The sequence below is a fragment of the Oryctolagus cuniculus genome, chromosome 21 (assembly GCF_964237555.1).
Source record: "Oryctolagus cuniculus chromosome 21, mOryCun1.1, whole genome shotgun sequence".
NCBI classification, from domain to species: domain Eukaryota; kingdom Metazoa; phylum Chordata; class Mammalia; order Lagomorpha; family Leporidae; genus Oryctolagus; species Oryctolagus cuniculus.
In genome coordinates, this window is record NC_091452.1 from 7,733,295 (window position 1) to 7,972,305 (window position 239,011).

Below are 239,011 nucleotides of genomic sequence, written 5' to 3' on the forward strand. Positions count from 1 at the left end.
TCAGAAGCCAATGCCTAGATACCGGATGGAGGAGTCGGGAGCAGTGGTTTAACCTGCTGTGCCACATCACTGGTCCCCCCCCCCCCCCCCCCCCCCGTCTCAGTGGGGCCTGTGGGATGCGAGCCGTGCTGCGTAAACGTGTGTATGCATCTCTTTGAGTGCAGGCCACAGGAGGGGTGGTTGAGGGAGAGCACCACCTTCTTCCCTGGTTTCTCTGTCCTGCGAGTGCCAAGTGGGAGCTCAAACTGCAGTTGTTTTCTTAGTGCTGGTTGGGGGTGAAAGTTGCCTGTGTCCTGCCCTGGGGAATGGCCCACAAGGCTCATCTCCTGAGGGCCCCCTCCCTGCCTTGAGCCTCTTTGCCTCAGCCTTGGGTTTGGCCAAAACCTGCTCTTGGGCTTTAGTTTTGGCTTCAGCCTTCTGAAAGCCATGAAGTCGTATGCCGCGTCAGCCGTAGCTTCTCTAGCTCGTGGGGTTGTTTCACTGGAATCGCTTCACCCATCACCACCAACCCAGTTTTCAGATTCAGCAGTTGAAGAGGAGATAGGTCTCGACCACGGTCAGATAGTACCTGGGAGGAAGCGAAATCAACGGTCTGGGGCACCATCACTCTGTGCTGTGTCCTGCACTGCCCAGAACATACCAGCTCCGCCTTGAACCGGTTGAGAATGAGTGATGAGAGTCCTCAGGGCAGTCACCCAGCTGGCAGTGGTGCTAGGGACTTAGTGCTCCTGCATGACAAACATCCAGCTCTAGAATTTGGTTACTAAAACGTACTGATATGTAAAGTTGAAGTAATAATTGAAGGCCTGGAAAATTTTCAGATTTTTAAAAAAGATTTATTTATTTGAAACAGAGAGAGATACAAATTTTCCTTCTGCTGACTTACTCTCCAAATGGCCCCAATAGCCGGGGTTGGGCCAGGCGGAAGCCAGGAGTCAGGAGCCCCATCTGACTCTCCCACGGGGGATTCAGGGGCCCTAGTACTTGGGCCATCTGCTGCTGCTTTGATTTCTGCCGTAATAGTTATTATATCTTTCTTGTTTCTTTCACTTAGTTCTGTCACTCTTTTTCCATTTAATGCTTAGCTTATTTCTTTTTTAAAAAAATAATTCAAGAGACAGAGATTTTCCATCTGGTAGTTCACTTCCCAAAATACCCACAACAACTGGGGCTGGATTAGGCGAAAGCCAGGAGCCAGGAACTCAGTCCACATCTCCTGTGTAGGTGGCTGGGACCAAAGGACTTACGCTCTTACCTGCTGCCTCCGGGGCTGCACATTGTCGGGAAGCTGGATCAGAAGTGGAGCTGAGGGGCCGGCGCTGTGGCATACCGGGTGGAGCTGCCACCTGCAGTGCCGGCATCCCATACGGGTGCCATCCACTTCTAATCCAGCTCTCTGCTATGGCCTGGGAAAGCATTGGAAGATGGCCCAAGTCCTTGGGCCCCTGCACTCATGTGGGAGACCCAGAAATTTCTAGCTCCTGGCTTTGTATTGGTGCAGCTCTGGCCATTGCAGCCATCTGGGCAGTGAACCAGTAGATGGAAGACCCCTCTCTCTGCCTCTCTGTAACTCTGTCTTTCAAATGAATCAATAGTTTTTTAAAAGCTATATTGATTTATTTGAAAGGCAGACTATAGAGAAAAAGGAAAAAGAAAAATCTTCCGTACACTGATTCACTCCCCAAACAGCTATAGTGGCCAAATCTAGGCCAGAGTGGAGCCAGGAGCGTCTTCTAGATCTCCCAAATAGGTGGCAGGGGCCCAAGGACTTGGGCCATCTTCCGACACTTTGCCAGGCACATTAGCAGGGAGCTGGATTGGAAGTGGAGCAGCCTGGACTCGAAGTGGCACTCAGATAGGGATGCTGGTGATGCAAGTGGCAGTTTAACCTGCTGTACCACAATCCTGGCTCATTCAGATGCAATTGAAAGGAATCTTGTCACGAACCCCTTAGTAAAGCAGAAGTCACTGTCCCCCTCCCATTTTGCTTATTTTGTTAATGTTGAGTTGTGTAGATGGGGGCTGTTGGAAGTGGGTTTCCCACCAGGATCTCCCCCTCTCCTGCAATGTTCTGCATTCTCTGACTTTACCCCTTCCTGCTTCACTCCTGCCTGGGGATCTACTTGTAGGAGGCAGCAGCTGCTGCCCACCCTACCTTCCCGAGTGCCCCCTCACTTCCAGATTGACCCGTCCCAGTCCTTAGTTTGATGGCGCCTCTCTGGCACATTCAAAGGTGAAACACTCGTGCTAATTCCCATCGACAGTGCCCCGCCAACGTCCCACCCTGTCCTCCGTGGGGGCCGAGACACCTTGCTCTCCTGTGTGCTCTCACACACAGGGGCTGTCGTGTGCGAGCCTGCGCCACAGGAGCTGACACCAGGTGCTGCGCCAGGCAGTCCTCAAGCTGCGAGTGGGCACAGGGCACCCTCAAGGCCTTCGTGTGTGCAAGCCTGACTCAGGCCCAGGGATCCACTCCTCCCTGAGCGCTTCGTCTGAAGTTGAAAGCAGATTTAATCTCACAGAACAGTAGAAAGTAGGGCCGGCGCCACGGCTCAATAGGCTAATCCTCCGCCTAGCGGCGCCGGCACACCGGGTTCTAGTCCCGGTTGGGGCGCTGGATTCTGTCCCGGTTGCCCCTCTTCCAGGCCAGCTCTCTGCTGTGGCCAGGGAGTGCAGTGGAGGATGGCCCAAGTGCTTGGGCCCTGCACCCCATGGGAGACCAGGAAAAGCACCTGGCTCCTGCCCTCAGATCAGCGCGGTGTGCCGGCCGCAGCGCACCAGCCGCGGCGGCCATTGGAGGGTGAACCAACGGCAAAGGAAGACCTTTCTCTCTGTCTCTCTCTCTCACTGTCCACTCTGCCTGTCAAAAAAAAAAAAAAAAAAAAAAAAAAAAAAAAAAAAGAACAGTAGAAAGTATAAGATGATGGCAAAGTCAATGCCTCAGGCAAGGTCAAGGCCTCAAATTCCACCCTAAGAGAGACAGGCGAGCTTCATGTCCACAAGCTACTGGCTTATCTCTTCTTCACTGCAAATCCCTGCTCATTCTCTCCTAAAATGTTCTGCTCACTCATTCTTCTGGTTATCTGGCCATTCTGGGGGTCTCCCATGCAATATTTTCTCAGCAAAATATGTTTATATGCATTTGATGGGCTAGCTGATCCAAGTCTCTACTTGAGACTCAGAATGAAAGAATAATAAGACTACGCAAAAAAGTATTTTTAAAAAAAGATTTATTTGGCCGGCACTGCGGCTCAGTAGGCTAATTCTCCGCTTTGCAGCGCCGGCACACCGGGTTCTAGTCCCGGTCGGGGCACCGGATTCTGTCCCGGTTGCCCCTCTTCCAGGCCAGCTCTCTGCTGTGGCCAGGGAGTGCAGTGGAGGATGGCCCAAGTGCTTGGGCCCTGCACCCCATGGGAGACCAGGAGAAGCACCTGGCTCCTGCCTTAGGATCAGCGCGGTGCACCGGCCGCAGCGCGCCAGCCATGGCAGCCATTGGAGGGTGAACCAATGGCAAAGGAAGACCTTTCTCTCTGTCTCTGTCTCTCTCACTGTCCACTCTGCCTGTCAAAAAAAAAAAAAAAAAAAAAATAGAATTAAAGAGTAGAGTTAGAGAGAGAGAGAGAGATCTTCCATCTGCTGGTTCATTCCCCAGATGGCCACAATGACTTGAACTGGGCCAGGCTTAAGCCAGGAAACTAGAATGCTCACGTGGGTGGCAGGGGCCCAAGCACTTGATCCATCTTCTGCTGCTTTCCTAGGTACATCAGCAGGAATCTGGACTGGAAGTGGAGCAGCCAGGACTCAATTCAGGGCCCATATGGGATGCCAGTTCCTCAAGCAGTGGCTTAACCCAGTTTGCCACAATGGCAGCTCCACATTTTTTTTTAAGTTTATTTTATTTGGAAAAGGAGAGAGAGAGAGAGAGAGAGAGAGAGAGAGACCTTCTATCTGCTAATTTGTTGATTTATTTCACAAATACCCTCAACAGCTGGTGCTGGGCCAGGCTGAAGCCAGGAGCCTGGAATTCAGTCCAGATCTTATGTGTGGATCCAACAACTTGAGCCATCACCTGCTGTCTCCTGGTGTGTGCATCAGCAGGAATCTGGGACAGAGAATGGAGCCAGAACTTAAGCCCAGGCACTTACATATGGGAAACGGGCATCTCAAGCCATTGGTTTAACCACTGAGCCAAACATCCACCCCCCAAAAAAATCTTTTTATTTATTATTTATTTGAAATGCAGAAAGAGCGAGAGTGAGCATGCGTGCTTCTACCTGCTGGTTCACTCTCCAAATGGCAGCAACAGCCAGGTCTGGGTCAGGCCAAAGTCAGGAGCTCCATCCTGGTCTCCCACCTGAGTGGCAGAAGCCCAAGCACTTGGGTTATCCTCTACTGCTTTCTTTCTTTCTTTCTTTCTTTCTTTCTTTCTTCTTCTTTTTTTTTTTTTTTTTTTTTTTTTTTTTTTTGACAGGCAGAGTGGACAGTGAGAGAGAGACAGAGAGAAAGGTCTTCCTTTGCCGTTGGTTCACCCTTCAATGGCCGCCGAGGCCGGCGCGCTGCGGCCGGCGCACAGCGCTGATCCGATGGCAGGAGCCAGGTACTTATCCTGGTCTCCCATGGGGTGCAGGGCCCAAGCACTTGGGCCATCCTCCACTGCACTCCCTGGCCACAGCAGAGAGCTGGCCTGGAAGAGGGGCAACCGGGACAGAATCCGGTGCCCCAACCGGGACTAGAACCCGGTGTGCTGGCACCGCAAGGCAGAGGATTAGCCTAGTGAGCCGTGGCACTGGCTATCCTCTACTGCTTTCACAGGCACATTAGCAGGAAGCGGGATCAGAAGTGAAACAGCTGAGGTTGGACCTGGCATTCTGATAGGAGATTCTGGTGTCGTAAGCAGTCTTAATGCACTGAACCACAGCAGTGGCCACAGAATCTCAAAATCCCACAATTGCCAAAGTATCATTGAGCTGCTTCTTTTGTAGAATTTCCATTTTTAAGCATATAGTTTAGTGGCATTTAATATACTGACGCTTGGTTGTTTCTGTATTTCGGCTGTTGCCCGTGGTGCTGCCGTGCGCATTCACATACGCCTAGCTGAGCCCCTGCTGTCTGTCCATTTGAGTGTGTCCTGGAGGTGAGCTGAAACACCCTGTGGCACTTCTGTGCTGAACTTTTGAGGAAGCACCAAACACAAGCGTTAGTGTTTGCATTCAAAATACATTTGTCACAATTAAGAGAAGGAAAAGAGGTATCACGCTCACCACACTCCAAATCCTAATCGAATTCCTGAAAACAAATTGTGGTTGAGGAAAATCCAAGTGGGAACTTTGGTGCTCGATTTCTGGATTTCAGGAAAGGCTGCTCACTCACCTTTTCTGTGTTTCTGAGAGCTGCTGGCCTTACCTGTGACGCCTTCAGGGAGGAATGAGGCGGCGGCTTCTTGGTCCCCCTAAATGTGTGTTCAGTGGTAAAGTTTCTTCATAAACATTATATTTTCAGGGAAAAAAATAGATCTAATTAAAGGCCCATATTCTTCTTACGTGAGAACTGTCATGTTTATCATGTCTGCTCTGAACATCCCTTCTTGTCATTACTGCCCTGTGGCATTTTCTTATTTTTTAAAAATTATTTACTTGAAAAGAGGCATGAGAGAAAGATCTTCTGTCCCCTGGTTCAGTCCTGAAATGTCTGCCACAACCAGGACTGGGCCAAGCCAAAGCCAGGAGCCAGGAACTCCATCCAGGTCTCCAATTTGGGTGACAGGAACTCAAGCACTTGAGCTGCCATCTGCTGCTTCCCAGGCTGCCTTATCAGGATGCTGGATAGGACATGGAGAAGCTGGAACTGGAACCTGTGCTCCTTATGGGTTACCAGTGTCCCAAGCAGTGGCTTAACCTGCTCAGTCACACCCACCCCCATGGCATCATTTTCAGTAGCCACAAACCTCTGTTATGTGTTTGTGTCTGTCTGTCTTTCTCTCTCTGTCTCTCTCTCTCTGTATCTGTCTCTATCTCTCTCTCTTTCTTTTAAAGAGTTACACACAGAGAGAAGGAGAGGCAGAGAGAGAGAGAGAGAGAGAGAGAGAGGTCTTCCATCTGCTGGTTCACACCCCAGTTGGCCACTAGAGCTGCGCCGATCCAAAGCCAGGAGTCAGGAGCTTCTTCTGGGTCTCCTGCATGAGTGCAGGGGCCCAAGGACTTGGGCCATCTTCTACTTAACAGAGAGCTGGATCGGAAGTGTAGCAGCCGGGTCTTGAACCAGTGCCCATATGGGATGCTGGCACTGCAGGCGGTGGCTTTACCTGCTATGCCACAGTGCCAGCCCCTGTGTCATAATTTATTTAAGCAGTCTCTTACGGTTGGACTTAAGGGGATTTTTATAAATTCTTCCTTTTCTTTCTGTCACCTCCATCACTTGAGTAGTCCAGGTGGCCTGTAGGGTCACTGCTATCTGAGTGATCTTTCCCCGGGGCTCTCCCTTCTATCCAGGATCCCTGTGCCTGTCTGAAGAATGTTCTTCAGTCTTTGCTTTACTCTTGTCCCTGGTCAGCTCAAGAGCAACTGCGTCTTGACTTTGCAACTGGTCCAAAATCACACCTTCCCTTTAAGGTTCCCCCAAGTCAGCCGGGAAGCATCTTCTGCTTTCTTCCCAAGTTCAGGAGCCAGTCAGGCCTGTGTGTTACTCAGCACGTGTAGCACTCATTTCTTCCGGGGCCTGGCAGTGCCACTGGACATGCCCGTGGCCTTGTCTCTTGAGGCTCCACTTACCTCTCTGGCACCTCGTAAAGCCCTGGAGGTTGTGCCTGCCTTTGCGTGAGCATCTGTGTCAGCAACACGGGCCCACACACTGTGTGAAGCAATAAAACCAAGCCCTTGTTCCCCACTGGATGGACTTAGAAGGTCCCAGTCCTGCTGGCCCCCTGACCCCCCAGCATCTAGAACATACTCCTCCTTTTGCTTCGTCCTTGCTGCCCCTCTGTCTGGAAGGCCCTCCCAGCCTGCTCCCTGGGCTCAGATCCAGGGTAAATGTCCTTTCCTTGGAAGGACCATCCCTGCCCCCTGCTGGAAGTAATTCTGTTGCTGCTTCTTTTTTATTTCTAAAATATTTATTTACTTATGGGAGGGGAAACTCCCCAAGTGCTTGCAATGTCTGGGACTGGCCAAGCCAAAGCCAGGAACTCGGTCTGATCTCCCACATGGGTAGCAGGGACCTGTTGCCTGCCAGAGTGCACCTTAGCAGGAAGGTAGAACCAGGAGTGGAGCTGGGACTCACACACAGACATCCCAATGGATGTGGCCATCCCAGTTGCTGATTTAACCGCCAGGCCCACAGCCTGCCTCACTCATTGCTTCTGTCCCAGCGTTTTGCTTGTTTGCTTTCAAACCCTTCGTCCCAAGCCGTCCTCACCCCATTTCTTTACAGACTGATTGCCCATCTCTACCATATCTAACCTTGGGAGAGCCTGTCCCATTCTCTCCCATTTACCTCTCGCATCTGCACAGTGCCAGGGTGCTCAACTAATGAGACTGGAGGGAGTGGGGCGTCAAGGGTGTGCTTCGGGTTTCTCGCTGGGCTGGTGGCAGGTGGTGGTGCTGAGCTCGGAAGCTCTGGAAGAGTACTCACGGATAGCAAGAAGGAACAGAGGTAGTGATGTCTCTTTGGTACCGTTTGAGTCGCCTCCTAACAGCTTATGTGGAACATATATGGGCCTGGAGCTCAGGAGTAATGCTTGGGCACTGTGGTTCCCACGCCTTTGGTCATTTATTAAAAGCTGCCATGGAGATGGGAAATACAGACTCCTTTCTGTAGGTCATCACTGTTCTGGGGAAACCTGATCCATAACCCTCTCAGACTAGAAAGCAGGAAACTGAAAGAACACAGTGAGAGTGAAGGAAGATCTATTGAGTCACAGGACCCTCGGGGATTCCCGGGAGGATGACTGGCTGGGGCAGACCAGCGATGGAGAACACACAGCACAGGGTGAAACCCCGTCCACCCAGGTCAAGGGGGTCACTTGAGTAAATGGAAGTGGTCCCAGTTCCTCGTTGGCTTCAGCACCGAGGACTCTGGGCAGAAGCCAAGCCAAGCCTCTAAACTGTGAGGTCTGCTCTAATTTTTGGCCTGGATTTAGGGATGTTTTAGTCACCTCTTCTTCAGCCTGTTGGTGAGGCAGGGGTTCCCAGCTTAGGGTCATAGCCACACAACCAACGCTGCACAGATGACATCGGCTGCAACTGTTAGTGACATAGACCTCCAGAATGGGGGAGGAGACACAGCATACCCTGGAGGGCCACCCAGGAATTACCCCCAGGAGGGAACAAGCAGGGCCACAGTGGGAGGCAGACTTCTTAGTCTTTTTTTTTTTTTTTTTTAAGATTTAATTATTTATTTGAAAGTCCAAGTTACACAGAGAAGGAGAAGCAGAGAGAGAGAGAGAGAGAGAGAGAGGTCTTCCATTCCCTGGTTCACTCCCCAATTGGCTGCAATGGCCGAAGCGGCACTGATCAGGAGCCAGGAGCTTCCTCCGGGTCTCCTATTCGGGTGCAGGGGCCCAAGGATTTGGCCCATCTTCTACTGCTTTCCCAGGCCATAGCAGAGAGCTGGATTAGAAGTGGAGCAGCTGGGACTAGAACCAGCACCCATATGGGATGCCAGCACTGTAGGCGGCAGCTTTAACTGCTACGCCACAGTGCCAGCCCCAACTTTGTAGTCTTAAGGGGGTGAGTGGTCCCTGTTCCCTCAGGGATAAGCAGGGCTAGGATCAGGCCCTCTTGATGCCTCTCGGTGAGGAATGTTGTTTGATAGAGGACCTGTTCCAGGGAAGGGTTGGGGGGAGGAACTTGGGGTCAGGCCCCTCTAGGTCCTCCTGATTTCATCAAGAGTCAAGGCAGCCAGTTCCTGGGATCAAGTCCTGCCTCCACTTCCCATCCAGCTTTTTGCATGGGAGGAGCAGACAATGGCCCCAAGCACTTGGGTCCTGGCCCTCCATATGAGAGACCTAGATGGGGGATTCTGGCTTCTGATTTTGGCATGGCTCAGCTCGGGCTGTTGTAGGCATTCAGGGAGTAAATCAGTGGATGGAGGAACTCTCTCTCTCTCTCTCTCTCTCTCTCTGCCAAATCAGTGTCAACTTTTTTTTTTTTTAAGATTTATTTATTTATTTGAAAGGCAGTTAGAGGGAGAGTCAAGAGAGAATGAGAGAGATCTTTCATCTTCTGGTTCACTCCCCCAACAACAGCCAGGGCTGGACCAGGCCAAAGCCGGGAGCTTCATCTGTGTGTCTCACATGGTTTTGGAGACAAAAGCACCTGGACCATCATCCGCTGCTTTCCCAGGGGCATTAGCAGGGATGTGGAGCAGCCAGGACATGAACAGGTGCTTAACCTGCCACACCACAATAAATCCATCTTTTTAAAAAGCTGTGAAATTGTAGACCTCAATTTTAGGCCTTCCTGCACTGTGTGGGCTACCACAGTGGATCTCCTGACCGCCCTTGTCGTTTGGTTTGGTCCTCAAACCAAACCCACAGCCTGAAACTTGCAAAGTGGCCGCATCCCCACCACCTTGAGACAGGGGTTTTTCTCAAAAGTACACCGAGAATGTCTTCCTTTACTCTAGCAGCTCATCTTTTTGTGACTTGCTAAGAGGAAGTGAGAAAAGAGAGTCAGCCCATTTGGCTGCATATTTTGGGCAAGTTTCATGGAGTGGGGAAGCCTGAAATGAGAAGAAAACTATGTATCTATGGCCATTCCCAGATCACTTCTCATACAGCAAGCAGAGGGATCTTTATTTTATTATTTTCTTTAAAGATTTATTTAAGAGGCAATGTTAGGGAGAGACAGAGAGAGAGAGAGAGGTCTTCCATTCATTGGTTCACTTCCCAAATGGCTGCCATGCTGGAGCTGGGCGGATCTGAAGCCAGGAGCCAGAAGCTTCTTCCCGGTCTCCCACATGAGTGCAGAGCCCCAAGCATTTGGGCCATCTTCTACTGCCTTCCAAGGCATATTAGCAGGGAGCTGGATCCAAAGTGGAGCAGCCAGGACTTGACCTGGTGCCCGTATGGGATGCTGGTACAGTAGATGGAGGCTTAACCTGCTATGTTACAGTGCTGGCCCTGGATATTTATTTTATAAAAGTACTTCTCTAGCCATTTGTTTTCCATTTTTGTTTATTTTCATTTTATTTGAAAGGCAGACAGAGAAAGAGAGAGAGATCTTCCATCTGCTGGTTCATGCCCCAGATACCCATAACAGCTAGGGCAGGGCCAGGCCAAAGCCAGGAGCCTGGAACATCATTTTTTATTCAAACAGTCAAGCTAAACAAGAATACTTCTGCTGACACATGAGAATTAGGAAGGTTTAAACAGTGGTTTCCTTTAGAGAGAGAAATGCAAGTGCGTTGCCAATTCCACACAGAATCAGTCAGGCTGTGGCAAGAGAACAGATCTCTCGGGAGACAGAGACACAGCAGTGGATCCTGGGCGGTTACCACGGTCAGAGAATGTATTCAAGTTCAATAAGACAGATCCTGCAACAAGTGACTCTGCCTTTGGTAGTGATGCTACTTTAGGCAGTAGTTGAAAAGCAAGAACACAGACACAGCCGTGGAGGTGTCTGAGGTGACATCAGCCCCTCACCCAGAGCATCTGTGGGCAGGCGGAGGAGGATAGGAGAGTTTGCCAAATCCTGACTCCAAACGGGGCCTTTGTGAGTGACGGAAACGCACCAGGAGTAAGGCAACAAAGATGAAGGTATACAGGTGTAGACACATCCGAATAAAAACCTGCAGCAGTAACATAGAATTTTTTTTTAAGATTTTATTTATTTATTTGAGGGGCAGAGTTACAGAGAGAGGAAGAGACAGAGAAAAAGGTCTTGATCTGAAGCCAGGAGCCAGGAGCTTCTTCTGAGTCTCCCATGTGGATGTGAGGGCCCGAGCATCCTCTGTTGCAGTCCTGGGCTATTAGCAGGGAGCTGGATTGGCAGAGTAGCAGCTGGAACACAAACTGGCACCCATATGGGATGCCGGCACCGCAGCAGAGGCTTAGCCTACTACGCCACAGCGCCGGCCCCGGCATAGAATTCTTAGAGTAAAAACATCACAGTTCTGAAGAAGTCAGATAGAACCTACTTTTCAAAAATATCTGTGAAAAGGTAATAAAAATGAAAGTTCAATCTGGCATAATTAACTTGATTCCTGAGTTTAAGGCCAGAGAAAACCTTGGGTCAATAAAAGAAGGTTTTTATTCATGCTATTCTACATTTTATTCATTACTGGCATTCATACAGTGGTAGAAAGCTGCTGGTTTTTAAAATGTGTCAAAATGGTGAATCTTGGAGTATGTGTAAAACAAACTCGCAGATTCATCACTGGCCACGGTACTGAACAGTGGGCTGTAAACTGTGTCTTACTCTGAATGGCCGTTGCGAGCCACACGAACAGCAGGCCGCAGTGAGAAAGCCATGAGCAGACGATCCTGGAGCAGGACCCTCAGCCCCGCGGCTCTTCAGGCTCACATTCTCAGCAGTTGATGCACAGGGATGGAGGAGGGTTGGGTGGGGGCTGCTCTCTGCGTCCCATCCAGACCACACTGGTTCTGACCGGCGGCAGAGCACAGGACGGGAAAGGCACATGCTGGTTTCGAATGGCAGCAGTCACTTCCAGGCACAGACTCGCCCTGAGGCCTGGAATGCACTGGGTAGCTCAGCGGTTAGAGCGGACAGGTTCCAGGGCTGGTCTGGTGAGTTACCCAGTTGGGTCTGTAGCCCTCCTGGAACGTTCCATAGAAACCTAGGCTCCTGAGGGGCTCCCTGAGAACCTTAGAACCAGAGAAGGAATGGTTTCAGCTTCAGGCTCGCTGTCAGTGATGCTGCCGTACAAACTGAGTGACTTAGATGGCCACTCGGCTCTCTGGGCAGACAGGAGGTGTTTGTCTCACTTGGAGGTGTCTCACGCAGTCTCAGTGACATGTCAGTAGACTTCCTGTCTCCCATGTTTGCTGTCTGGGACGAGGTGGCTGGAAGGCGGGGTGGCTGGTTGGGCACTGTGCTCTCTGCCTGGCTGCTGGGGTTCCTCTCCCCCAGCAGGGAGGAGAGTTAGATCGCCCCAAGGCAGGAAGTGAAAGCTGCCAATAATCCTGAAAGGACTCAGTATCAAGTTATGCAAGGCAGCCAGCCTGCCCATGCTGCAGGGGAGGAGACGGAACCCCTGGGCCTCTGCCCCCACGGTGAGATGCTTTGTGTGCAGGTGGGTCTTCATACATGAGCAGACAGTGCGTGGATAACATCTCAAGTCTCTGCCACATCTCTGTGAGGTGGTCGGTTGGATAATGGGGAGACCGGGAGACCACGATGCAGACACTGAAGGCCTGGGGTCCTTCCACTCCCTGGTGAGAGAATTGACACTGGAATCTGAATCTCCTAGCTCAGTCCTTGCAGAACAGTTCTGGTTGGCTTAGCCAGGTCGCTGCGCTGACACGTACAGTTGTCTCTGGGTGTCTGCAGGAGGCTGGTTCCAGGAGCCCCCTCAAACTTCAAAATCCACGTCTTTTCTATAAAACAGTGTAGTATTTGTGTGTCATCCCCACACATCCTCCCCTATCCTTTCAATCAGCTCCAGGTTCTTTATAAACCCCCCAAAACAGTGCCTGAACTTCACTCTGTGTGCATTCAGCATAGAACTCGACGTGCAGCAAATTCAAGTTTTGTCGTTTGGAACTTTCTGGATTTTTTTCCCCCCAAATATTTTCAATATGTGGGTGATTGAGACTGTGGATGCAGAGCCCATAGACATGGGGTGGGGCTAGCTGCTTAGAGCTGCAGGAGGAGAGAACACTTCCCCTTTGGCTGAAAGTTGGGCGGCAGATGCTGTAGGGGAAGCTCGGGGCACTGGCGGAGGAAACGTGAACGCGACTTCCGCATCCCCATGCTGTCAGTAAGGGCTCTTGAAGCCACTGTACGGCCCTTCACTCTTGGGAAACTCCTTTCGGATCCTCCAGCGGCAGCAGCTGGGCAGGATGGCAAAGTCAGCCAGGTCCTGGGAGCCGAAGCGCCAGGCGATGTAGCACCTGTAGGCGCAGTGTCGCAGCTGGCTGGTGGTGGCCTCTGCATCCAGTGCCAGCAGGGGCTCCTGGTAGAGCAGGAGGAACTGCAAGGTGGGCTTGGATAGCACAAGCTTCCCAAACAGCTGGGAGGTAGTGACGCAGGCCCCTGGCTTTCTCCGGCAGCACAGCTCCTCCAGGCAGCGGTGGCTCGCGGGGAGTTGGGACGGCAGGCAGTTTCCACACTGGCACCAGTCCGGACAGCCCCTGGATCTAGCAGTCTCCCCTTCACTAAGTGGCTGCATTTCTTCTGCTTGTCCAGGAGTTGGGTGTGGGTCAAGGAAAGACAGGGGCAGCTTGGACAAGTCTGTGAAGTCCCTCGGGGGTCTCTGAAAAAGTCAAAATTCCCAACCCATCAGCAGTGACAACCCTAGGACTCCATCATCGCATTCCTATGCTAACTTACAGCATTGCATTCACTACCGGGCTAACTACGGTGACCTCCATTTCATTTAAGCCTTTGAAGAACCTCATGCAATAGGTATCCTTGTCTTCGTTCTGTGGATTTTGAAAGTGAAATTTAGGAAAATCCAGGCTTCAGATCAGGATGTCACCTCTTGCCCTGGCCACCCTGGCTAGCCGCTCAGCTCCCGGGCAATCACTCACCGCACTGTGACGTGTTGCATTCTTCAGCAAACTTGTTACCACCCGAAATGATCTTACTAATCTGTGTGTTTGTTTGGTGATGAGAACGATGATGATGATTCTTTTTCTATAAGAAAGCAGAGATCCTGTGTGCTTTGCTGACTGCCGTGTCACCAGGCCCAGCATATAGGCGACAGGCTGTGTGCCCCCTGGCTCCTTCTGCTGGCGTTCTGCATGTCAGCCTCCAGGAGGAGCTGCCGGAACAGCCATGTCTGTGTGTGACAGAACCTTTGTTCACTGGATGAGGACAGTCTGAGTCAGGCACACTCGGGACCTGAGTAGTTCTCGCAGCAGGAGTTTGGCCTGAGGGTTAAGAAACCTGTTAAGATGCATACGTTCCCCCATTTGTTCTAGCTCCTCCTTGAGCCTCTTGCTAATGTGTACCCTGGGGGGAGTGACCCGTGGTCCAGATACCTGGGTCTCTGGCACCCACGGGGAGACCTGGATTAAATTCCTGGCTCCTGACTTCAGTACTTCCCAGCCCCCACCACTGTGGGCATTTGAGGAGTGAACCAGAGGGTGAGAGCTTTCTGGTCATCCCCTCCTCTTTCTCTTTGAACCTCAAATAGATTTTTATTTTTAAAACAAGATTTTATGTATTAATTTTAAAGGCAAAGTTACAGAGAACGGGAAAGATAGATGGATCAATTGATCGGTCAGTTGATTAATCTTCCATCTACTGTTTAGTCCTGAAATTTGCTGTAATAGCAGGGGCTGGGCCAGACCAAAGCCAGGAGCCTGGAACTCCATCTGGGTCTCTGTGTGGGTGCAGGGGCTCAAGCACTGGGGCCATTTTCTGCTGCTTTCCCAGGCACATTAGCAGGGAGCTGCATCAGAAGTGGAGCTGCCGGGACTCGAGCCAGTGCTCATATCGAATGCCAGTGTCGCAGGTGGCAGCTTAGTCTGCTGTGCCACGATGCCAGTTCCTCAGATAAACTTTTTAAAGAACTGACTATTTATTGTATATAAGTGTTCACAGAAGCACTCTTCACAATAACTAAAAGGTAGAAACATCAATTGTGTGTCCGTTAATTGAAGAATAAAGCAGACATGATGTGTCCATATAATGGAATATTACTTAATCATAAAAAATACTGATACTGACACAACATGGATAAACCCTGAAAAAATGCTTAATGAGAGAAGCCAGACGTAAGAAAACCACATAGTATATGATTCCCTTTATACAAAATGCCTGAAACTGGCAAATCAACAGAGACAGAAAGTAGAGCAGCAGTTGGCCAGGGGTGAAGGGAAGTAGCTACTTAATGCACACAGGGTTTCCCTTAGGGGTGATTGGAAAGTTCTAGAATTAGACAGTGGTCATGGTTTCATAGCATTGTGAATGTACTAAATGTCACTGAATTGTACACTTTAAAATGGTTAAAGTAGTAATTTTTATATTCACATACACACACACGCAAATGTTTCATGTAAGACCTAAACTCTACAAGGACATTACAGGAATGGGGATATTTTGATCATTCAAAATGAGATATACAAATCTTTGATATTAGCAAATCAAATCCAGCTTTGACTATAAAGTATTGCATCTCATTCAAATTAAGTTTATTTCAGAAAACAAAAATCAACCTGTATAATAACCACATAACAAGAAAACAAAAGGATACTAGGAACACAAAGGAGTATTTTTAATCTGATAGTGCATTCCAAAAAGAGTACTGTAAACACAGAATATTTTTAAAAAATCCATGGAAAATAGGTAAGTTTCTTGGTACATTTTTAAAAAATCTATGCACAGTTTTTTTCATAGTATACATTTCCCATGAATTTTTTAAGACCCTCTGGTACTATAGCAAACAGTGAAATGGAAAAGCTTTCTCTGAGGGGATGAGACCATGATGCCTGTGTTACCACTGGGTCCCTGCCAGTGTTAAACAGGAGATACTAGGAGGGAGCAGAGAAGGATTCTTCCTGAGAACCAGCAGAGGGGGTGAGGGCCCTGCCAACACCTTGGGTCAGACCTCTGCCTTCCAGAACCGTGACACAGTACATTTCTGTTTGAAGCCATCCAGCTAGTGGGAATTCGCAGCCCAAGGAAACTATGAGTTAGCAACGGTGAGCCCGAACTCTGGGCAGTGCAGCACTGTCTGTGAGCAGCTTCCACAACCAGCTCGGCCATTCTCTCAGGAATTACCCAGCAGGGTGCCATGTGGGGAGCCGCAGCCCTGCTGGCATTAGCACCCAAGTAGACACCAAGTAGGAACACCCCCCACCTGGAGAATGGATAAATAAACTGGATGTTTACAAAATGGAAGTTACACAGCACAGAGAATGAACTGTTGCTGTATGCAGTGTCATGGACAGCACACGAGAAGTAGCATTGAGTGAAAGGAACCAGACACTCTACAGACTATATACGGAATGTACACCTAGGGTTCTGTTTTCACAGGATTCTGGAAGGTGTAAAATTGATCTTTGGATACAGGATGATGACTGCTTGTTTACACGTTACACAGTGACTTAGGTCTAAGCCAAGGAACACGGTAAGGGCAAGATCAGAGCCAACAAGGCAAACAAATCTCAGTCCCTCGTGTTGGCCTCTGAGTGCCCTCGGCAAAGCCCACCCAGCTCACTTCCTCTGAAGCCCTTCCATGTAGAGCAGGTTAGGACACTTAAGGGTGGTTAGTGATGGGATACAGTCCTACAAGAATATTCAGTTTTGTAATGTGGTTGCTAGCTACGTCATTCATCAATTATGATTAGTTCAAACTTCTAGATGTGTTTATATTTAATAGTAAATCATATAGATGTATGTATGTATGTATACAAAAAGGACCAAATATTGCAACTTACTGGGATTTTTTGGCCTGGGACATCCTGCAGACTTTTCCCAAGGAGCTGCTGGTCCACCATCCGAATGTGGGGTTCATCCACAAAGGACACATACTTTAGTGTCTAGGAAAGGAAAGTATAAACGTTTACCCATTTTGTACAGAAAGATCGAGAATTGCCTTTCTACTTTCTGTCTATCTAAAGACAACCTCATTCCCACTGACCAGCTGTCAAACTGGTGAACAAATTAACCAGAAACTTTTGCTAGCCAAGAATGAATGATTTCTGAGTCTAAGAGTAAACCAGAAAAGGAAGCCTTTTGCCTTAGCTTGTAGGCTCAGCCTGTCCACAGCAGACTGCCTAACAGTCTTAGGTCTACCAAATGCTATGCCAGATTCCTTTGTTCTATTCTCTCAATATCAGTTACTCTGGATTTTCCAGAAAGTTATACTACCGCAGCTTCAATTATTGTGTTTGTAGAATTTCATCTCGCCTTGGGCCATGAAATGGTGATTATTTCTAGTTGCAAAAATGAACTCTGACTTCACTGTGCATACACGAACAATGGACAATGAATGTGCATTGAGCTGCTGACAGGAAGGGCAGTGATGTCCTTGGATGTGGGGAAGACAAGGGAGCCTTCTCTGTTCTTTAGGTGCCAGAGGTTTCTCTGGTGGGGAGTATCGTGGAACAGAGTGCAGAGGACCTGCTTAGTCAAGTTCAAATCATCGAATCGAAGCAAGTCACACGAGGCTCGTGTTCCCCTGACACTGCCCCACCCCCACCTAAGCTCGTTTCCAGAAGCAACCACAGTTACCATGTTTGTGGGTGCTTAATACTTTCTTGTACACACATGTATTGTATAATAAAATAGATGTGTAGGGGCCGGCACTGTGGCGTAGCAGGTAAAGCTGCCGCCTGCCATACAGGCATCTTATATGGATGCTGAGTCACATCCCGCTGCTCCACTTCTGATCCAGCTCCCTGCGGATACAGCTGGGAAAGCAGTGGAAGGTGACCCAAGTGCTTGGAACCCTGTACCCACATGGGAGATCTAGATGAAGCTCCTGGCTCCTGACTTGGGCCTGGCCCAGCTGCAGAGGTATAGGCCATCTGTGGAATGGAGTGGCAGATGGGAGATCTCTCTCAGTCTCTGTAACTGTGCTTTTCAAATAAATAAATCTTTTTTAAAAGAAAGAAATGTAGAAAATATACAGAACTTATGTTTGTAGTTGCTTTAACCTCACAACATACTTATTGTGCTGCTTGCTTTATTAATCTCAACAAAATGCCTGAATGCATGCTCATGCCAGGATCTGTAAGCTGTGGCTATGGACGTGAATGCTGAAGCTCCGATTAGCTCTGACACATTCCTGCCGTAGAACTTTGGACAAATTATTGAACCTTCCTGTACCTCAGCTTACTCCTGTTTAGAAAGACATAATAGGGGCTGGCGCTATGGCGTAGCCGGTAAAGCCTCCGCCTACAGTGCCGGCATCCCATATGGGTGCTGGTTCGAGTCACAGCTGCTCCACTTCCGATCCAGCTCTCTGCTAATGGCCTGGGAAAGCAGTGGAAGATGGCCCAAGTCCTTAGGACCCTGCATTCATGTGGGAGACCTGGAAGAAGCTCCTGGCTCCTGACCTAGGGTGGCCCAGCTCCGGCCATTGTGGCCATCTGTGGAGTGAATCTGCAGATGGAAGACCTCTCTCTCTCATCCTCTCTCTCTCTCTCTCTCTCTCTCTCTGCCTCTCTGTAACTCTGCCTTTCAAATAAACAAATAAATATTTTTAAGGAAAACTTAAGTGCCACTATTATGTCTTCTTTTTTTTTTATCAGTAGGGCTGTTGTGAGGATTCCTTGAATAGATACATGACATTTAGAAGTACTGTACAGATGTTTTGATATTATGATTGTCTCCCATTTAAAATTTACTCAGGACCAGACAGGAGGATCTTGTGGGCCATAGACGGAGGCTGGGGGGAGTGGAGGTGGGGGAGTGGGGGTGGGTATTGGCTGCAGACAGGATATCCTGCAGCCCTGATCCAAGGGAAGCTGGGAGTGTTTGGCATCCCGCATCCACGGCACAGCTCACCCGCCTTGGCTCCACGAGAGACTCGTACTTCTTCCTGTGGTAGTACTCGTTGGCCGCACAGGGCTCGCAGCACGTGCAACGGGGATAGATGTGGGAGCGGCAGCAGTTGCTGGAGTAAGTGTTGATGAGAAAGTCGATGCACACGGTGGCCTGGGGGAAACCCAGACAAGCACCAGGGGCATGAGACTTCCTCCTGCAAAATCACTTTCTAAGAGCGTAGGAAAGGGAATCTCTTACCAAACCAAAGTAGGAGAGCGTTGAGCCGATGTACACAATCAGCTGGATGATGTCAAATTTTCCTCCCTGAAAACAGAGTGGGAGAGGTGACTCAGCTGAAATTCAGAGACGTTGTTTTGCGGTAAGTTGCAGTTGTTGGTTCTAGTGTGAAGTAGGCCTAGTTCTTTTTTTTTTTTTTTTTATTTGACAGGCAGAGTTAGTGAGAGAGAGAGAGAGAGAGAGAGAGAAAGGTCTTCTCTCCGTTGGTTCACCCCCAAAATGGCCACTGCAGCTGGCACTGCGCCGATCCAAAGCCAGGAGCCAGGTGCTTCCTCCTAGGATCCCATGCGGGTGCAGGGCCCAAGCACTTGGGCCATGCTCCACTGTACTCCCGGGCCACAGCAGAGAGCTGGACTAGAAGAGGAGCAACTGGGACTAGAACCTGGCGCCCATATGGGATGCCGGCACCGCAGGCAGAGGATTAACCAAGTGAGCCACAGCGCCGGCCCCCGAAGTAGGCCTAGTTCTGCACCGAGTGCTCCCGGGAGCAGAGACTGAAGCTGGGGCTGGTTGATCCTGTTTCTGCCATCCAAGGTGTCTTCGGACCCATGGATATTTTCAACAAAAGCCCGGAACCCTCACTTTAAGCGGAGAGCCATGGACGGCTTCTTGTTTTTGCACACAGGGTGAGGGTTTCCGGACGGCTTTGCTTGGACGTGGTCTGAAATCACTTTGGCAGCAGAACGAAGGAATTTCTGCACAAAGTCTCCCCTTGGATGACCATGTCGCTCTTGCTCCTAGTGGGCTCTGCACCTTCTCGGCTGCATCCCATCCAACCGTGTGCTGCTCATTGCTGTGTTACATGAATCACGTGCTGTTGACCAGGGCGGGGTGGGCTCTGTGGGGCTCTGCGCACCTGGCATTCTCTTTCCTCCTTTGGTGGCAGCACCCTCATCTGCTTTTGGAGGACTGACTCTCCCTCAGTCCATATCGTTTGATGGAGGGTCCAGGGGAGGCTGGCCCTCTCCTCTGGCCCCTCGGCTGGGACAGGGCTGGTCCAGGACAAGCCACTGAGAGTGTAGCATGGCGTGACTGCAGTGTGTGTGTGACCCACACTGGGCCAATGGGAGCCTCAGGTGGCTGCTGAGACTCAGCAGAGGTGTTCTCTCTCCACTGGGGTTGCCATACTGGCAAGAGATAAGCAGCTGCCTGACACAGCATGTGGAGGTGGCCCTTCAGAGGCTGACACCAGGACAGAGGGGAACAGGTGTAGGGATGGACGGACACAGATTCCTGATGATATTGGTTGAACAACTGGGTCTAACCATGCCTGAAGCCTGTATTGACCTCTGGATTTTTCAGTTATGTGAACCAAGTGAACTCTCTGCCCCAATGACATATTTCCCCTAAGCCAACTCAACTTATATTCTATTACTTCCAAGTATTTTGCAAAAGGATTTTGTCCTCTCTTGTTTTTTAAGTATTAGAGTATTTTTCTAAACTGAATATTAGAATTTTTTCCCCCAATCCCACTCTTGTGATTGTTGGATGGTTTCTTTATGGACAGGCTCCCTCCTGTCTTATGCTACATGCAGAATGCACAGTGCCAGCTAATGACTGTGACCAAACCCGCCCACCCTTCAAGGCACTGCAGCAGTAGTGAGGACACGGTTCCGGAACGGAGGCACCCGGGGCTGGGAGGAGAGACTTACGGTGCCAAAAACCAGAATGTCAAAACGGATCCCGAAGACTTTTATCAGAGTCCGTTTCTCAACGTTGTTTTCTTTATAGTACTTGGCGTATCTGTAGGAGGGAAAACGATCCATATTTATCAAGATCTCTTTGAAAGTGCTGGTATTTTAGCCAGCATCGTGGCTCAGTAGGCTAATCCTCCGCCTTGCGGCGCCGGCACCCCGGGTTCTAATCCCGGTTGGGGCACCGGATTCTGTCCCGGTTGCCCCTCTTCCAGGCCAGCTCTCTGCTGTGGCCAGGGAATGCAGTGGAGGATGGCCCAAGTGCTTGGGCCCTGCACCCCATGGGAGACCAGGAGAAGCACTTGGCTCCTGCCATCGGATCAGCGCGGTGCGCCAGCCGCAGCGCGCCAGCCGCAGCGGCCATTGGAGGGTGAACCAATGGCAAAGGAAGACCTGTCTCTCTCTCTCACTGTCTCACTCTGTCAAAAAAAAAAAAAAAAAAAAAAAAACAAAACAAAAAAAAAAAAAAAAACTGGTATTTTACGAAAGGAAGAGAGCAAAACAGTAGCCCATCTAGTCTTCCTCGTCTGTTTTGCAGCTCTGCCGCTGTTGGCATCAAGAACAGGGTCTGAATCCATCCGTGACTCTCTGTGGCCACCTGCAACCAAACGTGACCCCCTAGATATTCCTCCATCACAGAGTGAGTGACATCAGCTTTAAGATTAAAAGGAGAGTGGCCAGTGCTGTGGCTCACTAGGCTAATCCTCCGCCTGCGGCACTGGCATCCCATATGGGTGCCGGGTTCTAGTCCTGGTTGCTCCTCTTCCAGTCCAGCTCTCTGCTGTGGCCCAGGAAGGCAGTGGAGGATCGCCCAAGTGCTTGGGCCCTGCACCCGCATGGGAGACCAGGAGAAGCACCTGGCTCCTGGCTTCAGATCAGCGCAGTGCGCTGGCTGTAGCGGCCATTTGGGGGGTGAACCAACAGAAGAAAGACCTTTCTCTCTGTCTCTCTCTCACACTGGCTAACTCTATCTGTCAAATTAAAAAAAAAAAAAAAAGATTAAAAGGAACAATTTTTAAGCAATGCAGGATTAATAACTAGCAGAAATTTAAAAAAGTATTTAAAAATTTAAAAACTTCAAGTCATCTGATTATCCCTTAAGGGAGAAAAATATGTTTGGCTTCTCAAACAAAGTTGGGGTGTGAATCATAGCTACCAAGGACTGGATGGGGAGCAGGTGCACTTCTGCCGTCTGTTCCAACTGTTCCGTCCCAGATTCTGGGTTTGCTGTGTGGCAACCTTAATCACAGCCCAGCGTGAAGGCAGAGGTGGTCCTGTCTCCCCATGGTCCCATGATCTGGTTTCTCTGAGCTCGTGGCAGTCATGCTGTAAACACTCCAACCACCTGCCACACACCACTCTAACATTTCCCCTTAGGGGCAGGTGGGGTCAGGGCCAGACAGCTAGAGACCACCACTGTGTCCTGCAGCCCAGGGACCTTGCTCAAATCAGCCACACACCAAGATGGTCTCCAGCACTGCCTAGCTGCCTTCATGGAAAACAGTGAAGGGTCCGGTTCATGCTTTCCCCCTTGCTTCTGCCTCCCGACCCAACCTGGTGCTTCCCCTGTGGCCCTGTGGTGGGGCACGGCAGGGTGGGGCATGCCCCTGTCTCCTGGGACATGTGTGCAGCGAATCCTTCTTTTCGTGACATTGACCTCTCCATGTCATCACTGGGCGCCTTTGTAAATTAAGGTTCGGGCACAAGTCCCCCCAAATAAGCAGCTGCCAGCCGTGCTGCCGTCAGGGAACATGGCCTGTTTGGTTGCTCACGAAGAATTAGGAAGGCTTAACCCACATGCCTCGTTGGGCCTTCGGAATCTGTTCCTCCCTCTCACCACCCCCCCAGGTGGCTGGTTTTAGAGAAGGGTCTGTATTATTTTCCCTGAGTTCCTAATTCACCATCTACTTATGGGAGTGAGGAGAGAGAAATGGAAGACAGATGTTCTGCCAGGAGAGAGCACGGGACGCCCGAAACTCTTAGACCACGACTCCCCAGATGTTGTATTCACCCAGTGCTATTCTCAGGCACTTGGGTGCCACTTGCTGGCTGGAGGGCTTTCGGTTTCTTTGCCTCTGGCGATCCTCACTCCAGAACAGCCTGTCCTTTGAGTGATTTGTTTTTCTGTATGCAGGCGAGGCCGCATCAGTCCTCCAAGGCCAGGGCTGGCGTGACCTTCCCAGGCAGATTGGTTCACTCGCGAAGGCTGGTATTGTGCAGTGAGCACTTGAGTTCCTGCGTTCAGGATCTTGTTGAAGTGGTTCTTTAACCGAGGACAGCAATCACTCGGTGGTTCTTCTGAAGTGTGTTCAAAAGGCAGACTCCTGGGGTTCCTCCCAGAAGAGTGGTTTCAGGAAGTCTAACAAATGGTTTCAGAATCTGTACAAGGACACTTCAGAAAGCTCAAAAAAAAAATGCAATCTAAAGATTAAATTTGTTCTGGTGCGAAATAGTTTTGGAATCTGTGAATACAAGGAATCTTCAAAAAGTTCGTGGAAAATATATATTATGGAAAAACTGCAAATGGAGTTCCAATTTTTCTGCACCAAAATAAACTTATCTTTTCATTCCATTTTTCCATGAACTTTTAGAAGTACCCTTGTGTTTCTAGTAGAGGTACAAGGTGTTTCTGATGCCGGGTGCTCAGTGGCCCACACTCTGAGAAACACCAGGCCCTGAATGAGGATGTTTTTAGTGCACCGTAGTGGATTGAGAGGTGGCTCCCAAAGAAGATATGTCCAAGAATCTAACCTCCAGCACCTGTTGAACATGATCTTGTTTGGAAGTGGGATTTTTTAAAGATTTATTTGCTTATTTGAATGGCAGAGTTGCAGAGAGAGAGAGAGAGAGAGATCGTCCATGCACTGGTTCACTCCCCAAATGGCTGCAATGGCCAGTGCTGGGCCAATCCAAAGCCAGGAGCCGGGAGCTTCTTCCAGGTCTCCCATGTGGGTGCAGGGGCCCAAGGACTTGGAACCATATGGGATGCCAGTACTGCGGGTGGTGGCTTTACCCACTATGCCACAGCACCAGCCCCGGAAATAGGATCTTTACAGATATGGTTAAGGTAAAGATCTCAAGGTGATATCATTCTGGATTGTGAGTAGGTCCTGGATCCAGTGACTGGTATCCTTGTAAGACAAAGGAGAGGGAGATTCAAGACCCAGAGACACAGAGTAGAAGGCCAGGAGGAGACAGAGGCAGAGAGGGGACGGATGCAGCCACAAGCCAAGGCATAAACACCTGGAGCCCCAAGAAGCTGGAAGAGGCAGGAAAGGGCCCTTCCCTGGAGCCTTCAGGGGGAGCCCAGTCCTGGGGCCACCATGATTTCATACTTCTGGCCTCTAGAACCGCGAGAGATGAATTTCCATTGTTTGAAGCCACCAAATCTGCAGTAATTTGTTACAGCAGTCACAGGAAACTAACACATACACACTCACCCCCTGGGAGCTGAGAAATACATCAAGCATTCCGTGTGGCTCTGCCCTACGTGACACGTGTTGATACAAGCTGGATCACACATTTGCCCAGGAAGGATTTGCCATAGATCTTCTCTGTAAAGGGCAAAATTCTGTGATGTGATCATCTCCTTCAACTTCCTGTGTTTTGGAACGTTACATGTTTCTCCGAATACCTGTAATCTCCTTCTCTCTTTGAGGCTATTTGAAAATAACTTGTTCACTTAACCATCTGATCTCCACAATGTATTTTTGACCAAAGATTCCTTCTGGTGCTCACTGCAGACAACAAATGCTCAAACACCTTGTTCTAAAAGAACATCGACATCAGAACCATCTCCGGTCTCCAGAAAGCTCAGATCTCCCCGGGAGCTGATGTTCTTAGGCTCCGCTCAGAGGCCCCCAGGGCATTTGCCAGCGTCTGATTGGTGCACAGCTCTGCATGCGTCTGCAGACTGCTAAAGAAGCAGGCGGAAGGGCAGTCAGGGGACCACTGACCCTCTCTTCTCTCTGGCCACATGCCTTTTCAGCAGAGCCCCAGGGGACGGCCAGCACTGGCTTCAGGGCCCTGGATAGAAAGCCAGCGACCCAGTAGAGGCAAAAACCATCAGCCAGCCTTTAAGTCAGGGGTCTCAAATGCAAATGCTTACAGGGACCAAGAATAAGCAACAAGGAGTGGTGGGGACAGTGACCAAGACACACATGCCCTTTCTGGATGGGACCACCGGTACGCGGCTGCATCCAGTGACTGCGGGTAGGATGTGGACCTGGGGCCGTCAAGTTGTCCAGTTATTTGTTGAATAGTTTAATTTTTCAAAAAAGGCAGGAAGCTATGTAGCATGCCTCAGGTTTAAAAACATTGTGCAGATCAAGATAAACAAAAATAATAAAACATAGCTAAGGACCGACTGCCAGTTTATGATACTGTTCTGAGTAAAATATAAACAGATCTGATTGCTTGAGCAGACCCTCCAGAAGTAAGAATGCTAGTGGGAGGGTTAGGGAGCTCTGTGTGTGTGTGTGTGTTCCTGCACGCACTCACATGCACAGATTAAGTAGACATTCTGTTTTACTCAGTCTCCCAGGAAGCTGGCAACCCAGTTGTAGAGAAGTATTCAAGTAAAACATCTAGAAGGAAAGTACACTTTGGGTGCTGGCCGCTAGCGGGCAAGATCGGCACCTCTCAAACGTCCCTGTGCACACCAGTCTCCCAGAGATCCCGTTCAAGTGCAGGTTTTGACTTAGTGCATCTAGGGGGAGTCTCAGATTCTGTATCAAAACCAGCTCCCGGGAGAGGCCGCTGCTGCTGGTTCTAGGACGGCACTGAGTGTGGAGGCACTCGAACCTGAGTGAGATCCCCAGGCCCCGCCCCCAGAGTGTCTGTAATTCAGAAGATCCAGGGTGGGGCCCGAGAACGCGCATTTGTAGCCCGTTCAAGATGCCTCAGCCTCAGATACTAAAAGGAATCAGAGGAGTGAGCGGTTTTTCCTGGTTGCTTCCTGCAACGTGGGCTCCCGTCTGCAGCTTCTCCTCTGAACCAGGAAAGTGAGGCAGGGCTGCAAGGCTCCCAGCCCTGTGCTTGGAGGGGCTTCCCTGCTGGCATCTCGCCCTGTCACACTGTCTTCGTTGATCTTCTTTGAAACTCTTATCATCTTAAATGCTTTAGCTGGACTTGTGCTTTTCCTTTGTGGTATAATCTACATGTAACACAACGTGTGTGCCCGAAGGAGCCCTTCTGTTCCGTGAGTTGTGACAAGCGAGTACTCTTGAGTAATGTGCATGCCCCATCCAAATCTAGAATGCTCCATCACCCCAGAGAACTCCCTGCGTTCGTTTCCAATCCAGCTCTACTCTCTTCCCCAGTCTCGAGCCCAGCAACTACAGTTTCATCTTATGTCAGAGTTTCGCCTGCTCTTGAACTTCCTGTAGATGGATGTATACAGAAGGTTTGTCTTCTTTCACTCAGCATCATGGCTGTGGGACTGATTCAGTTGTGCTGGTGCAAGTACCAGTAGTCTGTTCTTCTTTATTTATATCAAGTAATATTTTATTATGTAAGGGTGCTTCAGAAAGTTCACGGGGGCAGGCATTTGGGACAGTAGCCTGTTATCATTGTGCCCGATCACAGCCCTCGCTCTGCATCTGACCCAGCTCCACCCAGGGAGGCAGCAGGTGACTGTTCAAGTACTTAGGTCCTTGCTATCCACATGGGAGACCTGAATGGAGTTCTGGGTTCCCGGCTTTGACTTGACCTGGCTCTTGTGGGCATTTGGGGGTGGAGGGTGGTGAGTTAGTGGATGAAAGATATCTCCCTCTAGGCTGGCACCACGGCTCACTAGGCTAATCTCTGCCTGGGACGCTGGCACCCCAGTTCTAATCCAGGTCGGGGTGCTGGTTCTGTCCCGGTTGCCCCTCTTCCAGTCCAGCTCTCTGCTGTGGCCTGGGAAGGCAGTGGAGGATGGCCCAGGTGCTTGGGCCCTGCACCCGCATGGGAGACCTGGAGGAAGCACCTGGCTCCTGGCTTCGGATCAGCGCAGCGCACCAGCCGCAATGCACTGGCCATGGCAGCCACTTGGGGGGTGAACCAACGGAAAAAGGAAGACCTTTCTCTCTGTCTCTCTTTCTCTCACTGTCTAACTCTGCCTGTCAAAAGAAAAAAAAAAGAAAGATATCTCCCTCTCTCTGCCTTTCAAATAATGTGAAAATAAATTTAAAAAATTTTTTTAAGTTCATGGGAGGTAGATTTAAAAGAAATGTGTATTTTAGAGCAAATTTTTTTTGAAATCCAAGCTTATGAGTATAAATATACCATAATTATCTATTCACTTGTTGATAGACACTTGGGTTGCTTCTGCTTTTCGGCCCTCGTGAAGAAGGCTGCTACGAACATTTGTGAACATCTGTGTGCGCGGACATAACGCTTCCATCCCCTTGGACGCAGTATCTAAGAACAGGTTCCGGCCGGCGCCACGGCTCACTAGGCTAATCCTCCACCTTGCAGCGCTGGCACCCCGGGTTCTAGTCCCGGTCGGGGCGCCGGATTCTGTCCCGGTAGCACCTCTTCCAGGCCAGCTCTCTGCTGTGGCCAGGGAGTGCAGTGGAGGATGGTCCAAGTGCTTGGGCCCTGCACCCCATGGGAGACCAGGAGAAGCACCTGGCTCCTGCCACCGGATCAGCGCGGTGCGCCAGCCGCAGCGCGCCGGCAGCGGTGGCCATTGAAGGGTGAACCAATGGCAAAGGAAGACCTTTCTCTCTGTCTCTCTCTCTCACTGTCCACTCTGCCTGTCAAAAAAACAAACAAACAAACAAACAAACGGGTTCCCGGGATTTCTAGATTGCAGGGTAGAGATGGGCATCGCTTCATGGGAGACTTCCCTGCAGTTCTTGAATGTGGTTGAGCGTTTTGCACTCTCACCAGGGAAGGAAAGTTCCAGTTGCCCATCTCCTTGCCTGCATTTGGAGTTACCAACCTTTGAAAATTTTAGCCACTCTAGTGGGCATGTGGTTATATCTTATTGTGGCTTTGATTTGCATTTCTTTGATGGCTAATGATGTTGAGTTGATGGAATCTGTCATTTACTTATATTTTTGCCCACTTACTAGAATATAAGTTCAAGAAAGTAGTGACCTTGTGTATTTTGTTTACTAATCCATGCTGATTGGCACATATTTTTCTGCTATATATCTATATATCCATGGTTTATTTGTTTTAAAGGTTGAGAGAAACAGAAAGAGACAAAGACAGAGATCTTCCATCTCCTGATTCATTCCCCAAATGGCTGGAACAGCCAGGATTAAGCCAGGAACAAGGAACTCTGTCCCTGCCTCCTATGTGGGTGGTAGGGGTCCAAGTACATGAGATATTTTCTGCTGCTTTCCCAGGCACATTAGCAGAAACCTGGGTAAGAAAGGAGTAGCTGGGTCTTGAACCAGCACTCAGATAAGGGATGCTTGCATTGCAAGTGGTGGCTTAACCTGCTGTGCCACCATGCTGGCCCCTCTGCAGTATATATTTGATGACTGAGTGTATGGCAAATGCCAATATAAGTTCCTTACTGACTTTTCAGGTAAACTGTAGAGGCATTATGCTAGAAGTATACTTGGCAACTCTCTGGGCCGGTGCTGTGGCGTAGTGAGCTAAGCCTCTGCCTGCAGTGCCAGCATCTCATATGGGCTCTGGTTCATGTCCTGGCTGTTCCTCTTCTGATCCAGCTCTCTGCTCATGGCCTGGGAAAACAGTGGAAGATGGCCCAGGTGCTTGGGCCCCTGCCCCAACATGGGAGACCCAGAAGGAGCTCCTGGTTTCTGGCTTCAGATCAGCCCAGCTCCGGCTGTTGAGGCCATTTGGGGAGTGAACCAGCAGATGGAAGACCTCTCTCTCTGTCTCTCCCTCTCTGCCTCTCAAATAGATAAATAAACAAATAATCTAAAAAAAAAACCTTATTAAAAAACTTGGCAGCTCTCTCTGAAAAGGCAACATCATAAGCCTATTTTGAGTCTGGACCCAAGGCCCCAAATGACCAACTAGAACCATGGTTACAGAAACCTGCCTGGCACCTGCAGACAATGATAGGTCATGGAGACTGTTAGGGCTAAGTTACTACTGGGTTAGAATTATTGGTACAGGCTGAAAAACATGAGGCAGACATAGCAGTTAAGGTGGAAACTAAGTTAGGACTTCACAGGAACACCACTGGGCAAAAGTCAGGAGCAGAGGAGAGAGCTGTGTGGAGGTCAAAACAAGAATGAGTCCACACCAGGCCAGCAGGGAGGAGCCTAGGAGGGCAAAGGAGCCAAACACTCCAGCGACTTCAGAGGGTTGAAGTCCAGGAGCCAGAAGCTTCCATTTTGCACTAGAAAAAAATTTTATTTTTTTTTATTAAAAAAAAATTTATTTATTTACTTGAAGTCAGAGTTACACACAGAGAGAAGGAGTGGCAGAGAGAGAGAAAGAAAGAGAGAGAGGTCTTCCATTTGCTGGTTTACTCCCCAGATGGCCGCAATGGCCAGAGCTGCACTGTTTCGAAGTCAGGAGCCAGGAGCTTCTTCCAGGTCTCCCACATGGGTGCAGGGGCCCAAGGACTTGGGCCATCTTCTGCTTCCCCAGGCCATAGCAGAGAGCTGGATCGGAAGAAGAGCAGCCGGGACTAGAACCGGTGCCCATATGGGATGCCAGCACTGCAGGCAGTGGCTTTACCCACTACGCCACAGCACTGACCCTGAAAGAAACTTTAAAAATAAGACAGCAGTGGTGCCGCGGCTCACTAGGCTAGTCCTCTGCCTTGTGGCGCTGGTACATGGGGTTCTAGTCCCGGTCGGGGCGCCGGATTCTGTCCCGGTTGCCTCTCTTCCAGGCCAGCTCTCTGCTGTGGCCCGGGAGTGCAGTGGAGGATGGCCCAAGTGCTTGGGCCCTGCACCCCATGGGAGACCAGGAAAAGCACCTGGCTCCTGGCTTCGGATCAGCGCGGTGCGCCGGCCACAGCGGCCATTTGGGGGGTGAACCAACGGCAAAAGGAAGACCTTTCTCTCTCTCTGTCTCTCTCTCTCACTATCCACTCTGCCTGTCAAAATAAATAAATAAATAAATAAGACAGCAACACAAGTGAAGAAGCAATGTGTCCCAAGTATCAAGAATCTGCCAGGGGCCAGTGCTGTGGCGCAGCAGATTAAGCCATTGCCTGCAGCAACAGCATCCCATATGGGCACTGTTTCAAGTCCTGGCTGCTCCACTTCTGATCCAGCTCCCTGCTAACGCACCTGGGAAACATCAGAGGATGGCCCAAGTCCCTGGGCCCCTGCATCCATGTGGGAGACCTGGAAGAAGCTCCTGGCTCCTAGTTTCAGCCTGGGCCAGCCCTTGCTGTTGCAGCCATTTGGGGAGTGAGCCAGCGGATGGAATATCCCCATCTCTCTCTGTCTCTCCTTTTCTCTGTAACCCTGCCTTTAAAAAAAAAACAAAACTACAAGACTCTTCAAATTTTCTTAACAAAGGGACTTTCAGTCAATACGGCAGCCTGAGCTTACAATGGCTTGACTTAGGATTTTCCAACTTTACAGTGCGGCAAAAGCAACACGCATTCAGTAGATACTGTATCTGGGGTCTTGAATGTGGATCTTTTTGGGGGCTTGCACTTTGCTTTGTATGACGCTGGATGGTGGCAGCAGCCATAGCTCCCAGGCAGCCCCGTAGTCACAAGGAGAGAACAACCAACGCTCTAGTGTGTTGCCGTGCTGTGATGTCCAGGACGTTAGGTGGCATCAATGCATTTACTACTCAGTATATTTTCAATGTGTGATGAGTTTGAGGTGTGACCTCATTGTAAGTCAAGATGCACCTGCACAGGAAACCTTGTCGTCTCCCCCACTAGGTCCTCTCTCATGCACATAGAAGTGCAAGACAAAGTCCTATCATTATATTGATGATCATGAAACAAGAAAGGAGATTTTCCTATGTGCTAGACATGAGCGGTGAGTAGGAATTGAAGCCATGTGACACCCCCTCCCCTCAGAGTCCATGAGTTTGCGTGTGATTGTAGGACAGCAGATAGGGTTCACTTAGCTGAGTGAAGAAATCGGAAGGGCAGAAATTAGGCCGGTGCCGCGGCTCACTAGGCTAATCCTCCGCCTAGCGGCGCCGGCACACCGGGTTCTAGTCCCGGTCGGGGCGCCGGATTCTGTCCCGGTTGCCCCTCTTCCAGGCCAGCTCTCTGCTGTGGCCCGGGAGTGCAGTGGAGGATGGCCCAGGTGCTTGGGCCCTGCACCCCATGGGAGACCAGGAAAAGCACCTGGCTCCTGGCTCCTGCCATCGGATCAGCGCGGTGCGCCGGCCGCATCGTGCTGGCCGCGGCGGCCATTGGAGGGTGAACCAACGGCAAAGGAAGACCTTTCTCTCTGTCTCTCTCTCTCACTGTCCACTCTGCCTGTCAAAAAAAAAAAAAAAAAAAAAAGAAGAAATCGGAAGGGCAGAAATTAAGCTAAAAACTGGTTCACAGTTGATAGATGCCACACATCCTTGGTAGGAACAATCACAAAATTCCATGACCCCAACTCCCCAGAGGGATGCCTCCGTATGCCTCTGCACACAGAGAACTTGCATCAGATGGTGCCTGCTGAAGGCAGACCCTCCACAAATATTCCAAAGCCCATGAGGGGAAATTCCACCTAAGTTACTTTGGATACGAAATCAGCATGCAAGGAACCATACAGTAGAATGGACAAAAGTAGTTGGATCCGTAGGGAAGACTGGAATTCCCTGAACATGATAGGTGGCTTGGAAAGAGAACCAAATAAAAATCCTGCCTGTGAAACTTATGGCCATAATTGTTTTTAAGTCTGAAAGCATATGATTATGTGTTTATCACCTTTGATCCATTCATTCTACTCCTAGAAACTCATCCTAAAGGAAACAACCTGGATTTCAAACAAAGGCTTTTGTGCAAAGAGGTTTACTGCAGAGTTACCTAGAATCAAACACTGGCAGCAGGCCAGTGGTGGAGGAGCAGGTGAGGGAACCATGAGACGGGAGGGAGAGAGTGTGCGTCCTGGAGTCAGAATGACCAGAGTTAGAATGACTGGAACATCCACTTGAGTCTTGGGCCAAGCACTTCACCTGTTCTGGCTTTAAGCAGTAGCATGTTTTCCCCAGGGAATTAAGGGATCTAGAGAGAACGATGGTGAGTGCCCTGTGGGGAAGGCCCTCCCTACATTGACACTTTGGTCACCAGTACCCACACAGTGCAGTGCTATGGTCGTGAATGTGAGTGACTGGGCCGTGAGAACAGCACAGTACCAAATGGGCCGTGTGCATGTGTGATCTGACCTCAGGTGAGCCTTGTGAAAGAATGGGGTAGGTGAGGGGAAATCCATCCGAGGGTCAGCACTGATTATCAGAAGGTAGAGGGACTGTTACTTGTACCCTCCCTGCACTGTTCCCTGTTTGATCATTAAAAAGATGGGGCCAGCAATGTGGTGTCCTGGGTTAAGACACCGCCTGTGATGCCACCATCTCAGAGGGGCACTGGTTTGAGTCCCGGCTGCTCCACTTCTGATCCAGCTCCCTGCTAATGTGCCTGGGAAAGCAGTGGAAGATGGTGCAAGTCCCCAGACCCTTGCACCCACATGGGAGACCCAGATGGAGCTCCTGGCTTCAGCCTGGCCCTGGCCCAGCCCCAGCTGTTGTGGCCACTGGGGAGTGAATCAGCGGATGGAAAGATCTCTCACTATATCTCTCCTTTTCTCTCTATATCTCTGCCTTTCAAATAAATAAACACACCTTTATAAAACATTTTTAAATCCTATCACTGCCTAGCTGTTGAAGGAAGGCCTTTTCCCTCATCTTGTTGCCTTGGGAACCCAAACTAGTCTGGCTCACTGCAGAGGATCAGTTCCAGGGCCGAGGGTGGCCTGAGCCTACCTGGGGCGCTGTTACCTGAAGTTGTAGCCAGGGTACAAGGACTCATTGGCGGTCTTGTCATCCAGGCGGCGGAAGCTGTATTTAGGACGGCAGCGATGGAACCACCTGTCCAAGTTGCAATCCCAGTAGATCTCAATGCCCATGATCCCTCCCTGCAGGGGACAGGAGACAGACTCTGGGGCCAGCTGGATGCGGTCACGCAACCTCCAGGCATCTCCCCGCACAGCAACAATCCCTGAAGGGAGGGTTTTCTGCTTCGAAGAAAAATGCTGATTACAGGTTTCAGAGCCTTAAGCACAGCCCTAATCTGCGGGGTTAGACTCCTGCAGCACCTGCAGACGCAGCTCCCGGCTCTTCCTCCCGTCTTCTGAAACCCAGCTGCTTAGACCTGTTTTCCTTTTATCAAACCACTCTTGCACCCAAACACCCTGTTAAAGCGGAGTTGAAAGTCGCTAATGGGATGCAGAGCACTCCTTCCCATGCCTCTCCCACCTTATCTTCAGTCCTCCCTGGAGAAGTTCTCGGTAGATGGCAGATGTGCTTAAACCGAGGCTCCTGAGATGGGGAGATTATCCAGGTGGGCCTTTTACACCCCCTCTCATCAAAGCTCCCTCTCAGAAAGGTAAGCGCCTTCATAAGAGAGAGGCAGGGGGAGCCATGACCGCTGATGCAAATGCTAAGCTGTGCGCACGCTTTGAAGGTGGAGAAAGGGACTCTGAGCTGAGAAGTACAGCTCTGCAAGGTGGAAAGGCCCAGAAAGTGGACTCTCCCCAGAGCTCCGGAGGGCGTGCGGCCCTGCAGACACCTTGATTTTGGCTCCGGGAAGCTACTTGCAGACTGCCGCCCTCCAGAGGCATATGGAAGTCGGTGCTGATGGAAGCCACGGGGGTTTGTAGTGATTGGATCCAGCAGCCACAGGAAGCTCCTTCCCTGGAGTCCACGCTCAGAGTTGGGTGGGGTGAAGTGAGCCAAGCCCTCAGCTCTGTGTATGGATTCGCTAGACGCTCAGAGAACACGAGCTTTCTTATCAAGATGTAGCAGCCCTGCCTCTTGGCCGGTTCACGTCCTCCATCCCCTGACACCCGCCCTCCGCCCTCCCGTACCCCACCGTACAAAGACGCCACCAACCTGAACCGCTACATCTGAGAAACGGTCTCCTGTTTCCCGGAAGATATCTCCCAGCCGGAAAATGGGACACTGTGGATTCTGAGTCTTGTGGAAGGTGCACGAGATGTTTAAGCCTGGAGGGATGTTCCTCCTGTGCACAGATAACACACACACACACACACACCTCAGTCGAAAACAGAGCCACCTCTTGCCCAGAGAGCAGGTGCGGTGGTGAGCACCACCTCCGGGGACCCTTGTGCCCGAGTTGGTCTGCGTGTCCAGTGTGGTGGAAGTGATGGCGTGTCCCTTCCAAGGACTGTGGCTCCCATCTTGGGCACTCTATCTCCCTCCAATCCCTTGTGTGCTTGTCTCCCTTGATCCTTGCCATGTCCTAAGGACACTTGAGCAGGGGTAGGGAGCGGCCCACGTGCCTGGAAGTAGATCCTCCTGCCATGAGATTGTACTCGGAAGAGGATCCTTCAGCCCCCGGTCAAGCCTGGAGATGCCGGCAGCTCTGATTAACGATAGCTCAGCCATAACCCCAGAGACCCTCAGCCAGAACCAGCCAGCAAAGTCCTTCCCAGGGTGCTGAGCCACTGAGACAAGACATGTTGTTCCATTGGGTATCTAAGGTCTGCAGCTGTCTGTCACCCAGCCGCAGATAACCGACGCAGCTGGGCATCCTGGAACTCACGTGGTGTAGTTGTGGCCGGGGAAGTCGATGTTGTTCTTGATGAGCACGGTGAAGTTCTCGGCACTTCCCAAGAGCGCAGGCCTGGGATGGAGAAATGCAAAAGGGGTCAGTGGCTGCGGGGACCCAGGAAGCCCCTGGGCCAACGGGACCAGAGGCTGGCTGGCTCTGTGCTTTGGGACTGAACGGAGAGAAGTGGATACAGCAACTTTGTAGGGAAAGCATTCTGGAATTCTCCATCAAGCTTCTCCTAGAGTCTCTCCCTTCTTGAGACCTGTGGGGTTTACTGTGACAAGTCTCACGCTCTGACAGAATGATAACTTTGGTATGTGCTGTGGTGTGCCGGTAAATGTTTAACAACCAGCTCTCTGCGGGGGTAGGGGTTGGGACAGGGGGTGCTGAGTGTAGCGTTTGCTGATTATTATGGCACAGATACTCCCACTGTGGCTGATTTCAAGTTACCAGTGGGACATCACTGACCTTGAAGTTGGGGAGGGATGAGCACAGTTGTCTCCAAGTTGGTACCAACCAACTCCAACACTTGTTTGTAGATTTCCTAATAGAGATTTCCTAATGGGGTTCCTGCAGTCGGGACATCCTAGTCTGTAGCACGGGGCCACACACATGTAGTTTACATGTCAGCCATTCTCTAGAGGCTCCGAGTGGCATCAAGTTCTCCCTGAGTTAGAGGCGGCTGAATTCTAGACCACAGGAAGATCTACCCAGCCAGCCGGCCGGCCAGCCAGCAAGTGCATGGGCTGGGCTCTGGGGCTATAGCGACCAACTGGAAAGTCAGCACTGTTGGCCTTTTATGGCTGACAGTCTACCAAGGGTGGAGAAAGCTGTGGGTACGGAGGCACAATGGGTACCCAGTTGCTTGGCATACTTGAGTAGGTGGCAGTAAGGATTAGGAACAGCCCCGGAAAGGGTGGAGGGTGTTTGGAAGGGGGCACCACGAATGTCTGCCTCTTACTCCAGGCCCGGTTTTGACTCTGCTGGGACATTGCTGTGGTGAACAATGATGTCTGCCTGTCCAACATCCGTCCCGCGCTGGCAGTGCTGCCGCCTGTTCTCTCTGGGAGGAAGCTGGCTGTCGCATTCTCTGTCCAGAGGGTTGGGTGGGGGCAACTCCACCTCTTATCCATCCCTCCAGCTTCCTAGGTGGGCAGGTTCCCCAGGACTGGTTAAATAGTCTGGTCCACTGCCCCTAGCCTCACTGATTGTTTCATAGGTGGTCCCATGACTTAGGCAGGACAATAAGAACATTCCAGGGCTTTTGTGGGAACAGCTGTGAAAGAGAAACTCATTTTCACCGGGATTGTTAGCAGTAAGACTATAAACCTGGAGTTCCCCAGACCACAGTATAAGGAAGTCAAAATGGAAGACTGGGGTGTGTGTGTGTGGGTGTGTGTGGGTGTGTGTGTGTAATCTCGTAGGTATCATCTGAAGTCTGGATCAGGCCTAGCCTCTTCTGGATGGATCATTTACTGGAATCAAAGACACAAACCAAAAATAACACTTCCTGTTTTTCTGAAGTCAGTTTAAGTTGGATTTGTGTCATTTGCATCAAAAAGAATTTTCTTTCTTCTTCTTCTTCTTCTTTTTTTTTTGGACAGGCAGAGTTAGTGAGATAGAAAGACAGAGAGAAAGGTCTTCCTTTCCGTTGGTTCACCCCCCAAATGGCCGCTATGGCCAGTGCACTGCACCGATCTGAAGCCAGGAGCCAGGTGCTTCCTCCTGGTCTCCCATGCTGGTGCAGGGCCCAAGCACTTGGGCCATCCTCCACTGCATTCCCTGGCCACAGCAGAGAGCTGGCCTGGAAGAGGAGCAACCGGGACAGAATCCAGTACCCCAACCGGGACTAGAACCCGGTGTGCCGGCGCCACAGGCGGAGGATTAGCCTAGTGAGCCGCGGCGCCAGCCAAAGGATTTTATTTTCAACAAATGCCTGCTGCGTGTTGTACCCTTTGCCCTTACGTCATTCTAAACCCCACACTTCCTGGACAATGCTGAGACTCAGAGTTCAGGATCCTGAAGCTTCAAGGATCAAAGCTCTTCACTCGTCTCCCGTGACACGAATTGCTTTCCCTCGGGTCACAGTTCTCTGTGTATGTGTCTCTTCTCTTCAATTAGACTGTCAGAGTCTTGGGACCTGCTCCGTCTCTGGGCCTGCCTATGGTTTTCACCAGAGTTGGCAGTTTCTTGTGTGTAGTTACGTGTCGGAGGAGTATCGCGTGCCCACTACATGTCGAAGGATGCGCTGCATGAATGGTTAATGAAGGAAACTGAAGTTTAGGGGGTAGCTTGCCCAAGGTCACGTTAAAACGCAGCCCAGAGGCAGTGCACTGACGAGACGCAGTGTTTGTGTGATGAATGAGCTGGTGGCAGAGCTGGAGCTGAAAACCACAGCCACCAAGGGGCCCCTTGTCCTGAACCCATGGCCGCATGAGTGGAGGCTGATGTCCCTCCCACAGCTGTGCGGTGCCTTCCGTGCCAGACCAACTCCCCTGACCTGGAAATGAACCCAGGTGGAGCTGTTAACGGTTGGGGGCCAGACAGGGCGGCGCTGCCTGGTGCCTCTGCCTGACCTCCGGAGGGCTGCTTGGGGCAGTTTTCTCTTCGCCCACAGAGTCTCAGGGAGCGAGCAGTCACTGTCCTGCATGGCCCCGTCAGGGGCACTGAATGACCTTAAGCAGCCGCCTCCTCTGGTCGTCCGCAGCAGCTGTGTTTCAGGTGCTCGGTTAACCACGTGTAGCGAGCCGCTGGCCCGCACAGCACAGGGCATTCCCGTTGTTGCAGAAAATGTCACTGGTAGTGCTGTTTCCAGAACTTCTGGGGCGGGTGTGTGTGTGTATAAGCCAGGCCCGGGGCTCACTTTGTAAAAACTGCCCATGTGCCATCTCATCTAATCCTTACAGCAGCCTGTGAGCTAGCTGGCATTATCCTCATTTTACCGGTGATGAGACTGCAGCAGCTCAGAGAGGTTCAGCCATTTGCCCAAGGGCACACAGCAAAGATGTGTCAGAGACGGAATCTGAGTCCCAGCCTTTGTAACTGTTTTCTGCTGGGATTTGACATCCTGGTCTTGGGTCTTGAAGAGAGGAATGGATACCGGCGACTGGCGGCTCTGTGCACCCCTGAGTGCTACTTTGAGAAAACCCCTCCCCTATCCACCTTCCCTTCCCCCTCCTTCCCTCCCAATTTCCTACCCTTAGTGACTCCGGAAGGCCACGACCAGCCCGGAAGGGTCCTCCTTTGCCCTGGAAAGTGCTGGGACCAGCGGGAGGGGGGCGGGGCACCTGGTCTGGTGAGTGGCTAGGCTAGGGATCAGCAGGTACCGAGTTGCCTCTATGTGTCAACAGCCAGCTCTGGGAGGAGCCGGAGGAGCCGAGCACTGGCAGCCCCAAGAGCCAGGAGGGCTGCATAGAGGAGGGACAGCCCCCAGCCCCACCCATGCAACTCACCGGGGGGCATCTTCCGCTGCCTCGATGGGGCACCAGGCAGAGACTTCACAGGTCTTCTGGTTCCCTTTGTACACAACGCACCTTCCCGTCTGGATTCCTGCCGGGGGGCGGGGGGAGGGGGCCGCCGGGGTCGTGGAATCACAGATGTCCAAGAGTCCGACGTCAGGGAGAGGAAATTCTCCCGGAGGGGCAGCCTTCCCTCAAGCCAAGCAGGATCCGGCTGATGCTCCCCACCCTGCCCCCACCCAGGCAGCTTTGGCCTCCAAACCCCCAACACCTGCTGTCCCACCCACAGGGGGCTGCAGGGCAAAGCGAAGGAGCAGAGGTTAGAACAGCAAGTGTTTTAAGGCTTAGAGGCAGACTCTGGGTTACGTTGGCCTCTTTGGTTTCTTTACAAGAAGAGATGCCCGATGGGGCGTCTTCCCTGGCCTGGAATAGAGGGACGGGAACTCGGCCTCTCAAACGGGAACTGGAACCCTCAAGAGGTACCCGGCCTGTCCAGGGATGTGCAAAGCCACCGAGTAACATGGCTCATCTTCCTGGAGTGTGAGGAAGATCAGCAGACCTCCAAGAGGGAGTTAATTCAGTAGTGAGCAGTGTTACAGGGATCTCTTGTCGTATGTAAATGACCTTTCACACCTGAGCTTTGTGTGTGTGTGTGTGTGTGCACACATCGGCAGCACCAATGGCTTTTTCCCTTTTACTGTCATGTGGAGTTTAAGTTAAACATGAGAGAAGGACATGGTGCAAGGTTACCCCGAGGGAACAAGTTCACGCTTCTCAACCTTTGGGGACATTCAGGGGACGGTTTAGGATGCTATGAATTTTCTATCCACCGAGCCCTGAGCCTGCCAGGTTTGGGGGAGCTTCTCTCGCCGGGAAATTGTAGCCACATTCCCAGTCAGCAGCAGGTGTGCTGGGACCCAGTCGAGGCACAGGCTTGTCAGGGGCTGGTGGCGGTGGGAGAAGGCAGAGGAGAGCCCGAGGCTGAGGACCTGAACCACGCAGCACAGATGTCCCCAGAAGCTGGCAGGAAACAGAGGGTACCTTTGCTCTGTGGGTCCATCCATCCCTTTCTGCAGCCCCGGTCGGAGGAACAGAGCGTCCTGCGGGTGGGGTACTGCGGGGCAAAGGACAGGGTGGTGGGGGTGAGCAATGTGCTGCCGTCGTGGAGGAGCGAGTGTGTATGAGTGTGGGGACCCCCCCCCCCAGACACAGCCGAGGGACTGACATACGCTACCACAGGCATGAGCTGTGTGAATGGGAGTCCACGGACGGGAACCACCCAGAACAGGCAAGTCCACATGGACAGAAAGCGGGTTGGTGGTTGCCAGGGAGACGGAGAGGAGTGGAGAGTGACTGCTAGTATGCATGACGTCTCCTTTTGGGACAATGAGAACATTCAGGAATTAGTGCTGGTGTTTGTACAGCTCAGTGCACAGACTACAACCTACTGAACTGTCTACTTGACAGGGGTGGATCTTATGGTATGTGAATTATATCACAGCAAAAAATAAAACTGAGATAGCAGCTGTTGGGGCAACCAGGTGTGGCCCTCGGGGTGGCGAGCGGGTGGCCTGGTCCAGGAGGCCCTGTGAGTGATGTGGACAGGTGCAGAAGCCCAGCAAGCAGTGTGGAATATGGGACAACAGGCAGCCCTCTCTCCTCTCTCATTGGCCTGAAGAAATGAGGTCAGTTGGGTCTCAGGGCTGAAGGACAGAAGGAAGAAAAGAGAGCTGAGATGACCTGGTTTATGCATATTTGATTTTCCGTCTCCCAGGGAGCAGGATTAATGGCCTGCCTTAGGGGAGACCGAACACGGCCCAGCGTGGCGATGGGCTCTGCTGCCTGTCCCCCGTGCAGTCTGCGGCTTTCAGGGACACAGGGGACAAGGACCCCGACCGGCTACCCGTGGGTTTGGCAATAGCCATGCCATTTTCTAGCTGAGTGGTCACAGCCAAGTCACTTGCGCTCTCTGCACCTGTTTCCCTGTCTGTAAAAGCAGAGTGAGTGGACTCATCTTTTTTTTTTTTTTTTTTTTGGACAGGCTGAGTGGACAGTGAGAGAGACAGAGAGAAAGGTCTTCCTTTTCCATTGGTTTACCCCACAATAGCCGCCGCGGCCGGCGCACTGCGCTGATCTGAAGGAAGGAGTTTGGTGCTTCTCCTGGTCTCCCATGGGGTGCAGGGGCCAAGCACTTGGACCATCTTCCACTGCACTCCCTGGCCACAGCAGAGAGCTGGCCTGGAAGAGGGACAACCGGGACAGAATCCGGCGCCCCAACCAGGACTAGAACCCGGTGTGCTGGCGCCACAGGCGGAGGATTAGCCTAGTGAGCTACGGCGGCGCTGGCCATGGCCTTGTCTTATTTGGTGGTTGTGAAGATGACGTGAGTTATGGCAGGAAGGATGCGGCACACAGCACTCGCTCAGTGAATATCTCTGGTTGTTCCGAAAGTCTCCCACGTTCTCTTTTCTTCCCAGTTTGCCTTCTTCCTGGCACGCAGCATGCCCCTGTTGCCTCCCCATGACCTCACTGCCCCCTAAATTAGACTATGAGCTCTGAGCACAAAGCCTGGGTCATCTCTTTGCAGCCCAAGTGCCCGCCACATAGCAGATCCTGGTAAACATGGAATGAAGGCGTGAGCACAGCAAGGCACAGAGAGGTAAATTCACCTGCCCAGGGTCACGCAGCTAACAAGTCAAGTTTTGAACCATTGGTATTCTAGCTTCTGAGACCAGACTTTTAATCTTGGGGCTGCCCTAACTCTCTCCAGATCTCACCCCTTGGAACGTGTCTTTGCGTGTCCACAGGGGTGGGGGGCGGGCTCTGGCGATGACCGAGTGTGAGATAGAAGAGGAGCAGCGGCCCCAGGCTCAGTGAGAGGCCGGACCCTGCTGGGGAGTCGACCATTTTGCTGGCATGGCTGCCCGTCGCCTCTTCACAGTGGTAGGGACATGCGGGGGACAGGAGAGCCCAATAAAAATGCAGAGTTCTCTTTTAGGGGCGGTGCTACTTAGGCAAGCCAGTGTTCACTTGGCTTCCAGTTTGGCTAGAAACGATGGCAAAGAATGTCCTAGAAGCCAGCGCTTTTATGCAGAGCTCCCAGACTCAGAAAACTAGGCCCCGTCGCCAGGACGGGCTGGTGAGCAAGACCCCATGGCAGGGCTGGTCCTCCACATGGGCGTGGTCCCCACCGCAGACTTGGTGTGGCCAGCGGTCCCCAGTGGGGCACAGGTCACCTGGGAGGGGAGCGCAGCAGCTGACCTCTGGTTTCCATCCTGAAGGGCAGAGCGCGGGGCCGTGCAGGTTTGATAGGGAAGCAGTTCTCCTGCGAGACGCAGGGGAGCAGCCCGGGTATGAGCGGTCAAGGCCAAGTCAGGAAAGACAGCAGGGGCAGCCGTGTGCGCTGAGGGGGGGGGGACACGAGGAGGGAGGCACCCCGTCTGATTTAAACACTGACCCTCTAAGAAGCAGGGGGAACAGGCAGACGTGAGCTGTTTGACAACGCTCCCCGGCACTGGACGCAGGCTGGGGAGGCTGTGGATGAGGACTCTGGGGTTCTAACCCCGGCCCCGCCGCCAGCAACCTGTGTCTCCTCTGGCAAACCCCTCAGCATCCCTGAGTCTGTGTGCCGCCCTGGAGAACAGGCCTGGGAAGAAGGCCTTTCTCCTCCTACGGCTCTGATGCGGCTCCCGGAGAACGTGAAATGGCAGGCAGTTGGCCGTGAGTCACGTGGCCTTCAGCTGCACAGGGGGCACACAAGCCCCAGAAAGAGCTGGCCTCCGTCTTCACGGGCCCCTGTTGCTGGGGACCCAGGAGACACAGCCAAATCTTGTGGCCTTGGAGAGAGACCTCTGCCTCCCTCCACTCGGCCCAGGCCCGCCCCACAAGAGGCAGGTGCTCGTTGAATATTTGTGAGCCCCAACCCCCCTGGGTCCCCACTTCCTTTTTGCCTGACCTGCACCACCTCCAGGAGCCCCCTCCCACCCAGGGCACCCCTCCAGGGCCCCTGCCCGCTCCGTACCTCGGGACACAGCCGCCGCTCCTGGCCTTCTGTCTTGAGAAAGTTTGTCATCACGAAGAAGGAGTTCCGCTGCGGAGGGTGAGGAAAGTGCCTTTGAGAACAGAACTATTTAACCACAGTCATCCATCCGGCAGGCCAAGTGCCTGGGGGCGAGCCCTGCCTCCCTCCCAGCTTCTAGACACAGGGGCCCGTGGGCAGCACGGGTCTGCCCAGGGCTTAATAGCAACGCCGGAGTAGCTGCCCGCTGAGCTGAGGGAGAGCCACAGAGCCCGAGCCCGTGAGCTGTCATTTGCTGTTCCAGCCTCACGAGCCGCCTTCTCACTTTTTTGACACAGCAAAGTCCCATTAAATTGAACGAGGGAGGCGGGCGCGGGGGAGTAGGCGTTCATCAGAATTCCTGCACAGATTTCCTAGGACCGTAATGCAGGGGCAACAGGGCATCCCACCCGCCGGGCACCGGCTGGGTCTCAGCGACCCGCTGCTCCGCACAAACCCCCCCGCCCCTCATCTGTTCTTCCGCCTACTGGCCCCACATTGGTTTCTCCTTTGTGGCAATTCTGCTTGCCCACGCCTTGCTCTGAGACCCACACCTTTCCTCTCTTTGTCACCTACATCCTTCCTTCTGGCAAGCCCGCACCCACGAGTGGGCTCCTGGAGAGCCTGTTGTTGACCAAGTGTCCTGCAGGTGGCAAGTTCTACGCCCTTTCGAATCCAGACTTTGCTAACTCTGTGGCCCTGCTTCAGACGTGAATGAAGCAAACCATGGTTTGTTTTTCTAAAATTTTTTATTCTATTTGGGAGACAGAGAAAGAGCGAGAGCGCACACACCCACCTGCTGGTTCATTTCCCCCTATGCCTTCAATGGCCAGCGCTGGGCCAGCAATCAGGGTCTCCCATGAGACCTTGCACTGCTTGACAATGCTTCCCAGGACTGGCCCTGCTGACTGTTTGCAGCAGACCCTGGCTGGAGAGGCTGTGGATGAAGACTCCAGAGTTCTAACCGTGGTTCTAACTGTGGCTCTGCATCCGGGAAGCTGTGTACCCTGGGGGAAGTCACTCAGCGTCTCTGAGTCTATGTGCTGACCTGTAGGAACCCAATCACTCTTGCCTCCCATGGTCTGCATTAACAGGGAGCTGGAGTCAGGAGCCAGAGCTGAGAGCCAAACACAGGTACCCCAATGTGGGACGCAGACATCTTAATGGCAAAGCGAAACAGCTGCCCCTCCAATCACATTTTAAATGCTCCAGGACACGCTGCTATTTTGAGAATCCCTGTGGGACTCGGTAAAGCAAAGAATCATCTCTTTTGAGCTGCTGGATATGACCCAGATCTGCAATTTTTAGGTTGTCTCAGTTGGGATTTGCACAGAGCTTTTAAAATAGGGCCGTGTCATTCTGGAGTGAGGCCCTAAGTCCTAGGGGAGGAGCATGAGGCCCTGCGACGGCAGCCAGCGGCAGGTGCCGGAGGCGGCAGGTGCCGGAGGCGGCAGGTGCCTGAGGCGGCAGACAGGGGCTCACCTGCAGAGGGAAGGTGTAGTCCGCGGTGTCGAAGATGCTCCCCACCTCCTTCTTCACCCCGTTTTCCACGAGCACCTCCTTCACCTCGGCTATGCCTTTCACCTTGGTGTGCACAGAGCTGATGACAGGCTCCTTCCTCTGGTACAGCTTGTCACTCACCAAAGCAAAGCTGAAGGGCACACACGGAAAAGCATCAGCGGGTTTCCCGAGGGAGGCACAGCGCAGTGGCTTTGGTTGCGCAAATCTCAGCAGAGCTGCTCCCAAAACAGTAGGAACGGGTGCACCTACCTCATGGGGTTAAATGAGATACGCAGGGATAGGCTTCTGGTGCAGTGGTTAAATTGCCACTTGGAATGCCCGCATCCCATACTGGAGTGCCTGGTTTCCGATACAGCTTACCACTGACGCGCCTGGGAGGTAGCACAGGGTCTAAGTATCTGGGCTCTGGCTACTGACATGGAAGACCTGGATGGAGTTCCAGGCTTCACCCGCGTCCAACCCTACTTGTTATAGGCATTTAGGTAACGAACCAATGGGTAGAAGGTCTCTTCATGTCTCTCTGTCTCTCCCTTGCTCTCTGCCTTTCAAATAAAGTGAAAACGAATTTTCAAAAAATGAAATCTGCAGGCAAACTCCTCAGCGGAGTGTGTGGCACTCAGTAAGCACTCGTCACAGGAGAACTTGTCCTAACCCCATCCTTTCTTGTCGCCTAACGCTGACTCCAAGTTGTAGGAAGCTTCTCAAACGGTAGTCCAGCTGCAGCTCCGTGCACCAGCGCGGTCCATCAGCACCATCCTAGCCAAGGCTGTGTCTGGCGGCCCGCGCCCTGCTTTCCAGAGCCCCCATCTGCTGTATGGATGACACTGATCATGGCATCCTGACTTACGCTCCACAAGCAGCATCGTCTAGTCCTCACACTGGTGTGTTACTGGGATGGGCTCCGAAAGGTGAAGCGCCTCACCCAGGGTCGCACAGAAGGCCGTCAGAACTGAGGCCCACGCCATGCCTGCTCGTAGCCCAGGGCCAGCCCTCGTAACTGCGTGCTCAACTCGTTCATGTGGGACATGGTCCTGCCTCTGGTTTCTTGCTCTTTCTTTTTTTTTTTTTTTTTTTTGACAGGCAGAGTGGACAGTGAGAGAGACAGAGAGAAAGGTCTTCCTTTGCCGTTGGTTCACCCTCCAATGGCCGCCGCGGCCAGCGCGATGCGACCGGCGCACCGCGCTGATCTGATGGCAGGAGCCAGGAGCCAGGTGCTTTTCCTGGTCTCCCATGGGGTGCAGGGCCTAAGCACCTGGGCCATCCTCCACTGCACTCCCGGGCCACAGCAGAGGGCTGGCCTGGAAGAGGGGCAACCGGGACAGAATCCGGCGCCCCGACCGGGACTAGAACCCGGTGTGCCGGCGCCGCTAGGCGGAGGATTAGCCTAGTGAGCCACGGCGCCGGCTTTCTTGCTCTTTCTTGAGAGTGTGAATCTAAGTTGTTGTGGTGTGAAGGTGGGGAGGGAGGGAAGTGGAATTAATATGCAATTAAAAATGGTAGATTCTGGGGTGGGGGGATTCAGTCTAGTGTTTCAGACACCCACGGCCCACATCAGATTATCTGGATTTGAGTCCCAGTCTGGATCCTGACTGTAGCTTCCTGTTAATGCTCCCCTGGGAGGCAATGGTGTTAGCTCGAGTAATTGGGTCCCTGGATTGAATGCCCAGCTCCTGGCTGTTGCGGGCATTTGGAGAGTGAGATGAGAGCTCTCTCTTTGTCTCAAGTACATAATAAATATTTTATAAATGGTAGGTTGCAGCTCCATTTAAGTTTTCCTGTCTTCCATTTCCCTCAGAAATCAAGAGTTTATTTTAAATGCCTCATTTACTTATTCAGCGTGCATTTGTTTGGTCGCTTCTCTCCACCCTGCTCCTGAGTGAGTCAGGACATCAGAGTCAAGGGCTGCTCTCTCTCTCTGACCTTGGGAAGCCGGAACAGAGCAGATCAAGACTTGGTCCCAGCTGTTCTCAGCCTTGGCCGTGCAGCGTAATGCCCTAGGAAGCTTTCAAAACTGTAGGTCGGCCGGCACCACGGCTCACTAGGCTAATCCTCCGCCTTGCGGCGCCGGCACACTGGGTTCTAGTCCCGGTCGGGGCGCCGGATTCTGTCCCGGTTGCCCCTCTTCCAGGCCAGCTCTCTGCTGTGGCCAGGAGTGCAGTGGAGGATGGCCCAAGTGCTTGGGCCCTGCACCCCATGGGAGACCAGGATAAGTACCTGGCTCCTGCCATCGGATCAGCGCAGTGTGCCGGCCGCAGCGCGCCAGCCGCAGCGGCCATTGGAGGGTGAACCAATGGCAAAAGGAAGACCTTTCTCTCTGTCTCTCTCTCTCACTGTCCGCTCTGCCTGTCAAAAAAAAACAAACAAACAAAAAAAAAAAAACCTGCAGTTCCTGGGGTAGGTGTTTGGCCCTAGTGGTTAAGACACCACTTGGGACGCCTATACCCCACATCAAGTGTGAGGATCAGATGTCAAGTCCCAGCTCTGCTCCCAATTCCAGCTGCCTGTTAATGCAGACCCTGAGAGGCAGCAGTGTTGGCTCAAGTAACTTGGTCCCCGTCACCCATGTGAGAGATCTGGATTGAGTTCCTGGCTCCTGTTGCAGACATTTGGGAAGTGAACCAGTGGATGGCTGTGTGTCTATATGGTTTCTCTCTCTCTTTTTCTCTCTCTCTTTCAAGTATATAAATAAATTTAAAAAGAGAATCTGCTGGTTTGCTTTCATCTGCTGGTTCTGTCTTCAAATGGCTGCAGTGGCCTTGGTTGGGCCAAGCTGAAGCCAGTAGCCAGGAAATCCATCCAGGTCTCCCACGTGGGAGGCAGGGACCACATCTTCCACTGCACATTAGCAGGGAGCTGGATCGGAAGTGGAGCAGTCAGGTCTCGAACTGGAGCTCATTTGGGATGCCAGTGGTGCAGGTGGTGGCTTCACTTGCTATACCACAATGCCAGTCCCCTCTCTCTCTGTTAAAAGCCAAAGAAATCCACTCCCCAGTCCCACCCTGGAGATGATGATTCAGGCAAGTCTAGGAATTTATCCAGATACCTACATATTGTTTAAGTTTCCCAGGTGATTCTAATGCACAGCCATGTCTGAGAACCACTGGGAGATGCGTGGAAAGACTGCAATGGCGAGTACATTGGATGAAGGGCACTTCCTGCATTAAAAACGCGTGGGTATCTGCACTAGGTAAACTCTCATGCATGTGCCCAAGGAGTTTCGTATGAGAACATGCATGCAGTGCAGAGGGAAAACTGGAAATAATCTAAACGTTCCCAATCACTGAGTGGATAAATTATTGGAGTTATACCGTGGGATGCCATGCAGCAGCGAAAATGAATTGAGTAGAGCTGCTTGTTATAGAAATAACACAATGTCAAGGAAACAGAGCAAGCCACAGTACGCTGTACAGTTTAATGAAATCCAAGGCTGCAGTATATACTCAAATACTTGTACACAAATGTTCATGGCAGCACCATTCACAATAGCCAAAAGAGAAATAATTGAAATGTTTATCAGTAGGTGAGTGGACAGACAAAATGTGATCTGTCCATACAATGGACTGTTATCCAGCCCTAAAAAGGAACGAAGTTCTAACACGTGTGACAATGTTGATGAACCTTGGAAAGAAAGAAGCCAGCCACAACAGGCCCCACATTATAGGATTCCACTTATGTGAAAGGTCTAGAGCAGGTAAACCCACAGGGACAAGGAGGAGGTTGGCGGTTGCCAGGTGACGGAGGGAGGGAGAAATGGGAAGTGACTGCTGATGTGTATAAGGTGTCCCTCTGGGATGAGGAAAGTGGTGTGGAACTAGACAGATGCCAGTTGAACGGTGCTGAGAATGTCCTCAGTGCCACTGAATTGCTCACTTTTGTTTTTAAAGGATTTACTTATTTTGAAAGACAGAGTTATAGTGAGTGAGAGGGAGAGAGAGAGAGGGAGGGAGGGAGAGAGATCTTCCATCCACTGGTTTACTCCCTACATGGCTGCAATGGCAAGAGCTGGGCCAGGCTGAAACCAGGGACCAGGAGCTTCATCCAGGTCTCCCACATGGGTGCAGAGGCCCAAACACTTGTGCCATCTTCTGCTGCTTTCCCAGGCCATTAACAGGGAGCTGGATGAGAAATGGAACAGCTAGCACATGAGCCAGTACCCATATGGTTGCTGGCATTGCAGGCAGTGGCTTAATCTGCTACACCACACACTGGGCCCTGAATTGTTTATGTTACAGTGGCTAATGTTATGTGAATTTTACCTCAATAACAAGATACAAACTATTATATTTTTATAGACATAGACATATGTTATGGAAGTATGAAAAGAAATAAGGGAATGACATTGAATTCAGGTTGGTGCTTCTGGATCACAAGCAGAGGAAGACTTGAACCCAGGTCCCAAGCGGCAGCTAGACCACTGTGCCATAATGTGTGCCCCCTCCCCAGAGAGTCTCTGTGTCCACACTTAGACTCGCAAATAGATGTCCTCAAGGCCAAGAACACAGCCACAGTTACGCTGTTTCATAACTTGCTATTTTCACTCAATGATATATTATTAGTTCCTTCTAATGATAACACACTTATGATCTGTGATGTAGAGTCTATTTAATGGCTACGGGATATTCCAGGATTGAGAGTAAGCCTATGAAACTGCTCATTTTATAAATGATAATCATAGAATGCAGGCAACTGCATGCGATTCAACTTCAGTGGTGTGTTTGCCAGGATTCTTTTTATGGATAGATATTCCACTGGAAACTTTGTTCAGTGTTCCCAATTATCAGTATTTTTGATATAGCTCTTACTGTGTGCCAACCACTCTTCTAAGTATGTTTTGTACTAACACATGTGAGCACTTCAGAAAGTTCAGGGAAAAGTGGAACTAAAAGGTGTCGATTTGGGTGCAAAAAATAATTTTCTTCACAGTATGCATCTTTTGAAGACCCTTCATATGCACGGATTTCAATATTTTCTTGCACCAAAGTAAACTTATCAACCTCATCTTCTATGAACTTTGCGAAGCACCCTCATACATTAACTCTTTCAATCCTCATGCTCCCTACCAAAACCAAAACAAAACCCTCTAAGGAAGGTATAGAGTGAGTATCCCAATTCAAAAATCTGAAGTTCAGAATGCTTCAAAATCTGAACCTTTGAGGCCAGCACTGTGGCTCACTTGGTTAATCCTCCACCTGCGATGCCGGCATCCCATATGGGCGCCGGGTTCTAGTCCCAGAGGCTCCTCTTCCAGTCCAGCTCTCTGCTGTGGCCCGAGAGGGCAGTGGGGGATGGCCCAAGTGCTTGGGCCCCTGCACCTGCATGGGAGACCAGGAGGAAGCACTTGGCTCGTGGCTTTGGATCGGCGCAGCGCTGGCTATAGCGGCCATTTGGGGAGTGAACCAACGGTAGGAAGACCTTTCTCTCTGTCTCTCTCACTGTCTATAACTCTACCTGTCAAATAAAAAAAAAATCTGAACCTTTATGGGTGGTGACCTGATTAGGGATGTTCAGCCAAGGTAACACTACATAAATATTTCCAAATCTGAAAAACTCCCAAGTCTGAAGCAGTTCTGGTCCCAAGCATATTGGACAAGGGATGCTCAGCCTGTGCTGGTATTACCCCATCTAACAGCTGAACAGACTCAGCAGGAACAAAATGAGTGACTTGTCAAAGGTCACGTGATAAACAGCGGCATTGTCTGGAAGCCAGCCTTGTGCCCCGACTGCCCAGCCTGTTTGCATGCTATGGCAAATGGGATTTTTTCTTAACTTCCTTTTTGAACCGGTCATTACCCGTGTACAGGAACACAACTGTTTTTTGTGCATTGCTACAGTAGCTTGCAGCTTCATTGAACTGGTGTATTAGCCCTACTAGTTTTTTTTTTTTTTTTTAATAAATCCTTGGAGATTCTTTATAGGTGGCAGTCACGTCATCTGTGAATAAAGGTAGTTTTACGTCATCCTTTACGTGTTGGACAATTGCTCTGGAACTTCCAGTACAATACTGACCCTCAGCAGTGACACTAGGTGTCCCTGACCTCAGGGAGAATGCATGCTTTCACCCTGGAGCGTGCTCCTGACCACACAACAGTGTGCGGCCATTTGAAGAGTACCAAGTAGAAGAGGGAAGACAGGGTAGGATTCCACCTGCAGGTGACAGCTACAGGAGATGGACTGTGGCTCAGTAGAAGAGAAATATCGAGCAGTGAGAGCAGTCCTGGAACAGAAGCAGCTTTCCTTGCGGCTGCTACCTGGTGACAGCGACAGCGTGGACGACCGTGATCATGACGCCAACCATAATTTCCGTTTAGCCCATCAGCTTCCCCGTCCTGTCTTCTCTTCATCTGCGTCTAAACATCGTTTCACATTTTAAAAATAAACTCTCCCTCAATCTCACATTCTCCCACCACCTCTCTCTTTCTCTCTCTCTCTCTCTCTCTCTCTCTCTCTCTCTCTCTCCCTCTCTCTCTCTCTCTCTGTCTCTCTCCCCTCGTAGCCAGCCTCCTGAAAGCATGAGTTACCACATCCATTTCCCCATCCTCATTCAGTCCTCCGCCCCCTCCAGTCTGCCTCCCACCCCCACCTCTGCTCTCAGGCCTCTCCTGCCAAGCAAACAACCTCACTGGCTCCAAGCCCAGCAGACACGCTGTGTACCTGAGCTTCCTGACCTCTCAGCACCAGCTGGTACCACTGACCGCACCCCAGCCCCCTCGCCTCCCCCTCTTAGCTTCCAGGAATCCACCGTCTCCTGAGCTTCCTCCTGTCCATGGCTACTCCTTCTCGGAATCCTTTGGGGACGTCTGTGCTCCTCACCCCTTAAAGCTTAGCACAGCTCAGGAGCCCATTCTAGTCCCTCTGGCTGTCTCGGCCACAGCTTTCCTTGGTGGCTGGCTGCAATAACTTCCATGGATCTGGTCACCATGGACACACTAGTGCCACAGAAGTCTGTCTCCAGCTCTGGGTTCGTACGAGCAGACCCCCATCCAACATTTAGCTCTGTCCTTCCCTCAACACCTCACACGCCGTGCCTTCATTTGATCGTCTACCCCAGCTCGACTTGCTCTGCTTTTCCCACCCCAGTAAGTGGTTCCACCGCTGTGGGCCGCCCACGTCCTGCTTGGCTCACGCTCTCCCTCGTCTCCCTCAGCCACTCAGTTGCCAGGTCCCGTTGTTTCATCTCCCTAATGTTACTCGTGTCTGTCTGCCTCTCTCAGCTCCTCAGTCTAGGCCACCGTCCACTCCCACCAGATAAGCCGGTAGTCTCCTGGAAGGTCCTCTGCCCTCTGGTTTGACCCTTGTTTTCCCCACTCTTCACATACTTTGGTAAGAACATGCGCCCTGGAGGGAGATGGTTGGGTTTAGTTGTGGCTGCATGACCTTGGGCAAGTTACTTAACCTTTCTGAGTTATTGTTTCGTCTCCCATAATAAGGAGATATTAGTACTATATTGGGCATGGTTTTAGAACGACAGAATCTAAGTTTAAGAAGACATACTGGGGGCAGATGTTTGATGCGCTGTCGCTCCCCACTCGCGGAGGAGCGACACCGGACTCTGCGCTGTTCTCTTTGCCCCGCCCTTCCTGGGTTAGCTGCCGGCCCCCCACTTGCGGAGGAATGACGCCGTCCCGGGTTAGCTGCCCCCCCACCCTGCAGAGGGGCGGCACACCGCCGGCCGGCTCTCAGGGGTTCCTCAGGGGTTCCTGGTGCATGTTGTTTCTCTCTTCCTTTATAGTCCTCTTCCACCAATCCCAACTCTGCTGCCCACACGCCGAGCACGCTGCTCTCCTCCAATCAGGAGCAGGATCAGCTCCTGCAGCTTGTCAGTCAAACTGGTGAGGCAGCTGTGTAGAAGTTGTTTGCTCTCTCTCAGCGCCATATGGTGGGAGATCAGATGCATAGGATTAGTCTTAGCAGTTCCAGTAATTTAGTCTAGTCTCGGTTGCTCCCCACAGTGCGCCACTTAAGAAGACGTGTGGAGTACCCGTGTTCCGTACGGGAGTGCCTGGGTCGCAGGCTCTACTTCCAGTGTAGCTTCCTGTCAATGCAGGTGCTGGGAAGCAGCAGGTGAGGGCTCGGGCACCTGGTCTCTCCACCACATGAGAAACCCCGATTCAGTTCCTGGCTCCTGACTTCATCCCCCAGCCTTTGCTGTTGTGGGCATTTGGGGGGTGACCCAGTGGATGGAAGATCTCTCTCTCTCTCTTTTTTCCTTCCTTCCTTCTTCCTTCCTCTCCACCTCCCCTCCCTTAAAATAAAATGAAAAATAAAACACAATAATTTAAAAGAAGTAGCCTCTAGAAATCCCTGCAATTTCTGATTTTGGGAAAATTTTGTATTGGATATTAGGGTTTTATCTGGCTGATGCAGAGTTCTTCCCCTAACCCCTGTGTAACGAGAGTCTATCCACTTCACAGATAGTCAAATCAAGGTTACATCAACTCAGAGCCTTATAGTGCAACATAAGGGAGTGTTTCCCAAGTTGTGTTCTATGAGATTCCATTCAGTGAGATGTTAATAAATATTCCATTAACAAAGAGGAAAAAATAAAATGTGGCCATATTTTTTCTTCTTTTTCCTCAATTTTATAATGTAAAATATTAACAGCAGAGAGGCATTCCCTATGAAAACTATGTTAGTAAAATGGTGCAGTGTTATCTGTGGCACCATCTATGCCCCAGACGCCATCTTGGACTCTGGCCCCTACTGCCGTTTCTGGAAGCCAGGTGACCAGATGGCCCAACCACAGGTGTCAGCTCCACCCCACCATCATGGGACTCACTGCTCCTACTTCTCTGCCCCCCGCCCCCACAACGCACAAAGGTTTAACAGGACCTGTTCCTGAACACGTGCTCTCTCTTGATCTCTCTCTTACGATGTCTTCCTCTCTATTACCCTCTCACCCTCTCCGTCCGGCCCATCAGGCTTTCCCCACCTGACAACAAACCTTTCCTCTAACTCCAGTCTTCTTATGTTAACACTTAATACAAAAACCATGTCTTGTCAAAGTTACCTTTGGTAAACCCTTAAATTGTCCACAAAGCAAAGCAAACAAAACTTCTGCCTCTTAATGGGTCCAACTGAAGCCAATTTTCCCTCCAGATCTGGAACAAGGTGCTGTTTTTCCAGTTTTGCTCCAGGTAAGGGTAAAAAAGTTGGCTTATTTTGCAAGCCACATCAGTGGAAAATTTGTATCTAGATTAATGGACTGAGTGGCAAGATCTCCCTCTAGCACATGGGAACGACTTGGGGAGCCTCTGGCTCAGGTGTCCTCTCTTGCTTACCCTGGGGCACTCCATTGCTAAATTGTTGCGCTGCAAATACTCTCTCTGGCCGGTGTTGTGGTGCAGTGGGTTAAGCTGCTGCTTTTAACACCAGCATCTTATATCTGAGTGCTGGTTCAAGTCCCAGCTGCTCCACTTCTGATTTAGCTTTCTGGTAATGCACCCAGGAAGATAGCAGATGGTATATCGCCCAAGTACTTGAGTCTCTGCCACCCATGTGGCCACTTGTGGAGTAAATCAGTGTATAGAAGATCTCTCTCTTTCTGCCTTTCAAATAACTAAATACATAGGGCCGGCGCCGTGGCTCAATAGGCTAATCCTCCGCCTGTGGCGCCGGCCCACCGGGTTCTAGTCCTGGTCGGGGCGCCAGATTCTGTCCCGGTTGCCCCTCTTCCAGGCCAGCTCTCTGCTGTGGCCAGGGAGTGCAGTGGAGGATGGCCCAGGTGCTTGGGCCCTGCACCCGCATGGGAGACCAGGAGAAGCACCTGGCTCCTGGCTTCGGATCAGCGCAGTGCGCCGGCCGCAGCACACCGGCCACAGCGGCCATTGGAGGGTGAACCAACGGTAAAGGAAGACCTTTCTCTCTGTCTCTCTCTCTCACTGTCCACTCTGCCTGTCAAAAAAAATACATAAATCTTTAAATACATAATAAATTGCTTTCTTTCTCCATTCCAACACTGAACCTGTATTACTGAATCTGAAGGAACTAAACCCATGCAGAATATGGTACCACTGGGGCCAGCGCTGTGGCACAGTAGGCTACACCTCTGCCTGCAGCGCCAGCATCCCATATGGACACCGGTTCTAGTCCCAGCTGCTCCTCTCCTGATCCGACTCTCTGCTATGGCCTGGGAAAGCAGAAGATGGCCCAAGTGCTTGGGCCCCTGCACTCCCAGATGTGGGAGACCTGGAACAAGCTCCTGGCTCCTGGCTTTGGCTTGGCCCAGCTCCAGCCATTGTTGCCATTTGGGGAGTGAACCAGCTGATAGAAGACCTTTCTGTCTGTCTGTAACTCTGCCTCTCAAATAAATAAAATCTTTTTAAAAAAAGAATGTGGTACCACCATCTAAAAGAAAAATATTTAACATTGTAAGGTGTTCTTACATTTTAAGAGATTTATTTATTTATTTGAGAGGAAGAGTTACAGACAGAGAGGGAGAAATAGAGATCTTCCATCTGCTAGTTCACTCCCTAAATGGCTGCAACAGCCAGAGCTGGGCAAGGCTGAAACCAGGCACCAGGAACTCCACCTGGTCTCCCATGTGGATGGCAGGAATTCAAGAGCTTGAGCCATTATCTGCTGCTTTCCAGGCATATCAGCAAGGAGCAGGATTGGAAGTAGAGTAGCAGAGGCTCGACCCAGCACCCTAGTGTATAATAACTACCATTCAGTAATTTAACCTGCTGCACCACCATACCTGCCACTACTGATGGCACTATTAGCAATAAGAACTAACAGTTAATAAGGGCTTACTATGTGCCATATATCTGATAGCTTGGTATTTATTAACTCATTCAATAATCCCCATTTTACAGATGAAGAAACTAAGGTTCAAGGAGGTGCAGGGTTTTTGAATCCACATTTCAAGATCTCAAGTCCCAAGCAGAGATGTGGTTAACCTGAGGGTTGAAGGAGAGAACAAATATAAAACTACCTAATATATTTTCAAAGATGGTTCTTGCAAACAGCAAGAAGCTAACAGGTTCTTAGTGTGTGCCAGTCACCACAATAAACATTTCCCTTCCTTGTCTTGATTGTCATAACAACTGTGTGAGCAGACACAGAATCGAAGGCTCAGAGAAGTTAACCTGGCCAAGGGAACACAGCAGGGTTATAAAATAATGCAGAAGTTGACAGTTAGTAAGATTGCTCCAACTCTTAGTAAACTGCTTCCTGCTATTGTCACTGCAGAGAATAAGGGCATTTGCCACCAGGGAAATGCAAATCAAAACCACAGTGAGATACCACTTCAATACCACTTCATACCCACAGGAATGGCTGTAACTGGAGTGGGTGTTGTGCTGCAGCAGGTTAAGCCTCCTCTTGGGATGCCAACATCTCATATTGGGAGTGCCTGGTTCCAGTCCTGGCTACTCTGTTTCAGATCCAGCTTCTCACTCTGGGAGTGTTAATTCTCACCCTGGGAGGCAGCAGGGGATGGCTCTGTTGGTTGGGTCCCTGCCACACACACTGGAGACCCAGATGGAGTCCCAGACTCTGGCTTTGGCCTGACCCAACCCCAGCTGTTGAGAGCATTTTGGGAGAGTGAACAGTAGATGAAAGATCTCTCTGCTGGTACCGCGGCTCACTAGGCTAATCCTCCGCCTTGCGGCACCGGCACACTGGGTTCTAGTCCCGGTCGGGGCGCCAGATTCTGTCCCGGTTGCCCCTCTTCCAGGCCAGCTCTCTGCTGTGGCCAGGGAGTGCAGTGGAGGATGGCCCAAGTGCTTGGGCCCTGCACCTGCATGGGAGACCAGGAGAAGCACCTGGCTCCTGGCTTCAGATCAGCGCAGTGCGCTGGCCGCAGCTCGCCGGCCGCAGCGGCCATTGGAGGGTGAACCAATGGCAAAGGAAGACCTTTCTCTCTGTCTCTCTCTCTCACTGTCCACTCTGCCTGTAAAAAAAAAAAAAAAAAAAAAAAAAAAACTCTCTATCTGTTTCTCTGCCTTTCAAATAAGTAAAAAGAAATAAATGAAAAAGAAATATTAAGAAAGACTGAGTGTAATAAAAATGACAGATAACAAGAAGCACTGGTGAGGATGTGGAGGAGCGGAGCCTCACCCCATGCTGGTGGGAGAGTGAAAAGGTGCAGCTGCCCTGGGGAACAGTCCAAGCAGTCCCATGCCTGGGCATGCCACGAGAACGTGAACCTCGTCGTCAGCAAGCTCTGCGCACAGACACGTATGGCAGCCTTGTTTGTGAGCGCCCCAAACAGAAACCCCCCCAGTGTCCATCAGTGCTGAGGGGGTGTGCACACGTCCCACGAGGATGAGCATCAGAACACACTGAGCAAACAAAGCGGTCACAAGGGACCACACCGTTCACCACTGTGTGCATGTGCAGTGTCCACACTAGGCGAATCCAGAGACACAAGGCAGACCAGCAGCTTCCTGGAGCAGAGTGGGAGTGGGAGGTCTGAAGTGATGAGTAAGGGGCTCTTTATGGGGTGATGAAGTGCACTGAAATTGACTATGGTGATGGTTGCCTAACTGTGCACCTACTATAAACTGTTCTTAAAAACAAAGTTATTAATATTTTTGAAAGACATACACAGAAAGAGAGAGAGATATCTTCCACCTGCTGGTTCACTCCCCAAATGCCTACAACAGCCAGGTCTAGGCCAGGCCAAAGTCGGGTACTCAAAACTCCACCCAGCTCAAGGACTTGTGCCATCATCTGCTTCCTTCCCAGGAGCATTATGGAGATGATAGATTGGAAGTGGAACAGCTAGGACTCAAACCAGCATTCCCATAAGAGATGAAGGAGTCCCGAGTAGCAGCTTCATCTACTGTGCCATAATGGGTGCCTCCAAGATAGTAAATGGGTGAACTGTGTGGTATGTGAATTCTATCTCAACAAGCTGTTAAAACAAGCAAACACTCAAGAAAAACAAGTCCTCCCAGCAGTGGGCAGGACCTAAAGGGACATTTACAAGCCTGGTTCTCTTCCCCCTGACTGTGATGGCTCTGATGCCAGCATGTTCACTGTGTGCTCTGAGAGCCTCCTCCCTGGGAGTCAGGGTGTCGCCCCGCCTTGTCTCACCTGCGCCAGGCATGCCCTGCCCTGCTCACCCTGGCAGGCCTGCGCGGAAGGTGGGTGGAGAAGCCTCCCGCGGCTTCTTTCTGCTGCAGCCCAGAGCTGCTTCCTCCTGCTGCTTCCTCCCACCCCCAGCCTGCGTGTCTCAGATTAGAAAATCCCGGTGGATTTCAGCTGCACCTCGGGGCTCTTCTGTGCTGTCAACCACTGCAGATTTGAGGTCTTCCCCACACCCCACTTACCTAACATAGGAAAAGACGATCACGTGCAAGACCCACTTAATGGTGCCATAATTCACGCTCTGGATCCGGGCGACTTTGTTTGTCTCGTACTGGAAAACGTCATTCCAGCTGCAGCAGGCCGGCATGGTGAGCCACTCCCCCCTTCCCTCCCTCCTGGGGTGGCCAGGCTCAGCCTTCCCAGGCAGGGCCAGAGCAAGCCCCTCCAGGAGCAGCAGAGTGAAACTGTGCTGATTCTTAGCAGGAGCCTTTAGCTTTGAGCTCCTCCAATGAGTGCAGGGTGGGGGCGGGTCCTGGCAGCTGCCCCAGATGTGACTGGGAGGAACAAGAAGAACCAAGTCTTATCCGCCCGCCTGCCTGGCTGGCAGAGGACCCTGCCCCAGCTGGCCTCCCCCAGATGCCTGCACAAAGATGGTGTTCAGAGGACGGGCATTTTTAGGATTCCTGCTTTCCCCATTTCCCCTCCACTTTTTTGGACATTTTTCCCCTGGGAGAGAGGGGCAGTGTTTCAAATGTCATGATCCCCAGCATTCCCATTGTGCGTCAAGAAAGGGTCTGGATCTTTCCCTCGCCTCAAGCCCCACTCAGAGACTGACTGAGAACGCTTTATTCAGCCCCAGATGTGGGGGAGCACGGGATGAATGAAGGGCTCCCCCCTGCCTCTCTTGTGACGCTCCAGTCTGCAGATGGTGGGGGCAGGGCCTTTCTCCTTTGGTCCTCTCGATTTTTCTCTCCCCCATGCACTGTGACCAGGGAGGTCAACCCACAAGGTAGCCCGGTCATCCTCAGACCGCCAGGAGCACAGTTCTAGTCCAGCAGTGCCAGGCCTGCTGACCCATTCAGTGAGGGAGACCAGCCCGAGGGGAGCCAACACTCACCCAGGGAAGAGGCGAGGGCCCTGCGCCAGGTGGGAGCAAAGATGAACTCATGTTGCAGTGGGCCTGGAGCAAAGCAGGTTTGTACAAAATGCTCCGCCTTTTTAAAATTTAATTTAATTTTTTTTGACAGGCAGAGTGGACAGTGAGAGAGAGAGACAGAGAGAAAGGTCTTCCTTTATCGTTGGTTCAGCTTCCAATGGCCGCTGCGGCTGCTGGCTGAAGCCAGGAGCCAGGTACTTCTCCTGGTCTCCCATGCGGGTGCAGGCCTAAGCACCTGGGCCATCCTCCACTGCACTCCCTGGCCACAGCAGAGAGCTGGCCTGGAAGAGGGGCAACTGGGACAGAATCCGGTGCCCCAACCGGGACTAGAACCCAGGGTGCCGTCGCTGCAGGCGGAGGATTAGCCTAGTGAGCCGCGGTGCCGGCCTCAAAATGCTCCGCCTTGAATCTAGATTGCCAAGGGGACCCAGGACTGTGTTTCCTTGGAAGCATAAAGCTGAAATAGATGTCGGATGTTGCATCTGGAAAGCCTGTATGTGCAGCTCTGCACCTGTGTTGAGTCTGCTTCTCTGTCAAGCTGCCTTTGCCGCTCCAGGGGGAAGTGGGATCTTTCATTCTTGTTCATGTTCTTTCAAAGAGTGGAGTGTTGTCAGTGATTTTAGAGGACGGTGGCTCACAGGAAGTGAGAAGGCAGCAGTCGCTCGGGGCTGGGGCAGGCGAGGCTGCTGGGGCTCTGCAGCTACAGGGAAACACTGTTCCCTTCAGAAGCTGCCTCCATCCGTGTCTGTTACTCCAGCCCTCTATGTAGCTGGGCAAATTGTTACTTTCCCAGGCTGAGCGGATTTGTACTTTTTCACTCACATGAGCTGCATCAGGGCTCCCTTCCGTCCTGGCTTCCAGTGCAGGAGATGAGAGCAGTGAGGTTGGGTGTGAAACCCCAGTCCCCTCCTCCCAACTTGCCTCCTGGTGAGGTTCCCAGTTGGTAAGGCCCCCTCCCCACTGCCATGGTTGGCAGCTGCAGGCAGCTCACTACCCCTTGTGGCTTGCCTTTGCAAATGGTCCCATTGTTAGTTACCCACCACTTTCCACTCAGGACTCCGAGTGGCAGTCACCTTCATCTGTGAGAAGAGGGGAAACCATAGGACCACCAGGAAGGCAGGAAAGCCTGATGGTTAGCATGCAGGTCCTGGCTGCCTGGCTTCCCACCCTGGCTTTACATTGTTTTGTTGTCTTTCTGATGACCTCTTAACACTGATCCCCCTTCAGCCCTCTGTCTACCAGTTCACCACTCCATGGTTACTCTTCTCAATAAGGTTGTTCGTGACTTCTTGGTTGCCAAATCTAGCGGACATATTTTATTGATCTGTTGGGTGTGGTCAGCACCACCGACCACACTCTCCTCCTTGGAGTGGTTTCTGTGGGGAGCAAACCGGACTAGACTGAGTTACTGGAATTAAGACTTATTCTATGCATCTGCTCTCCCACAATATGGCGCTGGGAGAGAAGTAAACAGCTTCCGCACAGCTGCCTCCAGTTCAACTAATAAACTGTAGGACTTGCTCCTGATTGGAGGAGAGCAGTGTACTCGGCGTGTGGGCAGCCGAGTTAGGATTGGCGGAGGAGGACTATAAAGGAGGAGAGAGACGGCATGCACCGGGAACATCTATGGGGAACATCTAAGGGAACATCTGCGCAGCCCCCGAGAAGAGCCGGCCAGCGGTGTGCCGCTCCCCTGCGGAAGTGGGGAATGCGGCCAGGGGGAACTGCCCTTCCACGGAGGTGGAAGGGATAGTAGCCAACCCGGGAAGAACCAGCAGCAAACCCGGGGAGGGCCGAGCAGACGAAAGAACAGCACAGGGTTTAGTGTCGCTCCTCCACGAAGAGGGGGAGCGACATAATGGTGCCGTGACTCGGATATGAAGCCTAGGCAGGGTTTTGTGTCGTTCCTCCACGAAGAGGGGGAGCGACATAATGGTGCCGTGACTCGGATAGGAAACCTAGCTCGGATAGGAAACCTAGGACGGATATGAAACTTAGGAGGGAAGAAACGGGAAGAACTGGGAAAATACCGGAGAGAGAGACTAGCAAACAGCCTAGGGAAAAGCCGGACGAAAAGGGTGCCGGAAGAAGCTATTGAAAGCCTAGGCATAGACTCAGATACGGACTACGGGGGGAAGCTGGGAGAAATCTCTAAGGTCAAAAGCGAAAGTGAAAGCTAGAACAAACAGACTCGGACGCGGACTGTGGGGAGAGGCCAGGAGAAATGAGGGAGGAATATTGTTGGAAGAAAACTTAGGGAAACATACCGGGTAGAGAAAAGTCTTAGGGAAATTGAAGCCGCGGGGGGCAGGCCGAGGCGGATACGAAAGCCACTTTGGGATTCTCAAGTTAGCCCGGGAATGGGGGGCGAAAAGTTGAAACCAGAAGCTGAAACGTAAGCCAGATTGGGATCCGTCTGATTAGCCCGGGGAGCAAAGGACGGGAAGCCAAACCGTGGGGCAGAGACGTAAGCTGGGTTGAATTCGCCAGGCTAGCCCGGGGAACTTAGATTGAATGCTAGTGGCGGACACGTAAGCTACGCTGTGTTACTCGCGGAAGCCGCCGCGTGCAGAGAGAGCACGGGGCGTGAATAGATAGGGAACGGGGCTGGCGCGAGGCCGTGGTGCAGACGCGAAGGGCGTGGAGACCGCGGAGCGCGCGAAGCCAAGCCGCGCAAAGCCGAGGCGCGGGCTGAAGCGGCTCAGAGCCGGCAGGGCGAGGTGCCGGGAAGCCGCAGGGATAAGAGAAACAAAAGTTTAGAAGTAAGATGAGAGAAATGGGAATGTTGGCAGACAGAAGTAAAATGGGAGAAATAGGAATGCCCGGAGATAGAGAAATAGAGAAATAGAAAGGCCTCCCCTCAACATGGCAATGAGAAAGCTTGGATTCGGTCTGCCCAATTAGTGAGGCGATGAGCACCTGCGGCGGCTAGCAGCTTATGCGCCGCAGGTCACCGAAGACAGGCACGAATTAACATCAATAAGGCCTCCCCACAACACTGCTATGTGAGAGCTTGGATTCGGTCTGCCTGATTAAGGCGGTAAGCACCAGCAAGCAGCTCGACCAGAGTATGAGCTGCAGGTCACCGAAGATAGGCACGAACCAACACTAATAAGTCTCCCCCACAATACGGCAATGAGAAAGCTTGGATTCGGTCTGCCTGATTAAGGCGGTAAGCGCCAGCAGGCGGCTCGACCAGAGTGTGAGCCGCAGGTCACCGAACACAGGCACGCATCAGCGCCTAAAAACCTCCTCACAACATGGCGAAGAGAGGACCTGGATTCGGTTTGCCTGATTGATAGGACTTGTAAGAGCCTGTGGCAACTCTAGCAAGTAGAGCAGAGTGTGTGCCGCGGGACACCGAAGACAGGCGCGTATCAACGCCAAAAAATAAAAAGAAAGGGGGATCTGTGGGGAGCAAACCGGACTAGACTGAGTTACTGGAATTAAGACTTATTCTATGCATCTGCTCTCCCACAATATGGCGCTGGGAGAGAAGTAAACAGCTTCCGCACAGCTGCCTCCAGTTCAACTAATAAACTGTAGGACTTGCTCCTGATTGGAGGAGAGCAGCGTACTCGGCGTGTGGGCAGCCGAGTTAGGATTGGCGGAGGAGGACTATAAAGGAGGAGAGAGACGGCATGCACCGGGAACATCTATGGGGAACATCTAAGGGAACATCTGCGCAGCCCCCGAGAAGAGCCGGCCAGCGGTGTGCCGCTCCCCTGCGGAAGTGGGGAATGTGGCCAGGGGGAACTGCCCTTCCACGGAGGTGGAAGGGATAGTAGCCAACCCGGGAAGAACCAGCAGCAAACCCGGGGAGGGCCGAGCAGACGAAAGAACAGCGCAGGGTCCTGTGTTGCTCCTCCACGAAGAGGGGGAGCGACAGTTTCTGTCCTTGATTTCTCTGATCCCTCTGGGTCCCACGTTCTTTTGGCTTCTCATTTGCACTTCTATGACTCTTTGTATTAGCCTTCTTTTAAGAAATGAATTTATTTTCATTTTACTTGAAAGAGAGACAGAGACTTAGATGGAGACGACAGAGATCTTCCATTCACCATTTCACTTCCCAAACACCTAGAACAGCCAGGGCTGGGCCAGGCTGGAGCGGGGAACTCAGTCCGAGTCTCCCATGTGGATGGCAGGGATCCGGGTACTTAAGCTGTCATCTGCTGCCTCCCAGGGTGTGCATTCATGGGAAGCTTGAGTTGGAAGTGGAGCCAGGTCTTGAACTCAGAAACAGATATGGGAGGCATTCCAAATGGCATTTTAACCACTGCACCAAACACTTGTCCATCTTCTCTTTCTATGGCTCTCTTCTCCCCATAAATGTTGGTTCCAGCAAACTCTCTCAGCACTTTTTATGTTTGTCAGCCAAGACCAGACAGGTTATGCTACAGTCACAAAGTGCCCTCAAAATCTGTGACTTAAAATAATGATGATTTATTTTTCCCCACACTGCATGTCCACCCTGGGTTACCCAGAAGGCTCCGCTCTCTGTAGTCACTCAGAGACCATGGCTAACAGAGCACCTGTTGTCTTGAGCATGTCAGTGAGAACTCTGGAGGGTTCAAAATAGCAATTAAATGCTGTGACCTAGAAAGGATGTGCTCACAACTGCTTTATAGCTAATTGGTCAAAGTTAGTCACTTGATCTTGCCCAGCCCCTTGGGAGCCAAAGACCGTAATCCTCCCTTATGTCCCTCATGTACCCAGCATGAAAAACAGCAGAGAGACCTGGTGAACAGTGCTAATATCTATTGCATCTTCTTCCTGGAAATTTCATCCACTCACATTATTTTAAAAATCATAAAATGCTGAAAGAGAACATGGATGGAAGGAAGGGCATATGTTTAATAATCAGAGAAGGTAGCTGGAAACAGGAACTACTACACAATTTATAGGCCCGTGCAAAACAAAAATGTGGAGTCCCTTAATCAAACATTAACTGTTTCATCGAAGTGCCTAGGTGTAGGTCCTGGTTCCAATTCTAGCTTCCTGCTAATGTGCACCCCAGGAGGTGGTGTCCCAGGTACTTGGGTCCCTGTCACCCCTGTGGAAACCTGCATTGAATTCTCGGCTTCTGCCTTTTGACCTAGCCCAGCAATGGCTGTAGCAGGCATCTGGGAGTGAACCAGTACACAGAAGAATCTCTCTCTCTCTGTATCTCTGCCTTTCAAATAAAGTTTTAAAAATAAATTCATTTTTAAATATGAAGAATTTCAACAAGGCAACACCAACAGGTGCTTTCCAAGCACAGTCCCCATGTGATGGCTCGAGCCCCATGCCCATGAACTTATGTATCTGGACAGATAAACAAGGTGCTCTCTGTTGAGAAAATTGGAAGAATTAGCATCTGCGTGAGACTTACCTTTATCATGACTGCATTTTTTCTACTATGTGTATGTTTGTCTTTAAAAAAAAAAAAATCACTAAATGCAAAATCTGTCTCCAGGCCAAACCTGCCTTCCGAGCTCCACCCCTGCACAGCCTCTGAACCTCCAGACCCGAAGATGCCACCCACACTTCAAATCACATCTTCAGAAACGGTTCCTGCTCCCAGAAAGTAACAGTTCGAGTAAGGACTCGTGAGGGAGGAGACGGCGCGAGGACTACCTTTCCTGTGAGCTTGGCTGTGAGGGGAAATAGAGGTAAGACGGGTTTTTAATGAGGGCCATTGGGGGTCAAGGGCACATGTTGGGGGAGGAGCTAAGAGGGACGCACATGAGTCATTTGAAAAACATGATGGCCTGGGTGGAAAGTGGAAAATGGCGGCCTCTGTTTCTTTGTAGGAAGCAGGAAGCCAGGAACAGGGATTGAAGGGTCTGAGGGTGAATTTCTTAGTCCCCGGTTTTTGTATGCATTTGTTTCTATGACTGAAAAAGTCAAGTGACTTTTTTCAGAAAAGAGAGGTTTTTTGTTGTTGTTGTAGACACTCGTCACACAGAACTCAAGTGCAGGAAATGTGGGCCAGCTTCACGAGAAGCTATTAATAGAGTAGAACTAAACTGCTCTGCCCTGCGGTTTTCCTTTCAGCGGGCTGACCCTGTGCCGCCCGCCCTCACTGTCTCTCGCGCACACACACTGCGTATTTCTAGGCGCCATCTTTCCCGCTTCCGGGGCTTCTGGGAAGCCAGTGGCCCAACGGTGAATCTGATTGGTGTAACTATTTGCCCGTGGTCCAATCAGCTGTGACCATGGGCGGGGCCTCGGAACACCATCTCAGGGGCCCCTGTCTCAGGGAGAGGCACGAGGGAGGGCGAGAGGAGAGACGTGTGGCTCACAGAAATGTAGACCTGCGAGGCTGGGGGTGCTGCTGGCCGAATACCCCAGTTCCCCTCTCAGGTGGGACAGCACTGAGGCCCTACTAGGCAATCTCCCCAAGGTCCCGCGTGCTAAGAAGCCCAGATGCCTGCAACAAGCACCTGGCTCGCTTCTGCCGTCTCCTTCCGAACGTCGCCTCCCAAATATGCCCCTCGCACCGGAGACCATGGGGGAGAAAACGGCATGCAGCCTGTGTGCTGGTCTCAAGGAGTCTGGGGTCTACCGCGAGAGCAACAGGCGGGTTTATGAACAGGAGGGGAGCGTGGTCTCGTTTGCACTTGGGAAAGAGCCCTGCCTGCGCCATGGAAGGCGGACAGGAAGGGCCAGAGGGGAGGCAGGAGGTCAGCTCAGGGTATGGTTGATGTAGAGGGGAGCTGAGGACAGTCCCTGAGGGCACCAGCTCCCCAGCGACTAAGCGGAGGCCCAGGGAGGACAGGAGGACCAGGAAGGGCATTTCCAGAACAAGGCAGCGGCTGCAGGAGAGACTGGGGGAAGTGATAAATCCGTGTAATTAATGGGGCAGCACAGAATCAAGTCTAAACGTAAACACGGGTGGGGACTTCCTGCATGATAAAAGCGTCTGAAACCAGGAGAAAATGAAACTCTTCTAAGGGAGATGGCCGGGCCGTTGGCTGTTGATGGAGGAGGGCCGGGGTGCGGTACTGCACCTTCTCAGAATTCAAGATGTGTAACTGGGAAATGTGGTAGTGAAATGTGAAAGTGAGCAAAAGCATTTTTGCCTTAGGGTAGAAAATGCAAAGACAACTGGACACTCTGCTTTGAAATTACTCAACCGATGACCACACTGCACCCTCCTCTGCCTGGCAGGTGTTCGGTTCTTCCTCCCTTGTAGACTCAGTGTCCACATCAACACTTGGGTAGCTCAGCAGTGACGACACACGTCTCTCACCCTCCCACAGGTAATGAGATTTCAGCCGTGGTTCACTGTGGTTTCTTTCCCATGACTGGGATAACTATAAAAATATGTCATTGTAATTCTTTTTCTCTGTGTTTTTCCACGGCAGTTTCTCATTGAATGTGGCTTTCTAACCCTCTCTTCTTTCCCTCTCATCACCTGATTTAGAATTTTTATAAGAAGTTGTCCAAGAGTCTACTGCTTGGTGATGTCCAGGGTTATTAGGAGAGACCTCAGAGCTCTGGTGTTCAACAATGTCTGTCTGTCTGTCCTTCCTTCCTTCCTTCCTTCCTCCCTCCCTCCCTCCCTCTTTCTTTCTCTCTCTCTTTCTTTCTCTCTCTCTTTCTTTCTTAGATTTGTTTTTTTATTTCAAAGACAGTTGAAATTCAGAGTTACACAGAGCGAGGAAGAGAGAGAAAGAGAGAGAGAGATCTTTCATCCGCTGGTTCACTCCCCAAATGACGATAATCACTGGGGCTGGACCAGGCCGAAGCCAGGAGCCAGGAGATCTTCCTCAAGGTGCAGGAGCCCAAGCACTTGGGCCATCTTCCTCTGCTTTCCCAGGCACATTAGGAGGTAACTGGATTGGAAGTGGAGCAGCTGGGTCTTGAACTGGTGCCCATATGGGATGCTGGTGTCACAGAAGGTGGCTTTACCCGCTATACTACAACACAGCCCCACAATGGTATTCTTTGAGTGACACTAGACTGGTGTAGCTTAGTAAGGTATCCGCTTGTCACATGTAGTTTTTTATGTTGAAGTTGATGAAAATGAAGTAAAATACAGCACTCAATTCTTAGGTTGCACTAGCCACATGTAGTTGGTGACTACCACATCGGACAGTGGAGAACATTTCAATGTCATTGCAGAACGTTCTGTTGGATAGCACTGCTGATTATATCTGTGTGACAGAGAAAAGGGCAGGTAATTGAGGGAGAGGAGGGTGTCCCCAGTCAGACAGTATTGATTTTCTGTGTGGAGCAGGGGTCAGGGCTGCCTGAGGAGTGTGAAAGGAAAGCCAGGCAGTAGGAAATAGGATGAAAGAGAAGAAAATTCAGAATTGTCGTGAAAGTGAGTGAGAGAAGAGAGCCAGCAGGGAAAACAGGAATTCCAGGGTGGAGCTGAAAATCAGAATGCTTGAACTTGTCATTGGCACAGTCTGCGTGACTGAGGTTATGATAGGGACCTGCAACCTTCCTGCCTCCTTCCTCCACATGTAGCAACCCACCAGGACTTGCCAAATGGTTCAGAGAGTTTTAGGATTTGCAATCACTGGTTTCTAGTGTGTTTATTATGATCACCTACATTTGTTCTTTTTTTAAAAAAAGATTTATTTATTTATTTGAAAGAGTTATACAGAGAGAGAAGGAGAGGCAGGGAGGGAGAGAGAGGCCCTCCATCTGCTGGTTCACTCTCCAGGTGGCCACAGTGGCTGGAGCTGTGCCGATCCGAAGCCAGGAGCCAGGAGCTTCCTCCGGGTCTCCCACGTGGGTGCAGGGGTCCAAGGACTTGGGCCATCTTCTGCTGCTTTCCCAAGCCATAGCAGAGAGCTGGATTGGAAGTGGAGCAGCTGGGACTAGAACCGGAGCCCATATAGGATGTCAGCACTGCAGGCGCCAGCCCCCTACATTTGTTCTTGAGACAGGAGACAGCACAAAGAAAGCTGCATCGCTTTGCTACCAGGCCCAGCATACAGGAGAAGGCTGATTGTATTTATTTATTTTTTATTTTTTAGAAATCTTTTATTTAATAAATATAAATTTCATAGGTACAGCTGTTGGAATATAGCAGCTCTTCCCCCCATACCCACCCTCCCACCCCTACTCCCTCTCCAATCCAAATCTTCATTAAGATTCATTTTTAATTATATACAGAAGATCAATTCTATACTAGGTAAAGATTTCAACAGTTTGCACCCACAGAGACCCACAAAGTATGAAGTACTGTTTGGTGACAAGTTTTACCATTAATTCTCATAGTACAACTCATTAAGGCAGAGGTCCTACATGTGGAGCAAGTGCACAGTAACTCCTGTTGTTGATTTAACAATGACACCCGAGGCTCTTGTCATGAGCTGCCAAGGCTATGGAAGCCTTTTGAGTCCACAGACTCTGACATTATTTAGACACGGCCATAAGCAAAGTGGAAGTTCTCTCCTCCCTTCAGAGAAAAGTACCTCCTTCTTTGATGGCCACTTCTTTCCACTGGGGTCTCACTCACAGAGATCCTTTGTGTAGATCATTTTTTTACCACAGTGGCTTGGCTTTCCATGCCTGAAATGCCCTCATGGGCTTTTCAGTCATATCCAAATGCCTTAAGGGCTGATTCTGAGTGCTATTTAGGGCATTTGTCATTCTATGAGTCTGCTGTGTGGCCTGCGAAAGCTGGCTATATTTCAGAGTGCCTCCTTCCCTCAAGCCATCTTCCCTGGGACTTTCAGCCTTGCCAGCCCCTCAGCACAGGGCAGAAAGCTTTTCTCTGCCCCCTGACTGTACCCAGTCACTGGGAGTGACTTGGTTCATTCAACTTCTATTGGGCATAGTTGTTCTTTCCTTCTTAGAAGTGCTGGATTTCCTTTAACTCCAAGGTCTTCCCCTCCCTACTCTCTGCCCAAGCCAAATACACACATTCTCTTTGGGAGCTTTAAAAAAAAAAAAAAAAAAAACCTGTTTCTGGGGCCGATGCTGTGGCATAGTAGGTGACGCTTCCATCTGTGGCTCTAGCATCCCATGTGAGCGCCAGTTAGAGTCCTAACTGCTTCATTTCTGGCTCCTGGCTCCTGGCTCCGGATCAGCCCAGCTTTGGCTGTTGCGGCCATCTGGGGAGTGAGCCATCAGATGGAATTCCTCTCTCTCTCTCTGTCTTTCCCCCTCTCTCTGTCTTTCTAACTCTACCTTTCAAATGAATAAATCTTTACAAAGAAAAAAAAAAGCAAAAATATTTCTTGGATGGCCACATCACATAATAACTGGGATCTTCCACAACCTAAACACAAAGGTTGGAGATGGGTGGAAAACCTGGGACTCTCCTATCCATGGTGGGTGGTAGAGAAGCATCTGAGGCTTTTGGAGGGCTGAGGACCTGTTGTTTTTTTCCATCAGTCTAAACGGGACAGATTTGAAAACAGAACACTTCAATCCTCACATACCGAAACTCGGTTGCCTCTGAACAGTACTGTGGTCCCCTCCCCACCCTCGTTTCTTGCATCTGCCCTTTTGTTTTCCATCTCTTTGGCTTTCTAAGTATGTCGTGCAATTGGAATTGTGCAGTATCTGTCCTTTTGTTTGGCTTATTCCACTTCACACCGTGTCTTCCAGGTTCATCTGTGTGTAGCATGCATCAGAAGTTCATTCCTTTTAAAGCATTACTAATATTCCATTGTGTGGCTAGACCACATTTTATTTATCCATTCATCTATTGATGGACATTTGGGTATTTCTACCTTTTTGGAGTGTTGTAAATAACGCTGCTATAAACGTAGTTATACTAATTTCTGTTCATGTTCCTGTTTTCATTTCTTTTGGGCATAAAACAAGTAGTGAAATCCCTGGGTCATATGGTAATTCTTTATTAAGCTTTTGAAGAAATAAGACTTTAAAGAATTTAATCCACCAAGATATCCACATGTTCTGGCAGCCTCTGCCTTTTAATCCCGAGCTGAGCACATCACTCCTGGGAAGGGACAATGCCTGCCTTGCATCAGTGAGTCACCTCCTCGCTCCTTAAAGCAGAGATAAGAACCCTTAGTTTAATTCCAGCAGGGCATTCTGCTACAGAGAATAGAAAGGAAAAGCAGAATAAAGCTGGGTTGACTAGATGGAAATTTAGGTCGTGAAACAAAAGGCAGGAGCAGAGCCAGAGAAAAGACAGAGAGGAGCTGAGGAGCTGTGGCGCGATGACCCAGCAGCTCCAGGGCTTCCCAGAGTGGTCCTCAGGAGAGAACTCCTTCCTCGTTCCAGAACCTAAAGAAGCCCAACTGAATTGCACCTTCTCTTTTCCTTTTTCCACCAACTCTTGTCTTCCATATTTCTCTTCAAGCAGCTACAGAATAAGCCCTTGTTGTGTTGCGTCGTGTCACTGAATATCTATTCCTCACAGTGAAATACACCTGACTACAACGCAGCCTCATTCTCTAGACCCCTCCCACACAGACAGCATCTTCATTCGTTGGCTCACTTGGGCCCGTGGTGTTGAGCCAGTGACGCAGAATTCTTCAGGGTAGTCTCCGTCCGGCTCAAGGGCTCCCAGCCACGTGGAGAAGCCAGTGAGATGGGCTGGAACTAGGGTCAAGTCACCAGGCTGGAGCATGGAGGTGGTGACATGGGGTAAACAGGGACAGCAAGCAGAAAGGGGGGGCCAAAGCGGAGGGGCGGCTCAGGAGGTTGAGCTCAGGGTTTCTGGAGCCCCCAGGAAGTGGTGGGAGAGCACCTGGGTCCTGCACACCTCCTGGAAGAGTGGGGCAGATGGTGGCAGAGTCCCGACCTGAAGATCTCTGCCCTTCTTACTGCCATGTCATTGCTCTCCACAAAGCTCCCTCTTCTCCCTCTTCTTTTCTCCCAGTCAAACCAAATTTCCCTTGGCTTGCTCGCTGTCTCCTTACGTTTCTCTTGTGCCTGGAACAGCCTCCCACTTAGCATCTGCCTGCCCAGTCCCTCCCCTTCCTTTACGGCTCCACCCCACCACTCAGCTTCTCTGATTAAGTGGAAATGGAATAACTATATTTTCTTCTCCAAAGCTCACCTCTCAAATCCCAAGTGACCCTGGAGTTGCCATACATGAAGAAAGGACTCCGACTGCCTGATTTTCATTAAGGAATTAAGTGAGATGACTAATTCTCAGTGCTATGCCTGCTGCCTAATAATGTTCAGTGAACTGCAGCTATAAATTGATGATGATGATGATGATGATGACGATGATGTTGATAGGATATAAGGTCTTTTTTTTTTAAAGATACTTATTTAATTGAAAGACAGAGTTATATAGAGGCAGAGGCAGAGAGTGGGTCTTCCCTCCACTGCTTCACTCCCCAATTGGCCACAATGGCCGGAGCTATGCTGATCTAAAGCCTGGAGCCAGGAGCTTCTCCTGGGTCTTCCAGGTGGGTGCAGGGGCCCAAGGACTTGGGCCATCTTCCCCTGCTTTCCCAGGCCACAGCAGAGAGCTGGATTGGAAGAGGAGCAGCCGGGACTAGAACCGGTACCCATATGGGATGCCACTGTTGCAGACCGGGGCTTTAACCGGCTGTACCACAGCACCTGGCCCAGGATATAAGGGCTTAGAAAACAAGAGTGTTGGCTACTTCATCCCTGGGTCAAACAACCCAGTGTCCAAATATTTCATTGTTGTGGGGGTTAATGTGTTTTCCTGTCATGTCCCAGTTCCCTTCTAGCTCAGCATGAAGTCAGTAGGCCTTCTTATTCCTTGCCAAGGTTTGCTGGGCCAGGGTGGGCATCTGCCCAGCAGAGCAGACTATTAGCTGACCGGCAGCCAGCTGGGACCCCTCTGACACGAATATGAATTAGGAGACGAAGACCCTGAGGGATCAAAGGAAAAGGGCAGCGCTAGTGGGAAGGTTCTGAAGCTCTGATGATGTGGTGCCTGGAGCTGCTCTGGTTCTTGCCTTACCTGCTGCTACAGCTTGTCTGGAAACTTCATGAGAGCTATATCCTGATGAAAATTGCTTTTAAAAAGGCAAAAAAATCTGCCAGAGCCTCATTTCCCCACCTGTGAAAGAGGACAGTATTACAGAATTATCTACCTTATGGCGCTGTCCCGATGCTAGAGTGAGGAGTTCACCCTTCCACTGGCATTCATCAGGGCATAGCATCCATCTTCCCTCCCTCCCTCCTTCCCTCCTTCCCTCCTTCCCTCCTTCCCTCCCTCCCTCCTTCCCTCCTTCCCTCCTTCCCTCCCTCCCTCCTTCCCCCCTTCCCTCCCTCCTTCCCTCCTTCCCTCCTTCCCTCCCTCCCTCCCTCCCTCCCTCCTTCCCTCCTTCCCTCCTTCCCTCCTTCCCTCCTTTCAAGAAATATTTTATTTATTTGAGAGGTAGAGTTACAGACAGTGAGAGGGAGAGACAGAAAGGTCTTCTATACGCTGGTTCACTCCCCAAACAGCTACAAGGGCCAGAGCTGTGCCAATCCAAAGCCAGGAGCCAGGATCTTCTTCCGGGTCTCACATGCAGGTGCAGGGGCCCAAGTGCTTGGGCCATCTTCTACTGCTTTCCCAGGCTATAGTAGAGGGCTGGAATCAGAAGTGGAGCAGCCAGGACTAGAACTGGTGCCCCTATGGGATCCCAGCGCTGCAGGCAGAGGATTAACCTACTGTGCCACTACATCTTTCTTTCTTTTCTTCCTGTTCCCTAAGGATGTTAGAAATGCCTCAATGCACACCTGTTTTAGTTTCCTCTTCTGTAAAATGGGAATTAATGGCTTTTTCTTCATGGTGCGCTCATGAGGCTGAGATAAGGGACTTACATAGGGCTGAACATGGCACTGTCTCCTAAAATTGACACTTACCGTGTGCCCTGTACGAATGTCGGCTGTTGTGTCTTCTTCCAATGTAGCTAGCAAGGTAGATAGATCTCCTGGCAGGGGACAGAACAAACAGCAAAAATACATTTTTTTCCCTCTTTCTCTTACAATTTGGAGAAAATCCACCTGTGTAGACCAGATTCTCCACCAGGGGTGATTATGTATCCCAGAGGACATTGGCAAGGTCTGGAGACCTTTTTAGATGTCAGGACTCGAGGGAGTGCTCCTAACACCTGGGATGTGGCCGAGCACCCTGCAGTGCCCAGGACGAACTGCTATGCCACGGCTAGGACATGCTGACTGTGTTAACATCCCTGAAATCAGGGGACACAGCGCGAGGTGCAGTGTCTGGCACATAGTACATGCTCATTGAGTGTTTGATACTCACATGAATGAAGGAAGGAAGGATTATAGGGTTCATTTGGTAGCCTGGTCCAAGGCTGTGTCAGAGTGGCTGTTCAGGTAATAGTTATTGGCACATTCCTGCCACCCATGCAGCAGCTGGGGAATGAGATCCTGGCTGTGGGGATAGGATTTGGGGTCCCCCAAATTACTGCGGGAAGCTGAGAGCAGCTCAGCAGACAGACTTTATGCATCGTGATGGATTCACTGTCTTCTCGTGTCACCCCCCATCTTGGACTCTGAGCGGAGGAAGTTTTGCCAGGGTCTGGGGCTGACAGAAAGCCCATGGCCACAGCTCTCCAGAAGCAAAAGGGCAGCAAGAGCACAGACTGAGACCCTTGTACACAGGTTCGGGGGTCAAGAGCACAGTGGACTTGGAGACGGGGTGGAGGTAGGTGACCCTGCCTCATCCGCACGCCTTTCGGGATTCATTTGTTCAGCAAATGTTTACTGAGTGCCTGGGACGCTTTGGGAATATGTGAGTTAATGAGAGAGACCCAAAGCCCCCCCTTCTTGCAGCTCATATTCTCAAGAAGCAGGGTGGCTGACAGGTGCACAAGCCAGAGAAATACACTTGTCCTCAGCATCCGCAGGGCATGTATCCAGGACTCCCATGGATGTCAAACTCCTATGAAGTGGCATAGTCTGCACAGAGCCTACGCAACCTGCCTGTGTACTTAAATGGCCTCTCGATTGCTTACTTATAATGCCCACTGCAGTGTGAAAGCCCCGTAAATAGTTGTTATACTGTTTTGTTCAGGGAATAATGACCTAAAAAAAGGTCTGCTCATCTTCAGTTCAGGCACAACAATCGAAGGCCTTACTGTATTTGTTTTTAAAGATTTATTTATTTTTTTGAATGGCAGAGTTAAAAATCTTCCATCTGCTGATTCACTCCCTGAATGACTGCAATGGCCAGGGCTGGACCAGGCTGAAGACAGGAACCAGGAGCTTCTTCCAGGTCTCCCATGTGGATGGCAGGGGCTCAAAGGACTTGGGTCATCTTTCACTGCTTTCCCAGGTGCATTAGCAGGGGACTGAATTGGAAGTGGAGCAGCTGGGGTTCGAACCGGTGCTTATACGGGATGCTGGCATCTCAGGCAGCAGCTTAACCCACTGCACCACAACGTGCTCTCCCTCACTGTGGTTTTGATCTGCGGTTGGTTGAATGTGCCGCTGGAACCTACAAATGTGGAACCTGTGGCTGCGGAGGGCCTGAGGCTTATGTGAGAGGGACGTGTGTGCAAGGATAACCAAGCAGGGAGGAAGAGAAGGCATGCTTGGGGTTAATTTTTTTTTTAGTTGAGGTGACATTCACATAACATGAAATTAACTATTTTAAAGTGCATAATTGAGTGACATCTTGTACAGTTATGCAACCGCCGCCTCTGTCAGCAAATCATTTTCGTCTCCCCCCACGGTAAAGCCTATACCCCTTGAGCAACTATTCTCCAGCCCCACCTCTTCCAGCCCTTGGTAGTCACCCATTTTCCTTCTATTTTAATGAGTCACTGATTCTGGACATTTCATGTAAATGGGATCATACGTTACAAGGTCTTTGCTTCATTCCTTTTCATGGCCAAATAATATTCTATTGTGGGTAGTGCTGTAGTGCTACTATGAACATTTGGGCTCAAGTATTTGAGTCCCTGCTTCCAATTCATTTTTTTAATTTAGATATTTATTGATAGAGAGAGAGAGAAATCCCATCTGCTGCCTGCAACATCTGGGGCTGAACCAGGCCATAGCTGGAAGCTGAGAATTCAGTCCAGGTCTCCCCCAGGGGTGAAAGGGACCCGACTACTTGAGCGGGCACCTGCTGCCTCCCAGGGTGGGCACCAGCAGGAAGCCAGAGTGAGGAGCGGAGCTGGGACTTGAGCTCAGGCAATCTGAAATGGAATGCAGGTGTTGCGACTGTGTCCGCACTGCTACCCCAGATACAGCTCTCAATTCCTTTGGATAAAAAAACCTAGGAGGCCGGCGCTGCGGCTCACTAGGCTAATCCTCTGCCTTGCGGCGCCGGCACACCGGGTTCTAGTCCTGGTCGGGGCACTGCATTCTGTCCCGGTTGCCCCTCTTCCAGGCCAGCTCTCTGCTGTGGCCAGGGAGTGCAGTGGAGGATGGCCCAAGTCCTTGGGCCCTGCACCCCATGGGAGACCAGGATAAGTACCTGGCTCCTGCCATCGGATCAGCGCGGTGTGCCAGCCGCAGCGTGCCGGCCGCAGCGGCCATTGGAGAGTGAACCAGCGGCAAAGGAAGACCTTTCTCTCTGTCTCTCTCTCTCATCGTCCACTCTGCCTGTCAAAAAAAAAAAAAAAAAAAAATCTAGGAGCAGAGTTGCTGGGTCACATGGTAATTCTACGTTTACCTTTTTCAAGAAGAGCCGAATTGTTTTCCACAGCAGCTACCCTGTCAGTAGCATAAGAGAATTCCAATTTCTTGATATCATTGCCAACACTGGGTATTTTCTGTTTTAAAAATAATAGCCGTTCTAATGATAGGAAGTAATATCTCACGCGTTGTTTAAAAAAATCTAAGGTATTTGAAAGGCAGAGATGACAGGCAGAGAAAGGTTCTATCTGCCCAAATGCTCACAGCAGCCAGGGCGGCACCAGGCCCAAGCCAGGAGCCCGGAACTCGATTCAGGTCTCCTACACGGGTGACCCAAGGACTTGAGCTCTCACCCGCTGCCTTCCATGGTGCACGTTAGCAGGAATCTGGGTCAAAAGCAGAGCCAGGAGCTGAACACAGGCACTCCGATACGGAATGTGCACGTGGTAACCACTAAACCAAATGCCTTCTTCATTTATGGTTTTGAAAGCATATTTAGGCTGGCGCCACAGCTCACTAGGCTAATCCTCCACCTAGTGGCACCGACACACCGGGTTCTAGTCCTGGTCGGGGCGCCGGATTCTGTCCTGGTTGCCCCTCTTCCAGGCCAGCTCTCTGCTGTGGCCCTGGAGTGCAGTGAAGGATGGCCCAAGTGCTTGGGCCCTGCACCCCATGGGAGACCAGGAGAAGCACCTGGCTCCTGCCTTCAGATCGGTGAGGTGCGCTGGCTGCAGCGCGCCAGCCGTGGCGACCATTGGAGGGTGAACCAACGGCAAAAGGAAGACCTCTCTCTCTCTCTCTCTCTCTCTTACTATCCACTCTGCCTGTTAAAAAAAAAGAAAGAAAGCATACTTTGGGCCGGTGCTGCGGCTCAATAGGCTAATCCTCCACCTGCAGCACCAGCACCCCGGGTTCTAGTCCCAGTCGGGGCGCCGGATTCTGTCCCGGTTGCCCCTCTTCCAGGCCAGCTCTCTGCTGTGGCCCGGGAGTTCAGTGGAGGATGGCCCAAGTCCTTGGGCCCTGCACCCGCATGGGAGACCAGGAGAAGCACTTGGCTCCTGGCTTCGGATCAGCGCGGTGCGCCGGCCGCAGCGGCCATTGGGGGGTGAACCAACAGTACTAACCTCAAGCAGGGCGGGAGGACTGAGTCTGAATGCCAGCCTTCACTGAATGATGTTGGGCAATTTTCTGTTTTGTTTTGTTCTGTTTTTTAGATTTATGTATTTATTTGAAAGAGTTTCACAGAGATGGAGAGGGAGAGAGAGAGCGTCCATCTGCTGATTTACTCCCCAGGTAGCCACAGTGGCCAGTGCTGGGCCAGGCCGAAGCCAGGGGCCTCTTCCGGGTCTCCCACATGGGTGCAGGGGCCCAAGCACTTGGGCCGTCTCTCGCTGCTTTTCCCAGGCCATTAGCAGGGAGCTGGACCAGCAGTGGAGCAGCCGGGACATGAACTGGCGTGCCGGTGTTTCAGGTGGAGGTTTTACCTGCTGTGCCACAATGCCAGCCCCTGGGCGCATTTCTTAACCTCTTTGAATTCAGCACTCTTATCTGTACCTCAGTGTTGCAGACAAGAATCAAGACCGTATATGTGTTCGTCAGTAGGAGAATTAGCGGAGATAGTGGGTATGCCTGTCACCAGCATATGGCACGTGCTCCAAATATCTCCCCTTCACTATTGCTTCATCGTGTGTCTGCCTAGGAAAGACCATTTAGGGGCTGGTGCTGTGGTGTAGTGGGTTAAGCCACTACCTGCGGTGCCAGCATCCCATATGGGCATTGATTCGCATCCCAGCTGCTCCACTTTAAATCCAGATCCCTGTTAATGGCTTGGGAAAAACAGCAGAAGATGGCCCAAGTGCTTGGGTCCCTGAACCCAGGTGGGAGACCCAGAAGAAGCTCCTGGCTTTAGGCTGGCCCAGCGCTGGCCATTGTGGCCATCTGAGGAGTGAACCAGTGGATGGAAATTCTCTCTCTCTCTCTCTGTAACTTTTCCTTTCAAATAAATAAAGTAAATCTTTTTTTAAAAAAATGCCATTTGTGCCATCCAAAGAAAGCAAGATTGCTTTAAGTCCCATCAGCAGCAGAAGCCGCGGTGATGTTCTGCTTTGTTTTGCTTGTTTGCTTGTTTAGTTTCGATGGCAGGTAGAGTGTGGCTCTGGGGTCTCAAGTAGAGTTCAGCTCCTCTGCTTGCTGGCTGTCGGACCTTGGACAAACGTCTTAAGCTCTCTGAGCCTTACTTTCTGGCCTACCTTACAAAGGAAGGATCCCAGCTCGTTTTTGTAGAGCACCAAGCATCCAACAGAACTTTGGTCCTCAGGGACGCGGGTGGTCACCCCGGTGCGAAGCAAAGGATGAGCACAGGCGGTTGGGTGCCAACTCAGCAAACCTCTGAGAGCCTGGCTAAGGTGCAACCAGAATGGGGTCTCCAGTCCGCCTGGTGCTGCCTCTAGGAAGGGCTAGGGCTCAGGCGGCCCACATTCCAGACTCTGCTTTGCTGAGGGCTGGGTCCGAGCCCTTGGACAAAAGCTTTCCCACCCTGCCCTCCATCTGTTTCCCAGGGGTCCCTCTCCAAGGCCCCTTTCCCTGGGTAACCCGCCGTGGCTCCTGACCAGCAGAGGGCAGCAGTGCACCAACATTGACCATCAGGTCTGCATTGGCTGCTGTTAACCCCAGACAAGAAACCTGGCCGGGAGTGGTGCCTGTCGCTCTTCACGGAAGACCTTGTTTTGTCCTCAGAACAAAGTCTTGCCACAGTGCTCAGAGGAGGGAGCAGAGCTTCAGAAGCAAGGCCACATGTAAACAGTTGACTGGTGATTTTGGTTTCACCACATCCTAAATTTAGACCGTTCAGATGGTATGCACACGGTGTTGTATGTGTGGGCTGTGTGACATCCACAAGGCTGTTTGGTGGACTCAGCTTAAAAATGACACAAGGGGCAGGCGTATGGCACAGCAGCCGAGAAGCCCCCTGGGACACCTGCATCTCATGTTGGAGAGCTTGGGTTCCAGTCCCACGTCTGCTTCCATTTCCAGCTTCCTGTTCAAGTGCACACTGGGAGACAGCAGGATGGCTCAAGTAGTTGGGAGCCTGCCACCTGTGTGGGTTGAGTTCTGGGCTTCTGGTGTTGGCCTGGCCTAATCCCAGCTGTTGTAGACATTTGAGGAGTGAACCAGTGGATGTAGGATTTCTCCCTATCTGTGTGTGTGTGTGTGTGCCTTTCAAATAAATAAAAAAAAAAATGTAAAGAGAAAAGCAATAGAAGTTCATGTTTTGTAGCAGTTTGGACGTGATAAAACCTAATGGGAGCTGGTACAAATACTCCTCATTTTGCAGAAGTTAAGCCCCTTTCTGGGTCTCGCTGTTGGTCCCAGTTCTGCCAATTCCACAAGGAACTGGCATAGCTTTAGCTCAACAGAAGTTCTCACAAGGGGGCTAGCAAACGAGGCCTCCATCCCCAACCCAGAGTCGGCATGCACACCCCAACCAACAGTCTCTGCTCTTGATGGTCACTTCATCTGACGCATGTGCAATGTCTTCAGCAGACTCCTGCCCTAGCTACGATGCTGTTAACACAAAAGCAGAATTCGTATTACCTCCAGTACTTAATAACATTTTGCTTCCTAGAACAACTGCAAGGTGGCTAACGTAGCAATGCAGCAACATTGGCAAATTCTCTCCATTTCTTTGTCTTCCTCCTGATGCATTTGCCCATGGGTGAGCTCCCCTTACAGTTACAGGAAGGGAGCACCTCTCCCAGAGGTTGCACCGGAGTAAGGCAACACCCAGGGAAGAGGAAACACTATTTTCTTTGCTGCTCTTTATAAAAGGAACCGCCTCCCCCAGATTTGCTTTCACATCTCATTGGTTAAATGTGGGTCTCATGGCCTTGTGTAAACCAATCAAGGGCCAGGTGAATGTGATTGGCATGAAGGCTTAGTCCTGGGGTTCTCAGCCGGGAGTGACTTTTGTCTCCTGGGGGACATTCTTGATTGTCACAACTGAGAGCTGAAGGGGCAATGCTACTGCTTTCCAGTTGACTGACACCGGGGATGCTGCCAGATGTCCTTCTAGGAGTAGGGCAGTGCCGGCCTGGCCTCAAATGTCAGTGCCAAGGCTGAGAAGCCCTGGGTTAGGCTGATCGGGACTCCTCCTACAGGGCGGGGCTCAGGCTGGGGTCTGCCGCTCCAAAGCACAGAGATGTGAGGAGGATACCACCAAAATTGGGGTTCCCAGAATTTGAAAGGGCCTGATGCTGTTAACTTAGCACCCAGTGAGCTCTCACTGGCCACGACGCCATGTGCAGCCCCAGGTGGGAGTTAGGGACACCACAGGATCCGCCCTTGGTTCCTACCCTCCAACACTGCTTCCTGTCCAGCTGCTTCAACCAGACCTGCTTTACTTCCTTCTCATCATTACCACTGGTATTTTTCCTCCAAGTACAAGATACAGAAAGTGGGGCCGGCGCTGTGGTGCAGCAGGTTAAAGCCTTGGCCTGAGACGCTGGCATCCCATATGGGCACCAATTCTAGTCCCGGCTGCTCCACTTACGATCCAGCTCTCTGCTATGGCCTGGGATAGCAGTAGAAGATGGGCCAAGTCCTTGGGCCCCTGCACCCACGTGGGAGACCTGCAAGAAGCTGTCGGGTCCTGACTTCGGATTGGTGCAGCTCTGGCCGTTGCGGCCATCTGGGGAGTGAACAAGTGAATGGAAAACCTTTCTGTCTCTGCCTCTCTCTGTAACTGTGTGTGTGTGTGTGTGTGTGTTTGACAGGCAGAGTTAGAGAAAGAGAGAGAGAAAGGTCTTCCTTTTCCATTGGTTCACCCCCCCAAGTGGCCACTACGGCTGGCGCTGTGCTGATCCGAAGCCAGGAGCCAGGCACTTCCTCCTGGTCTCCCATGCGGGTGCAGGGCCCAAGCACTTGGGCCATCCTCCACTGCCTTCCCAGGCCACAGCAGAGAGCTGGACTGGACGAGGAGCAACTGGGACAGAATCCGACGCCCCAACCGGGACTAGAAGCTGGGGTGCCAGTGCCACAGGTGGAGGATTAGCCAAATGAGCCATGGCGCCGGCTGTTTTTAAAATAAATAAAACTTAAAAAAAGATGATGATACGGGAAGTAATAAAGATCCAAAGCCAGAATCGCCCATATCCCACCATTCAGAGATAACTACTACTGACCGTTTTTGCTTATTTCCTTCCAATCTTGGCACTGTTTTCTAATTCCTGCAAACCACACAAATTATCTCCTCATCCTCTCATTCAGGCCACCGCTGTGGCACTGAGTGGCGCTGCACAGTTATCATCCTCATGGGGCCCGCATTCTACAGGAAGAGTTTCACTGTGGCCCAGAGAGGCGAAATCTGGGAGACTTAACCTAGGCCTGGAACGGGTTCAAATGGAGAAAGACAGACCTTCCAAAGAGAAGAAGGAAGACTTGGTGTAGCAAACGTCTTTTTTTCTGAGTGTTTACCCAGCACTCATTTCTTTTGCAGGTTTCACCCCTCCCCCTGTTAGCCCTCAGCTCCTTTTTGGGAGCAGTTAACCAACCCCCTGGCTTCAGGTGGTCACGGGGCCTGTGTCTAGTCAACCCCTCCGGCCAGTAAATTGGTTCTCCTATGGGCCCATGGCTATCAGGCCATTCAAGAGCAAGGAGACTCCGTTCCATTTGGCTGGCTGGCTGGAAGGGGAAGCTCTCTTTTCATTGGCTTTGAAGAGAAAAGCATGACACTGAGAGCTGCCGGCAGCTGTTTTGCTGTCCTGACTGGAGAAGCTGCTTGTAATCAAGCCAACAGAGGAGGAGAACTGAGAGCTGGAGAAGGAGCGACAGGGATCTGCGGACAAGCTCGGAGCTCCTCGGTCAGGCTGCACTTGGAGTGCGTGTCTCCCATGGGCTTTCCAGTTATATGACCCGGTCAGTTGCCTTTTTGGCTTAACTCAGTTCCAATTAACTCTCTGCCATTTGCAACTGGAAGTTCTAGCACCCGTTGTCACCTTGAGTAATGGAAAAAACCATCACACGCCAAGTCAGAAGGGCTTTGTTTTGCCACCAGCTGGCTGTGACCTTGGGTAAATCACTCTATCCTTCCAGACGCAACTCTCTAGCATGGAAGAAGTCATGTGCAGCCTTGGGTGTCTGGAAGAAGTGGATGACCCTTCGTAGCTTTGTGAATGAAAGACCAAGGGGTAAAGGATTGTAGAGACCTTAAAGGGAAGTTTCGGGTATTGGTTTGGGTGCCTCAGAGATACTTGATTAAAGGCGTGGGCCCCAAGATGGCACTACTGGGAGGCAGTGGCAGCTTCGGGAGGTGGGGCCTTGAGGGATATCCTTCGGTCCTTGGGGGCCCGCTCTCTGCTGGTGTGCCCCCTGGAGTTCCTACCAGAGCATCATTGTAGAAGGAGTAGGCCTGGTCCCACCCACCGCTCCTGCTCCTCCTGGTTTCAGATGTGGCAGTTCACTGGTTCTTTCCTGTGCTCCACCACCCACCATTCACCATGAAGCCCTCACCTGGGCTGAGCTGATACGGGTGCCAGGTCCTTGAACTTCCTAAACTATCAGCTAAATACACCTCCTTTTCCTCGTAAGTGGCCTGTCTCAAGTAGTTTGTTATGATACCAGAAAGCTGACTGTTGGCAAACTAAAAGGCAGATTCAGATGCTGCAGCGTTTGGGGTGAGTGACGTGGAGGCAGGTGTGAGGAAGATCATGGTCCTGTCTGGTCTACCCTTTCCTCTTTGGTACGTGTGTGGGACAAAGGAGTATTACTCTGAGAAAAATGGCAGCACAGATGTGGGAACCATCCACTGATGCTGGCTTTCGGATCGGAGGCTATAGGGAGTGGTAGGGACTGTGCCAACTTGCACAGTGCGTGCCCCATTGCAAGCAGGCAGTCTCTTCTCAGCTCTGCCTGTCTATGCGACATGGGTGGCCAGGTTTTCTAGTTTTTCAAGGCAGCCTGAAATTCGAATTTTTATATGAAATATCAATTTTTAAATGTTGGCCTTTTAAAACAAAAACAACCCATAAGCCAAGTAAAACTTGTCTTTCAGATTTATTTATTTATTTTTAAAGATTTATTTATTTATTTGAAAGAGTTACAGAAGAAGATAGGGGGGGAGAGAGAGAGAGAGAGAGAGAGAAAGAGAGAAAGAGATCTTCCATCCACTGGTTCACTTCCCAAATGGCTGCAATGGCCAGAGCTGAGCCGATTCCAAGTCAGGAGCCAAGAGCTTCCTCCAGGTCTCCCATATGGGTACAGGGGCCTAAGTACTTGGGCCATCTTCTGCTGCTTTCTCAGGCGTATCAGCAGGGAGCTGGGTTGGAAGAGGAGTAGCTGGGACTCAAACCAGCGCCCATATGGGACGCCGGTGGCTTTACCTGCTATGCCACAGTGCCAGTCCCTATGTGCCAGATTTAGCCAAAGTGGTGCTAATTGTGGTCTTTGTGGAGATGTGGAGATGAAAGTTAGTTGGAGTCCTGGCACTGTGGCGCAGTGAGTTAAAGCCCCATCCTGCAGCACCAGATCCCATACGAGCACCGGTCTGAGTCCCAGCTGCTCCACTTCCGATCCAGCTCTCTGCTGTGGCCTGGAAAGCAGCAGAGGATGGCCCAAGTCCTTGGGCCCCTGTGCCCACCTGAGAGACCCGGGAGAAGCTCCTGGCTCCTGGCTTCAGATCAGCACAGTGCTGGCTGTTGTGGCCATCTGGGGAGTGAACCAGTAGATGGAAAACCTCTTTCTCTCTCTCTCTCTCTCTCTCTAACTCTGCCTTTCAAATAAAGAAATAAATCTTAAAAAAAAAGTTAGTTGGAAGGACAGGAGGGTGGCTGGCAGGGAAATGGACAGGCAGAGGGTTCCTCCACCCTCTGCTGAAATAAACATGTTCAGCAGCTCTGTAAGCTCTCAGATACGTTTGCTCATTCTCAGGGCAGATGTGAGAAACCATGGCTCACAGAGTGCTCACAACCATGGCTCACAGAGTGCTCACAGCCATGGCTCACAGAGTGCTCACAACCAGGCTCACAGAGTGCTCACAGCCATGACTCACAGAGAGCTCACAACCATGACTCACAGAGTGCTCACAGCCATGGCTCACAGAGTGCTCACAACCAACTCACAGAGTGCTCACAGCCATGACTCACAGAGAGCTCACAACCAGGCTCACAGAGTGCTCACAACCAACTCACAGAGTGCTCACAACCAGGCTCACAGAGTGCTCACAGCCATGGCTCACAGAGTGCTCACAACCATGGCTCACAGAGTGCTCACAACCAGGCTCACAGAGTGCTCACAACCAACTCACAGAGTGCTCACAACCAGGCTCACAGAGTGCTCACAGCCATGGCTCACAGAGTGCTCACAGCCATGGCTCACAGAGTGCTCACAGCCATGGCTCACAGAGTGCTCACAACCAGGCTCACAGAGTGCTCACAACCAACTCACAGAGTGCTCACAACCATGGCTCACAGAGTGCTCACAACCAGGCTCACAGAGTGCTCACAACCAACTCACAGAGTGCTCACAACCAGGCTCACAGAGTGCTCACAGCCATGGCTCACAGAGTGCTCACAGCCATGGCTCACAGAGTGCTCACAACCAGGCTCACAGAGTGCTCACAACCAACTCACAGAGTGCTCACAACCATGGCTCACAGAGAGCTCACAGCCAGGCTCACAGAGTGCTCACAACCATGGCTCACAGAGTGCTCACAACCATGGCTCACAGAGTGCTCACAACCAACTCACAGAGTGCTCACAACCATGGCTCACAGAGTGCTCACAACCAGGCTCACAGAGTGCTCACAGCCATGGCTCACAGAGTGCTCACAACCAGGCTCACAGAGTGCTCACAACCAACTCACAGAGTGCTCACAACCATGGCTCACAGAGTGCTCACAACCATGACTCACAGAGAGCTCACAACCATGACTCACAGAGTGCTCACAACCATGGCTCACAGAGTGCTCACAACCATGGCTCACAGAGTGCTCACAACCAACTCACAGAGTGCTCACAACCATGACTCACAGAGTGCTCACAACCAGGCTCACAGAGAGCTCACAACCAGGCTCACAGAGTGCTCACAACCATGGCTCACAGAGTGCTCACAACCATGACTCACAGAGAGCTCACAACCAGGCTCACAGAGTGCTCACAACCATGACTCACAGAGTGCTCACAGCCATGGCTCACAGAGTGCTCACAACTATGGCTCACAGAGAGCTCACAACCATGGCTCATAGAGTGCTCACAACCATGGCTCACAGAGTGCTCACAACCAGGCTCACAGAGAGCTCACAACCAGGCTCACAGAGTGCTCACAACCATGACTCACAGAGAGCTCACAACCATGACTCATAGAGAGCTCACAACCAGGCTCACAGAGTGCTCACAACCATGACTCACAGAGTGCTCACAGCCATGGCTCACAGAGTGCTCACAACCAGGCTCACAGAGTGCTCACAACCATGGCTCACAGAGTGCTCACAGCCATGGCTCACAGAGTGCTCACAACCATGGCTCACAGAGAACTCACAACCATGGCTCACAGAGTGCTCACAACCAGGCTCACAGAGTACTCACAACTATGGCTCACAGAGTGCTCACAACCATGGCTCACAGAGTACTCACAACCAGGCTCACAGAGAGCTCACAACCATGGCTCACAGAGAGCTCACAACCAGGCTCACAGAGTGCTCACAACCAGGCTCACAGAGAGCTCACAACCAGGCTCACAGAGTGCTCACAACCATGACTCACAGAGAGCTCACAACCATGACTCATAGAGTGCTCACAACCAGGCTCACAGAGTGCTCACAGCCATGACTCACAGAGTGCTCACAGCCATGGCTCACAGAGTGCTCACAACCAGGCTCACAGAGTGCTCACAACCATGGCTCACAGTGTGCTCACAACCATGGCTCACAGAGAACTCACAACCATGGCTCACAGAGTGCTCACAGCCAGGCTCACAGAGTACTCACAACTATGGCTCACAGAGTGCTCACAACCATGGCTCACAGAGTACTCACAACCAGGCTCACAGAGTTCTCACAACCATGGCTCACAGAGAGCTCACAACCAGGCTCACAGAGTGCTCACAGCCAGGCTCACAGAGTGCTCACAACCACAAGCAGCTCAAAAGTAACCCCGGTCGGTCGGCTGCACTCTTCCCCTTCTCACTGGTGCCACTCCAGTTGGAGCTGACTTTAAAGGGCCTCAAAAGGCTCAGGGAGGGGCCTGTGTTGTGGCACAGTGGGATAGGCTGCTGCCTGCAACGCCGGCATCCTGTGGGAGCACCGGTTCAAGTCCTGGCTACTCCACTTCAGGTCCAGCATCCCTGCTGATGTGCCTGGGAAAGCAGCAGAACTGGCCAGAGTGCTTGGGTCCCTGCCACCCACATGGGAAACCAGGATGGAGTTCCCAACTGTTGGTTTTGGCCTGGCCCAGCCCTGGCCATTGCAGCCATTTAGGGAACAAACCAGAGGATGCAGGATCTCTCTCTCTCTCTCTGTATCTCCCACTCCTTCTGTAGCTCTGCCTTTCAAATAAATAAGTATTAAAAAAAAAAAAAAAGAAAAGAAAAAAGTAAGCTCAAAGGATGCCGCTGTGGCTATGGCTGCCCTACCTAAGGGGTCTGGAACTAATAAACAACACCTTGATGATTGGCAGCCACACAGTGCACTGCTCACGTCCCCTTCTAGATGGTCTCCCAGCTCTTACCCTCACCCCTCTGGACTCGCCAAGGTCATTACGCTTCCCCATGCTGCTCCCAGCCAGTGCCAGAACGCAGTACCGGAGCTTGTGCAGCTGGGATTCCTCTCCTGGGTGGCCTGGGCTCAGGAGGCCCCCGTCTGCCTGATCAGAAAGCGCTTAGCACTTCGCTGCTGTCTGCAGCCCCTCACCCCTGCACCTCTCCTGCTCCCTGCTCTGTCCTTTCCCGGGGGTCAGCCCAGCTCCACGGTCTGAAGTCCTTACTCCGCCCCCTCCCCTGCATCTTTCACAGGCTTCCCCTCCAAGCAGCTCTTTGGACCCTGGCTTCCCAGAGAATCCGCGTAACCCAGGTGACTTCTGTTCTCCTTGAGAGCGTGAGTTCGGCAGCCATTGACCCTCACGCTCATCTGCTGCTGAGAAAGTAGGGCTCCACGTTGCCATTGTGAGGACCCCGGGTCTGGGACAGACCAGGGCATGAGTCTTTCTCGCCAGTGGTTATGACCTTTCAGACGTTTCTTCACCGACCCTGAGCCTCTGTTGAATCAGCATTTTCAACCGGAAGCAGCATCCTCCCCAGGGGGTGGTTGCTACTGGCATCTAATGGGTAGAGGCCAGAGATCCCACAATGCACAGAGCAGCCCCTCTAAGACGAAAACTTAGCTAGCCACCAATGTCCACGGTGCAGAGGGTGGAAAAAAGTCCTGTGTTGGATGGAGACGACAGTGGCAGCTAAGTCCAAGTGCTGTTGAGAGCACCCAGAGGAAGCATTTGCTCCGTGTCCGCCTTGTCTACCTTACCCCTCCCTCCTGGGAAACTCCGCAAGGACAAGGACCAGATGGTGATTCTATATTAATGTTCAGGACCATCAATAGGAAAATGGAAGATGCTAAGTAAGCTATTATTAATTGTTTTTTTTTTTTTGTTTTTTTTTGTTTTTTTTTTTTTTTTTTTGACAGGCAGAGTGGACAGTGAGAGAGAGAGAAAGGTCTTCCTTCACCGTTGGTTCACCCTCCAATGGCCACCACGGCCAGCGCGCTGCAGCCGGCACACTGTGCTGATCCGAAGCCAGGAGCCAGGTGCTTCTCCTGGTCTCCCATGGGGTGCAGGGACCAAGCACCTGGGCCATCCTCCACTGCACTCCCGGGCCACAGCAGAGAGCTGGCCTGGAAGAGGGGCAACCGGGACAGAATCCGGCGCCCCGACCGGGACTAGAACCCGGTGTGCAAGCGCCGCAAGGCGGAGGATTAGCCTAGTGAGCCGCGGCGCCGGCGCTATTATTAATTGTTGAAGTATTCACCCACCATTTCAAATTATGAAATGTTTGTAGAGTGCAGATCAGCAAATGATCCTCATCATCACTGTCATCTTCCTCACTCCGGATTCAGCACCTGAGGCATGATGGTCAGAAGAAGGCAAAGATTATGTACTCGTTAACTATTCAATTTACATGCTTTGGGGAGATCCTGGAAATGCATGAGAAATAAGTCTCATCCTTTCATTCGCAATGAGGGATTCTGTTCATCAAAGAAACAGCTTTGAAGGGTGGAGACCTGTGCCAGGCGGTGGGGGGGGGGGGGGTCCGACTCAAAGTCATGTAGCGTTCAGGATGCACATCTTGCTTGGCTTGCGCAAAAAAGGAAAACGGGCCAGGCTTTGTGCAAACTCGCTGTGAAACAAGAGCTGTTTTCAGGGCCCCGGGAACACGCTCTGTCCCATGTTTAATTTCTTCCATCTGTCTGGTATCTGACCTCTGCTGCCCTCTAAGCCATTGCCACATATTGTCTGCGTACGTTCCCATATAAGGTGATCTCTCCCTCTCTCCCCCTCTCTCTCTCCCTCTCTTTCCCTCTCTCTCTCTTTCTCTCCCGCTCTTGCTCCTGCGCTCCCTCTCACTCTCTCTTCCTCTCTTCTCCGGGTTGGACGACAGCAGTGCTTGCTTTCCCCACCCTGCTATCCCTCTCCCTGCGTTCCCTGGCAGGCCAGGCTGCCAGGATGGATGGCTGCAGAGCGGGAAGGGGCAGGGGGCTGCCAAAGAATGTGGCAGGTTTATTTTTGTCCGGGCTGCATTCTTTGCCCTGCCTGCAGCCCCAGCCACTTGGGGATGTCACATGCTGATAAGAGAGAAGGGGTGACTGAGACCTGTGGCTCAAATCTGCAACACCCCAGGTGTGAGCCGTCATCACAGAGTGAGGGCTGAGGGGGGGGGCGGTGCTGGGGTGGAGGAAGCAGGGCCTCTGAGGTCATGGACTTGCCTGTTCCCTCTGCACTGGGTCTGATTCCCAGAAAGACGAGTTTGATCCTTCGGTGAAGCAATGGCAGGAACTGAGATGGGTAACCACATATCCCCAGCTCTGGATAAAACTCAGCATCGCCAACAAGGCATCAGGCAGAAGCACTGAGTGTCACGGTGACTCCTCCAACTGTGTGACCTTGGGCAAATTGACCTTTCTGACTTTATTTCCTTTTTTTTCAAAGTAATAGCAGTGATGCCATCCGTACTGTTGGGTATCCAAGTGAAAATGAACGCCGTGGGGGCCCAGTCTTGCCTGCCTTCTCTCCCATTGCTCCGCCAGCACCTGCAATAGTGCCTGGAACACAGTAGGTGCTCAAACGTGTTGAGCAAGTTCAGTGAAGTGATGCTTCCCAGAGCTCAGTCAACAACAGCCGACTTGATATTCACTAAGCACCTGTGAAGCGCCAGATCCTGAGCGAGATGGACAAGGTCTCTGCCCTCAGGAAGCATCTGTTCTTTTTTATTTCTTTTATGTTTATTTATTTGAAAGGCAGAGACAGAATGAGTGAGATCTTCCATCTTCTGGTTTACTCCCCAAATGCCTGCAACAGCCAGGGCTGAGCCAGGCCAAACCCGGGAGCCAGGAGCTCCATCCCGGTCTCCCATATGGGTGGCAGGGCCCAAAGTACTTGAACAATTATGTGCTGCCCCCCAAATGTGCATCAGTGGGAAACTGGATTTGAAGCAGAGAGCTTGGATTTGAACCAGACACTCTAACGTGGGATGTGGGCATCCCAAGCAGTGGCTTACCTGACGGATGGAACACTGGAATGAATTAGGCTGGTGCCATGCAGTGCCTGGGACATCAGCTGCAACACACAGAGGCAGCTTAGAAGACTTGGGAAAGCTGGTTGACCACCCACAGTTCTGACAGGCCACCTTTTCTTCCTTTTATTTTTCCAAATTGAGGTGAGGTTCACATAACATCAGCCACTTGAAAGAACATTTGGTGTGTTAGAGAAAATATTGTGCATCCACCACCTGTATCTATTTACAGAGCATTTCCGTCACCCCCAAAGGAAATTTCTGCATCCATCGAGCACTTAACGCCGCATTCTTCCTTCCCTCCCAGCCCCTGGAAACCACCAATCTGCTCTCTGTCTCCAAGGGTTTGCTTGCTCTAGATATTTCATATAAATGGAATTGTACAGTGTGTGTCCTTTTGTGGCTGGCCTCTTGCCTTCGGCATCATGTTTCAAGGTTCATCCGCAGTGTAATGTGTATCAGGGACCTCATTTCTTTTTATGGCTGAATCATATTCTGGATGTGAATCTCACAATTTGTTTATCCATTCATCCACTAGCCCATCATTTGGATTCTGTAATTCCATCTATGGCACTGTCATAGACCTTGATTTGACGTCTTCGGCCCGGTAGGATGAGAGGTCTTGGCAACACAAAGGAAAAAGCCAGTTTGTACCCTGCTGTTCTTGGCCTTTTCTTGTCCCCTCCCATCAACCTTTTCCTGCGTGATTCTGAGCTCCCTGATGGCCCAAAACGCAGCTCCACTGCCGGTTACCCTTAAATACTCCCCCTGAATTCTATAAATACACCAAACATTCAGCTGGGGGAAAAAAAAGCACTTGAAAGGCATCTGAAATGAAAATATGCTTTTTTTCCCCCTTCCTCGGCCAAGTGTTTTCTTTCCCTCTTTGATTCTGGAATATGCAGTTGGATTTTCAAACATTAGTCCTACCTGGGTGAGAGGAGAGGCTCTTCAGCAATGACCTTGTAGGCACAGAAAGCCAGATAGTTCTGTGTGTTCATCCTGGTCCTCCCACACAGAAAATCCCTCTGCCTCCCACCTCAGCCTCCTGATTTATGCTTCTCTCTCTCAGTCTCTGCTGAACGAGTTTAGTGGGTTGGTGAAAATGACTTTGGAACCAGGTAGACTCAGGTTTGAATCTTGGCTTGACTAGTCACTACCTATGTGATCTTGGGCCCTCTATCAGCTCTCCAGGCCTCAATTTCCTTTATCATAAAATGGGGGGAAAAATAATGTCCTCGCAACCTTGTTGTGGAAATTAAAGGAGATAATGTAGGTGCAGGCTGTGTGCTGAAATGGAATTAGCCCTAACTCCATGAACTCCGACTACAAGAGAGCAAGGACAGCTTGAGGGACATGGGAGTGGATCAGCTGACCTCACAAGGCCTCAGCGCCCATCACTTTGATGGTTTAATTCAATCTGTAAGGATTCTGTCTGCCCCCCTGGATCCCCACTCCGCTGTCCTCTTCCCTGTTCTTTATCCAGGCAGATGGCTCTGCGTGAGTGACCTCTGTGGCGCTCCCTCCCGCTTTGGCTGCCTGTTGAGTTTAACCAATGGAGGCCAGGCAAGAGATCAGAGGGTGGCTGGTGGGCAGGGTCAGGACTGGCTGTGTCCAACCCTCTGCATGCAGCTGCTCCCCGGTGCGCTGGGTGCCCGTTTCCTCCTCTTTCTGTTTCAGGTGTAGGGAACAAGGCATTGCTGGTCTCTTGTTGGTTTCCCTACACCCTGTCCACATCTTTATAAATAGTCCTGTATTAAGCTCTCCTCAATTGCTGAGAGTGTGCCATCTTTACCCTGCCAGGATGTTGACTGATAGGTTATCAACTTTAGACCATGACTCAGATTTACAAGAGGAAGGACATCATCTTATAATTAACTGAAATCCAATTCTGCTAGGTTGGCAAGAAATGTAATCTCATTGTTGAACACCTCACCCTTCACCCACATGCCAGGGAATGCCAAGTGCCCGGCTCTTTGGCAGCCACAGAGCTTTGAGGCACCACCTGCCGTCTTCTGTCAATGGCCCACCCTACCTACTGCTTGCTCACCATCGTCTCTGGCTGCAGGTTTTTTCAGGTCCACGGGCACTGATGCTTCCCTGCCAGCCTGGGGCAAGGAGAGATCTGGCCAGCCTGGAAGCCACTGGCCATATCCTTTCTCTTTCTTAGGGGCTGCTCGTTCTCCTCTCTCTTCACAGTCTTGGAGGCCCCCTCACCCACCTCCACGGAGCCTCCTATTGAGCGCAGCCAGTACAGCGTCCCCCAAAGACTTTAGGCCTTTTCGGGCCTGCAGCTTATGCAGGAAGTACTCAAGTACCCAGGAAATGCAGCTTCAGAATCGCAACCTGCCCAGGTCAGGGCAACGGAAGCTATTTCAAGAGGACGGCAAACAGGAGTACACTCCTCCATTAATATCCGGATCCGTTCTGACACAGGTGACGTGGTTAAACAAGACCCTGACATATGGTGACGATGTGAGTGTTGTTTGAACCTGATGAGAAAATTAGGCGCCTCCCGTATTTCCATCCAATCTGGTAACCAAGAAGTTAATATGAATTGCATGTTGACTCTTCCACATTGCCCATTAATCTCATCGGTGATTGCCAGTCTCTGCAAGCCACAGTCATTCAAAAATATGAAGCCCATTTTAAAAGAACTGATTTGACAGAAAGACTTGCATTCAATAAGAACTCCGGAATCTCATTCATGTAGTTGACAGCGTCACGTATTATTTATCTTTTTACCTTTTAAGAAAGCACAATATGCTACTAAACAGCACCCACAAGATTAAATTGCCAGAGCAGAGACAAATCAGGATATCTGCAAAACTCTGTTCAGGTTCCCATTTAGATTTCATTTCTTTCAACTCCAAATAACCTAGATGGCAAAGGCATTAAATGACAATTAATGGATAACAGAGTAACCCACTTCCGATTCTGTGCCTGTGTCTGGGTCATTTTTCCCAGTTTTAAAAGAATGAGATAAAGCGGGCAGTGTGCAGAGTAGCCCCAGATGGGATAACATCTTGAAAACTGGCATTCACTGAATACTCGTGCGGAATCCAGAAATATCTCACGGTCAGGATGAAAGGTCTAAATTTAATACCAAAAACAGAAAACTGGCTTGGCTTCCCTGGGCTCTGCACAGGAAAGTTCTTGTTTGGAAGTTCTCAAGCGAGAAGGGGCTGGAGACCGGATGTTCATGGCCTCCTCGGATTTGTGTGAGGATCCGGAGGGCCTGCTGCTATCTCAAGACCTCATTTGGGCCATGGTGGAAGCCTGCATTGAAGGAGGATAATTTTGTTGGAAGGAAATCGGGAGAAGGCTCCCCTTGGTCTAGAAGCTCCCCCACAGTAAACACAGGCTCATCTCTCTGCACCTTCCGGTCTTTTGTAGCCAACCTTGGCGATTGACCAGCCTTCCCTGAACATCTATGGTTCTCGTTGGCACAGCATCGCCACCTCTGATAACAGAAGCCAGGCCTTCCCTTGGAGAGCCAACCCTCACCCAGTATCCCTGTCTATTGCTATGGACCAACAGATGACAGCTGGCCCCGGGGAAATTGCCGAACCTCTCAGAGAAAAGGTTCTAGTCTTTTTTTTTTTTTTTTTAATTTATTTGAAAGGTAGATATACAGAGAAGGAGAGATCTTCCATCTGCTGGTTCACTACCTAAATGGCCACAATTGCTGGGGCTGTGCCAGGACGAAACCAGGAGCCAAGAGCTTCTTCCGTGTCTCCCAAGCAGGAACAGGAGTCCAAGTGCTTGGGCCATCTTCTGTTACTTTCCCAGGCACATTAGCAGGGAGCTGGATCAGAAGTGGAGCAGCCAGGACTCGAACTGGTGCCCATATGGGATGCCAGCACTGCAGGCAGAAAATTAACCTTCTATGCCACACTATTGGCCCCAAAGGTTCTATTCTTATAGAAGTTCCCAGACAGAATGTAAGCCCACTGCTAACTAGCCGCTCACTCCAAGGAAAGGGGATGAGAAACAGAAAGATGAAGAGACAAAGAATATAATGATGACATCACTGAGGTCCTAGATCAAGCCATACCTGCAGGTAACAATACCCCTGGATCAGACACCTCTGTGAAATAACAACCCCCTCATTTTTTTTTATCTTACACAAAACTGAGTCTTGAAAAACACACTTTGCCAGGAGTGATTCTCCTTCCCCTCTAAACAACCAGAGAGGAGGCTCACAACTGTGAATGAGCGTTGCAGAGTCTACGCAGTTAAATGAGAAGGCTGGAAGGGGAAGCTTCCAGCTTTTCTCTCACCTCCTCTACGCTGCTGCTCACCCTGTCCTCCGCTGCAAGACAGAGCTCCTCTCCACACAAGCAGCAGCATCTTATCAGATGGCTGCTGGTGAGAATCAGATCAGGGATGAGTAGATTTCAGCAGCAGGGCTGTGCTGTTACAGCCAAAAACTGCCAAAGAATTCCTGTCTCGGGCCCTGTGGTCTAGAGCCATGGGCACCCAAGAGGCCACAAAATTAACAACTGATAGGACACTAAGAATGCAAGACAGCTGCCCCCCACACCGGGCCCGTGACGGACACACCTCGCTCATCCAACCGCGACAACAGAATTGGGACCCACAGGGGAGTGCGGGTGTGTACGCCGATGGCTGCAGCAACATTATTCGTATCAGCCAAAAAGTGGAAACAACCCAAATGCCCATCTCCTGATAAATGCATAAATAAAAAGGGGCTTAGCCATATCATGAAATACTACTTGGCCATAGAAAAAAAAGAATGAAGTAGTACTGATGCACGCTACAACATGGATGAAGAAACGTTATGTAAGCGAAGGAAACCAGGCACAAGAGGCCCCATGTTTTATGATTCCATTTATGTGAAATGTCCAGAAGAGGCCAGTCCATATCAAGCTGGAAAGCAGATGAACAGTTTCCCAGGGCTTGGGGGTGGGGAGTTCTCGCTGCACACCAGTGGGTGATGGCAGAAGGGAACAGGGTTTCTGTTGGGGTAATGAAAATGTTCTAGTATTATATAGCAATGATGACCGAATAGCTGTGAAAACGCCGAAAGCCACGGACATGTGTACTTTACCTGGATGAATTGTATGTATGTGAATTAGACCTCAATAAAGCTGCTGAAAAAAAAAGAGAGAATGGGGTCGGAGTAGAAAGCTTTCAGAGAGGTTGTCATATATGGCTGGAACTCCTCTCCATCTGTTAAACATGTTAAATACAGTTCAGCCAAAAGGCATCGTTAGGGGCTTGCATAGAAGACTCGACACCATCTAAGGAAAAAAGTCTTTGTATGAGCAGCTTGACCTGGGAGGTAATCACGGTTGTGAAACTGTTGCAGAGAATTCTTTCTTCAACCTCTCTCTGAACCCACTCGAGGTCTGACCTATCTCATGTGAAGCAGGAGGTGGCAGCGAGTGTGCCCTGGGCCTGCGTCTGAGCACTGTACATAAACACAGAGCTGGGATCTGCCGGTGCTCTATGGCTTCTCCTTTTGCTTCAAGCTGGAATATAAGCTTGTCATTTTGTGGATCCCAGGAAGCACTAGCCTCCTGTCCTTCTCTGTGTTCCAGTGCAACCATGTTAGACATACACTCCATCTTGACTCACAGCGGATCTCATCGCTCGCTGTCTGGAGTCAGATGGATCTCACGGCTTACCTGAATTTACTCAAGATTGCATTCTCCACTGTGTTTATATAACAGCCAGAAGGGAGCGGAAGGACTAAAAATTACTCTTATCTTCCTATAGCCTGTACCTGCAGATCCTCTGGAAGAGCAAAGTAAACCACCTCATTAAAAAAAAAAAGTAGAACCATCTGCAGCCCTTCCCCCACTGTTCTGCTTGCTTTACCTGTGCTGACTGACCTGTGCTCACATCAACGCTATGGAGGAAAGTGATAGTTTTAAGTACTTTTTAATACTGTAAAATACTGAAAAGTATTACTGTAGCCACATCTTACAGAGGAGGAAAGCTCAGGGTGGTGAGGAAACTTCCCAGCAAACCCAGGCAGCCAGGAGCCTCTCCTAACATCCAGCAGGATCAGTGAGTTAGGCATGTACACACCTGAACAGGCCTTGCAGTATTTCTCTGAGGATTATTTAAGCGATTTGAATGTTCAAGGTCTTCAGTACTGTTCCCTGAAACTGGTCATGGGTGTCTATGGATTGGGACCAAATCTAGTTTCTCTCCAAGCCCTTTGCAGGGTGCTCAATAGTTCTTAACAGTCAGAAGGCAGCCAGCAAGGAGGCCTGTCTTGGCATATTCTGTTCCCTCTGCCTGAAAAACTCTCGCCTTCCCTTTAGCTAATTTTTAACGATCCTTTAACATCAGTCCACGTGATGGAAGCTTTCCTGATACTACGGCGCCTCTGGTGGGCGCCCTCCCCAAGTAAACTTGTAGCTCTTCATCTGGGTTCAGTCAACACTGGTTCCTTTTGATTGCAGCATTAATCTCAGTTGTACGGGTGTTGCCTGTTTGACCACCTCTCACTTGTTCCATCTTCACGGACTGTCTATTCCTTGAGGCCAGGACCAGGTTGAGTCCCCGCCTCCACTGCGTTCCCAACAACCTGCACAGCCGAGGTGGTACAGGAAATAACTAGGGTCTAATTTGTGACTTTGTTGTTGTTGTAAGTCTGAGGCTAAACCCACAGTTGGTTTCTCCTCAGACATTAAAGCAGACAAACTAAGTTTTCAGGGTATGAAGCATTTAATTTTCATCTTTCTGTTTTTCATTGCCAATGGATATCACAAAGTGCAGTAGACTCTCAAAATACCAGTCACAGGGGGCCGGCGCTGTGGCACAGTGGGTTAACACCCTGGCCTCAAGTGCCAGCATCCCATATGGGCACCAGTTCAAGACCCCGCTGCTCCACTACCGATCCAGCTCTCTGCTGTGGCCTGGGAAAGCAGTGGAGGATGGCCCAAGTCCTTGGGCCCCTGCACCCATGTGGGAGACCCAGAAAAGGCTCCTGGCTCCTGGCTTCAGGTCGGCACAGCTCCAGCCGTTGCAGCCAATTGGGGGGTGAGCCATAGGATGGAGGACCTCTCTCTCTCTCTCTGCCTCTCCTCTCTCTGTGTAACTCCAATTTTCAAAATAAATAAATCTTTAAAAACAAAACAAAAAACCCAAAATACCAGTCACAGAGGCCAGCATTGTGGCACAGCAGGTTAAGCCACCACCTCGGAAGCTGGCATCACACATCAGAGCACTAGTTTGAGTCCTGGCCGCTCTGCTTCTGATCCAGCTCCCTGCTAATGTGCCTGGGAAAGCAGCAGAAGATGGCCCAAGTACTTGCACCCCTGCACCCACGTGGGAGACCCACATGGAATTCCATGTTCCTGGCTTCAGCTTGGCCCAGCCCTGGTCGTTGCAGCTCTATGGGGAGAGAACCAGCAGGTGGGAGATTTTCTGTGTGTGTGTGTGTGTGTGTGTGCACGCGCGTGCGCACCTCTCCCCTTCCCTCCATCACTCTTTCAACTAAATCTTAGAAAACACCATTCACCAAGGGCTCCCCTCAGCCAGGTAGTGCATTTCTGGGGTCTTTTTTTCCAGGAGACTTCTAAGCTCCTTGGTGACAAGGGCACAACCCTGCCTACCGCACTGTGCGAAACCTGAGACCACAGGAGGATGCGGCTTACTTCTGCCTGTGCCTGGAGATCTTCTCAGATGCCCCAAGGAGCCTTAGGCCATTTTCTTCCCCCTTTTCAGGTTCTGATTTTATATATATATATATATATATATATATATATATATATATATATATATATATATAAAAGGGACGGGATTAAAACACAGTTCCCAGGGCAGGCAATGTGGCCCAATGCCGTGACGCAAAAGCTGAAATCTCTGTGATGAATGTGATTTCTTCCAATCCTGCCAGACGCTACACTTGTTCCTGTGGATAACCCAATTTAGAGGTACTGTGTCAAAAAAACCTAAATTCGAAAGCCAGGCCAAAGACTCTCTCACCCCACCCACCGCGGCCCCGCCAGGTCAGCGCCACGTTTGGTTGAGTGGGGACGACAGCCCACAGACCCTCGACGCCCCGCAAGCGCACCGGCCACGTGCCCCGCCTTCGCGCGTGGGCCCAGCGCTCGCCCGCCCTTTCCCGCCCCGGGCCCCGCCCCCACAGCGCGCGCGCTCGAGGGCCCCGCGGAAGCGCGCCCGCCCCCACCGGAAGTGGCGTGTCGCCACGACCTGGCAACCGTTACCAAGGAGCTCGTCTCTAGGAACCCGCGGGAGCCCGGGTGCCTCCTGGGGGAGGGTGGGGAAGTGGTTTCGTGAGGAGAATTTGAGGTAACCTCGCCAACTCGCGGTCGGAAACTCCCCCGAACCCCGAAATAGGAAAGCACCTCCCCCTGCTCCCGGTCCTGGTGCGGCAGCCTCCAGTGGAGGGGTCGAGGCGTGTGAGCCCCGAAATGGGGGGCCGAGCCCCTCTGCTGGGCCTCGCCGGCCTCCAGGCCGCTGGCCCGCGGGGTGAGCGGCCCCCGCGAGGGTCCCGGTCGGCCGCGGAGCGCCCTGTCCCTCGCCGGGCGCGGGGGTCGCGCGGCCCTGTGTCTGGGGCTCCCGGGGGGCTGCGGGGTAGCATCGGTGCAGCGCCGAGCTGTGCAGATGGGAGGCACGTCCTGGTTTTGGTTCTGCCCCCACCCCTCGGCGCCTGCGTGGGTGCGTGCGGGTGCGGGTGCAGTAGCGTGGCGACTGCGCGCTGGAAGCGGGAGAGTAATTGCTTTTGCTAATTTTGGAGCGCGGAGCCCACGGGGCGGCGAAGGCTCCCTGCCCGGAGCATCTTTGTCCTCAGCGGGTGACCACTGGAAGGCTGGTGGGCGGCTAGGGCTCTCAAACCCAGCTGCTTTCTTTTCCTAACTGGTAACGTTGTATTCGTTTCCCCGGATTTTTGGTTTGTTTTTGTGTTTTTTGAAACGGGATAAAAGCGGAGACCCGGGGCGAATTTCTAAATCCTTTAAGATTAGAAATGTCTGTGTGTGAAGCCTCTGACGTGGACTTTTGTTTAAAACACTTCCGACGGGAAAAACTGCTGCATTGTGGATTTTTTTTCTTTTCTACTGAAGTAAAGGTTTTCCCTTTTTAGACGAAATCTTTCATTGATCAGCCACACTGAGTATTACCCTCTTTTGACTTATTTTCTAAGCAATAATTATTTGTTCATAATTTTATCATCATTATGGAGAAATGATAATATATTTTTTTCCCTAAATATCCAGCTACTCCCACCCAGTTTAAAAGACCCATTTCAGGGCAAGATGTTTTCTGTCTCAATTTAGGTCATGAGTAAAATTAGCATCTATTTTGTAATTTTTACTATTGGGGAGCACTGAAGTAATTTTTTTTCTTTTTCTTTTTAGCAACTCATTTTTTTAATTGCTAAAGTTAAAGCAGTTTACTTTGGCAAAGCTGTTTCAGCAATTAAGAAATCAGATATTCAGTTTTTATAAAACTTATTATCTCTCTCACCATCAACCTGATTGCCTTTAGATTTAGATTTTTTTTTTTTCCTGGCCTTGGGCCTATGCACAAGTTCATCCAGTCCAGTGGAAGAAGTCACTCTTTCAGATCTAGTGGGTGTTCAAACATGAGCTTAGAGGTACTGGCCTCATGGAATTTACAGCTCAGGAGAGAATAGAAAATGTGTACATAAGGAACTAGTACAAGATAAAAAGCAACCCTAGGGGAGAAGCGCAGATAAAGTGCGGTCAGCGTGGAGGGCAGGTGCTGTTCACTCTGCTGTCGAACTTAGCGAGACCTTGAGAAAAGTTTCCTGGAGAAACTTGGATCTGGTGGGCAAATCTTGAAAGATGGCAGCAGGCTTTCTAGGCCAAGAAAACAGCTTTAGGTGAAGGCCGACAGGTGGACTGTGACTGCTTCCGTGGGCTGAGGTTTGAAAGGTGAAAGGTAACAATTTGGAAATGAAGTTGGGAAAGGCTGGTTGAACTACGTCATGAGTCTCCAAGTCAAGAAGCTTGGAGTTTATTTTGTATGTGATGGGAAGCTACAGATGATTCGGAAAGGGGAGAGATCGAGCCCAGAATATGGGAGATCGTTGCCTCACTGAAGGCGAAAGGAAATGAAGGCCTCCATTACTCCAGGATGGCACCAAGCCCTTAACAGGAGCGGACAGGTGAAGAGGTGTGGTGGGGGAGACCAGAACCGAACCAGAGAGCGTGTCCAGGCGAAAGTGTGCATCTGCTCCGCTTCTGTTGGTTGTGGTCAAGCACAAGTGTAGGCTCCGTGTTGCCAGATTTGATTTTTAGAAAAACTGGGGATCTGGATCTGGATGTTTAATGTGGACTACTTTAAAAAAAAAAAAATTATTAGAAGCATGTCTGCAGCCTAACAAGTCTTAACTCCTGGGTAGGAATTATACAGCTGAGTGAGAGAGCTATTGATGTAGATAGGAGTTATTATTCACTTGTCCATGTTCATTCAAGTGATCACTGCCAAACCTGAGGTATACACAGAAACACTTGATGTTAACTACTAGCAGCATATACTGCAGCTTTTATTATCAGTCTTCAAACTGATTTCTTTCAACAAAATAGCATTTTTGTATACCATGTAGAATTATACTTTTCAAGCCTACTTCCAATGAATTTAATTCTCATTTTTTTCCCAGAAATTTTGTTAGCAATGTTGAAGAATTTTTTTCTCTGTATTTATTTGTAGCTTAAGTTATAAGATCAAATTATGAGTGACCAAATCAAATTCATTGTGGACAATCTCAATAAAGAGCCTTTTAGGAAGAATTATAATTTAATCACATTTGATTCCCTGGAGCCAATGCAACTATTACAAGTTCTCAATGATGTTCTGGCTGAGATTGACCCAAAGGTAAGAGTTTTCTCTTCCTCCGTGATGAGAAGAGTGGCCAGAAAGCAGGTTTCTGCCCTCAATAGCTGTGGGTTGGGCAATTTATTTGACCTCTCTGAGCCTTATTTTCCATGCCTATAAAGTAATAGTAAATGATCTTTAAGGTTTTGCTACTAGCCCAAAAATTATCTGCTTGTACCTTATTTAGACATTATTTCCCTATGTCCAGACATAAATGGATTTGGTCCTAGAATGAAAATACTTTAACAAAAGGTTTTATTGTATTGCAAGTTGGCTCATGTCTCTCATACACTGGTCTTTTTCCATTGGAGACTCTTTTTTAAGCCTAACATTCTTAATATGAATCCTGATCTGACTTGTGTGCCCTCTCTCTTGGAATCTGGGGGCCTCCATAGTTAATCTGTTTTATGAAGAGACCATTGTACCTGTTATGTGCTAGCAAAACAGTTTTGATAGTTTAAATATTGTTCTTTGTTAGATATGCAGCAATAACATACTTCCATTTATTTTTTAGCAAGTTGTTGATATCAGAGAGGAGATGCCAGAGCAAACAGCCAAACGGATGTTGAGCCTTCTCGGTATCCTTAAATATAAACCTCCAGGAAATGCTACAGACATGTAAGAATCTGATCACATCTTGCTTTTTAAAAACTACAGTTTTCTATCCAAACCTTTGCATGAAACAATCAGTCTTTTTAGGCAGTACTGGTCTCCCTAATTCAGTGGAGTGAGAACTCTGCTGAATTTCAAAATACTTTTTTTTAAGATTTTTATTTAATTTTTTGAAAGGCAGAGTTACAGTGAGGCAGAGGCAGAGAGAGAAGTCTTCCATCTGCTAGTTTACTCTCCAAACATCCGCAACAACCAGAGCTGGGCCGATCCAAAGCTAGGAGCCAGGAGCTTCTTCTGGGTCTCCCACACAGGTGCAGAGGCCCAAGCACTTGGGCCATCGTCTAGTGCTTTCCCAGCTGCATTAGCAGAGAGCTGGATGGGAAGTAGAGCAGCCGGGACTCAAACTGGTGCCCATATGGGATGCAGGCACTAAAGGCATGAGCTTTATCTGCGGTGCCACAGAGCCGGCCCTCAAAATCTTAAACCTTTTTTTTTTTTTTTTTTGCCGGAGGAGGGAGGGTACTTTTGAGACTCTCTCCCACGGGATCGGGACCCAGGCCAATGGCCCCTCTCTGGCTCTCCCTGCTGGCTGCGTGGTCAGCTGCCTTGGGGAGAGGCCTCTGGGCAGTGGCCTATGGGCGCAGGGGCCCTCAGCCCGACAACCCGGGAGGTGCCCAGTGCAGCCGCAGCCACCCAGTGAGCACAGAGGAAGGCGAGTCTTGTGCACTGTCCAGATAACTGCTCTTCATCCTGGCCCTGACCCGGGCTCCTAAAGTACTTGGGGTGGGTGTCTGTGTCAGTACCTAAGATGCTCCTTGGGCCACCCACATCCCGTATCCGAGATCTGGGTCCCTGCACCTGCCCTGCCTCCAACTCCTGCTTCCTGCTGGTGCACCTGGGAGCCGCAGTGACGGCTCCAGCACTCAGGTCCCTGCCACTCCCGTCGGAGACCTGAAGTGGGCCCTGGGCTCTTGGCTTTGGCCTGTCCCAGCCCTGGCTGCTGTGGGAATTTTTTTTTTTTTATTTGACAGGTAGAGATATAGACAGTGAGAAAGAGAGACAGAGAGAAAGATCTTCCTTCCGTTGGTTCACTCCCCAAATGGCTGCTATGGCTGGTGCTGTGCCGATCTGAAGCCAGGAGCCAGGTGCTTCCTCCTGGTCTCCCAAGCAGATGCAGGGCCCAAGGACCTGGGCCATCCTCCACTGACCTCCTGGGCCACAGCAGAGAGCTGGACTGGAAGAGGAGCAACTGGGACTAGAACCCTGCGCCCATATGGGATGCAGGCGCTGCAGGTGGAGGATTAACCAAGTGAGCCACAGCGCCGGCCCCATCTTAAACCTTCTAATATACTGTCATGTAGAAATCTTAAATGAGTCAGATCTTTGCCTTAATAATAATAATAATAAAGCCAGATAAATTCTCTACCATTTTATCATTTATCTGTCATCCTAAATAAAAACAACTTAAACATTGCCCAGTCATTGAAGTATTGAGACTGACTGTACCAATTAGTGGTTCCAACTTGACTTCCTTGGCTACTTCAATTTGAAGGCTTAACTTTCCATCTTTTCTAATTAATGTACAGACTGACTTTGAAATAGCCTTGGGTTTATTCTTTTAAAGAAGTTATAGAAAGTTTTTGCTGGTGCCCTGGCTCAATAGGCTAATCCTCCGCCTTGTGGCGCCGGCACACCGGGTTCTAGTCCCGGTCGGGATGCTGGATTCTGTCCCGGTTGCCCCTCTTCCAGGCCAGCTCTCTGCTATGGCCCAGGAGTGCAGTGGAAGATGGCCCAAGTGCTTGGGCCCTGCACCCGCATGGGAGACCAGGAAAAGCACCTGGCTCCTGGCTTCGGATCATCGCGGTGCGCCGGCTGCAGCACGCCAGCCACGGTGGCCATTGAAGGGTGAACCAACGGCAAAGGAAGACCTTTCTCTCTGTCTCTCTCTCTCTCTCTCACTGTCCACTCTGCCTGTCAAAAAAAAAAAAAAAGTTATAGAAAGCAATCAGGACATTATAAATCTGATTTTTTTAAAGATTTATTTATTTATTTGAAAGTCAGAGTTACACACAGAGAGGAGAGGCAGAGAGAGAGAGAGAAAGTCCTCCGTTCTTTGATTCACTCCCCAATTGGCCGCAACGGCTGGAGCTGCGCCGATCCAAAGCCGGGAGCCAGGAGCCTCCTTCAGGTCTCCCATGCGGGTGTAGGGGCCCAAGGACTTGGGCTGTCTTCTGCTTTCCCAGGCCATAGCAGAGATCTGGATCGGTAGTGGAGCAGTCAGGTCTCGAACAGGCGCCCTTATGGGGTGCTGGCACTTCAGGCCACGGCGTTAACCTGCTGCGCCACAGCGCCAGCCCCTGTAAATCTGATTTTGAGCAAATACTGTCTATCTCTTTGCAAGACGCCCTGATAAGTATATGTGTGTGTGTGTGTGTGTGTGTGTGTCCTCACGTGTGCTTTTGTTTTCTCAGGAGTACTTTCCGTCAGGGTCTGGTGATTGGAAGCAAACCTGTAATTTACCCAGTGCTCCACTGGCTTCTTCAGAGGACTAACGAACTGAAGAAGAGAGCATATTTAGCTCGTTTTTTAATAAAACTTGAGGTGCCAAGTGAGTTTCTTCAGGATGAAACTGTGGCTGACACCAATAAACAGGTATGCAATACCAAAAGGGCATTTTGAGCTATCTGCAATGGATTTTGAGGTGCACGTAATCAAGTTAATTTTTCTTGCTATTTCTGTTGTTCCAGTTGGCAGCAGAAGGTGAGAAGGTATCACTGATTCTACCGTAGTCACATGTTAACATGACTTTTGCACAAAAATTCTGCTTCAGTGATAGGAGTATATGGATAGAAAAAAAGCTTGAAATTAAAATTTTTGGGTAATTTTTACTCAGCACTTTAGCTAGATGGGACCTAGGGCTTGAGACTACAGAGCTTTTTGCTGCTCAGTAAAGTACCTATTCAGTTTGTCATCCAAATATAGAGAAAATGGGCCATCATAAAAATTACACCAGGGCTAATAAATCAAGAGTATCCCAGGCAAGCTGAGACATGTGAGCCCCTGCAGGGAAATAAGCAGAGAAGCTAGACTTAAAGTCTCAAAGTGACTTGCCAAGCAGATGGAGGATAAAGGTCTGGTAGTTTGAAATCTCAGTGTGTTCTCACTAGAATTTTGGGGTAACACTGGGTTCTGGCCTAAGGTATCTTTTTTTTTAAGAAGATTTCATATTCTTTTTTTTTTTAAGATTATTTTATTTATTTGAAAGAGTTACAGAGAGAGGTAGAGCCAGAGAGAGAGAGGTCTTTCATCCGCTGGTTCACTTCCCAAGTGACCTCAACGGCCAGAGCTGAGCTGATCTGAAGCCAGGAGCTTCTTCCGGGTCTCCCATGCAGGTGCAGGGGCCCAAGGACTTGTGCGATCTTCTTCTTTTAAAAAAAAAAAAATTATTTATTTAAAAGGCTCAGAAGCAGAGAGAGAGAGATCTTCCATCTACTGGTTCACTCCCCAGATGGCCACCATGGCTGGAGCTGTGTTGATCCAAAGCCAGGAGCCAGGAGTTTCTTCCATGTCTCCCATGTGGGTGCAGGCCATCTTCTATTGCTTTCCCAGACCATAACAGAGAGCTGGATCAGAAGAGGAGCAGCAAGGATTTGAACTGGCACCCATATGGGATGCTGGCACTGCAGGCTGGGGCTTTAACCTGCTGCGCCGCAGTGTCGGCCCCTGGCCTAAGGTCTTAAATCTCTGTGCACTGAGGACTAAGTGATCTCACTCTTGGTCCTGGGATCCCAAAGCACATTAGTGGTCAGACTGTAGGAGATAAAACAGGCATAGATTTTAGAGGACTTTGGTTAAAAAGACAATTGCCTCTGTTTAATGTGTTGCCCGTTTATTTCATAGCAGTTAAACAGAATGATTAGTGCACTGATACACGCCTCTTGTGAATAGTTTGTCGCTCTCTCTTTCCCAGTAGAGCCTGAGGTCTGTGGAGACAAGCGACGTGTGTTTATTCATCTTTGTTTTCCCCGAGGATTTTGTGTGATTGCTTCTATATGTTGGTTGTTCAATATTTGAATATTAACAACCAAATGTGTGTTTTTGTTTTCCATCTACGTATTTTGTTATTTTTTAGGCATGGCATTCATTCAGAAAAAGTCAATATTGATCTCTTAAGCTAATATTTGTGTAAATAAGTATGTCAAATGTCACAGTAGATGCCAAGGAGAAACAGAATGAGGACATCCTGTCCTTACCTTTGAAACTTTTACCGGATAGGAAATAGGGAAGTATAAATGTGGAATGTTTTCTCCTCCTACCCACTTCCATCAATAAATTTGATAAAAACAAAATCCTCTAGAGGAATTTTAGTATAATCATAAAGAAATATTTGTTCTTTAAGCATATTATGTTTGTGTATGTAATGACTTACACATTTAGCCAATCAGCAGAGACCTTAATTTATTTTTTATTATTTTTTTAAAGATTTTATTTGAGAGGTAGAAAGTGAGAGGGAGAGACAGGAAGGTCAGACAGAGAGAGGGAGACACAGAGAGAAAGGTCTTCCATCCACTGGTTCACTCCCCAAATGGCCGCAGCTGGGCTGATCCAAAACCAGGAGCCACGATATTCTTCCGGGTCTCCCATGCAGGTGCAGGGGCCCAAGCACTTGGGCCATCTTCTACTTTCCAAGGCCATAGCAGAGAGCTGGGTTGGAAGAGGAGCAGCGGGGACTAGAACCAGCAACCATTTGAGATGCTGGCACTGCAGGCAGAGGATTAAGCTACCGCACCACATGGCCAGTTCCAGAGACCTTAATTTTAAAAAATGCATATTATGCAAGTGGCATAGTGGTGTAGTGGATTCAGCCACTACTTGTTGCAGTGCCATTCCATATTGGAGTGCCAGTTTGAATACTGGCTGCTCTGCTTCAGATCCAGCTCTCTGCTGGGAAGGCAGCGGTGGATGGTCCAAGTAATTGTGTCCCTGCCACCAACCTGGGAGGCCCAGATGTAGTTCCTTGCTCCTGACTTCTGCCTGGCCCAGACCTGGCTATTGGCAGCCATTTGGGGACCGAACCAACAGACGATCTCTGTCTCTCGTTATGTCACTTTTCCTTTCAAATAAATAAGTCTTTAGAAAAATGTATGTTACCTTTCTGAATGAAGAGTTTTAGAATGAATAATTTGTAGATGTATAGGATATGATTAGTCAAGAAAAATAATTTTCTATCTTTTCTACCAAAAATACTATTTTTACAAATTTAGTAAAGTTGTGATTTTTTTTTCGTTCATTCAACTGCTTTATTGAACATCTGTTTGGGTTGTTATGTACTGTGATGGATCCTAGGGATGTACAATGTACGCATGAGGATGAGTCTTTTCTTTTTTTTTCTTTTTCTTTTCTTTTTTTTTTTGGACAGGCAGAGTGGACAGTGAGAGAGAGACAGAGAGAAAGGTCTTCCTTTGCCATTGGTTCCCCCTCCAATAGCTGCCGCGGCCGGCGCACCGCGCTGATCCGATGGCAGGAGCCAGGTGCTTCTCCTGGTCTCCCATGCGGGTGCAGGGCCCAAGCACTTGGGCCATCCTCCACTGCACTCCCAGGCCACAGCAGAGAACTGGCCTGGAAGAGGGGCAACCGGGACAGAATCTGGCGCCCCGACCGGGACTAGAACCCGGTGTGCCGGCACCGCAAGGCGGAGGATTAGCCTAGTGAGCCATGGCGCCGGCTGAGGATGAGTCTTGTTCTCCTGGCTTGCCCTAATGGACAGACAAGTAGCTGGTCAGTTATAATTTTATGTCATATCTACAGTGATAGGAAAGGTCAGAGAAGGCTTCTCTGAGAATACTGATAATCTATGCTGAGACCTGTAGGATAAACAGGAATTACCTGGGCTAGGGATGGGAGGGGTTCTCACAGCGAATAGGTTGTGTAAGCTGGAGGTGAGTGCTTGGAATGTTGCCAGTACTGAATATCAGTATAGCTAAGTATAGCATGTGAGATGGGAGAATAGCTAGAAATGAAACTGGGGAAATACTTAGTGGCCAAGCTGTACAGATCTACTGTTTTGTCCTATGTAAATTTTAAGAATGTGTATTGAATGCTGTTCTTACAGTGATTGAAGTAATCACTGTAAGTTGGTAGACAACCTGATGAAGAAAAGTCTATTGGATCTAGTCATTAGTTTATAATTTATTAACTTATTCTTTTAGTATGAAGAGTTGATGGAAGCCTTTAAAACTTTGCATAAAGAATGTGAGCAGCTCAAGACATCTGGATTTTCTACAGCAGAAATAAGAAGGGTAAAGAAAAGAAGATAGAATGTTTTTGGAATATAATGTTTTTGGATTTGTATAATATTAGAGTTAACATTTTAGTTTTTAGTTAAATTCATTATGAATCTTAAGACTATGAGGAGACTAGTTACAGCAAATGGCAGTTTCTTTTGTTTGTTCAACCTTTGGAAGATCTTTACTAAGGAAATGAGGCTAGGGTAAATTCATGATGAGTTTTTGTATACTATATAGACCACCAGTATGGATTTAAAAATATTACGTTCTGAATCTTTATCTGGTTTATATGTGTATGTGTGTGTAGAAAATAGAGAAAAGAAAAAAGAAAAAACTAATTGTTACTGGGTTGTGTATGTGTGTGTGTGTATGTATATATATATATATATATATATATAGTTGGGATCATACTATACGTAATTATTAGTATCTTGTTTTTGAAATCATTACATTGTGAATATATTCCCATTGTTAACTTTTTACAGTGTGATTTTTAATGACCAAATTGTATTCTATAGTATAGGTAGTTTAAAACCTTTTTTAGTTTTTTGTTTTCATTTTCTATTATCATAGATAATGCTATGATTATCTTCTACCTATCTGTTTCTGTGTATCTGTAATTGTTTCCTTAGAATACATTTCTAGAAATGGAATTGTAAATACTATGAAAATTTTTAGGACTCTGAATGTATTGTTATTCAGTGTTATCCAGAAAATTTTTTTTACCTTCTCATTAGACATTTATATTCTTTCTCAAAACACTTACTGTGATACTGACTTCAGTGGATTTTGAATTCTTGAGTTATCATTGCCATCTTTATCTTCTCAATCAGGAATATTAGAAGTTGCTTTCTATAAATTCTTTAAAAAAAAAGAAGAAGAAGATGGTTCCTAATTCCCTGAATAGATTAGTTCCTTCAATTCTTCTTTGTTTGGTAATAGTCATCATGCTTAAAATTACCTTAATATCTGTTTTCCTAAATATCTTTAAGCCCTATGAAGACAGGGACTATGTTGTATATCTTGCTCATTGCTAAATTCCCAGTGTCTGTCAGAGTGCCTGACACATGGCAGATCTTCAGTGGGAGTTTGTTGAATATTAGCAGTGTAGGAAGAACTCAGATCAGTGGTCTAGAAAGACTCTTAAGTAGATACTTAAAAATTTTGTAGAAATCTTACAGAAATTTTATAGAAGAAGAGTGATAGATGTTCTTCTGGAGTTCCTCCCATATATCCGTATGAGTATACCAAAATGACAAAAAAAAACCTAAACGTTCTAAGACGTCTAATACTACCAGTAGTAGTAGTACCAAATTCTGCCAATACTGACTATCATGTCTATTTTCATATTTTGTATTACTATAATAGTTGAGCTTTTAGGCTTAAGAAGGGTTTTTTTCATTACAAAATATTATGAAATTGGTTAAAATGAAGGTAGTCTATTTCTGAAGTCATTTTCAGGGAGGGAATTGGTTAATCAGCACATTTATGCCTTGATAACACCAGATTCACTCCCCTTAAAATTAATTTTGTTGGAAAATTGGAAGAATATATGGATTGATATATAAGAGCAGATGGGATGTCAGCAGCTGTTGTTCACGTATTTAGACCTGCACACTTTCCTTAAAGAAGATTTTTGAAAAATCATGTGCCCATATTTGGAATCAGAACACAAATGTGCTAGTTGGCAGCTTTACCTTGCTGCATTAGAACCTGTTTTAGTTGCTTTTCTTGATGAATGCCAAACTGCCAAAAAAATTACCCTGCATAAAGAACCTTGGAGAAAAATAGAAATGCCCTTTATTGGAGGGAAGATCTCTGTTCCTTAATGCTCTGATTATAAGAGATGAAATGGTAGACATATAATTACATAAAAGCTTAACTGAATCCTACAGACAAAGCATACTTTTTCTTATAATGTTCTCTACTCCTTTTTAGGATATCAGTGCAATGGAGGAAGAAAAGGATCAGCTCATTAAAAGAGTCGAACGTTTGAAGAAAAGGGTAAGGCAAGAATTAGCACTGTAAGACTTTGGCTCAAAGTCCCAAAGACATTCAGAGATTTAGGAATGCAAATAAAGATTAAGCCAGGCATTGGTGTACATCTGAAGATGGACTCAAATAAAATTGACGGGAAGGGAATCTCCCTAGGCAGTAGCCCAAAACTTTAAGGACCTAGAGTCTAGAGCTTTGCTGTCATCTCTGGGAAGTACTGTTTACCAAAAGGAAATGATAAGTGGATGTCTGAGTCACATGACATGTTCATTTCTTTCTCAGACCTGACAGTGACACGTACTGCTTATCCCCTTACTGTAGGTAGAGACAGTTCAGAATCATCAACGGATGCTTAAAATAGCAAGGCAACTTCGAGTTGAAAAAGAGAGAGAAGAATTTCTTGCACAACAGAAACTGGAACAAAAGAATCAGGTATCCACATAAAAGTTCATATTCTCATGGTGAAAGAAATAGTTGTTTCTTATATTGCAAATGGAAAGAAATAATTTTAGGGTTGTAAAAATTGACATTTCCCTTTGTTAACTTGGTGGAATAGTAATTTGAATAAGAATATTTTGTGATATCAATAGCAATACCACCTTTTGGGGTCAATACTCTGTATATATTATCTTTTGGCCTATGCTTAGCTCTTGTTCCAACATTACAAAAGATGGGGAGGGGGAGAGGGAGAGAGAGAGAGAGAGAGAGAGAAACTTCTATCATCTAGTTTACTTCCCAAATGGCTGCAACAACCAAAACTGAGCCATACTTAAGCCAGGAGCCAGGAACTCCATCCTGGTCTCCCATATAGGTATCAGGGGCCCAAGTACTTGGACCCTCGTCCCCTGCCTTCACAGACATGTTAGCAGGGGCCTGGATCAGAGGCCGAGCCGCTGGTGTTGCTCACTGCTAGTGTCTCAACCTTCTGAATCACAATGCCGGCCCCACACTCCATGTTTTTAAACTTTGCCTTGGGGCTGGTGTTTAGCCTCGCAGGTAAGATTCATGTTTTCTATATCAGAGCCTGGGTTTGGTACCTACCTACAGCTTCTGATTCCAGCTTCTTAGGCAGTACAGATCCTGGAAGGCTGCAGTGACGGCTCAAGTAATTGGTTTCCTGCCAACTGCAAGGAGACCCGGATTGAGTTCCCAGCTCCTGGCTACAGCCAAAAGGGTGGGGCTGTTGTCAGCATCTGAGAAGTGAACCTGGGAATGGGAGTACTCTGTCTTGCTCTTCTCAAATAAAAAATAATAATTTTTTTAAAAAAGCTGGTTAAGGAAAAAATAATTTGGCCTGAAAGTATTATTTTTATTTATTAAAACCCTGTTATAAAATTTGAATAGACTTCTACATTAAAAATATATTTCCAGCCAGCTTCATTTCCTACTAAATTGGCAGTTGAGATGTTTGGCTCTGTTGGCGCTTGATGTGGCTCCATGGTGATCTCATCGAGGCAGTCAGCTGCATTGCCTGAGCCTTGAATGGTAGCTTCGCATACGTTTCTGATTCAGATACAAAATTGTGAGACTGTTAGCATGCTTTAGAATTAAGAACAAACCCAGTTATAATAAGGGTAGCCTGGTGCATATATTTATTTCACAGCATTTTTCTTTAATCTCCAAATCCAACAATTAACTAAAGAAACATTTCTGAAAGCTTTTTAAAAAAATGTTTCATAAAGTATATAGAGAGAACCAGTTATATTTTGGGCTTAATATAGTAATTTTTTGTTCTTATTATTTGTTCCTTTTATATGATAATAGCTATATGTGTTTTCCATTGCTTGCCTATGTGAGTAGTAAGTTTTAATAAACTAAGCAAGTAATAGATCTAATTGCATTTTAAAGCTGTTTCATGCAGTGCAGAGACTGCAAAGAGTACAGAATCAGCTGAAAAGCATGCGCCACGCTGCAGCGGATGCAAAGCCTGAAAGTAAGTGGAAAGTGTTGCATGCCATATAGATGATTAGGAAATTTTAATTTACACTAGGATCTTCCTAAAAGCAATCAATTAATGGGAATTAATTACTTTTAAGTGATACAGCAGCATTTTAGAGCATAATTTCCTAGCTGGTGAAAGAGAGATTTGATGAAGAAATCTTTAGGTTTTCACCTGGGTTTAAAAAAATTCCTACCTAGTTTTTCAGAGGATAAAAAGGTATTGATAACAACCATGAAAGGAGGCCCTCTGGTGTGTGTGTGTGTGTGTGTGTGTGTGTGTGTGTGTGTAAAGTATGACAGTACTTCAGAAAGTTCATGGAAAATGGAATGAAAAGATAAAACTTATTTTGGTAAAAAAATTTTTGAAATCCATGCACGGTTTCTCTTGTAAGTGCATTTTTCCATGAGCTTATTCAAGACCTCTCATTGTTAGGATGAAAATGATGGAAAAAGTAAATAGTTCTCTTAGAGTTAGAGCTATAAAGAAAAAGGGTTAAATGCTGGACCCTTAAAGTGAATGTTTTTATATTTGGGTTTGTATAATAGCAGTGCTACAGGCATGGGTATGTCTTTCTGTGTTCTCCCATTAGCTTTACCCAGAAGATAAACTGTTCTAATAATTTAGATTACACCACCAAACATATCTTCTACATTTTAAAATTGATTTTGCTTATCAGAAGGGCTACCATGCAAACTGAAAGAGCAGTGCAAGGGGGCCGGCACCGTGGCTCACTTGGTTAATCCTCCTCCTGCAGCGCTGGCATCCCATATGGGCGCTGGTTCTAGTCCCAGTTGCTCCTCTTCCAGTCCAGCTCTCTGCTGTGGCCCGGGAGGTCAGTGGAGGATGGCCCAAGTGCTTGGGCCCTGCACCTGCTTGGGAGACCAGGAGGAAGCACCTGGCTCCTGGCTTCAGATCGGCACAGCGCACTGGCCGTAGCCGCCATTTGGAGGGTGAACCAACAGAAGGGAGACCTTTCTGTCTCTCTCTCACTGTCTATAACTCTGCCTGTCAAATAAATAAGTAAATAAATAAATAATAGAGCAGTGCAAAGCTCTCATTGGTATTTGAGAAATATTCCAATGTAAATGTACAGCTGATTGTTAATTTATGTAGTGATCTGTGCAATATTGTAAGTTATAATATGTGGAATGGCTCTAATAAACGATTACAAATTTTGATGAGAATGTGGAAGAATTGAAACCCTCATACATACATACCCTCCACAGGAAATGTAAAATGATGCAGTTGCTTTGGAAAACATCTTGGCAGTTTCTCAAAACATTAAACACAGAGCTACCATATGAACCAGCATTTTCATTCCTAGGTATATACTTGAGAGAATTGAAAGCATATGTTCATGCAAAAACTTGAATACAAATGTTCAAAGCAGCATTTTTTTATAATTGCCAGTAAGTGGAAACAACTCATATGTCCCTAAAGTGATGGGTAGGTAAACAAAATGAGGTCTGTCCATATGATGAAATATCATTCTGAACAAAAGGGACGAAGCACTGATACATGCTATAACATGGATAGATGTCAGAAACTAGTCACAGAAGACCACTGGTGTATGATCCCATTTATATGGATGACCAGAATAAGCAAACCCATAGAGGTAGAAGTAATGGTTGCTTGGGGCTAAGAGCACAGCTCTGGGGTATGGGTGAAGCAGGAGATAGGAAGGAACTGCTAATGCACATAGAGGCTTCTTTTTGTTCTAAAGTTGAAAGTGCTGATGATTGCAGAACTGTGAATATACCGTAAATTTTTTTTTTTTTGACAGGCAGATTTAGACAGTGAGAGAGACAGAGAGAAAGGTCTTCCTATCCATTGGTTCACCCCCCAAATGGCCGCTACACTGGCGCTGCGCCAATCCGAAGCCAGGAGCCAGGTGCTTCCTCCTGGTCTCCCATGCGAGTGCAGGGCCCAAGCACTTGGGCCATCCTCCACTGCCTTCCCAGGCCACAGCAGAGAGCTGGACTGGAAGAGGAGCAACCGGGACAGAATCCGGCACCCCAACCGGGACTAGAACCCAGGGTGCCCGCGCTGCAGGCGGAGGATCAGCCTAGTGAGCCGCGGCGCCGGCCATACCATAAATCTTTGACTTGTGCTCTGTAAATGAATACATTTTATGGCATATAAATTGTATCTCAGTAAAGCTATTCAAAAAGATAATACCACTGTTGCCTAATTCTAGACACTATTTTTTTCCCCATTTTAATTTTGCAACTGTAGTTTCATTGATTATATCTAACAGTTTGATGACATCTTAAAAAATCAAAGAAATATGGTATGCTTAATTGTTAACTTAAGAAAGCCAGTGCAGTGCTCTGTGTAAAATGAATAGTTTATACATGTTAACTAGTAGTTTTCCACATAATTTTTAAAACTCACTTGAGTCATAATTTTTGACTCAAGAAGTACTTGTAAGTTGACATGTATTTGGTTGTTGGTGTTCTTGATTCCTTACTCATGAACTTTTTACTTTCTCAGAGAATATTAATTTTTAACATAAAATAGTTTTTTTCTTGTTTTTTTTTTCTTCTTAGGACAATATACATCTTTTTAGACTATGTAATTTGGATTTGATATAGCATTCCTTCACATCTTTACTGTAAAACTTAGGATCTTCAAAACAAAGCCATTAAATTACAGCCAATTAAAAATTAACATCAGTTAGTAATTTCTGTAGGCCTGCTTTTGCTGAGATGTTATTAGAACTTACCATTAATAATGAACTTTCAGAAATGCAGGTAATGGATTCAAAGAGTAAGAGATTTAGTATGCAGAAAATTAACTGATCAGCAGTTTGATACAACTTAAAATGTTAGCCTGAACATGTATTTCTGGAGTATCTATTATCCTATAAATATTTGTTCCTATTGTTTTAATCCTAATGACAAGATAGAATAGCCAAGATATTTATAGTTTTATTAGCATTTAATCTTTTTATTTGAGTTAGTAGACTTTATTTTACTTTGGCTTTCTAGTCTGATAAGAAATTGGTCTGGGAAATATATAATTATTTACTTAGTTGTAAAATGAAAAAAGTCCTGGGTTTTTGTCATCTCTAAGGATATGGTTTCAAATATGAGTATGAGTAGTATGTTAGTAGATGCTACCAAACAATAGCATTCATTGCTTTGTTATGTAGTAAGAAAAAAGTGTCCCAAATCAATAGTCTATTAATTCAAAATTTATTGAGCATCACTACATTGTCAGATACTGTGCTAAGCGCTAAGATTAGAAAGCAAAGATACTTTTATTAAAGTGTTTACAATATAATGGACAAATGACAAGTAGTAGACAGTTTTAGGGTAGCAGGAGGTCTGTGCTGATGGAGCTCAGAACAGGGTTCTATGAGAACACAGGTGCAAAGCCTGTCAGATGGCTTCCTGGACATACTGGCAATGGTGTTGAGTTCAGTCGAAAAGGTGAAGGGGTAGAAGGCTTTCTGTCCCAAGGGACAGTGGCCTGACTGAATGTGATTATACTAGGCTGAGCAAACAGAGAAGTGAGCCAAAAGGCAGATTTCTTTTTTCTGCTTGTCTTCCAATGGAAGGCCAGAGAGGAAGCCTGGGTGTGAATGAGAATGACAGTACTGTGCCTGCACTGAAGGAGGGTGGTGGTTGGTTGTGTTCGTGTCCTCAGGCAAATGGGGATTCGAGATTCAGGAGGCAAAAGCAGAAGTGATAACAACCCCCTCGGTGCTCCCTTGTCCCCACTCATTCCAGCAAGTGTTCTATGGCCATCTCCACAGCATACCAATTATCAGCTAAACCAGGATAGTCATCAAGTCATAATTGGTCTTTGTATTTCCAGGTACTCACACACTAAATTACACAGAGCAGGCACAATAAATATCCTGTTAAATGGTTGGGAGGTGGCAGTTAAAAGCTTAACTCCTGATAGGAAAAGGATTAACTTTTCCACAGGTAGGAGGGGAAGCATATTAAAAAAAAAAAAAAAAAAAGGTGACTGAAAATATAGATAGATACAAATTTAATTATGATGTATGTATTTTATGGTAGGTAGGGAGTAGTAGGATTTCCTACTTCATTGACATTTTTCTGGAGAATGGAAAAACAGAAGGGTTGATTCAGCATCCTCAGAATGAAGTAAATAGATATTCAATTATTTAGTTTAATAAAGTCTAAAATTTTAGTGATAAAATTGGCTTATAAAAATGTTTATAGGGTAGCCAGCAGTTGTGGCACAGTATGTTAAGCCACCCCTTTTGATGCCAGCATCCCTTATTGGAGTGCTGTTTCGATTCCTAGCTGTTGCACATCGGAACCGGCTCTCTGCAATGTGCTTGGGAAAGCAGCAGAAGATGGCCTGAGTGCTTGTGACCCTACCAGCCATGTGGGAGACCCAGATGGAGTTCAGGCTCCTGGCTCCTGACTTCCGCCTGGCCCAGACCTGGCTATTGTGGACATTTGGGGAGTGATCTATTGATGGAAGCTCTCTGTCTCTTCTCTCTCGTTCTCTGTTGCCTGCCTTTTCTTTTTTTTTTTTTTTTTTTTTTTTTTGACAGGCAGAGTGGACAGTGAGAGAGAGAGACAGAGAGAAAGGTCTTCCTTTGCCGTTGGTTCACCCTCCAATGGCCGCCGCGGCCAGCGCGCTGCAGCCGGCGCACCGCGCTGATCCGATGGCAGGAGCCAGGAGCCAGGTGCTTTTCCTGGTCTCCCATGGGGTGCAGGGCCCAAGCACCTGGGCCATCCTCCACTGCACTCCCTGGCCACAGCAGAGAGCTGGCCTGGAAGAGGGGCAACCGGGACAGAATCCGGCGCCCCGACCGGGACTAGAACCCAGTGTGCCGGCGCCGCTAGGCGGAGGATTAGCCTAGTGAGCCGCAGCGCCGGCCTGTTGCCTGCCTTTTAAATAAGTAAGTGCATAGATACATCTTTTTAAGTTAGTATATCTTTATGCATTATATGTTCATGAAATTTCTAACATAAAAGAAACTGCTCGTTTAGTTATATTAGGGTCAGTGAAATGTTTTCACTAAAAAAGGTTGGTGGAGTCTTAGTGACCTTGTGTTCAATTTCACCAGTTTCAAAGATAATATTTTTTAAAGATTTATTTATTTATTTATTTGAGAGGCAGAGGCAGAGAGAGAGAAAGAGGTACTTCCATCCACTGGTTCACTCCCCAAATGGCCAAAAAGGCCAGAGCTGGGCCCATCCGAACCCAGCAGCCAGGAACTTCTTGCAAGTGCAGGGGCCCAAGCACTTGGGCCATGTTCTACTGCATTCCCAGGCCATAGCAGAGAGCTGGATTGGAAGTGGAGCAGCCAGGACTCAAACTGTCATGATGTGGGATGCCGGCGATACAGGTGGCAGCGCCAGACCAAAGATAACATTTTAAAAACTAGTTTTTAAAGTGTAAGTTAAAATTTTGAAGGAGGAGGAGCTGGCATTTGACCTAACAGTTAAAGATGCCCTCATCCCATATTGGAGTACTAGGGTTCATTGTTTAGTTTTAGCTCCTGATTGCAGCCTCATACCAGTGTAGACCTAGGAGGCAGCAGGTGATGATGGCTTAAGTAGTAGGGTGTCTGCCAGCCACATGGGAGGTCTGGATTGTGTTCCCGGTTTTTGGCATTCTTGGCTGTTACAGGCTGGGAACTGAGCAAGCAGACAGCAGATCTTTCTGTCTGTGTCTCTTTGCCTCTCAAAAAAATAATAATACATTTCTTTTTTTTTTCTTTTTTTTTTTTTTTTTGACAGGCAGAGTGGACAGTGAGAGAGAGAGACAGAGAGAGAAAGGTCTTCCTTTGCCGTTGGTTCACCCTCCAATGGCCGCCGCTGCAGCCGGCGCACCGCGCTGATCCGATGGCAGGAGCCAGGAGCCAGGTGCTTTTCCTGGTCTCCTATGGGGTGCAGGGCCCAAGCACCTGGGCCATCCTCCACTGCACTCCCTGGCCATAGCAGAGAGCTGGCCTGGAAGAGGGGCAACCGGGACAGAATCCGGCGCCCCGACCGGGACTAGAACCCGGTGTGCCGGCGCTGCAAGGTGGAGGATTAGCCTATTGAGCCACGGCGCCGGCCTAATACATTTCTTAAGAACATAAAATTTGGCCGGCGCTGTGGCTCAATAGGCTAATCCTCCACCTGCAGCGCGGGCACCCTGGGTTCTAGTCCCAGTTGGGGTGCCAGATTCTGTCCCGGTTGCCCCTCTTCCAGTCCAGCTCTCTTCTCTGGCCCGGGAGTGCAGTGGAGGATGGCCCAGGTCCTTGGGCCCTGCACCCACATTGAATACCAGGAGAGGCACCTGGCTCCTGGCTTCGAATGGGCGTGGAGTGCCAGCCACATCGGCCATTGGAGGGTGAACCAACGGTAAAGGAAGACCTCTCTCTCTCACTGTCCTCTCTGCCTGTCAAAAAAAACACATAAAATTTGTCAGAGCCGGCGCTGTGATGCAGTGGGTTAACGCCCTGGCCTGAAGCACCGGCATCCCATATGGGTGCTGGTTTGAGACCCAGCTGCTCCTCTTCCAATCCAGCTCTCTGCTATGGCCTGGGAAAGCAGTGGAAGAAGCTCCTGGCTCCTGGCTTCAGATAGGCTCAACTCCAGCCATTGCAGCCAATTGGGGAGTAAACCAGCAGATGGAAGACCTCTCTCTCTCTCTCTCTCTCTCTCTCTCTCTCTGCATGCCTCTCCTCTCTTTGTGTAACTCTTTCAAATAAATCTCTTTAAAAAAAAAAAAAAACATAAAATTTGTTGCATACTCTTTTTTTTTTTTTTTTTTTTAAGATTTATTTATTTGAGAGGCAGAGTTACAGAGAAAGGGAGAGACAGAGAGACAGGTCTTCCATCTGCTGGTTCGCTTCCCAGATGGCTGCAATAGCTGGAGCTGGGTTGATTTGAAGCCAGGAACCTGGAGCTTCTTCCAAGTCACCTGCACGGGTGCAGGGGCCCAAGCACTTGGGCCGTCTTCTACTGCTTTGCCAGGCCGTCACCAGAGAGCTGGATTTGAATTGGAGCAGCCAGGACTCCAACTGGTGCCCATATTGGATGCTGGCACTGCAGCTGGAGGCTTGACCTACTACGCCACAGTGTAGGCCCCAGTATACTCTTTTTTTTTTTTTTTAACAACTTTGTTAACGCACGAGGTGGCTTCAAAGAGTTCATGGAAAATTTACATTTTTAAAAAAGATTTATTTATGTGAAAGGCAGAGTTATAGAAAGAGGGAGAGACAGACAGAAAGAACTTCCATCCACTGGTTCACTCCCCAAATGGTTGCAACATCTGGAGCTGCCCAGACCAAAGCCAAGAACCAGGAACTCCATCCTGGTTTTCCATATACTTGGGCCATCTTCTGCTGCTTTCCCAGGTGCATTAGTAGAGAGCTGGATTGGAAGTGGAGCATCTGGGACCTGAACCAGCACTGATGCCAGTGTCACAGGCAGCAGCTTAAACCACTCTACCACAACATCAGCCCCCCCCCCCCCGAGTCTGTTTTTTTATTTAACACTTATCTATTTACTTGAAAGGCAGAGTTAGGGGGCCGGAGAGACGGAGAGAAAGAGGTCTTCCACAGCTGGTTCCCTACCCAAATGGCTACAACAGTTCGCATTTTCTGGTCTCCCACATGGGTGCAGGGACCCAAGCACTTGGTCCATCCTCTGCTGCTTTCTCAGGCACATCAGCAGGGAGCTGGATCAGAAACAGAGCAGTCAGAACTCGAACCTGCACCCATATGGAATTCTGGCACCGCAGGCAGCAATTCAACCCACTACACCACTGGGCCAGCCCCATCACATTTTTTTTTTTTTTTGCAGGAATGCAAATTAGTTTATTTATTTATTTATTTAAATTATTTATTTATTTATTTATTTGAAAGGCAGAGAGAGAGAGAGGGAAAGGTTCACTCCTCAAATGGTCACAACAGCTGGAGCTGGGCTGATCCAAAGCCAGGAGCCAGGAGCTTCTTCCAGACCTTCCTGGTTGCAGGGGCCCAAGAGCTTGGGCCATTTTCTACTGCTGTCCCAGGCCATAGCAGAGAGCTGGATCGGAAGCGGAGCAGCTGGCACTGCAGGCAGTGGCTTTACCCACTATGCCACAGCACTGGCCCCTCACATTCTATTTTAATTCTGTTTTTCTATGAACTTTTTAAATATAATAAACTTCATACTTAAGGTGTATACTTGGTAAGTTTTGACATTGGTGCACACTGGTGAAACCATCAACCTTCAATCAAGATAACAAACATATCCATCACCCCTGAATGTTTCCTTGTGTTTCTTTGTAGTGTGTCTTTCCTGCTCCTCTCTGTCTATCTGTGTCTAGGCAACCATTAATCTGCTTTCTGTCCCTATAGATTAGTTTGTATTTTCTAGAATTTGAAACTTTTTTTAAACAGAGAAATATTAAGAATCTTAAATCTTGGGTCCAGAATTGTGCTATAGTGGGGTAAAGCCACCACCTGTGACTCCAGCATCCCATATAGGCGCCAGTTCATGTCCTGGCTACTCTACTACCAATCCAGCATTCTCTGCTAATGGCCTGTGAAAAGCAGTGGAAGATGGCCCAGGTGTTTGGGCCCCTGCCACCCATGTCAGACACTCATTTGAATCTCTTGGCTTCATCCTGTTCAACTCTTGACTATTGTGTCTAACTGGGGAGTGAACCAACAGATGGAAGATTGCTCACTCTCGCTCTCTCCCCCCGCCCCCGTTTCTCCCTCTATCTAACTCTTTCAAATAAATAAATCTTAGAAAAAATTTTAAATCTTTAAAAACATAAGAGGTCAGCAGGGGCCGGTGCTGTGGCGGGGGCATCCCATATAGGTGCTGGTTCTAGTCCCGGCTGCTCCTCTCCCAATCCAGCTCCCTGCTATGGCCTGGGAAGGCAGTAGAAGATGGCCCAAGTCCTTGGGTCCCTGTATTCACACGGGAGACCGGGAAGAAGCACCTGGCTCCTGGCTTCAGAATGGCGCAGCTCCGGCCGTTGCAGCCATTTGGGGAGTGAACCAATGGAAGGAAAACCTTTCTCTCTGTCTCTTCCTCTCACTGTCTGTAACTCTACCTCTCAAATAAATAAATAAATAATATATATATATATATATATATAAATAAAAAGGCCAGCATTGTGGCATAGTGGGTAAAGCCGCTGCCTGTAATGCTGGCATCCCTTAGGGGCACCCGCTCATGTCCAGGTTGCTTCACTTCTTTTTTTTTTTTTTTTAAGATTTATTTATTTATTTGAAAGGCAGAGTTACAGAGAGAGGAGAGGCAGAGAGAGAGAGGTCTTCCATCCGCTGGTTCACTCCCTAATTGGCCATAACAGCTGGAGCTGCATCAATCTGAAGCCAGGAGACTGGAGCTCCTTCTGAGCCTCCCATGTGGGTACAGGGGCCCAAGCACTTGGGCCATCTTCTACTGCTTTCCCAGGCCATAGCAGAGAGCTGGATTGGAAGTGGAACAGCCGGGTGTTGAACCGGCGCCCATGTGGATGCTAGAGCTTCAGGCCAGAGCATTAACCCACTGTGCCACAGCCTCACTTCTGATCCAGCTCCTTGCTAATGACCTAGGAAAAGCAGTAGAAGATGACCCAGGTGTTTGGGCCCCATTTATGCATGTGGGAGACCCAAATGAAACTCTTGGCTTCGGCCTGGGCCAGCCCTGACTGTTGAGGTTATTTGGGAATGAACTAGCAGTTCAAAGATGCCTCTTCTGGGGCCGGCACAGGGGTGTGAGCGGTTAAAGCCACCACCTGCAGTGCCAGCCTCCCATATGGGCGCTAGTTCCAGTCCCAGCTGCTCCACTTCCCAGTCCTGCTCTCTACTATGGCCTGGGAAAGTAGTAGAAGATGACCAAAATCCTCGGGCCCCTGCACCCACATGGGTGACCTGAAAGAAGCTCCTGGCTCCTGCCTTTGGACCAGCGCAGCTCCAGCCTTTTTGGCCATCTGAGAAGTGAACCAGCAGATGGAAGACCTCTCTCTCTCTCTGCTTTTCAAATAAATAAATAAACCTTTTATGACCAGGAAGAAGTACCTGGCTCCTGGCTTCGGATCGGCACAGCGCTGGCCATAGCGCCCATTAGGGGAGTGAACCAGTGGAGGAAGGAAGACCTTTCTCTCTCTCACTGTCTATAACTCTGTCAAAAAAAACAAGCAAACAAACAAAAAAAAGAACCTGGAGATAGAAAAGCTAGTCATCTAATAACTAAAGAAGCCAGATGCAGATTTCATCAGAAACTACATGGAGTAACTGCCTAATTGTAGTGTGGCACTTTCTCCAATCCGGAAAAAAGGGGGAAAATGGAAGGAATGAGTAGAAAGCTCGTGAATTTGACAATAATAAATTTCGACATGTTTTATATGGTTAACACAACAGAACTAAAAATAATTTTAAGGCTTTGGGCCAGATTTGTTATGCAATCTATTTGCGTAGATTATTTAAACCGGAAACCCAGCGTTTTAAAAAGTCAAGCCAGAATTTGTAAATGTGTCATGGAAAGATCTGAAATAAACTTTATAAAGCTCTCTAGGCTGGGAATTTGTTAACAAAACCATTACTCACTGAAAATCGTGTGTGTGTAGTTGTCCCTCCACCAAAATAAGAAAACTATTAATCCTAAAAATATAGTTTGTTGTTTCTTAGCTGTAAACTACTAAAACATGGAAAACCTAGGACATTTATGAATGTAGATAGTTTATTTTCCTTTTTCAGATTTTAACTTTACCTTTGGTAATGTCTTAGTTGGTTTGAAGCTGACAGATTTTAAATATTATCAAATATGACTAGAAAAATAAATTACATCAGAAGTATTACAAAAGAAAAAGAATAAATAATTTCTTGCAAAGAGATTATCTGGTCTAGATTCATTTAAGTGTTGTCACTTGGTTTCTGGATTTCTATACTGTAGGCAAAGAGTGACCCAATAGTCTATCTGGCCCTGCAAATGTTATTTTTGCATATTGTGGCATATTAAAGAATTAGGTTGTAATTTGGAAAGATTATATTATTAGTTATTTTGTAATTACTTACATTTTCTTTTCATATAAGTTATGCTTCCTTATCATTCCAGTTAACATCAAAAAATTCAATGGCCAGTCTTTTATTGTATTATACTAGATATTATATGGAACACTTTTGAGAGATATGCCTTACTCTCTAGGTCTTGTATGTTAAAAAGTATACACAATATCCCTCTATATTTTCGGGCTTAATATCTATTTATTTTGTTTTTGAAGGCTTAATGAAGAGACTAGAAGAAGAGATAAAATTTAATTCATATATGGTAACTGAAAAATTTCCTAAAGAATTAGAGAACAAGAAAAAGGAATTGCATTTTTTACAAAAAGTGGTTTCAGAGCCAGCTATGACCCATTCTGATCTTCTTGAACTTGAATCTAAAGTAAGTGACTCATCTTTTTATAGCTCTCAATTTTATTTCATCTTTAGTTCTGTAAAAATTTTGTTCACTGCTTTCTATTGTGTTTCATTCTTGGCTCTAAGTAAATCTGTACCAAGAACTGGACACTCGGGGCCGACACTGTGGTGTAGCGGGTAAAAGCTGCCACCTGCAGTGCCGGCATTCCATGTGGGTGCTGGTTTGAATCTCAGGTGCTCCACTTCTGATCCAGCTCTCTGTTATGGCCTGGGAAAGCAGTAGAAGATGGCCCAAGTCCTTGGGCCCCTGCACCCACCTGACAGACCTGGAAGAAGCTCCTAGTTCCTGGCTTCAGATTGACCCAGCTCCAGCTATTGGGGCCATTTGGGAAGTGAATCAGCAGATGGAAGACTTCTCTCTTTCTCTGCCTCTGCCTCTTTGTAACTCTGCCTTTCAAACAAATAAGTAAATCTTAAAAAAAAAAAAAAAAAAATAGAACTGGAACCTCTTACAAGGAGTTGTCCTTTATGAGGACTTACAGAATATTATGCTGGTAATTAATCCACAGGATGTTATAAAAGCCTAGTCACCTGATTAGGAAATTAAGTAACTTGAGTATGTAAAGTAATACACGTGAATTGATTCATATGTTTATGCCTTCTTATATAATGATTTAGATAGCAAATTTTAAAATACTTTACATATAATTAATTTTTATTTCCAAGCATAATACAGCAATTTTACATTTAAAGCTGGTATATATATATATATTTTTTTTGACAGGCAGAGTGGACAGTGAGAGAGAGAGACAGAGAGAGAAAGGTCTTCCTTTTGCCGTTGGTTCACCCTCCAATGGCCGCCGCTGCAGCCGGCGCACCGCGCTGATCCGATGGCAGGAGCCAGGATCCAGGTGCTTTTCCTGGTCTCCCATGGGGTGCAGGGCCCAAGCACCTGGGCCATCCTCCACTGCACTCCCTGGCCATAGCAGAGAGCTGGCCTGGAAGAGGGGCAACCGGGACAGAATCCGGCGCCCCAACCGGGACTAGAACCCGGTGTGCCGGTGCCGCAAGGTGGAGGATTAGCCTATTGAGCTACGGCGCCGGCTCTAAAGCTGGTATATTTTTATTAGCCTTTTATGCCAGCATTGTAATTACTAAATTTGTCATTATGTTCATTGACGGCTGGTATCTAACATTTTACCTTTAGAAATAAAACACTAACATTTCAGGCATGGAAAGCCAAGACACTCTGGCAAAAAAAAAAAAAAAAAAAAAAAAAAAAAAAAAAAAAAAAAAACCTAAATGAAAGATCTCTGTGAGTGAGATCCCAGTGGAAAGAACAGGTCTTCAAAGAAGGAGGAACCTTTCTCTGAAGGGAGGAGAGAACCTCCACTTTGACTATGACCTTGTCTAAACAAGATAAGAGTCGGAGAACTCAAGGGGCTTCCATAGCCTTGGAAACTCATGACTGGAGCATAGGGAGATTACTGATGCCATAAACAGGAGTGTCAATTTGTAAAGTCAACAACAGGAGTCACTGTGCACTTACTCCTCATGTAGGATCTCTGTCCTTAATGTGCTGTACATTGAGGCTTAATGCTATAACGAGTACTCAAACAATATATTTCACTTTGTGTTTCTATGGGGGTGTAAACTGTTGAAATCTTTACTTAATGTATACTAAACTGATCTTCTGTTAAAAAAAAAAAAAAAAAGAAGAAGAAATTAGCAATTCCCAACTTGACTCTCACTGGGATTAAACATGACAATAGGTCTGATCTGATTTCATCATCATTTAAAAAATCATCTATTATTTTTCACTTTATGTTTCTGTGTGGGAGCAAACTGTTGAAATCTTTACTTAATGTATGCTAAACTGATCTTCTGTATATAAAGAGAATCGAAAATGAATCTTGATGTGAATGGAAGGGGAGAGGGAGTGGGAAAGGGGAGGGTTGCGGGTGGGAGGGACGTTATGGGGGGGAAGCCATTGTATCCATAAGCCGTACTTTGGAAATTTATATTCATTAAATAAAAGTTAAAAAAAAAAAAAAAGGAAACATACCAGGGGATTCGAATTCAATCCCATCGAGGTGGCATGTACCAATGCCATCTCACTAGTCCCAGTGATCAATTTCTGTTCACAATTGATCGTAATGATAGGACTAAGAACCAAAGGGATCACATAAACAAGACTAGTGTCTGCAAATACTAGCTGATAGAATGAAAAAGGGAGAGAATGATCCAACATGGGAAGTGAGATACACAGCAGACCCATAGAATGGCAAATGTCCTAATAGCACTCTGGCCTCATAATCAGCCCTTAAGGCATGCGGATCCAGCTGAAATGCCCATGAGAGTATTTCAGGCATGGAAAGCCAAGACACTCTGGGGGAAAAAAAAAAAAAACTAAATGAAAGATCTCCACGAGTGAGACCCCAGTGGAAAGAATGGGTCATCAAAGAAGGAGGAACCTTTCTCTGAAGGGAGGAGAGAACTTCCACTTTGACCATGGCCTTGTCTAAAAATGATCAGAGTCAGTGAACTCAGGGAGCTTCCATAGCCTTGGCAACTCATGACAAGAGCCTAGGGTGATTACTGATGCCATAAACAAGAGTGTCAATTTGTTAAGTCAACAACAGGAGTCACTGTGCACTTACTCCTCATGTAGGATCTTTGTCCTTAGTGTGCTATACATTGAGATCTAATGCTGTAACTAGTACTCAAACAGTATTTTTCACTTTATATTTCTGTGTGGGAGCAAACTGTTGAAATCTTTACTTAATGTATGCTAAACTGATCTTCTGTATATAAAGAGAATCGAAAATGAATCTTGATGTGAATGGAAGGGGAGAGGGAGTGGGAAAGGGGAGGGTTGCGGGTTGGAGGGACGTTATGGGGGGAAGCCATTGTAATCAATATTCTGTACTTTGGAAATTTATATTCATTAAATAAAAGTTAAAATAAAGAAAAAAAAGAAAACACTAAGATAGTATCATCATGGGGCTGGTGCTGTGGTATAGTAGGCTAAGCCTCCACCTGTGGCGCCAGCATCCCATATGGGCATCAGTTCATGTCCCAGCTGTTCCACTTCTGATCCAGCTCCCTGTTAATGGCTTGGGAAAAGCAATGGAAGATGGCCCAAGTGTTTGGGACCCTGCCACCCACATGGGAGACTTGGGTTGAAGCTCCTGGCTCCTGGCTTCAGCTTGGCCCAGCACTGGCTCTTGCAGCCATCTTGGGAGTGAACCAGCAGATAGATAGATTTGCTTTCTGTGTGTGTGTGTGTGTGTGTGTCCTTCTCCCTGTAACTCTTTCAAAAAATAAATAAATCTTAGAAAATAAAATAGTTTAGGCCGTTGCCGTGGCTCACTAGGCTAATCCTCCGCCTGCGGTGCTGGCACTCCGGGTCCTAGTCCGGGTTGGGGCGCCAGTTCTGTTCTGGTTGCTCCTCTTCCAGTCCAGCTCTTTGCTGTGGCCTGGGAAGGCAGTGGAGGATGGCCCAAGTGCTTGGGCCCTGCACCCGCATGGGAGACCAGAAGGAAGTGCATGGCTCCTGGCTTCGGATCAGCGCAGTACGCCAGCTGTAGTGGCCATTTTGGGGGGTGAACCACTGGAAAAAGGAAGACCTTTCTCTCTGTTTCTCTCTCACTGTCTAACACTGCCTGTCAAAAAAAAAAAAAAGAAAAGAAAAGAAAAGAAAATAGTTTTAAAAATTACAAATTTTTCAAAGGATATACTGTAAACCATGTTGTATTTTGTTTTTGTTGAGGGACTCTATATTTCCATTGAGTTTGTTTGGTTTTCTTCTATTTTGGAAGGGTTTAGATTAATGACTGTAGACCATTAGTCACAAATCATGAGCACTGAGAAAGGTTTTAGATGTCTTCCATGTCAACTCTCAGCTGGGTTCATGAATTCCTCATACTAATTCCCTAGGTATTGTTTGGATTTGCTTTGTCACTTGCAGTAACTCTAAAATCATAACCTAGGTAGGGGATAACATTTTTAAAAACATGTATTTGGTTATAATACATAAATATTTCATACAACATATTTTGAATAATTTAGATATGGACAGTTAAGTCTGTATGGTCAAATTGTATAAATATGTATCATGCAAATGTAAATTATAATTGTAAGTTTACTCTTAACATTAATGCAACTATTCCATCAAATCACTGGTGGTAAAACATATAAATTCAAACTTGGGTTTGGCCAGGTGTCATTTAGTTTGTGTAATTATAGGGAGAGTTTTTAACAGTTTTCATTTTCATATTGTTTTAGATAAATGAAATAAATACACAGATCAATCAGCTGATTGAGAAGAAAATGATGAGAAATGAACCAATTGAAGGAAAACTCTCACTATACAGGCAACAGGTAAGACCATTAGAATACAGACCCACATATCTGTAATCTTACTGGTCCATATTTTTTTCAAAGATTTATTTATTTACTTATTTGAAAGTCAGAATTAGAGAGAGATAATGAGAGAGAGAGCTCTTCCATCCTCTGGTTTACTTCCCAAATGGCTGCAACGGCTGGGGATGGGCCAGGCCAAAACCAGGAGCCAGGAGCTTCTTCCTGATCTCCCACGTGCGTGCAGGGGCCCAAACACTTGAGCTGTCCTCCACTACTTTCCCAGGCCGATAGTGGGAAGCTGGATCAGAGTGGAGCAGTGAACCAGCGGATGGAAGACTTCTCTCTCTCTCTCTGCCCCTCTCTCTCTCTCTCTCTCTCTCTCTGTCTCTCTCTGTAGCTCTGCCTTTCAAATAAATAAATAAATCTTAAAAAAAATTTTTAGGCCGGCGCCATGGCTCAACAGGCTAATCCTCCGCCTTGCAGCGCCGGCACACCGGGTTCTAGTCCCAGTCGGGGCGCCGGTTCTGTCTCGGTGCCCCTCTTCCAGGCCAGCTCTCTGCTGTGGCCAGGGAAGTGCAGTGGAGGATGGCCCAAGTGCTTGGGCCCTGCACCCCGTGGGAGACCAGGATAAGTACCTGGCTCCTGCCATCGGATCAGTGCGGTGCGCCGGCCGCAGCGCGTTGGCCGCGGCGGCCATTGGAGGGTGAACCAACGGCAAAAGGAAGACCTTTCTCTCTCTCTCTCTCTCTCACTGTCCACTCTGCCTGTAAAAAAAAATAAAAAATAAAAAATAAAAAAAAATTTTTTAAAGTCACCAGCTGTTATCTATAGTGCTAAAATGAGAAGGAAGTAAAGAATAAATGTTCTTCTGTCATTGCTAATGTCCAGATTATAGCACAGAATTAGTAGAAAAGCCATAGAAGAGTCATGTTCATGTTCAAAATGCAATACACCTGATAATACTTAGTTTCCTTAGCATCTGCCAACTGATGATAAAAGTATTTGTGTTCTTATCTGTGAATATGGAATTTAATTCTTTAAATGAAAATTTTCCTTAGGTGATATAAATTAAAATAGTTATCATCTTTAATGAGTTAAAGACAATATACTTGGGTTTAAAGTTAGTTTGTAAGTGTAGAATAAGTTAAACTTTAGTATTAAAGCATTTATAATTTTATAGACAACTATTAGATTGTGAGATCTATCTATATATAATATATCTTATTATGTATTTGTAGACAAAAGATGCAACTGAATGCTGTGATTTACTTGAAAAGACTCCAAGCTGGAGGAGTTTAGCATGAAGAGCAATCTATAATGTTACTGAATACTAGAATACTGCAGTAATTCTGTAGAGAGACATTCCTTCATCACCTTCATTTATTTAAAGCAGGAAGGTCAATAGAATTTTTAAAAGAGTTCGTACCAGAGATTCCCCATCTCCTTTCAAACTTGTTTGAAGAAAATATTTTTACTGTTTCAGTTAAGAGGACAGTCTGGCTAATGCTTTTTTTAAACTAGTGCAGTCATGGCTCATTTAAGGAAATACCCTAGGAGTTGCTGCTGATATAAATGATACATTCATGGCCAAGGGCAGTCTTCTGGATTGTGTAAACATTTGCATAATTTTTTGGTGAGTCAGTTTGATTTTGAACCTGCATTTTATTGATTAGAGTGCTCCAAATATAACAAGATATTTTAACTTTTCATTATAAAACTATGCATATTAGGCCGGTGCCCTGGCTCACTAGGCTAATCCTCCGCCTTGTGGCGCCGGCACACCAGGTTCTAGTCCCGGTCGGGGCGCCGGATTCTGTCCCGGTTGCCCCTCTTCCAGGCCAGCTCTCTGCTGTGGCCAGGGAGTGCAGTGGAGGATGGCCCAAGTGCTTGGGCCCTGCACCCCATGGGAGACCAGGAAAAGCACCTGGCTCCTGGCTCCTGCCATCGGATCAGTGCAGCGCGCCAGCCGCAGCGTGCCGGCCGCGGCGGCCATTGGAGGGTGAACCAACGGCAAAGGAAGACCTTTCTCTCTGTCTCTCTCTCACTGTCCACTCTGCCTGTCAAAAAAAAAAAAAAAAAAGTGTTTAAAAATAAAACTATGCACATTGAATTTAATACGATGACTTGTGTTGTGGTTTTGAAAATGAAGCATTCTTGTTTCCTTCCAGTGAAAGGAGATCTGCATGCAGGAAAACCACACTCAGCGTTAACTTCTATTTACTTTTCTAGAATGTATTTTCATTAGCATTTGAGTGTTACATGAGAAGACTTATTGTTGGTGCATTTTTAGTTCTCTACTGCTATGTCCTATATTTTCTGGGCTTTTGTCTCCCAAAATATTTTAGGTTCATATTTAATATACATTGTATCCTTATAACATGTATGTAATTGGTGATGATGGGCAATAAAGCAAGGGATATCGATCTGAAGAAGCCATGCTGATACTGAAAATTCAGCTTGGTAAAATCTAAAAAGTAGTTTCACAAGATAATAGAAATTTGATATGTGCCTTACTTTATGTTCACATTAAATACACAACTAGGCATCCATCATTTCTCGTAAAAAAGAAGCCAAAGCTGAGGAACTTCAGGAGGCCAAGGAGAAGTTAGCTAGCCTGGAGAGAGAAGTGTCGGTGAAGGCAAGCCAGAACCGCGAATTTGATGGTACCGAGGTTCTGAAGGGAGATGAGGTGAGTTGAGTTATCTTATGGGATAGATGGTGTGAGCATTGCTTTAGTCTGAAACAATGAGTTTGACTTTCTTAGTCTGAATGTTAATGGGAAATTAACCTGATTTTATAAAATTTATTTATTTAAGCCAGAAAAGTCTTTATGTAAAAGTACTGAGAAATTCGTGATAGAAAGTAGCAGATATCTCAATGGTTTTATTAGATAATATTTTAAATTATCGCTTTTTAGTTAAGAAAATGTATATTGCATTTACTTAAATTACTGTATTGTAAAAGTCATACAAAATTAGTAAGAACTAACAGATTGGGCCGGCGCCGCGGCTCACTAGGCTAATCCTCCGCCTAGCGGCGCCGGCACACCAGGTTCTAGTCCCGGTCGGGGCGCCGGATTCTGTCCCGGTTGCCCCTCTTCCAGGCCAGCTCTCTGCTGTGGCCAGGGAGTGCAGTGGAGGATGGCCCAGGTGCTTGGGCCCTGCACCCCATGGGAGACCAGGAAAAGCACCTGGCTCCTGGCTCCTGCCATGGGATCAGCGCGGTGCGCCGGCCGCAGCGCGCCGGCCGCGGCGGCCATTGGAGGGTGAACCAACAGCAAAAAGGAAGACCTTTCTCTCTGTCTCTCTCTCTCTATCCACTCTGCCAAAAAAAAAAAAAAAAAAAAAAAAAAAAGAACTAATAGATTGGCCAGAACTGTAGTGTAGGGGGTAAAGCTGCCACCTGCAGTGCTAGCATCCCATATGGGTGCTGGTTCGAGTCCTGGCTGCTCCACTTCCTATCTAGCTCCCTGCTATGACTTGGGAAAGCAATAGAAGATGATCCAAGTCCTTGGGCCCCTGCACTAATGTGGGAGACTGGGAAGAAACTCCTGGCTCCAGGCTTCGGATCAGCCCAGCTCCGGCCATTGCAGTCATCCTGGGGAGTGAATCAGCAGATGGAAGACCTCTCTCTATATATAGATATATAGATATAGATATAGATATAGATATAGATAGATATATGTGCCTCTGACTCTCTGTAATTCTACTTTTCAAATAAATAAATATTTAAAAAATAAAAAAAGAACTAACAGATACAAAAATTCTTATTTGTTGATAAATGTATTTCCATTTCCGTGATATGAAAATATCTTCAGTAAGTTACTTTGTCAGTAATGTGTATTACTTTGTCAGTAATGTATAATAATGGCACATTTAAAATTATATGATCACAGATGCTTACTAATTTCAAAACTATAATTATATCTTACATTACTCTTATTTAAAAAAAAATTTTATTTATTTATTCGAAAGAGTTACAGAGAGAGAGGGAGAAAGGTAAGTCTTCCATGTGCTGGTTCATTCCCCAAATGGCTACATTTGCCAGGGCTGGGCCAAGCTGAAGCCAGGAACTTCTTCCAGGTCTCCCACATGGATGACAGGGGCCCAAATACTTAGACTGTCTTCTAGTGCTTTTGTCAGGCCATTTTCAGGGAGCTAGATTGGAAGTGAAGCAGCTGGGACACAAACCAATGCCCATATGGGATGCCGGCATTGCAGGTGGTGGGTTTACCTGCTACACCACAGCACCGGCCCGTACTCTGTACTTTAAATTTTTACATTTTTCTTGATTTAAGAGGCAAAGACACACACACAGAGAGAGAGAGAGAGAAAGAGAGTGAGACAGAGAGAGAGGGAGAATGAGCTCCCGTCTACTGGTTTACTCCCTAGATACCCACCATAGCTAGTGCTAGTACTTTGCCAGGCTGAAATTAGGAGGCAAGAATTCAACCTAGTTCTGTTCCACATGGGTGGCAAGAACCCAGTTGCTTGAGCCGTCACTATTGTCTCCTAGGATTATCAGGAATTTGGAGTCAGGAGCCAGAGCCAGATATTGACCCCAAGAACTCTGTTATGGTTTGAGGGCATCTTAACCAGTGTCTTAACTGCTAGGCTAAATTCCCACCCCTACACTTTACATTTTAATCATGGTTTAAATAGCTGTTGTTTCATTTATCCTTTTGTCAAATTCATAAGATAAGTAAGAAAAATAATATTGTTTGTAGATGGCTAAACTTAAGCACCAAAAATATAATTCCTTCTTCCCTTTTCATATTAGTGCAAGTAAAAGTGAATGAAGAAAGCCGAATATCTTGTCTTAGTTCAGTGCTTCTTTATTGTAAATGAAGTGATAGGTCTAATATTTTTAAAGATTTATTTATTTATTTATTTGAAAGGCAGAGTGAGAGAGAGAGAGAGAGAGAGAGAGAGAAATCTTATAAATCTTCTATCTGCTGGTTCACTTCCCAAATGGCTGCAATGGCCAGAGCTAGGCCAATCCAAAGCCAGGAGCCAAGAGCTTCTTCTGGGTCTCCTTGATGAGTGCAGGGGCCCAAGCACTTGGACCATCTTCTGCTGCTTTTCCAGGCCATCAGCAGAGAGCTGGATCTGAAGTGAAGCAGCCAGGACTCCAACTGGCACCCATGTGGGATGCTGACGCTGCAGGCAGCAGCTTTACCCACTGTGCCACAGCAGCAGGCAGAGAGGTCTTATTTTAATTCCAAAACATTGCCGGTATTTTTCAAACTCTCAGAAGTTTTTAAATTTTTTATTAGCTACTGTACCTCAACAGAAGCTATTTTGAAAAGCTGCTCATGTCCAGACTTCATTTTTGTCTCTGAAAAGTGATTGAATCTATACTGTTACAAATTGACAGGGAATTCTCACTGTGCGAATACAGATTGTTCCCACAGTCCCACTTTTCTCTGCAGTGCTTCTGACTTACCCCCCCAGTATGCCATTTAGCCTCCTGGGGAAGTAGAGGATGTAGGAAGGCAACACTCTACTGAAAAATTCCTTTGGCTTTTAACATCCACTTCCAGATTGCTTTAAGACATGAGAGTGTTTTAAATGATGCTTGGAAGCCAACAGAATGTGCTTCGTGACATCCTTGCTGTCTAGGGGGAAGAAAAAGATTAATTATGCAGCAATTTTGCTTTACAAGAGACCATGCTTCTTCCTAGTATTTTTATCTTAAAAATATATTCCAATTGACAGAAATACTAATTGTTATGGCCACATTTGGCATAAATTGTGCTGTTAGATGTTCCCTCTGGGCAAATGTGAGGGAATAGCCCAGTGCCAAGTTACTACTTTTTTTTTTTTTTTTTAGATTTATTTTATTTATTTGAAAGGCAGAGAATGAGAAAGAGAGAGAGAGAGAGAGATCTTCCATCTGCTAGGGAGAGAGAGAGAGAGATTTCCATCTGCTGGTTCACTCCACAAATGGTTGTACTGGCCAGGGCTGGACTAGGCCAAAACCAGGGCCATGGAACTCCATCTGGATCTCCCACTTGGGCGGCAGGGACCCAAGTAATTGACCTCTCATTTGCTCCTTTCCCAGGCAGCTTAGCAAGGAGCTGGATCAGAAATGGAGCACCCAGGACTTAAACCAGTGCTCTGATATGGGATGTCAGTATTGCAGGCTTAACATGATGTACCACAATGCCAGCCTTTAGTCTTCATCCAATTGTTTTAAAGATTTGTTAACTTTATTATAAAGGCAGTTATGAAGAGAAAGAGAGATCTTTGATCTGATACTTTACTCCCCAGATGGTTGCGTGGCCACGGCTGGGTGAGGAACTCTATTTGGGTCTGCCAAATGGATGGCAAGGGCCCAATTATTTGGGCATCTTTTGCTGCCTTCCCTGTACATTAGTGGGGAGATGGATTGGAAGTGGAGCAGCTGGGATTCCAACTGGTATTCTTCATATGAGATGCCAGCGTTGCAAGCAGCAGCTTAACCTGTTGCACCGCAGGAGAAGTAGCTGATGCTGAAAAAGAGCATACTTTAAACATTTTAATTGAGAGAAGGAGAGAGAATAAGCAAGCGCTCATCTGCTGGTTCACTCCCCAAATGCCCATAATATCCAGTACTGGGCCAAGCCAAAGCTGGGATCCAGGAGCTCAATCCAGGTCTCCCATGAGGGTGGCAGGAACTGTTACTTGAGCTGTCACTTGTGCTTTCTTGGATCTGACAGCAGAAAGCTAGCGTCAGGAGCCAGAGCCAGTAATGACCCCAGGCTGCAGGTGTGCCAACCAGCATCCAAACTGCTAGTCCAAATGCTCACCGTGCCTACTTTTTTTTTAAGGGGAAAAGGATAACTTTGGGAATGATAAGGTCAACTTAATGTTTGAACAATGTCTGGTCAGAAAGTAGAACAAATCAAGTAAATTATTTGGCAGTCACCTAAAAGAACAGAAGGTATTGGGGAACATTAAGCATAATTTTATAAGGAACAAATCTTGGTAGATCAGCTTTATTTTCAACTTTGATAAAGTGATAGGCCATATGGACAAAAGGGAGGAAATTTGTTATACTTAAAATTATATAATAAGCTGGACTTCACTGAGATTTTCGATAATCACCAAAAATTTTGTCTTTTGCCACCCATCTGTTAACACAGCTGGTGAGAGGGTATTGAGAAATAACTGTTAGATACTTGGAAAGAATATGCGAGGAATCACATACGGAATGCGGGAAGGGGGGACTAGCATTTACTGAGCTCTTTTATACAAAGTTCTGTGTTAGCTGCTATACAAACATACGTTTCTTTGATTCTTGCAAGAGGTGTTATTTTCATTTTATAGTTTAGTAAGACTCAGGGAGATGTGGGTTAACATAGCTATTAAGTGGCTAACCTAAGTCCAGGTCTCTTCCACATGTTTCTGTTGACCTTGAACAAATTACTTAACACTTTTGAAGGGTCTCCATCTATTAAAAGGGAACGATTGTTCTTCATTGTCTTTAGGAGAAGCACATAAAATAATGGATGTCAAAGTTTCTGAGAAACTAGAAGGCTTAGTCAGTAGATAACATCAGGCATCTAGCTGGCTGATCTTGGGAAAGTTTCTTAGCTCTCTTGTACTGGCTATAAAATATGATTGCTACTAATAGACACCTAGAGTTCTTGTGAAGATTAACTGACTTGGTACCTGTAAGGTGCTTAGAATAGTGTGAGGCATATAGTAAGTGCTCAATTTGTTAATAAGATATGTATGTTTTATGTGAGAGACAAAGAGGGGCCCCGTCTGCTGGTTTATTCCTCAGATACCCACAACAGCCAGGGCTGAGCCAGGAGCTGGGAGCTCAATCTGTGCCTCCCATGTGGGTGGCAGGAACCCAAGTCATTAAGCCATCACAGCTGCCTCCCAGGATCTTCATTAGCAGGAAGCTGGAGTCGGGAGCTGGAGAAGGGTTTTGAATCTGGGCATTCCAAGAGGATGCTGGCATCTTAGTTGCTAGGCCAAATGTCTTACCTGACCCTGGCTCTTACTATTTTTATTATTTTATCAGTCACTTAAATGAGGAATTTGAAACCTAGAAATAGGGTTTATAGCTTAAATATTGAAACTTTTATTTCCCAGAAATAAATATGAAACAGTGTCTGTTGGAGGGGGTGAATAATTTACATGGGTTCAAGGTGGAATAAGATAGTAGTAACAAAAGTTATTTTAGCTGCCATTCACTGAGCAGTTACTTGTACACAGTTTTGAGCATTTCAAAAATATATCTTTGGAAGCAAGCATTTAGCCTAACACAAAGAGCTGGCAGATTAAGCTGCTGCCTGCAATGCTGGCATCCCGTATAGGCGTCAGTTCAAGTCCTGACTGTTCCGCTTCCAATCCAGAATAATGTGCCTGGAAAGCAATGGAAGATGGCCCAAGTCCTTGGGCTCCTGCACCCATTGGGGAGACCAGGAAGAAGTTCCTGGCTCCTGGCTTTATCCTGGCTGTGCCACGGCTGTTGTGGCCATTTGGGGAATGAACCAGCAAATGGAAGACATCTCTCTCTCTCTCTCTCTCTGTCTCTGTCTCTGTCTCTCCCTCTCTCTCTCTAACTTGGCCTTTCAAATAAATTAAAAAAAAATCCTAAAAAAAAAAAAGAAGAAAAATATCCATTAAAAAAAGTCATTGAACTAAATAACTCTAGAGTCTCTTTCAACACAAAGAATCTACAATTTCTATATATTTATTAGGAATCACCTAAATGTGTCAATGAATCTTTATTATTTGTCTGTTCATAACCTATAAGAGAAACCATGGGGCCAGTATTGTGGCGTAACGGATAAAGCTGCCACCTTTATGGGTGCTGGTTCATGTCCCAACTGCTCCACTTCCAATCAGTTCTCTGTTAATGGCCTGGGAAAAGCAGTGGAAGATGGCCCAACTGCTTGGGTCCCTGAGCCCATGTGCTTGTGGCTTCAGCTTTGGCTGGCCGAAACAGTTTTTGTGGCCATCAGAGGAGTGAAACAGCAGATGGAAGAACTCTCTCTCCCTCTCTCTCCCTCTCTCTCCCTCTCTCTCCCTCTCTCTCCCTCTCTCTCCCTCCCCCTCCCTCCCTCTCCCTCTCTCTCCCTCTATCTCTCTCTCTCTCCTTCTCTCTCGCTCTCCCTCCCTCTCCTTCTCCCTCTCCCACTCTGTGTGTAACTCTGAATTTTAAGTAAATAAATATTTAAGAAAAAGGAAAAACAAAATTTAACTTGTAAGTTAATTTGATACTAGATTCTAATTAGTTGTTTCCTCGGAACTCATAATGCAAAATATTGCTTTTTTTTTTTTAATAAGAGGCAGGCACACACTATCTGCTGACTTTTATTTATTTATTTTTAAAGATCTATTTGTTTACTTGAAAGTCAGAGTTATAGAGAGGTAGAGGCAAAGAGAGAGAGAGATGCCCTCCATCTGCTGGTGCACTCTCCAGATGGCCGCAATGGCCACAGCTGTGCTGATCCAAAGCCAGGAGCCAGGAGCATCTTCCTGGCCCCCAACATGGGTGCAGGGACCCAAGGACTTGGGCCATCTTCCACTGCTTTCCCAGGCCATAGCAGAGAGCTGAATTGGAAGTGGAGCAGCCAGGACACGAACTGGCACCCATATGAGATGCCCGCCCTGAAGGTGGCAGTTTTACCCGCTGCACCACAGTGCCAGCCCCGAAGTATTACTTTTATTCCAAGTTATGATAACTTCAGATATTCAGACAAGACTTTAATATTAAGTGATCTGAGTTTTCCATATTTTGGAGTGTTTTTAAAATGTTCACATGGATATATCTTTCTTTATGCAGAATTCAGTGTGAAAGGAGATAGAAAAACAAAATAAGCATGATATAGATAGTAGTACTGCTAACTGTGGATCCTGGTGGTAAATAAAAGGTTGCTGTGCTCAGAATGCTTTTCTTCTTGCTTTTTCTTAACATTTATTTGAAAATCAGAATGCCATGAGAGACAGAGGCAGAATGAGATCTTCCTTCCACTGATTCACTCCTCAGATGCCTGCAATAGCCAGGGCTGGGCCAGGCCAAACCTAGACCCTGGAAATCTATCCAGGGCTCCCACATACGTGGCAGGGACCCAAGTACTTGAGCTGTCATCTTCTGCTTCCCAAGATCTGCATTAGCAGGAAGTTAGATCAGAAGCAGAGTAGCTGGGACAATCTGCTATGCCACAGTTCCCACTCTGCCTTTTATTTCCTTTTAAAGATAACATAAAGAGCTCTCTTGAGTCACCCCTGCGCTGTCTCGTGCCGTGTGTGGTTGGCAGTCCGGGCCCTCCGTGCTCTCTCGTGCTTGCAGCCCTTTCCCTTCAAGATGCCCGAGGAAGTGCACCATGGAGAAGAGGTGGTGGAGACTTTCGCCTTCCAGGCGGAAATTGCCCAACTCATGTCTCTCATCATCAACACCTTCTACTCCAACAAGGAAATCTTCCTGCGGGAACTGATCTCCAATGCGTCTGATGCCCTGGACAAGATCCGCTATGAGAGCCTGACGGACCCCTCCAACCTGGACAGTGGCAAAGAGCTGAAGATCCACATCATCCCGAGCCCCCAGGACCGCACGCTGACGCTGGTGGACACCGGCATTGGCATGACCAAGGCCGATCTCATCAACAACTTGGGGACCATCGCCAAGTCGGGGACTAAAGCCTTCATGGAGGCTCTGCAGGCTGGTGCCGACATCTCCATGATCGGGCAGTTCGGCGTCGGTTTCTATTCTGCCTACCTGGTGGCCGAGAAGGTGGTCGTGATCACAAAGCACAACGACGACGAGCAGTATGCCTGGGAGTCTTCTGCTGGGGACTCCTTCATCGTGCACGCCGACCATGGGGAGCCTATTGGCCGAGGCACCAAGGTGATCCTGCATCTCAAGGAGGACCAGACTGAGTACCTGGAGGAGAGGCGGGTCAAGGAGGTGGTGAAGAAGCACTCGCAGTTCATAGGCTACCCCATCACCCTCTACTTGGAGAAGGAAAGAGGAAAGGAAATCAGTGATGATGAAGCAGAGGAAGAAAAAGGCGAGGAGAAAAAGGAGGAAGATAAGGAGGACGAGGAGAAGCCCAAGATCGAAGATGTGGGCTCTGATGAGGAAGATGACAGCGGCAAGGACAAGAAAAAGAAAACCAAGAAGATCAAGGAGAAGTACATCGATCAGGAAGAACTGAACAAGACCAAGCCCATCTGGACCAGAAACCCTGATGACATCACCCAGGAGGAGAACGGCGAGTTCTACAAGAGCCTCACCAATGACTGGGAGGACCACTTGGCAGTCAAGCACTTCTCCGTGGAAGGTCAGCTGGAATTCAGGGCTTTGCTTTTCATCCCTCGCCGAGCTCCCTTTGACCTCTTTGAGAACAACAAGAAGAAGAACAACATTAAGCTGTACGTCTGCCATATATTCATCATGGACAGCTGTGATGAGCTGATCCCAGAGTATCTCAACTTCATCCGTGGCGTGGTCGACTCAGAAGATCTGCCCTTGAACATCTCCCGCGAAATGCTGCAGCAGAGCAAGATCTTGAAAGTCATCCGCAAGAACATCGTGAAGAAGTGCCTCGAGCTCTTCTCCAAGCTGGCGGAAGACAGGAGAACTACAAGAAGTTCTACGAGGCCTTCTCCAAGAACTTGAAGCTTGGCATCCACAAGGACTCCACCAACCGGCACCGCCTCTCTGAGCTGCTGCGCTACCACACCTCCCAGTCTGGAGACAAGATGACTTCGCTGTCCGAGTATGTCTCTCGCATGAAGGAGACACAGAAGTCCATCTACTACATCACTGGGGAGAGCAAAGAGCAGGTGGCCAACTCGGCTTTCATGGAGCGCGTGCGGAAGCAGGGCTTCGAGGTGGTGTACATGACAGAGCCGATCGACGAGTACTGTGTGCAGCATCTCAAGGAGTTTGACGGGAAGAGCCTGGTGTCCGTGACCAAAGAGGGCCTGGAGCTGCCTGAGGGCGAGGAGGAGAAGAAGAAGATGGAGGAGAGCAAGGCGAAGTTTGAGAACCTCTGCAAGCTCATGAAGAAGATCCTGGATAAGAAGGTTGAGAAGGTGACAATCTCCAATAGGCTTGTGTCTTCGCCCTGCTGCATCGTGACCAGCACCTACGGCTGGACAGCCAACATGGAGCGGATCATGAAGGCCCAGGCACTTCGAGACAACTCTACCATGGGCTACATGATGGCCAAGAAGCACCTGGAGATCAATCCCGACCACCCCATCGTGGAGACGCTGCAGCAGAAGGCCGAGGCGGATAAGAACAAGGCAGTCAAGGATCTGGTGGTGCTGCTCTTTGAAACTGCGCTGCTGTCCTCCGGCTTCTCCCTGGAGGATCCCCAGACCCACTCCAACCGCATCTATCGCATGATCAAGTTAGGCCTAGGCATTGATGAGGATGAGGTGGCAGCAGAGGAACCCAGTGCAGCTGTTCCGGAGGAGATCCCCCCTCTCGAGGGAGACGAGGACGCCACCCACATGGAAGAAGTAGACTAGGAACTCCTTGGAAGCTCCTGCCCTCTGTATAGTGTCCCCGTGACTCCCACAGCAGCCTTGAGTGGCCCTGTCCCACCTGGCTCCCCTGCTGATGTCTAGTGGTCTCTCTCCTGTCCTGTGTCTTAAGGCAGGCAACAAGGGCCTCAAGCCCAATCCCCTCAATTTGATAATGGGGTTGGATGTTGTGTATTGTGGGTTTTTTTTTTTTTTGTTTATTTTGTTCTGAAATTAAAGTATGCAAAAAAAAAGATAACATAAAGAGCTTGCATAGCATCTCTTCCAGGTGGTATACCCTGATATTATTTTCCTAGTCCTCCTGAAATATATTCTCATGGCACTCTGTTGTGTGTTGTAATATATAGCGCTCTTAAGAACGCCCATTCAGTTTCTACCACCCTAAAACGAAACAGTAAGTTCCACAGTGGCAGGGTTTATCTCTAGTTTACCATCATTTATTTAGTACTAGGAACTTGGTTAAAGTGTAGAAATTCAGAATGAAAGTGCAGGAATTAATCAACATATATATTATTTTCATTTGAAAAGTGGTAATACTAGGAGCCAGCATTGTGGTGTAACAGGTAAAGCTGCCACCTGGGATGCCAGCATCCCATATGGGCACTGGTTTGTGACCCAGCTGCTCAACTTACTATCCAGCTCCCTGCTAGTGGCCTTGGAAAAGCAGCTGAAGTTGGCCCAGGTGTTTGGACTCCTTCCACGCATATGGAAGACCTGAAAGAAGCTCCTGGCATCGGCCTGGCCCAGTGCTAGCTGTTGTGGCTATCTGGGGAGTGAACCAGCAGATAGAAGATCTCTGTCCCTCCTTCCCTCTCTATAACTCTGACTTTCAAATAAAAACAAGTAAACCTTAAAAAAAGAAAAAAGAAAGAAAAGTGATATTACTAAAAATGTCTTAGCATTTCTTTGTAGGCTTCAGTTGATAAGAAAATTAGTTATATGTAGCTCTTCATCCTAACCATTGCTAATTATTTCAATGACTAAAGTTATTTTTGAGTTCCTGACCCCAAAATTAAATTTGCCACTTAATCTGGTAGCCTCCAGCAATATTTTTGGTTATGATTTTTGCTGTTTCACAGCAATCTAAGCCTGAAGTTTTTTGTCTCATTTAATGGAAGAGCAAAGAATACAGCCTGTGCCTCTTGCAGTAGTGCTATACAGCTTCTGATCTGTGTACAGTTTTAATTACCTGGATATTTCTGAATTTCTGTTTTAATAACTTGAAAAAACAAGCAAAGATCCAGCCCCAATGATACAGTGCCCTTTCCAGAGCTGTCATTCAAATGAATATCTGTCTTGGTTGTGAACTTTTCTATAGTCACAGAAGAACCTTTGGTTAAGGTTCTATTGGCACTTCTTGCATTGAAAAGTCATCCCTGGTTTGTGGTATATGAGTGTATAGTCTTTTGTGTTTTCTCTCGTAACCATTACAGCTGTTTTGAAGTTATAACTACTTTTAAAATGTGCTTTGTCAAATAATATTTATAAGCAGTTTTAGAAAGGGCCAACCAATTCATTTTGCTACTGGCAGAAATCCTAGAGCTAAATTGCAAAGATTATGAAATCTTCCTTAAATACTTCAAAGAGAAGCACAGTGAAGATAAGGGAATCCTGGCAAGATTTGCTGCAGCTGTCAGGTCCTGAAAAATTAGGAATCAAATTTTGACACTTGTAATTGAATCATCCACCCTTCCAAGTGAGCCCAGGCAAACCTGGGATATTTTTAGAACCTTTCAAATCACTTTGTACTCTTTGGAGTTCATAGCAGGATCTGAAGCCCCTAAAATTTCCCCGAGATGGAACAAAACAGAATCAAATAAATGTGACTCAATTCACTGTAATAGAAGTAGTGTGCAGTCTAGGGAATGCCACAATTTTAACCCAAAATTTGGAAACTGCGTATTTTTTTTTTCTGGAGAGTTAACTGGTTGGGCAGCAGTTGAAACACCCATTAGAGATAGTAACAGCTGGGTGGTGGTGATTTGATTTATAATAGAAGCAGAGACTTTAGATAGTGTGATTAACTGTGTTTCACAGATGGATATTCCTATGCTGCAAGTTTCACTTAAGACAGATTTCCACCAGCATATATCACATGCTTATTATAGACTCTCTCAAAAGAAGGAGCAGTTAGCTAGCCACTACCATATGTAGGTAATTACATTGCTTATGCTTGGTGTGGTGAAGATTCTGATTTAAAGTGGAAAGCCTGATATAAACAGGTTGGAAAAGGTTAGGGTAGTGTTTGTATATATGTTTGTATGTCCCTGGCTACAATGGATGTTTTGAAAAGACTTGTCATTTTAACAGAAAATGAAGATTGCTTAGAAACATTTTCTCTTATCTTAAAACAGCCACTCTGAGACCAGACCCCAGGGATTGCAGATGATTTTATTGGAGTGTGACATGCAGAGATGTCATTTTCAGGTTTTCTGTGAGTCTAAATTCAGACAGAACATGAGACATTAGCAAATGGGCCAAAAAAAAATTTGTGCCTTGGGTATATGCATGCCACTCTTCAACAGTGGAAATGCCTTGTCTCCTAACTCCCCAACTCCCTTGAGCCTAGTCTGATAGTTTTCTGTGTTTATAAATCAGTTGAAGAAATAACTGAAAAAAAGTGACCTAACCAAAAAAACTGTAAAATTGCATAGATGTTGGGTTAATAGGATGTGAGGACACAAGTACTGATTTTAGTCCAATTTTTCTAACTTGTTGAACTTTTGATGAGTTGTATTAATTTCTCTGTAGGTTTTCTAGTGCCTTCTTTTTTTTTTTTTAATAGTTCTTTGTGGTCCTTGACCAATATAAAATACTTCTGTAGATTGTCTTGTAAAGCCCTCGTGGCTATTTGCTGTGACAATAATTTTCAACACAGATGTTGTAGCAACAGCAGAGGTTCTCATTTTCTGAAAAACATGCAGAATGATGTGTGGTATCTATTAATTACTTTGAGTTCCAGATAAGCTTTAAAAGCATTTGTAAATAGGTACATATTCAGGGAGATAAACCGCCTGATCTATTTAAATGGTAGTCCAGATTTTGATCATTTCTGTTATAGGGTCTGAAACACGTTAAGTACTTAAAAGAAGGAACATCTGTCAAATTCCATTTGCTCATAAAGGAACTGAGTTTGTAATATTAGTCCTGATGCCAGAAGCTAGCACTGTAGAGCATTATCCATTACCAAAACCAAACACACGTAGAGATAAAGATTAGAGCTTCACACAATTGAATACTCTCTTAGCACTTACTGGCATAAACCATAAAACTCTAATCTTACTGATCTCAGCATCTAGATGATGGCTGCTCTTTCCTAAATGACACATTGAGATTACATATGTATATTGGTACAACAACAACAAAATAGCTGCCATAATGAACTTTCCTGCCTAGTTCAAGCTTCATAATTCACTTCAATGACAAATTTGATTGTCTCATTATAATACACTGTAGGAAACTGTTTTCCTTAATGTTTCAAGGCTTTGTTGCTTATCTTTCATGCATTTAAAATCATTTTTTCCTTTCAAATAATGTCTTAGTTGTTTAAAAATAATTCCTTTTAATTTTAAATTATTGCTTTTAAAATTATTCCTTTAAATATTTAAAAAATAATTTTCCTTCAAAAATGTCTTTTAGAATCATTTTCTTTTTTTAAATTTTTTAAATTTTTTAATTTTTTGACAGGCAGAGTGGGCAGTGAGAGAAAGAGACAGAGAGAAAGGTCTTCCTTTGCCGTTGGTTCACCCTCCAATGGCCGCCGCAGCCGGCACACCACGCTGATCCGATGGCAGGAGCCAGTTACTTATCTTGGTCTCCCATGGGGTGCAGGGCCCAAGCACTTGGGCCATCCTCCACTGCACTCCCTGGCCACAGCAGAGAGCTGGCCTGGAAGAGGGGCAACCGGGACAGAATCCGGCGCCCCGACCGGGACTAGAACCTGGTGTGCCGGCGCCGCAAGGCGGAGGATTAGCCTAGTGAGCCGCGGCGCCAGCCTTTTAGAATTATTTTAAAGTGCCTTTAAAATGATTTTTAGTTGTTTAAATTTTATTTTTAAAATATCCCTTGAAGATGATTTGTAAATAGCCCTTTAAAATATTTCTGATATTATTTAAAAATTTTCTTTAATTATTTAAAAATATTATTGGTTTATTTTCCTTTAATTATTTAAAAATATTATTGGTTTATTTTCTTGTTATAATATGGAATGTTCCTGAAAAGGAGAACTTTGAAGACAAATTTTTTTTTAAAGATTTATTTATGGCCTGCGCCGCGGCTCACTTGGCTAATCCTCGGCCTGCGGCACTGGCACCCCGGGTTCTAGTCCAGGTCAGGGCGCCGGATTCTGTCCTGATTGCCCCTCTTCCAGGCCAGCTCTCTGCTATGGCCAGGGAGTGCAGTGGAGGATGGCCCAAGTGCTTGGGCCCTGCACCCCATGGAAGACCAGGAGGAGTACCTGGCTCCTGCCATTGGATCAGCACGGTGCACTGGCCGCAGTGCGCCAGCCGCGGCGGCCATTGGAGGGTGAACCAATGGCAGAGGAAGACCTTTCTCTCTGTCTCTCTCTCTCACTGTCCACTCTGCCTGTCAAAAAAAAAAATCTCTTTTCCTTGAGAATTTTGAAGACATTGTCATATTTTCTTCTATGTTCATTATAGTGGGAGGATGTTATGGTTACCAGTCCTTGGATGTGATTTTTTTGTATATGTCTCCCAGTGACCATAAGCAAGACTTTCTTCAGGACAGTATTTCCTAGCTTCTTTTGACAGTATGGCACATAAAGAAAATGATAGCCATTTAGCATGGTGAAGCTGCCTAGAGCTGAGGGCAACCAGCCAGGAGTTCCTTATAGTATGTTGCCCGGCTGTTCCGGAGGCCAAGTGTTTTGATGTCTTGACACACTGAGGATACTTGTAGAGCAGCCCCATGGGGAAGCTTGCAGCAGTGCTACTCAAAGTGCAGCAGTGCTGGGCCACGCACTGTTTCTAATCTGAAACCATCTGTTTACAGGTAGCCTTTATAGTCACTTGATTTTCCCTCAGTATTTTTATTATTTTTAAAAAATATCCAATGTACAAGTAATTAGGAACTTTTTAAAAAAAAACTCATCCTTCACCAAAGATAGTTTGAGAAGCACTAATATTTGTAGAAATAGAATTGGTGGGACATAGGTATGTACAATATCAACTTTAGTAGTTATGCCAAGTTGTTTTCTAAGCTCTTGCTTTAAATTATATATATACCTCTCTCCCAGTGGTATGTTGGATTGTTTCTTCCAAATCTTCAGCTTGTTATTTTTGCCAATTGGGTGGGTATGGAAGATATTTTATTGTGGTTTTAATTTGTATTACTAACTTGATTACTAATGGGGTTGAGCATCATTTAATGTTTTTTGGTATTTTGTTTTTTTTTTCTATAAAGTGCCTACTCTAATACTTTATCTGTTTTTTTGTTGGGTTGTTTGCCTTTCACTAATTTGTAATTTTAATTTATTTTGGATGTAAGTTATTTATTGGTATTATGTGTTTCAAATATATCTTCTCAATTTGTGACTTATATTTGTAACCTCTTAATGTGTATTTTGACAAACAAAAGTTCTCAATTTTAGCAGTCTACTTTATTAATAATTATTTTTAAATTTGCACTTTTTTGTGTCCTAAGAAATCCTTTCCTGTCCCCAAATCATAATGATAATTTCCCAGATTCTGAAAAATTTTAATTTCATCTCTCCCATTTAAGTCTTTAATGCTCTTGGAATTGATTTTTTATGTTATGAAGAGTCGATTAATTGAGAAGTCTGTTCTTTCCCCTAAATTTGCAAAAGCAAATCTGTCAAATAAACTAAGGTTTCCTTGATGTGTGACCCATGTTTGCCCTTTTGCTCTTTTGTTCTGTTGCTTAGTTTGTGTGTCTGTGTGACAGTGCCATGCTCTCTTGGTTTCTTTAGTTTTATAATTAGTTGTGGTATCTGCGAAGTGTCACCTGTCCTGCCCCTACCTTTTTCTTCTTGAGGGGACTCCTTGACTAAGCTTTTACACTCACATGTAAATTTTGGAATCACTTTAACAAGTGTTCTCAAAAACCTGTTAGAATTTTTATCAGAATTGCATTGAGGGGCAGGTGTTTTGGTGCAGTGGGTTAAGCTGCCACTGCTTACAATGCCCACATCCCAAATTGGAGTGCTGATCCAAGTCCTGGCTCCTCTGCTTCGAGTCTAGCTTCCTACTAATGCACCTGGAAGGCAGCAGATGATGGCCCAAGTACCCTGTCTCTCTCTGCTTATCAAATAAAAAATATATACATTTTAAATTAAAAAAATTTTCTCAGCTTTAATTTTTAAGATGGTGAGTATAGATGTAATCTACATAAACAAAATCTCAAAGAGATTTTCAATAATTTTAATCATATAGACAGGGTTTCTGAGAGGAAAAAGTTTGAGAATCATTATTACAAGTGCATAGGAAAACACACACACACACACACACACATCAATATAAAAGTTGGCTGAAGAAGGCAAATTGTATTTTGTAAATCCTCTTAAATGCATAGTCAATGTGCTGAAAAAGTTTAAAAATATAAATTATAAGGTGAGATACTCGTTTGCTTGTTTATCAAGTTGACAGTTGTAAAAGTGTTATAAATAGCCTCTGGAAGAACAGTTTGGCAGAATGCCCTATGTTCTTTTTGACCATTTCTGGAAATATGTCCTGCAGAAGTTGCTAAGAACTTAGCTTCAATGTGTTCATCATATTTTGATTTTTTCTATTGTTAAAAATTCAGAAGAACTTAAAAGAAAACCTCCAGTAGAATAAAAACATTGATAATATGTTTTATTTCTCCTAATTAATTCTAGGGTTGTAGAGCCGTTCAAGTGCTTTGATGGCTACCTATTGCTTAATTGTGTGGGACAGTAATTAATCTGACCCTGACTACCTCCCCCCCCCCACAGGTGGTATGTACAATGAATGTCAAATAGCCAATCAGCACAGGGCACATTAGAAATTTGTGGGTTTGTTCTTTCACCAAAAACATTTATAGCTTTTAGCTTTTAAAAATAGTTCTGGAGCACAGCAAGATAGAGAAGGAGAAAATTGGCCTAGATATTATAGAGGATAGCAGATGAAGAGGGTTGATTTCATTCTGGGCACTTTGCCCAGGACACTTTTAATAGAACATATAGTTACTCTAGGGATTCTGACTCTCTGGTTATGCCAGCCTTACACGTTTACTCTTTAAAAGGAAAATTAACAAGTTATTAGACTCTAGGTACACTGGTATGAGTTAAAATTTTGAAGCGGTTTCTTTAATCCAGCCATTGGAAATTTGCTATGTATGGGCTGGATTCCTAAATATTGGATCAGCTTAACCATGGATAAAAAATTGCTTGTATTTTAAACTTCCTTCTTGTAAAACACAATGTGTTCTTCTTTCAGAGTTTAAGATAAGATTAAAAAGATCTCCAGACTAGGAATTAGAGGATTACTTTTATTTGAAGAATTTTTCATCTTATTATTTTTTTAAAGATTTATTTTATTTATTTAAAAGACAAAGTCACAGAGAAAAGTAGAGACAGAGAGAGAGAGGTCTTCCATCCGCTGGTTCACTCCCCAGATGGCCGCAACGGCTGGAGCTGCACTGATATGAAGCCAGGAGCCAGGAGCTTCTTTCGGGTCTCCCACATGGGTGCAGGGGCCCAAGGACTTGGGCCATCTTCTGCTGCTTTCCCAGGCCACAGCAGAGAGCTGGATCGGAAGTGGAGCAGCTGGGACGGGAACCGGTGCCCATATAGGATGCTGGCGCTTTAGGCTGGGGTGTTAACCCACTGCTCCACAGCGCTGGCCACCATCTTATTATTTTTAAGGAAATTGTATACTCGGGAATCAATGATCTTATTTTTTTTAAGAGTTACTTTAAAAAAAAAAAAGATTATTTATTTGAAAGGCAGAGTTACAGAATGGCAGAGGCAGAGAGAGAGAGAGAAAGAGAGAGATCGATCTTCTGTCCGCTGGTTCATTCCCCAGATGTCTGCAACAGCTGGAGCTATGCAAATCAGGAGCCAGGAGCTTCTTTAGGGTCTTCCATGCGGGTGCAGGGGCCCAAGGGCTCGGGCCATCTCCTACTGCTTTCCCAGGCCATAGCAGAGAGCTAGATTGGAAGTGGAGTAGCCAGGACTTGAACCAGCGCCCATATAGAATGCCGGCACTGCAGGCGGTGGCTTTTACCCACTACACCACAGTGCTGGCCCCTACTATAGAAATTTAATTTCACTTTTTTATAATTTTTTAAAAACATTTTTATTTATTTGACAGGAATAGTGGCACAGAGAGAGGGAGAAACAGAGAGAAAGGTCTTCTGTCTGCTGTTTCACTCCCCAAATGAGCAAAATGGCCAGGACTGGTCCAGCCCAAAGCCAGAAGCCAGGATCTCTATCTGGGTCTCCACATGGGTGGCAGGGTCCCAGGTGCTTGGACCGTCCTCTGCTGCTTCCCATGCACATTAACAGGAGTTGGATTGCAAGCAGAGCAGCTGAGACTCAAACTGGTGTTCATGTGTGTTGCCAGTGTCATAAACTGTGACTTAACCTGCTGTGCCACAATGCCAGTCCCGTATTTTGTATAATTTTTATTTATTGGAAAGACAGGGACAAATAGTGGTCTCTCTTCCACTCGTCACTTTCCAAACACTTGCAGCAGCTGATGGTTCTCAATCTGGCTTTCCTACATGGGTGGCAGGAACTCAAGTACTTGAGCCATCACCTCCTGCCTCCCAGGGTCTACATTAGCAGGAAGCTAGAATAGACAGCAGAGCTTGGACTCAAACCTACGTACTCTGATATGGGATGCAGCATCCCAAGTGGCATTTCAACCACTATGCCAAACATCTACCCCCAGAAGTTTTCTTATAATAGGAGGATGGTTAGGGGCAGGTGTTATGGTACAGTGAATTAAGCTATGGCTTAGGATGCCCACATCCCATATCAGAGTGCCAATTTGAGGCTTGGTTACTCAACTTCCTGTCCAGCTTCTGCTAATGTTCCTGGGAGGCAGTGGATAATGGCTCAGATTCCTGGGCTCCTGCCATCCACATAGGAGACCTGGGCTCTTGGTTTTAGCCTGAGCCCAGTCCCTGCTGTTAGGATGTGAACCAGCAGATGGAATGTTTCTCCCTCTCTTTCCCTCTCCCTCTCCCTCTCCCTCTCCCTCTCCCTCTCCCTCTCCCTCTCCCTCTCCCTCTCCCTCTCCCTTTCTCTTTCACTCTGGCTTCCAAGCAAATGAAAGTAAACGTATAAAACATGTATTTATTTATTTAATTTTTTTAAGGGAGAGGGTTTATTGGAGGGGGAAACCCAACAGACTGGAGGCAAGGAGTGAAGGAAAAAAGAGAGAGGAGAGTGTAAGAAAGATCAAGAGAGAGCAGGAGAGAGACAAGCTCAGGAACAGGTCTTCTTAAAACTTTGCCGGGGATGGGCAGGGAAGTATGAGCAGCGAGTGGGTGGAGCTGACAAAAACATTTTCTTAAAAAAAAAAAAAAAAAAAAAGAGGGGTCGGCGCCGCGGCTCACTAGGCTAATCCTCCGCTTAGCAGCGCCTGCACACCGGGTTCTAGTCCCGGTCGGGGCGCCGGATTCTGTCCCGGTTGCCCCTCTTCCAGGCCAGCCCTCTGCTGTGGCCAGGGAGTGCAGTGGAGGATGGCCCAGGTGCTTGGGCCCTGCACCCCATGGGAGACCAGGAAAAGCACCTGGCTCCTGGCTCCTGGCTCCTGCCATCGGATCAGCGCGGTGCGCCGGCCGCAGCGCGCCGGCCTCAGCGGCCATTGGAGGGTGAACCAACGGCAAAGGAAGACCTTTCTCTCTGTCTCTCTCTCTCACTGTCCACTCTGCCTGTCAAAAAATAAATAAATAAAAAAATAAAAAATAAATAAAAAATAAAAAAGAGGATAATTGAAGCAGAAAAACTATATAAAACTGAAAATTGTTAGTATTCATGATATATAGAGGAAGTTTGTTTTTTCCAATATATATCCTGTTCTGTTTCAGAAATGGCAGAAATTTTTCACATTTGCTTGTCACATTGAACAGGTGCCTCAAGGCCTTTACATATGCTGTTCCTTCTGCCTGGAATGCTCTTCCCTGCCACTCACACATTCGTGTGCTTTCAGTCCTGGCTTACATAAATTACTCTAAGAAGCTTGTCACAATTCACCTCTCTTAAACCCCAGCTCCTCACCTTCCTATCTTTATCCCAATGCAGTTTAAATTCCTGTTGTTTATTCTTAGGGCCTCTTCAGTTCTTTATAATTTTAAACGTCATTGTAGATCTCAGTTCAATACTTATTTTCCTCTCTATTCCCTATGTTCGATGAGGACTTCTGAGTGCAGTGTTCAGAGTTACATACTCATTGTCTGGAACACTATCCAGTGCGTGATCAATAATAAGACTCAGTAGATTCCTTTAAACATTATGTTCACTTTATTTCATTTGCTTCTCCAAACTCTAGTTGCTGTTACTTAATAATGTCTATTTTTCTGACGTAGTTCTGACTTATCTTTAATGTTTGGGATGGGTTGTCCTAGTGCCTTGGGTGCTTCATAGGGAATATGGTCATTCCTCAAGTGTAATATGTGCATATTAGCTGCAAGTGTTGATCATTCTGGTTGTTTTTGTGAATCCCAGTAGATCCAGTGTCCTGCTACCAGAATAGTACAGTACAAAAGGTGTACTATGATAAGACCACAGCTAGAATTGTGTCATTTTTTTCTTTTTTTTTTAAGCCTTATTTATTTATTTGGAAGTCGGAGTTACAGAGAGAGGGAGAAACAGAAAGAGTGAGAGATCTTCCAACCTTGGGTTTACTCCCCAAATGGCTGCAACTTCCAAGACTGGACCAGACCAAAGCCAGGAGCCAGGGGCCTCCTCTGTTTCTCCCACATGGGTGCAGGGGCTCAAGCAATTGGCCTTCTGCTGCTGCTTTCCCAGATGCATCAGCAGGGAGCCGGATTGGAAGTGGAGCATCCGGGACACAACCCAGTATCCATATGGGATGCTGATGTCACAGGCAGCAGCCCTACTCACTACACCACAACACCAGCCTCCTCTTCTTTTGTAAAGCTTTTCATTTTCATGACATTGCATTCTGATTTCCTAATCCTTGCTTAGGAAGTGCAAAATTAATAGCTTTTGTGTAAGAATTTAGAATATAAATGGGTTTATTTATTTATTTTAAAGATTTATTTATCTGTTTGCAAGGTAGAGTTATAGGGAGGCAGAGGAGATAGGGGAGGGAGAGAAGTCTTCCATCCACTGGTTCAGATGGCCACAATGGCTGGAGCTGTGCTGTTCTGAAGCCAGGAACCAGAAGCTTCTTCCAGGTCTCCAACATGGGTGCAGGGACTGAAGGACTTGGGCCATCTTCTGCTATTTTCCCAGGCCATAGCAGAGAGCTAGATTGGAGGTGAAGCAGCCAGGACTCAAACCAGCTCCCGTATAGGATGCTGGCACTGCAGGCAGCGGCATTACTTGCTGTACCACAGCACTGGCCTCTTAAATGGGTTTAAAAATAAAAACCTACACAAAATATTTCATTTGAGCAGTTAGTATTTTTTTAAAATTTATTTATTTATTTGAAAGGCAGAGTTACTGAGAGGCAGAGGTTCATTCCCCAGATAGCCACAACAGCTGGAGCTATGCTAATCTGAAGCCAGGAGCCAGGAGCATCTTCTTGGTCTCCCATGTGGGTGCAGGGGCCCAAGGACTTGGGCCATCTTCTACCGTTTTCCCAGGCCACAGCAGAGAGCTGGATTGGAAGTGGAGCAGTCAGGACTAGAACTAGCACCTGTATGGATGCCAGCACTGCAGGTGGTGGGTTTAACTGCTTACGCCACAGCACCAGACCCAGTATTTTTTTTAAGTGTTTTTAATGCTTTTTAAATTTTTTAAAGATTTATTTTATTTTATATGAAAGAATTGCAGAGAGAGGTACAGACAGAGAGAGAGGTCTTCCATCCGCTGGTTCACTCCCCAGATGGCCACAATGGCCGGAGCTGAGCTGATCTGAAGCCAGGAGCCAGGAGCTTCTTTCCGGTCTCCCACATGGGTGCAGGGGCCCAAGGACTTGGGCCATCTTCCACCGCTTTCCCAGGCCGTAGCAGAGAGCTGGATCGGAAGTGGAGCAGCCGGGACTAGAACTGGTGCCCATATGGGATGCCGGCGCTTCAGGTCAGGGCTTTAACCTACTGTGCCACAGTGCTGGCCCCTGCTTTTTTATTTTTTAAATATTTATTTCTTTGGCAGAGTTGAAGAGATCTTCGGTCCACTGGCTCATTCCCCAGCAGGCACATTAGCAGGAGCTAGATCAGAAGCAGAGTAGCTGGGACTCATGAGATGTCAGTGTCACAGGCAGTGCCTTAACATGCTGTACCACTGTGCTGGCCCCTGAACAGTTAGTATATCTAAGTTTCCTAATAAAGCTAGATTATTATATACTTGTGATGTGTGTTGGATAGCTTAAAGGAGAAAAATTTTCTGGTACATTGAGTTTGTTTATTTATTTATTTATTTATTTACTTGAGAGGTAGAGTTACAGACAGAGAGAGGGAGAGACAGAGAGAGAGGTCTTCCATCCACTGGTTCACTCCCCAAATGGCTGCTACAGCTCCTGGAGCTTTGCTGTTCCAAAGCCAGGGGCCAGGAGCTGCTTCTGCGTCTCCCACATTAGTGCAGAGGCCCAAGTGCTCGTGCCATCTTCTACTGATTTCCCAGGCCTAGCAGAGAGCTGAACTGGAAGAGGAACAGCTGGGACTAGAACTAGCACCCAGGGTTTGCCAGTGCTGCAGGCAGAGGATCAACCTACTGCGCCACAGCGCCGGCGGTACATTGAGTTTAATATGATATCTAACTATTACTTTTCTACTCATTAGATAATATACCTTTTTTTACAGTTCAAACGATATGTCAGTAAACTTCGAAGTAAAAGTACAGTTTACAAAAAGAAGCATCAAATAATAGCTGAATTTAAAGCCGAATTTGGTCTCTTGCAAAGGACAGAAGAACTTCTTAAGCAGCGTCATGAAAATATTCAGCACCAGCTGGTAAGATGGTATTATCTTAGATTCTATGACTACAAATGCCAGGGGCTTTATGGGTTATACTTTATACTGAGATAACTATTTTCACTGGAAACCTTTAAAATTATTTTCTTTGATTAATTACAGAGATGTCATATAAGGTGATTCATTTATCTTTAATGTGCAATAAGTGCTGACTTTGTGTGTGTGAGCTAACTTTGGGGTTATTAATAGAAGTGGAATTCTAAGTAGGGTTTTCTTTTGCTTAGCTACTTAATATGAGTAAAATTATCATACCAAGAGAGTGACTGTGAAATATTTATTTCTAAGCAGCCACTTCCAAGGCGCTTTGGAAAGGAATATCCAGAGAAAGTGCTGTGTAGAAGTTTGCCTGCAGGCTTGGTCCTTATGTGTTTGTGCATTGGTTGTCAGTATAGTCCAACAGCAAAGCTGTTACTGTGCATGCCAGTTCTGAGTTTTCTTGGTTTGGCTTTTTTGTTTTCACCCTTGGGGAAGCTTGCTTCAGGATGCTGGATCACCAACTAGCAATAATCTGAAAGAGGTAAATGAATTTCAGCCAGTTGTGGTTCATTTTAGCTGGTAATATGAACTTTTCTGTCTCATGCTGAAAAGGGAAAAGATTGAAAATTTACTATGAATCAAATGTGGATCCTAACAGCACTAACTGTAAAATTGATTGTAGTAAACTAGTAAAGCCACATGGAAGACAGTTTGGAGATTCCTCAGAAACCTGAATATAGCCCTACCACATGACCCAACCATCCCACTCCTTGGAATTTAACCAAAGGAAATTAATGGCAAATAAAAGAGCTGTCTGCACCTCAATGTTAATTGCAGCTCAATTCACAATAGCTAAGACGTGGAATCAACCTAAATGCCCATTAACAGTAGACTGAATAAAGAAATTATGGTATATGTACTCTATAGAATACTATACAGCAGGGCTGGCGCCGTGCCTCAATAGGCTAATCCTCTGCCTAGCAGCGCCGGCATACCGGGTTCTAGTCCCGGTCGGGCGCCGGATTCTGTGCCGGTTGCCCCTCTTCCAGGCCAGCTCTCTGCTATGACCCGGGAGTGCAGTGGAGGATGGCCCAAGTGCTTGGGCCCTGCACCCGCATGGGAGACCAGGAAAAGCACCTGGCTCCTGCCTTCGGATCAGCGCAATGCACCGGCCGCGGTGGCCATTGGAGGGTGAACCAACAGCAAAAGGAAGACCTTTCTCTCTGTCTCTCTCACTGTCCACTCTGCCTGTCAAAAAAAAAAAATACTATACTATACAGCAGTAAAAAAAAATGAAATCCAGTCATTTGCAACAAAAAGGAGGAATCTGGAAAACATCATGCTGAGTAAAATAAGCCAGTCCCAAAGGGACAAATATCATATGTTCTCCCTGATCTGTGACAACTAACTGAGCACCTACAAGGAAGCCTGTAGAAGTGAAATGGACACTATGAGAAACAATGATTTGATCAGCCCTTGTCCTGACTGTCGAGGAACAACTTACTATTTTATTCCTTTTAGTATTTTTTTTGTTCTACTTAATATCATTGGTTGAACTCTTTAACACACAATTATTCTTAGGTGTTTAAATTTAACTGAAAAATGATACCTGTTAAATATAAGAGTGGGAATAAGAGAGGAAGGAGATGTACAGTTTGGCACATGCTCACTCGGACTTACCCCTAATGGTAGAGCTAGAAACGTGCCAGGGGATTCCAAATCAATCCCATCAAGGTGGTATGTACCAATGCCATCTCTTACTAGTCAAAGTGATTAGTTCCAGTTCATAATTGATCATAATGATAGAAAAAAGTGTCAAAGGGATCACATAAACAAGACTAGTGTCTGCTAATAATAACTGATAGAATTAAAAAGGAGAGAACAATCCAACATGGGAAGTTGAATTCTCATAGAATGGCAGATGCCCTAAACAGCACTCTGGCCTCAGAATCAGCCCTTAAGGCATTTGGATCTGGCTAAAAAGCCCATAAGAGTTTTGTATGGAAAGCCAAGACACTGTGGCAAAAAAAAAAAAAAAAAAAAAAACAAACCTAAATGAAAGATCTTCGTGAGTGAGATCCTAGTGGAAAGAAGGGGCCATCAAAGAAGGAGGTATCTTTCTCTGAAGGGAGGAGAGAACTTTCACTTTGACTATGGCCTTGTCTAAATAAGGTCGGAGTTTGTGAACTCAAAAGGCTTCCATAGCCTTAGCAGCTCAAGACAAGAGCCTCGGGTGATTACTGACAATATCCACTGCAGTCTACCCCTTGCGCTGCCAAAATCTACTTGTTTCTCATATTAGATTTACTCCATCCAAGAATAATTCCAACAGGATTCTGATTGGTCACAATTTCTAGGCAAATTTATAGAAAGGTTATTAGTAACACTAATTGAAAGTCTCATTGCTCCATTTGGTTCCAAGAACACAGCCTGTACTCAACGTTTCCTTCCTCTGCCATCTATTCCAGATTCCCTCAGCTTCAGCTAGTACTTCCTCTAGTCTTATTTGATGGGATTACCCAGGCCCTCATCCATGTGAAGCGTGAGACTCTAGTAACCTTTGCTTATCAGGCTGTGGTTACTATACTTGCCTATTTACAATTATACTTCAAAAATTTTGTGGAAAAATTGAATTGAAAGATGTTTATTTTGGTGCAAATAATTGTAAAATTTGTACAGTTTCTTTATATTATGTGTTTCCTGTGAACTTTTTGAAGATCCTCACATAGTTAAAATTGGGTATGGGAGTGCCAACATATGCCCTAGTACCAGGTATATTTCTTTTTGCCTCTATTATATAGCAGGATCTATATTGCCTTGTGATGTCCTGACAATATTATTTTGTTTGCCTGCTGGCCTGTTGGCATGGGAACCCAAGTGACCAGATGGTGGTCATAGCAGTAAGTTTAAAAGGCCTCTGAATGTACCCCTTGCGGTGGTAGAACCAGAACATCTGTACCTACACAGCCTAAAGATGTCTGGAAAGGAAGCGTAATTCCCTAAATGGATCAGTGTGGATTATGGCGAGTGGTAACACTCATACTTTCGTTTCATGATTCCAGGACTCGCATTCTCTTGGGAACACAGCACCATGTAATAGGCATTGGTTTAAGGTGTTCACCTGTCCTGAAAAATAGAACTCACTTCACAGGCTATCAGTTCCAAGCTGGGACCTTTGTTGTGCCTTCAGGAAGCCATTCTGCTGTTCGGTTAGGCCATCAGTTACCTGGATGGTGTGATGTATCAGAAAATGACTGACTCCCATGGGCATGTGCATCTCCACTCTTAGTGCCTATTCTCATGCATTTATTCACATGCTTCTTCACTAGACATCCTTGTCTTTAAACTTCCAATCTTGCTATCTTTACTTCTTCCAGGCTCCTGACCAGCAAGCTAAGCCATATTCCACTGCCCTAAGGATATAGAATAATCTGGAGTTGTAAACTTCACAAGTGGGTCTTATCCATATACTCCCATCCCTCGCTCTTTTCCTTATCAGGATCCTGACTTTGGCGTAGAATACTTACCTAGACAAAGAACTTAACCTTCTCTATGTTTTGTCTGTCTTACCATTAAGTCCTATGCCTGTTTTTCATATCTTTCTTCTCTTTAGCCATGGGAAGTGTGGTTTATTTAAAGCTCCTAAGGAGGTTCTATGACTTTACCACTTTGTTTTAAATTACTGACTCATGCATTTAAGCCTGTCATTTATCTGATACGTCAACAAATATGCGTTAGCTGGTATAGTGTCACTGGCATTTGAGAAGGAATAATAACTATAAAGAACATGGAATTTGGGGGCCGATGCTGTGGCGCAGTGGATTAACGCTCCAGCTTGCAGTGCCAGCATCCCTTTTGGGTGCTGTTTCTCCACTTCTGACCCAGCTCCTGCTAATGTTCCTGGGAAAGCAGCAAAGGATGGTCCAAGTCGTTGCGCCCTTGCATCAACGTAGGAGACCCAGAAGAAGCTCCTGGTTCCTGATCAGCTCATCTCCAGCCTTTGTGGCCATTTGGGGCGTGAACCAGCAGGTGGAGGACCTCTCTCTCTCTCTGTGTCACTACTTCTCTCTGTAACTTTTTCAAATAAATAAATCTTTAAAGAAAAAAGAATATGGAATATGGAATTAGCTCTCACTAAGCTCCATTGATGGTTGAAGAGAATGGGTGCTGAGTCTGCAATGGGATACCTGTCTTTATCTCTATTTTAAGTTCCATTCTCTTTTAAATCTTCTCCAGTAAGGTTTTTTTTTTAAATATTTATTTACTTATTTGAAAACTGGAGCTACAGAGAGGGAGAGACAGAGAGAGATCTTCCATCAGCTGGTTCACTCCCCAGTTGGCCGCAATGGCCGGAGCTGTGCCTATCTGAAGCCAGGAGCCAGGAGTTTCTTTCGGGTCTCCCACATGGGTGCAGGGGCCCAAGGACTTGGGCCATCTTCTACTGCTTTCCCAGGCTATTGCAGAGAGTTGGATCGGAAGTGGAGCAGCTGGGACTCGAACTGGCGGCCATATGGGATGTGGGCACCGCAGGTGGCAGCTTTACCCACTACTTCACAGGGCTAGCCCAATGAGGTTTTTTTTTTTTTTTTTTTAAGATTTATTTATTTATTTGAAAGAGCTACAGAGAGAGAGGAGGAGAGGCAGAAAGAGAGAGAGAGAGAGAGAGAGAGATCTTCCATCCACTGATTCACTCCCCAATTGGCTGCAATGGCTGGAGCTGCGCCTATCCAAAGCTAGGAGCCAGTAGCTTCCTCCAGGTCTTCCACACTGGCACAGGGGCCCAAAGACTTGGGCCGTCCTCTGCTGCCCTCCCATGCCAAAGCAGAGAGCTGGATTGGAAGCGGAGCAACCGGAACACGAACCGGCACCCATTTGGGATGCCAGCACTGTAGGCAGCAGCTTTATCCGCTATGCCACAATGCCGACCCGAACCCCCAATAAAGGTTTTTTTTTTTTTTTTAATTTCTTTTTTGACAGGCAGAGTGGACAGTGAGAGAGAGAGACAGAGAGAAAGGTCTTCCTTTGCCGTTGGTTCACCCTCCAATGGCCGCCGCGGCCGGCGCGCCGCGCTGATCCGATGGCAGGAGCCAGGAGCCAGGTGCTTTTCCTGGTCTCCCATGGGGTGCAGGGCCCAAGCACCTGGGCCATCCTCCACTGCACTCCCTGGCCACAGCAGAGAGCTGGCCTGGAAGAGGGGCAACCGGGACAGAATCCGGTGCCCCAACCGGGACTAGAACCCAGGGTGCCGGTGCTGCAGGCGGAGGATTAGCCTAGTGAGCCGCGGCGCCGGCCCCCCCCAATAAAGTTTTAATACCCACTTTTCCACTGAAATTTCTCTTGTCAGGTCACCAGTACTGTCACATTGTGAAATCCAGTGATCAATTCTTAGTCCATTTCCTGTTCAACTGTTAGCAAGGTTAGACATAGTTAATCCATCCTTCTTCCTGTAAAATTTTTCTCCACCTGTCTTCTAGGGTACTATACTTTCTTGCTTTTTCTCCCAAACTAACACTCCTGTTCCCACTGCATTACTGTTTTCTTCTTTTTTCAAGATCCAAATGTTGAGTTCTCCAGGTTAGTTCTTAGATCTCTACTCACATCCTTGGTGGTATTAGACTCTCTGTTTGCTGATAAGTCACAAATATTTATCACCATTCCAGATTTCTCTTCCATTCACATCTTGTACATATAACGTCTTGACCTTTCCAACTGGATATTTAATAGACATTTCAGATTTTTGCCGTATCTGAAGCTAAGCTTCTGCTCTTCATCATCTCGTCTTCCCCAGTCTTCCTCATTGCAACAAATGGCAGCTTCATCTGTCAGTCAGTCCCTCAGGCCTTGAATGTGTGCTTTACCCTTTCCTTTATCCCCCCACATCAAATCTGTCACAGTATCTTCTCGACTCTGCCTGTAGAATGTACACAGAACCACTTATTGCCTGTCACCATCACCACACTGATTCCAAAATCATCATCATCATCTAACTCGAGTTACTGGAGTGGCCTTCCAGTTGACCTCCCTGCAGATGTTAAATTGATCGTTTGAAAATTCTTCTATTCTGAACTCTCCAACACCTCTCCATCTCATTTAAAACAAGTCAAAGCTCTTTCATTGGCCTAAAAATAATTATATAATTTATCATTTAAACTTGGATACTTGTGAGCTCAAAGGACAATAGATATAAACTGAGACTGTCCCAGCAAACCACCTGAGCCCTATGTGATCCTTATCTCACCCCTGCTTCATTTTCACTGTGTTCTCAGCCTCATCAGCTTCCTTGCTGTGTCTTGAACAGGCAAGGGTATGTCCTTGCCTCATGGCTTTTGCTGATACCATGCTTGCTGATACCATGAGCATCTGTTTGGCTTACTCCCTCAGTTCCTTCAGGGAAGACATTCTGTAACTACTGAGATTCCAGCCCCATTCTCACCTCACATTATATGCACTTTATTTACTTATTTACATATTACTTATTTATTCCCGCTAGAAGTAAGCTGTATGAGTGAAGGGTTTCTTTTTCCTATTTTGTTTATTGTTGTGTATCTGCTGCCTGGAACTGTGGTTGGTACATTTATTTGTATAATAAATATTGAATGTGTAAATAAATGAAAAACAACTTATCACTGGAAAATTCATTTATTCACTAAATGTTTATGAAGTGCATCCTTTTTTTTTTAGTTCTGTGTTAAGTACATTGCATTATTCTAAAGTTTTAAAATTAAAAATACTTTCTTGAAGATACTATAGTAAAATTTAGTACAGGTTTATCCCATATAGGCATCCCTTAGGATTCTCAACTAATCTGTTGTATTTACAACTTTCTGTTATGTTTGAAATCTGTAGTATGGGAAGCAGCAAGATTTTCATGGTGGTTATTTGACATTTTTATTCTATAGCAAACTACTGAGGAGAAAAAGGGCATATCTGGGTATAGTTACACCCAAGAAGAGCTGGAAAGAGTGTCTGCCCTGAAGAGTGAAGTTGATGAAATGAAAGGGCGAACACTGGATGACATGTCTGAAATGGTGATTATAGTTTGAGTTGTGTTTTTTGTTTGTTTGTTTTAGTTTCTTTTTATTGCACAGCCAGAAAGTGGGTGTTTTTGTGTTTGTGCTGTTAGCAACGAAATATTCAATTTTCCTTTCTGCATATTGTTTATATTCTTTTATTTGTCTTTATCTCTTTTGTATTTTTCCATTCTATTAATATTGTCCAACTTCTAATAATTTATGCATTCTGTGCATTTCTTAAATACATAAAAGTTATATAACTTAAGATAAAAATAAGTTTCCCTAAATTATATCATCCTACCCAATAAAATTGCATGTTTCTTTGTATTCATGGTATTTTTCTGTAAATAGAGCTACTGTTCAGTTAGAAGGCATTGGTACATTTTCACTAGGCTATAAAATATGAAAATCTTTACTTACTTGTGGTAATAACTGCTGCCCCAAACTCTCAGCAGTTACTTTCAGAGCCATTGCTGTGGCATAGTAGGTGGGGCTGCTGTCTGCAGTGCTGGCATCCCATTTGGGTGCCAGTTCGAGTCCTGGCTGCTCTACTTCCAATCCAGATCTCTGCTATGGCCTCGGAAAATAGTAGAGGATTGGGCCCCAGCACCCACATGGGAGACCTGGAAGAAGCTCCTGTCTCCTAGCTTCAGATTGGCTCAGCTCTGGCCGTTGCTGCCATCTTGGGGAGTGAACCAGCATTTGGAAAACTTCTCTCTCTCTCTGCCTCTGCCTCTTTGTAACTCTGCCTTTCAAATAAATAAATAAATCTTAAAAAAAAAAAAGTTACTTTCCTCCAGCTTCCTTGTCCACACTGACCATTCCTGAGAATCCACTGGATCAGATCACAATCTAAATCATACATTTTTAAAAGACTTTTTTTTTATTTATTTGAAAGGTGGAGTTACAGAAAGAGAGAAAGTGACAGAGAAATAGAGACAGAGATATCTACCATCCACTGGTTCACTCCTCAAATGTCTGCAACAGCGAGGGCTGTGCCAGATCAATGCCAGGAGCCTGGAACTTCTTCTGGGTCTCCCATGAGTGCAGGGCCCAAGTATTTGGGCCATCTTCCACTGCTCGACCTGGCACCCCAATAAGATGCTGGCATCACAAGTGGCAGCTTAATCTGCTATACTACAACATAGACCCCACAGTCTAACTCCTAAAATGCTTAGCACAAAAGAAGCCTCCAAGACTTTATTTTTCTCTGTGACTGGTGTTTATTCCAACTGATGATTACTTAATGCCATACAGGTTATTAAGTATTTTTTTATTTATCTGAAAGACAGAGTTACAGAGAGAGGTAGAGAGAGGTCTTCTATCCGCTGGTTCACTCCCCAGATGACTGCAACGGCCGGAGCTGCGCAGATCCGAAGCCAGGAGCCAGGAGCTTTTTCCAGGTCTCCCATGCAGGTGCAGGAGCCCAAGGACTTGGGCCATCTTCTACTGCTATCCCAGGCCATAGCAGAGAGCTGGATCGGAAGAGCAGCCGGGACTAGAACTGGTGCCCATATGGGATGCCGGCACTTCAGGCCAGGGCATTAACCCACTGTGCCACAGCACCAGCCCCTATTAAGTATTTTGAATATCACTCCATCATGCTTATGTATATTTTATATAAACTACATAATTATGCAGTTTATATAATACAACATTAGTGTAGTTATATAAAGGGAACTTTGTCATTTATTTTGTTGAGTATTAGATTATAAATATTTCCCCATTAATGGATTATAGTCTTGACCTTTTGAATAGTTAAATAATATTCCATCTTGGTAAGGAATCAAGATTTACTCCATTATTTCCCAATTGTTTGGCATTAAAGTAATTTATAGGCTATTTTTAACTCATATATTTAATGCTGTAATCTCTTAATACACATAGTATTTTTTTTTAGAAAAATAGAAATTGTTTTAGCTGTCATTTTTTTTTTTTGTTTAAATGACAGGTAAAAAGACTAAATTCACTGGTATCTGAAAAGAAGTCAGCTCTGGCCCCAGTTATAAAAGAACTACGCCAGTTGCGTCAGAAATGCCAAGTAAGTGAATTTTATTTTGTGACGCTTTGGTATTCTATGTTGGTCAGATGTACTAAATAGAATCCTGAATATTGTATTTAGGTAAGTATAGAAAATAAATTTTTTGAAGATTTACTTATTTATTTGAAAGTTAGAGCTACACAAAAAGAGAAGGAGAGGCAGAGAGACAGAGAGAGAGAGAGAGAGGTCTTCCATCCACTGGTTCACTCTCCAATTGGCTGCAATGGCTGGAGCTGTGCCGATCTGAGCCAGGAGCCAGGAGCTTCTTCCTTGTCTCCCACAGGAGTGCAGGGTCCCAAGCACTTGGGCCATCTTCTACTGCTTTCATAGGCCACAGCAGAGAGCTGGATCGGAAGTGGAGCAGCCAGGATTCAAAATGGCACCCACATGGGATGCTGGCACTGCAGGTGGTGGCTTTACCTGATAAACTACAGCACCAGTCCCAGAAAATAAATTATTGTGGTTATCATATTGATATGATTCTGCAGAAGACAGTAATAATGTTATCTACAAAGGTTTTTCTTTAATTTATGCTGCTTATTTTGTCATTTTGGAGATAGAGAACCTGAAATCCAAAGTGCATCAAAGTCATGTGCATGTCTGAGCTATAAATATGAAGTCAAATTCTTCTGTGGCCAGGTAAGGGCTCAGAGTCTACCAGCAAGTAGTGAAAGTGAATTTAGATGAATGAAGTTGCTCTGCTGGAGGCATGGTAGGGGACAAACTCTGATAGATTATGAAATAATGAAATACCATTACTAGCAAGCTAATTCAAAGCAGTGCTTCAAAGATAAACTGTCAGGAGGGAACTACTTTTCACAAATGCTCATCAGGTGGCCTCTGCTGTTTGACATCAGAAGTTGTTATTTCATCGCTCTCTGTGTAGTAATTTAGGTTCATATGAGAGCTGTACAACATGTTCCTGAGGATGGAATTAGAAAAGTCTTCATGAATATCATCAATCAGTCAGAGAAGCGGAGTGAATAATCACAAGGACTTAGAGGTCAGTTAGACACAATTTCCTTTTTATACAAAATGCCATAGAGTGCAAGGTAAGTTCACTGGCTTATCCCAGTAGACAAATAGTTGTTATTTGACTCCAGCTTCTGTAGCATCATATTTCAGAACTGCTTGTACCGTCACACACCACTGCCATCACAAAGGAAGTGGAATAGACAAGTCCTTGCTCTTGGAGTTCATTCTCCCATAGATCAGGTGGGACAAAAGCAGCTAAAGAAATTCAAGAAAAACAAAAGATAGCCCAACTTAAGAAAAAATGGGATCAAAACTTATACCTAACTGATAAGGAAAGAGGAAACAGACAATGGGTTAGAAAGGAAAAGTTTGAGAAAGATTTTTGAGCAAAGTTTTTGGATTGAAGATACCAAGAATTATTTTCATAGATGCATTCTAACTCATTAATTTTCTTAATGGTTTTCTTTAAAAAAAAAAAAAAGCATTTAGTATTTATTTGAAAGGCAGAGTTATAGACAGAGAAGAGAGACAGAGAGATCTTCCATCTGCTGTCACTCACCAAATGGCCGCAACAACTAGGGCTAGGCCAGGCTGAAGCCAGAACCAAGGAGCTTCTTCCAGATCTCCCATGTGAGTGCAAAGGCCCAAGGACTTGGGCCATCTTCCATTGCTTTCCCAGGCGCATTAGCAGGGAGCTGGGTTAGAAGTAGAGCAGCTGGGACTGGAATTGGCACCCATATGGTCATTATAGGGCCAATTCAGGGATATGCAGTAGGAATTTATGGTGAGCTTTACAACCTGCCGTGATTGGGAAATACTCAAGCAGGCCAAAGACAGAGTCTTAGCTCAAGGTACCAGTTGCACCAGCTGTGAGAAGTCAGGTGGAGTAATTGAAAATATGGGCTATGTTCAGACAGATCTAGATAATTTTGGAGAAGTAACTTCATTGTCTTAAGTTTCAACCCATTTATCTGGTCCCTTCTTAATAAGAAGGTTATAAAGTGCAGGTGAAATAACACGTGGGGGGGGGGGGTCTTTGAAAAGTTCATGGAAAATACGTACAGTGAAAAAACTATGTACAGATTTCAAAAAAAGTACACCAAAATAAATATTGTATTTAATTTTCTGTGAACTTGAAATGTATTTATCATTAAAATTATTTTAAATAGTTTTTTAAGATTTATTTTATTTATTTGTTTTTTTTTTAAGATTTATTTATTTATTTGAAAGACAGAGTTACAGAGAGAGAGAAGGAGAGGCAGAGAGAGAGAGAGGTCTTGCATCCGCTGGTTGGCCACAGTAGCCGGAGCTGTGCCAATCTGAAGCCAGGAGCCAAGAGCTTCCTCCAGGTCTCCCATGTGGGTGCAGGGGCCCAAGGACTTAGGCCATCTTCTACTGCTTTCCCAGGCCATAGCAGAGAGCTGGATCAGAAGTGGAGCAGCCAGGACACGAACTGGCACCCATATGGGATGCCAGGACTGCAGGTGGCGGCTTTACCAGCTACGCCACAGCGCCGGCCCCTATTTTATTTATTTGAAAGGTAGAGGTAGAGGTAGAGAGAGAGAAAGAGAGAGAGAGAAAGTTTTCCATCTGCTGGTTCACTCCCCAAATGGCTGCAACAGCCTGAGCTGGGCTGATCCAAAGCCAGGATCCAGGAGCTTCTTCTGGGTCTCCCATGTGGGTGCAGGGGCCCAAGCACTTGGGCCATCTTCTGCTGCATTCCCAGGCACATTAACAGGGAGCTGGAACGAAAATGGGGCAGCTGGGACTCAAACTGCCACCCATATGGGATTCTGGTGCTGTAAACATCAGCTTTACCTGCTGCACCACAATGCCAGCCCCTTAAATAGTTTAAAAGAAGGTATTTTGTGCTTTTAACTGAATTTTTTTTCAAAGTAAAACCTAATACCAAATCTTAAATTCTACAGTCATTTGTATCAATAGCATAACCAAAACTTAAAATTTCTTTTCATGATTTAACTAGAGTTCTTTTTGTGTGAAGCTCTGCCTGTCTTTCCCACTGAGTGAATTTGTAACTGTTTTCCCACCAGCCCTAACAACATAGCTCTTCCAGTTCTTTCCATAGTCATCAAGTCAGAGGGGTGCCTGAAGCATCTTAGCATTTCCATTTGTCTTCTGCCATATTGAAAAGTCAGCTGCTAAAGAAAGACACTGAATTCCCTTACTATGGAGTACCTAGAGTAAATTCACAAGAAAAGAAGTAGAAGGGTGGTTGCTAGGAGCTAGGGGGATGAAAAAGGTAGAGTTAATGATCAGTGGGTACCAAGTTTCAGTTTGGAAAGATAAAAAACATTCTGGAGATGGATAAGGATGATGGTTAACACAACAAGGTGAATGTTCTTAACTGCCACTGGACTGTACACTTTAAAATGATTTAAATAACAGCTTTTATTTTATGAATGCCAGTATCATTTCATAGTAGAAAAATGCAGGATGTGCCTACTTTTGCATTAATTGGTATTTTTTGAAAACATTTAGTTCAGTGCAGCTGTTGAGTGCCTGATGGTTATTTTGCTTATCTCCATATGCCAATCCCCTACATTCATGTATACAGAGTTCTCTTTTTCCTTAAAAACCTTTTATAATAGAAAGTATACTAAAAAATTCAACTGCTTTATCGACTAAGCTCTTTCCAAATATTACCTGGAATTGTTGGTTCCCTATTTTTAATATTATTTGTTTTTTTAACTTCTTTAACTATACTTAACACTTGGGTTTCAATAAAGCATTATCACATTTTTATAGACAGAAGTATTTTGAAATACTTTACATTTCTTAATGGGCAAGCCTCAAATATTTAGAAAATTTTATAGTGAAATGTTAATATATTTCCTTCTTATTGTGCTTGTACATTCAAAATTTGAATTTTAACAATCATTTGAAAATTAGAGTATCACAATTTATGTTTGCCTAAATCTTTTAAGTATCACTTAGAACTGAAATATCATCTTGAGGGACCAGCATTGTGATGGAGCAGATAAAGCTGCTGCCTGTGATGCCGGCATCCCATATGGGCACTGGTTTGTGTCCCTGCTACTCCACTTCTGATCAAGCTCCCTGCTAATGCACCTGGGAAAGCAGCAGAAGATGGCCTAAGTGCTTGGGCCCTTGCAGCCCAGCCCTGGAGTTGCAGCCATTTGGAGAGTGAACCAGCAGATAGAAGATATCTCCCTCCCTTCCCCCCTCCCTCCCTCTAATTCTGACTTTCAAATAAATAAGTCTTTAAAAAAAAAAAAAAAAAAGAACTGTGGTACCAAAGTCACATGCCTAACTATTTTTAAAAAAGAAAAAAAATAGCATCTTGAAAAGTTTCATTTTATATTCTTAGGAATAGTTCTAAAATACATGTAATTAAATGGAATTACTAATATTTGGCCAAAAACTAAAATGTTTTAGAGTAATCATAACTTTCTTTAAAATATTATCAATTATTGATTACTTTTTCTTATAAAAGTAAAACCATACTCTTGGCAAGAATTCAAACTCTGTGTGTCCTGATTTTGCTTTTTTTTAAAGATTTATTTATATTAAAGATTTATTTATTTATTTGAAAGGCAGAGTTACAGAGAGAGAGAAGGAGAGACAGAGAGAGATAATCTTCCATCCGCTAGTTCACTCCCCAAATGGCTGCAGCCAGGAGCCAGGAACTTCCTCCAGGTCTTCCACATGGGTACAAGAGCAGAGATTCTCACTGCTTTCCCAGGTGTATTAGCAAGCAGCTAGACAGAAGTGGAGCAGCCTAGACTTGAACCGGTGCCCATATGGGATGCCAGTGCTGCAGACTACAGCTTTAACCTGCTGAGCCACAGCACCAACCTCAAGCCATTATATTTATAACCCCATTTATCACCCATTTTCTTCAGATAGAATCTGTTAATCCTTACAGTGAGAAGAGATAAAATTAGTGTATTTCTTCTTCCTTCCCTCTTCTTTCTCCTCTAGCATCTGACTATAGCTGATTGCATTCTTTTTAAAAAATTTTATTTATTTGAGAGATAAAGTTACAGAGGGAGAGATGGAGGGACATAGACAGAGAGATCCTCCATCCACTGGTTTACTCCTCAAATGACTGCAACAGCCAGAGCAGTCTCTCACATGGGTGCAGGGGCCAGACCAACTTCCATGGCTTTATCAGGCCACAAGCAGAGAGCTGGACTGGAAGCAGAGGCTGGGGCTTTAACCTGCTCCACCACAGCACCACACCTGCGTTGTCTCTGTACTGTGTGCTTACACTGTGACTTGATTGTTAACTTTAAATGATAACCTTTGATATCCCGCTGCCCACCCAGCAATTAAAAAATTGAAGGCACTAGTTACTTATTCTACTTTCCACCTTCTTTTCTGCTTCTCCCTACAGTCTTGGCTGTATCATTTTTACCTTTTCAGGGCATGTAACTTTCACATTCTCTTCTGATACCTTAGTTCTCAGTGTTAGACCTGTCATTGTTATATTCTGTGTTCATTACCAATCCTTTCACCTTCCTTTGTTGCTTGTCTTTAACTTGTCCTCTAGAAGACACAAAAGCTCAGAAGAATGACGAGTTTTGTATGGTCCAGAGTTTATCACCTAAATATTTCAACTTTAGCTTGATTGTTAGATCATGTTTTCTTTCCTTAAGATTTTTTTAAGGGTAGCTACATAATCTTCCAGGATTAAATGTGACTGGAGAGTCCAGCTCTCTGCTGTGGCCCAGGAGTGCAGTGGAGGATGGCTCAAGTGCTTGGGCCCTGCACCCCATGGGAGACCAGGAGAAGCACCTGGCTCCTGCCTTCGGATCAGTGCGGTGCACCGGCCGCGGCAGCCATTGGAGGGTGAACCAACGGCAAAGGAAGACCTTTCTCTCTGTCTCTCTCTCTCACTGTCCGCTCTGCCTGTCAAAAAAAAAAAAAAAAAAAAAAAAATGTGGCGAGATCAGAAGTCAACCCAATTTTTTTAGTGACTTGATCTTGAAACCAATGTGTATTTTCCAGCTATTGAGTGCAGGGTTCTCTCTGTGCATCAGAGCAGTTTTCTTCCTTCAGAATTTCCTAGTGAATCAGAGTCGTTGTTTACCAGATTCAGTGAGACTTTTTCAGAAGCTAAGAGTTTGGAGATGGATGACGGTGATAGTTGCACAACATTGTGAATGTATTTGAGCCACTGAATTATATACTTGACAGTGGTTGAAAAGGCAAATGTTATGTCATGTGTATTTTACCACACCAAAAAACCGAAAGCTTCCTGGTTGGAGGCCAGCGTTGTGTTGCAGCATGTTAAGCCACTGCCTGCAAAGACACAGCATCCTGTGTGGATGCCATGGCACTCAAGTCCCAGCTGCTCCATTTCCGAATCAGCTCCCTGTTAAGGTACTTCAGAAAGCAGCAGAAGATGGCCCAAGTACTTGGGTCCCTGCCACCCATGTGGGAGACCTGGATGGAATTCCAGGCGTTGATCTGGCCCAGCCCCAGGTGCTGCCATTTGGAGAGTGAACCAGCAGATGGAAGATCAGCCTCTCTTAAAACCAAAAAACAGAAACAAACTTCTTCTTGGTAAATTACACATTTTATGTTTCTTAACTCTATTCTTGGAAATGCTTTTTGCCTAGGAGTTTTATTTTGTCCCTTCTTTAAAGTGGGTATGCCAGCTTCCTTATGATTTGTATTGCTTGGTATGTCTTTTTATTTCCAGTTTTCCATGTCCTTCATATGTCTCATAAATAATGTAGAGCTGGATTTTGTGTGGGTGTGATTTGTTGCAGCCATTTTGAAAATCTGTTTTAATTGATGAATTCAATCTATTTATTTTGATTATATTTGAATTTTTTCTCTTTGTACATCCTATTTACTGTACTATTTTCTACCCTCCATTGTACCAGTCTTGCTTTTTTCTTTTCATTTTTTATTTATTTATTTGCAAGGAAGAGAGATAGCAACAGAGACAGAGTTCCTATCCACTCATTCATTCCTAAAATGTACTGAGCCTCACCCCAGACCTTGGAATACAATGTAGGTCTGCCACATGGGTGGCAGGAATCCAGCTACTGAGCAATGACTGCCACCTCCCAGGGTCTGCATTAGTAAGAAGCTGGGGTCAGGAGCTGCAGACAGGGATTAAACCCAGACACTGCATCTTAACCAGCATCTTAACTGCTAGTCTAAACACCCACTGTATGTTTTCTTTTTTTCTCATTTATTTCCTTTTCTGTCTTCTACTTTTATGTTGATATGGTTTACTCTTAAATTTTTAATGTATATTCCTGACTTAATTAAGTCTAGATTTAATCAGTATATCTCCCCAACAATACAGGACCTTAGAAGAATTTCACACCCTCTCTGTGCCTTGTACGTGTGTTGTTATCCTCTGGCATTTTATTTCCTTCCTTTTTCTACATCTCTTAAAAGTAGTTTTTGTGGTTGTTACTATTATAGTCACTACTTTATATAATCGTTTCCTGTTTATATTCACCCACATATTTAGCAGTTCTCACCATTTCTGCTTGGATGTTACTCCTTCCTTCTGGATCTAGTTTCCTTCTTCCTGAAATTGTTTCCTTGCTTTGTTTCTTTCAGTGATTGTCTCAGTAAAGAATCGTCACAATAAATAAACCTTTTTCTTCTTCTTCTTACATAATGATTTGGTCAGGAAAAGAATATTTTCACTGCTTTCTCTTTATTTTGTGGAAAGATCTGCTATCAGTTTATTATCACTTCTTTTAAGATAAGATCTTCCCTATAATTGGTTTTAATATTTTTATCTTTTATTTTGATGTCCAGGTTTCATTACCATGATCTAAGTATAGATTTTATTTCATTTACTCTGCTAAAATTTGTGGGTTTTTTTTTAATGTATTTATGGAGAGCCAACGTTGTGCTATAGCGAGTAAAGTGGCTGCCTGCAACAGTAGCATCCCATATGGGCTCCAGTTCAAGTCCTAGCTGCTCTACTTCTGATCCAGCTCCCTGCTAGTGGCCTGGGAAGAAGCAAAGGGAGATGGCCCAAGTGTTTGGGCCCCTGCCAATACATACCCAGAAGAAGCTCCTCGCTTCTGGCTTTGGCATAGCCCAGTGCTGGCCATCTGGGAAGTGAGCCAGCAGATGGAAGATCTCTATTTCTCTCTGTCTCTCCGTCTCTCTCTCTCTCTGTAACTCTTTCAAATGAATAAATAAATATCTATTATTTATTTATTATCTATGTCTCTTGGAAGTGGAGCAGCTGAGACATGAAGCAGCTCCCAGGTGGGGTGCTGGCATTGCAGGCATCAGTCTTACCCAGTGCGCCACAGTGTCGGTCCCAGTTTGTGAGTTTTTTATGTCCTCCATTAATTTTTGAATAATTCTGTGTAATACCTGCAGATATTCTCTCCCTTGCTTTTTTCCTAGTCTGCTTTCCAGCCACTTCTATTAGATATATGGCAGACATAATTACTCTGTTCCCTGCTTATTTAATCTACTTTTATATTTTCATTGTGTTGAATTTTGGATAATTTCTTCAGCTCCATTTTTCTTTTTCTTTATTTATTTGAAGGATTGGGGGTGGGAGGGAGGGAGAGAGCACACTGAAGAGAGGGAGATCTTCTCTCCATTAGTTCACTCTCCAGATGCCCACAACAGCTGGGGCTGAGCTGGAACAGAAGCCAGGAGTCAGGAACTCAGTCCAGGTCTTCCACACAGTGGCAAGTATCCAGTTAATTACTTGAGCCAGAAACCAAACTCAGGTATCCCCAGAGCCAGAGACCAAACTCGCTCATGTCCCAGTATGGGACATGAACATTTTTTTTTTTTTAAGACTTACTTATGGCTGGCGCCGCGGCTCACTAGGCTAATCCTCCACCTAGCGGCGCGGGCACACCGGGTTCTAGTCCTGGTCGGGGCGCCGGATTCTGTCCCAGTTGCCCCTCTTCCAGGCCAGCTCTCTGCTGTGGCCGGGAAGTGCAGTGGAGGATGGCCCAAGTGCTTGGGCCCTGCACCCCATGGGAGACCAGGAAAAACACCTGGCTCCTGCCTTCAGATTAGTGCGGTGCGCCAGCCACAGCGCGCCAGCCGTGGCAGCCATTGGAGGGTGAACCAACGGCAAAGGAAGACCTTTCTCTCTGTCTCTCTCTCTCTCTCACTATCCACTCTGCCTGTCAAAAAAAAGAAAAAGAAAAAAAAAAAAAGAAAAAAGACTCACTTGTTTGGAAGGCAGTTACAGAGAGGCAGAGGCAGAGAAAGCAAGAGAAAGTCTTCTCTCTGCTGATTCACTTCCCAGAGATGGCTGCAACGGCCAGAACTATGTTGATCAGAAGCCAGGAGCTTCTTCCAGGTCTCCCACATGGGTGCAGGGTCCCAAGCACTTGGGCCATCTTCTACTGTTTTTCCAGGCTATAGCAGAGATCTGGATTGGAAGTGGAGCAGCCGGGACTCAAACCGGCACCCACATGGTATGCCGGCACTGCAGGTGGCAGCTTTACCCTCTATGCCACGGTGTCGACCCCGAAATGGGCATCTTAACTGCTATGCCAAATGCCTGCCCCTTTAATTTTGTTTTCAAGTTCATCCGTTTATCTCCTCAGCAGTGTCTGATCTTAGGTTTATTCCACCCATTTAATTTTTTGAATTTTAATTTACTTATTTGAGAGGCTGAGACAGAGAACTCCCATCCACTGGTTCACTCTACATGCCCACAATAGCTGGGACTAGCCAGCCAGGTACTGGGCCAAGACTGAAGTCAGGAGTGGCAGGACCCTGGATGCTTGAGCTATCACTCTGTCTTCTAAGGTCTGCATTAGCAGGAAGCTGGAATCAGGAGCCCGAGCCTGGTATGGAACCTAGGAATTTTGATACGTTTAACCACTAAGCTAACCACCTGCTCCTCACTTACTTTTTTTTTATTTCAATGATTATCTTTTTCATTTTTATTTTTTTCACTGTATTTTTTAAATTTTTGTTTTCTTTTGTAGTTTCTGTTATTTTAAGCATATTTAAACTTATTTCTGGTGTGCAAAGTTCCTTAAGGTGGAGCTCTGCTGATGTTTTTATCCTCTGATTCTCATTCCTAGTAGACTGATTGTTTCCTGGTGTTCTATACCTTTGGACTATGAGCTTACCTTTAACAGGATTTTGTCTCTTGAATCCTGGCAGCCAAGATGGAGGGTGTGTCCCTCCATAGTGGTTTTGTAGTTGCCCTGCTGGGTGTTTTAGCAATATCATAAGCTTGGAGCTCATTATGAGCTAATGTCTCAGCGTGCTAGTTTGTAGACCATGTGGGTAAGGTAAATTCAAACCCATACCTGTCTGAGGACAAGCTATTGTGTTCCACCCACACCTGCTGCAACATCACTGTGTACTGACCCAACAGGCCCTCAGACTCACAGACCAAAAGAGGCTTCATCAACTGTAGCATAGCCATCCATTAAGAGGCCTGGCACGACAAAGTGAACCTCTGCTATCCCTCTCCCACTTAGGGTGTGTATACCCGTCTCCCTTGAGAGGCTTAGGTATCTGAGGTCACTTTGATACATAAAGCCACAGCTCCTCTTTTCTAGAAGTCTTTTGCATGGTGCTCATCACCCAGCCCAGATGCAGGCCCACATAAAAAAAGCAGCACACACACCATTACTCATCATGTTAACTCTGGTTTCCAAAGAAACTGCTGTGTGAAATGAAGGTCATTCTCAGGTTAGTGTAACCTTCTACTCCTAAATTCCCAAGGTGAAAACCTGGACTTCCTAAGGAGTCTTCAGTCCTAGCTTCCTGTATCTGTGTCTGTTGAGACGTTGAAATCCCCGTTACCAACACTGACCGTCCCAACTTCTTCTCCAGCCTCAGTGTCATCCTCTATTTCTGACCCTGGTAATTCCTCATACTTCCTTGAGGGTCCTATGTTGCTGTAGATTTTAAAAGATGTTTGCTCTACCTTATCAGGCATTTGCAGATATTTTTTGCATGTCTAGATGTTTGTAGCAGATTTTCAAATTCTCTCATTTAAGATACTACATTTGAAGACTGTTTAAAACTACTTAACCAGGGGCTGGCGCTGTGGCCTAGTAGCCTGAGCCTCTGCCTGCAGCACCAGCATCTCATATGGGCACCAATTCAAGTCCCAGCTGCTCCTCTTCCAATCCAGCTCCCTGCTTGTGTCTCAAGTGCTTGGGCCCCTGCACCCACGGGGAGAAGAAGCTCCTGGCTCCTGGCTTTGGATCAGCCCAGCTCTGGCCATTGCAGCCATTTGGGGAGTGAACCAGCAGATGGAAGACCTTTCTTTTTGTCTCTCCCTCTCTGTCTGTAACTCTGCCTCTCAAATAAATAAATTTTAAAAAATATATACTTAACCAACCTGAACTCAAAATCTAACTCCACCCCTTTCCAGCAGTATAGTCATTGGCAAGGTACTTGGCCTCCTGAAACTCTGCAAGCATAATATGAGGGTACTAATACCTCCTTCAAAGGGCTGTTGTGAGATTTAGTTACTGTCAAGGGTACACTTCAGATGTAGTTCTTCTGATAGGACTCCTGCCTAAGTTGTCAACCTCCTCTCCCACCATGCTTAAGCATAGTAAACTGCTTGTAAGTACCTTAATTGTTCTTGTTCTCTTTAGCTTTAATTCCTTCATACATAGTGTTCCTTGAAAAAAAAAAAAAAGAAAGAAAAAAAACCACTCTCTTCCCATTCCCCCAGTCATTCCTTTACTAATCCATCATGCTTAATTTAGATATCAGTTCCTCCAGGAAGTTGGCCCCACTGATCCCCAAGCCTGGGTGTTAGGTCCATGAGAGGGCTGTGTGCTCCTATAACACCTTGTATTTGCTGATCATAGCTCTCAGCAACCTGTTTACTTGTCTGAACGTTACTTAAGGGGAAGAATTTTTGGCTGTTTTGTTCACTGTTGTATCTCCAGCTCCTAATAAAGAACCTGGCACACAGCTCAATACATGGCAGATATTATTCTTATCAGCACCTTCATCTGTCATAATTCTCAAATGTCTGATTGTTGTATAAATAACTCTTAAGTACGCCAAGAAGCTTAGAGTTAAGTTACAAGACTGACAAGGGCATGCATTGTTTCAGAGCCACATTTTAGGCCTTTGTTTTGTACTTATTCAATCATTTGCTCTTTTCGTATTAGGAGCTAACCCAAGAGTGTGATGAAAAGAAATCCCAGTATGATAGCTGTGCAGCAGGCCTCGAAAGCAATCGATCTAAATTAGAACAGGTAAGAAGCATTTTCTTTTAACAGTTTAGCAAAAACTGCCTGTGTGCATGTACATTTTCACTATCCATTGTCAAAAGACTCCCAAATCTTATTATCATCTCTTGAGCCTGTCTCTTAAGCCCCAGAGATCTTTATTTCTTTAAACTTCATGTGTGAATCCTGGATTTTCCTCTGTACTACTACTGCCAAAGTCCAAAGCGTCTCATCTCTTGCCTGTACTCCCACAGTCACCTTTCCCACTTCCACTATTATTCTCCTCTAGTTGACTCTACGTAGAGCAAACAAAGAAGCTTTGCATTTAAAAATCTAACTTCCAAACTATGGTGTGCCAGGCTCCACCTGTCTCATTCGCTTCCAGTGCCCTACTCATTGCAGAGCCCCCACAAGACTGGCTGGCCTTTTCCTGAACTGCAGACACCACGCTCGTTTTCACCACGTGCTTTTCCTTCTGCTTGAGATACTCTGCAGCCCAGTCTGCTGTGCTCTCTCCTCTTCATCAGGCAGATCCCAGCCTGGATGTCACCTCCTTCTAGAAGTCTTCTCTGATGGCTCTGCTGGGATTTCCCACTCCACTCTCCACCCTGCTCCACCTTGTCTCTCCGACACATCAGACTGCTATTTTTTCTTCATAACACTTATTCCCATCTGAAATAATGTCCATTACATGCTTCCTTGTTTGTGCCTGTTTCCTGCTTGAATGAGAGCAGTTGCCAGTCTGCCTTGGTCACCACTGTGTCTTCACCATATAGGATGGTGCTGGATACATTGTGGGTACTTAACAAGTGAATAAATGAAACTTCCAGTTTTAGAGTTATATGCGTAATCTCTAGAAAAGATTGAAACCTATGCTGTTAGAGTAAGCTGTACTAAAATTGCAGAAGAGGGAATGAATCTGAAGGTAATTCTTTTGTTATACATTTGAAGTCATTCTTTTTGCATGTATCCTCTCAGTAATATTGCCCATTTAAAACTTTGTATTGTAGGAAGTTAGAGGACTCCGTGAAGAATGTCTTCAAGAAGAAAGTAGATACCATTATACAAATTGTATGATTAAGGTAGGATGAAGAAAGGCGATCAAACATTTTCTGAGGTTTTTGTGTATCAAACATGTCCTTAATATGTCTTTCCGTTTAGAACCTGGAAGTTCAGCTTCGTCGTGCTACTGATGAGATGAAGGCATATGTCTCTTCTGATCAACAAGAAAAAAGAAAGGCAATTAGGCAAGTAATTTTGCTATTTTACATAGGGTTATTTAATGCTTTCACCTATACAAGTTTTATGTTTGAGATAAAAGTATACACGTTTAGATTATTTTAATAAGCAGATATTATTTATGTCTAAGTGTTGTTAAACATCTCATGGATGTTAACTAAGTAGTAATACATATAATTTTTTAAAAAGATTTATTTGTTTGAAAGCAGAATAACAGAGAAGGAGACTGAGGGACAGAGAGAAATTTTCATCCACTGTTCACTCCCCAAATGGCCATAATGGTCAGACTTAGCCAGTTCACTGCCAGGAGTCTAGAACTCTATTTAGATCTCCCACATGGGCATCAGGGGCCCAAGTGTTTGGGCCATCATCCACTGCTTTCATAGGCACATTAGCAGGGAACTAGACCAGAAACACAGTAGCTGGGACAAACTGGCACTCTGAAACAGAGCGCTGGTATCACAGGCTGTGGCTTAACCTGCTGAGCCACAAAGCTGGCCCCAGAACCATACTTACTCTTACATATTTTCTTTATTTAGTAAAAAAATATATAACATGAAATTTACCACCTTAGGGGCAGGTATTGTGGCTCAGCAGATTAAGCTACTGCCTGAAATGCTGGCATCCCATATGGGCGTCAGTTCAAGTCCCAGCTGCTCCACTTCTGACCTAGCTCCCTGCCAATGTGCTTAGGAAAACAGCAGATCATGGCGCATGTCGTTGGGCCCCTGCCACCCATGTGGGAGACCCAGATGGAGTTCCAGGCTCCTGACTTTGGCTTTGCCCAGCCCTGGCCATTGTGACAACTTAGAGAGTAAACCAGCAGGTGAAAGAAATCTCTCTCTCTGTGACTCTGACTTTCAAATAAGTAAATAAATTTACTACCTTAATTATTTTTATTTTTTAAGTTTTGTTTAATTTGGAAGTTAAAGAGAAACTGACATACATATGGGATGCGACACTGCAGGCGGAGGCTTAACCTGCTATGCCACAGCGCCAGCCCCCGCCCCTAACAATTTTTAAGTGTACAATTCATTGATATTGATTATATTCACAGTGTCATGTAACCATCTCCACTATATGTTTCCAAAATTTTTTATCATCCCAGACAAAAATTCTTATAATCATTAAGCAGTAACTCCTCATTTCCCCCTTTAAGGAATTTGTATAATTTTATGGTTGCTTTTTATAAGCACTAAAATTGGTCTCTTAAAGCCCCACATGGCCTGGACTCTAGTCATCTGCCTGCTAATTGTGAGTGTGATGATTGCATTTTAACTAGAAACTATGTGATTGCAGTGTGCCAGCCTTCAAAATGAGAAAGGTTTGTAAATACTGCTCACTCCTTATATGGTCATTTTTTGTAATCCCGATTGCTTGTGCCATACTATAATAAATCAAATCCTGCCTTAAAAATACATTTTGAGTTGCATTGCCGCTGTGATAAAATGAAATAGCTGAGCAAGATAAACTTTCTTTACTCCTCATCACAATTCAAATGTTTTGATTTACCATACAGTAAGAACTTATAGAGTAGGGTTTATATTTATTCTGGATTGTGATTGAGATTTTAAGTGCCATATACATTGTTTCAAAAGGGAATCTAAGAAATATAGTTCTTTTAGAGTCTGATTTGTATAATACTTTACATAATGTACTGGAATGCAAGTCAGACTGAAAATATCCTATCAACAGAAAATTTTTTCTTATACTTGTACACACTAATATATTAAACTTAAAATGTACTTTTTCATATCCTTTCTTTGAATGTAAACTTTTCTTTTATAAAATCTATGTGATCAATCCCAAGAAATGAGAAGAATTAATTTTGCTCTAAAAAAACTTAAAATTTTGAAAATTAGGTTCTATTTCTTCCGAAGTCATCCATATAAACAGTAAAGGAGAAAATAAATGCTCCTGAACTACCTGTTGATTTTCTGATCAATTTCCTAGCCAGTTCTTCATCATTTTAAAAATCATGATAAACCTTTATCATTCCATAGTTCTCGTGTAGAAAATATCATGCCGTGGGGCCAGTATTGTGGTATAGTGAGTAAAGCCACAATCTGCAATGCTGGCATCCCCATATGGGTGCCACTTCGTGTCCCAGCTGCTCTGCTTCCAAGCTAGCTCCCTGATAAGAGCCTGGGAAAGCAGCGGAAGATGGCCCTAGTGCTTGGGCCCCTGCCACTCACTGGGAGACCCAGATGAAGCTCCTGGTTCCTGGCTTTGGCCTTGCTCAGCCCTGGCCACTGTGGCATGAACCAGTGGATGGAAGAACTTGATTCGCTCTCGCTCTCGCTCTCTATCTCTCTATCTCTATCTCCTTCTGTAGCTCTGACTTTTCAAATGAATAAATAAATCTTTTTTTTTTTTAAAGAAAGAAAAAAAAAGAAAAGAAAAAAAGAAAGAGGAGGAAGGTAGAGAGAAGGTAGGGTGACTGTGCCACGTGACCGTGATGCTGTCAAGCCCAGCTTCCTGCCCAGGCGCGGTCTGGGGATCAGATCACGTGACCGTGATGCTGTCAAGCCCAGCTTCCTGCCGAGGCGCGGTCTGGGGATCAGATCACGTGACCGTGATGCTGTCAAGCCCAGCTTCCTGCTGAGGCAAGTTCTGGGGATCAGATCACGTGACCGTGATGCTCTCAAGCCCAGCTTCCTGCCAAGGCTTGTTCTGGGGATCAGATCACTGCGTGCATGTGCAAAGCTTGTACTAAAGGCCCAACTCTTCGGCATTTGGGAAGTGAACCAGTGGATGTGAGCTCTCTCTCTGTCTCTGTATCCTTCTCTCTCAAATAAATAAAATGAGTAATAATAAATTTTAATTTGAGTATTGTTAATAAGGTGGAGACAGTTGTATTCTAAACTCACTGATACAAGTTTAAAATATAAACACAATTTTTTTTTTTGTTTTTTGAGAGACTTAGATAATTCCCAAATAATAATAGTTTACTATACAAATGGCCAGAGCTGAGCCTGGGTTGAACTATGGCTGTAGCCATAGCCGAGAGCTGGGAACACAATCCAGGTCTCCCATATGGGTGGCAGGAATCCATTTTCTTGAGCCATCACTGCTCCTTACAGGGTCTGCAATGGCAGGAAGCTGGAATCAGGAGCCAGAGCTAGTAAATGAAATCAGACACTCCCGTGATAGGAGATACCAGCATCTTGATCACTAGACTAAATGCCCACTTCCAGACACACACATACCCCCTTTTTTAAGAGTTTATTTATTTATTTGAAGGGCAGACTTTTTTGGCGGGTAAAGCTACTGCTTATGATGTCAGCGTACCATATGGGCACTGGTTCAAGTCCTGGCTGTTCCACTTCCCATCTAGCTCCCTGCTAATGTGCCTGGGAAAGCAGCTGAAGATGGCCCAGTACTTGGGCCTCTGCACCCATATGAGAGACCCAAAAGAAGCTCCTGGCTTTGGCCTGGCTCAGCCCTGGCCACTGTGACCATTTGGGGGAATGACCCAGTGGATGGAAGACCTCTTTATCTTTCTTTCTCTCTTTCTCTCTCTCTGCCTCTCTCTAATTCCACCTTTCAAATAAATAAATAAATATTTGGGGCTGGCACCGTGCACAGTAATCCTCTGCCTGTGGCACCGGCATCCCATATGGGCACTGGTTCTAGTCCCAACTGCCCCTCTTCCAGTCCAGCTCTCTGCTATGGCCTGGGAAGGCAGTAGAAGATGGCCCAGATCTTTGGGCCCCTGCACCCACGTGGGAGACCAAGAAGAAGCACCTGGCTCCTGGCTTCGGATTGGCACAGCTCTGGCCATTGTAGCCATTTAAGGAGTGAACCAACAGAAGGAAGACCTTTTCCTCAGTCTCTCCCTCTCACTGTCTGTAACTCTGATGCTCAAATAAAGAAATAAAATCTTAAAAATAAAATAAAATAAATAAATAAATAATTTTTTTAAAGGGGCCAGCACTGTGGTGTAGCAGATAAAGCTACCACCTGCAGTGCCAGCATTCCATACCGGCGCTGGTTCTAGTCCCAGCTGCTCCACTTCTGATTCAGCTCTCTGCAATGGCCTGTGAAAGCAGAAGATGGCCTAAGTGCTTGGGCCCCTGCACCCATGTGGGGAACCCAGAAAAGGCTCCTGGCTCCTGGCTCCTGGCTCCTGGCTTCGGGTTGGCTCAGCTCTGGCCATTATAGCCATCTGGGGAGTGAAGCAGCTGATGGAAGACTTCTCTCTCTGCCTCTACCTCTCTGTAACCCTGCCTTTCAAATAAATAAATCTTTAAAAAATACTTCAAATAAGTTTTGAAAAGAAAGAAAGAAAAGAAAGGCAGAGTTACAGAGAGAGGGAGAGACAGAACTTCCGTCCATTGGTTCACTACCCAAATGGTCCTAAGAGCCAGGGATGAGCCAGGTCGGAAGCCAGGAGCCAAGAATTTCTCCCAAGCACTTGGGCCATCTCCTGCTGCTTTCCCACGCCACAGCAGGGAGCTGAACCTGAAATAGAGCAGCTGGGACCCTAATCAGCATTTATATTGGATGCCCACTGTGCTGCAATGGCAGCCCTCTCCATTTCCAACTTTTATGATCTTTTTTGGTAAGCCCAAAGGAATTAAAAATCAACTTAGTCCTGAAAGATTTATCTATAAATTTAAATTTCATTCAAAAAGCATGTTTTAGTTCAGAGAGCTGGAGAGAGACACATAAAACTCTTTTCCAACCTGTTTTTTCCAGTTCCTGATTATGTAACCTTGAGCAGGTCACTTTGTTGTCTATAAAATGAGAATAGTATATATATATATATATATATATATATATATATATATATATTTGATCAAGTTGAATATATGGATGTAGTGGTGCTTTGGAGATACATGGCATGAATTCCTATAGGGCAAGGGCCTTATCTGTCCTGGTTTCTGCTTGAAATCCCAGGGCATACTTGACACATAGAGGTGCTCCAAAATTATTTCTTGCATAAATTAAAATTAGGCTTTAGTATATATATTTCTGTGTATATATATATATATACACACACATATAAGTATATAAGTATATTAATATACATGATACTAATTGTGTATAATTATATATAATAATATATTGACATGATATTTTATATATTAGTATTTATAAATTATATGCTAATATATTGGTATATTATATATATTCTTTCTGAGCATGTGGATTTCTTGAGAGGATTTTATATAAATGGAAATTCTGAAGCAATTTGGTTATTTCTCAGGCCTAGTGTAATAAATTAAGTCTTTAGAGCTGTTTCATCTATAACCATACATTCTTCTTCAGTAATATGCCATTTACACCCTCCTAGCTGTCTTTCATGGGAGAACTGGAAAGGCAAGCTGTTTGTCTCATAAATTTTAAGGGCAAAACGAGGGTTTATGAGGATCGTGTTCACTCCTTTCCAGTCTTCTTCCTGTGCTCAGATTCCCCATTCTTTTCAGCTCTGTAAGAACCCTTGAAACTGAACCAGCAGATAGAAGACCTCTGTGTGTGTGTGTGTGTGCGTGTGTCTCCTTTCTCTCTGCAACTCTGTCTTTCAAAGAAATAAAAATGAATCTTAAAAAAAAAAAAAAAAAAAAGAGGGGCCAGCGCTGTTGTGTAGTAGGTTAAGCCTCCATTTGTGGTGCTGGCTTCCCATATGGGTGCCAGTTCGAGTCCCAGCTCCTCCACTTCCCATACAGCTTCCTGCTAATGGCCTGGGAAAATAGTAGAAGATGGCCCAAGTGCTTGGGCCCCTGCACCTGCTTGGAGGCCTGGAGGAAGATCCTAGTTCCTAGTTCCTGGCTTCAAATCTGCCCACCTTTGGCTGTTGTGGCCATTTGGGGAGTGAACCAATGGATGAAAGACCTCCCTCTCTGTCTCTCTGTCTATGTAACTTTGCCTCTCCAATAAATAAATAAATCTTGGAAAAAAAAAAAAACGAACTTTGGGCACTTAATCTACATTCTCTCTAATTCCTTTTACCTCCTTTTTGCATAAATGCATAATTTCCTTCACCTTGGTTGCTATGTCCTTATCTAATTTCTAATTTCTTCTTAAATAGTGCAGTGTAGCTTTACACAAAGCAGAACCTAGTCTGGTTCTATTCAGATCTAAAATCTAAAATCTCTTACCTTCTTTGTCATTCATTCTTTTGTCCTCACCCTTTACTCTTTGTCCTTATCACCTACTTTAAATCTCGCTTTTTGTCTTGGGTGGTATTAAAATGTAATTGAACTTGTTACTAAAAATGTGTTATTTTTATTTTTTTATTTTTACGTTGATTTTTTTTACCTTACAGAAGAAATATTTGTAAAAAGAGAATGTAACCACTGTGAAATTGTATGCCTAGAAATTAAACACTGTCCACATTGCCATGCCTCAGCATTGTCTCCTGTTACTACTGTGTTGTTTAATACGCTGTATTCTCTTCTCTTGGATTTACTGTTGCATCTTGTATATGTGTACATATGTATCTATATGTATTATAAAATAAGATTATGCTACTTATACAGTTTTTCTCAATAATTTATCTAGAATTCTCTGCACTTCAGTATTTATAGATCGACCCTTTTTTACAAGTATAACTCTATTACTCCTTTGAATGTATGTACCATAATTTACTGAAACATTTCCCTTTCCACAGACACTTAGTCTGTTTGCAAATTTTTAACTATTATAAGTATTGGTGAAGTAATTAGTTTTTGTTTTTATGTTCATTAAGTTATAAGAGATGACGTCTTAGGAGTGGAATTGCAGGGTTAGATGCTCTTTCGTGTTATTTAAAATTTGTATGCTTCCTTGTCCAAGTCTCTTCAAAAACAAAATGTAATTTAAGGATGGATTAACCAGAAATAGTACTTAAGATTTTAATACTCATAATTTTCTATGCAGTATTTTGCTTTTTTTGTTTTTTTTTTCCTGTAAATTATTGTTTACTAGAACTAAACATGGGGAAAGACAAAGCATTTGATAATAGTTTTCCTTCTGATTCCAGTACCGTAAACTATATTGTCAAATATATGGGAATTTAGATAGGCATGTTAATTTATAATTAGTTATGTGTTCAAATAAACTAAAGTAAATTGCAACTAAGTCACTATGTTGACTCTCTAGGGAACAGTATACCAAAAATATTGCTGAACAAGAAAACCTTGGAAAGGTAAGAATTATTATTTATTTCTTAGATGTGTCTAATTGAGGCATTCAATATATGACTATGACATTGCAATTCTTTTAAAAGATTTATTACAGTTTTTCAGGGGAAATTGGTAATGTTTTAAAGTTGAAAAAATTTCTTTAGGAATTTGGGTTTATAAAAGTGAAAGCACAGGGATTTTTTTTAAAGAAAAAATATCATTTATTTTTAAGTAAGAGTTCATGATAGTGTCCTGCATTACAATTTTCACGTTCTTCTCAGATATCTCAGCTTACATTTATAAATTTATTAATTTTATTTAACACAAATCTCTTATTGTTATCCAGGTGCTGATCTAAGCCCTTTACAAATATTGATTTGTTTAGTTATTGAAAATTAATTGAAAAGCCTTGGTTGAGATACCCCGCTTCCTGTCTGCCAGGATCATACGAAAGCTACGGAAGTGGGAATGTGTGTCTGCACCTTGTTTTCTCAGTTCTCAGGGCCACTCCTAGTAGAAGTGGTGGATGCTGAGGGCTTGGCCATCGGGGCTGAACCAAAGGACTTCATAGAACAACACATTTTGGCAGTCATTGAAAAAGACTCCAACTTTGTTGTTTTTAGGGAAAAAAACGAAGTCCTGTACTTATCAGCAATTCAGAGGAGAGATGGTCTGGCCTGGGGTTCTAGACAAGCCCTTAACCACTGTAAGGCTCATTTCCTCATGTTTAAACTGAAAGAAAGAGATGAGAAATTTAAAAATAAAATTACCTAGATGAGTTCTAAGATCATCTTCAGTGATTTGACACCAGTGTTGCATAATGAAGCTGAACCGTGCTTCACTATACACCATTTTTTATGTTTTTTATTTAGTTTCACCTTTGAAAGTTGAGTTTTGTTATTAGATTTTCTAATGCAGGGGTTAAGTTTGAAGCATCATGTATATTAGGGATTGTTTAGCTGTAATTTTTCTTTGAATTGACTATATATGGATATGTTATTTCACTGTTCAAATATTATTGAATTTGCAATCTTTTTTTAAAAGATTTATATTATTGATTTGAAAGAGTCATAGAGAGAGGTAGAGACGGAGAGAGAGCTCTTCCATGTGCTGGTTCACTCCCCAGATGGCCTCAACGGCTGAGCTGTGCCCATCTGAAGCCAAGAGCCAGCAACCTCCTCCAGGTCTCCCACGTGGGTGCAGGGCCCAAGCACTTGGGCCATATTCTATTGCTTTTCCAGGCCATAGCAGAGAGCTGGATCAGAAGAGGAGCAGCCAGGACTAGAACCGGTGCCCATATGGGAAGCCGGTGCTTCAGACCAGGGCGTTAACTCGCTGAGCCACAGCGCTAGCCCCAAATTTGCAATCTTAAAATGATTATGTGTACATTGAAACTTGCCTTTTTTTAAAGTACAAATAAAGCCTGTAAGTAATATTGTATTCTAAAGATGAATTTCAGGGAAAAACTGATAGAGAAAACAATGGAGTAATTGCTAAATAGAGTAGATGTGTTTTCCACCTTAAAAAACTATTATGGAGGCTGGCATTGCTGCGTCGTAGTGTGTAAAGCCGCCACCTGCTATGCCGGCATCCCATATGGGCTCTGGTTGGAGACTGGGCTGCTCCACTTCTGATCCAGCTCCCTGCATGGGAGACCAGGAAGAAGCTCCTAGCTCCTGGCCTCAGCCTGGCCCACCCCTGCTGTTGCAGCCATTTGGGGAATGAACCAACAGATGGAAGATCTCTCTGTCTCTCTCTACTTCTCTCTGTGTGTAACTCTGCCTTTCAAATAAATAACTAAATCTTTAAAAAAAAAAAAAAAAAAAGGAGGAGGAGGAGGTGGAAGATAAAAAAAAAATGGGGCCTTGGCATTGTGCACAGTGGGTTAAGCCTCTGTACACTGGAACTCTGGTTCAATTACTATCTGCTCTGCTTCCGATCCAGCTCCCGTTAATGCACCCGGGAATGCAGGGAAGAATGGCCAAAGTGCTTAGGCCCCTCCCACCATAGAAAGGCAGATTCCTGCCTTTGGCCTGGACCAGTCTCCGTCATTGTTCCCATTTAGGGATGGAAGATCTGTCTCTCCCTCTCTCTGTCACTCTACCTTTCAAAATAAATAAAACTTAAAAAAAAAGGAAAAAATAGTTTTCATAATTGAATAAAGTTGTAAACATTCTTTTACACAGTAATTTAGAGATTTGTGGGGAATTTTAGGATTTAGTATGATTGTCAATAATTGACTTTCTTCTAAAGATTTCCTGTTAAATTATGTCCTTTTTCACATGACAGAGGTACTTTATATTTTTGTTTGCTTGACAGGTACCAAAATACCTGCTATATACACAGAAATATTTATCAATATTTATCAAACCTTGAATTGTTTCACAGACCAAACTTAGCTGCTAAATCTCACTAAAGATTATGTTTTGCCCTGTCATTGTGATGTTTTACTGCAGGAGCTTTGACGTAGCAGCAGTCTGACCTCAAATATGAGCAACTGCACAAAACAAGCCAATAACTCTCTAATTCCCCAGATGTTAACCTACAGCATTTAAGATGCACAGCTCCTCAGTTCCCTCACTTGAACAGTAGACCTAAATTTTCAAGACAAACAGAAAACAAACCTAGCCTCCAAACCTGGACAACCAGGGGCCTCAGAGGCCAACCACATTTCTCTCCTGCTAATCCAACCCCCAAACCCCACCCCACCCCACTCCCATTAAAAAAAAATGAAATCTCTAATAAATACTTTTTGTATAGGGTAACTATAAACAGAGTAAATCTCTATTAAATAACAGGTTTAAAATAAATTGTATACTAAAATCAGATGTATTCTTAAAGGTTTCAAACACACATGATTAGGAAGCAAATTAAATTTAATATTTCTGATACAGACAATGCCCATATCCTGTTAACTTTTATAGGCTGTTGGGATTTTTGATAAGGAAATTATTCAATAATATATGAAAAGTTACAGTTTAGTGACTGACTTAATTTAAAATCATGTTCACAATTCTTAAAATTATTAATCTACTTTGTCTTTCTAAATGCTTCTTGTTTTTGTTTATGTGCATTCATATGCCAGATATTACATCAAAAAAATTTTTAAGAATTTTTTTAAATTCTGTTTTGTTTTCTCTTGCTGTTTGCTATTAATTTTGCTTTCATTATCCATTGCTGGGGTGGGTAGAATCTGGTGATTCAAATCTGGGCCTCATCTTATTTGGACAAGTTCCATTAGCATTTGTCCTTAGATCAATTACTGGATCAGCCATATACTAAAAGAGGAAAAGACGAGGATGTTCCCGTGTAGTCTGCTTTGTTTCTTTGCTTGTTTTTCTGTTGCTCTTGGTGATTTTCTCACACTTGGTGTCAGTGTAGGTGTTTCCGTCACACTGTGATCCTTGTATGTGCACTTTCATCTCTTCCTTCCCCTTTCTCTCCTCTTCCCTCCCTGTTCCTCCCTCTGTCTCTTTCTCTTCCTGTCTTTCTGTCATGTCTTTCCTTGCCTCTGACTTTATGCCTACACTTCCTTTCAATCACCCTGCCTCTGTTTTCCATAACATAGAACCAAAGTATATTTTTGTGAATTATTGAAAAAAAAATTTTACTCCAGCTCATAGTCTTGGAGTCAATGAGTAAAACAGTTTTGGCATATGGAACCATGTATGCCGTTAGTAACAAAACCAGTTCTGATAAGGATTTTAGCCTATGTATTATTGTAAATTAAAAAAAAAATCATTGTAACTTCTCCCAGAGGAGTATCTGCATACAGTCTGATTTATTTCAACATACATAAGATGTCCACTGTTTCATTAAGTACAGTATTTAGTATAATACATAATAACATACATAACACATGATAGTTTATCAAGTATTTCCATATCGATTGTTATGTGAAAAAAAATCTTATAAAGCAGATACTTTTATTGTCCCCTATTATTAGCCTTAATTGGCAGTTGAGAAAACGGAGATCCAGAGAAATTCAGTCTTGCTTACGGTTAATAACAAAGCCAAGGTTGAAACTCAAATCTTTCAACTTCCAAAACCTGCATTCTTTTTCTATACCATGATACTGCTCCCCTTTCCTGATTCCTTTTATTTTTCACTCTTTTTCCCTTTTATATTTTTATGTTCTTTTTAACTCTACTTGATAGGAGAAACTGGTTTAAACTGCTATTCATCAAATGTTCAAAACCTACCATATTTCTCTGACTATGATCCTAGAAGTAAGTCTCTGTAACTGATATTTAATTATTCTTGATTTTTTTTTTAACATAGAAACTCCGGGAAAAACAAAAAGCTGTACGAGAAAGTCATGGTCCAAATATGAAACAAGCAAAAATGTGGCGTGATTTTGAACAACTGATGGAATGTAAGAAACAGTGCTTTCTGAAACAGCAGAACCAGACTTCGATTGGTCAGGTAATTCAGGAGGGAGGAGAGGACCGCCTGATCCTTTGAGTCACATGCTGTCATTCGGGGTTTCAGTTGGCACTCACAGCACAATCCCAGAATGAGTTTGTTTTCTTGAAAGTGATTTGCACAACATTTTGCTTTCAGATTAGCTATTCTTTGTTAAGTTTTCATGGAAGATGATGTTAAGGTAAATTTTAGTTTCAAGATTTTTTTTAATATGAAGTAAAGGCTTTTATTGTTTTAGTTTAGATATCGCTGGTGTCTTCTGAGTTTTATGAGACAGGAAACTAAGTTTACTATCTGTACATGTAAACATATGTCCATTAAGAAACATGTAGCTTTTAAAAAATGTAGTAACACAATGGCTTAATGTTTTTCTTAATCTTTTTTTTTAAATTTAGAGGAATCTTTTAGCAACTAATATCTCTTGTTTTGAAGAAACATTTATCTGAAGTTCAGCATATCCTACAGTTTCACTTCAGTTTCTTTTTCTTCTGTAGAATTCAAAAAACTGTAATATTTTGAATACCATGTTTGTTCTATTTATATAATTTAAAGGAAAATAAAACTTGGAGCATATATCATGTCTATTTAAAAATTGTATAATTATCTTGTGTGAAAATTCATTCTTTTTAAATAAGTATTCACATTCTAATATTATATTAAAGAATCATTACGTATTTTCACCAAAAAATCTATTGTATGTTGAAATATATAATAATATGATAGTCTTGGAGGATTGTTACATAGTAAAAGGTGAAAGATTTATACGATGTGAAGAGAAACCAGAGTATGGGACTGTTACTTTTTTTTTTTTTTTTTTTTTTGACAGGCAGAGTGGACAGTGAGAGAGAGAGACAGAGAAAGGTCTTCCTTTGCCGTTGGTTCACCCTCCAATGGCCGCCGCGGCCGGCGCGCTGCGGCCGGCGCACTGCGCTGATCCGATGGCAGGAGCCAGGAGCCAGGTGCTTTTCCTGGTCTCCCATGGGGTGCAGGGCCCAAGCACCTGGGCCATCCTCCACTGCACTCCCTGGCCACAGCAGAGAGCTGGCCTGGAAGAGGGGCAACCGGGACAGAATCCGGCGCCCCAACCGGGACTAGAACCCGGTGTGCCGGCGCCACTAGGCGGAGGATTAGCCTAGTGAGCCGCGGCGCCGGCCGGGACTGTTACTTTAAATACAAAATATTATCATAGAACATTATGTCTAAAAGCACAGGAGTCCAAGTGAAATTCAAGAGTTCTTTTAAAGATTTTATTATTATTATTATTTGAAAGAGTTACAGAGAGAGAAGGAGAAAGAGAGATTTTTCCATCTGCTGGTTTACTACCCACATGGCTGCAATGACCAGGGTTAAGCCAGGCTGAAGCCAGGAGCCAGGAGCTTCTTCCAAGTCTCCCATGTGGGTACAGGGCCCAGACCATCTTCTGCTGCTTTCCCAGGTGCATAAGGGGACCTGGATTGGAAGTGGAGCAGCTGGGACTCAAACCGGCACCCACTGGGGATGCCGGCACTGCAGGCCATGGCTTAACCTGCTGCACCACAGCACCAGCCTGAAATTCAAGAGTTTAAGTGCTTCCTGTCTGCTTAATTTAAACAAAGTTGAAAGTTTCTTTGGTTTTCCTTGATTAAAGGGAAATACACTACATTTATATGCCATGCTTTACTACTTCATTTTGGTTTCAGTATATTTTTCAAAACATCTTGCCTATAACTTAGAAACTCAATTTTCAAATTGTTAGCATATCTATCTTAAGCTGATTCTTTTTAGCTAATCTAAAACAATAAAAACAGTTTTTTTTAATGAAGAAAATTGTTCCTATCTTGTACAAAATATACAAACTTGGACCTCTTTGTTCCCAAGGGTATTCTCTTAATTGTTGTTTGAAAGTATCTGTATTGCTAATCAGAGGACCGCACTAGAAAGGAGATTATTGATAATTCTAGAAACTATAGCAAGAAGGGGATCCCTCAGACCAAGGAAGAACTGGACTTACCAAGAAACCGTAGAAAGAAACCTCTTTAAAATTTCTCAGGAAAAAAAATTACATCAGTGTTAGTGATTTGAATGTGCTTCCTAGCTTACTTTATCCTCTTATTTGGGCAAGTCTCAACCATCAGCATGCTCATTTGTGCCTTGAACTCAACAAATAGATCAACCTAACAGTAAAAGAGGAAAGACTCTTGTTTTAATCTGCAGAAACAGACCCTCCTATCCAGTAATCATTTTTTTGGACAACATATTTGTGCAATGTTGTGATTGGCTTGTTCTCTTTAAGCCTGTACTAATTGATGCTTCTTTCATCAGAATTTGAATTCCTTCACAAATACATGAAAAATCCTGGATGCCCTCTACAGAAACGGCATTTTGTTCCCCCAAAGGAAAGTTAACTCACTGGATTATTAAGCCTAGTAATGTTATCTGATGATCCTCTTGATTTTTAAAATTGTTAACAGAAGATACTCCAAAGAATGCTTATAATTCCACTGATTTGATTATTTCTTGCTGTCTTTATTCCACACAGAAAGAGTTTGTGGATTAAACACAAAGGCAGCTCTAAAATACTTTATTAACTGAAGCAGAACATCATTATTACTTCAAGAAAAGCAAATTGAAAAAATCCTAAAGTACAGAGTTATTTATAGTTTTTATATAACAGTGGACATTTAGTAATGCAGCTTAATGGATTCTGTGCAGTGACTTTCCACCCATCTTGTGATTTGATTGGAACGTTAGAAAGCTTTGACTAACTCTGATAGTTTTTGACAGCTGGCACTTAGGAGAGAATAGCTTATTACATTTTTTCTTGAGGATTGATATGTTAGCTGGCTAATTGATGAGGGTACTTAATCGTTTTGGAAAATGATTTGTCTTTCACGTGGTGGCCCAAATACAGGAGAAGAATGTGGCCTGAGTTCTGCTTCTGCGCTCTCGGGTCTCCTTCTGGCACTCGGGGTTTCTGTTGCACGGCACTGACTACGTAAACTGCAAACCTGAGAAGGCCACTGCTTATCTTTCGTTCTGTATTAGTTCAGGAAATAATCCAGCTTTAAAGGTTGTCTTTCAGAAGAATCTTATACTAGAATAATGTATTTTCTGTTATAAATCTATTAACAGCTGAATTCCCTATCATGGGTTTTGCAAGTCTGGAGTGTACCAGAAGGGATTTAGAACGTTGTTCACAGGCATATGGGATTCAAACCAGAAATTGCAGAATACCAGCTTTTCTTTAGATTAATACTTTTTTTAAAGATTTATTTATTTTATTTAAAAGGCAAGTTAGAGAAAGAGAGATCTTCCATCTGCTAGTTCAGTCCCCAAATGGCCACAACTGGGTCTAGGCCAAGTGGAAGCCGGGAGCCAGGAGGTTCCTCTGGGTCTCCCACGTGGGTGCAGGGGCCCAGGCACTTGGGCCGTCTCCTCTGCTTTGCCAAATGCATCAACAGGGAGCTAAATTGGAAGTGGAGCAGCTGGGACATGAGTCAGAGCCCATATAGGATGTCAGCACTACAGGTAGCACTTGAACCTGCTGAGCCATGACACTAGCCCCTAGATTAATATTTTTAAAAATTATCTTGCTTTAATTCCACAGTCAACAATGCTAAAAGAACCCATGTCATTAAACTGTCAAATAAATGTAAATATATTATGCTGCCTAATTATTAGTATGTATAACATTTACAGAGTTTTTAGAAAATTTTAAGGCCTGTACATTTTCCAAAAATGTTTTAAGTTTTTAAGATAAGTTTTTAAGATAATATGATACAAAGCAGTTTTTGGTAAGTTAAATATAATAAGAAGCTGAATATGTTGCTAAAACAAAAAATATATAAATTTTAGAATTCTATGTTGAATTTGAAAATATGCATCAATGGGTAACTTGCCAAAGCTGCCTTTATAAAGGCAAAAGCAAAGTTTGCATTGAAAAATGACTTTATGTTGTAGAAGCTGGAGTGTATGTCGTAGGCACTCACCCGATGTTAGTGACTAATGAGTGTGAATAAAAGGCTTGTTTCTACAAAGGGGTCTAGGTTTATATCACTCCTCTTGCTTGGCATGAAGCAGTGTTTAGCCTTAGGGAGTGGGTAGGATGGCACTGATGATTAACTCTCCTTTTACATGGCCGTCCATGAGGGGGGATGTAGATCATATGCAAAACAAGTTCTTCTTTTGGAGACAATTCATGACGGGGAGAAGTAAAGTTGAACTCTATTAAATACGTAATTATTTCTCTACTCCTCCGGGCTTAGCTCCGCCTCCCTTTCCTTTTAGTAAGAGCAGTTTAATTAGATCTGTTTGCTGTGTGGCAGCCAGGCATGAGGCCAAGTGTTTTGTCTGGGGAGGATAGAAAAAGATCATTAAAGTTACCTGTTTAGGGCCAGCTGTGTGGCACAGCGGGTTAACACCCTGGCCTGAAGCGCTGGAATCCCATTTCCGATCCAGCTTTCTGCTATGGCCTGGGAAAGCAGTAGAAGATGGCCCAAGTCCTTGGGCCCCTGCACCCACGTGGGAGACCTGGAAGAAGCTCCTGGCTCCTGGCTTTGGATGGGCGCAGCTCCGGCCATTGCAGTCATCTGGGGAGTGAGCCAGCGGATGGAAGACTCTCTCTGTGCCTCTACCTCTCTCTATAACTGTTTCAAATAAATAAAATAAATCTTAAAAAAAAAAGTTATCTGTTTTTTTTTATCTTTCCAGGATCCTATCTTAACACAGTCTTTGAAAGAGAAAGTTGAGTGTAATTGTGGGTTAGCCCCACCTCATCCTTGCAAAAGAAATTTAAAAAGCAAAAAGCAGATTTAGCATTTGGCCCAGTGGTTAAGATTCACTTGAGAAGCCCACATCTCATTTCGGAGTGCCTGGGTTCAAGTCCTGCCTCCACTCCTAATTCTAGTTTCCTGCTAATGTGCACCCTGGGAGGCAGCAGAAGATGGCTCAAGTACCTGGGTCCCTGGCACCCACATGGGAGACCCAGATGGACTTCGAGGTTCTTGACTTCAGCCTGGCCCAGCCCTGGCTGTACGAGCATTTGGTGAACCAGTGGATGGAAGATTCTCTCTCTCTCTCTCTCTCTCTCCCCACTTTTGAAATAAATAAACAAACAAGTTTTTTTTAATTATTTAAAAAGTGAGACAGAATCCAAATAAGTATTTTTTTGAGAGGGTTGGACAATCATGTGTTCTGCTCCCAGGCTCCCTCTTTTGGTAACTGGAAGTACTTTCTTGGCAAACAGATAATTTCACAATTTCCTCTCTAGAATAGCTGAGAGGCTTGAGTCACCAAGTTTGTCTTACTGCTATGGAAATTCACTCTTCAGAGCACAGGAAGAAATGGGAGTTTTTTCAGTGGAAGCATGAATTTCTACTCGTTTCAGAGTGTGACAGCAGGCTCCTGGCAAGGCTACTCAGCATTGCACAGGACACCCTGCTCTTGCAATTGGAATCTTTGAAGGATCTCTTTCATCTCTCTCCTTTGCAAAAATCAGTTGTGTAACGCTTGCAGCAACTCACCTTCCAGCCTCAGCAGAGTGGCCTCAACACAAGTGACTGCTCACGAGGAGCGCGTTCCATGGGTTCTGAAAGCGAAGAGAACTCGGAGGAAAGGCTTAAAAAAAAAGTGATGCAAAACAAGGTTGAACAGACCTTCCTCCCTGCAGCTGTGCGATGATGATGATTCAAGCAGCTCCCCGTTTCTAGGCACTGTCCTAGGTGCTTTATGTGAATGAACTAAGGTGCCTCTCACAATAACCCTAAGGAGGTCAGTGCCGGAAGAAGAAGCAGGCCCAGACAGACTTATATATTCCTACACAGCCAAGGATTGTGGCGGAGCCAGGAACCAAAACCTGCGCTTCTAATTAACTGCTGCATCATGCTGTATGTGACCATGCATGTGCCAGGTAAATGTGTGCACACGGTTCATGTTCATTTATGAACTGACACAGCATGAACTTTTTGTGCAGTGTTTAATATGAACTTATAGCATATTTTCAAAAAAAGATGTTTTCTTACTGTACCTGAAGAATAGACTTTCCTAAATGATTGAAAGTGAGTTCCACCACTGAGATGAAGGAATTATATTGAAAATGAATGAGTAAGTGCATGAAAGAAGGAACTAATAACTTTAGATACAGAGTAAACGGAAGCTTTACGGGTTATAATTTAAATCTGTGAAACATTTTTTAAAATTTTATTTATGTATTGAAAGGCAGAGAGAGAGAGTGAGAAAGAGAGATCTTCTGTCTGCTGGTACACTCCCCAAATGGCCATAACAACCAGGTCTGAGCCAGACTAAAGCCAGGAACCTGTGCAGCCGCATCCTGGTCCCCTACCTGGATGCAGGGGCCAGGTACTTGGACCATCTTCTGCTTTTCTAGGCACGTTAGCAGGAAGCTGGATCAGAAGCAGAGCAGCCAGGACCCATACCAGCACTTATGTGGGATGCTAGCATCTCAAGTGTTGGCTTAACCTGCTGTGCCATAAACACTGGCCCCTGTGAAACTGTTAGATTCATGTACATCTCTCACTGCTGGACATTTAGATCAAGTCCAGTTTTTCTCTTTAGAAACAATTCTGCATGTAGTTTTAAGATTGAAATACAATGAAATGTTAAACAGAGCCACAACATTTATTTCATTTGGTTAAATCCAGAATCTATTGAATCCTTTTACAGACTTTTTGTTTTCTCTATGAAAACACCAGGAGGTGATTTCTTCATAACTCAGGGAAGTTAGCAAGATGTTTCTTGATTAGAGAATGAAAAAAGGAAAAACTTTCAATTAGAAAACGAACTTGTTTGCTGTGGCCAGGGAGTGCAGTGGAGGATGGCCCAAGTGCTTGGGCCCTGCACCCAATGGGAGACCAGGAGAAGTACCTGGCTCCTGCCATCGGATCAGTGCGGTACATCGGCCGCAGCGCGCCGGCCGCGGCGGCCATTGGAGGGTGAACCAACAGCAAAGGAAGATCTTTCTCTCTCTCTGTCTCTCTCTCTCACTGTCCACTCTGCCTGTCAAAAAAAAAAAAAAAAAGGAACTTGCAAGTTCATTATATGTAGACATTATCCTCTATGTGTCTCACACTGTGCTTAGTGCTAAAGTGTAAAATGAATGTGAGACCTGGTGTTTTGCTCTCAAAGACCTTCATCATCTGGAAGAATCAAATATTATTCAAGAAAAGTAAGTTCTGTGTATACAAAGGACAGGGAGCTCAGAGAAAGAAGTAGTCGAATCTGAAATAAGGCATTGAAAAAAAAGATGTTTGAAAGAAGTGACAGTTGGGATACATTTGTAAGGATGAGTTGAGACTTTGTTAGGCATGGGAAAGGTGGGAGATGTAAAAGCATTTAAGGACATGGCAGCTCAGGAAATGACGAGAAGTCTAGTGTGGCTGAGCACATCACATGGTTGCATGGGGGAGGGGAGGTAGTTCCAACTGTGTGCCGAGCTCTGGACTTCATACAGTTGCCACCCACGTTTTTGTTACTTGTGGTCAACCATGGTCCAAAAATATTAATTGGAAAATCCTAGAAATAGTAAGTTTTAAATAACTTATTGAAGTATATTATTGGCCGGCACCGTGGCTCACTAGGCTAATCCTCCGCCTTGTGGCGCCGGCACACCAGGTTCTAGTCCCAGTCGGGGCGCCGGATTCTGTCCTGGTTGCCCCTCTTCCAGGCCAGCCCTCTGCTGTGGCCAGGGAGTGCAGTGGAGGATGGCCCAAGTGCTTGGGCCCTGCACCCCATGGGAGACCAGGATAATTACCTGGCTCCTGCCATCGGATCAGCGCGGTGCGCTGGCCGCAGCGCGGTGGCCATTGGAGGGTGAACCAACGGCAAAGGAAGACCTTTCTCTCTGTCTCTCTCTCTCACTGTCCACTCTGCCTGTCAAAAAAATTTTAAAAAATAATAAATGAAGTATATTATTAAGATTGTCCTATTTTATTAATAATTATTGCTGCTAATCTGTTGCTGTGCCTAATTTTTTAAAAGATTTATTTATTTGAAAGAGAGTTAACAGAGAGAGCTAGAGATAGAGAGAGAGGTCTTCCTTCCACTGGTTCACTCCCCAGATGGCCGCAATGGCTGGAGCTGTGCCGATCCAAAGGCAGGAGCCAGGAGCTTCTTCTGGGTCTCCCACTTGGGTGCAGGGGCCCAAGGACTTGGGCCATCTTCTACTGCTTTTCCAGGCCATAGCAGAGAGTTGGATTAGAAGAGGAGCAGCTGGGACTAGAACTGGCGCTCATATGGGATGCTAGCACCTCAGGCCAGGGCCTTAACCCTGTGTGCCACAGCACCAGCCCCGCTGTGCCTAATTTGTAAGTATGTATGTATAACCAAAAAAAAAAAAAAAAGACTATATAGGGTTCAGTCCTAGCCAGATTCATGTATCCACTGGGAGTCTTGGAACATATACCCCATGGGTAAGGGGAGAGTGTTCTAATTTAATGTGGGCACAGTGGGTTAATGCCCTGGCCTGAAGCACCGGCATCCCACATGGGCACCGGTTCACATCCAGCTGCTCCACTTCCGATCCAGCTCTCTGCTATGGCCTGGGAAAGCTTGGCACTCACTTAGATTTATAAAAAGATACAGTGACATTGTAAGATACAACCCCTAACATTAATAGGACTATCAAGACATTAAACAGCAAACATCTCAAAACCTAATACCCAGTGCTGATCTTGTGCTGTAGAGGCCCAGTGAAAACAGAGGTCCAGGGGAGACAAGATCAAGGAAGATTCCAGGTGGCTTCATCAAAGAAGAAGGAATTGACCTGAGCGGGAGTGCGGGAAGATCCGGGTAGACGAGGGGAGTAAAATGTGGCTCAGAGAGGGAGCAAGAGCTCCACAGATAGGAGCCACCGAAGCGTCGCGGGAACAGGGAGAGTAAGCTGGAAAGGGAGTTGGAAACCAAAGTGCTGAAGTTATCCGTGACTGGCTGGTGGTATCACAGTCAGAGTAGATGTTAGTCCCAACTTCCTTTTGGACCATCGGTGAAGTGAGAGATTCACTGGAGAATGACAGGTGAGCATTCTCGACGGAACATCGCTGTAGTAGACTAAGTTTGATTTTGTGTGTGTGTGACAGCAGTGTAAGCAGTAAGACATTTATTTGAACAATATTTTTCACACTGATTCCAAGATTCAGCTTTTTACGTTAAAAAAAAAAAATAGGGCCGGAGCTGTGGCGCAGCAGGTTAACGCCCTGGCCTGAAGCGCCGGCATCCCATATGGGCGCCAGTTCTAGCCCTGGCTGCTCCTCTTCCAATCCAGTGGAAAACAGTGGAAGATGGCTCAAGTCCTTGGGCCCCTGCACCCATGTGGGAGACCCGGAAGAAGCTCCTGGCTCCTGGCTTTGGATCAGCGCAGCTCCAGCCTTTGCGGCCATCTGGGGATTGAACCATTGGACGGAAGACCTCTGTCTCTGCCTCTCCTCTCTCTGTGTAACTCTGACTTTCAAATAAATGAATAAATCTTTAAAAAAAAAAAAAAAAGAAAAAGAAAAGAAAAGAAACCTGGCCAGCGCTGTGGCTCGTTAGGCTAATCCGCCTATGGCGCCGGCACCTCAGGTTCTAGTCCTGGTTGCTCCTCTTCCAGTCCAGCTCTCTGCTGTGGCCCAGGAGTGCAGTGGAGGATGGCCCAAGTGCTTGGGCCCTGCACCTGCATGGGAGACCAGGAGGAAGCACTTGGCTCCTGGCTTCGGATCGGCGCAGTGCACCGAAGACCTTTCTTTCTCTGTCTCTCTCTCCCTCACTGTCTAACTCTGCCTGTAAAAAAAAAAAAAAAAAAAAAAAAAAAAAAAAAAAAAAGAGAGAGAGAGAGAGAGAGAAAGAAAGAGAGAAAGAAAGAGAGAAAAAGAAAGAAACCTGCCCTCATGCCTTAAAAAAAAAGAAAAAAAGACATGTATTTATTAGAGAGGCAGAGTCAGGGAGAGAGAGATCTTTTGGAGCTCAATCCCCAAATGGCCACAATGGCCGGAGCTGTGCCCAACCGTTGCCAAGAGCCAGGAGCTTCTTCCAGGTCTCCCACAAGGTTGTAGGGGCCCAAACACTTGGGCCATCTTCCACTGCTTTCCTAGGCCATAAGCAGAGAGCTGGATTGGAAGAGGAGCAACCGGGACACAAACTGGCACCCATATGGGATGTTGGCACTGCAGGTAGAGGCTTAACCTACTACGCTATAGCGCCAGCCCCTGCATTTTATTTTTTGATTTGGTTTAGAACTATCATCTACACCATCATTTTTATATTACTTGTAACACCCTCATATTTGTGAAGTAGATGGATAAGTCCAAGGAATTTAGCTTGGAAACAGAATATTTGAAAGTTATATTTTTGTTAAGAGACATTTTTATAAGTTTGTGTGATTTCCTTTATTTTAAAAAATGTGAGAAAAAATGCAAAGCTGGTGTTTCACGGTGCTTAGTTACTTTTTCTTGACAGTAGGTAAGAGAGCTTTTTGTTGTGATAATTGCCAAGTCACCAAGGAGCGCCTCAGCCCTTGAAGAGACTCAGTTGCTAGTGACTTGGCTGTGTCAAACAAATGTTCAACTCTTATTCTGACACTTCTTGAAGAATTTGATTGAAACTATATATGTCCAGATAACACTCAGCAAAGTGCCCTTCTTGCATTTGTTTCAAGATATATTTGGAAACAAGAGAGATGACCTTGGACTCAGCTGCTTTTCCAATTTAGGACTTCTCTCTGGGTCTACTGAATAATAATATTCCCAACATTGAAAATTCAGTGACTGGAAAAACATCTTCATTACTGTGTGCCGGGAGCCCTGCGACGGGGGACTTTGTCCCTCAGCAATGTGCTGTGCCTCTAAAAGAAATGATATATTTAGCCCCAAACTCTGTGTTAGCTTCCTAACCATCTACCTCAGAATACATTTAGGAACACATTTGCTTTTCAGAATGCCTTTTTGTAATCTAAATTGAGCTGTCTTTGCTTTTTAAAATATTTTAGCTTTTAAGAAATAGAAACAGCCGGCAGTTAACCCTTTGCCTTTGCTTTCTGGCATTCAGAATGTGGTTTGAAGCCAGAGTTCATTGTAGCTTGATGTAAGATCTAAAAGAAGACTCTGGAGGCCCTGACGTCCCTTCTAAGGGTATTGCCACCTGTCCAGATGACAATGGAAGGCTGCTCGTCCAGCCTCAAGCCCGAGTGCCAACTTAGCTTCCAATTTTATCTACACGTAGCCCATAGAGATGGCTGGTTTTAACTGTCGTTAAAGCGACATCCTTCCAGTTACCATTTTGCATATTTTGGGGATTTAAACAGTTCCATTTTTAATTTGTTGTCATGGTCACAGGACAAGGCTTAGGTTATCTTTTTGATAAGACAGTTTTAAGGAAATTAATATTATAATCTGATCATTATCCAGCGTAGTATATGACCAGAGATAGTACCATTTTCTACTTGTATGTCATTCCCCAAGATGTTCCAGTCAACCAGAGCATTTATGTGGAGATGTTGTTAGCAACAGTCTCCGGCCTGCACAGTGAATGAGTTCCCAGTGAAATGCTGTGTTACACACATGCACATGTGCATGGGTTGTTCTCAGGAATCCCCTGGTGCTTGATTTAGAATCAAGTATTACATCAATTGTTAGCCGCAGATGAATGATTTAGAACAGTGAATTCGATTTTAAAACTAGTACCACTTAAAACACTTTTTTAAAAGATGACCTGTCCTATCAGGTGATGGGCTGATCTTATAATTTTTAATTATTATAAATTACTGCACCAGCATTACTTTGCAATTTCCTAACTCAAAAACTGATGACTTTTATTTCTCAGAGTCCAGCATTTACTCTTATAAGAACGGGTTTTACATGGGTGTGGCTATCCTGTGTACATTTCCATTCTTTTATTGATGTTGAACTAGAGCAATTGCTGAAGTCACCACACTGCTCTAATTAAGTAAATAAGAGCTCTTAGTACCAAAGCTAACTGATTTTACAGGATAGGTAGTAAAGTCAGCTTTTCTTGGTGCCAAAGACTCCTCCAACTGCACAACTTTTGAGCTATGATATTAAAGACATGAAAAGGGGATATAAGATGGTTTTCTTAAAAAAATGTTCCTAAGGTCTGTACTTAGGAAAATTTTAAGAGGAAAAAATTACCCTCAGAGAAAGAAGAATTTTATTTTTAAGGTTTTTTTAAAAATTTATTTGAAAGGCAGAATAACAGATTTTCTTTCTGCTGATTCACTCCCTAATGCCTGGGGCTGGGCAGGGCCAAATCCAGGAGACAGGAACTCCAGGGCTCTGACACGGGTGACAGGGACCCAGTACGGGAGCCATCACCTGCTGCCTCCCAGGCACTTTACCAGGAAGCTGGATCAGAATCAGAGGCAGCGCTCAGTCCCAGGCACTGCCGTCCAGAAAGCAGGTGTCCCTCACAAACAGTGCCACAGCACCCACCCCCTCATATTAAGTAATATAAAGACTAAGTGTAAGTTGTATTGAATGCTTTCATAGAACATTTGTTTTCAAAAGTATGTCTTCTAAAAACATACGCAAAACTGAGCCAAAGAGAGTTCTCCTGCTTGGTTTGTGTTTGTGTGTTTCGGGAGCTCTTTTTCAGTCTGCTTCTCTGCCTGTTTTGAGACGCTCCTCACCAAGTTAGCATTATTGACACTGAGTGGGCAGTCACTGCTTGAGGATCAACCTGTGTGAACTTTCCTATGAGATTTCCAGCACTTACTGACTAGCATGGTTCTGTAAACATTTTTTATCTGTGCCTTCCATAGGTGGAATTCAGATCCAGCTATCTGCAGATTGATGTAGAATCTGGTTTATCCAAATAGTTGCAGTCCCATCGAATCAGGAGGGTCTCTCTTTTGCTTATCATGCCTAGAAAGCTTACCTTGGTCTTTTTGTTACCATATCCAGATGGTTTATTTACCTGGAGGCAGATCTAACATGTTCCCAGTTTAAACTCACTGTAAACTCTTTCCTGGGGTTGAAGATACTGCTTCGGATGCCCACACCCATATCACAGCGGGAGGGTTGAGTCCTGGCCCTGCTACTAATTCCAGCTTCCTGCTGATGCGCACCCGGGAGGCAGCAGGTGATGGCCTGGACAGTTGAGTAACTGCCACTCCTGTGAAAGACCTGGACTGATTTCCTGACTCCCAGCTCTGGACTGGCCCAGGCCTGACTATTGGTGTCATTTGGGGATTGAACCAGTGGATGGAAGTGCTCTCTTGTCCTCACCCTCGTTCTGTCTCCCTCTCAAGTAAGTTTTCCTTTTTTTTTTTTTTTTTTTTTTTTAAGATTCATTTATGTAGCCATCACTGACTTAGTGGGTAAAGCCATTGCCTGCAGTGCCGGCATCCCACATAGGCTCTGGTTCGAGTCCCAGCTGCTCCATTTTCGATCCAACTCTCTGCTGTGGCCCGGGGAAACAGTGGAAGATGCCCAAGTCCTTGGGCCTCTGCACCTGCGTGAGAGAACCAGAAGAAGCTCCTGGCTCCTGGCTTCGGATCAGCACAGCTCAGGCCATTGCAGCCATTTGGGCAGTGAACCAGCAAACGGAAGACCTCTCTCTCTCTCTCTCTCTCTCTCTCTCTGCCTCTCTGCCTCTCTGTAACTCTGCCTTTCAAATAAATAAATATTTTTATTCAAAGATTTATTTAATTGTTTGAAAGCCAGAGTTACAGACAAAGGAGGAGATCTTTCACCTGCTGGTTTACTCCCCAAATGGCCACAGTAGCTGGGACTGGGCCAGGCCGAAGCCAGGAGCCTGGAACTCCATCCATGTCTCCCACATAGATGACAAGGGCCCAAGCATTTGGGCCATCTTCCACTGCTTTCCCAGGCACATTAGTAGGAAACCGGATCAGAAGTGGAGCAGCCAGGACTGGAACCAGTATCTGTGGGGTGCTGAGGCTGCAGACAGCAGCCTAACCCACTGTGCCACAGCACAGGCCGCCCAGTTTTGTCTTTTTTCATGTCTCTGACCCTCTCATATTTTGGTTCCCATGTATTATTTCCTCCCTGTTTAGGTTGTCATTCTCTTACTACTCAGACTTTCCTAATCCTCTCACACACACATTTTCCTGCCAGTAGTAAGTTCACTTTCTTAAAGACTGTTTCTTGATTTGAAAGATAGAGTGACATACACAGAGGCAGTGGGCAGATCTTCCATCTGCTGGTTCACATCCATATGACTCCGGTGGGGTCAGGCTGAAGCTAGCAGCTGGGTACTCCATCCAGGTCTCCCAGGGGAGACCTGACAGGGGCCCAAGTATTTGAGCCATCTGCTTCCTTCCAAGGCACATTAACAGGAAGCTGGATACGAAGAGGAGCAGCTGAGACTCAGACTGGAATGCCTGTGACCCAAGAGCATGCCAGCCCCCAAAGCGTCTTTTAGATGTATTTTTCATTTTAAAAAACACATGCTGTGTTGATGATTACACTCTGAATATGGATACTAAAATGCGCTAAATATGTGGATACACTAAAACTGCTTTAACTAGATAAACTGTATGGGAATATGTCCCAAGGAAACTGAAACTAAGAATCTGTGCTCAGTGTAATCCAGGTTCAAGTAATATCCAAGCATACTAGGTGGAATGTGCTTGTAGCTTCTGAGGTCTTACCTGGAATATTATTCTGGATGCTGTAACTGTGTACGTAAGCACATACATGCGTCTGCATCTTGTTTAATTTTTGTACAAAGAGGGTTATGCTCACTATTCTGCATCTTGTTGTTTTCAGTTCAGCAGTAAGTTGCAGTCTTAGGTACATACAGAGTTACCATAGTTTACAGAGTAGCCCACTGTGGGTGTAGCACAATTTAATAAGTTCCTTATTGAACATTCTTCTACATGTATCTTAGCTCCATAGATAGCTGTAAGAAAAATAAAGTCTTAGAATCATCAAGTTCAGAAGTACTCGCATTTAAGATTTTGATAAATATTGATAAATTGCCCTCCAAAAAGCTGGTGCCAGTTGGCACTCCCAGTGCCTGGGTACAGCAGTGCCTAATTTGTTCCCCTGCCTTTACTAGGTATATTCGCTCTGTAACACCGTTGCCAAGGAGATATGCTTAAATACTTATTTTAATTTATATTTTTGTTATAAGTGAGGTTGAGTTTGTAGAGCTCATTTCTAATTTCTTATGTAATATTTTTCTCTAATTGAAAAGTTCATAATGATTGTTACAGAAATTTTGAATGATACAATCACTCTGTAGTCTCACCATTACTGTTTACAGTTTTGCTTACTTCTAATATTCTTCTTATGAAACTTATCCTGTGGTGATTTTCACCAAATAATGAAGGTAAGTAAAGGAGCTTGTTCTTTTTTTATTTAAAGTACCGAGTTTTAAAAAATTATTTAAAATTCAACTACGTAGAATACTGCTTTGAGCTCTTTTAATCAAGGTGCTATGTAAATATTCAGTGGCCTGAGCTCCCTTCTGCCAAGCTTTTGGGAGCAGCCAGTGGAAAAATCATTAACATTCTTTCCTTGACATTGCGCTGTCACTACCAGGTCTCAAACTGGAGGGGCCAGCAGGTCTCTCAGTGGAGGGGATGGAGCTCGGTGACCCCTTGATGGCGTGGAGGGAGAGCCCTGTGCCTTAGAAAGGGAACACAGACCAGTCCTTGACTGCCCGTGTGTATTTACACATCTGTTCTGTGTGTTGGTGTGTATGCACATAGATAGTCACAGTACACACACATGTAAAACAGGACAGAAATGTGCAGAAGGTGTGGTTAACAAAACACACAAAGCCCTAGGGACAGTAAAGTGGTTAGCCAAAGAGTCTGTCATTCAGACAGTCCTGTGTCTCCATCTGATTCTCCTTTTGAATGACAGCAGCTTTATAATTACAAACGATCATCCTGTGTCTCTATAGAGTATTCTACCCAGAAACACATTTTTTTTGTCTTACACAGAGGGAGGTAATTGGTAGTATTGTCACAAAGTTTACTGGAGAACAGTCATGGATGGGATCCTGATATTTATTTTTAAAGATTTATTTATTTGAAAACCAGAGTTACAGAGAGAGAGAGGAGGAGGAGAGGGCAGAAAGAGATCTTCCATCCACTAATTCACCCCCAAAAAGGCTGACACAGCCCAGGCTAGACCAGGCAGGAGCCAGGAGCTTCTTCTGGATCTCCAACGTGAGTGTGAGTGCAGGGGTCCAAGGACTTGGGCCATCCTACATTGCTTTCCTAGGTGGATTAGCAGGGAGGTGGATTGGAAGTGGAGTAGCTGGGACTCAAACTGGTGCCCACATAGGATGCAGGGCCCTGCTTATGGCAGCTTAACCTGCTGCGCCACAGCGCCAGTCCAGGATCTTGATTATTGTGGTGAGGAAAGTTGCTATGAATAGTATGTCCTGGAGACGTGGACATCTTAGCCACTGCCTCTTACTCAGTATTCAGGAGTACAAACGGACTTGAAAAAAATCATGAAAAATGGAATTATAAGATGTTTGTTTTAGAGCGAAAAAAAAGTTTTGAAATCCATGCATATGAAGAGTCTTCAAAAAGTTCTTGGAAATACATATTATGAAAAAACTGGATGCATTTCAAAATTTTGGCAGCAAAATACATTAAGCTTTAATTCCACTTTCCATAAACTTTAAAAAATTTATTAAAAAGGGTGCAAGTTCCCATCTTCTGGTTCACTCCCAGATAATCCACAACAGTCAAAGCCAGGAGCCAGGAACTCTGTCAAAGTCTCTTACATGGGACTCAACTACGTAGGCGGTCATCACTGCCTTCCTCAAAGTTTGCATTAACAGGAGGCCGGGATCAGGAGCAGAGCCAGGACTTGAACTTGGGCACTTCAATGTGGGAGACAGGCCTGCCAAGTGGTTTGTTAATCACCAAACTCCAGCTCCAATTATGACTTGCCATTACTCTGTTCTAAAACCATAGGAAGAAGGCGTTTCTGTGGGTGGGGGCTGTGTACAGGCTTGGAATAAAATTTATGGAGGTTATTGTGTCACTAAGACACTTAAAATCTGTGTGGTTACTGTTTAGAAACAGACGGTAACTAAGGGGGTCACGTGGTACAGGTGTGGCATAGTGGCTGGTCTCAGAGCTGACTTTTTATAGGTGATTATAATGAACAGTTGTCCATTTGAGAAGATCTTCTTAGATTGCCAGAGACATTTTGAAGCAATGGCTGTATTTTGAAGTTATTATGATGAAATTGTAAAAAACCTATGCAAGATTCCATGTGTTACTCAAGATAATCTTAAGTTTGTTGTTGAAAGAGGAAGCTAGTGTATTGTAAGACCAGTTAAACAAGGGATGTGTCTCAATTATAAAATAGCATCAGCTCACAGACTGGAGAACAGATGACCTATCTGGTTGCTCAGACCCCAAAATTCAAATTTACGTAAAAATAGTTGTTTGTAACAACTTGATGCAAGTAGAAATGTTTCTCAGATTTCTTTAAGATAAGACGATACAAATAATAGACTGGCACATAAACTTTGCCTTTTTCCATTTGTAACCAGAGTATTACACAATCAGGCAGGAACTAGGAAGCAGAAATAATTGCAAAATTAAAACAAGCGGCCTTTTTTCATTACTTCATCAGGAGTAAAAAAATAAACACAGCCAGAAAGCTTCTTTATCAAATTTGAAAATTCTTTCCATGTCAGTCATACCTTAACAGAATAAAAATGAAATTTCTATTGGGGCTTTCAACACAACAGTGTCTTTTTTCACTTATTAAATTTTTTTTAAGTTTTATTTGAAAGGCAGAGAGACCGATGTCGTCCATCTGCTCACTTGTTCCTCAAGTGCCTGCAGCAGTTGGGGCTGGGACAGGCGGATGCCGGGAGCCTGGAGCTCAGTCGGGCTCTGTCAGGTGGGAAGCAGGAAGCCAAGTACTGGATCATCCAGCTGCTGTCTCCCAGGTGCACTAGCAGGAAGCTGAATCAGAAGAACAGAGTAGCCAGGACTTGAGCTAGCACTCCAGTACGGGAAGTGGGCTATCTAAACAGCAGCTTAACCTGTGTCAAACATTTCCAGATAACTAAAAATCTCCAGTACAAATTGCTTGCAAAAGGCCTTTAAGGTCTGTTTGCCGGCTTAGCATCACATAGTTTTCCTCACTCTGAGGGAATCGTAACATTGTTTAATCACTGTGTGTGCATTTCAGTTCCCTTCAGTTGTTGATCATGCTCTGGGAGGTTGAGATAGATAATACCTGCAAAGCCGCGGAGGCGCCGAACAGTGTAACCATAGCAACAGTATTAAAACGGACAGGTGCTTTCACACACAGCAGTGTGGCCGAGGCTGGACGACATTACGCCAAGTGAATAGCCCGTCACAGAAAGACAAACTGTACAATCCCACGTCTATGAGGCACTTAGAGTAGTCAGACATCACAGAGGAGAGTAGAAAAGTGGCTGCCAACAGCTGTTAGGAAGGGAAATACCGAGCTGGTGATCACAAGCTAAAACCCTAGATTGGCGAGATGAAGTCCTGCAGATCTCCCGAGAACAGTGTGCAGGAGTTCACACCAGTGGAGAACAGTAACACCAGTGTAACAGGTAGCACCAGTGTACTCCGCACTGAAAGTGGTTGAGATGGGGGCAGGGGTTTGTCACAGTGGCTGAGTCACTGCTTGGGATGCCTGCAGCCCCATATCACAGCGCCTGGGCTTCCAATTCAGATCGAGCTCCTGGCTCCTGGCTCCTGGCTCCTGGCTCAGCCTGGCCCAGCCTTAGCTACTGTGGGTATTAAAGGAGTAAACCAGGAGATGGACGTTCTCTCTCTCTCTCCCCCTCTCTCCATTTATATATATATATGTATATATCACTGCCCCTTTCTCTTTTGCTATCTATATCTCTGTCTCTGTTACTCTCTCTCTCACTCTTTCAAGTAAATCTTTTTAAGAAATGTTTTACCAGGCTGCATTGTGACACAGCGGGTTAAGTTATCACCTGCAATCCTGGCATCCCTTATGGGCAAAGGTTTGAGTTCTGGCTGCTTCATTTCTAATCCAGCTCCCTACTGATGGCCTGGGAAAGCAGCAGCAGATGGCTCAAGTCCTTGGGCCTGTGCCACCCACATGGGAAACCCAGATGAAGTTCCTGGCTTCAGCCTGACCCAGCCCTGGCCATTGCAGCCATTTGAGGAGTGAACCAGCAAATGAAATCTCTCTCTCTTTCTGTCCCTCCCTCTCTCTGTAACTCTACCTACTTTTCAAATAAAAATAAATAAGTCTTAAGAAAAATGTTTTACCTGTTACAGAGTTTTTGAAAGTACTTTGTGATATACCTCTGCTGCTGGGTTATTTTCCTCCTTCCAGCCTCTTTGGGTTGAGTTAGCTGTATTCTTGTTTATGAATAACACTTATCCCCTGTTCTGTCACAGCAGCCTCACATCCTGTAATTCATTACGAGGATCAACGTGCCAGCTTAATAATAGTACATTTTTAAAAAGGCACAGAGTTCATTCATTTTCAGTCTTCCTACTATAATTTTTAAAACAGCTTTATTGAGACCATCCAATACAATTGAACCATTTAAAGTGTATAGTTCAGGGACCAGCGCCATGGAGTAGCAGGCTAAACCTCCGCCAATGATGCCAGCATCCCACATGGGTGCTGGTTTGAGTCCAGGCTGCTCCACTTTGGATCCAGCTCTCTGCTATGGCCTTGGAAAGCAGTGGAAAATGGCTCAAGTGCTTGGGCCCCTGCACCCATGTGGGAGACCCAGAAGAAGCTCCTGGCTCCTGGCTTCGGATCTACCCAGTCCCAGCTGTTGCTGCCATTTGGGGAGTGAACCATCGGATGGAAGACCTTTCTGTCTCTCCTTCTCTCTGTTTCTAATTCTGCTTCTCAAATAAGTAAAATAAAATAATGTAAAGTTCAGATGTGAGATGTTTGGCATAACAGTTAAGACACTGCTTGGGAAACCCCCATCCCATAACAGAGTGCCTGGGTTCAAGTCCTAGTTCTGCTTCTGATCCAGCTTCCTGACAATGCACCCTGGGAGACACCAGTGATAGCCCCAGTATTTGGGTCCCTACTACCCATGTGGGAGACCCAAATTGAGTTCCAGGCTCCTGGGTTTGGCCTGGCCTGACTCTGATTGTGATAAGCATCTGGGGAGTGAACCAGTAGAGAGAAGACCTCTCTCTGTGTCTGCCTTTCAAATAAATAAATTTTTAAAAACTGAACGATCCAATGGTCTTCATATATTCTCAGTGTTGTACAGCCATCTCTACTCTCGATTTTAAAACACTGACCACCCCCAGGAGCAGCTCCTTTCTCGTGAGCAGTCACTCTTCATTTCCCCCAAGTCCTCAGCTCTCGGCAGCCATTAACCTGCTTTCTGCCTCTGTGGATCTGTCCTGAAATTTTATATAAATGGAAGTATATAATATGAATCATTTTTAAAAGTGTGTTTATTTTTATGTATTTGAAAGAGTGACAGAGAAAGAGACACATCTTCCATCCTTTGGTCCACTCCCCCAAATGCCTGCAACAGCCAGGGCAGGGCTGAGCCAAAGCCAGAAGCCAGGAGCTAATCTGGGTCTCCCACATGGGTGGCAGCAACCCAAGTACCAGGGCCATCACCTGCTTGGGTATTCCAAGTTGGATTGGAAGCGGGAATCAGGACGGAAACCCAGGCAGGTACTCCAATATCAATGTGGGCGTTCCCAGTGACAGCTTACCCTTTAGGCCAGATGTCCACCCACGGTAATCCACTTTGAGTTCATTTGTGTTAGATGTAAGGAAGAGATCCAACTCCATTCTTTGGCGTGTGGATATCCATTTGTCAGAGTGCTGTTTGTTAAAGCCTGTTCTTTCCTCCGTTGAATTGTGTTGGCACCCTTGTCAAAAATCAGCTCACCATGAATGTAAAGGTTTATTTCTGGACTTCCAATGTTATTCCACTGATGTATAAACCTATCCCCATGCCAGCAACACACTGTCTTGGTTACCTAAGCTTTGGAGTAATTGTTGAAATTGGAAAAATTGAGTCTTCCACTTTTTTCTTCCTTTTCAAGATTTTTGTTTTGTTTTGCTTTGCTTTGCTTTGCTGGGTCCTGTGGATTTCCATATGAATTTTAAGGTCCATTTTGCCAAGTTCTGCAAAATGATAGGTATAGATCGGTTGGGAAATGTTTCCATCTTAGCAGCTTTAACTCTTCCAATCCACGAACATGGAATCTTTCTATTCATTTATATCATCTTTCTTTTTTATGATTTATTTATTTATTGGAAAGGCAGAGTCAGAGAGAGAGAGGAGAAGGGAGAGAGCTCTTCCCTACTGGTTCACTCCCCAAGTGGCTGCAACAACCAGGACTGGGCCAGGCTGAAGCCAGGAGCCTGGAACTCCATCTGGGTCTCCCATGTAGTGGCATGGGCTCACGCATTTGGACCATCTTCCGCTGCCTTCTCTGGCACTTTAAGAGGGAGCTGGGGGCCGGCGCTGTGGCATAGTGGGTAAAGCCACCTCCTGTAGTGCCTATATAGGCACCAATTCAAGTCCTGGCTGCTCCACTTCTGATCCAGCTCTCTGCTATGGCCTGGGAAAGCAGTAGAAGATGGCTGCAGTCTTTGGGCCTCTGCACCTGAATGGGAGACCTGGAAGAAGCTCCTGGCTCCTGGTTTTAGATTGGCCCAGCTCCAGCCTTTGTAGCCATTTGGGGAGTGAACCAGCGGATGGAAGACCTCTTTCTTTCTCTCTCTCTCTCTCTCTCTCTCTCTCTCTCTCTCTCTCTCTCTCTCTCTTTCTCTGCCTCTCTGTAACTCTACCTTTCAAATAATAAATTTTTTGGAAAAAAAAAAAAAGAGGGAGCTGGGTCGAAAGTGGAGGAGCCAGGACCCAGACAGAGACCAGATGGGAGGCCTGTGTCGGGGCGGCCGCTCCACCTGCGGCACTGCAACGCCAGCCCCTGCTTTTGTTTCTTGAAACAATTTTTGTTTCCAGTGTTCAAGTGTTGTACTTCTTTTATTAAATTTTGTTCATTTCTAGCGTACAAAACACTTATTTTTTATGTTGACTTTATACCCTGCAGCCTTGTAGAACCCATTTCTTTATCTTAATCATTTTTTTAAATGGATTCCTTGGGGTTTTCTGTGTATGAGGTCATGACATCTTCCAGGGAAATGATTCTGCTTCTCTCTTTCCAAGCAAATGCCTTTTATTTATTTTTCTTGCCTATCATATTTGTCTCAATTTTTTCTCTACATTTGTTGGAAGATCATGGGAGTCTTGTTCTTTGTTCTATCAGTGCAGTGTGTACATTTATTTATTTTCATTCCTGGGGTAAATCCCACTTGGCTGTGGCATGTGGTCATTTTTATATGTTGAGGTTCAGTTTGCTGGTATTTTTTGAGCTCTTTCCCTTCAGTAGAGATTCTAGTCTGGAGTTTTCTTGTTGTGTCTTTGTTCGGTTTCCTGCCTTACTTTTGTTCCTTTTAAGCATTTGTTACATGGATATATTTTTGATCAGTTAACTTTTTGAAAGGCAGAGAGAGAGAGATCTTCCACCTGCTCACTCACTCTCCAAATGGCCACAACAACCAGATCTGAGCCAGGCAGAAGCCGAGAGCCAGGAACTCCATCTGGGTCTCCCATCTGTGTCTCAGGAAGAGTCCTGAGTCCTTGGGCCATGTTTTGCTGCTTTGCCAGGCGCTATAGCGGGAAGCTGGATCAGAAGCAGAGCAGCTGACACTTGAACCCACATTCCAATATGGTATGCTGGAGTCACAGGCAGCGGCTTAGCCTGCTACACCACACGCCAGCCCCGACTCAATTCAGCTTAGGCACTGAGGGTCCTGTATAGAGAAGACAAAGCCTCCTGCTCTTACGGAGGTTATATTCTTTTGGAATGAGACCCTAAGAAATCAAGCAAGTGAGAAAAATATCACATAGTACTAAGTTACCCTCTTGGCCATTTAATGAGATACACAGGAAAAATTCTTTGTCGCTTAAGCCAAGCCAGATACACTAAGAAAAAGTCAGCCATTGACAGGCAGCGTGGGGTGGGCACTGCAGACTGAGTGCATCCAGTGCAGAGAGCGCGGGCAGGAGGGAGCTCTCGTGTTGAGGACCAGCACAGTGACCACTGGGACCCGGGCAGAGTCGGGAATGAAACAAGGAGAAACAGGAGCAACGTGCAGAGCCCAGGCTAGGAAGGAGCTTGAGGGGGAAGTGAGGAAATCGCCTCCTAAAGTGCAGAGAGGCTCTTAAAAGCTTTGAAGCTAGAAAGGTGATAGGATCCAGTTTGATTTTTAAAATCCCCAACTGTTGGAGAGGAAATGGATTTTGTAGGGTTGTAGCATGTGAGTAGGTGGGGTCTGGCATTGTGGTGTACCTACACTCCAGCATCCAATATGGGCACCACTTCGAGTCCCAGCTGCTCCACTTCCGATCCAGCTCTCTGCTCTGGCCTGGGAAAGCAGCGGAAGATGGCCCAAGTCCCTGGGCCCCTGCACCCGCATGGGAGACCTGGAAGAAGCTCCTGGCTTTGGAATGGCGCAGCTCCGACCGTTGCAGTCATCTGGGGAGTGAACCAGTAGATGGAAGACCTCTCTCTCTCTGTCTGCCTCTCTGTAACTTGGCCTTCAAATGAATAAATGAATCTTTAAAAAAAAATAAAGAGGAATTGTCAGAGAGGAGCTATGTTTATGAGTCTGGTGTTCAGGGAGAGGTCAACCCTGGAGGTAAAGATTTTGGGTGGGCACTGTGGCACAGCAGGTTAAGCAACTGGTTGCAATGCTAGAATCCCATATCACAGTCCCCCTGCTCCACTTCTGTTCCAGCTCCCTTCTGATGTGCCTGGGAAAGCAGTGAGAGTATTGGGCCCCTTCCATCCACTTGGGAGACTGGTGTACAGTTCTTGGCTCCTAGCTTTGGCCCAGCCCAGCCCCGGCCATTGCAGCCATTCTGGGAGTGAACGAGTGGATGGAAGATCTCTCTGTATCTCCCTCTCTGTCATTCTCCTTTCACATAAATAATAAATCTTTTTTAAAAAAATTAAAAAGGTAGGGGCAGTGTTGTGCTACAGCAGGTTAAGTTGCTGCCTGCAATGCCGGCATCCCATAAGAGCACTGATTTAGGCCCCAGCTGAGCCCCTTTACAATCCAGCTCCCTGATAATGTGCCTGGGAAGGCAGCAGATTGTGGCCCAAGTGCTTGGGAGACCCAGTGGAGTTCCAGGCTCCTGGATTCAGCCTGGCCCAGCCCCTGCTGTTGTGGCCAGTTAGGGAGTGAACCAGCAGGTGGAAGATCTTCCTCTCTCTCTCTCTCTCTCTCTCTCTCTCGCTCTCGCTCTCGCTCTTGCTTTTGCTCTCACTCTCTAACTTCCTTTCAAATAATTTTTTTTTTGACAGGCAGAGTGGACAGTGAGAGAGAGAGACAGAGAGAAAGGTCTTCCTTTGCCATTGGTTCACCCTCCAATGGCCGCTGCAGCCGGCGCACCGCGCTGATCCGATGGCAGGAGCCAGGAGCCAGGTGCTTTTCCTGGTCTCCCATGGGGTGCAGGGCCCAAGCACCTGGGCCATCCTCCACTGCACTCCCTGGCCACAGCAGAGAGCTGGCCTGGAAGAGGGGCAACCGGGACAGAATCCGGCGCCCCGACCAGGACTAGAACCCGGTGTGCCAGTGCCGCAAGACGGAGGATTAGCCTAGTGAGCCGCAGCGCCGGCCAAATAAATCTTTAAATATTGTTTAAATAAAAGGAGTAAAGATTTGGAAGTCAGTAGCATCTACGGGTGCCATCACCCTTCCTGCACCCCCCGCCCTGTCCAGTCTGCCGTGTCCTGTTGGGTCTTTTTCCAGTCCTTCCTCGCCGCCTCTTGCTTCCTGCAGCCCTGCGAGCTGCCCGTGTGGTGCTGTTCCTGCTCTGCAGACCTTCCCTCTAGGGGAGCAGAGCTGCGGGGCTGCGAGGAGGCCAGGAGCGAGCTGAGATCTGGGTCGGCCCGGAGCTCAGTGCAGCTGGGTGCAGGGGCGGTGGGTGTGGCGCATGAGAGGGTTGCGGGAGCACCGGGGAGTCTGGGGCACCGTGCTAGGGGATGTCCTGGTTCAGAATTTGGGGTACCTTCCTAGGAGATGTCTGCTTCAGAGAGGTTTCACAAAGGAAGTCCGGGAAGGGCTGTCCCCAGGAGACCGCCTTGCTGTGACCGTTACTTTTAGAGTCTAACGAGGTTCCGTGCATCCAGGATGGTGGTGATGGTTGCGTAACAGTGTGAGTGTACTCGATGCCACCAAAGTGACGCTTAAAATGACCATTTTATGTAATGCACATTTTACCACAGTAAAAATAGAGCCTGGAGCAGACTTTTAGCCCACAGTTAGGATTCCCACGTCCTAGGGGCCGGGCATGGCGGCACAGTGGGTTAAGCTGCTACCTGCGATGCGTACGTCCCATGGTGGAATGCCTGGGACTGAGCCTTGCCTTGGCTTCCAGTTTAGCTTCCTACTAAAGCTCCTGGGAGGTAACAGGTGGTAGATTAAGAAATTGGGTCCCTGCCACCCACGTGGGAGACCTGGATTGAGTTCCTGGCTCCTGGTTCAACCTGGCCCATCCCTGGCCATTGCAGCCATCTGGGAAGTGAACCAGAGAACGACCGAGTGTCTGCTCTTTCGCTGTCTCCCACACCAATCTCCTTGCTTTTCAAACAGGAAAATTAAAAATAAAAAAGTTCTCAGGAAAAATGTTTACAGATGTAGAAACTGGATCGCAGGACCCAGGACCTGGAATACGTCTGTCCGGCCCCTGCACTCCTTCCTGTTCTGTTACCAAGGGAGCTGAGGGAGCCAGCTGGCAATCGGAAGCTCTCGCAAGGAGCCTTGGAAGAAGTGGCAGGCTCAGAAGGTGTTTTAGCTCCTGCCTGTGTAAGCACAGTTCTGTCAGGGCTGGAAAACTGACCAAGGACACTGGCCCAATCCTCGTCTGCACAGGGCTGTCCTCTTGTCATGGTCTGCAAGCCTTTCCCCCGTGTCCTGCCGTGCCGCCCTTGACCGACGGAGGGCCTGGTTAAGTCATGTGCAGTTTTCTTGGGTTGTCCTCCACGTGGGGGTGCACTGGCCATGGGGGTGCAAGAGCACCTGCCGACATGGGCATGAAGACCGGAGGGCTGGGTGGGCGGTGGCCCAGGGTGGAAGCTCATCATTTTGTGATGTGTCTGCCTTGGAGTGACTGGCTTTATGACTTTTAGATTCTTAGTAGCTTTCTCCCCAGAATTTAACCTTAGGGACTCTGTCCTGTCCGATCCTTCGCCCTGCATCCCAGACTTCCTCCCTCACGTCTCTTCTGCACTAGCACCCATTTCTCTGTCTCGTCTGCCGGGCCTGTGTTTGTCTGCACAGCACCAGGGATTTGGCTTCCCTTTCCAGTCTGGTATCTCTGGGAGTCACACTGGGTGGGTGAGCCACAGGTTAGGGAAGAAGTCAGCATCCCAGCTGCTGAGTCTGCCTGTCAGTGACACGTGGGCCAGGCTGTCCTGCCTGCGGGCAGAGGAGAGCCCCTTCCGTTGAGTTGTGTTTGGCTGCACAGGGAGGCTGTGATCTGTGAGAGGGCCTCAGCCCTGCCGGCTCCGGCTCCGCAGCCCTCTGATCTGCTCCTCTGTGGGAGCCCAGGAGTCCCGTGCCCAAGAACTAAGGGGGTTTCTGGTCCTTACAACAGTTGCTAAGTTGTCCTGTTTACTAGGGCGTTAGTCTCCTGGTGCTGCTGTTAGAACCACAAACCCTGTAACGTGAAACACACAGATGTACTGTCTCACACCTGCGGAACTCAGGCGTTCAAAGTGGGTCTCGGGAGGCTGAGGTGGAGGTGTCCGGCTGGCTGTGCCCGCCTTGCAGCTCACGGGGGCCGCCTGCCTGCCTTGGCACTGGCCCCTGCCCGTGCTGTTTCCCTTGTGGCATCCCTTCTCCGAGTCTTACTCTCCTGCCTGCTCCGTGGACGGACCTTATGCATAAGCTGGCCCCAGCCTGCCCTTTACTTGGGTAAAGAAGCAGGAGCCAGCAGGGGAGGTCACTGCTTAATGTTTGGAACTGTCCCTAGGACAGCCGGGGGCCCAGCTGACGCCCTGCTCCCTCGCTGGCCTCGGAAGCCTTTCCCCAAAGCGCCCGCGCCTCCTGCTTCCCACCCCTCCGTGCCTTTATTTTTAGTTTGGGGCATTTTCTATTGTTTGAAGGTTGCCTTGCAACCCGTCTGCCCGGAGGGTTTAACCAACATAGAGTCTCTGCCGACTAGCAGCCGCAGCCAAGAGAGACCGAGTGTAAACTTCTAGGTCTACTTTCTCAGAGTTGGTCCATCAGCCACAGCTTCAGAACCAAGGCGCTCACGCCCCCGCTGGCCTCTCCCTGGGGGAGGGGAGCGAGCCGGGCTCCGGCGTAGAACATTTTGTGTTCTCTTATCTCCCATGCTGGTGGACCGGGATAAGCACCAGAAGAGGAAAACAAAATATCTGGCTATTAATAAACGCTAAGCCCTCCAGCACACGGGCTGGATGTGTTTATTTGTGAAAGGGAAGGATGCTTCTCCACGACCTTCGTGGGCTCCCCCGCCAGCTGGGAGGGAACTGGCAGGGGGCGGTGCCCTGCACAAGGTGAAGGGACTTGGCTCCAGGGCCCAGCTCCCAGGAGCGGTTCCCTGGGAGTTTTCTCAAGAAAAGCTGCTTTTCTGGCTCAACCTGCTTTAAGCTCTAGCAGCCTCATTCAGGGACAGAGAGAGAGAGAGAGAGAGAGAGAACCCAAGCAGGGGGATTTACCTTGAGAGATTCTGGGGCCCCCTCCCCCAGGCAGGTGTCCCCAACACCTGGTTTGTGTCCAGCCTGGGAGCCAGAGCAGCGGGCGGCCCTGCCACAAGGGAGCACACGGGTTCCCCAGGACGGCCACTTAGGTGACAGCGGGCAGGGCTGGGACCCCTTAGTGGGCAGTGGTTTGCAGATGGCCGGTTAGCTGGGGATGAGCCTTCCCCTGGGAAGGGGCCGGAAGGGAGAGACTGCGTGTGAGCCCCGCACCTGCCTGGCCACAGCAGAGAGAGGTCTCTCTCGGCACCTCCCAGGGGCGGGCTGCCTCCGGGCGGGCACGGGAGACATTTGAGCCGGAGGGAGCCCCAGGCAGAAGCTCAGAGAGGGAGAGTGCGCGGGCCAGGCCTGCCCTCCCCGAGAGCAAACAGGGACAAAGGTCGGTGTACTCAGGGCGGCCTCTGCGGCCCCGCCCGCCGCCGCCGCCACACGCCCCAGTCGCTGCCTTAGCAGGAACCTGTCGTCGTCTCTCTCGGGGCCTGCCGGCTCGCCCGTGACCCCACGCCCGGGCCCGGGCAGGGAAGGCTTCGGCATTCCGTGGCTTTGAGAGGAGAGCCGGCGTCGTGTCGGTACCTGTTGGGTTACACGTGTCATGATGCTATCATGGAAGTATGTGTGAGAGGAAGGAATGTGTAAGCCAGCTCCCCTGCCCGCCTGAAAGCGGGGCGCTCTGGCCTCAGCCCCCAGGCCTTCCTAGAACTTGAACAAACTCTCTCCGTGGGTCTCTCTCGCGCAGCTCCTCGCTGCCACCCCGGCCTCTGTGGCTTTGCCTCTGCTCCAGCAGGTCTCGGTCAGTGCCCCTTGGGTTCCCCTGTGGGAATTCAAACAAGCCGGAGGCCACGGAGGTTGCCAAGGGTAGCCAGGCCGGGCACCGCCTGAGAGCAGCCGAAAGAAGCCGCGCACGTTCTGAATCACCGAGGCCCGGCCCATGGCCGCCTTGTTTGGGCTTGGTGCCAGAGAGGCCTTCTTCCTTCTCGGTTCCTGCCCGTGGCCGTCGGCCGCTGAAGTGCGCCAAGCCCTGCGCTTCCTCTCCACCTGAAACCCACGATTCACCCACGGCACCAGCGCCCGTCGTCGGTGAGACCAGAAGTCGAGGGACGGACGTAAGGCGATCTGCTGTACCAGGACCCTTTTAAAGGTGGATGGAAAATAGATTAAAAAGTGAGCTTATGTTGGTGCAGAAAACTTGAACTCCATGGATCGTGTTTTCCATAATAGGCATTTTTCAGGAACTTTTTAAAGACCCCCTTCATGGGCATGGATTTCAATTCTGTTTGCACCAAATAAACTCATTTTTCGCTTCCACCTTCTGACCGACCTGAAGCACCCCCGTATCCACCTGCAGGCACGTCCCACCAGCACGCTGTCCCGAAGGGACGGACGAGGCTTTCTGTGGGCTGCAGCCCTGACGGTTTCTTCGCAGCGAGGGCCCTCTTGATTTATGGTCCACGGGGCCATCTGAAGAAGTTGTTTAGCTTCTGAAGTGATAGATGAGGGCTGGGTCACTTGTGTTTGCAGAGCGTGGGATGGAGGGTGAGTCAGGACAGGGCTCCTCTGGTCCCCGTCAGGGACTCCGCAGCCCGACTTCTGGGACTGTGTTTACATCGTTTGTTTCTCAGGCACCAGGGCCAGCACAGCAGCCCTAAGCTCCCTCTTCCTCTAGCCACCCACCAGCTGGAAAGAAGCCACGTGGGACAAGTTCCCCAACCATTTCCCCTCGCGGCAGCCTCAGCACACAACACTGCAGCCCGGCAGAAGCCCGGGTCACCCAAATTTCTCTGGACACAGCAGGCCGTCGTTCCATGGCCTGGTGTCCAGAACCGTCTCGGTGGGGCCAGGGGTCAGCCGGCTGGACGAGTCCTGCGGCCTGGGTCTACCTTCAGCGTATGCAGGGAGGCAGGAGGGTGCCTAGGGCGGGAGTATTTCCCTGGTGACCTTTTCTGGAAAAGTCTCTTTGAAGAAAGGCGATGGTAGAGGAAGCTCCTTCCCCTTGGTGCTCCGAGAGGGGCACGGATCCACTGCCTTGTCCCACCCTGACCAGACGCCGCTAGCTGCCTTCAGAGCCACTCCTGCCGTTCTCTACGGTACGCAGCCATGCTGGCAGCCCCCGTCTCCCTCTGGCTGCCCCCCCCCCAGGCCGCAGGACCCTCCAGAGCGGTGCCCACGCCTCGTCCCGACCCACCAGGACACCTCCGCCACCCAGGCTGCACCCATCACTTGGCTGCACTCTGCTTCTGGTTTCTACTCCCTGGCAGTCCTGACACCCTCAGGTTAATAAGCAGCTCACAGAAAGATACCAAGCACCGTCTCAAGAGGCGGAGAAGGGCCCAGGGGCCCTGGACTTGGCCCAGGACCTCGGCGGCTGCTTCTGCCCGGCCTGCAGGAGGGAGAGACGCTGCAAGAGGCCGGAGGCAGGGAGGGGTTTATGAAGCAATGAGTGACTCTTGCCCAAGCCTGAGGTCCCTCCCTGGAGGGAAGTTAGCCCCCTTCTAGGAGAGACCACGTTTCTACCCCTTCAGTCTGTTTGCGGGGCTGTTTCTAGAACAGCCAGAGTCCCTGTGACCTCCAGCCCCAGTCTCCTGTCTTACTGAGCAGTCCTGTACACTTCCACCATCCCACCCCCCCACCCTGAGCCGTGCTCCGTCCCCCAGGCTTGGGGCTGTCCTTGAGATGTCCCCGTGGGAGGAGGCAGCCGTCCCTTTGGTCTGAATCCAGCTGCACTCAGGAGCCGGAGCTCTCGCGGGCCTGCCCATTGTCAAGGTCCTGTTCACCTCTGAAGCCTCCTGCAGGGGTCCCCGTTGCCAGCAGAGCCTTTCCAGGGCGTGACATTTTAGACTTGGAAATCCCTGGTCAACTACGTCTCACTTAATCCTCATCAAGTTGGCCCCGAGCAGAAACGCTAGGGTGGCCAACTTTATCAGCAACTGTTAGTTCTTGCAGCGAACATTTCGTTGGGGGCTGGGGACACAGGACAAACAAGGGGAGATCCCTGACCCTGTGGGAAGAGACACAGGCAGAGCAGAGGGGGCCCCAGCCGGGGTGCCTCCGACCTGGCACTTCCTTCCTCGCCCAAGCTCTCCAAGCCCTCCTCTCTGGCCGTGAACCAGCCCGGGAACACTAGGTCGGGAGCTTACCCCGGCCTCAGCTTCCCCAGCTGTAGGCTGGGATGATTTAGGTAGCGTGTGCCTCGTAGGGACCCTGTGAGGATGCAGTGCAATCATACGTGCGTGCAGGGCACACGCGCGGGGCTGCTCTGCATTGGCTCAGGATTTTTCTCGCTAGGATATTTGCCAGGAGAATGGTGAAATCAGGCAGAACTGCGTGGGGACCCCAGTTTCCTCACACACTGGCCACTGCGTCCTCTCAAGCAAAATACGAAATCTCTGTCTACGCACCAGCTGCAAAGCGTGATGACAATTTACTCTTGAGAGAAGACGCACTGCTGGGAGCGACCGTCCCCAGCAGAGAGCGAGAGCTCGGCCTCTTGGAACTTCTCCAGCTCTGAAGACCCCCGGGCCCCAGGAAGGCAGACGCGGCTCAGCAGGACGCCAGCACTCCTAGCAAGCGTCCCCCTGCTCTCCGCTTGACACCCCTGGGAGAAGCATGTTCCGCGATAAGCTGTTCCCTCCCTCCGTCCTCCCTGCCCCTGGACCGAGCACCAGGAGGCCGGGCCCTGTCCACACTCAGGCATCACCGGCCGAGATGCGGGCTCGGCTCGGCTAATCTCTCCCCACAGCTCCCCACCCCCGCTCTGTGCCTGGGTCCCCAGCCCTCCTTAATCAAATTAAGGGAAAGAAGAGGATTTAGATAGGGTTACTAAATATACTTCTCTTCGGGGCTGGAGAGAAAGAGGAGCCTTCGGAGGAGGAGAGGAGGTGGTGTGTGACATTCCTCCGTGGAATGCGCCCGCCTGTGAGCCCCCCGCGCGCTGTGGGGACACAGTTTCTCCTGGGAAAAGTGCTTTCGCCTTCGTTATCTCGTTCAGATAGGGCCAGGGTGGCAAAGTGCCCGCGGCCTGGAGGGGTCGGCCCAGGGCACCGGGCCTCGTGTGCTGGGCTGACCCTGGTCTATATATTTCGCAGGACACCCTGGCCTCAAAGGGGTGGCTCGGCTTTCTGTGAAGTGTGATGCCAGCGCAGGGGCCGCCCACGGCTGGAGGTCCCAGCTGCCCCTCCCCTGCTCGCCCCAGGAGGGATTTGAGAAGGTTCAGAAATTGTTACTTTTCCCAAACTGCAGCATGTTTGCTGTAGAATCCTTGGGCAGTCCACTAAAGTACACAAGAGAAAACTGGGCAGCCGGCGCCATGGCGCAGTAGGTTAATCCTCTGCCTGCGGCACTGGCGTCCCATATGGGCGCTGGTTCTAGTCCCAGCTGGCTCCTCTTCCAACCCAGCTCTCTGCTGTGGCCTGGGAAAGCAGTAGAGGATGGCCCAAGTCCTTGGGCCCCTGCACCTACAAGGGAGACCGGGAAGAAGCACCTGGCTCCTGGCTTCGGATCTGCACAGCTCCGGCTGTTGCGGCCATTTGAGGAGTGAACCAGCGGACGGAAGACCTTTCTCTCTGTCTCTCCCTCTCACTTTCTGTAACTCTACCTCTCAGATAAATAAATAAAATCTTAAAAAAAAAAAGAGAGAGAGAAAACCGAATCCTCTCATAACTGACTACCTCACTTTCCTGCGCGTTTGGGGGCTGTCCCCTGAGGTGTGTGTGAAGCGCACTGGTATTTGTGGACAAAGTGGGATTGCTACACGACTTATTTGCATCCTGTTCTGTATTTAAGATGTTATTTTTTGTTTGCCAGTTCCTCCAAAATACTATTTTTGTTTTTTCAAGTGTTCACTGTTTTGGATCACAGTTTTGTGATTAAAAAAAAAAAAGTCGTATGTATTTATTTTTCTTTGAAAGACAGGGATAGGCGGAGATCTCCCATTCACTCACTTCCCAGTCGCCTGTAATGGCCGGGGCTGGGCCGGCCCCAAGCAGGAAGCAGGAACTGCATTTGAGTCTCCCACGTGGGTGGTGCGGATCCAGTACCTGAGTCACCGCCTGCTTCCTCCCAGGTGAGCATCAGGTGCCACCTGAAACCAGGGCTCCAGCCTGAGATGCGGGCGGCCAAGCAGCGGCTGAACCGCTGTGCCGTGGCCCCCAACCCACCCCAACGTATTCTTAGACAGCAGGACTTGAGGTTTCCGTCCCCTTATTAAAAATGACACACACCCCTTATGAAGCAATCATGGCTCATATACCTGCTGTCTTATCGTAAGCCAGGAAGGGCTCAGCTTCGACCTGTGTCGTCCTCACGTTTCCTTCTCACAGCAACCCGCCTGATAAACTAATTTTGCAGATAAGAATCCCAAGGCCAAGGAGGTTGTCCTCTGTCCCCAAGGACTTAAAGCACCCCCAGGATTTCACAACCCGCACACATCCGTTTCCAGATCGGATAGTCTTGCCTACACCGACGACCACTATTCGTGTCCACGTTGATGTCCTGTTCTCCAGCGTGGATGCGTCATGATTGACCGTTTTCTTGTGGTGGACATTTAAATTGTACCCCCCCACACACACTCCTTTTTTCAAGCTGTCATCGCCTTTGCTTAAAATCGCTTTAATTCACATCTCTTGTGATTTCCTTAGAATCTTTGCCTAGAAGTGAAATGACTGAGTCATCCTTTAAAAGCCTCATTATATATTTAACCCAGCGACTTTCCGGAAAGCCAGGGTGCTCTCCTCCCAGCAAGTGGAAGAGAAAGGCCCTGCTTAAAGACAGCTCTGCCTATGGGTGGAAACTCCGTGTCTTTGATTGGGTTTACGTTTCCTGGATTACTGATGAGGTTGGACTTTTCTCCCATGCATTATTAGTTAGCTTCAACGCCTGAGTAATCATCCCAGAGCACCTTGTCATTCCTGCTGCTCGCGCGCCCGCTCTCTCTCTCATCCTCCCCCTTCCTCTCTCTCTGTTCCCCCCTCCTTCCCTCTCCTCTCTCTCCCTCCTCTCCCCTTCTCCCCCTCTCTTCCTCTCCCTCTCTCTATGCATCTCCTTCTGTTTCTCCCTCTCTCTCCCTCCCTCTCCACCTGCCTCTTTCTCCCTCTCCCCCCTCTTCCTCTCCCTCTCTCTCCCTCCCTCCCTCTCTACCCCCCTCTTTCTCCCTCTCCCCCCTCTTCCTCTCCCTCTCTCCCTTTTTCTCCCTCCCTCTCTATCTGCCTCTCCCGCTCTCCCTCTCCCCCTTCCTGTCTCTCCCTCCCTCCCTATCCCCCCTCTTCTTCTCCTTCTCCCTCTCCCTCTCCCCTCTCTTCCTACAGAAGTGCCCCACCTCGGAGGCAAGGCTAGAGCTCAAGATCTCCCCTTCAGGGGCCAGCGCTGTGGCATAGCAGGTTAAGCAGGTGTCCACAGTGCCAGAATCCCATATGGACACTGGTTCAAGTCCCGGCTGCTCCACTTCTGATCCAGCTCCCTGTTAAGGCCTGGGAAAGCAGCAGAGGATGGTCCAAGTTCTTGGGCCCCTGCACCCATATGGGAGACCCAGTGTAGTCCTGGCTTCAGCCTGGCTCAGTCCTGGTCATTGCAGCCATCCGGGGAGGGAACCAGCAGATGAAAGATATCTGTGTGTGTGTGTGTTTCTTCTCCCTCTCTCACTGTAACTCTGCATTTCAAATAAAGCAAATAAATCTTAAAAGAAAAAAAGATTTCCCTTCAGCCAAACGGAGTTCAAGTGCGCAGTCTCAGACCACTCTGCAGAGTATCGTTTCATTCAAGAAGTGAGTGGCCCGGTGCCCTCTGCCTTCTCTTCCCAGGAAACTGACATTCCTCGTGTTCTCAGGGGAGGTGAGGGAGGGCGGGGCCAGAAGAAGAAACTGGCTTTCTCATGAGCCTGTGCGTGACGCGGCCCAGGCCAGGCCCTCCCTGCTGCGCGTCGGCCAGGCCAGAAGCGCCGGGAGAGAAAACAGCCCCCGTGGGCACCTTGGCTGCGTCGCGCGTCCCCCTTCCTCAGCCTGGCGCCGAGGAGAGGCAGGCGCGAGCTGGGTGGTCTCGGGCACTTTGGGGTCCCGTGGAATTGGCGCGGGAGTCCCTTGCTTCTGGCTCCAGCCCCAACCAACCCGAGCATATGCCCTCGGTGGGGCTGCTGCGTCGCAGGCGCCCTCCCTGCCTGCTGATCCGGGAGCACCTAGCACCCCCCTCCCCAGCTCCCCATCGGGCTGCGCCTCTCACTGTCACTTAGCACCCAGCAACTCTCCCTTGTGTGGCCTCTGGCCCTGGCCCACCTCCAGGCTTTAGCTCCTGTCTTCCCCTCCTCGCTTCAACTTAGGGGCTTTCCCTGCGTGGGAGCAGAGGGGGCTTCAGATCCTGGCCAGTTGACGAGGTGGGGGAGGCGGAGGCGGGGCGCCAGGACTGGACAGCAAGTCCTTGCCGTAACCTGTGCGGTTGACACCAATGAGAACCTCCAGCTCTACTCTGGGTCGCATTTCCAAAGGCCCCTTCTGTGACCGGCAGGCCCCAGCCCTAGATGCAGGGGAGTTGGGATGTTGCACGCCGCGAAAATGACGGTGCTTGTGAAGGGACGGAGCGATGGCTCTCCGCTCCTGCCGCCGGAGCACCGGCCAGCCTCCGGTAGGCAGCAGTCAGCGCTGCGGAGGCGGAGACACAGAAGCCGCAGTTCTGACCCTCAAAGGTCACAAGCAGGTACAGTGGGCCGCAAGCCGGGCCGGCGGCCGCCCGCAGGGCTGCATGAACGCAGAGGCAGCTCCCAGGGCTTCGTGGAGCAGCCACGCCCGTGGGACCACGGAGCAAGACGGGAACAAGGCAGAAGAGGACATTCCTGTAGGGGTCAAGGAGCCCGCAAAGGCACAGACAGAGGTGGAAACGCCACTGGCACACTCGGGACGGCCAGATCAGTCAGCGGCTGCTGTGCCGGGCACTGCCTCTGCCAAGCGGGACCCCCAGGAGAGACACAGGAGGCGAAAGGCGAAGAACCCGCCAGGAACATCGACTGGAAGCTCCCAAGCAGGAACGGACGCTGCCGGCCGCAGGTGCAATTCCTTCGTCAGGGAAACCTCAGCTCTGCCCTGGAAATCTCTTGACTGATTGGATTGGATCAGCCTCCCAGATTATCTAGAATAAACTCATTTACTGATTAGGGACGCTAATCATCTCCAAATACGTACACAGCAACAACTGGACCAACTGACTGCCTCGCGGGGGACGGCAGCCCTCACGCTCACCACACAGGTGCCAGCCAGAATGGGGAGCGGGCGGGCGTTTGGTTCAGCAGTTAAGATGCCGCTTGGGGCGCCTGCAGGCCACGTCAGAGTGCCTGTTTCAAGTCTCCGCTACTCCACTTCCTGTCCAGCGACCTGCCAGTGTGCACTGTGGGAGACACAGTGACGGTGCAGGTATCTGTTCCCTGCTGTGCACTTGGCAGACCCGTCTTCAGTTTCTGACTCCTACTTTCAGCCTGGCTCAGCCTGGCTGTTGCAGACATTTGAGGAGTGAACCACACAGATGGGAGCATTTCTCTCTCTCTCTCTCTTTCAAATAAAATAAAAACAAATAAAAGAAATGCAAGTGTGAAGCTTACATGCTGGACGCGTGGGAGAGGATGGCTCTTCGGATGACTTGGATGTCTTCGGGGGCTGCAGGTGCATGGTACAAAGGTGGCATTGACTTATCCAAGGGGAAAACTACTATTTAAACTCTCTCAATTCTTTTTGTAGGAGAAAGCCCTAGTTTGGGGCCAGCACAATTTTTATCATCTGTGACACTTGGTATAACCTCCTATTCAGTCATTCATTCAAGAGGCAGAGAGAGCAGGAGTCCCCACCCACCGTTTCAATCCCCAAAGGCCCTCAGTGGCCAGGGCTGGGCCAGGTTGAAGCTGGGAGCCCAGAACTCCATCCTTCATTAAAATTTATTTCTTTGAGAGGCAGAGATAGAAACAGCGAGTGAGAACAGGCTCAACTCCCCCCCTCCTTTTTTTAACAGAATGAGCAGACGCTGATAGTCAACAGTATCTGACAGTATTTAATAACATCGTCGTATTTCCGCATTTATTTATTTTTCTTGTATTTGTTAATGCAGTAACTTTCCCTATATGGCAAATGATCCTGATTTTCCTTCTATCATAGTCAAATGATGTTTCCTCTTAAAATATATTTGTTCATCTAAGCTTAAAAATACGCCCTGCTGGGAGGAAAACTCCGGCGTGGTCAGGGCGAGGTGGAAGCCGCACGCAGCAGGCATGGCGGAGCTCACGCGCGGGCGTGGGGGTGGCGGAGAGGACTGAAGACAGGCCAGGCCCCCAGTTGCTGCAGCCGGAGATGGCGAATGCGGGCTCCTGCTACTATTTTCCTCGACTTTCCCTATGCTCTAGGATCTCTATAATAAAAGCTTCTTGGAGGAACAGGAGAAGCTGATAGGACGCACCTAGGATAAACCAAGATGCCGAAAGCTTCCAGGCAAGGAGGCCTGGGGCTTTACCGCCTTCCTGCAGAGCCAGACCCTCGTGTGTGTCCCTGTCCCCGAATTCTCCACCGCGGTGTCTCTGGCATGGACGCTTGGGCCCCAGAGCGGGCGGGGGTCATCACGACCCCTCTTTGGGGATGACACCTCGCTTTCCAAGGGAAGGCAAGGACGGACGCAGCGCCAGCAAGGGCTTGGCCCGAGGGCTCTCACCCTGGGAGGATTCTGCGTGTCGGATCCTTTTCCCTCTCCAGCTCCACCAGGCACCGAAGCTAGAAGGCTCCAGAGGACACGCATGGTGTTTAAAGGCCTCTGTGCTTGCTCGCACACGGGCAGCCTCCCCCAGCCCGAGGTGGAGCTCCGCACACCAGCAGGTGGAGCCTCCAGCCGCAGCCCACCTAGGGAGGCGCAGGTGCGAAGCCAAGCCGCAGGTGCTCCAAGGCTCACAGTGCGCCTGCGCAGGAAAAGCAATCGCCTGCCGACAGTCTGCGGGAGATCTGAGCAAGCTTCATCCTGCCTTAACTGAGTGGCGCATGACTCTGGGCTTTAAAAAAAAAATTTTTTTTTTAAAGATTTGTTTATTTTTGAAAGAGTCGCAGAGAGAGAGGGAGAAACAGAGAGACAGCGAGAGAGGTCTTCCATCCGCAGGTTCACTCACCGGATGCCCGCAACATCCGGCACTGGACCAGGCCGAAGCCGGGAGCCAGGAGCTGCATCTGGGTCTCCCACGTGGGAGCAGGGACCCCAGCCCTTGGGCCACCCTCTGCTGCCTTCCCAAGCTGTTAGCAGGGAGCCGGATCAGAAGTGGAGCAGCCAGGACACGAACCGGGTGCTGCAAGCCGTAGCTTTTCCCTTTAAGAGTCGGGCTGCGAGGAGGCGGCCAGGAAAGGTTTGGATTCCGTGCACCTGGGCTCCTGAGACGCCGTCTTCACCCCCTTTCGTGACAGAATGAGGTCGCCAAGTTCCTTCTGACATCGCCATCCCCCTCCCTGCGAGACGCCGTAAGCAACAGGCGGCGCCCCACACGGGTGGGAGAAGGCTCCGTCCCTGGGAATCCCAGGGCTGCCGGGGTCCAGGGCACCAGTGTAGCCAGCGGTGAATTGCAGGATGGAGAGCGGGGTGGAAAGAGGAAAGAATTAGGCAGGGGCGAGGCCAGGCAGGCAGCTCAGCTGGTGGGAAGCTACAGTGGTGCAGCCACCATGGAAAACAGTGCGGAGGCGCCTCAAAGAGTTCAAACAGAATCGCCGTGTGACGCAGCAGCTCCGTGTCTAGGTGTATATCCAGAAGGTTTGAAAATGCGATGTGGAAGAGATTTGCACACCGGCATTCATCGCAGTGTCGCTGCCAATAGCCAAGCGGTGGACGCAACTCAAATGTCCATCAGCAGACGGAAGGATCAAGAAAACGTGCTCTGGGCAGGCTATGGGGTGGCAGGTGAAGCCTCCACGTGTGACCGGGGCAGCAGAGGGGCACAGAGAGGGAGAGAGGGAGAAAGAGATCGTCCATCCACCCACTGGTTCACTCCCCAATGACCGCAACAACCGGGGCTGCTACAGGCCAAAGCCAGGAGCTACTTCCAGGTTTCCCACATGGGTGCAGGGGCCCAGGTGCTTGGGTCATCCTCTGCTGCTTTCCCAGGTCATTAGCAGGGAGCAGCCGGGACATGAACCGACACCCATATGGGATGCCAACATCACAGGCAGTGGCTTTACCCATCATGCCACAATGCTGGTCCCAAGGTGGTAAATTGTTTCTTATGTTTTTGATTATAATAAACAAAAAAAAAGGGGGGGGGGAATGAATCCTTTTTTTTTTTTTTTTTTTTTTTTTTTTTTTTTGACAGGCAGAGTTAGACAGTGAGAGAGAGACAGAGAGAAAGGTCTTCCTTTGCCGTTGGTTCATCCCCCAAATGGCCGCTACGGCCGGTGTGCTGTGCTGATCCAAAGCCAGGAGCCAGGTGCTTCCTCCTGGTCTCCCATGGGGTGCAGGGCCCAAGCACTTGGGCCATCCTCCACTGCACTCCCGGGCCACAGCAGAGAGCTAGGCTGGAAGAGGGGCAACCGGGACAGAACCGGCACCCCAACTGGGACTAGAACCCGGTGTGCCAGTGCTGCAGGCGGAGGATTAGCCGTGTGAGCCGCAGCACCGGCTGGAGGAATCCAGTCTCACATGTCTTGCTCAGGGGTGAATCCTGGCATGGAGCCCTTGGGCTGTGTGGCTGTAGCCCACAAACATGGCCCAGCAGGATCACCATGCACACCCTCGGTCCTCGCATATGTTGATTGTTTCTCATGGTACCCTAAACATTCTGTTCTTTGAAAATCAGTTATGCATGCTACTCCTCCCATCGTAACAATAGCAATAACCAGCGTTTAAATTTATTTTCATTTTATTTGAGAGAGTGAGCTTCTGTCTAGTGGTTCACTCCCCAGATGCACACCACAGCCAGGGCTGGGCCAGGCTGGAGCCAGGAGCCTTGGGCGCAATCTGGGTCTCCCACGTTGGGGGCAGGGACTGAGCTGCCGGAACGGCTGCCCCTAGGGTGCGCGTTAGCGGGAAGCTGGGTTGGAAGTGGAGGAGCCAGAATTTGAGCCAGGCACTCCTGGCCGGGATGGGGGCGTCCCAAGCAGTAGTTTAACCACTGTGCCCAACGCCTGCCCCACTGCCCTTTACGAAATGAACTCCAGAGGAATCGCAGGTCACGTGATGGATGAGTCAGGTGAAGATGAGCAGCCGTCAGAACCGCCCTCCCTCCCTCAAATCGTCCCCAGCGCGCAGTCTGCACGATTGAGGTAAGGGAATTGGTAGGACTGAGGGCGCTCAGAGGGAGAACCCGAAGGATTTTATATGCAAATGTCTGGATGTTCACCCCATTCTGTCTCTCTAAGGAAACACTTTTTTTTTTTTTTTTTTTTTGTGTGTGTGTGTGTGTGACAGGCAGAGTGGACAGTGAGAGAGAGAGACAGAGAGGGAGGTCTTCCTTTTCCGTTGGTTCACCTCCTAATGGCTGCTGCGGCCGGTGCACCGCGCTGATCCGAAGCCAGGAGCCAAGTGTTTCCTCCTGGTCTCCCATGGGGTGCAGGGCCCAAGCACCTGGGCCATCCTCCACTGCACTCCCTGGCCACAGCAGAGAGCTGGCCTGGAAGAGGAGCAACCAGGACTAGAACCCAGTGTGCCGGCGCTACAGGTGGAGGATTAGCCTAGTGAGCTGCGGCGCCGGCCTCGAAGGAAACTCTTGAAGCGTTCCCGGGGCAGGCATTTGGCCTCAGAGCTGACGCCACATGGGACACCCACACCCCGTATCGCAGTGCCTGGCTCGGAGTCCCTCTGTGGAGTATTCCTGATGGATAACGGGAAAGAGGAAGGAGCAGAGGAAACTTCCCACGGGCCTGCAGATGTTGCTCGATTCTCTTTTAATCTGAACACTCTATCAGAAAGGTGACAGCTGAGAGGTTGTCACCAGCCAACAGCGCTGGCGATGCCAGGCTCACGGCAGTGCCCGCCTCGGCTGTCTTGAGGTCAGGGCAGGCTTCACAGTCCCAGGGAGGAGGTGGAACCTGATGATGCTGCAAAGATGAACTCCCCGCCGTGCAGGGCAGCCAGGCTGCTCACAGGCACCTGCAGGTGAAATCTGGGCGCCCTAAAAGAATTCCCATCCATTTTGGAAGCAGGGAAAAAAAAAAAACAAACAGAGCTACGTCTTTTAGGGAGGAAACATAAAATGAAATATTTTTTCAAGAATTATTTTATTTATTTGAAAGAGTTACAGAGAGGTAGAGCCAGAGAGCGAGAGCGAGAGCGAGAGAGAGAGAGGTCTTCCATTCCACTGGTTCACTCCCCAAATGACCACAATGGCCAGCGCTGAGCTGATCTGAAGCCAGGAGCCAGGAGATTCCTCCGGGTCTCCCATGTGGATGCAGGGGCACAAGCACTTGGGCCATCACAAGATACACAGCAAAAGGAAAAGAACAACGAGAATCCCAGCCTTTTCTGGGTTGTAAAATTTTTTTTATTTTTATTTATTTTTTTTTTTGACAGGCAGAGTTAGAGAGAGAGAGAGAGAGAGAGAGAGAAAGCTCTTCCTTTTTCCATTGGTTCACCCCCTCAAGTGGCTGCTACGGCCAGTGTGCTGTGCCAATCCGATGGCAGGAGCCAGGTGCTTCCTCTTGGTCTCCCGTGTGGGTGCAGGGCCCAAGCACTTGGGCCATCCTCCACTGCACTCCCTGGCCACAGCAGAGAGCTGGCCTGGAAGAGGAGCAACCGGGACAGAATCTGGTGCCCCAACTGGGACTAGAACCCGGTGTGCCGGTGCTGCAGGCGGAGGATTAGCCTAGTGAGCTGCGGCGCCAGCCTATAAAATTATTTGAAACACAGTCATACTTGTAAAGCAACAAAGGGGAAGTCACAAGAGCCACAGGTATCTGTGTGCATAAGGCTAGAAAATCAATACAGTGGGGAGTTAGAAAGCACGATACCGGAGTGCACTCGCACCCGCGCACGATGCAGGAGGGGGTGCCCCACAGCACTCGCACTCGTATCAGAGGCTCTGATCAAACCTGCTCTGCTTGGGATCCAGCTTCCTGCTGATGCACGCCCTGGGAGGCGGCAGTGATGGCTCAAATACTTGGGTTTCTGCGGCCCACCTGGGAGGCCCAGCTTGAGTTCTGGGCTCTGGGTTTCAGCCTGGCCTGGCGCTGGCTGTGGCATACATTTGAGGAATCAGCCAGTGAATGAAAGTTCTCTCGACCTCTCTCCGTCTCCTTCTTTGTGTGTGTGTGTGTGTGTGTGTGTGTGTGTGTGTGTAGCTCTTCCTTCCAAATAAAATTTTTAAAAAAGAAAGTTATAGATTATACACAGGGTCGAGGCTTATGTAAAATTAGAAAAATACAAAATGACACGGTGTGCACAGTTGCTTACAGACATGTCTGTGGTGAGAAGCCACAAGTATACTTGTGGACGGTTAACTCCAAGTTCAGGATGGAAGCTGTCACTGGGGCAGAATGAAGAATGACTTCAAGGAGACACAAGGAACTCCAGTTGCACAATGATGTTTTATTTCTTTCTCATTTGGTGGGTATGTGAGTGTTTATTGTTTTATTGTGCTTTTTCCCCTCTACCTGAAGTATTTCTTTATTTTATCTTATTTTATTTTTCGACAGGCAGAGTTAGACAGTGAGAGAGAAAGAGAGAGACAGAGAGAAAGGTCTTCCTTCCATTGGTTCACCCCCCAAATGGCTGCCACGGCCAGCACGCTGTGCCAATCCGAAGCCAGGAGCCAGGTGCTTCTCCTGGTCTCCCATGCAGGTGCAGGGCCCAAGCACTTGGGCCATCCTCCACTGCCTTCTTGGGCCACAGCAGAGAGCTGGACTGGAAGAGGAGCAATCGGGGCAGAATCCGGCGCCCCAACTGGGACTAGAACCTGGGGTGCCGGCACCGCAGGTGGAGGATTAGCCCAGTGAGCCGTGGTGCTGGCCGAAGTATTTCTTTTTAAAAGGAAAAAAAAAGATGCAAGAATACGGAGCCCCTGTATCTTCAGTAACATTGGTGAATGTGTTTCCGCTTACAAGAATAAACCAAACGGCTTGGGACCGGTTCTCTGGCATAGTAGGTTAAGCATCCGTCTGTAGTGCCAGCATCCCATATGGGTGTCAGTTCGAGTCCCACCTGCTCCATTTCCAATCCAGCTTCCTGCTATGGCCTGGGAAAGCAGGAGGTGGCCCAAGTGCTTGAGCCCCTGCACTCACGTGGGAGACCTGGAAGAGGCTCCTGGCTCCTGGCTTCAGATCGGCTCAGCTCTGGCCATTGCAGCCATCTGGGGAGTGAACCAGTGGGTGGAAGACCTCTGTGTTTCCTTCTCTCTCTCTGCCTCTGCCTCTTTGTAACTCTGCCTTTCAAGTAAATAAAAATTAAAAAAAAGAAAAAGAAGAAAGGAGCTAAGGGCCTTGGATCAGGTTCCTTTGCTGCTGCACCCAGGCTGAGCTGCCACTTCTCATGCAGGTCCCCCCAGCTGCTCCTCAGACAGCAGAGCCTCTGAGCACTTCTGGTGCTGGAGGGAACAGCCCTGCCGAGGAGTGCACAGGCATGACCTGGTGGCTGCCTTCTGCAGGTCTCTGGACTTGCTTCTCCAGGATGTCCGCAGGGCGTGGTTTGAGGACCTGTGACACTGCTGCATCGTGCTGCTGTGAGAACAGGGTCCCCTCACGTTCAAACACAGCTGTGCTCAAACCCGTGGCTTGTTCTCTCCAGGAAGCCTGGGTCAGATGCACTCAGCCCTTTCTCTTCTCTTCCCACCCTGCTCTGTTTCTGATTGACACATTTTTTTTTTTAAGATTTATTTATTTGAAAGGCAGAGTTACAAAGAAAAAGAGACAGAAACAGAGATATTCCATCCGCTGGTTCCAGATGGAGCTGGGCTGATCTGAAGCCAGGAGCCCGGAGCTCCTTCGGGTCTCCTGTGTGGGTACAGGGGCTCAAGAACTTGGGCCACCCTGTGCTGCTTTTCCAGGTACATTAACAGGGAACTGGATGGGAAGAGAAGCAGCCGGGACTCAAACAGCACCCATATGGGATGCTGGCAGCCAAAGCAGTGGCTTTACCCGTTCTAGCACCGCGCCCAGCTCCCTGGTTGACAGCTGCTTGCAGTCGGATTTTTTCCTCATCCCTGTGCCTCCGGCCCCCAGTCTTGGAGGACTGGAGGAGCGAGACTGATCTTTTCTTGCATTTCCCAAGTGCTCATTCAGTTATCACTCCCAAGCACAGTGGACTCCCCATGCACACGTGACTTCCCAACTGGACACTCTCATGCCTCTCTCCCAGCATTGCCGGCAGGGAACCGAGTGGCCAAACTCCCTTTAAAGGCCTCTGTGAGACAGGTCAGCGAGATGCATGCAGATGAGACGGCACCAGCACCGTGGAGGGAAGGGACTCTTGGTGGCTCACATTGTTTTGGGGCTTGTTTGCGTTGCTGTGCAGTTGTAATGGAAAACGAATAAAAATAAAAATCCCGGGCCCTTTTTGGCCAGCGCTTGGGAAGTTAATCCCATTGTTCTGGCAGAATTCCAGCTCAGGTCACTGCATTATGCTGGCTGGTGGAAGGCTCCTCACACAGCTTGCGGTGGCTGTCACTGGGCCTGGCCTCTCTCTCCCAGCTCCATGTGCTGGGAATTAAACAGGTGTCCCCTCCTCACTCTGGAGAGAGGGCTGCCTGTGGGTGAGGCCCAGACCAACCTCTATCCTCTGGCCACTGTGGGGAAGGGATCTGAGAGCCAGTAATTAAAAGGATCACTTGCTACAATCCTACACTCCATGTGCATTTCTAACCAGGAGGAATGGACACAAAGTAACTGTGCGTGTTAACGGAAGGATACAGTGCAGCATTTCAGGGCAGGTGCACAAGTACTGATCAGGGCCAGCTAACAGGCGGATCCATCCTCTCAGACATTTGTCATTTCTTTGTGTTGGGAACATTCAGAAGTCCTCTCTGTTACAAATGTTGAAATCTTGGATTGTCAATCACAGCTGTCCTACTGTGCCATCAGACATTAGAACTTATTCCTCCTATCCAGCTGCACGCCTGTGCCCAGTGAATATTGTCCAAGTGCTTTCCTGTAGTCACAGCATCACAGACTCCCAACATTGAAAGATTTCTCAGGAACTGTCTAGTTTCTTGCCAAAACTATGTGCATATATTTCTTCCATTTATGTTACAACATTTATTTTTTAAAAGATTTTTATTTATTTATTTATTTGAAAGGGAGAGAGAGAGAAAGAGAGAGAGAGAGGGAGAGAGAGAGAGAGATTCTATTGGCTGGTTCTCTCCCCAAATGACTGCAGTGCCCAGGGCTGGGCCAAGCAGAAGCCAGGAGCCAGGAGCTTCTTCTGGGTCTCCCACGTCTTCTGCTGCTTTCCCAGGTGCATTATCAGGAAGCTGGATCAGAAGTGGAACAGTGGGACTCGAACAGGCGCCCATGTGAGAGGACGGCAGGCAGCGGCTTAACCTTCTATACCACAGCGCAGCCCTGCAACATTTTCTTACACAAATTTATAACAATTGATCTCCCCTCCACACCTGTATGCTTTCTTTGCTCCTTTAAATTGTTATACGGATTTTTTTTCTAACGTGTCACTCTTTCCCATATGAATTGCATTGCATTTCATGGTATAAAGACAGGACCCAAGAACATTCTTTTCTATGTAAATAATCTACCCCCAACAGTGTTTATTGAAAAGTGATTCCTAATTGTGTGACTACAGCAAATGATTTGACCTCTCTGAGAATCAGCTTTCAGTGTATGGAAAAAATGGGCACCTCCCAGACAGGCTCGTCCTGAGGCAGGAGACAAGGCGTGAGAGGCGCCCAGCACAGGGCGTGCGTGGCAAGGACGTGTCGGACAAGTCACAGCCTCCTTGCCTCCCGTGCTGTTTCTTTTTCTGCTTCAGCCTGAAATCGGGTCTTGCTGGGATCTCCCTAAGTAGGCGTCTATCTCGTGTTTTGTATTCGGAAGCCACTGGGCAGAAAGACTGGGGACGACACAGAAACGCGGGGAGGCACTTTTGTGGGAAGGACGCATCTTCGCTCGCGGACGCTCTGCTGTGGTGCAGCCCCTCTTCCTCTTCAGGTCAATCCTAGGGCCTTGGCCAGGTTGCCAGGCCCGATCTTTGGAGGAAATCTGATTTTTGAGGACAAAGCTCTATGTGTGGGTTGTTTTATTTTGGGGGCAGACTTGGCCATGGGGTTGCTGCGTTCCAGGAAGAGGGAGGACTTTGCTGTCTCCTGATGAGTCACGGCAGAGAAACGACTCATGTTTGCAAAAAAGCTCGGGCCAAGTCTGTGCTTTCTCAGACTCCACCTGCCCCATCCATGCAGATTGGACCCCCACCCCCACCCCACCCGAGAAGATGTAAAAAGAGGCCGTGGTTGGCAACTGTTGGAGAATGGAAAGCAGCTGAGAGGAAGGCGTAGTGTCTCTTCTGTCCAGCCTCCAGCATGGGAACCACAGGACAGGACCTTACCATGGGGGCGGGGAGAACTGTCCTCAGATCAGGACCGGTCCTGGGGTGTGAGGAAAAGAATGGGACTGGGGGTGGGGAGGCTGCCATCTGAAGAAGGCCTCCCATCAGCCCCGGGGTTGCAGAGCGCGGGGCTGGCCATCCAGAGAAGCCAAGGCAAGACAAGGGCAAGGCAGCGAGCAGGACTCTTGCAGCCGGGGGAAGCTGGGATCTGCTGCTTCCCAGGGAAGATGAGAGATGGTAGCTTAGAGGGACGGAGCAAGTGGGGGGCGTGCTGGGAGCCCCTGCTGCCCTGGCCTGGGCAGAGGGCTGGAGCCAGATAGGGCGCGTGATGCGTCCTCCCTGAGGGAGCCCATGGGGCACGTCACACACACGGCTCCCGGGAGACACAGTGTCCCCTCCCTCCCCCTCTCCGAGATCAGGAGAGAGTCACAAGGTGACTTGGGAGGGCAGCCAGCCCCCTGGGATCCCTAGTGAACTATCAGGTAACGACATCAGGATCACAATAGCAAATCTGAACATGCCTCCCCTGCCACCGCACCCCCTTGTTTTCTATTGTGGGACATCAAGGGAGCGGGCTGGTCAGCCCGGGAACAGAGGTCCTATTCTAGGAATCTGTCCACGCAACCCTATCTGCTGCCTGCACCGTCCTTGGGTTTCTGCCAGGCTGAAACTCTACCTGCTCGCGGCTGCTGCCACGGCTGCGAGAACAACGCCCTGGCACCCGGCAGGGCGGCGAGAACGGACTCATCATTTACAATTAACATTGCGTTTACTCACTCTCCATTTTTTCCACTAGGCTCAGGAGGCCCTGTCATCTTTGCATCCTGAACACTGCAGGGTTTGAGGTCTAAGCACCTTGTGTGTGTGTGTGTGTGTGTGTGTGTGTGTTGGGGAGAGGGCGGGGGAGGTGGAGGTGGTGGTGGTGGTGGTGGTGGTGAGGAAGGAGAGCCATGGAGAACAACTCTGGAAATCTGTCCATAAAAAATCAAAGAACAAACCAACTGGAGGGAAAATAGCTGCTCTATTTAAACGACATTATCCCATCAGGGAGCTATGGTTCTGAAAACCATGCCACAGTACCTTGTTTGGCACTGCTACAGTGTGTGGGATTCTGTCTTTCCTCCTCCTCCTCCTCTTTTTCCTTTTTTTAAAGTTGGAAAGTTTGGGGGCCGGCGCTGTGGCATAGCAGGTGGCTATGCTCCACTTCCGATCCAAGTCTCTGCCATGGTCTGGGAAAGCAGTAGAAGATGTCCCAAGTCCTTGGGTCCCTGCACCCACATGGGAGACCAGAAAGAAGCTCCTGGCTTCAAATCGGCACAGCTCCACCCGTTGCAGCCATCCAGGGAGTGTACCAGCAGGTAGAAGATTCTCTCTCTCTCTCTCTCTCTCTCTCTCTCTCTCTCTCAACTCTGCCTTTCAAATAAATAAATCAGTCTTTTTAAAAGAAAGTTGAGAAGTATTTTTTTTCCCCAGAGCAGCATTTGCAAAGAGAGTCAAGGGCTTCATTAATCACTTTGGTAGGTATTTGCTGAGCACCTGCTACACGCCCAGCATGGTAGTGGATGCAGGGGAGACCAAGTGCATAAGAGAGCACTCAGATTTCTTGAGTGCTCCTCGGACTGAAGCATGCATTTAATAGCTTTTTATGGTATACCTTCTAAGCACATATGATCCCTTCCTGGAGTCAGTAATATGCTAGAAGACAATAAACAAGTGATGTAGGGTGATCAGTGCTAGGAAAGAAAGAAAGAGTGTTATTGATATGTGCATTTGCCCAAAATGCTGCTCCCCTCAGCTCTGTCTCCTCAGCCACTCTGTGTAATTCATGGCCGCCTCTCAGAGAGGGGTGGCCACTCTACTGGCTCCACGCCTGTCCCTCTCACTCTGGAGTCCATGACACAGCCAAGGCGCCATGTCAGATCAACAGCCCTGTATGTGAGTCTGCCCATGCAAATTTGGATGTCACTGATATTCAGGTGGGGCTTAAAGCAGTCAGCCTAAGGAAATACTATTACTAGGAAAGAATGCTAAGTCCTAAGTCCTAGGACATCCTACACTTGAAGTTAAGTACAAGTGGAGGCGCTTGATTAAAAGGCCAAAAAGGGCTGGCGCCGTGGCTCACTTGGCTAATCCTCCACCAGTGGCGCTGGCACCCCAGGTTGTAGTCCCGGTTGGGGCGCTGGATTCTGTCCTGGTTGCTCTTCTTCCAGTCCAGCTCTCTGCTGTGGCCCGGGAAGGCAGTGGAGGATGGCCCAAGTGCTTGGGCCCTGCACCTGCATGGGAGACCAGGAGGAAGCACCTGGCTCCTGGCTTCAGATTGGCGCAGTGTGGTGGCCATAGTGGCCATTTGGGGGGTGAACCAACAGAAAGGAAGACCTTTCTCTCTGTCTCTCTCTCTCACTGTCTCACTCTGCCTGTCAAAAGAAAAAAAAAAAAGTCGAAAGGCTCAGCCAGAGAAGTAGAAGTAAAACCTGAGCTACCGTGCTGGAGCTGGGTAGTGTACAAAGTGCTGTGAGAGACATGAGAAACAGCCACTGTGTTCCAAGGTGTGAGCACAGAAGGGAGGGAGAAGGCCACTCTCTGTGGAAACTTCAAAGATGAACTGGAGTTTGAATCCTTTTTTTAAAAAAGATTTATTTATCGATTTGAAAGGTAAAGCTACAGAGAGGCAGAGGCAGAGAGAGAGAGAGAGAGAAAAGAGAGAGAGTCTTCCATCTGCTGGTTCACTCTCCAGTTGACCTCAACATCCAGAGCGGGGCTGATCTGAAGCCAGGAGCCAGGTGCTGCTTCTGGGTCTCCCATGCAGGTGCAGGAGTCCAAGCACTGGGGCCGTATTCCATTGCTTTCCCAGGCCATGGCAGAGAGCTGGATCAGAAGAGGAGCAGCTGGGACTCTAACCAGAGCTCATATGGGATGCCGGCTCTGCAGGCAGTGGCTTTACTCACTGTGCCACAGTGGTGCCCCCTGAATCCTCATTTTATTTATTTATTTATTTTGACAGGCAGAGTGGACAGTGAGAGAGAGAGACAGAGAGAAAGGTCTTCCTTTTCTGTTGGTTCACCCCCCAATGGCCACTGCGGCCGGCACACTGCACTGATCCGAAGACAGGAGCCAGGTGCTTCTCCTGGTCTCCCATGGGGTGCAGGGCCCAAGCACTTGGGCCATCCTCTGCTGCACTCCCTGGCCACAGCAGAGAGCTGGCCTGGAAGAGGGGCAACCGGGACAGAATCCGGCGCCCCAACTGGGGCTAGAACATGGGATTATCCTATTGATCCGCAGCACTGGCCTATTTATTTATTTTTTACTAATTTGAAAGGAAGAAAGATATTAAGAGAGAACTGCCATCTGCTGACTCACTCGCCAAATGTTCACAATAGCCTGGATCGGGCCAAGAGCCAGAAACTCAATCCAGGTCTCCCACATGGGTGGCAGGAACCACTGTTGCCTACTGAAGTGGGAATCGGGAGCCTGTCCCGGGCAGCAAACCTAGGCACTCCAGTATGGGACGCAGGCATCTTAAACACTAGGCCAAACATTGTCTGCTGAGCTCCCATCTCCAAGGATGACAGGGGCTCACTAGGCAGGTCCAAGTGGGAGGGACCATGCGGGTAGAGGTGCAGGTGAACGGACCACAGTTCATGGTGGTGGGAGCTCAGAGGTCAAGGGAGTTCCAGATGGATATAAACTGCAAGGAAGAGACCAGGCATCTCCAGACAAGCTGCCCGGGGTCCTGCTTCCTCCCAGCTCTTAGATCTACAGCTTTGTGAAGTGAAGCCCCTTTGGCAACCCCAGCGTTTGCAGACCTTTCTAGGAACAGCACCAGGATTTCCCGGTGGGCCCACTTTTCCAGGGTGTGGTCCTGAATTAGTAGCATCCACATCACTGGGACGCTTGTTCAAAGCGCAGACCTTTGGCCCACTCCAGAACTAGTGAGTTCTCATGCCAGGGGCAGGGCCTCGCAACCTGTGTTTTCACAAGGCCCCCAGGCTCTGCTGAGGCTTCCCAAGGTTTGCAAGCCACTGCCAGTCACACACGCAGACGGCTGTGGCCAGGGAAGGCACAAGAACCAGGGAAAGTCTTAGGTTCTCCTCTCCATTGAAATTGCTCAGTTGGGGACCCCAGAGGCCACACCTGCTGCTACCTGGAGAGCGTCTGCCTGGGAGGAAACAGCAGAGGACAGCAGCAGGGCCAAGAGATGGACAGCTTTGCAGTTTCTCTGCCTGAGCACCTGGAGCAAGGGGCTCTGAATTCGGAGTCTGTTCCCAGTTAGTCCCTTTTTGCCAGGCATAAACTGGTGAGCTGAGTTCTTGACTCTCAGCCATCAAAAAAACGCTTATTAATGCAGGAGGGGGAAGAGGCGAATTCTGGAAGAGACATTCTGTCAAGTTTGGCAAATCCTCAGAAGTTACAGTTGTAGAAAAAGGAATGGTCCCTCAGTGTCCCAGGGCCATTCAGTGGCACAAGCCAGGTCAAGGTGAACATGAAGGAGCCCCAGGGCGGAACTGGAAACCGGTGCAGGTGACTTTATCCGGATCTTAGCCCTCTCACTAAGTTCCTGTGTAGACAAACGTGGGCTTCAGAATGGGGCAGCAGACTCACGTCTGCACAGTCCCCTGAAGTGACTTTAATGACAGGAACTTACACAGCGCGGGTGGTTTTGCCCATGGTTCCTCAGTAGGCGTGTCCCAGGGTGGGAAAGAGAAGGCAGCCCTAGCGCCCCTGACCGCTCCTGTGCCAGGTCAGAGTCTAGTACAGACATTGGGATTTGGCAACTACCACAGCGCTTGGGGCGGGTGTTGGAGGCATCAGTTAAGAGGCGACTTTCCATAAAGGAGCGCCTGGTTTGGGTCCCAGCTCCTCCACTCCTGAGTCCAGCTTCTTCCTCCTAATGCACGCCCAGGAGGCAGCAGGTGTGGATCAAGTACTTGGGTCCCTGACACCCACGTGGGAGACAAGAATGGAGTTTCTGGCTTCTGGCTTTAACCCAGTCCAGCCCCGGCTATTGCACACATTTGTTTAGTAAACCAGGATCCCTCTGTGTTTCCTCCTCTCTCCCTCCCACCTCTGTATGGTGTGCCTCTGCCTTGCAAATAAAAATTTTTTAAATTTAAAATAAAATAAACAAACATGACCCTTTAAGTCAAGCTGACTCCATGAGGTGCTCAAAGGAAGAACAATGCGTCCCAACACCATACACGGTGTGATGAAGCCTTAGAGGTGGAAGGAGACGGAGGATCTCTTTACTGACTTTGGAACCTTTAAGTCAGGTTAATTTATACCAGTTGAACTATTAAGTTGGGTTGATTTGGTTATTTTTAATCTGAAATGAACGTCTAGAAGTTCTGTTGGATATAGATATAAAGGCTTATCAAATTTGAGTGCAGTGCACAGCTGGGACATACAACCAAAATGTCACTCAATGATGAGGATTCCAAAAAACCAGAACAGCTTCTAAAGACGGACCAAAACAAGCATGAGAACATTCAGTTATAGGCAGAGTTCAGAGTCTGGGTTAAAAAAAAAAAAAAAATCAGCAGTGCAAGGTCGGGATGAGAAGATTTAACATAATTGCGGTTTATATGGAGAGGACTCCCTGGGTTCACACAAACGCACTGCGCAGGGAGGAGGATCTAGGACAAAGGCGGGCAGCAAAGCAAAGTGCCCAGCGAGACCACGCCCAGACTTTTGTGTTCCATAGTGGGTGTCTCCAGAACTGGACGACAAAGACGCTGAGGGATTGCAGATTCCCGCTCCAGGAAGAACAGCCCAGGGACCGAGCTGTTCCTCTTAGGTGGGAAAGGAGACTTGGAACACAACGGAGATCTTGAAATCCCCCCCGGGGGTCGCACAGAAGGGGGATTACGGTTGCACAGGGGGCTCCAGGGTGCCAGACACGACCGGATGTGTAGAAGCAGCTAGGTAACGGAAGGTGGACCCAGCCCAGAACGAGACCGCTTTCATGGCTAGAGCGCTCCAAATATGGAACAGACTGCCTTTCGCAGTCCCCACTGTACAGGCTTGGAGAGCTGGCTGGGCCTCTTTTGCAAGTCACTCTTCTCTGCTGGTGTTTTCTGTCTGATGAGCTTTTCAAACCAGCCTTTTACCCGTTGCCCTCTTTTTATTAATGCCTTTGAAGTTCTAGGAGCGAATCGTCCATCTCTCTGAACCACAATCTCCCTTCTTCTTTCCCACTCTCTGTCCTCAATTGAAAATGTCTATAATTTTTCCTGGAAAATGGAGTTGCTGAAACCCATTCTTATTTTTAAAAAAAATCTCATTAGCAAGATGCAAGTATAACTCAGTGGGTAAAATAAATTGAGCACAAGCTTATTTCTATACTGGAAAAAAAAATCCTACCTTTGGGAGGCTGTGTTTATGATAAATTTTGGTGACCAATAAACAAGTTGCAGAAACACCAACAGGTGGAGTTGCTGTGAGCCAGTAATGGGCTAAAATCACACTGTTTCTGTTTCAGGGAGTATTCCAGCCTCCAGTAAGCAGGCAGCTTGCAAAGAACAGGGTGGGGAAGGGAGGGCACCATCGGGAGCTTACACCTGACAGCCCATCACTCTGTCCAGCTGTGTTTCTGTCTGTTTATTTTAAACCTGTTGGCTTTCACAGCCATTCTCATGAGGTGCTCCGGTTTACCTGAGAACTAGGAAATTAGTTCGCTGGGGCCCTTTGGTGGGTCAGGGCCTCCGCAAGTCAGCCAGTGACACGGGGAATGCTGGGTCTCTCTTATTTATTCAAACAGGTGCTCAATAAATGATGCGCCAGGGACTTTTTTTTATGTTTATTTATCTATTTTAGGTTGACAGAGAAAAAGAGAGAGTGCCTCCATCCGTTGGTTCACTCTCCAAATGCCTGCAAGAGGCAGGGCTGAGCTGGCGAGGGGCCGTCCTGTGCTACCTCCTGGAAAGCAAGAGCAGGAAGCTGGATCAGAAGTGGAGAAGCTGGGACTCGCGCCAGGCACCCAGATACGGGATGTGGGAGTCCCAAGGGGGTGTTTCGCCTGCCGCTCTCGGACCGTTCTTCGGGAAAGAAAGACAAGCCCTTGTTCTGCTGGCGCTCGGATCCCACGGCTCCAGGAGACGCTGGACGCTCACAGCAAACTGCTAAACAAAAACAGAGCATCAGGAACAGGGGCGGCCAAGGGAATGAAAGGGAGCCGTGTGATAGAGGGTGGAGCGGGAGAGGGAGGCAGCTAGACAGCAGCAGAGACCTCGGAGGAGGGGACCTGGGAGGGAGATCTGAAGGCCAAGGTGCACGAGGCCGGCGCAGATCTCAGGGAAGAACTTTCCATCGCCGCTCCGGCACCTGACTGCGGGAGAGGCGCTCCCACCTCACGCCGCACCACGCGGCAGGTAGTTTCCGGCTGGGGAGGTGGCATCCCCCTGCCTCCAGTGCCTCCGTGGGCTCGGGGAGAGAGCAGGTGAGGCAGCAGAAGCGGCCAGCAGCCGGTCTGAAGGGGAGGACCCAGGCCCTCCACTACCACCCCCGCCAGGCAGGCAGCCCCTGTCCTTTCGGAAGAGGCCGGACCCAGCCCGCGGCCAGCTCTCTGGTGACTGCCAGGCACCAGAATTCGCTTGTTTGTTTCGTGTAGGGTTCTCTCGGTCCTTTGCCAAGTATCAATCAAAACTGCATGCCAGCCTCCACTCCTTGGAAATAATTAAATGACATGACGTGCCTGAGGTTTTTTTTTTTTTTTTTTTTCTTCCTGCACTGCGATTTGCATCAGCTGAAGACATTTCTCTTTGGTCCTGAGGCTGAGCCTTTGGGGACAGTTAGGGCGACTTCTTTTGCTCTGCGTTGGTTCACGCGGCGTGCATGTTGTCCTAGCGCCAAACACACGAGGGGAGCAAGTGCCTCATTCTGTAGCCTACTCCCCTAAGAAAGCTGCTCGTTCGTGATTCGCAAAGAATCCCCTTCCCCTGATAAGCAGCGTTTAACGCATCGATGTCGGCCAAGTCCCCCTAATTCTGCTGCGACCGGGCTTTGTGCAGACCTCGCGAGCAGCTAAGGGAGGGGCTCGGGGGTGAAGTCCCTTCTTCCCCTACGGGGGGACGTGGGAGTCTCCTCCCGCGCGC

The 239,011-nt window shown here is 47.4% G+C and overlaps 3 protein-coding genes across 9 annotated transcripts; 2 read left to right on the forward strand and 1 right to left on the reverse strand.

The window, feature by feature from the left end:
- Nucleotides 1-10,801: 10,801 nt before the first annotated feature.
- Nucleotides 10,802-56,861, reverse strand: P2RX7 (purinergic receptor P2X 7). 2 transcript variants are annotated; one of them, XM_002719745.5, is made up of 13 exons: nt 56,600-56,861; nt 43,284-43,452; nt 41,766-41,834; nt 38,786-38,858; nt 37,739-37,835; nt 34,278-34,358; nt 33,605-33,734; nt 32,492-32,628; nt 20,564-20,654; nt 18,873-18,938; nt 18,636-18,785; nt 16,562-16,663; nt 10,802-13,428 (listed from the first exon to the last, which is right to left on the reverse strand). In XM_002719745.5, the coding sequence occupies exons 1-13, from the start codon at nt 56,722-56,724 to the stop codon at nt 12,931-12,933; spliced, it is 1,788 nt and encodes a 595-aa protein (XP_002719791.1). In that variant the 5' UTR covers nt 56,725-56,861; the 3' UTR covers nt 10,802-12,930. The 2 variants fall into 2 exon arrangements, with proteins under 2 accessions (XP_002719791.1, XP_051682722.2); XM_051826762.2 differs by lacking the exons at nt 41,766-41,834; nt 43,284-43,452; nt 56,600-56,861 and adding an exon at nt 39,842-40,040.
- Nucleotides 56,587-185,312, forward strand: IFT81 (intraflagellar transport 81). 6 transcript variants are annotated; one of them, XM_070066172.1, is made up of 22 exons: nt 56,587-56,725; nt 62,969-63,164; nt 64,583-64,757; nt 98,464-98,628; nt 99,143-99,246; nt 101,712-101,892; nt 105,450-105,539; nt 107,466-107,531; nt 107,844-107,954; nt 109,371-109,455; nt 120,670-120,833; nt 125,096-125,191; nt 127,716-127,862; nt 150,607-150,756; nt 157,653-157,781; nt 159,718-159,807; nt 171,888-171,974; nt 172,958-173,029; nt 173,109-173,194; nt 180,273-180,318; nt 184,577-184,720; nt 185,116-185,312. In XM_070066172.1, exons 4-22 carry the CDS (start codon nt 98,485-98,487, stop codon nt 185,164-185,166), a joined length of 2,043 nt encoding a protein of 680 aa, XP_069922273.1. In that variant the 5' UTR covers nt 56,587-56,725; nt 62,969-63,164; nt 64,583-64,757; nt 98,464-98,484; the 3' UTR covers nt 185,167-185,312. The 6 variants fall into 6 exon arrangements, with proteins under 6 accessions (XP_069922273.1, XP_069922274.1, XP_051682716.1 ...); XM_070066173.1 differs by lacking the exons at nt 56,587-56,725; nt 64,583-64,757 and having other exon boundaries at nt 63,039-63,164; XM_051826756.2 differs by lacking the exons at nt 56,587-56,725; nt 62,969-63,164; nt 64,583-64,757 and adding an exon at nt 95,905-96,078.
- On the forward strand, nt 133,989-138,543 carry LOC100337756 (heat shock protein HSP 90-beta-like). Its single transcript, XM_070066170.1, is given in 2 exon segments — nt 133,989-136,748; nt 136,751-138,543. Coding segments are annotated over 2 exon segments (2,172 nt in total). The 5' UTR covers nt 133,989-135,481; the 3' UTR covers nt 137,656-138,543.
- Nucleotides 185,313-239,011: the final 53,699 nt, after the last annotated feature.

Excerpts from the sequence above, each read along its gene's own strand:
- P2RX7 (XM_002719745.5), bottom strand. The coding sequence starts at position 56,724 with ATGCCGGCCTGCTGCAGCTGGAATGACGTTTTCCAGTACGAGACAAAC. Across the intron at positions 38,859-41,765 it reads AGCGGCGGCTGTGTCCCGAG|TACCCCACCCGCAGGACGCT; the intron begins GTACGGAGCGGG and ends TTTGCCCCGCAG. Across the intron at positions 20,655-32,491 it reads TACCCTGGCTACAACTTCAG|ATACGCCAAGTACTATAAAG; the intron begins GTAACAGCGCCC and ends TCCCTCCTACAG.
- IFT81 (XM_070066172.1), top strand. The coding sequence starts at position 98,485 with ATGAGTGACCAAATCAAATTCATTGTGGACAATCTCAATAAAGAGCCT. Across the intron at positions 107,532-107,843 it reads TCGAACGTTTGAAGAAAAGG|GTAGAGACAGTTCAGAATCA; the intron begins GTAAGGCAAGAA and ends CCCTTACTGTAG. Across the intron at positions 173,195-180,272 it reads GAAAAAAGAAAGGCAATTAG|GGAACAGTATACCAAAAATA; the intron begins GCAAGTAATTTT and ends TTGACTCTCTAG.